The sequence below is a fragment of the Chanodichthys erythropterus genome, chromosome 2 (genome assembly GCF_024489055.1).
Source record: "Chanodichthys erythropterus isolate Z2021 chromosome 2, ASM2448905v1, whole genome shotgun sequence".
NCBI lineage: Eukaryota > Metazoa > Chordata > Actinopteri > Cypriniformes > Xenocyprididae > Chanodichthys > Chanodichthys erythropterus.
In genome coordinates, this window is record NC_090222.1 from 31,275,800 (window position 1) to 31,520,415 (window position 244,616).

At 37.8% G+C, this 244,616-nt stretch overlaps 10 protein-coding genes and 1 pseudogene across 24 annotated transcripts; 8 read left to right on the plus strand and 3 right to left on the minus strand.

The window, feature by feature from the left end:
- Nucleotides 1-644: 644 nt before the first annotated feature.
- Nucleotides 645-10,223, minus strand: flad1 (flavin adenine dinucleotide synthetase 1). 4 transcript variants are annotated; one of them, XM_067409564.1, is made up of 8 exons: nt 9,874-10,223; nt 7,516-7,665; nt 6,551-7,310; nt 6,256-6,403; nt 3,335-3,433; nt 2,630-2,819; nt 1,084-1,157; nt 645-998 (listed from the first exon to the last, which is right to left on the minus strand). In XM_067409564.1, exons 1-8 carry the CDS (start codon nt 10,171-10,173, stop codon nt 863-865), a joined length of 1,857 nt encoding a protein of 618 aa, XP_067265665.1. In that variant the 5' UTR covers nt 10,174-10,223; the 3' UTR covers nt 645-862. The 4 variants fall into 4 exon arrangements, with proteins under 4 accessions (XP_067265665.1, XP_067265686.1, XP_067265695.1 ...); XM_067409585.1 differs by having other exon boundaries at nt 652-998; nt 7,516-7,740; nt 9,874-10,010; XM_067409594.1 differs by lacking the exon at nt 9,874-10,223 and adding an exon at nt 9,039-9,791 and having other exon boundaries at nt 652-998.
- Nucleotides 10,224-14,598: 4,375 nt separating this feature from the next.
- Nucleotides 14,599-53,010, plus strand: shc1 (SHC (Src homology 2 domain containing) transforming protein 1). Of its 5 annotated transcripts, none has more exons than XM_067409628.1 (14): nt 14,643-15,148; nt 25,555-25,596; nt 35,426-35,590; nt 37,091-37,161; nt 39,880-39,943; nt 41,334-41,453; nt 43,533-43,586; nt 44,250-44,301; nt 44,591-44,717; nt 46,651-46,810; nt 47,400-47,457; nt 47,804-47,926; nt 49,794-50,029; nt 50,152-53,008. In XM_067409628.1, the coding sequence occupies exons 2-14, from the start codon at nt 25,585-25,587 to the stop codon at nt 50,278-50,280; spliced, it is 1,371 nt and encodes a 456-aa protein (XP_067265729.1). In that variant the 5' UTR covers nt 14,643-15,148; nt 25,555-25,584; the 3' UTR covers nt 50,281-53,008. The 5 variants fall into 5 exon arrangements, with proteins under 5 accessions (XP_067265707.1, XP_067265729.1, XP_067265718.1 ...); XM_067409617.1 differs by lacking the exon at nt 25,555-25,596 and adding an exon at nt 21,405-21,534 and having other exon boundaries at nt 14,644-15,148; XM_067409638.1 differs by lacking the exon at nt 14,643-15,148 and adding an exon at nt 21,456-21,534.
- Nucleotides 53,011-54,081: 1,071 nt separating this feature from the next.
- lenep (lens epithelial protein) lies at nt 54,082-54,273 on the plus strand. The gene has a single exon (XM_067396056.1). It carries the CDS (start codon nt 54,082-54,084, stop codon nt 54,271-54,273), a length of 192 nt encoding a protein of 63 aa, XP_067252157.1.
- Nucleotides 54,274-59,487: 5,214 nt separating this feature from the next.
- pbxip1b (pre-B-cell leukemia homeobox interacting protein 1b) lies at nt 59,488-73,078 on the plus strand. Of its 4 annotated transcripts, XM_067409658.1 has the most exons (10): nt 59,488-59,586; nt 61,407-61,495; nt 62,889-63,101; nt 63,220-63,523; nt 65,609-65,839; nt 66,459-66,482; nt 68,117-68,160; nt 68,284-68,400; nt 68,688-68,955; nt 69,986-73,078. In XM_067409658.1, exons 2-10 carry the CDS (start codon nt 61,433-61,435, stop codon nt 71,350-71,352), a joined length of 2,631 nt encoding a protein of 876 aa, XP_067265759.1. In that variant the 5' UTR covers nt 59,488-59,586; nt 61,407-61,432; the 3' UTR covers nt 71,353-73,078. The 4 variants fall into 4 exon arrangements, with proteins under 4 accessions (XP_067265759.1, XP_067265768.1, XP_067265777.1 ...); XM_067409667.1 differs by lacking the exon at nt 66,459-66,482; XM_067409676.1 differs by lacking the exon at nt 66,459-66,482 and having other exon boundaries at nt 68,123-68,160.
- Nucleotides 73,079-73,547: 469 nt separating this feature from the next.
- Nucleotides 73,548-78,610, plus strand: LOC137027706 (toll-like receptor 13). Of its 2 annotated transcripts, XM_067396071.1 has the most exons (4): nt 73,548-76,389; nt 76,542-76,750; nt 77,556-77,673; nt 77,798-78,610. In XM_067396071.1, exons 1-4 carry the CDS (start codon nt 73,858-73,860, stop codon nt 77,807-77,809), a joined length of 2,871 nt encoding a protein of 956 aa, XP_067252172.1. In that variant the 5' UTR covers nt 73,548-73,857; the 3' UTR covers nt 77,810-78,610. The 2 variants fall into 2 exon arrangements, with proteins under 2 accessions (XP_067252172.1, XP_067252182.1); XM_067396081.1 differs by lacking the exons at nt 77,556-77,673; nt 77,798-78,610 and having other exon boundaries at nt 76,520-76,724.
- A 2,089-nt stretch (nt 78,611-80,699) lies between these two features.
- On the plus strand, nt 80,700-88,677 carry si:ch211-105c13.3 (uncharacterized protein LOC325758 homolog). The gene is made up of 3 exons (XM_067396108.1): nt 80,700-80,834; nt 86,602-86,729; nt 87,388-88,677. Exons 2-3 carry the CDS (start codon nt 86,610-86,612, stop codon nt 87,553-87,555), a joined length of 288 nt encoding a protein of 95 aa, XP_067252209.1. The 5' UTR covers nt 80,700-80,834; nt 86,602-86,609; the 3' UTR covers nt 87,556-88,677.
- Nucleotides 88,678-90,068: 1,391 nt separating this feature from the next.
- On the plus strand, nt 90,069-91,381 carry s100t (S100 calcium binding protein T). Its single transcript, XM_067396093.1, has 3 exons — nt 90,069-90,100; nt 90,864-91,023; nt 91,107-91,381. The coding sequence occupies exons 2-3, from the start codon at nt 90,865-90,867 to the stop codon at nt 91,281-91,283; spliced, it is 336 nt and encodes a 111-aa protein (XP_067252194.1). The 5' UTR covers nt 90,069-90,100; nt 90,864; the 3' UTR covers nt 91,284-91,381.
- Nucleotides 91,382-95,048: 3,667 nt separating this feature from the next.
- chrnb2 (cholinergic receptor, nicotinic, beta 2) lies at nt 95,049-133,821 on the minus strand. Of its 2 annotated transcripts, none has more exons than XM_067409697.1 (6): nt 133,521-133,821; nt 110,503-110,648; nt 109,219-109,263; nt 106,348-106,457; nt 104,169-105,300; nt 95,049-97,868 (listed from the first exon to the last, which is right to left on the minus strand). In XM_067409697.1, the coding sequence occupies exons 1-6, from the start codon at nt 133,564-133,566 to the stop codon at nt 97,716-97,718; spliced, it is 1,632 nt and encodes a 543-aa protein (XP_067265798.1). In that variant the 5' UTR covers nt 133,567-133,821; the 3' UTR covers nt 95,049-97,715. The 2 variants fall into 2 exon arrangements, with proteins under 2 accessions (XP_067265798.1, XP_067265805.1); XM_067409704.1 differs by lacking the exon at nt 133,521-133,821 and adding an exon at nt 119,653-119,742.
- Nucleotides 133,822-138,776: 4,955 nt separating this feature from the next.
- Nucleotides 138,777-147,866, minus strand: she (Src homology 2 domain containing E). The gene is made up of 6 exons (XM_067396121.1): nt 146,886-147,866; nt 144,161-144,284; nt 141,389-141,607; nt 140,975-141,176; nt 140,188-140,307; nt 138,777-140,079 (listed from the first exon to the last, which is right to left on the minus strand). The coding sequence occupies exons 1-6, from the start codon at nt 147,357-147,359 to the stop codon at nt 139,896-139,898; spliced, it is 1,323 nt and encodes a 440-aa protein (XP_067252222.1). The 5' UTR covers nt 147,360-147,866; the 3' UTR covers nt 138,777-139,895.
- A 2,305-nt stretch (nt 147,867-150,171) lies between these two features.
- Nucleotides 150,172-180,747, plus strand: LOC137027732 (cingulin). Of its 3 annotated transcripts, XR_010896076.1 has the most exons (22): nt 150,172-150,340; nt 162,302-162,568; nt 165,477-166,134; nt 166,499-166,599; nt 166,684-166,753; nt 168,989-169,101; nt 169,236-169,368; nt 169,628-169,840; nt 170,006-170,154; nt 171,627-171,747; nt 171,838-172,050; nt 172,140-172,361; nt 173,068-173,316; nt 173,441-173,611; nt 173,706-173,867; nt 173,964-174,053; nt 174,198-174,281; nt 174,436-174,554; nt 176,042-176,150; nt 176,281-176,444; nt 178,825-179,026; nt 179,938-180,747. XR_010896076.1 is itself a non-coding variant. In XM_067396132.1 (21 exons), exons 2-21 carry the CDS (start codon nt 162,303-162,305, stop codon nt 178,964-178,966), a joined length of 3,549 nt encoding a protein of 1,182 aa, XP_067252233.1. In that variant the 5' UTR covers nt 150,172-150,340; nt 162,302; the 3' UTR covers nt 178,967-180,747. The 3 variants fall into 3 exon arrangements, 2 of the variants coding, with proteins under 2 accessions (XP_067252233.1, XP_067252242.1); XM_067396132.1 differs by having other exon boundaries at nt 178,825-180,747; XM_067396141.1 differs by lacking the exon at nt 150,172-150,340 and adding an exon at nt 150,977-151,101 and having other exon boundaries at nt 178,825-180,747.
- A 39,086-nt stretch (nt 180,748-219,833) lies between these two features.
- LOC137029456 (uncharacterized) lies at nt 219,834-222,958 on the plus strand (annotated as a pseudogene).
- Nucleotides 222,959-244,616: the final 21,658 nt, after the last annotated feature.

Genomic DNA, 244,616 nt, shown 5'->3' on the forward strand with positions numbered 1-244,616 from the left:
TAATCACCATTTTAAATGTACAACGTGACTACATCGCACCCGTGAGGACGGAAACCGCCATTGCATTTCATTAACTGAGGCGCTGAAGATGATCCCTGCTGCTCAAAGACTCGCTCTGGAACAGCGTTTCTCAGTCAGGAGTTCGTGGACGCCTAGTGGTCTTCGACGTAATGCCAGGGGGTCCTTATAAAAATCTGAATATGAATATTTGTATATTTTGACATGTTCCCATAAAAGAAGATGATATATGTATAATATAACTGACCAGATATGACGTAGTACTAAATTATATTTGATTGCATTTGGTCGTCACAAAGACATTGATGATACAAATGAGCCAATATTATTCTGGGCTCCTTGAGGACAGCTGCTCTAGACATCAACAAGTAAAAGTCTAATCGAGTTTTTACATTTGTTTCCATGAACCTAAACACTATATAATTCAAGTCATTTAAAACGATTCGAAATTATTTTAACTAAGTTTGTTTCTAACGTACAAACTCTGAGGAAGTTGCTGCTAGTGATGTGCTAAGCAAATTCACGTGCAGATGGTTACTCAGATTTCTCAAAAGATACAAAACACATTATGGATGATAATACCAGAAATGATTTGGAAAACAAATAAGACACTTTGATACTGTTTTAATATAAATCTTAAATACAGCATAGTGACATATTCTCACTTTCCTACATCTACATAAATGAACAGACAGACACAGTACACAAACTACAGGTTTTTCAAGAGGTCTGTATCTGACAGGATTTCAGATTCTGTTCCTTCTTCAAAATGTTATCAGTTGCACTTCTGTCATCCATTGTGTCTTCTTAAAAAAACAAAGGCGTGTTTGTTTAGAGAAGCCAGTCATGCCCTTGAGTTGCGTTCCTCCTCCTCATTTTCCAGCTTGTAGGCTGGTTTGTAGCGGGTCACACCTCTCTCGTCCACCATTTTAAGAGATGGATTCCTGCATGTGTTATCCATACTGCCTAAAGAAGTGTATCTATGAGGAAGAGAGATAAGGGCATAAGCAAACCAGGAAGATAATCTCATCTGAACAGTGAATATTGTGAATAGAAGCATCTCACCCTTTGTCATACAGAATACAGTAGGGCACATACAGGGTTCTCAGGAACTCCCAGATGTCATGATAAGTCCATTCCTACAGAGAAAGAGAGAAAGATGGTGGATAGGAAGCAAACATCTAAATGTAACATAAGTATCAGGGGTCATTTGTAATTCTAAGAACATGCTGTACTGCCGTGTCTTTTACATAAGCACCACTGATTAGGATGATGGAGTTGCTGCGTAATGATCTTTGAGAGCCTCATTCATCATCATTCACCATCTCTTGGCTGTTTCTGCTGCCAGCTTACATGAGAGTGAGTGGGAGACATGACAGTGATTTACTGACTGTGGAGTCAGTTTAGAGACTACAGGAAAGGTGGGAACATGGTGAAACCTTTCAGTTTTCTTTTCTTTTTTTTGGAGTCAGTATCATATATACACAAATAAATAAATAACTGAACATTAAAATGTTTCAAGATTGACAAAAATAAGACATGTTTTAAGCTCCAAGCAACAATCTTGTCTAACCCCACCCCCGAGCTTTGCAATCACAGGAATAAATTAAATTAAAAAATATATTAAAATAGTTATAATGTAATAAAACTGTTAAATTGTAATATTTATGATTTTTTATATTTTATACATATTTTAAATATGTAATACATTTTTGATCAAATAAATGCAGCCTTGGTGAGCATTCTAAAACATAAAAAAAAAAAAGATTAACTTGTCGACCCCAAACTTTTGAACATTAGTGTATATATTAGGGGTGTAACAATACATCGTTATATTGAGATATTGCAATACAAAAATGTGATATGTATCATTGATGTAAACAATATGATTTGCAATATAGTTAGTTTTATCCAAGACTCATCTTATTGTATTTATAAGGTGTAATTCACCCCCAAAAAAATTTAAATTCAAACAAGATCTGAAGATATTATTAAACCTGAGAGATATCTGTCCCTGTTTAAAGTCTATTCCTGTAACACTTAAAAGATCCAGAAAAAAGTGTGTTCTGTGTATAATAATTATGTATATATATAAATACATACACATACAGGTATAAAGTTTAGAAATATATGCATGTATTATAATTATATATTTTTCTTAAATATATACGTGTGTGTGTATTTATATATACATAATTATTATACACAGAACACACAAATATATATATTACATAAACACAGACTTTTATTTTGCAGCCCTATGAAAGAGCAAACATCAATTAAATCACCATATCACAGTTTTAGTAGTATGACTATTCAAAGCATGTTAGATCGTTTATTCTTATATGTATAGTGCATTAATAGCAGATGAGGCAGGACATAGCGAGCACCGGGAGAGTTCTGTGTGAATCTATATTATTTTAATAATAATAATAAAAACTCACCATTATTTTGGCTTAAAACATTGCAATTGTATTGTATTGAGTTTAAGTATCACGATTTGTATTGAATCATTACATGAGTGTATCGTTATACCCCTAGGGTATATGTATGTATGCATGCATGTATATGTATACATTTTATTTATTTATTTATTTATTTTCCCCCTCACCAGCAGTGGGTTGACCCTCATGTATTCAGGCCAGCCCGGGTCTGTGGGACATAGGGGTGTTAGTGTGTGCGAATAAGGGTCGGTCCGTCTTGTTCCCATAAGGACTGCCCGTAAATCCGGCCTCCTTTCCTGGACCTCATTCAGAGCCTGCCGAATACTACCCTCCACTGAGAACAGCTCCAGATCATACCTACAGAAGAGAGAGGAAGACATGTGCCAAATAATTGCACCTATGGAGCTTTGATGGACACTGATGAATTAATGAGGCTGGATGGGATGGATCCATGGTCAACAGACTGCATCTGGCTTGTCAGTGGCAGTAAAGAGCTGTTACGGTTTGCAGATGGCACTTCTCGAATTAATGTCTGTCTCACAAGTGAGTTGAACTTGAGACATGTGGGTAAACAAGCATTATTGGTGATTCTAACATCAGTAACATATAACATAACTGCTCTAAGCCTGTTTGGAAAACGTCACAATTCAGAAATTTTGTCCGAACAGTTGTCTGAATCAGAAAAGACTAAATCATATGTTTGCATTTGCTGTTTCCTGATGCAGACAAACAGTTCTGGGAGAGATGCCAGAGGCACCAGTCTGTGATTTACCTACTCAGGAGGAAAGAAAACCATTCCAGATTTCTGTTATCCCCTTTAAATCATTGCTGTACCTATTTTATTTATTTTTATTTTAGGCACCTTGTCTTACCTTTTAATTGTATCCTGCAAAAACCTCTCCATTTCTGGAAAAGGAGAGACAACTCGAATGTACAGAGCTTTCAATTTATCTTTACCATCTGGATACCGCCTGAAAAAAAAAGAGGGGAAAAAAAAGAGAAAAAAGAAATAAAGTCATATCTGAATTCTTCAAACTAATTTACTGATAATTCCATGTGATATAGTAAAGCTCATGTAAGCAAGGCATGAGAACAGCCTGCTGAGTCCTAGCGCAAGTCAGGTGAAAGTGCCAATAAACACTGAAATTAGCTCAGCATGAGCTTTGGATATCTGTGAAACTTCAGCAAGCCCATGCTGTTTTTTTTTTGTTTTTTTTAAAAACAAGAAGACATATTTGCTAATTACTTGGACATAAAACCCAACTCACAGCATTTATAAATACATATGGTGCACCAAAATGTATTTGGACCCTTAAGCCACACTGAATTCACTGAATGCATAAATACAAAATATCAAACCACATGCAAACAATTGATGCTAGGCCTTTGGGCATATTTATTTTATTGTTCTAAACCATTTTTATGCATTTTTGTCTTGAGGTGATTATTAGTGGATGAAAGAAGTCAGTTCTCCATTTCACACAGGTGTCTTAACAGAATAACTGCAGGAACAGTTCATCACATTAACTATGGAAACAGCGATAATTGCTAATGCTTTATGTTTAATGTTTGCCACTAGTTCCTTCGAGATTTTCCTATGTGGTTTAATCATGGGGTTTTTCGATTTATGAGTAAAATAAAGCCTGTGGTAGACATAACTTGACGATACTTTGACGTTTTGCCTTATAACGTAAGCTACACACACTAGCTGTTACCATCCAAAGTTGCAAATTTAACTTGTGTGTCAAACTGGAATATTGCATAAAACATTTGCAAAAAAAGCAACGTTTCCATCCAATGAGCCAAAGAGAACAAAATCGTCACTTCCTGATAAACTAAAAATAATACTATATAAGAGAAGTAAAGAGAAGCCACATATACATATATATATATATATGTATATGACCATGGACTTCAGGAGAAACCCCCCCTGCTCTCCCCCCACTCACAATCATGAACAGCACTGTGACTGCAGTGGAGTCATTCAGGTTCCTGGGCACCACCATCTCCCAGGAACTGAAGTGGGACAACCACATGGAGTCCATTGTGAAAAAGGCCCAGCAGAGGTTGTACTTCCTTCGCCAGCTGAGGAAGTTTAACCTACCACAGGAGCTGCTGAAACAGTTCTACTCTGCCATCGTCGAATCCATCCTTTGCACTTCAATTACAGTCTGGTTCAGCTCAGCTACCAAATCTGACCTCAGAAGACTACAGAGGGTAGTCCGGTCTGCTGAGCGAATCATTGGCACAACCCTCCCCACTCTCCAAGAACTGTACTTATCCAGAGTGAGAAAAAGGGCTAAGAAGATCACTCTGGACCCCTCACACCCAGCACACTCCCTCTTTGAACTGTTGCCATCCGGTCGACGCTACAGAGCCCTGAACACCAGAACGACCAGACACAGGAACAGTTTCTTCCCTCAAGCAATCCATCTCATGAACACTTGACAAACACGGAACACACAACACTATTACACATTATTTACTTAAACACTTATCTCAATTTGCACACATAACTACATACAATTGTCTATAATATATATTATCTTTTACTTTTTTTGCACTTTGTCTATCTTGTAAATTTGTATATTATTATTTTATTCTTTTTATTATGTGTCTTGTCGCTGTCACTCTGTTGCGCTGTGGAGCTTCTGTCACTAAAACAAATTCCTAGTATGTGTAAACAACATACCTGGCAATAAAGCTCTTTCTGATTCTGATTCTGAGGCAGATGCCTGCTGTTTAGGAACGCAGTTGCGCAAGACAGTTCTGCAAAGTAATTATACCACTTTGATGACAGACTTTGCTCATGCATTTCAGAACAACCAAAACAGCATGTCAGATGCTGTGCAAAAAGACCAATCCACTGGTTAGTCCACTTATGCCATCCCGTTGTGCAAAGTCATGATTTTTTTATTTTTTTGTTAAATGTGTTTCCATCGTAGTTAATGCGCATGTTTTCTTATCAGATAAAAAAAAAAAAAAGTTTTTTATGCACATTTTTAGAATTTATGCACATTCTGCCATTTCTATCCTACTTTTTCCGTGATATCCCAAAATGCGCATAAAAATAGGTGGATGGAAACATTGCTAATCACACTCCCAAACTAAATTATCTAGTAAAATTAACATAACTGCTCAAAAATTCATGTTTTCAGTATGGGTAATTTACGTTGTAGAACAAAACTTAAAGTATCGTCAAGTTATGTTATAAATTGAAAAACCCTAATAAAAAACCCCATAGGAAAATTTCAAGGGAACCAGAGGCGGGGCTTTGACATCAGACCTGCACCACTCTACACCCGTCTTAATTTCAAACAGCATATTTGGACGTTTTTTGGAAGGTTTGCTTATCTTAAGGAATAGTTCACATCAGAATGAAAATGCATTTACTCAGCCTTATGTCATTCCAGTCATATGAATTTATTTCTTCTGTGAAACACAAAAGCATTTATTTTGAAAAAATGTCAAATTCAAGTCAGTGGGGTCCATTGTTGTTCTGGACCCCTTTGACTTTCAATGTATGGGAAATATATCTTTATTAGATCTTTTGTGTTCAACAGAATAAAGAAATTTGTACAGATTTGTAACAACACAATTATCACTTTAAAACAAATGCCATATAGTTTGATTGATTTAATTATATATTAAAAGGCAGTTAATATACATTTTATTGATTATTAATTCAATTTTAACTTTAACTTAAATATATTTTGTCAACTGTAAATGTATTTTGAAAACTGTAATTTAATTAGGCCCATAAGGTCAACCCCTTGTCTTTTGCCTCTCTTACCGTTTTAGAGCAGCATAATACAAATGCAGAAGAGCTGTGCAGTCCTTGCCACCGTTGAAGCCAACACAGAGCTCATTAACAGAGTATTTATCCAGCGCCATCTCAATGGTCCCCAATGCTGCAGCTACTTTCTTCCCAAGCAGTGTCTCTGTGAGATATTTAATGATTTAAGATTCTCTTACAGCTAATTTCACGCATTTAACAAGGTTATTTTCAATTGATTGTAAACTGGCCAAGATCAAACACACATAACTGACCGGCAACAGTTCATAAATGCGGTTAGAAAGAAGCTTACCACTTTTCGAGAGAGAGTACACCTCTTCAGGTGCGATCGACACTGGATCAGTAATGAGAGGAACCACAGATCCTTCAGGTAGCTCTTCTATCAGTTGAGTTCGTGCCCGATCCACCTCCTCCGCACTGTCTGAGTCCAGAACCAGTCGCACACGATGATAATTACTAAGCCAGTCTGGGTAAGATCCCAGAGAGACACGTTTCCCCCAACCTGCCTGCAGTTTTGTGAGACTCGGGGCGATCTCAGTCTCGTCCGCATCCACAAACACCTCACGGGTGTGAAAGATGGTACCAGAACCTGAAAACAGATGGGTTAGTCCATTGAACGATCGTTCCAGCAGAGAGGGGATGCCGGGAAATATGTATACATTTCGGACACTGACTAGAGGGAAGCGATTTCGCTGGCCTGTCTGAGGGTCTATGCCAAAATTGAGTTTGGCAGAAACGGGGACTGTGGCAAGCTTCATGGGGGCACTGTTAGGAGTGACGGTGCCAAAGAACCCCTCCACTAGCTTTGTCAGTTCAGGGTGGGCATGTAGACCTTCACCAAATGCCATAGCGACACTTTCAAAAGTGACATCGTCATGGGTGGGACCGATGCCGCCGGATGTGATGAGGTGAGTAACGGAGGACGAAAGCTGGGCTACTTCTTTAGCGATAACTTCCTGGACGTCAGGTACCACAGTGATTCGCTCTACCGTGACACCAAGTTTACGAAGTCCACGGCACAGGAAGGCACTGTTAGTGTCGACAGTGTGACCCTGCAATGTAAGCATATAAACCAAAAATTATTAACAGATTGCTTTTTTTAAATAAATCTAAAAGAGTTTCATTTCTGCTCTAAACGTGGAAACCTTCCTGTATCTGTTAATGGTCGGAAAACGGGTAAGCAATATCCATATAGAGCTAATATAAAAGTCATATAAATAACAGTCCATACAAGACAAAGGGTTAATTGTAATTTACCTTGAGGATCTCATCTCCTATGATGAGAATAGCTGCTGTGACAGCACCATCTTTCTGATTGGAGGATGCATTGCAGTTCTGAGCCATTGGGATGATTTGGGCTCCGACTTGCTGAACCCTCTTAACTGCTCTCCTAATCTTAGGCAATGCCTGCAGCATTCAGCCGAAAATGATGACACAGGAGAAAGGCAGAGAAAGGAAAAGGAAGAGACAGATGGAGATGGTCTGTTGGGAACAAGCACAAAAGTCTGAGCAATAAGACTAATCTTCTGACTTGACTTCTGAAGCCTAATTAGTGTTTGATTTCAAGAAAACATGAAATCAAGAAGTACCTTTGATTTGAATAAACAGATTTTCTTCAAACTTATGGCTGCATGATTAATCGAAATAAACCAAAGTCGCAACATGCAAATATTAGATTACAAATCTATGTTTCAGAGTAAAGCACTGCACTGTGTTAATTTACATTCAATCAGCTCATGATCCATCGTTTTCAGCGTCGGAGCAGCTCGAGTCACAGTAATTGACGCTCCACACGATCTCCCGTCTGCAATTACTCTGAGTTTAGTTCGCTTATGCCATAAATTTGGAAACACAATATGCACCAGCAATCTTCAAAAACCTGTTTTCCACCAAAATAAAAGTTTGACTGTAAAAGTTTCAAAAAGTAGAAATTAAGACAGTCATAAATACATGGTACAGTTATCCTATATAAAAATTATAATATTTTCTTAAATACTCAATTTGCCTATTTAGCAGTGAAATATTACAATAGTACTATTATTGTTTTGCTTAATATTTTTATTCCATAATAATAACAACAATAATCATTAATATAATTATTGTTATAATATTGATATATAAATTACACATTTTTTGGCCAAAATGGTGCAGTCTTACAAACATGCACAGGAAACCTGGAGCTTTAAACAACTGCATTTTTATTTGCAAATCGCATTTTTATCAGAAAAAAATATATAAAACGGTACGTCCCAGCACAGATTCTTGTAGCTTTATTATATCCGAGTTACTGAATCAGTGGTAACTGAATTTAAGAGTCATTTTTTTTTATTTAAGAAATTAAGAGTCATAAATACGTTACAGTTATCCTATATGAATTTCTTAAAAACTCAATTTGCCCATTTACAGGTGAAATATTACAATAGTACTATTATTGTTTTGCTAAATATTTATATTCCATAATAATAATAATAATAATAATAATAAATAAACTTTAATAACAATAATCATTAATATAATTATAGTTGTAATATTGATATATAGGCCTAACTTACACAATTTTTGGCCAAAATGGTGCAGCCTTGCAAATCTAAATTTTATCATCAGGAAAATTTATACAATGGTACGTCCCAGCACAGAACATTCTTGTAGCTTTATAATTATATCTGAGTGACTGAATCAGTGGTAACTGGTCTGAGACAGCAGCTGGATGTTTATAGTTATATCAAATGTATCCTAAGCAGAGAAACACATTTGTTGGCAAAATGTTTTGCTTCCCTTACCTGTAATGCATGTAACTGAATTCTGCCGTTAGTCCGGTTGGTGTGGCCACCTAAATTCTATTCAAGGAACCACTTATCTTATTCAAGAATGAGTCAGGCAGATCAATGATTGCATTACAGTTGGTCAAACTCTCCTGTTCTCAAGGTACTGTCACGGTCATGTGAGTAAAACCAAAGTCCCAAGTGCACCGCATGTCCGTGCCATGAAAACTATTAGCAAGTCAGCCGTAAACATTGATACACTAGTTAATACAATGCTCAGATAAAGTGCTGAATCGTAATTCTGTTTTTATAAAGTTGCTTGACTTGTAAATATTACTATCGAACGAGAAAACACACTAACAACGTATGTAACATCAGTACGGAAAACTTGGTTGCACTCCTCCGGTCACGTGACGCTTGTTAGCCAATTAAAACGAGGCGCTGCATTACTTCCTTAACAAACAGACCAATCAGCGCAGTGAGGGCGGGAACTTCCTCGGGTAGTGAAAGCAGACATTATAAAATTTCGTTGTTTCTGTATTTTTTGTACATGCTACATGTAAGTGCTTCTGTGAAAATACAACTTAGTTTTCCTCTGTAGTTAGTCAAAAATGTGACGGTTACATTTGTTTGATTTTCTTTCATTTTAATAGTGCGGTATGTGTAACGTAAACATGTTTATACGGGACGTCTAAAGTGTAAATTCATGATGTAGCACTCATTGCACCACGGTTAAATTTAAAGCTCTATAACTACACTATTTTTAAACAATAACGTAGGTCGACCAGACTTGAGATGCTCCCCATCGTCATGGAAACTCATGATTATGCCAAATCTTTATTTCCACACCCACCTCAGTTTGTTGTCGTGCAAACAGCTTGGGTACAGCTGTTGATTTCAATCGTCTTTTATTTCCTTTGGCCACACTAAAATCGGCTGGTGAAAAATGTTCGCTGCACACCCTCAGTCCACGGATAGACTGAATGGGTGATCTGTCTCGACGAAGAGCGAGCAGCCACCGATTCAGTCGTTTTAGATCATGCAGGGGCAATGTGTGAAAAGTCAAACTTTCCTCTTGCATTGATGCCCACTGACGGAGTCTCAGGGATTTCTCTCGGTTGAAGCATCCAGGATAAGCACACACGCGCACCATTTTGAAAAATCCACCGCCACGCGCAACCAATAAAGTTTGCGTGCACTTTCTTCTCTGTTGTGAAAAGAGCTGCTCAGTTTGTAGTCCTTCTTCTTCTTCTTCGTCTTGGGTTTATTAGGAACCTAATTGTGCATTCCGCCACCAACTGGTATGGAGTGTGGTCCAGAATGTGTAATATGCTGATATATTTAAAAAACAAACAAACAAAAAACTATATCCCTTTACTTAAATTAGTTTCTCTAAGATATTTAAAAAATAGATAATAACACATTTTGACTCTTTTCTCAGAATATCTATTAAATCAAAACGTTTTCATCTCTCCTAATTTCCTAATTAAATGTCTTCTTTCTGTTTCATATTTCTGACAATATATCATAACATTTTCTAACATTTGTCTCTTTCTGACCACAGAAATCACATTTCCCTGTGTTATGTTTACCTATTTGTGTTCCATTTAGTCCAGTGTGTCCAAACCTAAGCCTTGATACTTATCTCTTCCCTCCTATTCCTCACTGTAAACCTAATTTCTTCCACTTTCCTTTGAATCCCATGAAAGCCCTTTTCTTTTTTCTTCCCATTGCCTTTGCCATCTTTCCTTCAATCTCTTTTTAATAACACTCTTGATTTCTGCCCTACTGATACTAACTGTAAAATCAATTTAATTACTTTTAGTAACTTCCTTTGCTATTGTATCTGCCCTTTCATTTTCTTTAATTCCGTTATGTGCTGGTATCCACAAAAATACCACCATAAGCCCCATCATTTTAATTCTGTATAGTGTTTCTCTCGTCTCTATTAAAATATCTGGTCTGTTGTTTGAATGACTGTACTGTAAACTGCTTAACGATGAGCTTGAATCTGAACAAATGATTGCTATTAGTGGCCTTGCACCCTCTATCCACTGTCAGTTTGTAGTCCTCAAACCCGGAAGAGAAAAAGTAGTCAAACCATGGGTTCCCTCTAGTGGTGGGGAGGTTGAATAATCTGTTAGTAAATAGAGATTACTTGTTTTTGTATGCAAAACCCGGAAGCGAGTTAGCATTTTAGGACTTCTGGTTCCATCGCCGTAAAGTCTATGGGTTTTTTGAATGGGTTTTTGCTAAATCGCCTGAAATAAGGTCTGTGATTAACAAAGCCTCTAAATATTTTCATGTTTTGATCTGTGACATAAAACACACCAGTTATAACCCACTTGTGATTTTTTAAACCTTTATTGTGTCTTAAAAACGGCGGTTGCTAACAAGTTGCTAAAAGGGACTACTTCTTTTGGCGGGCAGGACAGCATTTCTCATGAAAAAGTGGATAAGTGTTCATACACAACGCAGATCATAATCAGCAAGCATGTTTTTAAATAAAGTTTGAAGAAGCTTAGTGGTGGTGAAGTTGATCCGCAACCATGGTGTGCCGCCATCTCTGAGGTATTCTATCCACTGTCAGTCTGTAGTCCTCAAACCCGGAAGAGAAAAACTAGAGTCAAACCATGGGTTCCCTCTATAGACTGTAAAAAAAGATGGACGCCGCGACACCACTTCCTTCCATTGTAATGAACTGAACGTAAAACATATGACGATGGGCGTTGACATGTTACGCAAAAAAAAAAAAACGTCAGTTTGGAGCCTGGGCATGCTCAGAAAGAATCGTCAGTGGAGCCCAGAGTCGGTATCAAACTTCCGCCCAGACGACTGCGCAACATACAGCAAACATCTCCTCACTATCCGCTAGCTGAACTATGTGTCCCCTGAACACACTGTAAAAAAAAACGCGGTCTCTGTAGTCGCCACAAGTTCCGAAAACGGCAATGAAAACAAACTGGTGCAGCCTGGACCACGAATCATAATAAACATGCTCCAGCCAATAACTGACAAGAATGATTTTGAATGCGTGTTCATGACTGTTTCAGGAAGCACAGAGGGGAGGGCGAGGAGGAGGAGGAGGGAGGGTCTAGCTACCCTCTGTTTTGTTTGACAACACTTCGAACGTCAACAGGAAGTTACTCCACCCAGGATCGCTTAGAGCACCTTTAAACCGTTACAGGAAATCGATTGCTGTAATTAGATTAGGCTATCATTAGTTTTTTCCTGCTAATTATTATTTTATACCCATACAAATAATTAGTAACTGCCAGATAACAATCACTTGCTCTTCCCCATCATGGCTAACGTTAGGCATGCTATCTTAACTAATAACATTTATTAATTAGCTTATAAAGCCCACATTTACAGTTTACTGCTGAACAACTCATTTTGTAAGTGTGAAAATTAAAAAAAAATAATCGAAAATTAATAGTTAGTTATATATCTTCTATCTCCCCTCGAAGCTCCGACAGTCTTCAGAGAAGCTGTCAATCCAACTGTCAATCATGAGGACACACCCCATTTCTATATAGCATCAAATTGCTAGCTAAAATCAAACTTATCACAAAAACGAACAATTGAATATATATCAGCGTGATAACAAATACCTTGAATGACCAAAACCATATTTCGGAAAATTTTATTTGAAGTATAATTTATTTTTATGTTTTGACTCATTCCCGTTCGTTTGAATGGAGAGGGTGAGGTTTATGACCTGTACTGCATCCAGCCACCAGGGGGCGATCAAAGAGCCCTCAGCTTCACTTTTCAAGATGTATGAGGCACACCCGGTTCCCTCTAGCGGTGGGGATTTTGAATAATCTCAAGCCGAGTTCAGACTGCACGATTTTAGCCCCGATTTTGGCTCGCCGACAGGTTTTGAGAAATAGCCGACAAATGCCCGAAATCATAGGCAAATCGGTGCTCGTTCACGCGAGTGACAATCACGCAGTGTGAATGAGCAACAACGCGATCTGATAGAATCGCCGACGCCGGTGAGATATTTGGCATGCTAAATATCTGGACCTGTCGGCTATTCAAAATCCTGCTGTGTGAAAAGTGGTCTGACTGAAAACTACATCGGCGATGACTGACAGCCAATGAGAGAGCAAGATACAGAGCAGCGGGGAGTTCGGGGAGGAGTTATAGACCACAACATCAGCAAGCATGGCTTCGTTTAACATAAACATTACAATTATATCAAACAGAACCAAAGCACAAACCTTTGCTTGACCATCTGCAACAGCAGCACATTGAAAAATTATGTATTTACCACCAACTCTAGTTGCAGAACACACACCACAGTCTCCCCAACCATTTCCTCCTCCATATTTTTCTTTTCTTTTTCTTATATTCGCTGCAAATCAGCGAACAGGCAACTCATATTGCAAGCTTCTTGCGGGCTACCGTTTTTAATAATAATAATAACTCCGGTCCTGCACGCGTGATATCGCGTTGTTTCCTTGTCACATCTCGCGTGGTTTGGTTGTGAAACGTAGTTTGCGTGCCAGACAGAGTTGTCGGCGATTCTTCCTATGCAGTGTGAAACCTTCTGTCGCCGATCCATCGTGCAGTTTGAACACAGCAGCGACTGAATGCTGGCCAAGATAGTCATGCAATGTGAAAAGAACAATGACCCGACTACTTTGAAAATCGTGCAGTCTGAACTCGGCTTTAGTGATTCGAATTTTTTGAATCGGTTCAACACAAAGATTCATTGAGTGATTTATTCAGTAATTCTTTCTGCATGTTACATCAGTAGGTGGCGACACAAGAGTTTTTGATTGGATGTAATGAGTCTTTGAATCATTCCAACTACTTTAAAAAGTGCTTATTATCATTTGTTAAATTAAGGTGATTCAAATAAGTGCAATTTAAGCATTTCCTAGCAACTAGCAAAAGATTAGATCTAGAATTTTTGTAAATAAATAATAATAAAAAAAAACGTTTCTCCTTTTCTCAAGTAGCCTAAACCTGGCATTGTATATTATGAATATTTTTGGCTCCTTGACTAATTAGCCTACTTTGTTCCTCTCTTGCAAGTCGCTTTGGATAAAAGTGTCTGGAAAATGCATAAATGTTTTTTTTTGTTGTTGTTGTTTTTTGTCAACTGGGCATGCCAACATTGTCCAAATTGATTTAATATTGTTTTTTTATTTATTTATTTTTATTTATTTAATAAACAAGTAAACAAATCAATTCATTCATTCATTCCGTAAAATGAATTTGGGAGAAAACAATGCTGCACCCCCTGTTGAAGACCCCTGACCTAGTTTATTCAGTTTCAGTTCTCAAAAAAAAAAAAAAAAAAAAGTGCTGCTGCAAATATTGTTCACAGTACATGCCCATCCCTTCAGTAGATTAAACCAATGAAATGCCCTCACTCAAATTCTGAGTGCGTATGAGCCCAATGGACCAATTTTATAGCTTTTTTTGTTGTTGTTGTTTACGATGTATCCTTTTTGACGGACTGAATAATGATACAACTTTCATTTTTGCTTAAACAATAGATACTTGAGCTTGCACATTGACATGAGATCTAAGACTATTTTCTTTTCAATAAAACAGAAGGAGAGACATTTAAACTGTTGTTTACACTTGCTTCGTGTTTTGTTAGCAATGAATAAAACAGTAGCCTATTATAGACTGTAAGTTTTTGTTTTAAGTACGTAATTCAATTAGAAGTAGTTTCCTTGTCAGTAAGGACCATAAGCGCCAGGGAAAGTCCATGAATGAGTTCATATCCCTGTTTAAGGAACTTTTGTGTGAATCGCCGTCTCTGAATGTAGAAAACAGGTCAAGGGCGCGCGCTGCGAGAACCAGGTGCGGGCGCGCTCGTGGACGACAAACCACATGATACAGCAGCCATCAGATCGCGGAAGTGCGACTTTTTTTGGACCGTGGAAAAGGGGGGTAGGCTGGGTGAGGAAAGGAAGGCAGAGCCGAAAAGAAAAGTTTCATGACATTATTCGTACTTCGACGTGTGAACGAGCATGGCGACACCAGTTCCTGTCCCGTATCTGGACTGACTTTGTTCCTCAAATGTGATATTTTCAGGAGTTAATCTGAAAAGTGCTTAGGAGAGCAGGACCGGAATCGAGGAGCCGATAGGAAGCGAGCGGGTAAGTTCAGGCAAAAGTTGACCACAGTCGTGACTGTATTTTACTGGACAGGAATCCATACTGCTCCATACGGGAACGTGCTCGAATGCGTGTGTCCGCTGAAATCAAGCAGTTTTAACTTGTTACAGCGTAGGGGTCGACGCTTTACTTTTGTCTTAGCTGCCTTTCTATTTAAAACATCGCCCGTACTATAGTCTGTACTGACATTTTTTGTCATTTTGTACCCAATGTGCTTACTGTAAGACTACATGAGAGCTTTTCAGTAATCGAGATACGTTGTAATTTCTTCCAAGGCAGGCTAAGTTGTATCCTTACTTGAAACAAAATACCTTTAAGTAACGTTACTTAATTTTGCCTTTTATGCGTATTATGTTTTAAAAATCGACCAATATTGTTTTTTTGTGACAGATTACTCTGGTATTCAGTATCCAACAACAACAACAACAATATTAAATATATATATAATATATTTTAAGGTTTTTACGACTTTTGAACTGTCTAATTGTTAAGTAAAATGCTACACATTTCTTTAAAATAATTACAAGTTAAGTAAAGGGTCATTTTACCTAAGAAAAGCGATATATTAACAAGTTTCCTAAGCTAAACAATGTATTGACCAGCAAATGGCATCATTATAAAAAGAAGAAAAGTGAATCTCTAAAATATTGATCAAACCTGTCTACCTCTGTTAGGTTGTATTGTTACAGTGACACAAATATAAATAATCTCTTGTTGTGAAAAGCAGTTGTCCTGCACATTAGGGCCGTTTATCATGGACTGATCTCACCAGCTGCGAATCCTACACCAGCATGAGCTCTTATCTGCAGCATGAGCAGCTGTCGCAGACATTTGGAGCAACTGAATAATGATTCAGTCCAACACAAGGGACGATACTGTGTATTCCTATCAGATTAGTATGTCTGTCTGTGAGTGACATAAGACCGAAAACTGTACATGCGATCTAGATTGTGCAGTAATTTATGAAACAATGGCTGTGATGTCAGTCTCAGGAAACTGAGTCATTAGTTTTGTCACTGATGGAATTGTATTTGAGTCTTGACTGCCTCTATTTCATCTTACATGAGTATAGACAGGCCAGCTGGCCCTATTCCATCATATTTTGCTTCATGTGCATAAGTTAGGAAGAGTTCTTTGAGCCTTTATATTAATTTTTACAGTCTGTTTTGGGCTTCAATGAGAGAAGGTACATTTCTGATCATAGTTATGATACATTTCTTCAAAATCAGAACCAGTTGATTCCCCCCCCCCCCCCCTCTTCTTAGATCATGATATCAGTAGCAGGATGAATGACAGTGGTGTCATGACAGAGCCAGTCAGGATTTATGATGAACTGACAGGCTTGCTTTACAGTAACTCTCTCTTTTTCTCTTTTCTTCCAAGTAGTTATCAGGTTGCCTGCAGATGACGCTAACTGGTGAAGGAAGCACTAGATAGCTCACAATTCCACCTGATTAGAAGCAGGAGGAACAGGCCGACAGTGAATGTTATTACTGCTAAATTGACTCTTGAGACAGCCTGATATCACAGTGACACACACTTGCTCAATCTCAGATAAAAAACTCTCTTCTCAGAAAAGAGCTATTTTTGTTTCTGAGGCGTATCGATCTGTCTCAGAGCCGATCTGTCAAAACAGAGCAGACTTATATATTCTCTTTTGAGGCCTCCCATAAACTTCTTCCTCTTTCTAAATTTGTGAACTTCAGTTTGAAGTCTTCCAAAAGATTGAGCCAAACACATGAGAAATTTGCTTCTGAAATAAATAATTACATATTGAATGATGTTTGCCCGGTGAGAGCAGGCCAGATTAAATGGGACACTTTATGTAAGAATGTATTTATGAACAATTCGTTCTGTTTGTGTTTCATAACTAATCCCCAATGTGTGTTTGGTTTTTGGTGATGTTATTGATGTTTTCCACTGTCTGACTTCCTCTAATTTATATCAGGTTTAGAAATACGCCACTTTGAGCTACTGTCCCAAACTTCCCATCTATTCTCTGAGGAGCACTCGACAGGATATCATTTTCCTGTGCTATCAGAATGTCCCACAGAGTAGTTTATGTTTTCGATGGCCTAGATGACGCATATGTTTGCTAGACAACAGAGAAATATAGTTTGTCTAGTGGTCAAGTTGGCTGCTTAAACTTGTGCCGTCGTTCTAGTCCTTTACCCTGGGCAGGATGTCAAATGGGTTTTTCCATGGGTTTCAGATTCAGCTGTGGCATATCTGAAGGAGTATTCACCACATTCAGTGACTGCTAAAGGCGGTGGCTTTGTCCCAGCCTGCCCTCCGTCTCCTATCATAAGGCTTCTGTGTTGTGATCCTGAAGGTTTCTTTATGAAGATACCTTTGTGCAGATGGTTAGTGAGAACTTTGGCCAGATCTAGAACGTCTATGGCGGCAGTGATGTGTAGGTGGTCAACTCTTGAGTCAACAGGATGTTGGTTTGGTTTGCAACAAAGTGAGTAGTTCAGCTGCGCATAGAGGAACATGGTCAGGTTCTAAAGCCGCATGGATGATAGACCGTGATAATGCTCTATGTTTGGTGTGTAGTTGAAATGTCAAGCAGCGTGCATTGTCTTTTGTTTCTTTCTCTTCCTCTCTTTCACACCACTTGATTGGTTGTAGGGAGGGGGCATTTCCTGTTCAATTCTGACCATGTTTTCTGTCGCCTTCAACACTTCAACACACACACACACACACACACACTGGCTGCTATTTCCATCCAAGTTGTAAACGTAATTTATGCTAAAATTCTGGCCTATAATTATTTTTACATAATGTCTGGTAACCCATAAATGGCAGATATTACAGTGATATACTATTTTGTCTAATTAAATAAAAAATCAAAGACTAAATAAAAAAATAAAATCTAAAACCAGTTGTTTAAAAAAAACACTAAAATTGGGATACAAGTAAATTTAGGCTATAATGTACAATGTGAAAAAATTGATCTTAATCTTGATATCTGCTAAAGATTATATTTACCAGTCTTAATTGATTATTAGTGTCTTTTTAAAGATGAACTTTAAGTGAGCATTAGATGATGGCAAAGATTATCTAAATGTAAAAATGGAAATGAGCATGTACAATTACAATCCGATATTGATATTGGCTGATCTTTAAATTGGTTGTTAAATTAGTCTCATACTTTTCTGATGCACATCTAGGAATTTATTTATTAAATATGCTTTCATTGTAGTTTATGGACAGAATCCACCTCAAGTAAGCAAGTTTTTTTTAATATATATATATATACAATTTAATTTCTTGTTTTCATTCAGCATTTTTGATTCCACATTCTATTTTTTTTTTTTTTATGAAAATATTCAAATATATTGTTTATAACCAAGTTATCTGGCACTTTATGATCCACAAGCAGGTAGTAAAATAGAAAAAAGTTCTTTCCAGTCTGCCTGTCTCTCTTCATGTCTGGCACATTAGTTTGCCTGTCTCTACAGACCACCTCGTCACCTCACATTAACATCCTGTTTCTTATTTGACATGTTTTGTTGTGGCGGTAGTGACAATATTGTCAGGTTTTTGCTAAAATTCACAAACTGTGAAATTTCACTCCAGAAAGTAAAGACCAACTGTATCTCATCTTACATGGTAGGCCTCTAAATTCCTTGTAGGGATGTCAGTTTACATAAATTCTCATAATTGATAATCGATTAATCGAATAATCGATTAATCGCTAACCACCATCTTAAAATCGAAGCGGGGGGGTTATAAGTTACTACTTACTACTAAGTTATCACGCTACTTAACCACTTGCTTAACCTAACACAAAAAATAGGTGTAATTTTAAAGCTTAGAAGCTTGGCTTTACAGTAAATATATTGAGAATATGACCATCACTTTACAAGTGCTTTTAAATTTGCTGACATATTTGAAGTGCTCTGTTTTCATAGCGTGAAATAACTGCTGTACGTGAAAATGTACGTAACAGATACACTTATGTCATATATTGTTGAAAGGTCTCAACTAGCAGAATACAAGCATATTTGTTTCAATTAGAAACCAAAATATACCAAGCATTAGTTTGAAAAAATGCAGCTATACACATTTTGCTCTACGTTTTTGTTTGTAACTTCACAAAACATTGTAAATGATAATAGATTAAATATCTTTATTTAGAGCAGGTGGTCTCGAGTGAGCCCAAACACAACATAAGACAATGCGTAGATCATGGAATGACGTGACATGCTGCTTGGCTAAACCTATAGGACTTCCGGGATCCGATAGCATCACGATCATGACTGTTTATTCCACTGTCATTTAAAAAAAAAAATCAACTAATGGAAACTGGATCTCGGGTATGGTGGGTGGATATAGTGGCGATGTAGGGGCGATGTGTAGAGACCAATCTGACACTGTTTTACAACTGGAGCATGCTTGGATTGGTTTGATTGCTCAGATTGACAGGTTTTGATTTACCTTGTGCCATAGAATAGGAGCGCAAAACAGCACTGGAAGATCACTTATCCACCAGGATCTTATTTCTTGTTGTTTATTCTATGTACTTTTATTGTAGCACTTACTTAAGTTCCTATGTTCAGTGAAATCACTTGTTTGGAGGGTTTTTTGGACCAACGGTTAATTATGTTTCGAAATAAACGGCTTGTCTACCTAATCCATTGCATGGCTTGAAGACATTAGGTGTGTTCGAATTGAAGCTGCTCTGCACAGACTGCATCAAAGTACCGCAAGAAAGATGGCGTAATGTGTAACCGTGGTGCGCTTCCTTCATTTTTCCACGTGTGTCTGCTGCATGTGTTTTGCGCATGAGCTACACTCACCTCAGAACTACACACTGTAATGATGACCTTGCTTAGTCGGCCATCAGTACGTTTTAATTAATCATTAGCATCCCTAAGAATATTTTACCCAATAATTACATATTTTTCATCATTTGTGCACCCCGATGTAATTCCAGCCCTTTATTGTGCATAATTATTCATATAATGCCATATTATAGGTCTTCTGAAGCCCTACAATTTGCTGATGATCATCCCATCTGACACAGCTCTCAAACATTTTATGAAAGAAAGAAAATAATACCAGCTCAGAACGACATGAGGGTGAATAATACGATGATGATTTTTACGTGAACTATCCCTTTAAAATTCACTCTAAAAGTTTGGGTGTGTGAAGAGTGTTTCGTGACCCCTGACCTCTTCCTGTAGTGAAACCCTCTCTAATTTCACACATATCCTGCTCAGTCCTGATGAGCTGTTTGTGGTTTTTTGTAAACTTTTCCCCCCCCAAGGATGCTATGGCCTTTTGTCCAAATGGTCTCACTCTGAGTAAACCCACACGTGGCATACCGACTACGCGAGACACACAAGCTGTTTCTCAAATCCTGCACTTGTGTCCCTGACGCCTAGGCATTTGGAAATGTGAGCTTGCAAATGTTTTCCCTAGTTGAGATTTTGACAGTGATCCAGGGATGATTATGAGTTAAAATGTTGGAGACTTTGACCTACTTTGCAAAATCAGTCAATACATGTATTTTGTTGCTCGTTTTAGCATGTGGTTGGTCTAAGGTCAATCCCACTATTGTAGTGCCACATTTTTTCTGCTTGTAATGCCGCACATTATTAAAACATACTTTGGTGTTTTTATACTTTTAAGCTTTATTAACTGTGTACACAAGTTGTTGTATTGGTCGTTTAGGATTTGCACACATTTTAATGAAAGACGAAGTGTTGCAGAAAGGAAGCCTGAGACTTTTGCACATGCCCAAATCAAAACTTTCATATGTGCATGGAAAAACTACAAATACACCATTATTCAAATGTTTGGGGTCAGTAAGACTTTTTTTTTTTTTTTTTTTTAAAGAAATTAATACTTTTATTCAGCAAAGGACACAAAGTGACATTTATACAGTGTTACAAAAGATTTCTGTTTCAAATAAATGCGGTTCTTTTGAGCTTTCTATTAATCAAAGAATCCTAAAAATATCAGGTTTCCACAAAAAATATTAATCAGCATGACTGTTTTCAACATTAGCTATGTTTCCATCCAAAGTTGCGAATTTAACTTGCCATATCGCATAAAACATTTGCGAATAAAGCACCGTTTCCATCCAATGAGTCAAAGAGAACAAAATCGTCACTTCCTGATAAACTTGTGCTAAGTATCACCAAGAAATCTAGGAGAAGCCATTGTATATAATAATTTTCATATAAAAAATTAACGAAACGCAATAAACGTGTTATCTTGCTTTCAGAGGCAGATGCTGCTGTTTGGGAAGTCATGTAAGACAGTTCTGGGAGGAATTATACCAAACCACATTGACGACAGACTTCTGAATGACCAAAACAGCATTACACATGCTTTGCAACAAGATTTTTCTACTGGTTAGTACAGTTATGCTGTCCCATCGCACAAAGTCACATGACTTTTTTTTTATTTATTTTTTTTATGCGCATCAAGGAATTTATTCAGTAAATGACTTTCCATCATAGTTAATGCGCATGTTTTCTTATCATCTTGGCGTTTCCATTCAGCAGTTTTTGATGAAATACCCCAAAATGCACATAAAAGTAAGTGGATGGAAACATAGCTATTGATAATAATATGAAATATTCATAGAATGATTTCTGAAGGATCATGTGACATTAAAGACTGGAGTAATGATACTGAAAATTAAGCTTTGCCATCACAGGAATAAATTACATTTACAGTTGTTTAAAATTGTAATATTTATTTGACAATATTTACTGTATTTTAATAAATGAGCATAAGAGACTTCTTGCCGACCCAAACTTTTGCACAAGTAGTGTACGTAGTAGAGGTGAACTGATGAATTTAGAGGATAACTAAGGTATGAAAACAGGCTGATAACCAGCAGTTAGTTTTTACAATCAGTAATATGAATGAAAAGTTTGCGTGCTGACATGTTACAGTTTCTGATACATCTAGTTTTGCTGTTTGCATACAAACGTTTCTTGTGGAAGACATGAAATTATCTTTTTTATTTTTTGCAAATGTGACTTACGTGCTCCATATTATATCATGAAACCCTGTTTTGTTTCTTTGTTTGATCACAGCGGTTTCTTTAAGGAAGACTGCAAAGAACAAAAGATGTATTGTGACTTAGCAGTTTATATGTACTCTTTAAGATTGGCTAAATGGAACAGCGAGTTGTTGTTAATTTCTTTAGATTTTGAGATCTATTTTCTGCTGCAAGAGAGAGTGGAAGTTGGTGTTCGAGGAAGCGGCAGCTCTGTGTAGTACTTGGAAAAGGGAGAAGAAGTGAGAGAGACCTAAAATAGATGGCTCACAGTTTTGTAATCTAGAAGCCTGAGTGAATGCTAATCTAACGTCTACTCAGAAAAGCCAATGCAATGACAGATTGATGATAAATATTTATCTTGGTAATCGTGTCAGTGTGTGACAGCGAGAAACAGGGAGCTATTTTGTGTTTTCTGGGACCGCTAATAGTTTTGGTATGCTTTTAGAGTAGTATTTCAGTATTTCACATCACATTGCTGTCTTAGCAGTGCACAGAACATGTGTGTATTTGTGTGTGTGTGTGTATGAAAGATGGGCTTTTCGTATGCATGCCTGAGAGAATCAAAGGTATCATAAGACCAACATGAAACCACATGTAAAAGTTCTCTGGGGCCTTTTATGTTGTTTTCCTGCAGCACTTGAAAACCTGCTGTTTTTTAGTTGTTGTTTTTTTTTCTTTCTGTCATGATTTGCACAAGATTCCCACTCTTCCCATGATCCCGCACAGGTCACACCTTGGTCAGAGGTCTCAGGTTCTGTCGGTATATGTAAACAGCTGTAAGTCAGACAGAAAGTGGCATTACTTGCATCTCCAGGCCTTTACCTAATCTTTTATGACTAAGACATGTGGTTTCAGGGACATGTTTGGGCTGCTAAGACTGAAACATTGCGCTTCAGTGTAGTTCAACTCAGTCCTCTGGTCAACCCTGTTATTATGGACTGAGCAGAAAAAAACTCAGGCTATGTTGAGCCTCTGTCCACTCCCAGAAAGAGAAGTGCAAACACGCACACCTTCTCCTAATATCAACAGTCCACCTCGGGCTCATGCAGAACTGTGTACCACTGGGACTGGGAAGACAAGTTGCTTGTCACTGCAGTGTTATTATAGTTTTAAATTTAGAATTTCTGTTTTACTTTTAGTTTGTCCTTTAGAAATAGCTAAGTTTTGGTTAGGTTTTTTTTGTGTGTTTTTCAGTTTATTTTGATTGATGCAGTTGATGTAGCGTCATTAAATTTCTCAGGGTTATATTGTTATTGCTAGTGTTATCTAGTGTCTTTTTTATGTTTAAAGCTGCAGAATAAATGGGTTTGGCTCACTAGTGATTGAGGCGTTAAAGGGATAGCTCACCCAAGAATTAAGAGTTTGTCATCATTTACTCACCCTCATGTTGTTCCAGACCCGTATGAGTTTCTTCTTCTATCCCTTTATAAGGTTAGTTCACCCAAAAATGAAAATTCTGTCATTAATTACTCACCCTCATGTCATTCTACACCCATAAGACCTTTGGTCATCTTCTGAACACAAATTAAGATATTTTTGATGAAATCCGATGGCTCAGTGAGGCCTCTATTGCCAGCAATGTCACTGAACCTCTCAAGATCCAGAAAGCTACTAAAGATATATTTAAAACAGTTCATGTGACTACAGTGGTTCAACTTTAATGTTATGAAGCGACGAGAATACTTTTTGTGCACCAAAAAACAAACAAAAATAATGACTTTTCAAGAATATCTAGTGATGGGCCATTTCAAAACACTGCTTCGAAGCTTTACGAATCTTTTGTTTCAAATCAGTGTTCGTTTCTACAAGTTTCTTGCGGAGGAACATTGTTTTTGTGATATTTTTGTCTTCTGCACAGATAAATATGATCCTTTGTGGTGTACATGTCAGGACATGATTTTTCAGAGCAAATAAACTCACCCCCTTTCAAAAGAAAAGACAAAACCTACAAAATAATAGACAAATATCTGTAAATAATGTCTTTTGAATCTGTGAAATCTGACCAAACGTCTCAAATTATAAATCACTATTATAAGCTTACTGTTATGAATTACCGTTGTCAGTAATTGACGCTTTAGTTCAATATAAATTTATCCTCTGTGCAGCTTTAATGAAAGCAAGTTATGAAATTTGAAACCTTTACAAATATTTAGCATTTCAAAAAATAAAACTAAAATTAATTTGTGGCTTTTTATTCTACTTAGTCAAGAAAATTTATTTTTGGCTTCAGTTTTTCCATTTCATTTTTGTTTTCAGTTAACTTTGCGTTCACTCAGTTTTTGTTTTCGTTTTGTTTTTGATAATGATAATTGGTTACTGGAAACTTGTCACGTCACACCTGGTTAGGAACAGTGTAAACTTGATCGGACACTTTTCATATTAGTCAGTCTAAGTTGGTGTTTTCTAGAATAAGTAGCAATATGAACCATTAACCAGAAGTCTCTGTGATACTAATCCTGCTGTGATTACGGTAGTGTGCAGAAAATATATATATATAAAAAAAGATGAAGTACCAATTCAATATTTTTTTATATAAATTTTCTGTACACTAATTAAGAACTTTAAATTATTGTGGTCATATGAGTCTGCTGCCTTTCATCCTCTGCCCACATCTTCAGTCTGCTAGAGTGTTAATGTGGGTTCGAAGTGCACCCACAATGCTTTTTGAGATCTTTGCGCTCTGCAGAGCAGTATCATTCATAAGCAAAGAGTGCATTGTTACCAAAGTAACACAAAGTGTTCCAGAAGAGTTGCTATTGGTTACTGAACGCAGGAACAATTCTATTCTGGGTGGCTGCTTTAAGAATGCTACCTGCTCTGACCAACTCCCAGCAGGCTGGAACGTGTGTGTTCTGTCACCGATTCAATCTGTGTATGTTGGAGACACAAGCAAGCTACAGCATACATGCCCATTACCCGTCCTGCTTGGTCATTCCTTTCATTCCATGGTTTGTCTGAGCACGACCGCAGACATTCTTTAATGCGCCTTTCTCTTTTTTTGGGGTGTATTTTAATCTTGAACGCACATGCATGCGTGCACAAACAATATCAGTTACAGCCAGATGTACTTGTGAATTGGCTCAAATGAATTGGGTTTACTGCCATGTGATTGTTTTTCTCCCAGGTGCTACGAAGAAGAGGGACTAATTAAGAATGTCTTTGTCATAATCCTGGGTTGAATCATGCAGAAACGCATACCTTACGCATCTGAATGTTTTTATGCCAATTAAGCCTTCCTTTTGTTCTATTGTATGATTATGGCCCTCAGGCTAATCAAAGGCTTGCTGTGATTGGTGGCTTTGCTGATGTGTCATGTGATTTCGTGTGAACATGCTAATATTCGTTTACATGCACTTTCTAGGAAAAGTGACACACAAAAGAGTGTTTTCCGATGGAGTATGTGGTAAGCGTTTCCAAACACACCTGCATGTAATATCCTGAGGCATGGAGGCTGGTCATACATTACCGAAAGACCTGACACATTTCATCCACTTCTGAGTTCGTGTTGAAGCCAGTAGGTTAACTTATAAACCTTGGCGTATGCTATTACTCAGTCAGAGACCCAACCAACAGGAATTACACCCTTTATAATTGGTATGAGTTTTTTGTCATCAAACATTTAGGTGAAATTACATTTATTAGTTGAGTGTGTATTTTGATTAACTAGTTGTATTACAAGCCTCATGCTGAATAATGCTGCACTTTGCTTTGTATGTAGTCAATTATTGTATTAAGAGTTAAAATAGGCTTTGGTTATTTTAATCTGAGTCTGTTCTTTGCAGTTACATGGCAACAAAAGTTAGTTTTGATAGTTTTAGTACAGTGAGCCGGGTCAGAAGAGAACATCTAGTGCCGTCTATGAATATCTTTTACTGCATTCTGCACATGCACGCGCACTGTGCTTTATACACAACATTATGTTTCTGCAGGGAGTTGAAAATGTAGGTCATTAGATTTACCATAATGCCTGGCTCTGCATTGCTCTATGTTAGCTCACTTCCTGTCCTTCCGTTCTGAGACGTTTGAAAGTGTGTGGGTCTCTAGGAGGTGTAACACCTTCATGTTGTCATTAGTGAGAATCATCAGCCTCTATGCCAAGGGATGCACTCCCAACATGCACCAGGTGATGGGATGGGTGTCTGGATCTTCACTTTCCCACAAGTGTACTCGCCTATTCTTTTCCTACTTATTCTTTCTGAGGTGTGGATTTGCTTTTTCATTTCATCTGAATGTGTTAGAGATCTTGGGTCACGGCACCAGAATTGTAAAGTAAATCAGGAGTTTGTTTGTTCCTCAAGCATGGATTTATTGTATTTCTTATCTGCTGTGGGTTCCTCTTGGGTTCACTTTTGGGAAAAATCTTGATATTGCACATTGTGTTTATTGTGGTTCTTGTTTATCTCTTCAATTTAATATTTGCAGCTCTCACAGGGCTCAAAAATAAGATTTTTTTTGCTGAACCCACTACAAGTTTATTTGTTAAACTCAGTGTCATGAAAAAATATTTGGAAAGAATTTAGAGATTTACTTATTAACTTTTTAATTATTAAATTAATTATTAATTATTTTTAATTATTTTAATTATTAAATTATTAGAAAATTATGTCATGATATAGTGCAAAATGAATTTTCTTTTAATTTTCAACCATTTAACTCATGTTATCACATTTATTGACAAGCTGTATTATCGTGTTATGGTGAATAATTGATAAATGACTGATAATTTGTTGTATTTTGTCTAAATAAACTAAAAATAAAGCACTAAAAACAAATTTTTTTTAATCATGATATATCATTTTAGCATCGAAATCGCAATGTGCAAATCCATGATAGTCACATAGCAGGATGTTTGATGTCAGGGATCGTCAGTCTTTACAGACCAGACACCATAGTTCAAAACGCATGTGATTCTCGGATTAAAGGTGCTAAAGAGGATCATTTTGTCGACTGAGAAACCAAAGACTGTTACTGAGTTTTTAAATTGAGCGCATGCGTAAGAACAACCCCCCCTCCTTTCGAGGGAACGCCTCCCAAAAATCGTGCACGAGTATTGGAACACGAGTGTTTACTCTGTGTCGTGTTAGTGGATTCATTATGTCGGACTCACCGCAGGTAACTCATAATCTGCAGTTTTTATTCCTGTCTCCAGACAAAAACATTGCATGCGGCGCCTGTGGAGTGTGGAAAGTTACTGGAGCGCGCAGCCACGCTCGTCTCTCACAATGAACATCATGGCAGTGATTGACAAGCCAGAGGGCCAATCGTTTACGTGATGATCGCGTAAACGATTGGCTGATGTTTTTAAGGCCCTACCTCGTGCACAGATGATGTATATTAATATTACTCCTTTCAGTGCACCTAATAAATAGTCTTTTATCAGTTAGTAAAGACAGTGTCAAGTAATATTGCAAAAATGTATAAAACAAAACATCCTCTTTAGCACCTTTAAATGCAAAGTTTGACCATCATGCAATGAAAGTTTAGATGATGGCAAAGGTAAACTAAATTACCTTTAAAGTGTTAGTTCACCCAAAACTGAAAATTCTTTCATTAATTACTTACCCTCATGTGGTTCTAAACCCGTAAGACCTTCGTTCATCTTCAGAACAAAATTGAAGATATTTTAAATAAAATCTCAGGGATTTCTGTCCCTCCATAGACAGTCTACGTATCTACCACTTTGACAAGCAGGTTCGGTTGAGCTTCTGTTTATGTTCACTGATCAATATTTATATGTGAATAAAAGCCTAAATTCAACCTGTTCATCATATAAAGCGATCAAGTCTCTTAGAAAATTTGGACTAAATGGCTCTTATTTATATGGATTAGTTTTACGATCTGTTTATAAACGTTTTGAAGCAACAAAGTGGTAGTTGCATGGACTGTCAATGGAGGGACAGAAATCTCTCCATTTGTGCTTTGAAGATAAACGAATATCTTACGGGTTTGGAACGACATGAGAGTGAGTAATTGATGACCATTTTATTTTCTTCATTTTTGGGTGAACTCTTTAAACTACAAAAAAAAAAAAAAAAAAAATCCAATATCAACTGATACCTATAAATAAATAATTTGCAACGTTGGCTAAAAAACTGATATAGTATCGATTATATTGTACATCTCTAAAGGGATAGTTCACCCAAAAATGAGCATTTTTTCATCATTTACTCACCCTCAAGTTCCAAACCTGTATAAATTTCTTTGTTCTTCTGTACACAAAGGAAGACATTTGGAAGAATATTTATAACCAAGCAGATCTCGCCCCCCATTGACTACCATAGTAGGAAAAAAATACTTCAAAATATCTTCCTTTGTGTTCAGCAGAACAAAGACATTTATACAGGTTTGGAACAACTTGAGGGTGAGTAAATGATGACAAAATTTTCACTTTTGGGTGAACTATCCTTTAACTTTCACCAATAATTGTTTAAAATTGTCTAAATTTTATGGGAAAAAAAATCTGTTAGGCATCTAAATAACTTTACCTTGGTGACCTATTTACATCAGCACAAGAACAGTTTCCAAAGCATAAATCATGCACATCACCAATAAACATAAGATGCATTTGGCTTGAGAGGACAAGACAGTTCTGTCAGTTGGCCCATAACACTTTCATCAGCCTTATTATTGAGCCCTGTCATGTTTGTTTGTCTGTTGTCTTGAAATTTAAAAGTATGTAATTGAATCTGTTGTCTTTTTGAAATGATCATGTTGGTTTACCCTGTTGTCTGCATTAATTCATTTCTTGTGATTGTCTAGCTGTGTCTCCTTTCCTATATGTGTGTTTTGCATACTCTCTCGTTCTCTCTCTCCCTCCCCCTCCGCCTGTCTGCTTTGAGTGTGTGTGCTCGTCAGACATGCCCATGCCCTGGAGCCAAGGACCATGATGCAACCGTGTTTAAGCTCGAATATTCCCTCCCTCCAGACGTTTCTGACGGACATATCAGCACAGTGAAGTGACAGGAAAGAAGCAGCAGGAAAAAAATGAATCAATGCACCTTTGCAGCATTCGCAGTCCCCTGTGTCCTTAGAAAGCAAGAAAGCGAACAGAGTGCACTCTGGGATTTGTAGTTCAGCTGACTCTTCCCCATAACCCTGAATTAAGGTCATTCGACTGAACGAATAACAAATCAACACTCTAGTTATTTACACACTTCGATTAGATGCTTATTGCCTGGTTGGTCTGAATGTGTAAAATGCGAATGCTAAGATAACCTTGAGGATGCACCAGATGACCTGCGTTTTGTTTTTGCATTGGTTTATTGATGTGGTTGAAGTTGGCTCACCCAAAAATGGAAATTCTGTCATCATTTTCTCACCCTCATGTCATTCCAAATGAATTTTGGAAAATATATCAGTGTTTTTGTTTTTCACACAATGAAAGTCAAAGAGGACCAATGTTGTTTTGTTTTGGACCTCATTGACTTTCATTGTATGGACAAAAACAAATATATATTTTTTGTGTTCCACAGAAGAAAGATAGTTATACAAGTTTGCAACGACATGAGGGCGAGTATATAATGACAGAAATTTCATTTTGGTGATAAAGTGTCAGCAAGACAGAAAAGAATTGTGTGGAAGATTATGGAATATCATTAAGTACTAGACAGAAATGACTATCCTCCAACTCGCTTGATCTTAAGTTACCATGGGAGGAGCGTTGAGGGCAGACTTCGTTCTCCTCATCTGCTTTTTCCCTTCATCCATGGATGCACTCTCTCTCTCCCTCTCTATCTCTCTCTCTCTCTCTCTCTCTCTCTCTCTCTCTCTCTCAGCCCCCATCATAATTGTGTGCATTAGAGAGAGAGGTGCTCGGCTGCTTGTGCATGCATGCACACTCTCATAAATGCATAAATGACTGATGCTGCAAGGAGAGAGAGTGAGAGAGGAAGGGAGGGAGGGGGCAGGAGTGCAAAGGGAATCAGCGCTAGCATCAGTGAGAGAGAGAGTGAGAGCGATAGACTAGACAGGGAGGAGAGGAGAATAGAGGACAGTCGGCTGCATCGCTCCTCACACACAGACGGAGGTGGAGAGAGGAGAGGATGAGAGACTGTGGGGGAAGGAGAGGACAAAAGAAGACCGCTGTGCCATTCATCACGGCGTTCCACAGAAGTGAGGCTGGACGCGACTCGTGCTGAACGAGGGAACCGGCGTGACTTTGTGATTTTGAAGAGAACCGAAGAAACGGATAAGGGAAAAGAGCGTGTTTTTGTCTTTCAGGGAGGGGACTGAGCCAGAAAGCGAGTGAGGGAGAAAGAGGAGAAGGAGGAGGATTGTCTGGCACTGTTTAAATATTAACGTGATTATGATTTGTACATGAAGGTTGTTCGGTTTTACCTAAAATGTGGCTCTCTCGCTCTCTTTTTTTAATCCAAGGACTTCGGAGATAAATTATTACTTTTTCTTTCTGCAACTACAACTACAGAGTGAGGACAAAAAAAGCTCTTTAAAGCTCCTTAAATTCTTTCACTTTGACTTTTTTGGATGGCAGCCTACAAACTCTTGTATTTCTAATGTACATAGTGCTGTTTGTTATTGAACCAATGTTTTTGGTGTTATTTAAGAGTTATGCAGACAAAAAAATCAGGTTTTTTATGCAAAACATTTAGATGTCTTTATTTGTAGTGTATAAAAAGGTGCTTTTGAATATATAGATAGATATTTCATAGATATCAGGATGACTTTTTAGTGTTTGCTAGTTCTGCTGTCTTTAGCCCGGAAGTGTGCACGCGTCTGTCTTAAGTGTGTGTGTGTGTACTCTTGAGCAATATTTGATTTTCTCATTGGGATGGCGCCACAACTGCGCTGTGTGCATGTTCGGATGTGTGTCTGGTTCATTCTGCTTTCTGGTGTCAAAACCAATCACCGTTAAGGTGTTTGTGGCTGCAGCGGCTGAACTTTCCCACCCTGTGCCAGCGCTCGCTGCAGAACATTGATTCTCGCTGGCTTTGAGCTCTCGTGATTGGACGGCGAGAGAGCCGACAGGTTTTGTGTTGGCGAAACTTGTTGGCTTTTGTTTGGGTTCTGTCATGACTCTGTCTTGCATGGTTTTTCCTCAGTCTGTTACCATGGCAACAGCTTCATTGGCATTTTAAGTTCTCATGCTTTGTCTTTTGTAACTTCAATGCAAGTGTGTTGCAGTGTCCCAAGTTACGCTTTAAACCGGACTTTAAGTTTAATCTCGCCAGTGTTAGGAAAGAGTCGTGCCTTCAAACCTTACGAGGGTTCAAGGTGCTTACTCTGAAACTTTTGTTCATTCAGACGATCTCTAAATCAGAGTTGCCATATCCAACGTTGGCTTTTTTTCACTGACCATCAATGTCATTGAATTATGATGTTTATTGAAGATGGTGTAGTTAAACTCAGGTTTTTCCATCTGTGTTGGAGCTCAACTGCACTAATTCAACGTCCGATTTACCTTTATGATTAATGTGATCCAAAACAGCTAATCTTAATGTCTTAAAGACATGGAAGCTAGTCTGTTAGCTACACCTGTGATTGACAATAGTCTATGTGGCTGGTTTACTTCAGACGAACAGGAACCTCTCAACCTTTAGATACAATTCAGCGACTCGTTCACTCATGTTTACTGGATTCTAAAAAAAAATCGTCATATCAATACAGGGATTTTGCCATATTCCTATAACCGACAGGTGCTACACCCAAGCTAGGTTACCATTGTTTATTAAACTGATACTGATAATATTTTTTTTTTTTATAGTCTGCTTCTTGATTTCTACTTCTCTGTACAGGTTCTCCTAAACACTGTGCTACTTCTGTGCCATGTTGTGTTAACGTCACTAAAGTTCATGACACGATGAGCAACTCTGAAATACAGTCAAGTCTAGGGCACTTCTGTGTAAGTGCACAGTAAAAAAAAAAAGGGCAACGCTGTTTGGATACAATGAACTGTGCAGTGCTAAAGTACTGATTCGGTGCCATGTCGTTGTGATACAGTTTACGAACTTGCAGCGCAGGCCCATATCTTACTGTGCTTTGTCAATCGTGTCCGAGCGGTTCTCTTTTATAGGTGCTCTATGAGAAATTTCACTGCAAGAATGGCACCCAATAGCGCCGCTTACGTGATTCTTTGTAGATGCAGTGCAGTTCAGCGCATATAAATCCTCTGGGTCCTTCTGGTCTTGTGTAACTCCAGCTGAGATAATAGGACCACCTCGTTGTCTTTGACTGCCAGTCACATCTGTTGGAACAACTTGAAATGTTTTGCATTTGTTCACGTACATCTAAGGCAAGACGGTCTCTCCTTTTGCAGCCCAGAGGCTTCTTTGTGGTCACACACTGGTGCTAAAAAGAAGGAAAAAAAACACTCAAAAACACCTGACCGGACAAAGTAAGCCACGACAACAGAAGCCCAAATTGTTTTGTGGTTGCTTATGTAAAATATATGCAGTGAAAACCATTGTAAATAGAACAAGACTGGATTTGGCCCATGTCGGCTACTAACTTGTGTTCATAACAACAGTAGAAACTGTTAATGGTGTATAAATGCTAATCATTTGTGAGGTTTAGAGTTACCCTGGTCTGTTTGCTCAGAACTGTTGGAGGTTACAAGACTGTTGCCTCTCTATCAGAGGTTTTTAAAGTGCTTTACACTGGGGAAGTGCATTGGTGCAGTTAAATTCGGTGTTTGACTTTGCTAAGTGACGTTTAGAGGGTAGGTTTTCACTCAGGAAGCAGATCTATAAAGAGCTGCTCCATCCAAGACTGTTTGCCTGATTTTGAGGTGTCATTTAGGCTAATGAGCGACTGATTGATTTTCCAGTTAGCATCTAATGAGCATATCTCTGGAGGCGGTGCTTCAGATTTGGCCAATCGGGTCTCATTATCATCACCCTGACAGAGCTGGAACGTGCTTGTTTTAGGAACATCGTAGTTCCCTTGCAGCTGGATTGTCACACTTTAACTTCTTCACAGATAACACCAAACAATCAGTGGTTCTCTAAATGGTGCTCAAACCCATGTTGTCTTCTATACAGCCATATTTAACTTTGACTTAAGTGTTTCAGGGTTTTCCGAGTCTAGTTTGTCCTTTTTCTAAATCACATTTCTACAAGCTGTTGTTTATCAGGGTTAATTATCTGTGTATAATATAAAATTTGTTGTAGTTTTTTTTTCTGGGTTTTTCGATTCAGTGAATTATTGTGATTAATTTCAGATTGCAAAGAGGCTCAGGTGTTTTTTTTAAGGAATAAAGGAGTAGCAGGACAGCCTGGAGAACGGGAAAGAAGACGAGGGAGGGGGTGTGGGGGAGAGAGAGATAATCTGGAAGAAGAGAGCGAGTGTGTTGGAGAGGGAGAGAGAGCTGGAGAGGCAGAAGCTGGAGGAGGAAAGGAGGAACGCTGTGGGATACACGGTGTGGAGGCTGAGGGAGGGATTCCAGGAGAGGAAGGATAGAGAGGAGGATAGACGCAAAGAGACGAGCACAGAGGGCGCAAAAGCAGAGCAGCCTGAGGTGATCTGGAAAAAACGAGAGGAAGAGGAGGAGAAAGATAGGGATAGAGCTCGGCTTGGCGACAGATGTCCCAAAATCATCTGGAGGAGGAGGGAAAGGGAGTGACGGGAAAAGATGGGTATGTGTCAGCGCTAAGCGCTCTTAGATGTGTGACAGGAAGTGAGGTGGCAGATTTAGATTTACGGTACAAGTAAGCCTGCATGTACTCAGACTCCATGTAATCTAGGTGCTAGATGGCGCACATCAAACTTTTTAGGCCCTCTTTTACTGTATGAAATTAAGTGCTGAATTTAAACCTGGCCTAAAATAACGTGTATAGTATCATATTAATATATTTATATACTTTATGATTCTTGAAACCCATAAAAATCATTATTAAGGTACAGAGTAAATCAACTTGAATGCTACTTTGTAATTTTACTTAATACATTTTAATGTTGAAAGAAAAATTAAACATTTAACTGCACTTTAGCTTAATATTATATGCATATTTGAATTTTTTCACAAAAATACGATTTTAAATAACGCTGTAATTAGCGGACATCCTAGGGGTCACGGACCCGCTGTTGAAGATCTCTGGTGTACTTTTTTTTTTTTTTTTTTTTTTTTTTAACACCTGGGCTAAATTAAGTCTTTAAACCAAACAAAGGAGATTATGTTGATCGGTGCCGGTCTGAATGAAGCAGTTTGAATCATCATTAAATGATCCACATTCGCTGGATCAGTATTTCAGCATTTTCCATCCATCTCTTCCCGCTCTCTTCCTCTCTCACTCTATTGATCCGTCTGTCTGACGGAAGCCTCCTCTCTCAAAGTCTCAGCTGCAGCTAATAGGCTTTTTATGGGACACTGTGAGACGAGCTTGTAGAGTGGAGCCCGGCACATGCAAAGACAATGAACACACACATAAACACGATTGCGTTCATATAAAACACAACAGTACTCTTTCATACATCTTTCGAGACGGATTGTGTCTAAGGCACTTATAAATATACCAATAACTTCATGACAATCATACTATATTTAGTGATTTATAGTGTCCTAAGAAGCTCTATGCAGACGAGATCTGATGCAAAACCTTAACAGCAGAAAACGTTACTTTTTTGCATCTGTCTTTTGGTCTCTTTTCACATTCTCTTTTTGGTACCTTCCGGACTGAACAGTCAGCACACTGTCATCTATCTGGTGCGATGATGAAGGAATCAGTGGATGCAGGGAAAAAGAGGACTATAAAAGACAAGGGAAGACAAGTTATCGATTGTGATAGAGCAACGTGGAAAGATATTTAAGGACGTTAAGTGGACACTGAGACGGCTGAGACATCATGGAGCTCGTCCCCAAAACCAAATACACACCCTTTAGGAGCGACTCCTTCAGCTCAACAGACGAGACGGCGTCCAATCCTTCCCTCCCTTCTTCTGCTCCTCTCACTCCTCTCACCCCTCCCGGCATCCCTCCTTCTCTCTCCTCATCCTCCCTCACCCCCATCCTCCCTCCTTCGTCTCCACGGCAGGCTGAGAACAGCCCCACCACCCTCTGCTCCTTCTTCCCCAAGATGGGAGCCCTGCGGCTGGGCGTGTCTTCCACTCTGCTCCCAGGCCTGAAGGCCTCCAGCAGGCCGGCGAGCATGCCAGGCGGTCAGGGAGGTTTGGGAGAGTCTCCGGAAGACACTAGGACCTCCGCCGCCAGCACTTCTCTTCCTCCTCCTCTTCCTCTTCTTTCTCTAACAGCCCCATCTCCTCCTCCTCGTCCCCCACAGGATATGAACCGGCTGGGCGGGGCCTCGCGGAGGGCCCGTGTGGAAGGGGGCCAGCTCGGCGGAGATGAGTGGACACGGCATGGCTCCTTCGTCAACAAGCCCACCCGAGGTTGGCTGCACTCGGACAATGTGGTCAGCACCAGTGGGGTCTCTTACACTGTCAGGGTAAGATGCATGTATGGGTCTGTCTGTCCAGTTATCTGTCCTCTTCCAAACCCTGCTTTCTTTTCTGGTTGGGTTTCCCTTTTTTTCCTCTTTCCATTGATTTAATTAGTGGTGCTTTTACTTGAATAGACTCCTAACCTTAAGTATTAAGCTTTGCATAATTCATAACATACTGTCTGTGCTACAGACATAATATTTACCTCAACTTGAGGAGAGGTGTAGTGTCACAAGTGGTTGATAATAAAACGGACAAAGAAATCTCATAGGCGTACACTGAGCAAGAGACCAGAGCCATATCTGGGGTACAGGATATCATAGGCTACATTCACACTGCAAGTCCTTAAATGGTTAGTTCATCCAAAAATGAAAATTACTCCCCCTCATGTCGTTCCACACCCGTAAGACCTTCGTTCATCTTCAGAACACAAATTAAGATTTTTTTGATGAAATCTGAGAGGTATATGACTCGTCCATAGACAGCAATTTAACCACCACTTTCAAGGTCCAGAAAGGTACTAAAGATATCGTTAAAACAGTCGACGTGACTGCAGTGGTTCAACCTTAATTTGTCATTCTCATTTGTTGTTTATGTCCAGCGCTTCCAGGTTCTAAATCAGAATGCCGTTTCAGTATTGGCTGAAGCTGTTCATGTGACCAGCACGATGTATGCGTGTAATGCTGACGCTAGAGCCGGCCAATACTGAGCTGGCGTTCAGACATAGAACCTGGAAGCTCTGGACGTAAACAACATATAAGAATGACACAGAAGAGAAGATATTCTTTGGAAATGTATTATTATTAATAATAATAATAATAATACATTTCCAAAGACTAAGTGCAAAAACTACAATCAAATAAGAAATGCCTATTGTCTTCAAATTAATATTTTGACCAAACTCTTAAGGATTTTCACAGTTCTGTATGATCATTAAAAAACCAAGTTAGGCTTCTTTTCTTTTTTATATAATTTTCTATTAATTGATCAGTCCACTTTACATTCATAGTTGTTTTAATAAATTAATATTATCATTATTATTATTATTTTTTATTATTATTATTTTGCCTTGATGTTTAAACAGCATTGTTTTTTTTATTAACTAATGTAGCCCTAATTCTGACATAAAGGTTGGTAAACAGCTTGGAGTTCTGTTGATATTCAATTCTTTCAGTGAAACAGTCCATTTAATATGCTTAGTGGATAGTGTTTTCTTTAATGTGTGGCATTTTCAGATGAATCCAAATTCTACGGGCTGGAACTACATTGAGAACTGCTTTATTTGATTAGTGCTTCATTATTAGAGCATCAGTTCTCATAAAATGCACACACACACACATGCACACACTTAACCACATGCACTGCAGATGTGTGGCCAACTCAATAATCTTGACACAAGACAATTGTGCAACACTCAACTGCATTCTGTGCTTTGAATTGTGGTTGGAGGTCTCGCACAGGAAGTGCAATAAGTGAAGGTTTTGTCTTCTTTGTCTTTGCTGCAGTATATGGGCTGTGTGGAGGTGCTGCAGTCAATGAGAGCACTGGACTTCAACACGAGAACTCAGGTTACCAGGTAACACACGCACACACATTCACTCTCGCCTTGCACTTCCTCTCACATTCGCTCAAATTTCCAGTGTATGTATATCCACAGCGTCCCACGGGAGTGATTTAGTTGTACATTCTCCTCACATCCTAATGCACATGTGCACGAACATACACTCTCTTGCACTGGTCCAGTTAAAAGCCCCTCCTCTAATGAAAAATTCATGTTCCTCTCTCAAAGAGTGTGTGACAGAAAGAGAACGCAAGCAAGGAATGCTAAATAATGACCATACACAGCCATTTTCTTATTCTCACAACCTTTCGGTTTCTTCCGTTCTTACATATTTTTTGAACAATCTGCATGTATGTATATGGTTACACATATGAAGGGTCATGAAGGTGTTTAATAGTTGTTATCTGTAGAACTATGAGACCGCAGACCATATGTGTATACATACGACATATACTCGACATGTGTGCCGCATTAAACCACATTATTTGCTAGTCCGCTTTGCAACATGCAACACATTTCAACGAATGAAATTTTGTGCTTTTTTATGGGAGTAAGATATCAGGGAAGAAGGGAGGCGTTATAATAGCAGCAGTCCTGCTGTGTAACCACAAAGTCTTTTAATAGAATCCTCTGGAACCCTCATGGTTTCCTCCCTTTTCTCGGTGTTTGCGTGTGCGTTTGCGCTGCTGTTTGTTAATGGATGTTACACACATTTGCTTCTCAATATTGACAGTAGCAGCTGTTCAATAAACTGTTTTCATGCATAATCCTCGATTCTCACAGGTTGGTCAAATGCATTCAAGGAAAAAGCATTAAGTGGATGTCTATGAGTTATTGTTGTTTGGAAAAGTAAAAAAAAAATATTTAGGTTTTTTTTTTTCATATTTTAAATGCAATTTTCACTTGTCATTTTAATTGTAGTTATTATATTTAATTTTTTCAAAAATACACAAAGTTTTTTTTGCTTTTTTACCAATATTACACTTTTGTGTCTGAAAAAATATTTTCATGTTATGGTCGATAACCAAAAAAGAACCAGTTTAATAATTCTATACTAATTTTTCAGTTGTTAATATTAGTTAATGTATTAACTGTTTTAACTAATGCAATACATTTGTTACAGTGTTTATTAATCTTTGTTAATTTTAGTTAATAAAAATCCAGCTGTTCATTGTTTATTCATGTTAGTTCACAGTATAATTGATTTTAATAATATATTAGTAAATTTTGAAATTAGCATTAACTAAGATTAATAAATGCTATAGAAGTATAGCATTCTATACTTCTATACCCCCCAGCCCCCCCCCCCCCCAGCATCCAGCCCCACAGCATAGAGTGGTACAGGGATGACATAAAAACCAAGAAGACCATTTCGCCACTGGTTCCCTTGAGATTCTCCTATGGGGTTATATAATGGGTTTTATAATGGGGTTTTTCAATTTGAGTAAAATAAAGCCTGTGGTAAACATAACTTGTCAATATTTTGATGTTTTGTCCTACAAAGTAAATTACACACCCCCATACCAAACCACGGTAGAATAAAAAAAAAAAAAAAAACATACATTTCTAGTAAGTAACAAGATAAGATAGTTTGGGCTGTGAGACTGTGCAGATTGTTATACAACAAAACATCAAAGTATCATCAAGTTATGTTTATCACAGGCTTTATTTTACTCATAAATTGAAAAACACCATTATAAAACCTCATAGAAAAATCTTGAGGGAACCAGTGGCAAATGCACCACTTTATTATGATGAAAAATTGATATTCATTTTGACATTTATTAATGTTGAGTGTTTTAAAGATGACAGCCTTATGACTTATTTTGCTAATGTCAAGATAAAAAAAAAAAAAAAATACAACCATTCACAGTTTGGTTGTTGCATTTTTTTTTTATGTCAATCAAACTATCACTTCTTTTTTTGGGGGTGGGTTTTTTTTGACAGATGCATTTTTTTTGTAATTTTTTTTTGTTAACAATAATAATTCCAGATGGTAGATGGTATGGGATAAATGCAAAGGAAATAAGTTACACGAAATAAGTCCAAGTATAAGAAGAATTTTTTATTTTTTATTTTTTTACTAATTTAAAATTTCGGTATGATCAAGTTGTTTTTACTAGATGCCGTTTAGGTCATACAAGACTTACACATGATGTTATTTATTAAAAGGTGAAGGACCACCATTGTGCCTTCCATGTCAAACTACAATGACTATTAATCATTTTACTGGACTGCAATGTTTTTGATGTAAATAGACAGTGGTTTTATTCAGAGGTGTTAAACTGATGTATTTTTTTATTTTTTTAATCACCTGAATGTATTTTAGAATATCTATCTTGTATTAACCTGAAATGTCTTATATAGTTTTTTTGTTAATTGTATGAACTGTTATTTTTTTCTGTTTTCACCATGAAAATAGCTGACATAAATTTATTACTGACACAAATAAATTCAACAATAGTGATAAGTAATAAGTAAATATTAATTATAAGTGAACAAGAACCTTGATGTATTTGTTTGCGTGTCTGCCTGCTTGCATGTGTGTGATGTCAGGAAGTGGAATGAGTGGAGCATTTGTCTAATGTAATCATCCCTCAGCCATATGAAATTTAGGAATGCATGAAAAGGAGTGTGATAAACTCTCATCTAACAATCTGATTATGTTCTCCTCACTATATGTAGCCGTCATGTGTGTACTGTATGTTTATAACTGTATGTTTTGTATTTCAGGGAGGCAATATCAGTGGTGTGTGAGGCAGTACCAGGTGCCAAAGGAGCTCAGCGAAGGAGAAAGGTATTCATCACTTTATCTTATCTTACTTTCTCAGACACAGACTTTCAACCTTGCAATATATTCACACTTTTGTTAGTTACAGTTACAGCTCACAAACCTCAGTGTTCTACGGCCTAACCAGTTTCCAGTAAAAAAAGCTACTGTGTTATGTTCAGCAAACATTTCCTCAGACACACACGTTTCTCGTGTCTCGGCTGGTCAGAGCGTGGTGTTTGGTTTACGGCTGGTTTCAGAGGTTGTTGAGTGCAACACCACTTTCAGTTTGCTTCTAGAGTTTGTGTGTGAGTGAGAAGCCCTGAATACGCCTTGGTTATGATCAAGACAGGCCTGTTTCACACAACATGCATAAAGAGTGTGTAAGCGGAGCACTGTTGCACACGGCTTATGTTGAAGCTCTGTACAGACAATAAAATAATTACTGGGTTATCACATTTTTTTTGTCCCTTTTAATAAAAGCTTTTAATTACAAACGGTTATCAGTAGTATGCCACTTGAAGTCTATAACAGACATTGTCATCATTAAATCTAATTTACATGAGGAAAAGGGTCATATTCATATCCAAATGTTAATTAATATACAGAAAATTGAAACTAAATTCCAAAGTGTAGTTGGATCTTCTAGATTCAGGAAGATTTACAGATTAGTAAGTGTTTGTGTTGCTGTTATTGTATGAGGAAGTAGTTCATTCTGATATTTCACATTTCTTCGCTTTGTAAAAGCGTATTACAAATGATTGTTTTTTTCTGCTGAGTTTTTAGTTGCATTTATTTATATAAAGTGTCAGAAATACATTAATATTATTATAATTACAGTAAATATTATTATACTTAAAATATTTTCTATTTTAATATATTTGATTTAAAATGCAATTGCTACATTTTAAAAACTACATTTTCATCAGTCATTACTCCAGTCTTTAGTGTCACATGATCCTTCAGAAATAATTCTAATATGCTAATTTGGGTCTCAAGAAACATTTCTTATTGTTAAAAGCGGTTGTGCTGCTCAATGTTTCTGTGGAAACAATGATAGATTTTGATTATTTTATGAACAGAAAGTTTAAAAGAACAGTATTTATTTGAAATAGAAATCTAAATATCACTACTGATCAATTTGATGGTCCCTTGCTGGATAAAAGGATTTATTTGTTTGCAAATAAATCATACTGAGCCTTAACCTGAGCCCGATGTGTTACTATAGGCACTGAAAAATTCTGCAGCTTATATGTGTGAGTTGAAACAGGCCTCAGACAGACCAAAATATTTAAAATGTTCTCTTTTTCACATTAAAATCTCTTTTCATAAAATATTTAGTTTCCATCATCTTCGTCTTAGCTTTTCTTTTTTTAATCTGGTGTAATTAATGGAGTCTGCTTCTGTCTCTCTCCAGCCCTCCTCTCGTTGTCTCTCCTCCATCTTAGGGAAGAGTAATCTCCAGTTTGCTGGAATGACAATCAGCCTCACCGTGTCGACCAGCAGTCTGAACCTACTGGCAGCTGACTGCAAACAGGTTAGATGTCACACATGCACGCAGACATTATAATACGGTGCCTTCTTTCTTATGAAATTCACTGTTATCCTCATCTAATGATAAAAGCAGCCTGCGTCATGCAGACGCTCTTCACAGCAGGACGGGTTGGATTAAATTATGCTATCCCTTCTGAATAAAATATTTCTCTGTATGGCTTAAAAGGGAAGTTTGAACATTTTTGCAATGTTAAAATACTTTTCTCATATTCTGGTTGTGCCAGTATGTGCAGAGACATCTACAGTATAAGCAAACCATTCAAGTAGATTGATTTCCCTGAAAAGTGTAAACACTAGTTTGGCTCTGATCGCAAATTGTTAGTGCTAAATAAGCTAAGAAAGCAAAAGAACTTCTACTCACTTGTCAATCATACATTGTGCTAAAATACAGGTTTCGAATTGGCTGGTTCTGTGTGAATTGAAAAGAAAAATCCAAAAATGCAGAATTATTATGGACTTTATTATGTACATTTAACTTTTTTGCAATTTATCAGCATGCAGTGACAAGTGGTTGTTGCAAATTTGAGACGTGTTTTTTTTCTCGCCTAGAGCTGCACGATTTTTGTTAAATTGAGAATTTTTATTATTTTTTTTTTTTTTTGCTTAAAATGGGGATCACGATTCTCCCATGGTTCTGAGTACACAACTGACAAATTACTAAATTTGTCTAACATGTAATTTACTAGAGGTTCTGACAAAATGTTAATTGCTGCAGACTATATTAATTTTGGATTATATTTTTTAAAAATTTGAATGATTCAATGATGCACTCATAAAGACTTCACTTGTTTCATTACAAGAAGAATCTGTGTTTTTGAACAAATCTCTTGAAAAATGTATCTTTTTAACAGTCAGTTTTCACCACCTGACGTAACAATTTATTTGATACAATCCTAATTTGAAGCGTCAAATTGCTTTCAGAAGGTGATTAATCTATTTTGATTTCTACTGAAGACATCAGTGTTTATATCAGAACTATAAACTTTTACAGAAATAATTATACTGTGTGGTTGAAAAGACTGTTTGTGAAGCTGTTTCATACCAACTTCAATGACAGCTGCTCTGTGGGACGTCAACGGGGCTGTGACCGCACTTTTCAAAGGTTTAATAGACACAGCCAAGTCAATATCGTTTAGGAATAAGGTCGTGTGGGTGTTTAAATCGAGAGTGCGGTCTTTTACTGATTTATCGTGCAGCTCTAGTCTCGCCTGAGTTATTTTTTGTTAACTAAAACTAAAAGTGTTAACGTTTTTATTGATTGAAAAGAAATAAAATTTAAATATTAGGTGAAACGCGTAGACTAAAAAATGTTGCTTTGGAAACTGACTGAAATAAGTTTAGTTAAAGTACTAAAAAAATTAAAAATAAAACTGGAATAAAAATGAATTAAACCTAGTGAATAGTAATATTTAAAAAAGTGTGTAATATTTAAAAAAGTAATCTCAAAACTACTAAAATTAAAATGAAAAATGAGAAAAATATAAATATCAAATTCAAAATATTTTAATTTTTTTAATTTTTTTTTAATTTTATCTAAATAGTAGAAAAAAGAAGTATTCTGCATTAGGTCTTCCAAGGGGCTAATCTTCAGATATTTGTCGACGTTTATCTAAATAAGTGTGGTACCCAGTCGGCAGGAGCCGATATCCTCTGGCTTGTTTACAGCTGCACCACGGGCCTTTTTTTTCCCCCTCACTAATAATTCTTCAGTTATACGCCAGTGTGTTTCGCATTAGCGCAGTGAAGTTTATCAGCGTTTGGGCTGCTCAGCAGGCAGCTGACTGGAGCCCAGAATAGGGCCTGGAGTAATTGCCCTGCTGATATGTGTTTATCTTAATGAATCTAAACCATGCAGAATTACTGCACACAACTGCTCTGTTCCTCTATGTTCGACCGCAGTCTCACCACATCATTTCTCCCCTTTTCTCCCCCTCTGTCCATCCTTTGCTTTCACTCATCCTCGGTCACTTGCATGTTTGCTCGTTCTTCATGCCATGCCCACTGCACTTTTTTCGTCTTTTTTTGTCACATTGTCCTTTTCTCCATCCCTCTCTCCCTACAGATTATCGCCAACCATCACATGCAGTCCATCTCTTTTGCATCAGGAGGAGATCCAGTGAGTCAACACCCTGTCTCTCGATATATCTTTCTACTTTTCTTTCTGTCTTTACTAGGGTTGTTCATCAGTGGCCGGCGATCATCGTTGTTAATTTCGTTTTTTAAACTTATCAGTTGTTGATTTAATCAACTGCAGCACAAATCTGTTTAGTAATTAGCCAAGCTGATGGCCATGCAAAGCCTTGGATCACTTTTTAAAAATAAAATGGCTTTAAATGAATATTAAATAAAATTAATCCATATTTTATATATTATTATTATTATTATTACTATGATTAGTTTTATTATTATTATTATTTGATAGTTAATTTGAATTAAATACATGTTTAATCATTTAGTCGGTTAACTGATACATCCCTACACACGTTTAATTTCCTCATGAGCTCATCTTGCTCATGGATCTATCAGCTTTAGTCTCATTCTGTCATCCCTCGCTCATTTGTCTTATTCAGCTGTCCTGCTGTCTGTAGTCATCTGTTACTTTTCTCCCACTGTTTCCTCTTCTGCTTCTTGCCCTTTAGTGAATAGGCTGCTGCTTCAACTAAGAGTTACTTTCTTCTGCTTATCCCTTTGTTCTGTGTGTCTATTCTCTAATTTCTCTTACTGTCCTCCTGTTCATTCTTTTCTTCTTCTCCATCCCTTTCTTACCGTTTCTGCCCAGGACACAGCAGAGTATGTCGCCTATGTCGCCAAAGACCCCGTCAATCAAAGAGGTAAAAACACTTTAACATTGAATTCTGTCATATCTGTAAATTAAATGTAAATTACTGCTTTCCAATTTATTTCAATTAATGTTAAATACTGAATAACTTAGTTATGTGGCATTATTTAATATGGTTTTAATTAAAGGAATAGTTTACCCAAAAGATTTGGAATGACTTTATTTGGAATGACATGTTGTTTAATTTTTGGGTGAACTATCCCTTTAAGAAATGTCTACATGATAGTTTGATCTACAATATCTGATATTGTAGAATGATATTTGATGATCCTGCATTGTAGCGTGTCATATCCTGGAATGCACAGAGGGCTTGGCTCAGGAGGTCATCAGCACCATCGGTCAGGCTTTTGAACTGCGCTTTAAACAGTACCTGAAGAATCCCCCCAAACTGGTTACCCCTCATGATCGGTAAGAGTGTGTGTGGGCCTGATCACATAGGAATTACAACGTAAACATGGTTTATGAGGACACTTCATGTGTCCTCTTAAACCAAATGTCTTAAAAAACATACTAAACAGTGTTTTTTTTTTTTTTTTTAATTCAAAAAATGCAGACAGTTTTCTGTGACGGGTAGGTTTAGGGGTAGTGTAGAGGGATAGAATATACAGTTTATACAGTATAAAAACCATTATGTCTATGGAGACTCCCTGTAAACCACATATATAAGTGTTTCCTCTTTTTGTTTCTGTATGTAAACAAGAGTCTTAAATACACTTATGAGCCTGAAAAATATGTTGGTATAGACTTGTTGGATATTTATGCTAAATCACAATGCCATTTTGTCTATTTGCACTGCTTTTACCCACATCATACACTGTAAAACATCCTAACTAATGAGGTTTTTTTTTTTCCTTTTTTTTTTTTTTTTTTTTTTTTTTTTTTGGTCCTATGTCCAGTTAATATTTCTAAAAATCTTCCAGATATACCTAATAGACTTAATATTCAATGTACTATCTATGGAAACAAGTATTAATATCTTATGCAATGTTGCATCTCAAGAACAGTGTTATGAATTGTTAACTATTCATAAGCTAAAATCTTTTCGTTAGTTGAAGTAGATGAAATAAAATAGCCTATAAGCTTTACATGAAAAATTTAAACTTAAATGAAAATGAGAAATGCATTAACAACTAACTGAAATATATACAATTAAACTTAAAGACTAAAACTGAAACAAAATTAAATTAATGTTTAATAGAAATATTAGTAAAATAAAAATGACAAAATGCCACCTTGGAATTAAAAGGTTCTGTCTGCATTCTCACCGGTTTTGAGATCTTGAGCTTCAAAGTTTTTGCATTCCATTCGACTGTGTAGATAAAACATTTTTGTTTTCTAAAAAAAAAGTCCTAAAAAGTGCACAACTTAAAAAAAAAAAAAAAAAAAAAATCACATAATGTAAATAAATTGTCACAGAATAAGAACATGTGAATATCTCAATTTTGACAAAAATGTCAGATTGAACCTTAATAAAATTGAGATGAAAACTAAAAATTTTAAAAATAAAATCTAATTAAAGTCGTCAAGTCAAATTTATTTATATAGCGCTTTTACAATTGGTAATTGTTCAAAGCAGCTTTACATATTAGAAGCACAGAAAAAGGGAAGTGGTTAAAAATAAGCTGTACAACCAAGCGTGGTAATATGTAACATATACAAGATGGTGCTACATTAAGCCAATGTCGGCTGACTCCCAGGGGTGGAAAAAGAACCCCTAGGAGAAAAACCCAGCGTGCTAGCAATGGGAAAAAAGTCCTAGGAGGGAAAAAAACCCTTGGAAGATATATATAATATATGTAAATGGATATGGAGATCAAAATCTGAATCATACATTTTTATTATAGAGATTAAAAATAGATTATATATAAATATATGTAAGCGGATACGGGGATTAAAAATCTGAATTATAGATGCAGCCAGAACTGGGTCTGTAGGCCCATTATCTCCTGGGCTACGTTGTAGTCAGGTCCAGACACAGGTTCTCCATCTGATCTGGATACGGCCTGGATCAATATTAAATTAATAATTAAAATATTAATTATGAATTAATATTAAAATATTAATTAATACTATAAATAATACTAAAATAACACTGCTCAAAAATGGTGTATGTTGTTCTAAGGATTTGTAGAAATTTTGACTATTAAAAAACTTTAATTATAACTTTAATTAAAGTTATTTTTTGGAGTGTTTTTCAATTATTTGTTGTTCCTACTGCTGGTTGTTCACTGTTTCATAACAAAGCAATACATCGTATAACATCACTCAGACAGCTTGCTATTGTAAATATAATAATATAAATTTAAAAACAATAATATAATAATGCTTATCTCTCTCTTAGGATGGCTCCTTTCGATGGCTCAGCCTGGGAGGAAGAGGAAGAGGACCTGGCTCCACCCCCTGACGTTCCGTATTACAATAACTTCCCGGGTAAACAGCCTCCCCCTGGAGGCTTGGTTGACATGAGAACCCGTCCTGGACACAGTACAGGAGCCACGCTGGTGAGACACATTTCTATGAGCATGTGTTAGTCGGTTAGTTTGATTGATCTCAGTGAGTCTTTTGAATCAGTGACCTTTTATGTGTCATGAGTGAATCGAGTCATTGACTTGATTTGTTAAAAAGAACGTTTTTCGAAACAAGTCTAAATTTTGTATCTATAAACCTATGAATTTAAGTATTTAAGCATCATAAGCTTTTTCCTTTCAAATGACAACAAAGCTTTAATTTTCCCCTCATTGTGTGAACTGCTAAGCAGGTTTTGTCAAGGTACAATACAATCATTCCCTCTTGGAATTGCTTATTAATTGTTATTATTTAATTTAAAATACTAATTTAATATAATCAAATGAATGCTATTAGTTCATGCTACAGTAAGTCTTTACAGTCTGTAAAGCCACCAAAGCAGTCACACATTTCAAACTAGAGCTTGTTGAGAGAGAAGAGAAGAGAGAGAATTCAGTGAACAAGCAGTATGATTCAGTATATAAAAGTGATATAGTGTATAAAAGTGATTTTCATTCACTTAAAAGATTCAAAAACACCACTAGTGAATAAATGTCAACACTCTAATGTGATATGTTTCCACAGCCCTATGGACAGCCCAGCCAGAACGATATTCACAAGCAGCCTCTACCTCCTCTACCAGGTCAGGTTTACAAACACACACACACACTTCACACTAATAATCCCTGCCCTGTTCCTTTCATAGTGTCACATAGTATTTGTCATTCTTATATTATCACACTTCCCTACATTTCATTTTCCTCTCAGCTGAGAATGTCACTCTGCAGAGTGAGTCAGCGTTTTTTCTGTCACTGTCCGTTGCTCTCTGTTGGACTCTGCCCAAATCTATTACACAGCTCCTTTGAGAGGTGGCTTCTGGATCGCCGGCCTTGCTGACAATAGGACTCGGAATGGCACCGCTTAAGCGCGCTCATCTGAAGGTTAACTCACTTTAACCTCACTGGCCTCTCTTTCTTTCTCCCTTCCAGTGGGTGTTAAGGAGGGAGGCTTGTTTGATGACCCCTCATACGTCAATGTGGATAAACCCCGCACCCCAGCGGCGGCCGCTGCAGCAGCTAATGGAAATGCTCACAGAGATGCATTTGACATGAGTGAGTAACACTTGCTTGATGATATAGCATGGAAAAAGATGTTTTGATAATATAATATTTTATATTTATGTATTTGCTCTAAAATGGCTTGAAAGCATACATTTTGAAATACATTTTCAAAATGTTCTCCATACTGTTTTTCAGTAAATGAACAAAAGGAAAAATCTTTTTTTTTGTGTGTGTGTGTGTGTGTGCATCACTTAAAGAAATAATATTAAAAAAAAAAATCTAAGCATTTTTCCACAATGTGTTTCATTTAAATGAATTTTTTTTGTTTTTGTGTGTGTGTGAATTAGTCAAAAGAACTGACTTTGGTACCAAGAGGTACACACGTGAGTGTTTGAAAGCAGGTATCTATTAGTGAATCCCTAATATATCCGCTGATAGACGGATCTGCTGATAGACACCTGCTTTCAAATGCTCCCGTGTGTATTTGTGTAAGCGCTTGATGAAGAGCGTCACAGATGACTATTTACATCATGTTTTTGAAGCATTGATCATTGTAGCCAATCACAGACATATCTGATGAGCAAATGAACGCAATGGCCAATCAGAGGTGTTTAAGAGTCCCCTCAACAGTGCTCAAAATGCTATCATCATTCTAAGAACCACTTTTAACCCAGGTACAGGAACTTTTCACACTCGTAAAGTTCCGGAGCAGGGTTAGCACCACTTTTGCGGTGTTAACCCCACATTGCAGTGCCAAATTTGTACAGTGTGAAACCGTTAGCAACAGATAACCAATCTCGTACTCATTTTTGCGTGCTTTGGACAGTCACGGAAACACTGAGCATTGTATATAAACACTAAACACAGTGTTTGAGAGACACTGGCTAGACCCCGGCTAAACGGAATCACTGCTCATAATTTACCCTGGGTTAACAATTAATCCTGGATATTCATAAGCTGACGTTTCACATTATACATTCCTAAACCCTAGATGAAATGGTCTCTTCTTCACTAAAATTGTTGTGGTTTCTGTCAGCATTTGACTTTTTTCCTCTCAAACGCTGAATTTCCTGTTTATATACAGTTTCCGGGACTGTCCAAAGCACTCAAATATGAGTCAAGTCAAGTCACCTTTATTTATATAGTGCTTTTAACAATGCAGATTGTGTCAAAGCAGTTTTACAGTGATAACTGGTATATAATTTTGGCTGCACAGCAGCTCTTAAAGAAAATGGTGTCATTATCCATCTTAAGTAAATTCAGAATTGATTCATTCCGTTGTAAGAATCAAGAATTAGTAATTTAGTTAGTTTATTTATATCAGCACTGGAGTAAACCGTGGTGTCATCATCATCCAGCTCAGTTCAATTCGCATACAATGGTGTCAATGCAGTCAGATCAAAACACTGTTGAATATCAAATGTCAAGTGTCCCCAACTAACCAAGCCAAAGGCGACAGCGACAAGCAACCCAAACTCCAAAAGGTGACATCAGGTGGCAAACAGGTGTTAAAATGGAGTAAAAAACCTTGGGAGAAACCAGGCTCAGTCGGGGGGCCAGATCTTCTCTGGCAGTGATTTATTATTATGATTCAGGCAGCTATCATAAGACCGATGGGATTCATCACGCCGGTATGGGCGGTTTGATGCAGAGCAGGGTTTCATAACCCTGGGTAAAAAGTGGTGCTAACCCCTTTTCTAAATTACAAGTGTAAAACCCTCTTTTACCCGGTGTTCAAAATGACGATAACACAGGGTTAAACCCAGTGTGAAAAGCCCTACAGGATTCCATATGCCCAGGGATTAGAATGACCCAGGGTTAATTATTTCAAGTGTGAAAAGCCTTTTTTTTGTAGCACAGTTATAAGTGCTAGATAGTATAACTAAAAGTAAATTCACCAAAGATCTCTGTCTTTTAGAGCCATTTGATGCTGCTTTAGGTGTGTCGGGAGCAGTGGCGCCCCCTATGGCAGAGCAGCTACAGAACGAGCCCTGGTTCCATGGACCTCTAAGCCGCAGACAGGCCGAAAGACTCCTGACCAAGGATGGAGACTTCCTGGTGCGGGAGTCAGGCACCACACCAGGCCAGTACGTCCTCACTGGACAGCAGGGCGGCCAACCCAAACATCTGCTTCTGGTGGATCCAGAGGGAGTGGTGAGTAAGATGGTGAAAAATACCACATTGTCAATATTTGGTCTTTATTAAAATGTTATATATCTCTATAGCATATTAATATGACTATTTAACTTCTGTATCTTTCCTTTCACAATTTGTAGGTACGCACCAAAGACCACCGTTTCGAGAGTGTCAGTCACTTGATTAGCTATCACATGGACAACCGGCTGCCAATCATCTCGGCAGGAAGCGAGGTGTGTCTGCAGCAGCCAGTTGATCGCCGAGCTTGAGAAAAAAGCCTGATTTTTTTTTTTTTTTTTTTCTCCACCACACTTTTAAGAGAGAAAAAACTCCTCCCTTTCCTACTATTTTTTTTGCCAGACTCCTTTAGAGAAAGACTTTTTTTTTTTTTCAAATAGGAGTGTAAGCTAATCATATCTTCACAGAAACACAGAATTTTGTACCGCATCAACCACCGGCCATGAAATTAAGAAGCGATGCAATCATTCTACTTGAAATAAGCGATTACAAAAACCCAACCGATAAGGCGTCTGAAAGAGAACCTGATGCGTAATTGATATGACATCACTTCCCCAACACAATATCATGTCTTGAATTAAGACTGGGGTGCACCTGTAACCATGGCAACAGGCCCGGGCATTTTTAGAGAGGAGGGTTGATGTGAATGTACTAAAACTGCAAAATCTTTGTAGCACTCTCAAGATTCACATCTGGTGCAGTGGGCGCAATCCAAAGACTCAAGCTTCATATTGGTCGTTCGTTTTCAGAGAGCCATTTTGCTGTGGTCTGTTTGTAAATCCTCACATTGCCGTGGTCTCAAGACTGTTTGATGACTATGCAAAACTTTTAAAAGAGAATACAGTGCTCATTCTCCAATCACAGATGTCACCACCCGCATCAAATGAATCACATCCGTTGTAATTCCTTCCGGAATAATTTCCAGTGTTCCCACCGAGGGATAACACTCAAAATGCATCTTATTCTCACCCCACAAAACCCTTTACAGGATTCTAAACACGATCCTCTTGGAAAATTGGGAATATTGGCCTTTTGGGAACACCCTGAACATATGTGAAAGCTTTAGCAGCATGGAAGCTGTGTGGATTTTTCCCTTATGCAATTAAGCAGACGCTGTGAGGAACTTACGCTGCCCATTATGAGGTATTACGAACTAGTGTGTGGAAAAAGGGAACATTCCCTTTCCACATAGCATATATCATCCTGGGAGAAAAGGGACGAGAGAAAAGAAAATGAAGTGCAATCTGTCAAAATGGGTGTGTAAGCCTGAATAAGACTGAGGGACTGCGGTTTGAAATCAAACAGTTTAAAGCCTACTTATGATGTCATTTTAAACAGGAATTTATATATTTGTTGCAATGATGTCAGCTGGATGGTTCTATTCTGGAAAAAGGAGGTTCTATTTTTCTTTGTCTTTTCCTCGTGGATGTTTCTTCTGTTCGCATTGACTATCAATTTTAACGTTTACCTGCTTCAGAACCTTGACTTACAAGAGAAAGTGTGAGGATATGATGTGTGTCGTGAAATATGCGTCTTTTTTTTTTTTAAAGATTCACTATAATTACTCTGCATTTAAATGATGCATATTGCAAGGGGACACTCCGTCCAGGAAGTGGAAGAGCACTCCAAATGAATTGTGAACGTGTCTTTGCAGCCACAAGTGCAGTTTCTGTTGAAGCCACAGACAGGAAACCACTTTTTTTCATCTTTGTTTGCTCTGATATTGATTGTGCCTTTTTCACCAAACACAGACACACCGATAAAACACAGTCGCCTTTTGTGGCTCTATGGGTATAATCATGACACATTCTTTTCTTAAAAAACGAAACTATAAAAATAATCAACTGCAAAAATGACACAAGTTTAGTGAGGCTTAGTACAGATTTTGGGAAAGCAGTCTTCATTTTCTTCTGCACGTTAATTCTGCTATGCTATTTTTACTGTGCTTAGTTTAGTGCTGATCTGTGGGTTAAATAAAATGTTAGCATCACGTTATGTTGCTTAAACTTGCATTTGTGAATAAACTCCTTAATTCTGTCTCTTATTCGGAGACCAACTTTAGATGCCCTATAAGAGAACATGTAAATAAGCTTTGCCTATGCTAATAGCTGTGTCTAAAACCAGTCATTCACTGTGTGGATCTGTGTCAAATGAATCCCTTGGGATTTTGCAAACTCACAGGATTGTACTGGTTGAAAAAACGAAGGTGGAAGATTTGACAAGCTCTCCTGAAGACAATGCAATCACATTGTGTTCATCACACACGTCTATGTAAATGATGAGGATTTGCTTAGTCAGATGTACAAAGACCCTTATCTGGATGCTTTATGAATCTGAAATGGGCAACTGTTTTATTTTTAGACTTTTCAATGGATGTAAGTTGTGTATTTTGAGTCATCGGTCAACATTCATTCCACATTATAAAATCCAGACGGATTCCAGCTGCAGCTGTATGCGACCAGCCCTCACACTTGTGTGGTTTTAGCCTGTTCTATTTCAAATTGGATGTTTGTTTTTTTAATCATTTGGCGTCACAGCTTTTCTGTGCTGATGGCACCACAGATCTAACTGGTAATGGAGTTCAAACAAAGTGTGTTTATGAGTCTGTGTGCGTGGATGCATACATACGCAGGGCTGGAATGGTCTGGAATAATCTGGCTATTACAACTCTGACTCGCCACTCAACCCTTTGCTCATTTTCATATTTCACAGCGGCCTTTTGTTGCATGGAAACCCTTCCTGTTATTATGGTAATGGTGACTTTTGTGTTGTGGTTGGTTGTTTGCTATTTTCTAAGCCAAAGGCTATTTCTTTCTTGTTTGCCTATATAATTGTTGCTTCTTTTTTAAAAAACAAAAATACATGTTTTTGATTATTTTAATAAGTTGTTTTATGTTGTTGTTCTTTGGGGAAAACATAAATGTTTACACCTGTATCAAACGATAGATTACATATATAAATACATATATATCATTCATCTTTCTTGGTGTGTTTCATTTTACCTAAAGCCTTGTTTAGCACAAAATCCTTTTAAATGATAAAACAGACATTTCTTTGATCTAGGTTAGTTTTATATACCAGCCAGCCTCAATGAATAAGCATAAATCTATTACTCAAGGGGTTCACAGGCCCTAAATATGTCAGATCTCAGATTCTTATTGCTATAATGGCCATGACAGGGTTCTTCTAAGGATTCATTTATTAACATTAGTTAACTATGTGAATTCAGTTAACATGAACTAACAATGAACAATACTTCTACAGCATTTATTAATCAATGGTAACTTTAAGACACTCTTAATAATAAAGGGGTTCCAAAGGAGGTTTTCGCAGTGATGCCATTGAAGATTAATTTTAGTAAATAGTTCTTAAAGAAACCTTTTTTTTTTTTTTTTTTTAAGTATAAAGAGCATTTTAATAATGTGTGATGAAAATATGTTTAAGGTTCTTTGTGGAACCAGTGATGCCAATTAAAGAACCTGTATTTTTAAGAGTGAATACATTTTCAAAATCCAAAGTTGTGTTTGTTAATATTTGTTAATGAACTTTTAACTAACATGAACAAACAATGAACAACTAGATTTTACAGATTAATAAATGCCTTAAAGCATATATTGGTCATTGTTAGTTCATACACTGACCATACTGAATAAATAACATGAGAAAAGACTCTCTGTATTTGTGTGTGCACTGTAGGGGAATATTTTGACCGTCATTCAGGACCTTTCAGTGAACAGTAGAGGAATTAGAGATGGACAATAGGTAGATGAGAGATGTTGTGAGGCCATTGTGCAATAACAGTGAACAGTTAGCTGGCATTTTCCACAGCTGAATAAAACCCATTTTACAGGGGGCACTGGGTCCGTGTTTCCCTGTCAAAGCATAGAGTGGGCACGCAGTTCACTTCAGGGTTTCATCTGAAGAGGTTACGGTTGAAGGAAAAAGTGGAGACCCACAACGCACAGCGGCAAACAAGGACCTGGCCTGCTCTCCAGTTCCTCCCTTCAAGTATCGCTCGCGCTCTCCAGTCGGCCGTGGAGCGTTTGAGAGAGATGCACCCACAGCGCCCGCTGCCCCAGGCCATGCCCTCCTCACTGGGCCAAAACCTGAGAGATGCAGCTATGAGGATGGGCCATAGCAAGGGCATACTGGGAGGAAATGTGGCGTATGGAGTTATCCAGTCTCTTAAAGAGTGCCTCTACTTTCTGCTCTGCTGCTGGTGCATCAAAGAGATCCTGGACTGAGAGGGAGAAAGGTAAAATCTTTGTTTTACAGGTATGTTGGAAGTAACAAGACTGCTTAAAGGGTTAGTTCACCCAAAAATGAAAATTCTGTCATTTATTACTCGCCCTCATGTCGTTCCACACCGTAAGCCCTTCGTTAATCTTCGGAACACAAATTAAGATATTATTCATAAAATCCAATGGCTCAGTGAGGCATGCATCGACAGCAAGATAATTAACACTTTTAATGGCCAGAAAGCTGCTAAAGACGGATTTAAAACAGTTCACTTGACTACAGTGGTTCAACCTTAATGTTATGAAGCGACGAGAATACTTTTTGTGTGCAAAAAAACAAAATAATGACTTTATTCAACAATATCTTGTGATGGGCGAATTCAAAACGCTGCTTCATGAAGCTTTGAAGCTTTACGAATCTTTTGATTCGAATCAGTGGTTCGGAGTGTATATCAAACTGCCAAAGTCACGTGATTTCAGTAAACCAGGCTTCATCATAAAGGTGCGGTCATACTGCACTTTTCGTCCCATTGAATTCCATTCAAACGCATGCGAATGCGTCAGACTGGAAACGCAAGCTCGTGCGAAAAATTTCGCATTTCGCTTCGTTCCAGAGTTCAAGTTTGGTGAACTCTGACTTGCGTATTCGCATCACGTGAAGACCAATAGAAGATCAATTCATCACAGCATGGCCTCTTGGCTGAATTCAAGCAAAGACTATAGAATAACTCAAGACGTGTCACTCGTTTTGAATGGGAGAAAGTGTAACGCGCAATATGGCGGAATAAGTCCCGCCTTCTAAAGCCTAGAGCCAATCGCCGACTGGTAAAGTCATCGCGTCACTTCAGCGGCCGTAGAATCACCGGTTTCTATAGAAACAGTCCGACGCGCGCCTCCGAAGAGACGCGCATTTAGGTCTGCGCATGCGCATTAGCTTGATCCAGAGTTTTTTTGTCATGATTCGAGCGTTTAGAAACTAAATTTATGAGTCGGTTGTTGTTAGATTTCATTGGTGATTTCAAATATGAAATTGAATCGTAAGGTTGACGAACAGTTTTGGAGAATTTGATGTTTTTCCATTCAAAGAGATAGGAGCTGCATGATGCCCAGGATGCCCGAGAGGCGTTTCAAAGATGGCCGCCGAGTGAAATAACTTGTCTTAAAGGGACTTTGATTAAAGAATGATATTTTTGCAGTAAAGTCAAGTAGGTTCTACATTTCTACATTTTTAATTTATTACTATATGTTATATGTTGAATTCATGTTTATAAAAAAGACGCTGTAGACCGTGATGTCATATCACGACCGGTACAGCATCCGAAGAAATGTTCAAAGTCGCACGTTCAAAGTCCAGAGTGACCGCGGCTTAACTGTGCGTTCACATCGCCCTGCCAACAACGCTGTACTGTGCTTTCAAAGCGCCGCTGGCGGGAAGGTCAAAGCTGGAGCTCGCCGCGGGCTCCCATTGAAAATGAATGTCTTCCTGTCACTTTGTCGCTCTCGCCAGCAGCGGTGTGAACGCACGGTTAAGGCCCCGGTATACTTCAAACGAATTCGAAGAACGAACTGATGTGACGTCATTTCGAACAAAATCAGGCTAAAACGAAGTTCGTTTTGTGTTCTTTTTTTGGAAGTTCGAAACGGCTTGCCAAAACGAACTTTCAGGAAAAGGGCGTGACTTTGGCAGTTTGATACACACTCCGAACCAGTGATTCGAAACAAACGATTTGTAAAGCTTCGAAGCTTCATGAAGCAGTTTTGAAATCGCCCATCACTAGATATTGTTGAATAAAGTCGTTATTTATTTATTTTTTATTTTTTTTTGGCGCACAAAAAGTATTCTTGTCGTTTCATAACATTATTGAACCACTGTAGTCACATGAACTGTTTTAAATATGTCTTTAGTAGCTTTCTGGGCACCTGAAAGCGTCTGAAGATTAACGAAGGTCTTACGGGTGTGGAACGACATGAGGGTGAGTAATTAATGATAGAATTTTCATTTTTGGGTGAACTAACCCTTTAAGCTATGAAAAAATGATTATGAGCATGTATACCAATGTAGCATGTACAATCCGTGTTATTTAAGTATATATACTATTATACTATTTATAAATATTTTGAATTGGCTTTCAGTTTTATATTTTCAGTCATTTTTATTTTTTATTTAAGCTTTATTTCAATTACGGAAATGGGTTTTTAATTCTTTTTTACTTTTGTTTTAACAATAGCAATATCAACAGTGTTGACTGATTTTAAAATGTTAAGCTGTATGACTACAAAAAGGAAGTAATTTTAATGTCAGGTTTAAAGGACTATAAGATATTAATGCTAAGCAATTTTTAATGTTCATGTAATGTTCATTTATATATTTATATTCGATGATTCAAACATTTATTGAGGGCTCACAGACGTTTGGCCTTGACCTTGTTTAATTGTGTGCAGTCTGCTGATGCTACCTATAGAGGGCGCCCCAGGCAACTCCCAAAATCTAGTGATTATATTATTCTGTAAATATCATGTTACTAAACCAGTATATTAATTGCCAGATCATATTTAAAGCAGATATACAGTGTTATTTATGATGTCTCCTTTTCTTTTTTCAGAGTTTTTGAGCCAATGGATGATTCGTCACAGTTGTTGTTGCTTTGGCCTGATTTCAGATCTCTTTACACACTCATAAACGCACAAGCATTAGAAGCTGCTGTATTAATGCAGTTTAAAGTAGTATCCAAACATGTTTTAAAAGACACTGTTTGAGAAAACTGTGCAATAAATAAAAATATATAAAACACTGAAGAGGTCCTGATGCTTTTTGAATGTTTAAAATGTAGGGTACAAAGTCAAACCATGACTGTGTAAGGGATTAAAAATAGATATGCAAATGATTAAACAAATACAACATGCCATGAATATGCTCATTATAATACATACTCAACATTTTACACAAATGGTTACAAAAAAGTAGCATATTATATAGGCTCTATCAGAATAAATACTATAAACTGAGGCATTACATTCAAGTTAATGTAAGGGTCACTTGTCTGTAGAACTTCTGAAGAAGATGTAGGTTGGGTTTGCTTGCTAATGCAACACTTATTACCACAAAGCTAGGGTGTTTTTGGGTGGGTGTTATGGCATCGTTTTTGTACAGGTGCTAATGATGTGGTTATATGCAGATGCTAGGGTATTCTGAGTGGTTGCTCGCTAAAGTAAAAAAAGTGATATAAAAGCACATGCACGGTAATATTGGGGTCCCTAAATATGGCTCAGACCTCTTTTAAAAGTCTACAGAATAAAAACTTTGGTCTCTTTATAAAATTATGGTCTCTTTTTGATTTTATTTAAAACATCACAAACATTAAATTCATTTTTCAAGAGACGCCTACATTTTTAATCTGTTTTTATTGTTAGGAAAATATTATATTCATTAAGAGCAAGTGAATTAAAACAATATTTTGCTTCAAACAGTCCTTGAAATTGCTTTTGAAACTATAAAAATATTACAATTAATGAAAACAAAATTAAAGGCCTAATTAAAGGTGCAATATGTAGAATTTTCTGTCCGCTAGAGGTCGCTAGAGGCGACCTCTTATTATGCCACAGTCGCCGGTAGGGATGGGCATGATTTATCGATGATCAATAATTTATTAATGTTTTTAAATCTAATGCAGGTTGTGTTGCGTAATGTGAGTCTTGAAGCAATTAAATTAATTTCACTGTGTGGCAGCAATTAAACATTTTACCACAAGGGTGCAATATTTGACACCATGCTCGGTTATCTGTGATCTTCCATTTTAATTCTGAGGGAGACTGCCCCACCCCTGAATTGCACACCTACAGACTGGTGGAAAGTGAATGGAATAAGGTTTCCCGGGCTGGCCAAGTTAGCGCGGAGGTACCTGTGCATCCCAGCGACGACAGGCCCCATCAGAGCAGGTGTTTTCGTCGGCTGGACTGAGGTTGCGGTCACGTCTGACCCCAGATCATGTCAACATGCTTATATTTCTCAACAAAAATCAGTAGATTGGTGCAGAAGTTGTATGCGAGTTACTGAAGTTAGTTATTTTTCACGAGGCTTTAAGTAGCCTAATTTGTTAAGTTAGCGTAATTGTTAGGAAGGCATCTGGCCCTTTCTTCTGGCTTGGATAGTTTTGAGTTACATTTTGACAAAACCTGTCAGATCTAAGTATTATTATGTTTTTTGTTTAAGTTATTGTTTAACATGATTCTTTTTTATTATTATTATTTTGGAACAAATAAGGTCTCTGTTTAAGAACGCCGGCTAGCAGCTGCAGGTTCCGCTGCTTTAGAGTACCGCATATACACACGCGTATATGTTCGGTTTGCCTAACTGAACGTATTTTAACTGTTTGCCACAAGTTGATCATCAAGGAAAAACACGCTGTATTTTTGTATTCATTGCATTTTTGAATTATAAAAGTTTAACAATTAAATTTATTATACAAATATTAATGATTAATCAATAGTCGATCGTTAATTCTCCCGACGATCGACTAAGAAAATTTAATCGAATGCCCACCCCTAGTCGCCGCCGCTGCTTCAGCTTTTCCAGTCATGAGTATGAGGTAACACAGCTCTGTTTATCATATTAGATACATTTGAGTGTGTTGAAAATATTATAACGTTACTCTGTGCCTTCACTCAGTGGCTGCGAGACACTTGCACGCTACAGTAAACTAGATCGATTTTAGAATATCATATTAAAAGCTGGATGACTTGTGTTGATAAATGGCATGCAGTTAATTTTGAAACGTATTGTATGATGGAGAAAATGCTGTATTACTGTTACAAAAAATAAAGATCTGATTATGCTATGTTAGCTACTTCACAAAATAGTGTTTTTCTCTGAGGCATAGTAAGCATGGTACTCGCAAAAATCAAAACAATTAGACTAAACGTGTTGAGCTTTATAACAATAATTAGTTATCTGTCTATAAATATATCAAAACAGTTGTTCCCTTGTCTATAAAAAAAAGTAAATATTAGAGCATCTTTGGTATTATATATAGATCCTTTTCCCATTTGTTTGAGCATATGTTCCTCATTTTCATGTCACCTGTGTTTGTCAGTCACAAAATAAGTGTGCTTTGAAGCACGGAGGATAAAGTATGCTGTCATTGGTGGAGAAGGCAGCATTTGGGCGGGACATAGCTGAACGGCAAGCGCTGATTGGTGGAAAACTTTACAGACAGAAGGCGTGTCGGAGACAAAACTGCACACTGGAGTTTGCAACTTTGCACAAGACACGAGAAAGTAGTGGAAATAAAACCTGTATTAAAGGTGCTTCAGAGTTACCAGGTATGCTTCTGTTTGATACTTTTTGATATTTTTCATATTTAACCAAACTCACATAACGTTAACCCATTTGTGAGACCTGTCAGCTTGTTTTTTCTGTATTTCCGGCATGTGCATGTATGTAAACTGCGTCTAGGACATTTGCTCGTGGGGTTTATACTGAACACTCCCATTTTGACAGCTTCCTCGACTTAAAATGTACACACACGTCCAACATCCGTGTAACATACATACACACAGAGAACATGCGATGGCGTGCAGTATTGTATTCATGACGCATGAAAGTAATAGTTGCGCTGATGTCCTCATGACGTGAAGTTTTTTCCTTGTATGGGCATTTTATTTCAGATGAGGTGATGAGAGAGAAAAGACTAATACAGACGAACTAATGTAGCTTTTGCTTTTAAATCTGGGCTAAACTGTGGGATAATCTAACCGTTTAATCATATGGGAAATCTAAACATTTAACGTTACCATGGTAATCATAGTTTTCCTCAAAATGCCATAGTATTGTTGCTTCTGTAAATTGATAATCAGTAATTGTTATTATTCATAATTATTGCTTTGTAATTGTGTTACATTAATAGTAAAAGTAACCCCTTCCAACTTTATTTAAGCTTTCAAAAATAATAACAATCCCGTTTTTGCTTTGTGAGAAACTAGTAGTAACTGTTAGCAAGGAGTGCTGCAGTATTGTCAATATTTTAAGCTAAGTTCTTGTCTGTGAACTTCAAATGTGACATAATTTACAAAAATATATATAAAAAATATTTAATTCTTTGTTTATATAAATATGAAATTCCAAATTTTGTAACAGAATTCTCTGGGATAATACCAGTTCAGTTAGGTGCACTTTGTGCTTCTTTCTGTGTTATTTTTAGCTGTTATCTATTTCAGACATTCTTCTAGATCCTCAACAACTCTCATGGCTCATGGCTACATTGAAAAAAAACTCTCATGGGAGTCACATTATTAGCAGACCCAAATTACTGCGAAAGGAAGAAGATCCTTATTAAAGAGTGAAGTGTGTCACAAAGTGGTGCGTCTGTGATTAGGCCTCTTTCATTTTTGAAATTTTGGCTTAACTGACTCCCATTGTTTGTCAGATCTACTTAATATCCAGATCTACTGAATATTCATAAGATTTAGCACAAATGGAAGAATGTTTGAATAAGTTGCTGTAAATCATTGAAATGATTGTAAGACTTTGGCCCACTTGGAAAAGTAGCCCACATCAGTCTCGCTTTTCTCACTGGTATTCTGGTAGTGAGCAGTAGGTCCATTGCTTTGTTTTGTCAGCGCTGTCGGCAGGAGTATAACTCTACCATTCTCTACTTGCATTAATGCCTTTAGTGCTGCTTCTATTGACATCCTTAGTTACACAGTTCTTTGCCAAGATATTTACCAGCCAGGGAACCGGTGGTGCAACCAATGGGAAAACACAAGAATAATACTAATGAAGTGAAATCTCTTTCACAGCACCTCCAGCTTTTCACTCTCTCCTTCACTCCTGTGCTTTTTTCACTAACAGAGGCCTGTAGTGAAGTTACTGTCCTCATTGAATTCACTCGCCACCATCTCTGTTAAATAAACATAATTCATTTTAATTCTGATATGTCTAATGACAGCATATGTGATGTATGCAAAACAGTAGTATTATACATGTTCAAAGTTCTTTTACATGTCCTTTACGTAATGTAATGGACTCGTGCAATGAAACTCAACCCGCAATACAGTTTACCCTTAAATTTTTATTATATTGTCTGTCACTGAAATAAAGCTGATGACTTTCTGAAGTGCTCAAGAACCTGTGTGTTTTGCAGTTGCTGGACGGAGCCGCTAGGGGGCAATGTCTGAAAACAGCAACAGTGCCAATGGCAACAGCTGGACTGTTCTTACCCCAGTGGTAAAGGTGCGTTTCAATGTCAGACGCAGGGGTGGATGTCTCTGAGGTTTGAAAATGTTCATGTTGATACATTCATGTCTTGATTCAAGGGTCAGTGACATTACGTTGAATCTATCAATTTATTTAAAAATAAAATGCAAATCATACATGCAGTGACTTAAATACATGCCTTCTATGAGGATTATGTTTTTCATTTCTAATAGGTGGGTCAATTACATGACGTGCATATTTTTGTGTCCGAGTGCATTATTTCCTTTTAAAATAATTTGATAAATTTTACATATATCACTTTATTCTATAAAACCTATTTAGTCTGACTTCATTTTAAGTACATTTAAATAATACATATTATTTTATGTTTTGTTATCTTACATCCCCAAAATGTCAGGCGGTTCAACTGTCCGAACAAATGAACAGACTAAGAAAACTATTTAAAATGGTGTCTTAATAAAAAATTAAAAACTAAATACTATGGCGTCATTTTAGGTTTGAAACCTTTCATATATACACATTTTATAAATATCGGTAGTTTTAAAGCTGTTGAGATCATTGAAAAAAAAAAAGTCCAGCAATTTGAATGTCAGGGTGGTACAACTGCAAATATGGTTATTTTATTATGAATTGACAATGTAATAATGTGATAATAATGCATTAACCAGAAGGCCCCAACTGATCCTTTTTGCAGAGTGAAAATGTTTATAGTTTTCTCTCAAATGCTGGTAAAAAACTGCTAATTTCAAGTATGGGTAAGTACACTTTCCATGTCAGGTGGTACAACAGGAGTATACTGTATTCATACAACTATTTGGTTGTATCGCCTAACATAAAGTCCAAAAAAAAAAAAAAAAAACTTTGTTATTTAACAACTGAAACTTGTTTAAACACATTGTTAATGACTCAAAAATATGCATTACATCAGTTATGAAAAGATTTTTAAAAAACACTTTGTGTTGTGTGCCTCTCCAAAAATTACTATTAAATTAAATAATTAAATACTTAAATAATAACAGTTACTATTTTTATTATACATTAACATTGAAAAATAGATGTAAAAAACATTTTGAAAATGATTCAGAGGTACATATCCTATTTTTAAATTACTGTATGCTATAATTACTTGGTCACACCACATAACATTTTTTGAATAATTAAATTTAATTCTTTCTTGAAAATGGTATGAAAGTTTTTTTTTTTTTTTTATCATATGAATCCAACATGAAAAAAATTTTTTTCCAGAACTTTTAAACTAGATTTCTCCTTCATCATCACAGACACTCTTAAATGTCATTGACCCACAATTAAACAAGCTGTTACTCACTTTGTAGGATATTGTGTCAAGACACTGCTAAAATTATAGAGGAGATTAGATTTGTTTGACAGAGACACTTTTCATGTCTAGGAGTCTGGAGTTGAGAATGTGGGTCCAGTAGCTGAAGGTCTTAAGGTCGAGGGGCAGCTCTCAAAAGCACCTGAGCCTCCATCGGAGGCCAATAGTGACCTGAAGAAGCACTCCTCTGAAGCATCTGCTCACCAGCCAGAGACAGAGACATCATCACAGTTGCTGTCTGACCCAGCGCTCACCCATGGGTCAGAACAAGCACAGGAAACTCAGGTGACCTTCCTTGAATAAATGCTTCAGTTGATCTCAAATCCTGATGGCCATAACAAATTTTACTATATGACATTTATTTCATATAGTAAATTCTGTTGATCTACCAAATGTTTGCCAGGTAACGTCTCCAGAGAATGAGGGTCGGGCCCAGCTGAATTCAGCACATGTCAATGAAGACCCCAGCTCTGTCAGTGCCACTGTTGAGGACGTCAGCTCCTGGACCCCTGACCAAGAGGAGCGAGAAGCCCTTACAGGTCACTCAGAGAACCCAGTTTCTCCTGGCACTGATGTTGATTCATTCTCTGACTCATACACCCACATAAGTCCTACCTCTGGATCAAGTCCACTTCCTGCTTCAGTTTGTCAGGAAAGAGACTGGTTTAAATCAGATGAGGAGTCTCTGAGGCAAACCATAACTGAAGGTGAGTTATATACAACATAAATGGTAGTGTCACATACTTTTTCCTCAATGTATTTATAATCTCTTTTGTGTTCATTTGATTTTAAAGGCATTTGTTTTTAATACTTGTTGTCTATTTCTATGTTTTGTGTATGTGTACATTTTAAAGTGTTGTTGGTGGTCCAACCGGAGCTTAACTGCAGTTGGCAGGTCTGATATGAAATGATGATGGACTTGCATGATGACTGCTGGCAGCTTGACAGCTTGATTTCTGCCTAATGTTGTTCTTTATTTATATATACAGCGTGTCAACTCTGATTACATTTTGGATGCATCATTCTCTATGCTTTTCCCCCTCTTGTTCAAGTGAACATTTGCTTGTACCTGCATCATGAGCACACTACAGACTTCATTTTGTATTTATTTCCCAAATCTTTTTAAATGGTCTAAGATGGTAAATCAGTGTTTGTCTTTAGTTTATTACATTTATATGTTATTTGAATGAAGGTGTGAGGCTACAGCAAAATCATTGTAGGACTTTGGCTGTGGTGCTTTAAACAGCTTGTGTAACAACATACACTACCGTTCAAAGGTTTGTTTAATTCAAAGTTTCTTTATACTCCGCAAGGCTGCATTTATTTGTTTAAAAATACAGTAAAAATTATAATATTGTGAAATATTATTACAATTTAAAATGACCATTTTCTATTTTAATATATCGTAAAATGTAATTTATTCCTGTGATGTTAAAGCAAATTTTTCAGAAATCATTACTCCGCTCATGATCCTTCAGAAATCATTCTAATATGCTGATTTGCTGCTCAAGAAATTTATTTTTGTGGAAATAATGATGATACATTTTTTTCAGGAATCTTTAATGAAAAGAAAGTTCTAAAGAACAGCATTTATTTGAAACACAAATCTTTTGAAATATTATAAATGTCTTTACTGTCGCTTTTGATAGATTTAAAAAAAAAAAATCCTGAAAATTTACTCGCCCCCATGTCATCCAAGATGTCCATGTCCTTCTTTCTTCAGTCGAAAAGAAATTAAGGTTTTTGATGAAAACATTCCAGGATTATTCTCCTTATAGTTGTAGTTATAGTTTCAATGGCCTCCAAACAGTTGAAGGTCAAAATTACAGTTTCAGTGCAGCTTCAAAGGGCTTTAAACGATACCAGACGAGGAATAAGTGTCTTATCTAGCATTTAAAAAAAAAAAAAAAAAAAAATGTATATGCTTTATAAACACAAATGATCGCCTCACAAGTGCTTCCGCCTTCCGTATTCTCCAAAAAGCTTACGCTGTATATCCTACACCTTCCCTATTCGACTTACGGAAAAAACGGAACTGGCGCAGCGTTCGTTCCATAAGTTGAATAGGTACGTCATTTTGACCTTCAACCATTTGGGGTCAATTGAAGTCCACTATAAGGAGAATAATCCTGGAATGTTTTCATCAAAAACCTTCATTTCTTTTCGACTGAAGAAAGAAAGACATGAACATCTTGGATGACATGGGGGTGAGTAAATTATCAGGAAAATTTTATTTGAAAGTGGACTAATCCTTTAATGCATCCATGCTGAATAAAAGTATTAATTTCTTTCCAAAAAATCTTACTGTCAACAAACTTTTAAACGGTATTGTGAATGTATGATAATCTTGTTTGAAAATGCTTCAGTATGGCGTGTTTTAGTCATCTTGCTAATGTGCAGTGAGAGAGTTTAATGCTAGTTCACTGAAGCAGCAGACCAGACTGATGAAGTGACTGTGGGGAGTTCCAGAAATAGAGCCTTAGTCTTAGTACACGAGTGAAGCCTCACCAGACAACCCTAACCCTACAATCAGAGGACACTAGTGAATGGTTAATCATATGTTCCGGGGCCAAAAAAGGATGTTCATGTCCTAGTTGCACAAATAATGTTAGCTATTATACACACAAGCATTCATAAAGTCCCTCCTAAACTATTTAAAAAAAACAGCGACATGGCTGCTGTACTAACCAGCTGTAAAAAGGTTGCTTATTTATATTGTGTATCTGTGTAAAAACATGCTTTTAATATATACCGAATACCTCCTAACAATCATATGCCCTGTTTTTGTGTAGAGTCTAAAGAAGTGTTAGAAACAAACAGGAAGGAGTGGGATGGTTTACGAAAGAGAAAAATCTCCCACCTGAGCTCTTTGGACAAGACTGAGGCAGATGATGATGATGATGAAGAGGGAGAGGAGGAAGACTTTCAGCCCCCTCAAAGAGAAGAGGAAACAGTCTTTTCTTTGAACAAATGCATCCTTGCAGCTGTCATTCTTCTAGGACTAGGAACCATTTTTTTCTCGGGTGAGCATGAGGCTGCTGTTTTCACACTCTTTTTCATTTGAGGCTTTTGGTCTAAAGATCACTGTATTTTCTAGATTCATTAGAAATACAGTACCTAGCATGTTCAGATAACCAAATGGTAATAAATGTATAATTTTAATAATATTTATTAGATACTTATTTAATTACCATATTCAGCACTAAAGAGTGGGGCTTTAGGTTAGTGATCATTAAAAAAAGCTTTATTTTTGCATTATTCTTATTTAAAATAAAATGTCAATCATTACAAATGATATATTATCAGTATAACAATTTGAGTGACTATATATGTGAGGTTTAAATTTGAATGTGAATTCCATTTTTTCAGTTTGATGCCTGGTAAAGACAATGCTCTTATAGGCTGCCGTTATTAGGTTGTCAGTCACTAGAGACGTATAAATGAACTACATACTAAGAAATGTGTTTTGTTTGAGATAATGATGGTTATCAATTTCTGTAAAGACTCCTGGACAAACTGATATTGAATATGGTTTGTCATAAAAGGGATCATGTGACCAAAATTTACCTATACAGTGGCCCAAATCAGATAGTGAATTTAAATATGTTCCTGTGTCTGAGACTGAGGTGTGTTGTTCCACAGGTATTCTCATGGACCTGGATGGTGGTAGGAGGAGAGAGAGAGATAGAGAGAGAGTGTGCGTGTATGTGCGTGTGTGTGTGTATGTGTGTGTGCATGTACCTATTTAACTATATTTTGGGGACAAATTTGTACCCAGAAGTGACCTCCCTTTAGGGACATCCTCATTTGTAAAACTGGTATGAAAATAAAGTAATTAAAGGCTTTTTTTAAAAAATGTAGGGGTAGGGTTAGTGTAAGGGGATAGGATATACAGTTTGTACAGTATAAAAACCATTATGTCTATGGAATGTCCCCATTTAGATAGCTAAGTAAACATGGACCTGGATGGTGGTAGGAGGAGAGTGTGTGTGTGTGTGTGTGTGTGTGTGTGTGTGTGTGTGTGTGTGTGTGTGTGTGTGTGTGTGTGTGTGTGTGTGTGTGCGTGTGTGCGTGTGTGTGCGTGTGTGCGTGTGTGCGTGTGTGCGCGTGTGTGCGTGTGTGCGTGCGTACGTGCGTGTGTGCATGCGTGTTTCAATGAAGCTGTAAGATAATTAGCTCAAAATAATTTGCTGGTGTATGGTTGCTATAGTTGAAAACATGCATGTGCTAGATATAAACCACTGGTTCTCAACCTAGAAATCACATTTTTAAACTTAGGCTGCCTCATACTGTATATCCAGGTTTTCCATGTATGCAACAGCAAAAAAAAGATGGTTTGAGATGGTTAGTATTTACTCTTATTATTTTTTTTTGTTTTAGCTTATTTTATGTCTTATTTTTCATAATTTTAATATATCTTGAGGCACCCTAGTGTGCTCCCTGGTTGAGAACCACTGATACAAGCTCATCTCTCACTGTATGTGACTCAAAATATTTTATAGCCTGAAATATTTTCAGTACCCCACAAAATATTTTAATAACTAACTGTATATTGATATTTTATTATATAAAACATTTTAATGTTTCATTACCATTTAATAATAAGTGTATTTTTTATTGTAATTGTATTATTTAACTTAAAATACAAATTATTTTTGTATTTTTTTGTGTACTTAATATCCTTATTTTGAAGAGTACTTAATGGACTGGTTTCACAGACAGGGCTTTAGACTAAGCCAGGATTAGGCTTTAGTTCAATCAGGGCATTTAAGTAGCTTTTATAAATGTGCCTTAGAAAAAAAAAACATTACTGGTGTGCATCTTGAGACAAAATAGTGACACTGACATATTTTAAGATGTCTGTGGCAAGTTTCTTTCAGTTAAAAAAGCTCAAACAGACATTTAAGTCTCGGACTAGGCTTAAGCCTTCTCTGTGAAACTGGGTGAATATGTTAAATTGAGAGTTGTTTTCTGGGCACTGAAATTGTTTATGCAGCATGGTTAATTTTCTGCGATGCCAAGTGGATGCACAACAACTCTGAAAGATTGAAAGACCATATCAGAGTAGTGAAATGAATGATGCATACATTTACAAAACGAATCAAACACATTTTACATTATAGATTAAATTCTGAACATTGCATGCAGTGCTGCAACCGCATGCTTTCTGTGTGATCCTTCCATCCCTATTATTGATGTTAATTTCCCCAGCTTCTTTACATTGGTCTGTTGCTTTTTTCATGATAATATATGATCAAGTATTCTTTTGTCATGTTATTTTACTTGCATTTTCTTCTCAGAAGCAGACATGGATGTTAAAGAGCTGAAGGATCCAACAAATCAGGTCAAATCATTTGCTCTTCTGTTTTATGTGTGATTTATTTATTTTTTTTCTTCAGACATACACTTTATATTTTAGTCAGTATTATTTAGCCTTATGAATTGTAGATGTATTTGTGTGTGATAGGAGTGGCTCAACCCTGAAGTCTCCAGAGACACGCCTGTTGGTCTTCAGCCTCCAGATATTTTAAACAAACAGGCAAAGGAAGATCAGCAAATATTGGTACTACAGGCACAACTTCAGGTACAGACATGTGCAGATCCATGCTAAATGGACCAACAACATGTCTTGCATGTGTTTTTTTTAAAACATATACAGTATAAATGATCTCTTATTCTGTTCCTCAAGGCCTTCAAACATTGATGTAATTTACTTTTGCTTGACTGTTACATGCAATAAGACTATTTCTGTATTACATCATTCTCTTTTATATTTCAAAGGAGCAGGGAAACTTTTGATTTCCAGTGTATGACCCCTTTAAAGTGTTTCAGTTGTTCACTGTTCATTATTTGCCCTGTTTGCAAACTTAGCAACATCAAGGTGAACTGAAAGCAGCGCAGCTTCTGGCAGAGGTGGGAGAGAAAGAGCGTGTGAGGAGAGAAGAGTTGGAGAAGGAGTACCAGAGGATAAAAGGAGAATTAGACAGAGTGCCTGCTCTTCAGAAGGAGCTGGAGCAAGAGAACGAGAGAATGAAAGAAGAAAATGTGAGAGCAAAGAAAGAGCTGGAGGCCCTGCCATCACTGCAGAGAGAACTGGAGCACCTGAGAGCCAAAGTTTCACAGCTCACACAGAGCACAGGTGCGGTAAACACAGATGCGCACACACTGACAGCAATGATCCATCACTGAAACACGTGTATTCTATGAGCGTGTATATATATGTAAGATGCTACATTTATTTGTGTTGTGGGTCAAAGAAAAAGTTATTGTTGATTTTAAAATAATGAAAATGAAAAGGTAAAAACATTTTTGCTGATTTTTAAATACATTCTATTTTGGTTTTCTGTGTATTGAAAATATATGTATTTTAACCCTTAAATGCATACCTCGGGTCTTTAGTGACCCGGGACGTCATTCACTACCCTCCTCCTCGTTCATTTTTTAAAGTTAGACATCAACCTTCTTGGTATTCCTCAATCAATTCATTATAAATAATATAGCAAGAAAAAAATCATAAAATTATAAAAGAATCCCTATTTTTGTAATTTTTGTAAAAATTGAGGTGTGTATGAGTGTACATGTATTTTTTTCTGCACAACATGGCAATATCTGATACACAATGCTGAAGTGACGACTCATTCAGACAGAAAACTAAATAATAAGAAAAACATGAAATGGCTCAGCAATTTACTGCAGAACAAGTACTTAACACAATCAAATATGACTGTAACTCTTACTGGATGAATCTGATGAAACTGTTAGCGATCGAAATGTTGATTTTGAAGATGTTGAAAATTATATAGTTTTGAGAATACGTTTGAGATCGCGAATGGGCTCATATTCGTGACCTCAAATATAAAACTAGCCCATTATTTGCTGAATTTACTGGCAAATGAGCTCTGATGAGGACAGTGATGATGGCATAAAACATCTGCTCAAACAGAGCCCTTTCAAGCTCCAAAAGGTAACAAAATATGCTTTATATTATTCTTCTGTAATTGTTACTCTAATATCAGAGGAGTTTTATATTATTGCGACAGGTAGAGATCCTTCCGTGTTAGATATAGATCCGGGTCAATAAAGGCCCGAATATGTAATAATGATTGGTGAAACAGTCATGCATTTAAGAGTTAAAAATGAAATAAAACTCCATCTTAATTCTCTTCCAGAAAGTGCAGAACCTGTGCATCCCGTTGCAGCCTCTCAGATTCCCCCTGCTGGAGACAAACGAGATGTACCGCCCATAGAAAGACAAGACATGAAGCACAGAAAGACTTGGGACAAAAAGAGTGAGGAGAAGGAACAAAGCAAAGGAGACAAAGAAAGGAAAAAGAAGAAAAGTGGAAAAAAGGAAGATGACAAAGAAATGAGCAAGAGAGGAACTGAGGGAGAACGTACTAAAGAACAGAAGGACTGGAGAAAAGATAAAAGCCACCAAGAAGAAGGTAAAGCAGGGAAGAGAAAAGAGGGGATAAAGGACAAAAAACGAGATGATGGTAAAATGAGGAAAGAAAGTGAAGACAAGAAAGATTTCAAAGACTGGCAAGAGAAAAAAGAATGGAAGGAAGATAAAAAGGGGAAGAAAGACAAACATGTAGGACAGGATGAGAGGAGGGGAGACAGAAAGGACTGGAAGGATACTGGGAAAAAGAAAGGGAAAGAGGAAAAGGAATGGAAACTGAGCGGGGAGAGGAAAGAGGACAAAGACTGGAAAAGCGATAAACAGAGTGGTGGGAATGACCATAAAGAATGGAAAGAGAAAAAGACAGATGAATGGAAAGGTGAAAAGGAGTGGAGAAAGAGTGAGGGAAAACACAATGATAAAACAGAGAAGAAATGGAAAGGAGACAGAGAGTTTGGTGGAAAAGAAATGAAGGAAAAGCATTGGAGAGAGAAAGAAAGAGAGTCAAAAGATGAAGAGTGGAAAAGAGAGGGAATAAAGGAGGAGAAAAAAAACAAGGCATTCTACCAAAAAAACGAGGGGAAAAGGAGTCCTAATGAAAAGGAGAAACAGCAGAAGGAGAGACATGGGCATGGAGCACCGGAGACAACCTCCCATCACCATTCCGACCATGAGAACTATTGGAGCAAACAGAGAGAGCGGATACAGCACTATAACGGGAGGCGGGAGACGTGCAGCGGTGTGGCAGACTGCGCTCGAGTCGAGGGGCTCTCTCCGGTCGGCCTGCGGGACTTCGAAACACTTCTCCAATCCTACCTGAACAAGCTCCCGGATCCCGAGGACCAGACCTCCAGGGAAGAAGAGCTCCATAAGCTGGTGAAGGAGTTCTTCATGGATGGAGTGTTCGCTCATGATCAGATGCCGTTCAGTGAGTTTGTGGAAGATGTGGGGGACATTCTGGAGGACATGGCTGAAGGTGAAGACAGCGAGGAAGAGGAGAGTGATGACGATGATGACGATGAGATGGAGGAATTTGAAAGAGAGGCAATGGAGAAATTTGCACTTCCAAAAGAAGTGAGGAAGGTTGAGCGGAAGGGAGAGCAGAAGAAAGAGAGCGGAAGAGTGAAAGGTTGAAGGACCCTCAAGGTGAAATCAGCATCTGGAAACTATCAAGCCTGATTTCCTGCTTAATAATGTGGAGTGTCATTTCTAAAGAGCATATTCATTTTGATCATTAAGGCTTTGCTTTTTCTTTTCATAGATAAAGCACTACTGTAAGGCCTTCAAACACTGTTTCTGCTCACTTGTCATTTTTACCTTTAGTTGAACATGTTACACAATATGCCCAAAATATGAGTCGCCTGCTCTGTCATCTAAAGATCTGGGGCTGGATTCAAGAAACTTTCTTAAGAATAAAACTTTATTTTCTTTTTATTTTCTGTTTTAAGAAATGTTAAGATTATTGTGACTTACCAACAAGAATTTTTAAGAATCTTTTGTTTTTCTTAAGATGGTTCTTTTAAAATAAACCTACAGAGAATTCAAATTTTGGAAAATGTTAAAAATCATTGTAAATGTCATATTCAAATTAGGATATAGACTGCGAGGATGTTTAAAAAAATATATGGGACCATTGAAATATTTTAACATTATATTACCAGATACATAATACATATTACTTATACCATATATTTTACTTTAATAATCTAGCGTACTTGTAAGCTTGTTGGATGTTTGTTTTAGATTAAAGTTAGTTATCAGCCGAGAACGAGACAGAAAACCCTTTTAGAGAAAAAAAAAATAAAATTAATATATGAATACATTTTATCTGTAAGATTTGTAGTATTATGTTTGTTGTAATATAAGATAAATTTAACCTCATTTGAAGGTTAGTATACAATCAGACAAAGTCAAATCATTTTATCATTAAAATGATTGATCATTTTTTCAAGATATTCCTGAATCCAGCTCCAGGAAAACGTGCTGACAGAGGGAGTTTTCTTGGGACTGATCTACTGTTATGGGTTATGGCACATCAGGTGTATATTTAAGACCTGGCACATCTCGCACAAATATAATATTTGTCTGGGAATATTCATCAGAAGAATGTAGTTCAGTGTTGAGTGTGAGAGTTACAGTCAAAGCTTATTTGTGATAATGTTCTTATTTTGATCTTATAGTCACGTAACTATCCATGTGCATTTTAGGATCTTACTTGGTGTGTACAGATATTGAATAGAATTGTTCTGATAGACTATGTTAGAGTTTTATTAATGTTCATAATTTTTATTATTTTTTAAATTCATTAAATTATTCTGTTTGCCATTAGAGTTAGGACTTAACCCTTTTTTTTTATTTGTTTGAGAGTTTCACCATTATTTATTCATTTTAATGGAGGAGAACTTTAGTAAATAACATGCCTGTATTGTCTGGCCCTTTTGTAATTGTTAAAAAGTGTTGCTATAGCCAACAAAAATTTAAGCAAATCCTTAAAGAAAAGTGCCAGCCATCTTAGTTTTATGGTCAGTGAAGGTTTGTCATTTTAAGGTGTGTAATATGTGTTTTTCATCTGAATCCTATTGGACTTGTGTCGAGCTACTGTATATACACTGTCAGGCAAAACTGCTTGCACATTTTCACAGAACCTGTGCTTTGTTGAACTATCTAATGCAAAATCTCTTTAACTACTTAAAGGCAGCATGTAGAAGTTTGTCACAGACTACTAAATAGTAACAAAAAGTGCAACACAGATAAATGTAAGTTTAATTGCTTAAGTTCAGATGGTTATATTGGTAGTGGGAAATGTTTTTGCTGTAAAACTTTTTACAGAATAAAGAGGTGCATACAGTTATGCATGATGTGAAAGTTACTTGCTGTACGATTTGTACATTTTTAGGAAAACTTCAAAATGAGGCCTGCGTCAGTGTCTGGAATGCAGTTCACAGCTGGTAAAACTACCTTATCTCTTCATCACAACATCACTTAGTAGTTCCTGAAAAGAAAGAAACACCGCGAAATAGAATTTCTCAGTTCCTCCTGTGCTGCACCATATTTTAACATACAGAGTCTGAATTTCTGCATGAACGTCAATGAACTGTGAAGTTTGTGTGTGTGTGTTTGTGATATATGAGGACACAAATTTGTATAATGACATAGGTATTACACTGGAATTACGATGTAAACATGAAATATGAGTACATATCATGAGTCCTAAACAATGTTTTATTAAAAATGTAAAAATGCCGAATGTTTTCAGGTAGGGGTAGTGTAGGGGGATACAATGTACAGTATAAAAACCATTACGCCTATGCCCTCACTAAGATGGCAAAACAAACCTGTGTGTGTGTGTGTGTTATCATAATTCAGAAGAAAATCCGATAATATATATAGAGTGATATTTTTCATCTGTACTTATTTTCTCAAGTCAGCTTGATGGAACAGTTTAAAAAAATGTCCGATTTAAGTATAATTAAGACAAAGAGGCAGGGCTTGAAATAAGTGTTGTTTTGTTTGTTTCAATGAAAGAGGAAGTGAGGGAAATAATAGTTCACGCAGGGTCTGAACAAGTGCAGTGTGAGGCTAAAGGCGAATGAAAACCCTCTGCAGAGTCAAGGCATAGGAACAGATTTTTCCTTTAAAATGGGTGTGACTGACTCAAATTGCTTGAGCTTCTGGTGGAGATTTGCACTGGGTTTAAGTATCTGCAATGTTGTTTTTACTCATATAAATAAGCGCTGCATAACCATCGAGGAGCATCTCATCAGAGACATGCCCAAGACTCCATTCTGCAACCATCATCCAGGAAGTGGTCCATACACAGAATGCAATATTATAGACCTGCGCACCGATCTGTCAGAGGTAGGTCTTGAGGTTAGATCCCTTTGCATCACCAGCGATATAGCAAGCATTCCTGCCAATGCCTTCTCACACTTGCCTTCTTTGGAAGTCCTTCAAATCGATGGTAAAAGCCTTGAGAGTGTTCAATCTGGTGCATTTTCAGGACTCCCCAATCTGAAGCATCTCTGGCTGCATTTCAGTGATTACATTTGCAGGTCCGTTGCCATTGAAAGTCTTGCATTTGCTGGTTTGACTAATCTGGAGAAGTTGACACTGATAGGTCTGAAGTTATCCAATGTATCCAGCAGTATATTTGATCCGTTGGTTAGTGTAATCACACTAGACATTACCAGAACTTGTGCAATGAACCTTAGTGATATTTTCTGTTATCTTCCGGATGGAATGTCCCATCTGAAGGACCTGCATGTGATAGACAGTGGGATTTCAACGATTGAGACCAAAGAATGTCCAGGGGGATCAAAGACCTGGCCTGTGACTGTTCTTTCTGGGATTCAAAACCTTTATCTAGAAGGGAACTGTATCGAAATTATCCAAGCAAACTCATTAGTTGTGTTCCAGAACCTCTCCAGCCTTTTCCTGGGTTTCAAAGGCAAGACTCTGGACAGTATTTGGGAGTCTGGGATTGGAAAAATTGGTGAGTTGAGATTGTCAGGGACTGCAGTAGAGAAATACTCAATAAACTTCAAAGATTTGTGTCATCTCGCCTCCAAACTTCATCTTCAATCCCTCAGCCTCACTTATACATTAACAGACAGATTGTCTACAGAGGACTTAAAGGATTGTGGGACAACATTGACAAAGTTATTCATCGGCAGTTCGGAAGTAGACCACCTGGACTTTAGTTTCTGGACAGGAAATGCAGGTATACAAACACTGGGAATGCCCTATATGAAGTTGAAAGAAGCACCGTTCTGTTTTGGTGTGAATGGGACTGTGTGGTCCTTAACATCACTAGACCTCACCGGAAACTCAATTAAAGATATTGACGGAGACCAGTTTGCTTGTATGCCTCTTCTCGAGCAGCTCTTTCTCAGTAAAAATACCATAAAAACCCTACAGCTGAATGCATTTCGTGGTTTGCATCACCTTAAAATTCTCAAGCTTGACTCAAACAAAATTTCACAGCTTACTGCAAAGGATTTCAGATCCTTTCAGGCTTTGGAAATCCTGAATATCGATGATAACATCATTGAGACTATTGAGGACGGAACATTTCGGGACCAGCGGGAGCTTCGTGAACTGTCATTTGGTAGATTGGAGTATGTTTATACGTTGCATCTAAATAGGATTTTTCATGGGTTTCCACCGAAAATACAACGACTAAGTATCGATGCACATTATGGAACAACTTTTTACATGGGAAGTACACCACAGCCCAAGGGAAAATTTCTTCTGGAGCTTAATGGTGACAGGCTGGATTTTGCAGACTGTAATTCTACTGTTTTCCAGGCAGTTCGAGAACTGAAAGTGAATTGCACCTTTTTCATATGCAAGAACGCTTTCATGGCACCTTATTTCCCAAATCTGGAATCTTTTGAGATCTTAGGAAAAGCTGAAGGACCACATCTCAGTTACACTAAAATCAATACACTGCACCGTCTCAAGCATCTCAAGCTCATCAACCTGAACTTTTTCAATTTTACAGAAGCTGGAAGTGTCTTCAGGAACTTAACACAACTCCAAAGCCTAGTGCTGGTAAACTGCCATATCAGCTTCCTGACCGAGAGTATGGTTAAAGATCTGACGTCTCTGCAGCTGTTGCGTCTCTACAGCGACCATCCTCTGGTCTTGATTGACGGTGTGTTTGAAGTTTTGCCAGCACTAAGAGCATTTGTTCTTGACCGAGTGGATTTCCAGTGCAGTTGTGTAAGTGGCTGGATCCTTGATTGGGCAGAGAGCACGGAAAAAGTCCAGGTTATCTACTTGCAGAAGCAGAAGTGTGTCTGGCACTATAAGAAACTCAATTTCTTGGCGACCATGGAGAAGCTGTGTCAGACTGACGCACAGTACATTTGTTATGTGGCCACAGCTGGCAGCATTTGTCTTCTGCTGTCGGCAGCCGTTGGATATCGTTTTGCTCGCTGGCCTTGCGTAGTCCTCTTCTTCCGCCTGAGAGGATGGGTGGAGAGGAGGTTTGGCAGGCAGTGGTATAAGAGGAGGAGAAGACTCCAGGAGATCGAGGAGATACAGTATGATGCCTTTGTGTCTTTCTGTAGCCGAGACGAAGCCTGGGTTCTGGGGGAGATGGCTCCTCGGCTGGAGGAACAAGGGAACCCGAGATTGAGGCTCTGTTTGCACAACAGAGACTTTGAGGTGAGGTGTATAAAAATGAAATGATGTTCAATTTGATCCTCTGAACTTAAATACATAAAAAAAAAAACTGAAGTAGTTGAGGTACCTGCTTTTTATAAGCATTATCAATTTATACATTTCCAAAATGTAGTCTCGTTGTGAACATCTTGTAGGTGGGAAAAGATATCATGGACAACATCAGTGAGAGTATCTGCAGCAGTCAGTGCACGGTGTGTTTGATCAGCCGCCGATATCTGCGTAGTGACTGGTGCAGTCTGGAGATGCGAGTGGCCACACACCGGCAGCTGGAGGAGCAGAAACACAGACTCATCCTCATCTTCCTCGAACACATCTCTCCTTTTGAGCTCTCTGCTTTTCATCGGTAATTATGGGCAGTGTTGGGGGTAATGCATTACAAGTAACATGAGTTTTGTAATCAGATTACTTTTTACTTTTTAAATGTACAATAAAATATCTAAGTAAATATACAAGTTACTTTTTCAAATACGTAACACACATTGTGTGCGAACATGATGGTTGTTGTAGTTCTAGGCCAAATACAGTATGAGCAGGCATTTACTCATCTCGCTTGCACAAAAACAGATTCACTATTCCTCAAAATTAATAAAAACTCAGAATTTTATGCAAACCTGTAATAATGAAATATATTAAATTAAAATTATAAATATACTTTATGTATTTAATCTCACTTTATTAACCAATGTCTTGATAGTGTATTATTACTAAACTGTCACATGCATTTTTTTGCATTACATAAGCTAATCATTTAATAGGATTTTAACTAATTTATTTATTTGGAAAAAAAAAATTGTAATAATGTACTAAATCATATTTGTAAACTTGCATTTTGACAATTTAGTTGTCAAATCTAAACAAATCACAACAAATCTCCCATTAACAAATGTACATAAAATAAATTCACATATCACTATTATCCAATGACAAAAAAACTTAGTTCAGTTAACTTAAAACTGTTCAGATGAAAATGATGTTGATATTTAGATGAAAAGTTTAATTATAGCAGCATAACTCAATAAATGGTTTGCGATGAGTTTTAGTGATACGGTCAAGAGGAAGATGGGGAGGACATCTTACACCATCGTACACTGTTGTTTCGGATTTCATGGATTCATTTTCTCATTTTATATATTTTATATATTCAATAGTTTAGCCAGAATGGTGAGATCCCGTACATATCTGGACTGGCCAGAGGATGAAGCTGAGAGAGTGCACTTCTGGGATCGTTTAAGGAGGAACATTGCAGAAGACATGAATGACACTGAGGTTGAAAAGATACTACATTTATAGTATGACTATAATAAGACAAATATCTAAACTGAAGCTTCAAAAAAGAATCATGTTACAGGTGTCAAACTATATTTGAAATAATATCTTAATTGTTTTACAGGAAGCTTCTTGAAACTACACCGTTAAACATCTGGTGCGTTCCACAAGGGCTGTGGTCAAGGAGCAGTGATACACTGTAAAACAAATCGTATTAGTTCATTCCATTTTTAAAAATGCCTGTTACGCTTATCAGTGTAAATTAATGAGTAGATGAAGCAACTTGTTGATTCATGCTTTTTTTCACAATATGTTAATCCTAACTTAATTATTAATTTGATAAAATGAATAAATTGCTCTTATCACAGTCTTTTTCATCAATGTATGCAGAGTGCAGCTTTCACAAATTACAACAGAAGAGATACTCTAGCCATTGTCACTTAAAGATTAACTAGAAGCTGATTTCCTCATCTGTAACTATCTTACTATTATAAATATGTAGGCGAAAGACAGAGAGGAAAAACATGTCTGAGTTCATAAAAACTCGAGTGTAAAACCACATCGCCTACCATTGTTGCTAAAAGTCATCTCAGAATAGAAAACATGTTTTCAGTTCCCATTATGAATGTTCGTTTATATGTTCTATTTTTACACCAGTCAAAAAATGTTGAAATACTTAGTTTTGTAGACAAATATAAACTGTACCTGTGATTGAATTTCTTTACAGAACTTAAATGTTTCCATGGTGCACAAAAGATGTGCTTCATTTGCTGCAATACCTCAGCAAAAACATCTTTTCTCAATATTGATATCATGTATTTTGGTTTTGAATGTAAATCTAGCAATACCTTCTTTCAAACACTATATGGCGCTGTTAAACAGAGTTTCTCTCTCTTTCTCTCTCTCTCTCTCTTTCTCTCACACACACACACACACACACACACACACACACACACACACACAAAACAAACACACACACACGGTTTAAATAAACTATAATCTGATTAAGCACAAAGAACTGGCATGTTAACATAGGTCAGTTTATATTTTAATTCTTTACCCCAGTGATATTTTAGATGAAATTCACAAAACCACATGTGATTGAAACAACATCAACAGCTGTCTTTGTTTAATTGGCACTTAACTGATCATTCTGAGCTCTTTGCAGCAGATAACACAAACATAACAATTTCAAGCTGTTCAGAGCCCTTAAAAAATGTATCACTGGCTCAAAAACACTACTATAATTAAATGAATGTTTGTGGTATATCTTGCTTGTAAAAATGTAGGCCTATTGTAATGTAATGAATGCCTGCAAGGCCTATTGTAATGTAGGAATGCCTGCAATCAGGCATACGTTTTTTCGTGCCCAGATAGCTGTTGTTTTGTGCAGACAGTCACCATTGACTGAAACTGATCTGCAAACCTGTTCTGAAACCATCAATCTCATGCTTTTCACATCTGAGCTTGCGCAATACAATTGCTGCCATGCGAACGTCATTTCTGAAGTTACACCTATGAAATTGAGCAACCTTCTTTACAATCTTGACAACTGGGAGAAAATATTAACTAAACAATTGTCTAATAAAAGATAAAAAATAATAAAAGATTGCCTTCAAAATATATTTACAGTTTATATTAGCCTTTTATTACTTTTATTTAATTTTTGCAATTCCAATGCGATACAGCTCAAATAGAGGTAGGATTAAAATTTAGGCGTTTCCTGCTTCTCAACATGTGCTACTTGTGGTTTCTGTCTGATACAATGTGATAGATTTTACATTCAGATAAATATTTATATAGCATATTTAAATATATGCCTTTCAAGGCTTATCTTGGTCCCAAAATACAAGCCATGGTGCTATCCGTGATTTTAAAATGGTTAGTTAGCCGTACATCCAGATATGTGTTTTCTAACTGTAAGAAGTGCTACCCATGTTATTTTAAAGATCTTATACTGAAAAAAGTAGATAGTAGGTCAGATTTTCACAGGCATTATATTCAGTCAATAGAGGGCTTCAACTAAATATATATATATATATATATATATATATATATATATATATATATATATATATATATATATATATATATATATATATATATATATATATATATATATATATATATATATATATCAATATATATCAATATATATATATATATATATATATATATATATATATATATATATATATATATATATATATATATATATATATATATATATATATATATATATATATATATATATATATGATACTGTTGACTTTTGCAGTGTGATTAAAGTTAATGACACTCACATCAAGAAATTGTAGTACCATAACGGCCAACAATACTACTCAAAGGCAAACAAAACCTACATTAATGTTGCATAGTACCAACCAAACACAGAGACTGTTGGCTTAGAGAACAGGGTGGAGGAAAATCACTGGACTGTGAGGGTTTTTGTCTTGGTAATTGGAAAGCACATGTTCCTGATAATTGTGTTCTGGTATGCTGTGCTTTCTCTCTCGCATAGCTGCATTCTTTCTCTCCCCCTCCCTCACAAACATATCTTCATACCGCAGAAAGAAAGTTACACTATAAAGAAGACTTCTTAAATGTATATTTCGATGAATTTGGCAAAGTATGTTGGCTGAAAACTTGGAAAAAGCTCTCTGACTAAACTCTCAAGGTGTGGCTATGATGATCTCACTATGCTGTCTCACTAAGCCTTTGTGCAACAACCAAATACATGCTCCTACTTGTGATAGGCACACTCTCTCACACAGGTCATTTAGACATGGGCAATACAGTTGGAACAGAACACAAAATAATAACCCAAAAAGCAGAAAATGTGGTAGATATTAAAAGAAAAAGAAAAAAATGATTGAATTTGTATTATTCACTTCCTAAAAAAACTTCTCACCTCTTTTTCCAGCTTGGTTATGACAGTAGACTATGCTTTAAGGGTAGTTATGTCCGCACAACACCTCTCTTGAGTAATATATCCTGTTTTCCCCACCCATAAAGTTCTGGGTATACGCCCAGTGATTTGATGGGAAAAAAAGCAACTTGGGAAGATTGGAATTCACAGAAGAGGCATTTTATAGGCATTGTACTGGCTTAACAAAGAAGAGGCAAGAATCAGCAGAAGAAAAGTTTTGTTGCAAAACTAGGTAAGCATTCCTATTTGATCTTAAGAGGTTAGCAGGCAAACTCTATTGTGTTATTTGATAATATTTAGTCGGTTTAGAGTAAAATGGGATGGCTTTGTGGCTAGTATAACACATGTTTCTGTGTTTAGAATATTCATTATTTATTTAACTTGCTTTGTCTCGATATCCTTGCTAAAAATAGCCTAAAGGTTTTGTAGTCTTTCAGCTAGTCTTTTCAGGGAAGTTTTCTAGTCTTTTCAGGGAAGTTTGGGGCACTTTTCAGCTGGTAAAACTGGTCTGTTAGCTGGTTGGAATGCCAGCTTAAATCCGCTTGAACACAAAACTTTGGCATCAAGTCAACAGGGTTCCATAAATAAGGTTTCGTGCCCAGTTCAAATGTGTCACTTTCCGTTTAATCTTCCTACTCTACCTAAATATTTCAGTCCTTACGCGCGAGCGTAGGCTCACTTGTCCGGTGACTACAAGTAGCCGATCCAATTCCCTATAGATGTAACGCAAGCCCTTCTCTTTTTACACCAAAGAAGAAATCAGAAACCTGCCTTTTATTAATTCAGATCGTTTTCTCAGAGCGCACGCGCGCGGCATCTAACGCAAATCCTCCACGTGAGTTGAATACATTCTTTATTATGCGTAGTTTGCTGTGATAAGCACTGCAGTCGACCTTACGAGCGTTTGGGGGAAATGCACTCGATCCTCAACCGGACGAAGCACGACCTCAATGTGTCAGCGGCGACACGGCCACCAGAACGGCGTTAATAATGAATACAGAGATAAGACAGCAATGGTGGGAGCTGTCCGATAACCCAGAGCTCGAGACAACTTGCCCAACCTTGCCTTCAAGTTCTGACAGCCTGGTACACGCTGAGGAAATGATTCACACCTCACGGATAGAGCTTCAACATTTAGGCTAAGTTACATAAACTGGAAAAAAACTATGTCATAACAAAAATATCGAAAACTATCCTTATTTTTCACAGTCCACACCCAAACTTACATCGTTCCAAATCATTCACTTCATTGTAGGCATATAGAAAAATATATAGGCCTAATTAATATTAGTAGCCAATTAATATTTCAAAATATACATTCTCGAACACAATAGTAATGATGTACAGTTACCCAAGTACTTTACATCCATGCATAGCCTATATTCCTTTAAAAAAAGGAAGAAAAATTAGAAAAGATATTATAGGCCTACGTATGACGTGTCCTGTATCCGCTCAGTTATTTTAGGAATGAGATCATTCCAGTCATGTTAGGGCAATGAGTTAAGTGTGATAGCTATAACTAATGTATGTCCTTGCAGGAACAAGAATATCTTGAAGAAGTAAGAGCCAGGAACCACCTGCCTGCACAAACTAAAAAAAAAAAAAAGTTTATCTGTTTGCGAGCTGAAGATGAATCTTATTCATTCACTCAGTTTCTTATCCTCATTCTTTACATTTTCAACTAGTGATGCAAGTTTGACATTTTGTAGTTGTCATCAGGAAACAAGGGTAAACCACAAGTAGCCTGGAGGGACATCTAGAGGATCAGCAATGGAATGCAGTTCAATAAAGATAACTGAGGAAAGCATACTGAGGCTTCATTTAATACCACTATTGCATTTTTTTATATTTGCCCCGTGAGCAAAAAATCTTCCCATTGATCTTATTTAGGGTAGACGCTGTATTTATTCATTTGAAAAATGAAAACAAAGCAAGGTTGTAACAAGGTTGTAATGTTGTGTAACCTGGTATCTGGTACATATGCACAAAATGAAATACGTATTGTGATACTGACTAAAGACTGTTGCTATTCACAGTGTCACCATTTTGAAAGTCTAGTTTGCCAAGCTACAAACTTAAAGGTGATAAAGAGGATCTTTTCGTCGACTGAGAAACCAAAGACTGTTACTGAGTTTCAAAATTTGAAATGAGTGCATGTGTAAGAACAACCCCCCCTCCTTTCGAGGGAACGCCTCCCAAAACTCGTGCCACGAGTATTGGAACACGAGTGTTTACCACCGGCATTCGCTGTGTCGTGTTAGTGGATTCATTATGTCGGACTCACCGCAGGTAACTCATAATCTGCAGTTGTTACTCCTGTCTCCGGACAAAAACATTGCATGCGGCGCCTGTGGAGTGTGGAAAGTTACTGGAGCGCGCAGCCATGCACGTCTCTCACAAGGAACGTCATGGCAGTGATTGACAAGCCAGAGGCCAATCGTTTACGCGATAATCGCGTAAAGGATTGGCTGATGTTTTTAAGGCCCTACCTCGTGCACAGATGATGTATATTAATATTATTACTTTCAGTGCACCTAATAAATAGTCTTTTATCAGTTAGTAAAGACAGTTTCAAGTAATACTGCAAAAATGTATAAACAAAACATCCTCTTTAGCACCTTTAAAGGGTTAGTTCACCCCAAAATGAAATTTATTAAGTACTCACCCTCATGTCGCTCTACACCCGCAAGACCTTCATTCATTTTCGGAACACAAATTAAGGTATTGTTGATAAAATCTGATGACCGAACCTCTCAAGATCCAGAAAGCCACTAAAAACATATTTAAAACAGTTCATGTGATAACAGTGATTCAACCTTGAGAATACTTTTTGTGCACCAAAAAAAACAAAATAACGGCTTTTCAACAATATCTAGTGATGGCCGATTTCAAAACACTGCTTCTGAGCTTTACGAATCTTTTGTTTCGAATCAGTGATTCGGATCTCCTATCAAACAACTAAACTGCTGAAATCACTTGACTTTGGTGCTCCAAACAACTGATTCGATTCGTAAAGCTCTGAAGCAGTGTTTTGAAATCAGCCATCACTAGATATGGTTGAAAAGTCATTATTTTTTTTAATTTTTTTTTTGGCCACAAAAAAAAGCCACAAGTATTCTCGTCACTTTATAATATTAAACATAATGTGTGATTTTAATGAATTTTATTAATGAATTAACACTCAATTACAATTAACAGTATTAAACTTGAACAGGTAAATTTAGAAATAGAAGAAAAACACCCTAATTTACATAAGTGAGTCAAACTATGCATAACATTTTTTGTAAATCTGTTCATTTACATGAAACAAAATGATTCACTATAATAAATCAGACTCTGCATTCATCAGAATCGGACTACAATCCAAAGCTACATATTTGATGGTTTGTTGATTCCTTCAGCTCAGCGTTTAGTCACGCTACTCATTACTGGAAAAGCTACACAAGGCCTTTAAAATGTTTTAAATAAAAAATTAGTTACTCCCCAACACTGGAGTTATTGTGTTGAGAATTTTGTAGCACTAACTGAAGTCTGAACAAGTCTGTCGCAATGCTTTCCGGCGTGCTTTTAGTGCTTGTTTCCATTTGGCAGCTGGGCTGTATTGCAAGAGTTAATGGGTTTTGTTGACTTCTGAATTTCACAGCATCTCATTACATGACAGTTTGTTTGGGTTCTTTGAGACTAATCACTAGGAGCACCTATCAATCATCCTGCTTGATGCTTCTGCCTTTGTCTGTCCTAGTCTGAGCTTGTGTATCACTCCTAATGAAGTGCATCCCATTTAGAACCATGGGAACATTTTTAAAGACAAAGACACTTCTCTCTGCAGCAAACACCAGCTTCTCGCAGCCACACCCATGACCTTATTCATACAAAGACTGTGTCTTTCCACATCTGCAACTATGTTAATGCAACGCCACGTTGGTTGCTCAGAAGAGAGAGAGGAATAATAATCATTATGATCAGTATATTCCACCAGGTCTTCCTTCAGTATTTTCACCTAAGCCCTGCTCAGGCTTCTCTCTCTCTAATTAGGTTAATAGAGGTCCTTCAGTAATTGGGAAGACTGCAGGGCAGTGGTGTAATGTACTAATGTTAGTGGTGTAGTGTAAGTATTCAGGTGTGACGTCTGTCAGATGGAAGATTTACTTGAAAAGGGTGGCCTATAGAATTACCAATACGTCACACCCACATTAAAATCACATTAATTTTGTGTGTGCATGTGAGCGATGTAGCTTGTCTCAAAGGAAAATGCAGGTCTTGTTTAGTGCAGCAAAAATGTTATTCTCCCCCCCCCCCTTCCCGTTTAGTGTTTAAGTAGTCTGTACAGAAAAAAAAAAGGAATGCATGATATACTGTACAAACATTTTTTAAATTTTTGATTTAGATGTAATTTGCTGTCATACTATCAAAGCTAGTCTTTAAAAACACTAATAATTTAATAACATTATTAAATGTAATCTTTAGCATTTTTTCATACTGTACATTATAATGTTGTGATGTGTAAACTTGTATTTAAAATGATTCATTTTTAGGCTTTTATTTTCATTAGACAAACTAGTACAGAATTTCAGCACCACTTATTGACAGGTTATCGTCCATAATATATAAAAGTTAGCTTTTTTTGTATTTGGTATTTTGGTGTTTTTTGTGGAATTGTGGCCTTCATTGGTGTTTTACTGTACCTCGTGTCTGCTATAGATTAGCCTGCTAAATGTCACTGGAAGGAAACCCAAATTAGATCATTAATTATTTGTTAGTGTCAAATATGCGATGGGATCTACAGTACAATAATATGAAATGCAGTAGGTTACACTTTATTGCTTCACTTTGTTTGTTGGTAGGGAAGGTTTAAAGGGGTATTCATGCAAGAGGAAAGACCTGTGAGAGTGGGCATCCTTCAAAGAGTGTGTATGGGCTTTTGTGTATTTTTGTTGTCAGACGAGAGAGAGAGAGAGTGTAACAGACATGTAGCAGGCAACCCCAACGGTAATGTGAGCCTGTGGATTGAATATCCGTTAAAGATCACAGGTTCCATTGTCTTGGTATATACTCTACAGCTCTACACACTCCTCCTCTGCTCCTTTCTCCCGCCTCCCTTCTTCATGCTCCTTAATTATTCTAGCATCATCCCTCTCCTCAGGTCACTCATTTTCCAGTGCCTGCCCTTCCTTTTGGTTATCCCAGCTGCTAAAACGTCACTTGCAAACATTATGACTCCGTCCTTACAATACTTATTGTAGTGTTTCCCAAACTTTTTTATTTTTAATCTTAGGTACCACCATAACAGTCAGTTGCAGTACTGAGAGCTGTTGAGGAGGATGTAATTGCAGCAGTAATGTTTATTAACAATACAAACAAAATAACAGACACACAGGAGCACAAAAGAAACTCAGGAGTAAAGCAACCCACTTAACATAAAGGAGAACGGAGAAACGACTGAAAATGATGGCTCATTACACACAGACTCGGGGACTGTTTACACAACATTGTTTTCAACTAAAATAGGAAAACTTTTTATGCATTTTGGGCCTGAAAATGCAAACTTAAAAAAAAAAAAGTGTTTCAAAGTGCATGTTTTTGAAAACAATATCGTTATTGTCTCGATGTAAACTACAAAAAAACGTGAATTTGTGGAAACGGTAACATCATGCACATTCATATTACACGTTCAGTCTATAGTAGTTTCTTTACAAAGTGACATCGCCAACTACTGGCCTGGCATGCACAATACAGAGTTTTTAGTCATTTTCGCTCATCTGTGTGAACAAGGATCATTTTAAAAATGTTGTTGTCTGTACACAAAAAACTTTATTATATATTATATTATTTACATATTGTATTATTTATAAATATAAGTCTGTTTAATAGGCTAACAAAGCTAGATCAAAATATTTCCAAGTATCCAATGAGTTACACTTATTGTTAGAGGATGAAAAGTGAATCAGTTTGTGTTCTATATATGATGTTTTATGTATGTTGTCCTATCCTTTGTACAGTTACAGATATGGAGGGTGCCATTAAAACCGTTGTTATGCAGTACCTGTCTTCAGCACGTGGAAAAGAGAGCCTGGGTGGGAAAAACTTCCAGAAGTTAGTCCAGGGTCAGCTGGGCAACATCCTGAGTGTAAGGAGCTCACTTCTTACATTTGACCAGATGTTTTTAACAAATCTCCCATTTTTTTGGTCCATCTAGTTGACACATAACATGTCCATCTTAAAAATGTTTTGTTAAAAATGTTATTATTTAAAAATTGTTTAATCATCTTTTTGCCTACAAATGTTTCATAATCTAAAGTGCTGCATACATGTATAAAAACAATCAGAAAAATAAATTTTAGTTTAAATAATAGTTTTAGATGGAGTATAGCATGTCACACTACAGAGAATGTCAAATAATGAGTAAATGTCAAGACTATGTCCAGCAGCAGACTAAACCAATAAGCGAGGTAATCGCCCACTTAGGCCCTAGGGAATCAGGGGGCCCCATCTGATATTGGCGAAACATACAGTATTTGGTAAACGCTCCATTGCTCTGGAGAGTGTCAAAGGTTTCTATCCACAATGTGTTTTGCAGTGTTGAGCAATGTAGCTGTATCTGTTTATTTCATGAATGCAATGGCCAATCAGAGGTGTTTTAGTTAGAATCCACTCACCGCTCAAAACAAAAGTTTTAATTATAAATAACAAAATTATTATAAATAGCAAAATGATTAAATGTATAGTTTTAAATGGTCTAATTTGTTGTAAATTCAATAATTTTAAATATTAACACTCTCTCTCAGGACACTGACAGTGCTTCAGCAGTGAAGGATATGATGAAAGGACTGGATGACAACCAGGATGGGAAAGTCAGTTTCCAGGAGTACCTGACGCTGGTGGGCTACCTGGCGAACTCACTGAGTGAGCAGAAAACCACAGCCAGTGGACATGAAGAAGCCCCAAAGCACTGATGACAGTTGATTACACTGACACTAATTTGTATTGCTGAAGTATTACACCAGTAATCATGGTAAATAAGGGAGAATGGGGCTGGTTGTCATACTTTTTACTTAAAAAGTGTAAATGTCTGTATTTGCACACCAACAAAATGTTTGGCCAACAGACATTGTATTAATAAATTGTGTGAAATTACAATATATGAAATACATAACAAATGTTTAACTGTACTTTTGACTCAGAACAGCCCTTAGCCCTTGTGACAACTAGCCCCGGACTCTCCTTAATGCAATATAAAATCTGCAATTAAACTAAAATGATATGAAACACTTTTATATTTTTAAAATATTACATTCAAATTCTGTTTACATGTATTCACATTTTATGAAATTATGACCTGTGGCCAAGTACAAGTGTTAAATTTCCAAAAATTTTCCAACAAAACACATTTGTCATTTGTTAAAATGCGTTTGTCCGAATTCCATTTTTTATTTCAAGACTCATGTGGTTTCCTAAAGGATTTAAAGGTAGGGTAGGTACTGTGCTATATCTTCTGTGGAAGTTTCAGGACCAAAAAAAAAATTAATTCGTCCAGTCATTGCATTTGGTCCAATTGATCAGTTCAAGTCCTTGAATTCCGAATTATGCCTTTCTATGGCAACACTATCAACGCTGAAATGAATCTGCAGCAGTCAGGTGTTACAAGTCAGAGCTCTTTAAGTTGTTTACGTTCATTATTATTATAATGTTACAGTGTGTGCTTTGAGACATGAGGTAATTTAACCCTTCGCAGACTCTGCTCTGGCTGTGTGCGTTTATGTGTTTTGGAGGAAGGGTGGCTTTGGAGAGCGCTCTGAAGAGAGGGTGGGATCTTATGCTTTCAAAGCTAGCTTGCTATTGCAAGATTCTCAGAAATTGCCTACCCTACCTTTAATTGTTTTTACGCAATGAAATAAGTGCTTTTTATGCTTGATTAGTGCTTGCTTACATAATAAACAAAGCAAGGCATAAAAATGTAAGCCATACTACAAATGCATTTATAGATTTACTCTTCAGATTTGTCCATTTGAGGTCAAATAAAACATGTTACACTACTGGAGAACTTTTTGTATAACTTTCAATAAAAATATGGAAATAATGACAAAATCATTATGTTTGTGTGTGTTCTTATATGGTTTAAGAGGACACAAATCTGTATAATGACATGGGTATTACAATATAAACTCAGTTTGCACTTCTTGTGTCCTTGTGAACCAAATGCATTTAAAAATATACTAAATAGTGTTTTTTTTTTTTTCAAAAACTTCAAAACATTCCAAATGTTTTCTGTGATGGGTAGGTTCAGTGTAAGGGGATAGAATAAACACAGTATACAGTTTGTACAGTATAAAAACCATTACGCAAATGGAAGGTCCTCGTAAACCACATATAAAAATGTGTGTGTGTGTGTGTTTTTTCAGTCCCAAACCTTGGCTGGCATATGTGTATGGACACCGTTTGTTTAATGATGAATTAACACCTGTGCAGCAGTATCAGGTGTGACAGGACCACATGTAGTCAGATGCTCACTCAACACACACACACACCTGAGAGAAAATCTGCACCTCTAAAGACCCTTGGGCTGTTAGTAACCACATTTGTGCCATGTAACCTTGGTTGGCCTGTAACATAATCAGTCCTCAGGCACCTGACCCCATTTCATCTTATGGTATATGCCATTATGTTAATCATTTTAGGGAAAAAAATCATCAATAAATGTACTTCTACATATTATATAATTGCTTTTATATTAATTCTAATTATATAGACTCACATATACATATAAGTGATACATGTGTATTTTATTTATTGACTATATATATATATATATATATATATATGTTTGTGTGTGTATGTATGTAATATATGTATGTATAAACCATATGTTACAGCATAATTGCTAATATTGTGGTATTTCTAGAGCTGTCGGATGTTTGGTACAGTGATGTTTGTGTCTAAGTCATCAATTACAGGAGATAAATGATTTAGTTTGGGGTGCTGAACTATCACGTCTCTAAAAGTTTAATGTGACAAGCACCAGTACATATAACTAACCTTTAGGATCAAACATATCTATTTACCCAAAAGCTCTTCTTTCAGTAAAGTCCAGGTCTTTAGAGCATGTTTATATACATGAGTTTCATGTTGTATCATTAGATAAATACGAATATCGATCAATAAAACAAAACAGTATGTGGCTTGTTTTCAATTGCTCAAATTACCGTCTTAGGCAGAAAACTTTCGCTCTTTCAGTTACATCAATGAGTATCAACATCACATTTACTCTTTTATGCAACACTGTTTTTGTATGTTTTTGTGAATGTGTAAACAGAGAGGACAAAAGGTGGGAAATATGTAGGCAGTGATAAATGAAGGATGGATAGAGGGAGGGAGGGAGGAGTGCAAGGTATAATGGGAGGAGAACCAAGTAGGTATATAAATGCTGCTCATCGCCTCCTGTCTTCACCAGCATTCGTCTCTCCTCAAGGAACAGAAGAGCAGCAACCATCTAACAGCAAGGTAAGGGAAAGCAAAGGATGGATGGAAGAACAGATTGTAATTGTGAATTATTGCTATATTCTAGATGGATTTTGTGCTGCCTGATGCTTCTTTTAAGTTTTTGGACCAGACTACTAAATGAAGACCTGGGCATTTTGTGCACAAGAGAATCGTGATTCTCTAAATTAAAGTTTGATTTAACAAGCATATTTTAACATGGCTTTTCTGAGGCTCCCCACCTCAAGATTTGTATGGCTTGTGTGTACAAGTATCTGAGGAGAGTTTCCTTCTCCTCCTAAATTATTTTTGCCAACCCAACCCAATATATTTATCGGTTCATCCATCAAGGTAAAGCACAGCTCAAACCCAAGGCAGTGTTTGTTTAAATATATGTGTATGTGTAGCGAGTTGTGGGCACTGAGATTGGCTCAGATTACACTTGGCCAAGTAACTTCCTCCCCAGGTTCGGAGTGTTTTCTCCAGTTTAGGATTTCACCCTTATCAGGCGAGTCACATTTCCCTTCTGTAGTTAAGTTAAGCCCCTCGTAGGATGATCTGGAAGGGGAAGGTGGGGGCCACTGTGTGTTATGCTGAGAATATATTACTGCTTCTTTTGCAATGTTTTTACTGTTGCGGTCTGAAGATAAATAAGCCTGCCTCATGCTTTTAAATTTTTAACATGAGCCAGAAATACTGCCCCTAAAGAAAACCTTTTGTGCATCCTTGAGTGCATTTATAAGTCTAAATTCAGTGACCAATAAATGTTGTTTTATTTTTCCCCCAGAATGTCTTTTAACTCAGAGAATGCCTCCACTCTGGAGAACGCCATGCAGCTGATGATTCAGACGTTCCACAAGTACTCTGGGAATGAGGGCGACAAATATACCCTCAGTAGGCAGGAACTCAAAGAGATGCTAACGCAGGAGCTGGGCAACTACCTTGGGGTGAGGAGAAAACAGAGTTTTGTTTTCTTTGCGAAAGTCAAACGTTTCTGATCAACTTTGTCTGCATCTCTCTTGCTCCACAGAATGCACAGGATAAGGATGCGGTAGATAAAGTTATGGGAGACCTGGATTCAAACAACGACGGTGAGGTGGACTTCACAGAGTTCATCATCCTTGTGGGCGCCCTCACCGTCGCCTGCAACGACTTCTTCCTCGAGTATCACGAAAAGGAAGGAAAGAAGCCTGACACGAAAGAGTAGAGCTGAATTTCTCTGAACAAAAGCCAACACATGACCAGTGAGGGAGGGAAATAGGGGGAGAAGGGGAATATTAGTGTGTATGAATCTTGCTTACTGATACCGAAAAAGTTTCACCTCTTCATCCACGTTCAGTGCAATCCTGGGTACACAAAATGCTCCATGAGGTGCAACATGTTTCCAACCACTGAAACAACCTATTAGAAATGAAAGCATGAGGAATGGGATGGTCTTTGTTGAATATGTGAATATGTGCTTCTTCCTTTATTTTGTTTTTTAACAACTGGAGTTGTTCATTTTAAAATAATCTCTCCATATTACAATAAACTGCAGATTTAAAATAAATAAATGAGGTTGGTGTGCTTTTTCATTGTGAATGTAGCAGTAATGCTACACCACTGTATTGGAAATGTTACTGTTATTGGACATCTTAAAATCTATAAAGAACGATTATTTAAAATATATAGTCAGTAACAAGGGATCGGCCATATACACAACATAACATAGGCTAATATTAAAAGTTTTAACTAAACTGGCTTTTTCAGTGACAACACACTAATATAGGTCTAAAACAAGCATAAATTAATAACTTTAGAGCAGTAGTCTCAAACTCAACTCCTGGATGGCCACAGCTCTGCACAGTTTAGCTCCAACCAGCTCCAACTCAGAGAAAGTTTCTAGTAATCCTGAAGACCTTGATTAGCTGGATCAGGTGTTTTTGAATAGGGTTGGAGCAAAATTGTGCAGAACTGTGGCCCTCCAGGAATTGAGTTTGAGACCACTGCTTTAGAGGTTCTTAAATCTGGAGAAGGAAACTGAGTCCTCAGACCTTGTACACTTTCAAATATATACTGTACTGCATTGACACTAAACGAGATGTGAGGTAGAGTTGTGTGGAGTTTCTTCTTCCGCGTACATTATGGCACTGATGACTGACTGTCCTACGCCAGTGGTTCCCAACTCTAGTCCTGAAGTACCCCCATCACTGCACAATTTTGATATCTCTCTTATCTGACGAATAGGGGTGTCTAATCCTGCTCCTACAGGGCCACTGTACTGCAGAGTTAAAAATGCTGCCTTCCGGGGTATGTGTTCCAAGGTAGGAAGGCATCAAGGCACATCCGAATCCAATATTAGCTTCATTTCCTGTCTCCTGAGATACCTTCATTTGATCGATTTTTGAAGGCAGCATAGATGCAGAGATGGTCTTATTATTGGGAGATATGAGGGTCTGTGGCTCTACTATCCCACATAGAAGGCGACATTCTCAGGACCTTGCGCAATGTTCCCTAAAAGTTCTCTAAAGGTGAGGAAATTCAGAACATTTACAGAACATTTGGGACGTTCCTAAAACAACGGTAAAGTGCTGCAGTTCAAGGTTCCTTATATGACTTTAGGAGGATGTTCCATTTTGGTTATTTTATTGTCAAAAAAATAATGTTACAAAGAGGATATTTGGGACATTAACAGAATGTTCCCACACGGTCCTCCGTTGGTCATTTAATAATGTTCCCGAAATGAGTTTAGGGGGCGTTCTATTTTGGTTATTTTATGGTCGTGCAAGAACGTTACAAAGAGGACATTTGGGAAGTTATCAGAACATCCTACAGTAATAGTCCCCTAAACATTCCCAGAACGTCCTGAATGTTCCCTGAAGGTCCACCAAATAACGTTCCCCAAATCTTAAAAGAACTCCATATTGTGACCGTCTCTGAACGTTCTGGGAACGTTGCATGTGCTGTTGTTTTTTTGTGTTTTGTAAGACATTTAAGAAAAATTAGTTTTTGTTTGAAAGGTCACTTTTATTAGTCAATTTAGCTCTAATTTTCAATTCAATTTTTTGACAAGGGCAGCAGGAACGTTCTGAGAACATTTCCAAATAAAATATGGTTCCCTAAACGTTTAGAGAACGTCCTGAATGATCTGTGAAGATCAGCCAAATAATGTCCCCCAAACCTTAAAAGAACTCCACATCGTGACCGTGTGTGAACATACTGGGAACATTACTCAACACTAGTGGGGATGATCAGTGAATCAGGACACTCCATGATGATTGAACCACCAGCACTAAACAACCAACTTCATCTCATCAGAATTTCTCTTGCATTTTTTGCTATATCAAACATGTTTTCCCTTAAAAGAACTCCACATCGTGACCGTCTCTGAACGTTCTGGGAACATTACTAGACAACGTCCTTAACACCAGTGGACGTTCTGAGAATGTTCTGGGAACGTAAAATTTGTAGTGGGGTAACCTGTCACGAAACGTTCCCAGAACGTTCAGAGACGGTCACGATGTGGAGTTCTTTTAAGATTTGGGGAACGTTATTTGGTGGACCTTCAGGGAACATTCAGGAAGTTCTGGGAATGTTTAGGGGACTATTACTATAGGACGTTCTGTTAACTTCCCAAATGTCCTCTTTGTAACGTTCTTGCACGGCCATAAAATAACCAAAATAGAACGTCCCCCTTATCTCATATCGGGAACGTTATTAAATGACCAATGGAGGACCATGTGGGAACGTTCTGTTAATGTCCCAAATGTCCTCTTTGTAACATTCTTTGTTTGACCATAAAAAACCCCAAAAAAACCCAAAATGGAACCAAAAATAGGACGCTTTAGGAATGTCCCGAATGTTCTGTAAAGGATCTGAATTTTCGTCACCTTTAGAGAACTTTTAAGGAACGTTGTGCAAGGTCCTGAGAACGTCGCCTTCTACATTAGTGAATTAATGGCTTTTTTATTTTATTTTTTTTTTATACATGAACCGATTATTATTAAATCAGAAAACTTGGAACGCACACTAATCAAATGGACTATTTTTGTGTAATTAGACTACTTGGCGTTACAATCACCAACAGTTTGGAGAGAATTGGGGGTGAGTATAAGATGTATTATGGGCCATCTGTTCCTTTTATATCGTCCTTACAAAGAATATTATTTATTTATTTGTTGTAAATATTGTATTTGTATTCAGTATTTTTTCCCCAAGACACAAATTATGAAGAACATTAATTACGAGGAGATAAATTTGACTAAAATTAACGAATATTTAAGGATAATTTCGTTAAAAGACAAAAATGACAAACAAAATACTGCGAAAGAATGAATGAAGACCATGATGAAGACTGATAGTGAGTTGATTCTTGACCATTAGAGGGCAGTATTGAACCAAAGCTGAGCAAAAGGTCTCAGGCTTTTGTCCAGAAGGCCAATTCGATTCTTCGTGTTTGCAGACAGCAGCTTACTCTTTTAAAGAAAGACTGCACGATAATGCCCATTTCTTATTCAATATAATTATATCTTCTTTGCATTCTACATGAAGCATTCACTATTTTTGTCACCAGGGATGTAGGAACATACAAAAGCAAGGTCCTGTTTTATGTATATAAACTGAAGGTCACATTAATATAATATGTGGACGTGCATTTCCTTTCTCTAAGCTGCTCTCATGAAAAGTTGGCTTGAAGAGCTTTCATAAAGGAGGATGCGCAGCCAACTTGAAATAAGACATGAATTTATTATGTTGTCAGGAGGTGCAATGCCAACGGATGTGAGTTTAGAGACTAGTAAAAAGTCCTTGGGCAGCAGAATAACACAAATTAAAAAGTACTCTAGACCATCTTGTTTGAGTATTTAACAGAACTGATAAAGACATTGCATTCAGTGCAAAACATTACGTTTAACTTTCCCAATGAGAGAAACACAATTGTTATTTGTGCAAATAGGCCAAGAATTGTCAAACACAAAGAGCTGATGAATTTCTAATCTTTATTTGACAGGTTAAATGCCATCGGTCAGCCAAGGTAGGGAGGTGACAGGTGAGGATAGAAGGCGGGCATTTAAGTGCCAGTGTGAATAAGAAGGTGCACTCTGATTGGCCAACACACCGATGTTTTGACACAGGAATCATTGTGACGTCACAGTTCTGTATTATTGCAGTATTGAATAGGCTGACTTGATCATAACGTATAGGGAGATGCACTCCTCCCTTTGTCTCTTCCCTTCATTCCATTTGTCCTCTGATGAATTAAAGACACTTAAGCACTTATGGTTATGGACAGTATACTTTAATGAATAGAGACATGACTCTGTGAGGTGAATACTGACTTATGTCCTGTCGCTGATGTCACACAGTGAACGCACATGGTGACTTACTGGAAACCTCCTGCCATTTGGAGCACAAACAAAGACAAAAGTAATGCATTTATAGCCTGACTTTCATCCTTTTTTTAAGGATATGCTAATGTAATAGAGCAGCTGTACTATGCAGCTTTGTGGTTTGTAATAGGGCTTTTTTTGCAGAGCAGTGCTGGTGAGAGAAATATGAGAGGAGGAATGAGAAGACTAAAGAAGCATAGTATGAGTGAGGTCATTTGAAGCACTCAGGAAATATAGTAATGTAATCCATGGGTGAACATTTTTGCATAATCTGCTTTCTGAAAGATGAGTTTTGGAGATTCCCTGCTTAATGAACTGTATGGATGAAACTGATAGAGAGATCCACACTTAAAGTCTTAACTGTCAGCTAGTGGACCTTGAATTCATTGGGGTCAAGATATGATGTGCAAATAGGAAGAATGATACTGAGGCTCAATTAGCAGAGGAAATAGCTAGCAATGCTGGCATATTGCTTCACTATGTTTTCATGAGCTCTAGGCTTAATCTATTGTATAATATACACTACTATTTAAATGTTTGAGGTCAGTACATTTTTTTTTTTTAAATAATACTTTTATTCAGCTAGAATGCATTAAATTATTTAAAAGAGACAGTAAAGACTTTTACATTGCTACAAAACATTTTTTTATATAGATGAACTTTCTATTCATCAAAGAATCTCAACTGTTCTTCACATGTTTCTTGAGCACCAAATTAGTATATTAGAATGATTTTTGAAGGATCATGCGACACTGAAAATTCAGCTTTGCCATCAGGAATAAATGACATTTTCAAATATATTACATCAGAGGCAGTTATTTTAAATTGTAATAATGTTTAACAATATTATTTTACTGTTTTGGATCAAATACATAAATGCAGCATTGGTGACAATAATAGACTTCTAAAATCTTACAGACCCCAAACTCTGAATGGTAGTGTGTATATATAATCTGATATTTAAGCACAATCAAATTAGCCAAAATACTTAACAAACAAACAAAAAGCATAGAATTTGTGAATGACAAGCATTGAAATTATGCTGAAATCTGCTAAAAACCAAGGAATATCCACTTACCCAGTGTGTTTTTGAATATGGGAATGGTCATAATCAATGGCTTTATATTTTCATGAGAAGCTATTATGTATTTCTAAGGTGCAAGTAATGTGGCGTGAGAGGACTGATAAGAACGGGATAGATAAAAGAGCAGGATAGGAGAAAGAGAGAAAGGGAGTGAAATGAAGATACAGGATGCCATTACTAATGCAATACTGCTCAGGATTTCTTTTCATGTCATTTTGATCTTTCAGTGTCTCAATTTTGAACATTCTTTAAGACTAGTCTGTCTATGTATTAGCCATTCTGTCTGACCACGGCAGACCTCAGTTAAGTATTTAGGGGCTAAAGGGACTCACTGAGCTCATCGCTCATCTGTTCAGTGTTCTACTGAAAATTCACAAGGCTTGGGACAACATTGTATAAGTGGGAATCCTCTCCCACACCACAGAGACCCTTGGTGGGGCCCTTTTTTTGGCAAATTTAACTGTTTTCATAGTACCACCAATCCTTTATACACAGTCATTGTCTATTAACAATCTCACTCTGATCTCATCAGGCATCCTCCCTCTTTATGTTGTGTGTTGTAGCAATACAATTCACACAGTAATTATATAAATAATATTACAATACTGCATCAAAGCCCATTTTTTCAAGGACTAGACGTTTGATTTTGCACAGAAATGAGAATGGTGTTGTATTTGCAATACATGGATCATGACAGGCTTCTAGACCATAAGAAATAAATAAGACAGATTTGATTATGAAAATAGATAGAAATGATGTTAGAACAGGCATTTAAGTTCATCCCTGTCTGGCTAGATCGCATTTACAAGTAACAAACGGAAGTCATGTGACTCTTGAGGAAGCAGACTGCTCGTTTCAGAGCTTGTGGACGGTGGATGGCTTTCTATTTGCGGAAAAGAGTGCTGATTGGCTGCTGAGCAAAGTAAACAGGTGTCTCCTTTCTCTCCGATTGGCTTGTGTGGTTTTTCACCTAAAAGGAGGGGAAGGTGGACTGGACGAGAGGGCTGAACGAGAATCCTGGACAAAATCCCCACTCTGTGTGATATTCCAAAAACAGGTTCATGTAAACCTAACGTTAGTCCAGAGTGACATTTGCCCTCCCCTTCGGCTGACCCCCCCTCCTCCCTTCGCCCTCCTGTCCAACTGATGGTGGGTAGCGTCCATTGGTGTGGCGGGGGCTGGTGGTTAGTCAGCCAGGTGTGTGGGTGATAACTTTGGCTGTGTAGTTTTGGAACAGAGGTTGAAGGAACATTCCGATTGTGCCAAAGACACACACAAACACAAAGATCCAGAGGAATAGACGATCGATCACCATGGCCACGTACTTCCAGTCCTCACTCACCTGTAAGATAAAAAGAACAGCAGATGAAAAAGAATGGAATGATGGATGGATTGAGGGGGCAGTGTTTTTTTATATTAATCAAAATAATGTTGAAATAAAATATAAATATTAGTTGAAAAACTTAACTTTAGAAATGTTGCCTTGGCAACTAACTGAAATAAATTTGAAATGGAGTACTAAAATTATTACACTAACATTGAAATAAAAATAAATTAAAGCTTAAAATACAAAACTAAATTAAAGTTAATTGAAAATATTAATAAATACAATAATATAATATCAAATGAACACTTATGTATTGTGGTATTGTTTATAGGGTTACATGTGTTGAAGTAAAACTGAGGGTGAAATAATTCCCCCCAAAATTGACTGCATACTGTAATTTTTTTATCTGTCATAATTCTAAACCTGTATACTGTTATTTTTTTCCATGCTCACATTTTCTTTGTTTTCTAAAACGGACAAAAAATGCACCACAAAAGCCATTTTTTGTTCACATAACTCAAATTAAGCAAGCATTTACAATTAAATTCATTAATTTATACTGAAGTAGCAAACAGGAAGTAGAATTTCAATGTATAAATGTATTGCAATGGAAAACCAATGCTTTAACCTAAATAGTGATTTTTAACACACTCTTAGCCCAGATTTTAGATTTACTTAAAAATATAATTACAATATACTTAAAATATTTAAGTTTGGTTGCATAACTTATAAAATATAAGTATATTCTACTAATTTGTGGGTGCATTTGAATGTGTTAATAAATGTAAGTTAAATGCACTTAAATTACAAAGTTTTTCTCCAGACCACGCCTCCTACACGCTGGACTGCGGCAGGTAATGACGCCATTTTGTTGTGGTGTGTGTGGATTCAAGGAGCTGTTGATGAGCAGTTGGAACAGTTTTGACTGTTCTACAGACATTTTTTTCCAAACATTTACCTTTTTATAGTTTTTCACCAAAGGAGAAAATCACAATCACAGCTCTTGACCCTTGACTTTTTAATATTAGATTTAGTTTGGGCAGTTTTAACTGCATTAAAAAAAAACAGACAAGCAAAGATAAAAGATGATCAGGTGTTGTTAATTATGTTTTCACATAATCATTATTTGATCTGAATCACTGAATCTCGATCACTTTTTTTTTTTTAAAGTTGTCATAAAAAATATATATATATATATATATTTTAGGCACACACAGACATCAAGAATCAGCGTATGAATCATAAAAACGGTGACAAGCAACATGTTCTGATAAACTGATCAACTCTGAACATTAGAAAACAAGCTACTAAAAAGTCACAGAAAAACAGTAAAATTTAAATAGTGAGAATAAAGAAAATTACTAAGACAATTCAGCTCATAATTTATTCATGCAGCAATGCATGATGGGAGGCATGGATGAATTTTGATTGGTGGCAAGTTAACTTGCTTAGTACATTGAACTTAAATATACTATGTGTAATAACTACAAAGTAATGAATATTACAAAACATTTTAAGTTAAATGAACTCAAATTATTAAGTTCACATTACTTAATCATTACTTAACTTTTTTTAGGGCAACCAGTTTCCTAAAATTTTTTAAGTAAATTCAACTTATTAAATTGCATACTTCCCTGTTATATAGTAGAAAAACAGTATGTGACAAAAGAAGCCTGTCCGAATTCACAGTACTCATAAAAGAGTAGGCAAAAAGTACACGGATACGATGGACACTACTATCCCATGAGGCCTCCGGAGAGGATTTGTGAATGGCAGTGAAGCGACCCAACTGACGCAGGTACAGGTCACATGATAATGACAGCATGGTGAATGTAGTACGTCTGGATTACATTCATACTACACACACTCATACCATATAGAACATCCTTTTTTTTTAAGCTGCCTTGAAGCAAGTACTTATTTAAAATAAGTACCTAAGAGATTATGCAATATCGGACGCAGCCTATGACCATACGTCATGGTGTTAAACATGCGCCATAGGTGCCATATTTGATTTGAGAGCTGCAGTAGAGAAGAATGAATAACAACGAATGAATCAGCGAAGACAAGTGTTCTTTTTTGGAGCTTTGAACTCATTACATTGCAAGCAGCTGGATGACTCTTCAAAATTCCCCTTGTGAGTTCCATGGAAGAGATAGCAGCAAATGGAATTAGGAAGACAGGACAGTGAGTGAATAATGACAGAATTGTAATTCTTAGGTGAACTATCCCTTTAAGAAGGCGAAATGTCAAAAAGCTTGATAGATGTCAGATGTAAAAGGGAGACAGGACATAGATGAGTCAGATCTAAAATGTGGGGGTGGCGTAAAAAAGAGGTAAACATAAGATGGGAAATTGGATGCGAATGTGTGGGAGTGAATGAGAAACGGAGAGAGAAGGGGAGAGAGAAGAGGGTGAAGGAAAAGGTTAATGTGAACAGAGACTTCATTCCGCCACACTGCTCTGATGAGGTGAGACACAGGGGACTTGAACCGTAACAACGGCAAAGGCTGCAAGGGAGTTGGCATGGAGACGCCTTGTTACCATGGGAATGAAGCTGTGTTCAGGTCGAGATGATTGACGGAATTACAGAGTGCTGTTAATTTTACCTCATGTTGACTGTATTCCTGCTCTTAAAGAGAAACCAACTGCTCAAGCCCACTTAAAAATATTGCTGATTTATAAAAATATGTTGCTGACTGTTCTAACTAAACAATATCATCAAAATAATGCAAAAAGATAAAAATAACTCACTAGCCATAAATCTGTGATATATCCACTTATTCAGCAGTTTTCATACTATGAAAGTGGCCCATTTAAAAGATCAAATAATACTATAAATATGTATTGTATGAACCATAAAATAGAATGTAGTTGTAATTTTAAATTATAATAATTAATAAATTACCCAAATAAAACAATTAAGAATTGTTAATTTAAGTTATTTATAATTAATTAATTAATTAATTAATTAATACACAATTTTAATATTATCTTTAAATTTGTAATTCAGTCTTCATTTATATATATATATATATATATATATATATATATATATATATATATATATATATATATATATATATATATATATATATATATATATATATATATATATATATATATACACACACACACACACACACACACACACACTACATTATATCTCATACATTACAGATGAAACATTTTAATATATCTCTCCTGCATGAGTATCTGATCACCTAGACTTTCTACAAATAGATCAGTTGGCTTCTATGACTTGGCTTCTAAAATCTTTAGCAAAAAAAAAAAAAAAATCACATCTAGTATCATCCAGCACAACTGCCACTCTCATACGTGAGTAATGCTGAGACTCAGACGGTGTTTGACAGAATGGGACTGTAAGCCATTTAAATGCCAACAGTGAGTGTAGTGGTGATGTGTAGCTGTGCTTTGGCTAAAGACCACATCTCTTTTTTAATGCTTTAGGACTTGCCTGTCAAAGCCTCCACATCAGAGATTATTAAACCACAAGTGTGGAGCTGCATATTGATTTGAGTGTGTCTGTGGGAACGTGTGTAAGCTTTCACTGAGCTCATAATGAATGTCAAGTTTTTGAGTCAGTGCTGCATAATTACTGCTCACTCTTAACAGGTTTTTGTGTAATTTCCAACTTTATTTTAGTTGTAATTGCAGCCAAATAATTTCTACACTGACATCGAAATTACTGCAAAGTGATACAGGACCAATTGTTGAGTAAGCTCAAAAGAAATGGGATCAAACACTGTTGTTACAGATACAGTATATGCCCAATTCAAAAAGGTTGTAGGTAATGTTGTCTGCATGACTCTGACAAATAGGCCTGGTTTCACAGACAGTGCTTAGATTAAAATTAGGCCTTAGTTTAATTAGGACATTTAAGTAGCATTAATAAAAGTGCCTTTTATTTAATGTGCATCTTAAAGGGTTAGTTCACCCAAAAATGAAAATTCTGTCATTAATTACTCACCCTCGTTCTACACCCCTAAGACCTTCATTCATCTTCGGAACACAAATTAAGATATTTTTGATTAAACCCGAAGGCTTAGTGAGGCCTCTATTGAGAGGAAAGCCACTGAACCTCTCAAGATCCATGAAGGTACTAAAAACTTATTTAAAACAGTTCATGTGAGTATGGTGGTTCTACCTTAATATTATAAAGCATCAAGAATTCTTTTTGTGCATCAAAAAAACAAAATAATGACTTTTCAACAATATCTAGTGATGGCCGATTTCAAAACACTGCTTCAAAGCTTTACGAATCAGTGAATCGGAGCGCCAAAGTCACGTGATTTCAGTAGTTTAGTCGTTTGATAGGAGATCCGAATCACTAATTCGAAACAAAAGATTCGTAAAGCTCAGAAGCAGTGTTTTGAAAACGGCCATCACAAGATATTGTCGAAAAGTCGTTATTTAGTTTTTTTTGGTGCACAAAAAGTATTCTTGTTGCTTTATAATATTAAATTAGAACCACTGAATTCACATGAACTGTTTTAAATATGTCTTTAGTAGCTTTATGGATCTTGAGAAGTCCGGTGGCTTTGCTCTCAATAGTTGCCTCATTGAGCCATCGGATTTCATCAAAAGTATCTTTATTTGTGTTCCAAAGATGAACGAAGGTCTTACGGGTGTAGAACGACATGAGGATGAGCAATTAATGACATTATTTTCATTTTGGTTGAAATGAAAGATCTAGCATAAGTTCTGCCAGGAAGACTCAATGTTACGTCACCAATTAGTTTAGAGCTAACCAATCATTATCTTGCATATATATAAGATAGTATAGTATATAAGATATAAGAGTATATAAGACTGCTGACACATGTTTGAGTCCGCAGATGCTGACTCAAACCTTCACCTCCATCCTCCCCACCTCCACCAGGATGGTCCCTGTCCATACCTCCCAGGGGGGTCGGCTATGCCCCTGCCTTCATCTTCAGGCAGGAAATGCAGAGTCCGCAACCCTTTAGGATCTAAGCTACGGACGGGACCTACACCAAAGAACTTTTTTACAACATTTTGCTTGCTGATTGTTAATAAATATGGTTGTCACGTTATCTTACCTCCCCGAGTCTTTCTGGTAGAACTAACCCTTTAAGACAAAACAATGGACTGACATATTTTAAGATATGTCAGTAAGTTGCTTTCAGTTAAAACAGCTCAATCATGCATTTTAGTCGGGGACTAGGCTTATCTCTGAAACATTTATAAGAACTGACCAAGCCTTCGGAAACTATACGATTGATTGATTTAATTTAAGCTTTTATTCACACATGAACTTTGATCAACTTACATACACTGAGCACAAATATGGTCAACGGAAGCTCAGGTGCACTTGCTTGACATGTGAGAACAAACCTCACTATTCAGGGTTTTGGTTGCGTGGACTTTCTATGTGTAACTCCTCCTGTTCAAACCACCCACTCTAAGTGGGACTCGAACCTGGGTCCGGCGCTCTAACAAGGAGTCTAAAGAATGCAGTCTCTAGCGTCAGTCGCTAGAGTGCCTCTTGAGATTAGGGGAGTGGGGTTTACATGCACAGCTCTTACTGGCCTACATCTGTAACATATGGAGAGACAGAAACCTCTCAGGTTTCATTAAATATACCTTCATTTGTAATATAAGATATTCAAAGATAAAGATGAATGATAGTCTTATGGGTTTGAAATTACGTTGGTTAGTAATTGATGACAGAATGTACAATATGCCATTAAATGTAATTTTTACGGTTATCACAGCAGCCATGATTGTACAATTATTTATTCAATACATTGTGCAGGGCTGATTTATTTTAGCTTCTAAGCAACAAAGTTATTTGGTTTGAACAAGAGGAAATGTAAATCTCATATTTCTAGTCTCAGTCAGCATATTTCTGTTAATGCGACTACTATCATTTCACAAGTTCACACTTACAAATAATCAGATAGAGAAAAAGAAGTATGCACATTTGGTGTGCTGTTCGAGGAGAGGGCTCTGAGCTCTGTATTTTGGCCAGAACCCAGAGTACTCTCCCCATATCCCTGGCTGTGATGGGAACCTGCCAAGAGTGAGCGGTCGGTTGGTGGAGGGATGCTGAAAACTGTTGAGGAACAGTTGAGTCAGCTATGTACATATAGGCCTGATTGGATAGATCATCTGAACATGTTCCTCTTGAACTTTAATTAAACATAATTTAAGGTACAACAATGAATGGCACGCATTATTTAAACCATGACTACTATGAATGATAGCATGCTAATGTGAACACACTCATCCGTACATTCAGATATGTGATTATGAAAGAGAATGACTCACACTACGGTCGTCGTCCTCACTCTTCATGTGGTTTGCAATGAAGCGGACTCCATCTACAGCCTCATCAAACCCTGGGCAGGTCTGGGCCAGCAGAGCCTGTGTGAGGACTGTAGGGGGCTGCTGCTTCCCCCGAGGTAGACCAGAGCTCTGCACCGTATTTGAACCTCCTTCCCTGGCCTCTCTTCCCCCTTCCCTTATCCCGTTTAGTCCATCTGTCGATCCTCCTGCGCCACCCCCTCCACCCAACTCTGCCCCAAACTGTTTCACTGAGGCTCGGTTCACATAGCATGTGCATGCCTCATTGTTCTCATTGTTCCCTGATGAAGAGCCGCTCAGGCCCAGCCCCGCCATAAGCCCGGCAGCCAGACCCCCTCGCCCACCTTCCTGCTGTTCATTGGCACGACGACGTTGGCGCAGGCGCTGTCGCTCACTGCTGTTGCGCGGCTGCTGCATGAAGAGCAGGGTGGGCAACTTGTTGAGGAACACCAACTTTACCCATGGAGGCATGGTGTGTGTGGTGGGTGACCGGTGATGCACGTTCAGGACGCACACACTCGTAACAATAGAGAACGTGACCAGCACCATGGTGAACATCAGATACTTCCCAACCAGAGGGACATCGAGAGACGTGGGTGGCACGATTTTGGAGATCAGCAGCAGGAACACAGTGAGGGCCAGTAGCACTGAGATACAGAGCGTCATCTTCTCCCCGCAGTCTGATGGCAGGTAGAACACTAAGATGGCCAGCGAGGTGATGAGGACGCAAGGAATTATGAGGTTGATGGTGTAGAAGAGAGGTTTGCGGCGGATGATGAAGTCATAGGTGATGTCTACGTAAGTTGGGTCCAAGGGGTTCTCGTTTCGGCGGCCGGGCAGTGCGATGATGTCCCACTCGCCGCTGGGTGTGAAGTCGTCCATGCTGGCCACATCTGCGCGCAGAACAAGGTCTACTTCTGTGCGGTCATAGGTCCACGACCGGAAGCTCAGAGTGCAATTCTGCTGGTCGAATGGGAAATGCTTCACCTCAATTTTACAGGCACTCTTATAGATCGCTGGTGGCAACCAGAAGACACTTCCATCATAGGAGACGACGGCATTGGAGTAGAAAGACACCTCATACATGCCATCAGCACTGATGAGGAAGGAGACAGAGGTTTATGAGGTGGTTTATGCTTTAAAGGAAGCTCTATGAACAGCATATGTGGCATGATGTTGATCATGTAATATAAAATAGCCTTGTCACTTTTTTAAAAGGATTACTGGATCATTGGACTGAAAACAAAGAGGCCTTGGAGAAGCAAAATCGGCTTATTAAAGGGTTAGAATAAAAACTTTCTCATATATATATATATATCACTTAAAAGGGTTTTATACAGCTTTAAAGTTCTCTAAATTGTCCTTTTCAGGTGGGAGTATTTTTCTAGGTGTTTACATTTTAGGTTATGCATTACTGATGTAATTTGTATATAGAGATTGCTTCATGTAAACAGTGCATTACAGTTTTTTTAATTTAACTTTGCACATATTGTGTAAATGTTTTCACGTTTTCGTGAAACATGCAGATTTTGCAGATGGCACATAGTATTCAAGGGACACACTTTATTGGCTTGTGCATTCGCTATGAATTGTACCCATGACCTTGAAAGTTTGGATATTTTAACTTTTAATCAACTTTACCATGACTAGGTGATTATTTTAGCTAATAAGTCACATGACAATTCATTGTGCATCTCTATGTATGATTAAGTCTTGTGGCTTTTAATGTAGTGTATTTTCATATTTACTGCCAAATTTTAAAGTTTTTGAGTCTGCCAAGAATGTTTTTTAAACCTTAGTGTTTGGGCCCTGCTTGTGGGGGTGTCTCTGTACAAGGTTTATCAATGATACATCCAGATAAACATAGGAGGGATGCTAGTGTTAATTAGGTTGAATTTAAAACATCTTCCACTGCGTGACATGACAGTGAGAGAAGAGGAACATGCTTTATTTACAGTGAGGTCACGTAACGTGACACGGGATCACTGCTAATGAGACGAAGACTGATAAGCAGGGATGTTATCGGCCCTCCACTGACAGAGGAAAACAATGGGTGTTGAAAAGAAAGAATAAGATAAAGTGATAATCTGACTAAGTAAGTAAATGCACAAGAGCCAAAAATGTGTCAATCTTTGAGACTTACTTGTTGTAAAGAACAACATCAGGTAACCAAATATGTTTGGAAGGAAGACGGACTTTCTTCATGCCGTCAAACTCATCTGGGTTCCATGTTAGCCGGTAGTCCTGCCACTCCTGAGGACAGAGTGAAAATAAATAACCATGACAGACTCAAGGAGGTCTTTGATATCTGGAAAAAGGCAATCTATTAGCATTACCATTAATTTCAATGGCAGAATAAACAGCTACTTTTAAATGGCTTTCAACGGAGAGCGGTGTTTTGCAGCCAGATAATGTAGTAACAACACCTACTAGCTTGTTAACGGCAAAACCTTGATCCCTTGGATACAAGTGAAATATACTATAAATCTATAGCCTTCTTCCACACATATTTCTCATGTCATGCAAACGTCACGTGAACAGGCAGTGTAACCAACCCTCACACGCTGTTAAGATCATGTTCATCTGTCACACACACCACAGCTCTCAGTCAATTAGCAGTATATTTTGCGTATGTATTAATGATCTGTCACATTTCATTACTAATAGAAATGTCTTAATAAACTAGATTAGAAAATTAGAAATGATTACTTGAGGCCATAAATGCTGACAGATAAAATAGACTGCAAATGAGATCTGTCAAAAGCCAAACTAATGATAGTAATCTCAATACACACAAAAAGAGTGATACATGTCTAATGATGGTAATTTAACACACTTCGTATTGGGTTTTCACCAGACAGTGACCACTAATGTAATTTTATTACATTCTTTATTCTGACACACCAATCGCATACACACACTCTGACTAGAAAAGACACACACATTTGCAAAGTTTTATGGGTAACCTGTACTGACAGCGGCAATAACTCCTGCCAACTGACATCTATGGTCATAGTGACCATGAGCAGATGATTCAGAGAGGGAGTGACAGAAAGATGGAGAACAAAATAGAAACAAGAGAGATACTTGTAAGAGAGTACTGTATCTGTACAAACCGATTTTGATGAGTAGTTCTGTATGACAAAAATGCTAGTAAATTTCACAAATAATTACAAAGAAATGACAAAGAAATGCAAGCAACATATTGAATTAAATATTAAAATAAAAGGTACATTTCTTGTAAAATGTACTCCAATAATCTTTGTGTCACGTTGTGTATTGTACAATCCAAAACGCTTGACACAGGTTCTATAATACAGTGTAAAGTCTGTAATCCACACAGAGAATCACATAGGAGAAAACCAGGAGAAGTAGCAGCATAATCCACACACTTACAATAAAGTCTTTAGTAAGAAGCCCAAGGCAGAGATGGTGGCTAGTGGAACTGAGGTGGAGACAGGGGCCTGGCAGAATGGGGCAATGCCAAAAGGAGTGAGGACCAAGGTGGAGCCGAAGGGACGGAGGAGTCCGGTAAAGCTGAAGGGGTAGAGGGTTGTGGCACATCCAGATGCCCAGAAGTCTACTGCTAAATCAAGATGATGAGAGCCCAAGGTGGAGCCTGAGGGACAAGGGAGCCCAGTGGAGCCAGAGTGATGGAGGACTATGGCAGAGCTGAGGAAGCGCAGAGCCAAGAAGACGAAGGGTTGACGGTCCGAGGTGGAGACATGGGTCTGGTGGCCAGAGGAGCAGCCAGAGAGTCCGGAGCCGGAGAGCTGGAGGGAGTCAGTGAATTGGAAGGAGCTGAGGGTCTGTGAGGCACCAATGGAGCAAGCGAGTCCAGATGGATGAACGGAACCAGTGGAGAGGACGGGAACAAAGGGATGGGGAGATCACAGGGAGGAACCAGGTCATCAACAAAGTTATCAGGAGCAGACTGAGGAATATCGAGTTCAGGGGTGGGAGCTGCCTCTGTCTCAGAGTCAATAAGCCAGTGCTCCTCCACTGGCTCAGGGGTGGATTGTACTAACACCTCTGACTCTGGAATGGACCTGATGGTGGACTCTGGCTTTAGGACAGATATGGCATCCGGCTCGGGTTTTTTGCTGGGTCCTTGCCAGAAGATTTTTCTTTAGCTCCGTGACTCTCCAGATAAGGCAGGGAGATGGCTGCTGGCGATGATATGGGCTCTGGGCTCTCCCAAAGTGAAGGAGGATCCGCACACCCACAGGACAGCCAAGTCAATGAAAGGAACAAGTAGCATCTGGACAAAGACATACTTGAGAGCCTCATCATCCAAGCACGTCTCTATGATCTACTCAGCATACTCCAAAGTATGGCCATTCTGCGAAGGGCAATCCGTAGTATTCTTCATCGTTGAGGGTCGGTTATGCTGTCACGGTGTGTATGGTCCAATCCAAAACGCTTTACGCATGTACTATAATATTAAGTCTTTAATCCACACAGAGAATAACATAGGAGAAGACCAAGAGAAGTAGCAGCACAATCCACACACTTACTAAAGACAATAACCAACAAAACACAGGGCTATATATATACAGGGGACAAACAAAGAGAAACTAGACAAGTGAAATTCATTAGTAACTAAGACAACTAACAAGGGAATTAACAAGACTAAACTGAAAGGAAACACAAGAAACACAGGAACATGAATGAAAACACAGGAACATAACCCTGACACTTTGTTTTATTTACAACTTTAAAAAATATTTTTTTACAGTGTGGTAGAACCACTGATGATGTAAATTGACATACAGAGCAAATTTACATATTAACACACATGTCTGTTTAAATATAGTGGGGAATTTTTAATTATTAGTACCTGTTATTAGAAATTTAATTGTGAATGCTCACTTAATATTAATCTTTTAAAGATTAATAATTTAATAAGTTATTAAATGTAATCTACATCATGACAGAAAAACAAATGTCTGTGCGTAAAAACACTTTACATCTGGAAAATAAAATAGAATGTAAATAATGTAAGTAGACTGACCTGTGTAAGCCAGACATTGGTGGTCATGATCTGTTCTCTTTCATGCTGTGTAGAAAACAAAAAAAGACAGAGGAAGGTATAAATTTACACAAATTGCATAATATAAACAATTTAAATTATATAAATAAAGTGGTCTTTTAAACACATTTAAAGTGTCCCATTATGCTTTTTCAGATATTACCTTGTAGTGTAGTGTTGTAATATAACTGTTTGTAAATGTAAAAGATCAGCAAAGTTTTAAAGATCAAAGTGCATGATTAATAAACGTTAGAGTTACTGACTGCCACAAGAAAGAACCGATTCTGAACTTTCTGAAATGAGTCATCAGTAATTGCAGCCTTCCTTCCAACACAAACCTAGGTAGATTGTTAGCAAATTTGCATAATGTCATCCTATGGTTTTCACTGGCTGTCCACGAACAATGTCTATTTTGAACTGCCCTCAAACACTGTAGTTGTAGCAGCATAAAAGGGGCACTTTAAATAAATGTTTTGTTCCTGAATTCATTAAAATGTATTAAATATAATATATTAAATTATATAATATAATACCAAGTACAAAAAGAAACAAAGTATTCATCATGGATCATGTTTGATGGTTTGAAATCTGTTTGTATTGATCAAAGGCTACATTCTTGAGCATAATGGCTCTTTTATGGATCAAGGACATTAAGAAGCCCTTGTCGGCCCCTCCAGAGATGAATTACACAGGAATGACACTGCTTTCCTCCAGCTTTCAGCCCAGGTAAGTGAGCTGTTGATTTACAGTGCATTACAAGCATGAAGGAAGCATGTAATTGGCTGACAGCTGAGCGGTTAGCATAGAATGATGAGTGGTCAGTAAGCATGGGTAATTTGCGCACCTGTGGGAACAGAGATGGCTATTTCCTGTTGTCCATACTCGCTTCCTACAGCATACTGACAGCATTTTACTCCCCAAACCCAAAAAAAAAAAAAAAAAAAAAACATGCTAATACTGAGGCCTCAGAGCCTAACTGCATTATGTCACCACTCCATTTTAGGCCTAAGTGGGCTTACTGAACTAAGAGGCATAATGCAACATTGAAAACTGACCAAATCTGAAAATAGAAGTGATGTTAAATTGACAAGAGGCTTTTGTTTTATTGCTCCAGCTCACTGCTCAAAACTATATATATTTAACCCTATAAAACAAAAGAGGCACAATTTTCATACAAAGCTGGAATCAAAACAGTTTAGTGAAACCTATATTAATATGCATACTGTATTTAAATATAAGAGAACAAAAGTGGACATCTCCACTGACCACACTGATGAGCTGGGCCAGCGAGACCATGAGCTGCACGGTCACCAGTTCTGAACCATTAGTCGCTGGTCGGATCAGTTTGTTGTAGTGGGCTGGATTAAGAAGATGCTCCACCAGTCTCTCTTCTGTATCTGCTCCATCACTGCCTGTAATAGATACACAGTAGATCAATACACATCCCACATTTCAAAAAGGTTCCCATTTTTGGATGTGACATCTGTTGTGTAGTTTTGTTTAAACCTGAGGCACAGCTGCAAAACACAGAAAACCTCTCCGGAGAACAGCTTGGATTTTATGAAACAGAAATCTGTTATAACAAAATTTGTGTGACTTTGCGTGGAAACCACAGTATAAATGATGTAAAGCATGGTCAATTTCATGTTTCATAAATGAAGTGTATTATTTATTGAAAAATTGTTGATATTTTGATCATGAAAATTATTTAAATATATATATATATATATATATATATATATATATATATGAAGAGTTTATTTGCAAAAACAGATAACTCCATTTTTATGAATTCTCACAAATCATGTTTTTTTTATTGTGCATTCCAATTAATAACAATCAAACTGCAGGTGGGCTGTTTTGATTAAGTAATGATAACTCTAAAAAATATAGGTAAATTAAAAAATTAAAATTCATTGAAAGTATGTTATATATATATATTAAAAGTTTGTTTTTTAGCAAAAGCAGATAACTCCAACAGTCGTTTTTTGGCAAAAGCAGATAACTCCACATTTCATGTTTCATAGTTAAACAAAACCCAAGTAATTGCATTTAAAACACTCTCAAACACACATGTGCACACAAACGCACGCACACACACACACACACACACACACACAAACAGATCGGCACACACACACACACACACACACACACACACACACACACACACACACACAAACAGATCGACACACACACACACACAAACAGATCGACACACACACACACAAACAGATCGACACACACACACAAACAGATCGACACACACACACAAACAGATCGACACACACAAACAGATCGACACACACACACAAACAGATCGACCCACACACACACACACACACACACACACACACAAACAGATCGACACACACACACACACACACACACACACAAACAGATCGACACACACACACACACACAAACAGATCGACACACACACACACACACACACAAACAGATCGACACACACACACACACACACACAAGCAAAAGGACAACCAATTTTTCAGCATGTAAGTCGTGTATGGTGTACAAGGACTTACAGGATTAGAAATCATAAATCCTCGATCACTTTTAGTGAGCTTTGATAAAACTTCCCTCAGCTAGCGCGTCTTTTTGAAGTGACTAGAAGCCTTGTCACCTGACCTGAATACTGCGCGCTGATTCGCTAAAACGGATTATTGGTTTCTGTCTGTACACAAACAAGGGCGCTTGTCGGCTTCTGCTGTAAAACGTGAACTTGCGATGCCTGAAAGTGGGCAAAACCGGCTCTTCTGACAAAATGGATTTAGGGTACAGAACGTGCTATATATGGAGAATAATGCACAGCACTTAGTTCATTTTTTTTAAAAATGGCGTTTATCGGTTTTTGCAAATGAACTCTTCATATATATATATATATATATATATATATATATATATATATATATATATATATATATATATTGTCACGATCACCTGTGAGAGTGCCTTCAGCCTCTAGAGGGCACTCCTTCCCGGACTCATTGTTTCACTCATTTCATGAACTACATTTCCCATATACACTCCCTGGACTAATTACCATTCATCATTGCACCCAGCTGTTTTGTGTTTGTTAATTAGTGTTTGTCTATTTAATCTCAGTTGTGTCTGTCCCTGGTTGTGGTTCGTTGTTTTTTTGTTACGTGCTCTTTGTTTCTCTGGCTTTTTGTTTTATGGACTGGGATTCTGGATTTTGACCCCTTGCCTGGCTTTGGATATATGTTTCTGGATTCCCCAATAAACAACCGCTGCAATTGGATCCTATCTTCTTGTTTTTTTATGTGCACCGTGACAGAACGAACCACCATTATAAGGATCCAGCAGCATGAGGACTATTCCGTCAGCCACTTGCAGGGAGCGTGTGGCACTGCTTGGGGCAGTGATGGCTCTACGCCAGGAGGGAGAAGAGGTAGGATGCTTCGCCAAGGTCTTTTGGACGATGGCGGTGGGGCTGAGATACAACGACGTGGCGCTGAAGGATACTTTTAATTGCTGTCTCGACGATCCTCTGCCTCAATGTGAGATGGAGGGGCTACGGAGTTTAGATTTCTGGAGGTTCGCCACATATCTTCGCCGTCGGAGGGAATGGACCTCACTGAGTCAGCCAGGCAGTTTGCATGCTCCAGCCCATGATTCCGTTTCAGAAGGCATTGAGGTGGGCACTGAGCCTCAGCTTCACCCCGGTAAAGGGAGGAGGAGGAGGAGAAGGAAGAAGTCTCCAGCTAGTGAACCCGTTCCAGTCAGTGAGTCCACTTCAGAGCCCGCTTCAGCCAGTGAGTCCACTCCAGAGCCCGCTTCAGCCAGTGAGTCCACTCCAGAGCCCGCTCCAGCCAGTGAGTCCACTCCAGAGCCCGCTCCAGCCAGTGAGTCCACTCCAGAGCCCGCTCCAGCCAGTGAGTCCACTCCAGAGCCCGCTCCAGCCAGTGAGTCCACTCCAGAGCCCGCTCCAGCCAGTGAGTCCAGTCCAGAGCCCGCTCCAGTCAGTGAGTCCACTCCAGAGCCCGTTCCAGTCAGTGAGTCCACTTCAGAGCCCGTTCCAGTCAGTGAGTCCACTTCAGAGCCTGTTCCAGTTAGTGAGTCCACTTCAGAGCCCGCTCCAGTTAGTGAGTCCACGTCAGAGCCCGTTCCAGTCAGTGAGTCCACTTCAGAGCCCGTTCCAGTCAGTGAGTCTACTTCAGAGCCCGCTCCAGTCAGTGAGTCCTCTCCAGTCAGTGAGTCCACTCCAGAGCCCGCTCCAGTCAGTGAGTCCACTCCAGAGCCCGCTCCAGTCAGTGAGTCCACTCCAGAGCCCGTTCCAGTCAGTGAGTCCACTCCAGAGCCCGTTCCAGTTAGTGAGTCCACTTCAGAGCCCGCTCCAGTTAGTGAGTCCACGTCAGAGCCCGTTCCAGTCAGTGAGTCCACTTCAGAGCCCGTTCCAGTCAGTGAGTCCTCTCCAGTCAGTGAGTCCACTCCAGAGTCCGTTCCAGTCAGTGAGTCTACTTCAGAGCCCGTTCCAATCAGTGAGTCCACTTCAGAGCCTGTTCCAGTTAGTGAGTCCACTTCAGAGCCCGCTCCAGTTAGTGAGTCCACGTCAGAGCCCGTTCCAGTCAGTGAGTCCACTTCAGAGCCCGTTCCAGTCAGTGAGTCCACTTCAGAGCCCGTTCCAGTCAGTGAGTCCACTTCAGAGCCCGTTCCAGTCAGTGAGTCCACTTCAGAGCCCGTTCCAGTCAGTGAGTCCACTTCAGAGCCCGTTCCAGTCAGTGAGTCCACTTCAGAGCCCGTTCCAGTCAGTGAGTCTACTTCAGAGCCCGCTCCAGTCAGTGAGTCCGCTCCAGTTAGTGAGTCCACTTCAGAGCCCGTTCCAGTGAGTGAGTCATCTTCAGAGCCCGCTCCAGTCAGTGAGTCCACTTCAGAGCCCGCTCCAGTCAGTGAGTCTACTTCAGAGCCCGCTCCAGTCGGTGAGTCCACTTTAGAGCCCGCTCCAGTCAGTGAGTCCACTCCAGAACCCGTTCCAGTCAGTGAGTCCACTTCAGAGCCCGTTCCAGTCAGTAAGTCCGTTCCAGCTCGTGAGTCCGTTCTTGAGATCACTGAGGAGGTGGGCGCTGAATCTTCGCTTCCCACACGGAAGAGAAGGAAACGGAGGAGGAAGGCTCCAGCCAGTGAGTCGGCTCCAGCCAGTGAGTCGGCTCCAGCCAGTGAGTCGGCTCCAGCCAGTGAGTCGGCTCCAGCCAGTGAGTCGGCTCCAGCCAGTGAGTCGGCTCCAGCCAGTGAGTCGGCTCCAGCCAGTGAGTCGGCTCCAGCCAGTGAGTCGGCTCCAGCCAGTGAGTCGGCTCCAGCCAGTGAGTCGGCTCCAGCCAGTGAGTCGGCTCCAGCCAGTGAGTCGGCTCCAGCCAGTGAGTCGGCTCCAGCCAGTGAGTCGGCTCCAGCCAGTGAGTCGGCTCCAGCCAGTGAGTCGGCTCCAGCCAGTGAGTCGGCTCCAGCCAGTGAGTCGGCTCCAGCCAGTGAGTCGGCTCCAGCCAGTGAGTCGGCTCCAGCCAGTGAGTCGGCTCCAGCCAGTGAGTCGGCTCCAGCCAGTGAGTCTACTACAGAGGCCGCTCCAGCTAGTGAGTTCATTTTGGGTGTGCCACCGCCTCACCCTCATAAGCAGAGGAGGAGGAGAAGGGCTTCCTCCATCCTACAAGGCCTGGAGGCCACTCTAGAGGTTGTTCTTTGTTTCTCCAAGCGCCTTGCCCTGCCGGCGCCACCGAAGCGCCTTGCCCTGCCGGCGCCGCAGCCCCAGTCTGAGCACGCTGCCGTCCCAGAGCAGCCCCAGTCTGAGCACGCTGCCGTCCCAGAGCAGCCCCAGTCTGAGCACGCTGCCGTCCCAGAGCAGCCCCAGTCTGAGCACGCTGCCGTCCCAGAGCAGCCCCAGTCTGAGCACGCTGCCGTCCCAGAGCAGCCCCAGTCTGAGCACGCTGCCGTCCCAGAGCAGCCCCAGTCTGAGCACGCTGCCGTCCCAGAGCAGCCCCAGTCTGAGCACGCTGCCGTCCCAGAGCAGCCCCAGTCTGAGCACGCTGCCGTCCCAGAGCAGCCCCAGTCTGAGCACGCTGCCGTCCCAGAGCAGCCCCAGTCTGAGCACGCTGCCGTCCCAGAGCAGCTCCAGTCTGAGCACGCTGCCGTCCCAGAGCAGCTCCAGTCTGAGCACGTTACCGTCCCTGAGCAGCTCCAGTCTGAACCCGCTGCCGTCCCTGAGTACTCCGCTCTCCCTGATACGGCCACGAAGCACCCTTGGCCAGCCCTGTCGCCATCGTCCAAGCCTTCTGCCCTGCTGCCGCCGTCCAAGCCTTCTGCCCTGCCGCCGCCGCCCAGATCTTCTGTCCTGCCGCCATCATCCAAGCCTTCTGCCCTATCGCCGCCGCCCAGGCTTTCTGCCCTGCCGCCACTGCCCAGGCCGTCTGAACCGTTGGAACCAGCCTGGTCAGTTCCTCCGCCACCACCCTGGCAATCAGCCAGGATTTCAGAACCGTTGGAACCAGCCTGGTCAGTTCCTCCGCCACCACCCTGGCAATCAGCCAGGACTCCAGAACCACTGGAACCAGCCTGGTTAGTTCCTCCAGCACCACCCTGGCTATCAGTTGGGCACCCTGGATCTGGCCCACCATCCCTCCCCCTGATCCTCCTCCTGTCCACCTCCCTCCTGAGTTTTTTTTGTGTTTTTGTTTTTTGTCTGGTGGAGCGTCTGGTAGCCGCTCCTTTGAGGGGGGGTAATGTCACGATCACCTGTGAGAGTGCCTTCAGCCTCTAGAGGGCACTCCTTCCCGGACTCATTGTTTCACTCATTTCATGAACTACATTTCCCATATACACTCCCTGGACTAATTACCATTCATCATTGCACCCAGCTGTTTTGTGTTTGTTAATTAGTGTTTGTCTATTTAATCTCAGTTGTGTCTGTCCCTGGTTGTGGTTCGTTGTTTTTTTGTTACGTGCTCTTTGTTTCTCTGGCTTTTTGTTTTATGGACTGGGATTCTGGATTTTGACCCCTTGCCTGGCTTTGGATATATGTTTCTGGATTCCCCAATAAACAACCGCTGCAATTGGATCCTATCTTCTTGTTTTTTTATGTGCACCGTGACATATATATATATAAATAATTTTCATGATCAAAATATCAACAATTTTTCAATAAATAATACACTTCATTTATGAAATATATATATATATATATATATATATATATATATATATCATTAAAAACTGATTACAAAAAATTAAATATTTTAATATACTGCAGTTTTCATCTGGTCTAAATAACAAAAAACACAAACTGTTTACACTTTTTTTGTTGTTAAAGTGTTAGTTCACCCAAAATTGAAAATTCTGTCATTTATTACCCGTAAGACCTTCATTAATCTTCGGAACACAAATTAAGATATTTTAGTTCAAATCCGATGTCTCCGTGAGGCCTTCATAGGGAGTAATGTCACTTCCTCTGTCAAGATCCATAAAGGTACTAAAAACACATCTAAATCAGTTCATGTGAGTACAGTTGTTCAATATTAATATTATAAACCGACGAGAATATTTTTGGTGCGGCAAAAAACAAAATAACGACTTATTTAGTGATGACCGATTTCAATACGCTGCTTCAGGAAGCATCGGAGCATTATGAATCAGTGTATCGAATCATGAATCGGATCGCGGTTCAAACATGCCAAACGGCTGAAATCACGTGACTTTGGCGCTCCGAACTGCAGATTCGATACACAGATTCACTGTGCTCCGATGCTTCCTGAAGCATTGTTTTGAAATCGGCCATCACTAAATAAGTCGTTATTTTATTTTTTATTTTTTTTTGGCGCACCAAAAATATTCTCGTCGCTTTATAATATTAATATTAAACCACTGTGCGCACATGAACTGATTTAGAAGTGTTTTTAGTACCTTTATGGATCTTGACAGAGGAAGTGACATTACTCCCTATGAAGGCCTCACGGAGCCATCGGATTTGAACTAAAATATCTTAATTTGTGTTCCGAAGATTAATGAAGGTCTTACGGATGTGGAACGGCATGAGGGTGAGTAATAAATTACAGAATTTTCATTTTTGGGTGAACTAACCCTTTAATAATGTATATATTCTTTCAAATTATTTAAAATGTTGTGGCTTTACAATCCAATTTGTGGTTTTACAAAATAGAAAGTGTAGCTACAAATAATCAGAAAGAATGACTTAGAACATTTGATGGGAGCCTTGAAAGCATAATTGGCCTGATAATTCTCACTAACTCTCACTCTTTTGTCAAATCTTGTCAGTTATTTGTAAACTGTTACATTTAGGGTAGCCTATCTGTGCTGTTCCTCATATTTAACACATGTGTCTGCTTATTGCTTTAGTGAGACATATAGCTAGCATTTATTTTATTTATTATGAATTTATTTTAAAAGGATCACATGAGTGAAGGTGGTGCAGTTTAGTAAAGAGAACAGCAGCTTTCAGCGTTTGGCAGGTCAACAGAAAAGCACCAACTCAAATCACCTTTATTTTTGAGAGTGACAGACAAACACCCATCACCACATGCTTTTAAAACCCTTGTCGCATACTCGCTGCAATTGACTAATAGCACCTACACATCAATCCAGTGTGATTGCTTTATTCATCAAATCAAGTAAAAGCTGTTTTCCCTACTTCAGTCTATTAGTTAGCCTACACAGGGCCCATATCTTTGTATGCTAATCTTCACTACCTAATGTGAATCAACACAGAATGTGACATATTTGTAATCTTTACTAGATAGCACAGTATAAAGTGACTGTATACTTCTCTAGTTCTTATAACAAGCAAGTCAAATAATCTCTTTCATATTCCCCTTTGCTATTCTGTCTTCTGAAAGGATGTAGCATAGTGGTCTTCACTTCTCCTATCTTGTTGTTTTCTCCTTTCTCAGGGTCAGCATAATAAATTTCCTCTGTCTGTCTATCTCCCTAACTACTCATCCATCCCGTTCTCTCTGTCTCTGTCTCTTATTGGCTTGTTCTTGCTGCTCTTGTTGTGTTCAGTGGACAGGAATGATGTTTATACGGCACAGATCAATGAAGACTCTAATCACACACCATAAACTCTCTCTTTCTCCTCTGCTCTCCTATGTGCATATGTCCACCTACACATGCAGCCCTCTAAATCTCTCGGTCTCTATCTAAATGCTGCATCTCTTTTCTGCTCAGTTTTCCTTCTTTTATTGCTCCTGTCTGTAAAAACGACTATGAGAGACAGATACATGATTTGGTGAGTTGTGTGCTTGTTAGTCTTTATTTATATCAATGAATATGGTAAGTGTTACATAACATTTTATATATTTGTCATACAGCCTGAAATGAGAACCAAATAAGAAAGAAAGAAAAAGGCAACAGTTTGGGGGAAAAAAAACTGAAAAACTAGAATAACAGGGCTAATCAGTGCCCTGATTTAATACTTAGTAGAGCCAACGTTTGCTTTAATTACAGCCATTAATCTTTTTGGATACGTCTGTACTTGCTTTGCACACCTAGATTGGGGAATATTTGCCCATTCTTCCTTGTAGAATTGCTCAAGTTCAGTCAAATTCCTGCTCTCTTCCACAGATCGGATTTAAGTCAGTGCTCTGACTTGGCCACTTGGACATTCAACTTCCTATCTTTAAGCCATCGCATTGTTCTTTTGGTGGCATGTTTAGGATAATTGTTGTGTTGGAAGGTGAACGACCTGCCCATCTTCAGCTATCTAGCAGAGGGACGCAGGTGATCCTAAAGAATTTGGATGTAATTGGCAGCATCCATTTTCTCTTCAATCCTGACCAATCGCCCAGTCCCCGCTGAATAGAAACACCTCCACAACATAATGTGGCCACCACCAGGCTTCACAGTAGGTATGGTGTGTTTTGGGTGGTGTGCTATTTGCTTTTTTCCAAACATAGTGCTGAAAGAAAGAAGCCTTTCCTGAAAAAGTGCCACACTTGTCTTGTTTGCGCTATGCAGAAACACACCTGGCAAAAGGTTCTATGGTCTGATGAGACCAAATTTGACCTTTTGGACTGGCAAAATGTGTAAATAAAGCTGGAAAAGGTATTTTGTTTTGTTTGTTTTTTGGAATGGGTTTTGATTTCAGGTTGTATGGCAAATAAAAGTAACTATTTCAAAGGGGTATGATGATTTTAAAAAAGCTGCATAATTTGCATATTTTAAAAGGGTAAAAACGGTCATTTATGCTCAAGAAGGCAACACTCAATAGTAATCAAGGATAGGTACCCTATTCATGTAAAGTGGGACACTTTTTTGTTAAATGTGTAATTTAGATACACAGAGGGTTGTTTTTCTTTCCTTTATTATTTTGTTAACTTTAAGGTCCAGCTATAATTCTGTTTATATACTATGTTATTTGCAGGGTACACTATATACCAATAATCGCTTTGAGATCATGCACCCCAGACAAATGTCTTTACAGGAAAATGGGCCATCCATAATGTATCAAAAATGATCCTGTACCTTAATTAGGAATGATAAAAACACATGGTTTACTAACACATATGTGACCCTGGACCACAAAACCAGTCATAAATAGCACAGGTATATTTGTAGCAATAGCTAACAATACATTGTATTGGTCAAAATGATTGAATTTAGTTTTATGCCAGAAATCATTAGGATATTAAGTAAAGATCATGTTCCATGAAGATATTTTGTAAATTTCCTACCGTAAACATATAAAAAATAAATATATTTTTGTGAGTGGATGTGCATTGCTAAGAATTTCATTTGGACAACTTTAAAGGCGATTTTTTGCACCCTCGGATTCCAGATTTTCAAATAGTTGTATCACGGCGAAATATTGTCCTATCCTAACAAACCATCAATGGAAAGCTTATTTATTCAGCTTTCAGATGATAAAGAAATTTTAAAAACTGGTTTTGTGGTCCAGTGTCACAAATTATCAAACAAACATATTCAACAGCATATTTAACAATTCCAAAAACATATGGTTATGAGTAAAATTCATAAGTTCACTCAATTCAAGTGCAAAATTAAAAATTAATCTAGTAGCCTATATTACAAACTCAAAATCTGAATATTGATGAAAATGAACTCTACAATATTAAAAATGATGATAAAATGACAATAACACATGCAAGAACAAATTGACATGTAACCATATTGTTTTAACACTTTAAATGAACTTTAATTGTGACCAAAAGCCTCTACATTATACTCTCCTTTCTTCACTCAACAGATTCATTTTCTTTCTTGCATCTCTGACATGAACTTTCTGACAGTCATTTCTGTTTTCTAATAAAGTAAATTACATGTCGACAATAAAATAACCAGTGCATGTCAGTTTATTTAATGAATTTTAGTATAATTACTGAAGGTTAAAGGTGGCCCACATTTTATTCCTTGATTTTTATTCTGTTAACTGTAGTGACAAACAAAACAAGAACTGTCACAATAATATTTGTTTACATTTAGTGAGCAACCTTAAAAGTTAGAAATGAAAAACTTATGTCAAAGGGCTTACTACCTTTTACCTTGAGGGAGTCCTCCTTTGCAGGAGCAGTCCTCTGGTGGCCACATCCACCAGTGTTGTATGCTGTGTTCACGCTATGTCGCAATTACCGTAATTAAGAGATGACAACGTGTGACATTCATAGCTGTTCACATCCTCAGTCTCTGAAAAATGTGTTCCTATGCAACACTATCAATGCTAAAATGAATCTGCAGTGGTCAGGTTATATAGCAGTCAGATGGTACAAGTTGGAGCTCTCTAAAAATTTTGAGCACACTACAATCATGTTTATGTGGCCCATTTTACCTTTTTGAACAGGATAATTTGTGCAAATTAATTTATAATTTTATGTTATGGAGTATATGCATATACCTACTGTAAAATCAAGGGCAGAACTAAATAAATAAAATAAAGAATTTAAAATATAGCAAATTTAGCTTCATATTATTTAAAAAAAACAACAACTGCAAAGCAAAGGTATGTAAACAGCACAACAATATATTTATTTTATGAATACATCAAATAAATGTTTATCAAAGAATCCCGAATAATATTTATTGCGGTTTCCACAAAAATATTAATTCATATTTAATTCAATCTATTTTCAACATTAATAACAAATGTTTTTTTGAAGACTAATTGAGTATTAATGCTGAAAATTTAGCTTTGTCATATTACTTTTTAAAATATATTAATATAGAAAACAGATATTTTAAATTGTAATATTTCACAATAATACTGTTTTTACTGTATTTGTGATGAAATTAATGCCTTGGTGAGCATGAGACTTCAAAACATTAAAAAAAAAAAAAAAATCAAAAACATCTTACTGACCCCAAACTTTTGAAAAGTAGTGTAAATAGTGAAAGATGACCTCTCAGAGTCAAGTTTTACACAAATTGCCAAAAATATGTGGACACCCTCTTTCTATATAATCTGATTTGGCTATTTCAGCTCCTTGGGATGAATTAAGATGTGAATGAGACCTCACCACACAACTGCATCTGAATAAGAGCAAATCGCAAATCCCTGCATGCATGTTCCATCATTAAGTTTAAAGGCTTCCCAGAAAATTGAAGCTATTATAACAGCAAACAAATGATCCACTCTGGTTTTGAATGATTGTAAATGTTCAGCAAATGCCACAATGACTATCCTCCTTTCCATTCCTCACCATTCTCCATTCTTTTCTCTCTCAGTCCATCCATCCTTTCCCCTCTCTCCTTTTTAAGATAATGTTGTGCAGGGTTGTGTTGAGGCAGAAGGTATTTTAATAAATCAGCATGTTTTCTCTTCCTCTTTGATCCTGTCTTTTAGACTCTCTGCGTGTTTGCTGTGCTATATAAAGCCAAGCAGTGGGAAGCTGTCTTCTCCAGCTCTCTGTAAGTGCTTATAATGTTTCCTTGTGCTTTCGCTTGTGTGTGGATCTACTCTCATTAAAATATTGTAGGGGAGACCAGGGGCAGTTGTGATATTTTTTTGTATTTTCTCTCTTTTACATATTTCTTGGTATAAAAATGCTATAAACGTGTGCCCATATAGTGTCTGTACCATTAATGAGAATTTGATCTGCCATAAATAATGTTTTATAATGTTTAAACAGTGAAATACATTTTAGATGGACTTTTTTTGGATTATATTCATTTTGAATGATAACTACCAACTACATTGTCATTCATCAATGCACTTATGGTCTGTCAATCATGTTAACATTAACCAATAATGTAATACTTAAAGAATTTTGACACTTTTGTTAGAAATTCCTAACAAAATGAAATGATCACAATTTTTCTACATTCTTTCTCACCTAAACATTAGTGGATCAATATTCAATAATTCATTAAAGAGATAGTCCACCTAAAATCACCCTCATGTCATTCCAAACCTGTTCTGCAGAACACAAAATATATTTTGAAGAATGTAATCAAACAGTTTCGGTTCCCATTGACTTCCATTATATGGACAAAAAATACAAGGGGAACGAAACTTTTTGGTTACCAGCATTCTTCAAAATATTTTCTTTTGTGTTCCACAAAAAAAAGAAAATCATACAGGTTTGGAACAACATGGTGGTGAGTAAATGATGACAGAATTTTTTGGTTTTAGGTGGACTATCCCTTTAATGGCAGACTTATCAAACCACTAACATTTATGTTAGTTCACATACACATGTACATTCACACTGAACAAAATTATAAACGCAACACTTTTGTTTTTGCCCCCATTTTTCATGAGCTGAACTCAAAGATCTAAGACTTTTTCTATGTACACAAAAGACCTATTTCTCTCAAACATTGTTCACAAATCTGTCTAAATCTGTGTTGGTAAGCACTTTTCCTTTGCCGAATCCATCCACCTCACAGGTGTGGGATATCAAGATGCTGATTAGACAGCATGATTATTGCACAGGTGTGCCTTAGGCTGGCCACAATAAAAGGCCACTCTAAAATGTGCAGTTTTACTGTATTGGGGGGTCCGAAAACCAGTCAGTATCTAGTGTGACCACCACTTGCCTCATGCAGTGCAACACATCTCCTTCGCATAGAGTTGATCAGGTTGTTGATTGTGGCCTGTGGAATGTTGGTCCATTCCTCTTCATCCCAAACATGCTCAATGGGTGACATGTCCGGTGAGTATGCTGGCCATGCAAGAACTGGGATGTTTTCAGCTTCCAGGAATTGTGTACAGATCCTTGCAACACGGGGCCGTGCATTATCATGCTGCAACATGAGGTGATGGTCGTGGTTGAATGGCACAACAATGGGCCTCAGGATCTGTATCTCTGTGCATTCATGTTCGTTGTCCATAACATACGCATGCCCATACCATAACCCCACCGCCACCATGGGCCACTTGATCCACAACGTTGACCTCAGCAAACCGCTCACCCACACAACGCCATACACGCTGTCTGCCATCTGCCCTGTACAGTGAAAACCGGGATTCATCCGTGAAGAGAATACCTCTCCAAAGTGCCAGACGCCATCGAATGTGAGCATTTGCCACTCAAGTTGGTTACGATGATGAACTGCAGTCAGGTCGAGACTCCGATGAGGACGACGAGCATGCAGATGAGCTTCCCTAAGACGGTTTGTGCAGAAATGTTTTGGTTATGCAAACCGATTGTTGCAGCAGCTGTCCGGGTGGCTGGTCTTAGACGATCTTCGAGGTGAAGATGCTGGATGTGGAGGTCCTGGGCTAGTGTGGTTACACGTGGTCTGCGGTTGTGAGGCCGGTTGGATGTACTACTAAATTCTCTGAAACGTCTTTGGAGACGGCATATGGTAGAGAAATGAACGTTCAATTCACGGGCAACAGCTCTGGTGGACATTCCTGCAGTCAGCATGCCCATTGCACGCTCCCTCAAAACTTGCGACATCTGTGGCATTGTGCTGTGAGATAAAACTGCACATTTTAGAGTGGCCTTTTATTGTGGCCAGCCTAAGGCACATCTGTGCAATAATCATGCTGTCTAATCAGCATCTTGATATGCCACACCTGTGAGGTGGATCATCTCAGCAAAGGAGAAGTGCTCACTAACACAGATTTAGACAGATTTGTGAACATTATTTGAGAGAAATAGGTCTTTTGTGTACATAGAAAAAGTCTTAGATCTTTGAGCTCAGCTCATGAAAAATGGGGGCAAAAACAAAAATGTTGCATTTATAATTTTGTTCAGTGTACATATGTTAATGAATGAATTACATTAAATCGACGTATATTACTAATATCTGAAGATATCATTTACCATCTGACATCTACCATTAGATGTCAGAGAGTATATTCCAATGCCAACATACAAAAAGCTCATATGCATGAGGTATGCATACTGTACATTCAGCTGTGAATAGCTGATAATTTAGGGTAAATATCCACTACACAAAATAAGGGTGCACTGCACTCCATTCAGGGTATTACATATATATTTTTGCTATAATATTTATTCACAGCATTTCTGCAGGACATGCCTTTGGAGAGAAGAAAGAGAGAAGTCAATTCAGGAGGAATAGGATGATGTGTTTTAGATGGATGCCTAGAGCTGATGGTATTGATTTGAGCATCTAAAGTACACTCATAACGGTGAAAGCGTCCAAAGACAGGCTAAACAAATTGCTGGCCATAGAAAGCTATTGTGTTACCGCACATCACATTGCATCACACATACCGCATCCATTCCACAAGGACACAAGGGGAGTCGGCTTCATAAGCTTATTTGGCTGACATTGTCTTCTTTACAGGATAATCCTGCCTGACAATATGTCCCCTAATTCTACCTCTCAGAATATGGTGTTGGTGTCATTTTTTCTTTTAGCAGCAGAATTAGTAATTGCTCCTTAAAGACAGAATGGTATTTCAGAATGTCATTTTATATCATATAATGTCATAAAAATCACTACATCTGTAGACTGTTCTTTCATTCTGTGCAATAAACCTGCATTACAGTAGCGCTGCTGAATGATGCATGAAACGCTGATTTCTTTAATGATGTAATCATAGCATTTGTGCATAAAAATTTGATCACATACAGTATATTACAAAGGCTGAAAAGACTTGGAGCACAAGATCAGCCTTTAAGCAGCTCGACAACACTCTTTTTCTTCTTTGAACGTATACAGTGCCCTCTTTAAATAGGCTGTGAAAAGGGATCGATAGCACTCTGAACCTGTTTTATTGTTATGCTTCCCTTCATACATTGTCTGCTTCTTCAGGGTCTGTCTTCCTTCTGCCATCACAAAATGAGTTCCATAGACATAAACTGGTTCTGAAAATTGAGTGTTTACAATTAGTCCAGCTTGTGTTGGCAGGTTTATATCTGGCTGATTTGAAATGGCTTGTCCGAGCTTGTTTGTGCTCATCGAAAAGGAACATTGTCTTGGCAACACATGGGCACATCTGGATTAAAAAACGGCAGCTCATCAGAAATTAATACACCTGACCATCCATGCCCTGTAGTCATGGTGTTTTGTAAAAAAATTTAATTTAATGAAATGTAGTTATTTTTTATAAAGTGTTGTTAATCACAAAATAATGCTTTATTTTATAAATGTAAAATGTTAGTATTTATTTATTTATATATGAGAGACTTCGCTTTAAAAATGCTGCCATGTATCTGTAAGTTTTATTTATCTTTATATTTTTTTTGCATGTAAATGTATTAGATTTCAATGTATAAAATGTATTTCTCAAATCATAATTTTACTTTTATTACACTGAACAGTGAATTTATTTCAGATTTGCAGTATATAAGATCTCATAATTGATCTATAACTCTGTTGTCTAAGTTGTTCCTCATAAAATACACTATAAAGCTCTATTGTCACATGATCCAACAAAGCTACAAAAAAATTAAAAATGCTCTATTTTTCTCTCTCCACATTTCTTACTTTCTTTCTCTCTTTGTCCTCCAGATTCAATCTCAGATTCAAGAACATTATATTCCAGCTTTCTCTGCAAATAATCTCAGCATGTGTTTTGCCTGATGACAAAATATAAGGACAAAAAGGTCAACACGGAATAAATAAGGTAATGTTATGAATATTCATAAGGTCTTTGCTAAGTCATGCTTTTTACCTCTCTTAGCACATCTGGCAATTAATATTTACTTTCTAAATCATGAAAATAAAAAAAATAAAACGTGTAAAACAAAAACTCAGTATTAGATTAACATTGACCAAAGCTAAAGTAAAAAAGCTAAAGTTAAGCTAAATGTAATGCACAATTACAGAACTGTATGATGCTAAAGCCCTGGGTATACTTCATTTACACTAGTGTACGCGCACCTTCGAACGCACAGCCTAGCACAGTATACTTCATTTGATTCGTATGCATACACAGGCATTTGACGCATGCACAGCAATCTCTCTCCGTGAGTTACAACCTATGTAAACATCTTTGTATTCTTTCATTGTACAAATGAGGGTACTTTCTAACCTTTTCGCACAACCTCTCATCTGTGTAGGCCTCCATCATCAATGTAGCTTGCATGCGTTCTGCTCTGTTCTGTTTATGCAATTTTTCTTTGACTATCTTGTGAATCGACGGCCCCAGGGTATGGTTGCCACATTGTGGATAAACTAAATGCTACAAAAATCCGGTGGTGCACATACAGTATACCGCGTACTCTTCTGATGACAAAATTTACATCACGCACACTGTACGCTGACCCTCGCGTATGCATAAAAAGTGAAGTATACTTTTATTTTAAAGGCTTTGCAATGTAAGCATCATAACAAAGTATGTAAATACATTTATATGGTGCCATATGCATAGTTATCATGAGCCAGTTTTAAAATGCAACTCCTTCACTCTCTCTGTCTATGGGGTAGTTCATAAGCTCTTATGATAGATATTCCAAACTGCTGCAGAAAATTAGCATGCCAGACATACTCGTTGGATATCTATGTGAAATTGGAAAACCTAAGTATCATTTGTTGGCTGCTGAAACGGTCAGTGGATCAGAGATATGAGAGCAGACCAGAGTGCCAGATTACTGCCTTATCTAGATGTGCTGAAGTGTTGAGCCAGCAAGACTGACATACAGATCAGATGACAAGAGCACAACGCAAGCATGTTATATGCACATATAAGCCACAATCTACACGAAACTGCAAAATGAAGAGAAAAAAAGAGGGAAAAAATGAGAAAGAGAATGCAAGAGAAACAAGGTGTGTGTGGGCTTGTGTTGAATACAAACTACCGTTTAAAAGTTTGAGGTCTGTAAGGTTTTTAATGTTTTTGAAAGAAGTCTCTTATGCGTACGAAGGCTGCATTTATTTGATAAAAAAAATACAGTAAGTACAGTTCTGTCATGACAACTCTCGGGAGATTGGTATGGTAACAGAGGTTGTCATGGTAGTGGATATGGCAATGTTAATGTACAGTATTTGGTCTTGGCGGAATAGATCTGCTACACTGCTGCTGCAGAGCAAGTACAGAGACTTGCAACTGCCAATACATTCAGAGACATTGCTCTGAGTATGTAAGACGAGGACCAACTTCAGCCGACGGTATGGAACACACTGAGAAAACTTAGTCGGCCGATGAACAAAAACTGCCTTAAGAGAGAAAGTCATACAGGTTGAGAACGACATGAAGGGGGAGTAAATGATTATGGAATTTTCATTTTTTAGCTAGATGGAGAAAATTTAACGGCATAAACACTCTCAGAGGCATGGTGGAGTTTGCGATCAGTATATGTGTACTAAAAGAAGAAGCTAGAATGTCCTTGAAAGTCCTTTGAGAGTCAGTGTGTTTAACCAAAAGTAAGGACTCTGTGAGGAGGAGTGTGTGTGTACTGAGGTGTGAATAATAAATGCTAAAAATAGACCTGGAGGTGAACCTCCCATCCTCACCTACACTCAGTGCTCTTTATTGACCCCTCAAAATATGCATATCTTTATGCGTGTCTGCAAATGGGAAAGACAGTAATACACGCATGGGCAAGTTTGCGTACATTTAATTTGATTAGTATGCAAGCCTGCAGGTTTGCGATCTGTCTCGTTCTTGAAGCACCACATCAAACGGTGTTTACCGATTCTTGCCCGACTATTCAATGTCAAAGTCTGCCTCCTGTTCCACCATCCGCTTCCAGCATCACCGTCTCTTCAATTATCTCTTCTCTCAACAAGTCAGTGTGCCATCCATCCATCCATCCATCCATTCAAACACATCTTTGGCTTATGTAGTGGTTTAAAAGTCTGATTCCTGGGTGTTAGTTTGTAGCAGAGCTATAATGCAGGAGGTGGAGAGGGCTTGACCCTCTGTGTCTCCACCATTGATCAGCTGGTAGATAAAGGTGGGCCATAAGTCACTCCACAACAGGCTTTGTCTGTTTTTACAGCTCCCTCAAGGCTGAGGCTGTATTTAGTCCAAATCACTGCCAAATCTGCTCCTCCTTGATAAAGAGAGGCCGAACAGCAGGACGTTCAGCAAAGCAGAGCCAGGACAGAGTTGCTGACATTAATTACAGTTAATGCGTGGGGAGAATGTATGAGGTGAGAGGAAATGAATATTGATTCACCATATATTTTGGCTGGGTGGGTGTCTATGAATATTGTGCCTTCCTGTGCCTGTAAAGCACTTCTTGCTGTAAAAAAAAAGAAAGAAAAGAATAATTTTTGCCATATGATAAAAATATGCTTCATATGCTACATTTTTGTTTATATTTATCTAGATATTTATATAATTCCTATTTTTGAATATAATCAATTTATTTTATTTTATTATATAACACACACACACACACATGTATGTCAGGATTATGTTCATTTTTCATTTCTAAGTTGACCCAGTTTCCCAGTGTGTGTCAATTTGTTCCTTTGATTGATGTATTCCATTTACCTGTTGTCTAATTAATTAACTCATTAGTTCCTGTGTATTTATACTTCCTGTTTGGTTCAGTTCCTTGTGCCTTGTCCAAATACCCACACTTGCGGTCTTGGCCACTTGAGAGCTTGTGCACGCAACAGGAAATAAGTGTGCAAGACTTTCCCATGTCTTAAAAATGCCCAGGTGCAGTACCCTTAATGCACACTAAACCCACACTACCTTGAATACCGCTTCGGAGAGGAAGTGTATCGAATCATGCATTATGTTCGGGAACTCGCATGCCCCGAAATCGCGAGATGTCAAGGAAAACATATGACTGTAAGTTAAATTAATTATATAATACATATAATTTGGTAGTAAAATATGAAATGTTGCACATTTTATTGATACAAAGATGAGTGGGCTATCTGTATTTTGTACAACATTTGCAACTGTATTTATCACTCAAAGAAGCACCACAATTTTAATATTGTGTCTTCTGTTAGTTACATGGCGACCACTGAACATACATTTAGAAGTGTATTTTAAAATGCAGAGTACTGATAATAATAATTTTTTAAAAAGAAGCTGTAAACACTTGCATTTTTTGCAAGACTATAAGTGTGTCCCATCGGGCAATCAAAAGTTCTACACACACTTGCGGTCTTCATGCCCACTTGAACACTTGGGCCAAATACAGGACATACAGTACGTCATGTAAGTAGACAAGTGGTCAAGTGCAAAGACCGCAAGTGTGGGTATTTGGACAAGGCTTTGGTCTGGTGTTGTCTATGTTATGTGGATGTGTTTGCCTCTATGGATTTACACTATATTGCCAAAAGTATTGGGCCACCCCACCCCAAAATCATTGAATTCAGGTGTTTCAATCGCTTCCATGGCCACAGGTGTAAAAAATCAAGCACCTAGGCATGCAGACTGCTTCTACAAACATTTGTGAAAGAATGGGTCGCTCTCAGGAGCTCAGTGAATTCAAGCATGGTACCGTTATAGGTTGCCACCTGTGCAATAAGTCCATTTGTGAAATTTCCTCACTACTAAATATTCCACGGTCCACTGTTGGTATCATAGCAAAGTGGAAGCAATTGGGAACAACAGCAGCTCAGCCACGAAGTGGTAGGCCACGTAAAATCACAGATTGGAATCAACGCAAGCTAAGGCGCACAGTGCACAGAAGTTGCCAACTTTCTGTAGAGTCAATAGCTACAGACCTCCAAACTTCGTGTGGCCTTCAGATCAGCTCAAGAATTGTGTAGAGAGCTTCATGGAATGGGTTTCCATGGCCGAGCAGCTGCATCCAAGCCTTACGTCACCAAGTGCAATGCAAAGCATTGGATGCAGTGGTGTAAAGCACGCTGGCACTGGACTCTAGAGCAGTGGAGACGTGTTCTCTGGAGTGACGAATCACGCTTCTTTTGTCTGGCAATCTGATGGACGAGTCTGGGTTTGGCGGTTGCCAGGAGAACAGTACTTGCCTGACTGCATTGTGAAAAGTGTAATGATTGGAGGAGGGGGATTATGGTGTGGGGTTGTTTTTCAGGGGTTGGGCTTGGCCCCTTAGTTCCAGTGAAAGGAACTCTTAATGCTTCAGCATACCAAGACATTTTGGACAATTTCAACAACATTGTGGAAACAGTTTGGGGATGGCCCCTTCCTGTTCCAACATGACACGCACCAGTGCACAAAGCAAGTTCCACAAAGACATGGATGAGCGAGTTTGGTGAGGAGGAACTTGACTGGCTGCACAGAGTCCTGATCTCAACCCGATAGAACACCTTTGTGATGAATTAGAGCACAGACTGCGAGCCAGGTCTTCTCACCAACATCACTGCCTGACCTCACAAATGCGCTTCTAGAAGAATGGTATATTAATGAATATGAATATTCATTAAACCCTATATATATATATATATATATATATATATATATATATATATATATATATATATATATATATATATATATATATATATATATAAATATTAAACCCTACAGATTAAGAATGGGATGTCATTAAAGTTCATGGCATCCCAAAACTTTTGGCAATATAGTGTATTAAAGACTGTTATTCCTAAATTCTCCTTTTTCATGAGCTCTTTATAGCAGCCACCCGTGACAGAACATCTTTTTTTCATATGTAAATGAACTATGATTACTCATTCTCTGTTACCTGGACCTAGAAATTTAAGTTTTTGTCAGCAAAAAGACTTTTGTGAAAACTACAGATTGTACTTCCGCATTTTTGTATCCCCACCCACGGGATATCTAAAAATGGTAATGATGGTGGCTTTTACCCGTATCATTTCTTGCCACTAATATGCTATTAGAGATTATTTCCCAAATGATTATGTCAGAAGTATAGAGTGTTGCATTTTAGCTGAACAAAAGCTCAACATTAAATACAGGTCAGCGCATTGACTTAATACCACTTAATGAGAGAAAAGGCCACAGACCACAGCTATAGTCCTTATGTGTGTATTACATAACCCTAATCATTCACACATGTCTGTTCATCACCATAACAACCTTTTCATTCCTTTTCCATTAATGATTATCTAATACGACTGGGTGGGTAACTGCATTGAATGCCTAGTGAGTCCAATACACGTAGTACTTTATCTATCCTTGTATTGCTGTGTAAGAGAATATTAACATGCTTATACCATGGGCTCAGACATGCAGGAAAAGTGGGCTATTGATGAATGTAGGATGGTGGAGCAAGGACCCTCCCTCTTTCTGACCCTAGCAAACCCTTTCACCACACATCTGACGGTCACTCGTTCTTTTACTCATTTGCTTGTAGTCAGAGTTAATTAAATGAATTAGCCTTCTGGGGTCTGACACTTAGAAAGAAGGACCTAAGCCAATTTTCACTAGCCCACAATGTGTGTGTGCGTACATATTTATTTATTTTTTTCATACCAAGCTTGTTCAATTAAAATTCATGTTCAATATGTTTCTATCAGGAGAACTGCAACAATTGCATCATAAATTGACAGGTAACCTGAAATGTAGCAACATCTAAATTATCTAGTTTCAAATCAAAGATATTATTTAAAAGGACTAACTCAAACAGACTACATTAGACAAACAAAAGATGGTTAAAGATCATCAGGTGACTTTTAAAGTAGATATTTGACTTAATAGAGTGAATCAATTTGGGAGATAATTGTTACTCTTTTTTTCTTTTCTTTTTTTTACCCTAAACCAGTTAAAAAAGTCATTTTTAACCATTCAGAGTTACTTCACCATTAACTTTAATCATTTTTTAAAAATTTGACTGTCCTGTTCATAATTGTGTATTTATTATGACACATAAAACCAACATGGCTGTAAAAGCACCAAATATCTCTAAAACCTTTTCTGTTTCCAGGAGATCCAGGTAAAAAAAAAAAAAAAAAAAAAAAAAGAATAGAATGGGATCTTCTTTTCTTCAGACATTATTTGTAACGTCTTCTATTTGTTTTAGTTCACTTCCAACAATGGAAAATACATCGGTCATTGAGCATTTCAATTGGAATTTCCTTACAGGAGATTATTATAAAATAATGATGTCATATTTTTCATTATGCAAAAATAGAGCAACAACACTACAGATCTATATTAAAGACACACAAGATATGTGTGAAAGATTATGTTACTCATATATGCATATTTTTTGTTTACCAACAAATTGCCATTTGCTTAAATTACTTTACAATACAACCCTAAATCCATGATGACAGATGTGTAATATCTGGTTGGGAATCATTATATTCTTCTTCTTAAGTAAAATTAAACTTCTGTAGTGATTTAATAATGCATGCATCAGGAGGTTAAAGACCCATGCCTTATGTTTCTCCATGCACACTTCAAGCCATTTCTGCAACCTTGCTACACGATATCAATTTAACAGCTTTGCAACTATCCAATCCTGCGAGCCATTGCTGAGTGATAAACACAAATTAAATATTACTTTCGTCAAGAGGCGACCCCAGAGAGACTCTAAAAATCACATTTCAGCAGTTGTGGCGGTTGCGGCTCATTGCAATAATGATGTGTATTATCATTCAGGCTTACAGTGTCATAACCGCTGCTCAGCACTTCTGCGCACAATGAGAAACAGCCCAACATGCCGCCGCCGTGATTCTATATTAATGCGCTACAGCACGCGCTGTGTGCAACTCACAGGACGACCAGAAAATATGGACAAAATATAACCTTAAAAATTCAGGTCACAAATGAAATATTACAACACTGTTTGTATAGATTCATAGTCCATCGCGCAGCATCTCTCCATCTCCAAAAGAGCTGCGCTTCTCTTCCATACATCCCTTCTTCTATGGCAATATCATATAGCCTACATGAATGTGCTCGCGCAGCAAACCTACATTATGTACGGCTAGTTTCTCGAATAAAAGCCTTAGAGAAGCGCTTCCTTAGCTTTGACCACATAACTTACTTTTCACAATGGCGAGGATGCAGAAGAGCGTCCACAGAGCCATCATCTCAGCGAGGACTGGGAAGCATCTGCCGCGCGTGAACTGCTCTCTCCCGTGGGCGCGTTTGGTCGTGCGTATCGGAGCGTGACTTTGTCGAGGTGAACGCGCGCAATGGTAAAATTATATTTTCTTTCTTCTCGACGTTATTCGGTACCCGGCATCGTTACGTTAGCGGTTCTGGGTTACTGAACGCGTAGTTCCCCCCGCGAGCGTGAGGGAATGGTTTTATGAGCAGCCAGGTAGATGAAGGACTAGTCGCGGTGCGCGAGAGAAGATGCGACGAGATGACAGAAACGGCGAAAGGGAGGGGCGGGGGAGGCGAGCATACCTCAAATTCCCCTTCACTACATCCGGTTTCATAGAATGTGTTTTTTTTTTTTTTTTTCACAGGATACTTTCCATTTCCTTTACAAGGTCATTTGGCTCACCTGAAGACTCGAAGTGCATTTCGGAGGGGGCTTCACTTTTCAGTGACAGCACATTCAGTGAAAATATTCGAAACATTTTTGTCTGTCTAGGAAATATGACTTTAAAAATAATCAAAAATATTTGAGATAACAATTATAATTTCCACAGTTTGTGAAAAGTGTTGATTACATCATTCCTTTTAGGTCTACTTCTATCAAAGTGTTCATAATGAAGTGGTTGAGAATTGCAAGCACTCCCAGACATTTCTGTTGTGCAAATGAATGCATTGGTGAGTCTATTGTGAGAGAGCCGTAAATTAATGTATAGGTAAATCTTAAGCATTTTTGTGTGTGATAGAATACCAAAAGCATGCATTATTCTTAACTTTAACAGATATGGAACCTATTTTCTTCTTCTGTGTTTGAGCCTACACTCTCAAAAATGAAGGTTATTTATTGGCAACATTTCACACTTGATTTATTTATGGTATTGGATATGTAGCCTATGAAGTAATTGAAATTAATAACTGTGACTAATAATCATCAATTATGATTGTGCAGCACTACTATTTACCTTCAAATACACACATTTTACTCCCAACAACTGCTGCAAGGCAGCTTCACCCTATACTCAACAGCAGGAAGTAAAGCTCTTTCTGTATGTAGACTTATGCTTCATTTGTTTTGCCCCAGGGGAGCGGGTGGCTGGGTGTGAGGTTGTCAAGGAGATGGGTATCGTCTCTCCACCAGTCAGCATCTGTAACATCACCGTATGACTGAGTACTGTCCCCACATCACAACTGCTCTTGTCTGCTTGTCAGTCACTTCTGGCCTTTCAACCAGTGGTTCTGCAGTTGCTGCGTGTCAAAACTCAATGCTCAGCGTTCCAGAAATAACCGTCGCTTCCGGGGAGATGATGGGGTCTCCCAAGCTCTCCCTGTCTCCTAGTTCACTCTCTCCATGTCTCATGCACTCACACTGTTTATGGCTCTCTCTGTCTTCCATTACACATACGCTTATGCCCTTTAGACAAAATGTCTATTTCTGCATATTCTCTGGGGGGATCCCTATAGATGACCTTGGCTTACATCCCTAAAGATACTAGTGGGAGAAGAAGGGAAGGAAGGATGTGGAAACATTAGAAGAAAGGGGATGAGAACGGAAAATGGATTAATAGAGAGAAAGAGAAGAAAGAGAGAGCAGGGAGGTGGAATTAATGTGCAGGAAAGCAAAAGCTTGGTCACTGGTGACTCACTGGTTGACTGTTACGTAGGTATTCATGTCCTATTCACACCATAGTGTGCAGCTATGCTCTTTATGAGCAGTGAGTCACACAGAGCTGAGGGTAAGCTTCCTGGCATATAATATATATATATATATATATATAAATGTATATAAAACTATTATTGTTAATAATGTGTGTGTGTATATATATATATATAATATATATATATATATATATATATATATATATATATATATATACACACACACACACACATTATTAACAATAATAGTTTTATATACATTTATTTATATATATTTATATATATATATATATATATATATATATATATATATATATATATATATATATATATATATATATATATATATATATATATATACACACACACATACACACACACATTTATACTGTATATATACTGTGTATATATACTGTGTATAATATATACACACATATATAATCACCATAACCATATTATATATATATATATATATATATATATATATATATATATATATATATATATATATATATATATATATATAATATATTTGAATCATCACCAACACAAACTACAATCTTTCCTGCTGTTATTTTTGCTCTTCTCTTAAACTTCCGCCACTCCTTCATGTCTTTCTCTATGGTTTCCCTCACAGCCTTCCACTCCTTCCCTCTGTTGTTCTCTGTCTTTCCTTCTGATGTCATATTCTGTGTGCACCTTTGCTCTCTCTCTCTCTCTCTCTCTCTTATTTTCGTATGCTTTCCAAATCCCTCTCTATCTCTGCAGAGCTGAGCTGACAGGGAAACTTCAGTGCTGCAAGTGCTCGGAGTCTCTTCTTGAATTATTTACATACTGGGACCCCCCCGAGTGCTTATCTTACCCCTCCCTCCCCTTACCCCGCCCTCTCTCCTTCCCTCTCTGTCTCCTGCCATTTGCTGCTGGCATGCTTTCTCTAACTTGCGTGATTTTGACACACTGACTGACTTCAGCTGTTGTGAAGAATGCTATTTTGACGACTAGGTTTTCCGACCAAATGCAATGAGAATAACTAGAGGGAATTCCATGGTCTCATTCAGCTATTAGGGGAAAGAAAAAAAATAGACATTTTCTTTGGGAAAAGAGGTGGGCGAGAATTAAATTTATGCACACAATCAATAAATATGGAGCTTGAAATAACAAGAAAACGAGGTTGAAAGAAATTAAAGCATGATGGGTAGCTTTCAGAGAAGATGAGTGTCTACGTTTACAATTATTCATTTGATAGATGGTTTCCTCAAAACTGAATTAATGTACATACAATGCATTCAAGGTTTATATTTTAGTTATGATTCCTGGGAAATTGTGTTGCTAGCACTGCTCTGGCAGCAATGAAAAAAAAAATCCAATTTCTTATTAGCTTATTCATTACTCTTATTATTTAATTTATTATTATTATTTTAAAATATTATTATTTACCATTTATGTGGGTTTTCCCTTGAATTTTAAGAGTAAGAGAGTAAACTCTTGATGATTCTTAGTGTTTGATTGTCCCGATGATGTACACTACCAGTCAAAATTTTGGGGTCAGTAAGATTTTTTAAAAATGTTCTTGAAGGTCTCATACATTCAACCAGGCTGCATTTAAGTGAATTTATGCACTTTGTCATTTATCATTAAATATGCAGTAAAAATAGTAATATTGTGGAATATTATTACATTTAAAATAACTGTTTTATATTGTAACATATTTAAAATGTAATCTATTCCTGTGAAGGCCTGTAATGAATTTTCAGCATCATTACTCCAGTCTTCAGTGTCACATGATCCTTCAGAAATCATTCTAATATGCTGCTCAAGAAAGCACCTGATTTCTGATTATTATCAGTAGATAAAGGTGCGTTCACGGCACGCGGCCTCGTATTTCCTGTAGTTACGAGATTCTAGCTTGTAAAAAGCATTCACGTCCTCATAGAGCTCGTAATTACAGCTTGTAAGCTGGGAGTTTTCTGAAAGCTCCTAGATGTACCATGTGGCAGCTGTACCACCTGACCACTGTAGATTAATTTAGGCGTTGATAGTGGTTCCATGGAAACGCATAATTCCCAGTCTGAGGACCAAAAGGACATGAACAGCTCTGAATATAACGTCACGTGTTGTCATTTCAAGATTCCTGGAAATATGAGGTGGCGTGAACGCAGCATAATAGTTGTGCTACTTAAAGGGTAGATAGCACTTAAGAGTTTCGGCCAATCTCATGGTAAACTTGAGTAACTATAGAGTAGTATAGCATCCTTCATATTGCCGAAGAGTCTTTAGTTTTATCACATTTATAAAAGACAGATACATTGTACTGAGTCTTTCCGAAAACAGCCGAGCTCCTGGAGGCGTGCCGTGGACAAAGCGAGATATTCTCCATTAATTTTAACCAATAAAAATGTAATTGCAACTTTCAGACACAACTTTATCCTTATTTTGATTTAAGGTGGTTTCTATGGTTATTTTAATGACAAATGTCGAGAGCCCATTAATGTAACATGTGAGCACAAATCTCTCAGCTCCACATAATGCTGGGTTCTTTGGGAAGCAAGGTTATCTTTCCCTCACAACCAAAAACACACTTCTTTGGTAACATTGTTGATTTCGTGGTCTAAAAACAAAGTGATAAATCTTTCTTGAGCAAGTCCTGTGCAGCGCTGCCAACTACATCCGTAACACGAACGAAGCACGTTGATGGCCGTGCTCTTGCTCTCGCTCTGGTTGATGTGTGCGCACGTGACGCGCTCTTCCGGGAGTGCCCATACAAGGAATTCTGCCCTTTATTATGTAATACAGGGCCATACTTGAAAAAAACTTGTACGAACTCTGAAGGAGTGTATTTGGCACAGAAGAGAAAAGAGAATCCAAGTCAGAATACATGAAATAGCATTATTTTTGTGGAGACTGTGAGGCCAAATTTTTTTTAAAGGATTCTTTGATTTATAGAAAATAAAAAAAAAAACAGCATTTATTTGAAGTAGAATTTTTAATAATATAACATTCTTTACTGTCAATTTTGACCAATTTTATGTGTCTTTGCTAAATAAAAGTATTAAAGGGTTAGTTCACCCAAAAATAAAAATTATGTAATTTATTACTCGCCCTCATGTCGCTCTACACCCGTAAACACATCTTCGGAACATGATATTTTTGATGAAATCCGATGGCTCAGTGAGGCCAGCAAGTTAATTTACACTTTCAGTGCCTAGAAAGCTACTAAAAACATATTTTAAACAGTTCATGTGAGTATAGTGATTCTACCTTAAAATTATAAAGTGACAAGAATACTTTTTGTGCGGCAAAAAAATAAAAATAACGACAATTTTTCAACAATATCTAGTGATGGGCAATTTCAAAGCACTGTTTCGAATCTTTTGTTCGAACGAAATGAGGGTGAGTAATAAATAACATTATTTTCATTTTTAGGTGAACTAACCCTTTTAATTTCTTTTTTAAAAAGGCTAAAAATTATGGCTTTAGCACATTTTATCTGTTGCGGTTCTGATATGTTGCATTTTTGCAGGGACTTTTATGTGTGTGAATGTGAAAAAGACAGATTTCAAATTCAGCATTATCTGCTTTATTTCAGGCTTTGCACAGTCTTACATTGTACAAAGGCAAAATCTTCAGAGAATGTGTTTTTTCCCTCTCATTTCTCTCATCTAGATTAAAACAATAATTACTTCAAAATCAAATTTAGCATCCTTAAAGACTAAACTGGAACCTGTTACCTTTAAACAAATAGACATACATTTAAACGTAACTTCCCATCACCAAGAGAGTGATATCACATTCGGTACGCCATGAATCCAAGCATGACTGCGCGGTCAGTAAATCCGTTCAACATCCCACTATTCCCAAACTCAAACCAATCAATAGTAAGTTTTATCACTGACAGACAAGAACATTAGCCAATCAACGGCAATGACTCATTTATCTGATGAACGAGCCAGCTTCAATTTGCTGTATTGATCCGAGCTAACGATCTAACCTCAGCTATCCAGGAACTGCCAATGTGAGGTGAAATGTTTTTCCTTAGAGGATACAATAATATAAGAATCCAACTATTAATTCTAAACTAAATCTATACTACGGATCTTAAAAATATCAACTGTGCCAATTCTGGCCTCTTAAATGCACAGTTGTTGTTGCAGGGAGTAAAATTTGTGTCTCACCAGGGAAAGTAACAAAATTGGCATCGGTTGCAAGAGTGATATTGTTGCAGTTTGGCACTGCTGACAGCAGGGGGAGTTTCGGAGCACGTTACCCCTTCGGACACATAATTAGATCAGTAGCATGATTGGAAGTGAACTTATGAAACTGCAATCCCAGTGTACTCAAACAAGGGATGAGGAAATAACAAAACAAAAGTCAACAGATACACATTACTCTGGTGTTTAAACCACAGCTTTTGTGAAACATATTTCCTCCCTTGGTCGTTCTGGAGTCATATTTAAGTGGTTTCAAAGAGGGTGAAAACTCAAATATGGAAAGTCCAACTTCAATAATTCATTTCCATGCGCACATACACATACATACAGTAAGACAAAGAGTTTTAAGCTGTGCTTTGCTGGCATGTGATTGGTAGGCACCATGGTATTGTACATTCATGTCTTTGCACCAGAGATCGCTGTGTATTTGTATACATTTAGCATGTGTGTGTTCAGTGTGTGCGTGGTACGGGGTGCTGTAGGGTCATGTGTTCTGCCCCGGTGAAAGGTAGGCGCTGGGTACAGTAGTGGTGCACCACTTCTGGGATGCTTGGGAACACACAGCTGCTCTTTTCCAGTGTGTAACCGCATTCTTTAGTCTGCGCTACGATGATGTGCACACACCCTTGACTCGTCCTTTAGAGAGAGGGAAATAAGGATCTTATATCATCTATGTCAGCTTTTCAGGACTGCTAACTCATTTTTTATTCTCTTGATATCAAGCATACACAAGCACACACTTACTTGAGGGCGATGGAGTATTTGCTGGTAGCCGATTCGCTGTCTCGCACCAGGAAGCTTGCCTCCCTACAGTGCTGTAGCTGAGCCTCCGCCTCCTGACGACTCACACTACCATGATACCAGCTGGAGAGACAGAGAGAGAGAGAAGAAAATGGGAGGAGATTCTTATTTCTACATCGTATGATTATGTAATATGAACAGTACTTTAAAACAGATTATATTTAGTACAGAATATATAAGAAGACAATTAGGAGGGATGGAGAAAGATGGACAGACAACTGTACAAATGGATAGATGTGGTAAATATTTTTAGTCAGTGGGGTCCAATGTTGTTGTGGGCACAAATTTTTATTACAACATAAATATTAAAATGTATAAAAAATATGAAAAAATATACTCCTATACGAAAAAAATTAAGGGTAAAAATTTGTGCAAATTCCCAAAGTTAGTTCAATTCAATTCAATTCAATTCAGAGTTTATTCACAAATACCACTAGCAACACAATCTGTAATACAGCAAGGGTACAAAAATACAACATTGGTACAGTGAAATGGATCCCCCAAAGAAGCAAAAAAGAAAGCTTATAGGTGGGGGTCCATTAACTGGGGATCCAGTTATACTCCCTGACATGCAAACTAATATTAATTTGGCCTCTATTACAGTAACTAGCACATGTATTCCCATCACTATTTTAATCTCACCACTTCATCCAGGTTATCTGCATAAATGAACCACATTCACACATTGCCAGTAGTGTCTAAAACACGTTTTTAAGACACAAACTCACACCTCTGTTTCTCCAAGGGTAGGGTGGGATCAACTATTGGTGTCTCGCTGTCTGGGGTGGTGCTGGGAGATGATGGGGAAGTCGGGGAGGGGGGATTCGGGCGAAGAGATTTGGGGGTCCAGCTCTTATGTCTCAGGGTCTGCTGTTTTACAGTGGGAGAACCTGATTCTTCCTTCGACATGCGCTCCACTCCATCAAACTGAGCTGTACACAGAATGTAACATATAATTTTATGATGGCATCTGGCAATAATGGCCTCCCCTGTAATCCCAAATGTTTGGAACAACTGCTGCATCATAATCACCCTAATAACATGTCATTAAATCTAAATGACTTTTAAATCGCTTTTACTGTGTTTATGTAATGGCAATGCTAAATAAAGAAGATGCTACTAATATGAATGTGAGGGATGTTACCTGACAGTGCTCTAACAATCTGCTCCTTCTTCCACTCCCAGGGCAGCTCATACTCTGCCGGTGGTCTGGGGTCGGACTCTGGTCGGGTCAAGGGAATTCCCTCCAGAACCTCTTCATATGGGACATCATAGATCTGAGGGGGTCCAGATCCTTCACTTTCACCTCCATTCAACACTACGCACACTTTCAGCAGGTCCTTCGAGCCTCGTCGGCGAATCTCTGTGCAAGGGCACAAATTTATATTTCAGAGTTGTTTCCAAAGAAGAATTTATGGGATAAGAACAGTGTTTAGAATGTTATTTGTAGTTTGTTTTTAGGCCATAATTATGGTACAGTCATATTAAAGGATTAGTTCACTTTCAAATAAAATTTTCCTGATAATTCACTCACCCCCATGTCATCCAAGATGTTCATGTCTTTCTTTCGTCAGTCAAAAAGAAATTAAGGTTTTTGATGAAAACATTCCAGGATTATTCTCCTTATAATGGACTTCAATGGTATCCAAACGGTTGAAGGTCATTAAAATTACAGTTTCTGTGCAGCTTCAAAGGGCTTTAAATGATACCAGATAAGGAATAAGGGTCTTATCTAGCGAAACGATCGGTCATTTTCAAAAAAAAATTTAAATGTATATGCTTTATATAAACAAATGATCGCCTTCCAAGTGCTTCTGCCAAAACTGCATTTTCGTATTCTTCAAAAAGCTTACGCTGTATGTCCTACGCCTTCCCTATTCGACTTACGGAAAAAATGGAACTGGCGTTGCGTTTGTTTGGACTTGTAAGCACTTGGAAGGCAATCATTTGTTTATATAAAGCATATACTTTAAAAAAAAAATTCAAAAATGACAGCTTGTTTCACTAGATAAGACCCTTTTTCCTCATCTGGTATCATTTAAAGCCCTTTGAAGCTGCACTGAAACTGTAATTTTGACCTTCAACAGTTTGGTGCCCATTGAAGTCCATTTTAAGGAGAATAATCCTGGAATGTTTTCATCAAAAACCTTAATTTCTTTTCGACTGAAGAAATAAAGACATGAACATCTAGGATGACATGGGGGTGAGTAAATTATCAGGAAAATTTTATTTGAAAGTGAACTAATCCTTTAATGCTTCCATTTTCTATTATCAATAGCGTAGCGATGTATGAAGCACAGCTTACACAGAAGTCACTTTCAAACCAAGCAGCTTCCTGTTGGTCAACACAGTGAATTTGTGAATCTTGTGTGGGCAAATTGCATGGATTCTTAACGAAATGACTCAATTTTAGCCACAAACATGTGATGGCCCCTTCAGTCTCATATTTATAAAGCTTCCACATATTCTTATATTTTCAAACTGTTGAAATTAATATAGCACATTCTGTTATGGAATTTGCATGTAAAACACTGTGAGCAGCTGACAAAATTTTACAAATGTATTATTAAGAAAGACTGAATTAATCACACTTAGTTTCACTGAAAATGGAAAAGGACGGCCTTATTTGTCACTATCTAATGTGCATATCCAGATGCTTCATGTACAAATATATAGTCTGTGTGGTAAAGATGCAGAACAAGCTAATAACTGTGAGTGAAACCACAGGAAATTATGAACAAGTAAAAGTTGAACCTGTACCAACAAATACCACATAAGTGTGCGCTTCTCTCTGCAGCAAACTAAATGATACATAAACAGGTTCGCTTATTTAAAAGGTTATACTTTATGGGAGCAACAGGCAGCAGAACTAAAAACAGTGTTCAGTACTTGAAAAATAATTATGATGATGCACAATGGAAATGAATGCGGCCGATACAAAAGCAGAAATGTGCAGCTAAGCATTTTATGAAAGAACTTACATTATATTTTTCTGCTAAAGCTGTAAAGTTTTTCTTTATACACAGTCTGCTTTACCGCTCATGAGATTTTGTAACCATTTGCCTTTGTGTATTAGCTAACTATTTGGTTCTAAGTTTAGATTTTACATTTAGACTGAATATTAAAATATGTTTTTAACTTTTGAATAATTCAGATACACATACAACAGGAAATCTTACACATATAATAGGAAAATGAAAAAAAAAAACCTTATTACACAACACAAAACATGTGATAAAATATAGAAACCCATATCATATAAGCCTTTTTAAACTGTGATGAAAATAAAAAACGCTGATAAAATATGGCATTTTTCTCATATATCTGTATCATACTGCATTTTCAGTCACTCTAAATTATTTTTTCTAAATTTGTCTACTTATGCACCAATTAATTCCTGAACGTTTAAAGTTCAACATCAACAAAACTATGCCTGGAGCTCCATCGTTCTTCCCTCTCTCTGTGTTTCTTTGCTGTCACTTTGTGTCTGGCCTATTGTGTGAGAAAACAATGGTCATACCAGGGGAAAGTCAGACAGAGTCTATGATTGGCTGGCTTAGCAAGCCACTTCCTGAGTTCTGGGAAGTGATTGGGGGGAGTGGGGAGTGTTGGGGGGTCTTTCTCACATAGCCAGGCATACTAGGGGGACGGCAGGGGTCAACTTCCTGTCCATAGAATGGGGCAAAGGAAACACAGACAGGAAACAGGAAGCAGAAAGAGGAAACTGCACCCATTGTCCCAGCACAACACTGTCACCGTGGAAACCACCAACAAGGGGAGAGAGGGAGCTGTGATTTTTCATACTCTTAAAATCCCTGAAAATCTGCTTATTACACTGACAAAACATTCAAGATGAATAAATGATTAAAAGAAAGAGATATAAAGGAGAGAAGAGGAAAATAAATGAGTGCTGTACCTGTAATAATAAGCTGGGCATCATAAGGTTCCATGTAGCCATCATTCTCTCCTTCTCTTTCAGCTTCTCTCTGTTCCCTTGTTTTCTCTGCATCAAATGGGTCAGCATAATCCTCCAGGATGATCTATTAAGCATGAGAAGAAAGGAAGTAAGAGATTTCAATGATTTGTGTTAAGGCCTATAATAGAATCCAGCCAACAGGGAAAGTTCTCAGAACTCTGGCTAACGTTCTGGCAAGGTTCTTTCAATGTTCCAGGATGTTCTTCCAGGAATGTTCATTAAAAGATTTCTGGTCTTTAATTATGTTCTCAAAAACACAATATATTGTTCATGGAACATTGTTTTTTTCTTGTGAAATGTTTTAGTTGTACGTCATCTAACATTTTGTTAAATGTTACTTATTCTTTCAGAATGTTTAGAGAACATTAAAAAGTAATGTTACCATATTTTTTTAAAGAATGATACAAAAAGGTTTTTGAGGTGTTAAGTTGTTTTCTTAATTTTTTATGATAATTTTAGTGTTTAGGTGTTACATTGACATGGTAATGAACTTGTAAACAGAAAAGGTTAGTAAGTAATTTTTTCACACTAAAATGAAGTTAACATGCTTATTGTTTACATCATGAGAATATACTATTGAAATGAATGTTTTAACATTTACTGACCCCATTCCCTTTCATTTTAATTAATTAATGTATTTATTTAATTATTTTAAGAAAAGGAGGAGGTTCAACATCATGCCACAGATGCTATCGATTGGGCTTAAAGGGATAGTTCACCCAAAAATGAAAATTCTGTAATTACTCAGCCTCATGTCTTTCCAAACCCATGAGACTTAAGCTCATCTTCGGAACACAAATGAAGATCTTTTTGATGAAATCTGAGAGCCATCTGTCCTTCCATAGACAGCTACGCAACTGACAATTTGACGCATCATGAAGTTCAAGACATCGTAAAACTAATCCATATGAGTTGAGTGGTTTAGTCCAAATTTTCTGAAGAGAAACAATCACTTTATATGATGAACAGATTGAATTTAGGCTTTTATTCACATATAAACATGAATCAACTCACACATTAGTTGTTGTAAATGGAAGCTCAAGCATTTTTGCTTGATGTGCAAGAACCAACAAGGTTCATTTTCGTGTTTTACGCAGCACAAGAGCTTTGTTGTTGCGGGTAAAGCAGGTTCGGTTGAGCGTTTATGTTCGCTGATCAATGTTTATATGTGAATAAAAGCCTAAATTAAATCTGTTCATCATATAAAGCAATCGAGTCTCTTCAGGAAATTTGGACTAAACCACTCAATTCATATGGATTAGTTTTAAGATCTCATTATGAACTTTTTGAAGTGTGAAAGTGCCAAGCTGTCTATAGAGGGACAGAAGGCTCTCAGATTTCATCAAAAAGATCTTCATTTGTGTTCAGAAGATGGACAAAAGACTTACGGGTTTGGAATGACATGAGGGTAAATAATTAATGGCAGAATTTTCATTTTTGGGTGAACTAACCCTTTAACTTGTACTGAACCTGGAACAGTCCTTTAATAATATGATGCCATTATATTCACTAGAGGAGCTTGTGCAATGATCTACTTCAGAAGTAGTGCAAACCCAGCTAAAAAGGGCATTTAGCCAAAACCTGGAGTTAAATTACATCTTATATGGCTGGAATTCTTTGTTTCGTCTTGTAGTTGAATAATCAGTATTTCTGAAGAGCTTAAGCTTATTCTCTGGCCCATCTTTCCCCTTTCTTTCTCTTATTCTCCCTCTGGACGTTTTGTGTGTGTGTGTGTGACCTCATGAGATTCTGATTTCTGTGCTATTATGTTCAAAGTGTAGCTAGAGGGGATGTCCGTAAATGGGAGAGGATACAGCCTATGTATCAGGTGACATAATTCTTCAAACACTGCCTTCACCAGGGACTGGAAGAATGGGATAGAGCCATTGTGTTATGTATGCATTGTATTCTTTGCGTATTTGTGAGCAAGGGTGTATGTGTGTGTGTGTGTATGCGAGCACAAAAGTGTGTTTCCCACAATGACAGAGTGAAGAGAGTGTGCATGACTAGGAAAAGAGACAGGAAGAGAGGCAAGGAAAGGCTCTCATTGTGTTTGTTGCTTTTTAGCTCAGCTGTGTCTGCTTATAATACAGCAATTCAATGAAAAGAGAATATAGGAAGAATAAGAGAGATGTGGGGAGGGAGGAAAGAAAGATACGAAAGAGAGAAGAGGGGGCTGAGGGAGGGGAGAAGAAGATATTGCTTAAACAAAGAGCTGGAAGAGAGATATTGATCGCAATTTTCAAAACAAAGACATTTGTTTGGTTCTCACAGTCAACAGGGGGACTGGGAAAATTGGAGTATGTCATGTGTTAAAAGGAACTCCAGAAAAAAACATTGGTCAATGAGGACTGCTTTATCACTCAGATCAGGGCTATTCTTCCTTTATCCCTACTGAAAAACCCACCCTAAACCAGCATAAGATGCTGGTCTCAGTTGGTTTGAGCTGGTCTGAAGTTATTTCAGCTATCCAACAAGTAGACCAGCAAAAGAGTTCCCACTAAAACCACCTAAATCCAGCAAATGGTGTTTTTTTTCCAAAGATGAATTCACTGAATTTTCAGAAAACAGTTGTTACCTATACTTTAAATCTGTCTATAAAAAATACATGATAGAATAATAATAATAATTAGTCTATATTGTGGTGCCTCATTCTCAAACTTACCGTTTCTGTTCTGATTGGTGACTTGGCCCTCTCGCTGTCTGGGGATGATCCTCCTGCACTGGATTTTGGATCATTAACCTTGATCATTCTGCTCATGTACGCGTCAGCAAGACTGGTGGTCCGCAGGGTCCGATGGTCTTCAAAACCCTCCATTTTGGTGTTTTTCTTACTTTTCCCAGGGATCAGAATTTCCCATATCTTCCCGTCTTTCATCGAACCGGTGCTGGAGTGGTTCCGTCCCAGCTCGATGGCCGAATTTTTACGATTTCTCCCGTGGAGTAAGGAACCCACACCACCACCACCACCACTGCCACCGTTTTCCGCTCCAGAATTTTTACGCAGACTCCCCTTGGAACCAGTACCGACGGTCAGAACCGGTTTGGGACGGGACTGAGTCCCCGATTCCGAAGCAGAACGGATCCGGTCGGATCCAGTCTTCAAACTAGTTGGGAAATCTTTAAACCACTTCGCCATGACGAATACGCACAGGTGTCTGCGCCACTCTCCATACACACGCGCAACTCCTTTAGAAAACCAATCAGCGTCTAAAATATCACTCAATATGGCCCCTATAATTGATTTTTGATTTATTAACAACACTTTAACGTGCAGTTCAAATGACACAAGGTTGTTGTTGTTATTTTAAACAAGAACTCTTTTTAATTTATTTAATTTAAAAAAATCTGTCAAATTGATTTAGGGAAAGGTTCCGAATAGTAAAATCCCTTTTATATAATCTTGATCACAGAATTTATCCCATTCGTATTTCTTTTCAGGAAACTTCTTACACTCTCAACTATACTACGATTCTTCACATTAGAGAATAATGTCTTATTTTTGCTTGCTCCCAATTATTCCCGCAAGATAAAGAGGAGTCTCTGAAGGGCATAAACGCGGAAAAATTGAAAGTTTTTCTTAGCTCTCGCTGAAGATCCCATTCCCGGTATATCCACTCCAAGCGACAGTCTAAATGAAGTGAAGGGGATGTGCATGTACGTGTGCGTTTGTTCTGCAGCTGTGGGTGGGGGTGGTTGCAGTTGCAGCTACTGTTCCCCTAAATGGGAACTTTTCATTTGCTGGGCGCAACCTACCTGTGGATGCACCTCACTTAAAGGATTAGTCCACTTTCACATAAAATTTTCCTGAAAATTAACTCACCTTCTAAAATATCACTCAATATGGCCCCTATAATTGATTTTTGATTTATTAACAACACTCACTTAAAGGATTAATGAGCCGTTTGGAGACCTTCAATGGTCTCCAAACGGCTGAAGGTCAAAATTACAGTTTCAGTGCAGCTTCAAAGGGCTTTAAACGATACCAGACGAGGAATAAGGGTCTTATCTAGCGAAACGATCAGTCATTTTTGAAAAAAATACAACTGTATATGATTTATATAAACAGATGATCGCCTTCCACATGCTTCCGCTTTCTGTATTCTTCAAAAAGCGTACCCTGTATGTCCTAGGCCTTCCCTATTCTACTTACGGAAAAAAATTAAACTGGCACTGCGTTCGTTCCATAAGTAAAATATAGAAGGTGTAGGACAGCCCTTTGAAGCTGCACTGAAACTGTAATTTGGTCTTCAACCGTTTGGATACCATTGAAGTCCAGTATAAGGAGAATAATCCTGAAATGTTTTCATCAAAAACCTTCATTTCTTTTCAACTGAAGAAAGAAAGACATGAACATCTTGGATGACATGGGGGTGAGTAAATTATCAGGAAAATTTTATTTGAAAGTAGACTAATCCTTTAATATTCTGGTGCACAGCAAATAGCCTAGATTTACAATAGTTGTCTAGTTGTCACACTCTTTACTTCAGTGAATATTTCTCAGAGTATTTTTTGAACTGAGAAAAAAAAAAAAAGTAAACTATTTAACATTTGCCACCACTACATACACATCGGTGAGCACGTTGCGCTAATAGTGAGGCATGTTGTCACATATAAGGTAATCATCACAATGTGGACTATCTGACCTTATTACAATTTTTTTTTTTTTTTGCTTAATTTAAACAGTAGCCTAAAGCAAATTATGACTGGAAAAAAAAAACACGTATGCTAACATAGCCTACAAACACAAATATGTTTATCTATACTAACCAGGCAAGCTCTAACATCTAAATGATGAACATTTATTGTGCAGACACTACCACAGAGGGGCAGCAGTTCACACTGGGTAACTGGCCCAGAGCAGACACATGGGCAATTTAAAGTCATTTATACTGCCTCCATCTAGTGACTAATTTATAGACATAAAAATGAATTAAAGGCCTACATCAGTTTAATTATTTAGACCTGATAAACGTGTCTGTTTGAAAACTATTTCTGAAATTCCATAATGTTATGGTTTTTACTGGCACCGAGTTTCATGCTTGCCTACTTGCCTGCTTATATATACAATTTTTCTTCTGAAAGTATTTAAATAGTGGAAGTTGAGCTATGAACACATAATCTGTCTCTGCCCACACACATGACTACTGCGGTTAGCCTACTATAGTGAAGAGTGACATCATCATTATCAGTGTGTTTATCAACACTGTCAGTCAGCCCAGCTCATCGAGGAATGTCTTGCAGAATTTATTGAGAAGCACATGGACCTGTTTTTCCAGTTATTGAAAACGACAGAAAAAAACAATAAGGGAAAATGAAATCCAGATGCTACTAAACAAATTCTAAAAGACAGTACACACGGGACATTTACTTTCATCGGTGGAACAGCATAACCAAATGTAGCTACTCATATTCTGCACTATTTTGATTGTTCAGCATGATATTGCACTAGGCCTGTAGTCAGAGTTTGATTGTAGGCCTGCTACTAAATTTCCGATCAGGGATCAAATCCTGATTTCATATAGGCCTATTTTATTTACAAAAACATACTTTTTTATTATACATAGAAACAGTTTTGCACCTCATTTTTTCACTGTTGATTATTATTTTTAAGAATTTATTTAAAGCCTACGAGATCTCAGCTATTTACATACATAACGAATTGCAAAACAGGGAGTTATATGAACTCTAAGTGTGCCGTAGAAGTTTAGCCTATTGAGCCAATTTTGTGACAAAACTAAACTTTCATAGTGTCTCCAAATCTTAACACTGAATTTATTTTTCACGGCTCCACAGACAAACGCATTCCAGACTTTATTGTGATTGACATACAACCTAACCAATAATCGAAGCAGAAATGGTTTCGAGCGTTCCACCCACGACGCCACTATCAGCCAATAAAATTATTCCTCGCGCGCAAAGTGGGCGGGGCAAGTGGTATCGGTCTGAAAGGTAACAGGTTGTCTTTAGCAAATGTTTCCCTGGGGATTATTAGTTAGACCTGTCACATTTAAAGAAACGTCCTTTACTTTTACACTATTAGTTCTCATGAAGGAGAGCAGCAGGAAGTAACAGAGGAACATTCAGCAGAGTGAAATATAAACTTTGCCGTCATATCAGGTAGGTTAAATGTTATTTTTGTTCGCTATCATCGCTAAACCTGTTAGCCTGTGACTAGAAATTGATGCTAAGTTGTTTGTCGCGCGGCAGATGCTCAAATGCATTATCGAGCTGAACTTTCTTCCTTTGGGAATGATACACTTGTTTCGCTCGCATACTGTTAAGATTAGTTGTTTTGTGTTCTTCTTAAGTGAACTTCTCTGAAGATGGATTAATGTCTGTCCAAAGGATTATTGTCGAGCCCACGTATTTTACAGTGTTTTCCAGTGGTTTACGCTAAAAATGAGCGCTTTTCCTCGAGAGACTTTATAAGCCATTGCGTTTCGCACGAAGCGCAGGTGCATCGCCAGGTGAACACCTGCGCTTCTCGCTTTGGGAGCAAATCATGAGAGCAAGTATTGACGTGGCAAACAGTCCTGTTTTAACAGTGTTGTGATTGTTTACCTCACCACAGCCTTAAGAAAGTCCGCTAAACACTCAAAGCTTTGTGTTTGAATAGACCAGTTTTCAGTCAAATGAATAACGAGTCAGTGTCAAACTCGCCGTGAGCGATCAGGTTACTGTGTCAGGTTGGCTGTCAAACGTATGCTGTTTAAAAAGACTTAAAGGGACAACCAACTTTTTAGTTTAGTAGTTAAAGCATTGATCTCGTTTATATTTGGTTTATAGCTCTTTTGGTAGTTTCGAGATGTTATCCAAACGCCAGGACCTTTCTAGACCTGAAACCAGTGACTCAGTGTAGAAGAATTTTACAGGCCCAGGTGAGCAGTGGCACACAAACTCTGTACATACATACTATTTTTTTTTTTTTAATCATTAGGCTTAATTATTAGTCTGCTACATTTTATATAATACATGTCATTTAACTTCAGCATTAATATTATTAAAGGGATAGTTCACCCAAAAATGAAAATTCTGTCATTTATTACTCACCCTCATGCCGTTTCACACCCGTAAGACCTTCGTTCATCTTCAAATTATGATATTTTTCTTGAAATCCGATGGCCCTGTGAGGCCTGAATGGCATTTCCTCTCTCAACATCCATAAAGGTACTGAAAACATATTTAAATCAGTTAATGTGAGCAGGGGCGTAGCACCTGGGCCCTGGGTACAAACCATCTTGCTGGGCCCCTGTACCAAATACCATAGTGATACCAATGGGTGGGGTATTGCATTTTTATCATAAAAACACTTAAAATGTAAACAAAATAAGCCACACTATGATTAATATATTTTTGTTTTATTGTCAAAAGTACTACTAATTTGCTAAAATATCCTTTATTGTCACAATACCTTTTTAAAGTACAAGTTAATTGCTGATTATTTGTCTGTTTAAAATAAATGCAGACTATAGAATCACAGGGTACACTAACCGCCAAACGACATTCAGTCTTTGAATTACGTTTTAAAATAGGTAATTTTCAATCATTAAGATGTGCATTAAACTGAGAACAATCCTGTACTTGATGTAAGAGCGTGTGCGAGCTAATTTGCATAACAATGCGGTAAAATAGGCGCTAACAATCTGTGTTTTCGCGGGTGTTAGATTTTGATAATGGAGGGAAATATACAGTGTTTTCATGTAAACTTCTGACTCTGGGAAGAACGGGAGAACTGCAGCAGAAGAGGAGACAAGCTGCGCAGGCTCCGCCTCCGTCTGCTTCTCACTCCCTGTTATTTACCCAGAAATATTGTTTGCTCGCTATGTAGGGTGTGATACTATAAAGTATTGGTATGTTATTCAAATAGAGTACGAACATAAATGTATGCTATTCTACCTGGAGTAGATATTTATGTTAAAACAATGTCGATGCTCGATGATGCATTTGGAGCTCACCTTTCTTTTCAAAAACCTGAGTGAGCAACTGCTTGCCCTCATTTGCCTTTCTCTCTTTGATCTTCTTTTCTTTTCGTTTTTTAAGCCCCTGATTTTCCTTTAGGAAGACAGAGGAAGAGTCAAGTCTTTCCTTGTTCATATCACGGCTAACTCCAGCTCCTGCCTCATTAACTGATTCACGAATCACCGCAGGTCTGCAGCAGAAGCACCTAACCTGCGGGTCGTACCATTTACATTGATTCGAGAGGGGTGGTGGGGCCCTGCACAGCATGAAAATGACTTTTTTTTTTATATACCAAACCAGTGCCTGACTACAAGTTTACTTTTGCACAGTAACTTTTTTTATTTGTACATAAATTCTATACAAATTTTAGTGCATGTATATGTATGTATAGAAAAACTGACTTCTAAGGGCAACCCCCCCCCCCCCCCCCCCACCCCCGGCCTCGGGCCCTGGGTACTTGGTACCTTTTACCCCCCAGTCCGACGCCCCTGAATGTGAGTACAGTGGTTCAATATTAATATTATAAAGCAACAAGAATATTTTTGGTGCGGCAAAAAAAATAAATAAAAAATAACAACTTCTATAGTGATGGCCGATTTCAAAACACTGCTTCAGAAAGCTTCAGAGCGTTATGAATCAGCACATCATTGGTTCGGAGCGCCAAAGTCACGTGATTTCAGCAGTTTGACGGTTTGACATGCGATCCGAATTATGATTCGACACAGAAGAATCATAACGCTCCGAAGCTTCCTGAAGCAGTGTTTTGAAATCGGCCATCACTAAATAAGTAGTTACATTAATGGATCTTGAGAGAGGAAATGTCATTGCTGGCTATGGAGGCCTCACTGAGCCATCGGATTTCAACAAAAATATCTTAACCCTTAAATGCATGACTGTTTCGCAAATCATTCTTACATATTCAGGTCTTTATCGACACAGATCTATATCTAACACGGAAGGATCTCTACCTGTCGCGATACTATAAAACTCTTCTGTAGGGCTGGGCGATGATTTCATCAGTAAAGCCGGTTCCCTGATTGCCGCTAAATCGCCATCACCTGCTTTCAAATGCAGCGGCATTTAATAGACAGAGCCGTAGTTCACTGATAAGCCACGCAATATCGCGTTTAATATCGATATGAATCGCCATCGATATTGAACGCGATACTGCGTGGCTTATCAGTGAACTACGGCTCTGTCTATTAAATGCCGCTGCATTTGAAAGCAGGTGATGGCGATTTAGCGGCAATCAGGGAACCGGCTTTACTGACGAAATGCGCATGACAAAAGCATTCGATATATCGCCCAGCCCTACTCTTCTGATATTAGAGTAACAATTACAGAAGAGTAAAATAAAGCATATTTTGTTACTTTTTGGAGCTTGAAAGGGCTCCGTTTGACTAGATGTTTTATGCCATCATGACTTTCCTCGTCAGAGCTCATTTCCCAGTAAATTCAGCAAATAATGGCCTAGTTTTATATTTGAGGTCACGAATATGAGCCCATTCGCGATCTCAAACGTATTCTCAAAACTATATAATTTTCAACATCTTCAAAATCAATATTTCGATCGCTAACAGCTTCACCAGATCCATCCAGTAACAGTTACAGTCATATTTGATTGCGTTCAGTACTTGCTCTGCAGTAAATCGCTGAGCAATTTCATGTTTTTCTTATTTCGTTTTCTGCCTGAATGAGTCGTCACTTCAGCATTGTGTTTCAGACATTGCCTACTTGTGGAATAAAGGTGAATTGCACTTATTCCGTCATCTAAGATTCAATTATTGTTGTGCAGAAAAAATATACGTGCACTCATACACACCTCGGGTCGTTAGCGACCCTATACAATTTTTACAAAAAATGAATACAAAAATAGGCATTCTTTTATAATTTTATGTCTAAGTTTAAAAAATGAATGAGGAGGAGGGTAGTGAATGACATCTCGGGTCACTAAAGACCCGAGGTATGCATTTAAGGGTTAATCTGCATTCCGAAGGTTAACAAAGGACTTAGGGGTGTAGAAAGGCATGAGGGTGAGTAATAAATGACATTATTTTCATTTTTGGGTGAACTAACCATTTAAAGTGGCTGTTATTAAAATGATTCAATTTTAAAGTTGACACAAAATAAAATTTCATGTGAAAAATCAAATAAGTCCATTTTCCAAATGGATGTTATTGATTTTAATGTGAATTCATATGTGTTTGTTTTTTTGATGTCATAATTAAAATTTTAAGCTCACATTCAGCCGATCTCCATATACATCCAATCAACAACCCTCATCTAGTACATTTTGTATCTTTTTAAAAAATTAAACGCATACAATATATCACAATATGGAAGAAAAGATCTGTTGCTATTTTCGTCATGTTTCATCGTGACTTTAAATGAAAAACATTCAGTTCCGTGGGTGAAAATCAAACTCCTCAAGTAGCTTCCCCCTAATAAGACACATGAGCTTTTGATTTTCAAAAGTTTTCTGGCTGCAATTATGGAGTCATTTCCTCAAGAAAGACATAACGGCACATTTTATTAATATGAAATCCAATTAATTAGTAATTTGTTTTATAGGTTTAACAAAGCTTAATCTTTCCAAGCACCCCCTTGAGCCTGCTAAACCACACTCAGCAGTGCATGTTAAATTAAAAGCTTGCTTTTCATTTGAATGATTCTTTGCACATTTTTAGACCATAAAACCAAAACGTATTGTTCTTGCATCCCCCATGTTACACTGGCATCTTGGTTATTAACCTGTGACTACATTGTGCTGAGCCATGGACAAACATAACACTATCTCTATCGCTAACATGAGACGTCAATCCTCTAGTGTGATTCACAGCTGAGAAACATGCTTTAATTTTTCCAAGCTGATATTAGATAAGATTTCATTTTATATTGTGTGAGTTTCTGGCCGGATGATTTGTGTTTGGCAACACTGGAGTCAGTCATGCTGGTGAGATCCAATAGACGGACAGAAGAAGAAATTCTTGTTTGTCTGTCTTTGAAGAGCGATTGAAGTTTAGGAATGGTTAAAGGAAAAGAGAGATTTAGAGGGAGTTTGGCAGGAGACAAAGAATGCAAAGGGGAGTCAAGCACTAATGGAGGGATACCAGACTCTTTAAAATGAGATGAAAGCTTACGATAGGCTACACTTTCTCAGATGCATTCTCAGAGCAACACGAGAACTTTAATATAGACTAATCTAGATGAGCTCTATATCTCACCTTTGTCAGGTAAATCACTCCAAAGTGAATATCACTGATTGGTTTATCCTTTCTATGTAAATGAGTAGAAACTAGATCAGAGATTCAGCCTTTAGGTTGTGTTTGTCTTTAGTCAGATTGGTTGTCATTCTTTTAATATATGCCACCTCAAAAGTGTTGCTGTCTGAAGTATGCTGAGAGGTTGGTGTTGAAAACCTAAAGGACTCTGGGAATGCTATGCATGCTTGTTCTTTCTATTGTACCTCCCACGTTAAATGAGGTCTGACCTGACAAAATGTGACTGAATTCACATTTCATATTGATATGAAGATTCATTAAACATGTGACTCAGATGCACTGGTTGTAGATGCATTGACTTTGGTTTACATTGATTTGTGATAGTCAACAGAGATAATACAAACCATACTGACTGTGCAGATGTCTCCTGAGTCCTACTGCTTCAGTTCCCTCTTAATTCTATTAGTCGTTCCACATCTGAGAGTCTCGATTCAATTTAAGATCAGAGAATTCAATTTAATGGGAGATCAAGAGGTCGCAGACTCAGAGCTGTGGACAGATGCCCGTGGAGGGTCTGTGCGAGGGTATTTTTTTAAAAGTGGTTCATTAAGACTTTTAAATTGCAATGTTTGTTGTTGCTTTATCTCCCAGAGCATGTGGAATGAGATGTGAAAGGTAGAATACAGAATGTTCCTGTTCTAATGTGTAAGTATAATCAGTATAATAATCAGTTATTTTGACACATTATTTTTTGTTTGTTTGAATCAGCTAAATCTTAATCTATGTTGACAGAAGTTTGTGTACAAGCATTTGAATTCAGTCTGCAGTGATTTCTGTGGAATTCTGCTGACACAGATTCTGTGGTCATCATGTTTAAAGGTGATGAATCAAGTGAGTATGACACTGACTGAAGTGAGATGCATATCAGCCTATGAACGGATGGAGGAAATTAAAGGGTTAGTTCACCCAAAATGAAAATAATGTTATTTATTACTCACCCTCATGCCGTTCCACACCTGTAAGACCTTCGTTAATCTACGGAACGCAAATTAAGATATTTTTGTTGAAAACCGATGGCTCAGTGAGGCCTGCATAGCCAGAAATGACATTTCCTCTCTCAAGATCCATTAATGTACTAAAAACATATTTAAATCAGTTCATGTGAGTACAGTGGTTCAATATTAATATTATAAAGCAACGAGAATATTTTTGTTGTACCAAAAAACACTAAATAACGACTTCTAGTGATGGCCGATTTCAAAACACTGCTTCAGGAAGCATCGGAGCATAATGAATCAGCGGGTCGAATCGGCAGTTCGGAGCACCAAAGTCACGTGATTTCAGCAGTTTGGCGGTTTGACACGCGATCTGAATCATGATTCTCGTTGCTTTATAATATTAATATTGAACCACTGTACTCACATGAACTGATTTAAATATGTTTTTAGTACATTAATGGATCTTGAGAGAGGAAATGTCATTGCTGGCTATGCAGGCCTCACTGAGCCATCGGGTTTCAACAAAAATATCTTAATTTGTGTTCCAAAGATTAACGAAGGTCTTGCGGGTGTGGAACGACATTAGTGTGAGTAATAAATTACATTATTTTCATTTTTGGGTGAACTAACCCTTTAAGGATGTGGGGGGCAGATTAGGTGCTGTTTCTTTTTTTTAACCCTGGGTTAATGTAATCTTAGATCATCTTGTTCCATGTTTCATGTGGTTCAAATTTTATCCTGGGTTAGTATTTAATCCTAGACAGTTAAAGGGTTAGTTCACCCAAAAATGTCGTTCCAAACCAGCAAGACCTTCGTTCATATTCAGAATACAAATTAAGATAGGTTTTTTTATCTCCCATAGAAAGTAACAAAATTACCACATTCAAGGTCCAGAGAAGTAGTAAAGACATTGTTAAAATCGTCAACGTGACTACATTGGTTCAACCTTAATGTTATCTATATTGTGAGTTTGCATCCGAACGCTGACTCATTATTGGCTGACGCTGTCCATGTGAGCGCCACGATGCATGCGCATGATGCTGACGCAGTAGCCGGCCAACACATAGGCAGTGACGTAGAACATTTGCATTTAGGCTTCAAAATTCATAAAAGTTGTTCATCTGTGAAAATTAAGTATCATAAACTTTTGTTGATCACAGAGCTTGTTTCTTGCAATAATCCAAAAGCCTATGGAAAATCCTATTGGGTTTTTGTCGAAGGAACCAGTGTGATAACTGCCGATTGGCCTACAAAGTGACGTCATACCTGCACCACTATATTTGTAGAAATAAAATAGAAGTGATACTGTCTTTTCATCTCTCTAGTTTCCCTAATGTGTGGAAGCTAAACGTGGCTTGTGAAAGTTTTTGCGACTGTACACTGTCTATGAATATTTTACGAGGCAAGCATTGTTTAGGCCTAGTTTATGATTGGTTGTCGGTTGCTAAACAACTTGCTGTGGCCATCTAGCACACTATTGCTTCACATTGTACCTTTCTCACTGCATTTCAGAAGTTTTCAAAACTTTAGAATTTCATTAAGAGGAGTGTTAACCTCCTTTCAGATTTACTAGGATGGGACAGGAGAGAATGAGATGGGAGATAGAATAAGATGGGGTAAGTGCAGAGAGTACTCTATTAATCTGGGGGAAATTGAGACATTGCACCAGACATAAATCTTGGTGACAAAAAAAATAAATAAATACAATGCGAGAAAGAAAATTTAAAACATTGCTTAATTCAAGTTTAAAAGTACCATAAGTCAAGGTTTAAAATCTAGCATTAAAAACATTTGAGCTAGGCAGAAGTCATCGTAAATTCATTGTTAAAAGAAATGGATAGAGCGGATAGGCCTATAATTAACAGCACTTTATTATGAAGAGAGAAAAAGCAGTGGGTCGATCTGCATTGTTTTGCCCTTAATGCACAGATACTTGCTCCTAGACTGGTTAAATGAAGTGTGTTTGTTCTGCATGTAAGTAAACGTCTGCATACCGTAGGCTATTGCCTATGAACGGAATAGTGACATCTCTGATTTGGATCAGTGTATGAGAGCAGAAGAGCGTGAGTGTGATAGAGAAGCCAGTGTTCTCAGCATAGCTGCCCTTGTTTTCTGCCCCACTTCACTGTAATAATGGGAAGAGGGTCCTCATACTCCCCCTCTGTCCCACTCACAGGCTCCCTCCATTCACCCTATCAGATAATGCAGTGCTGAGAGGCTAAATGGTGCCTCTGTCTGCCTGGCCACTGACACACTGACACAGAGGAAATGGATCGTTTTAGACCGTGACAACATTTTGGCTGTATGTTTGACCAATGACCAGATCACTGTCATAACTCATAACAGAATAAATAATCTGTCCGTCATCATGTAGATATTCAAATGTGATTGAGCAGAGTTAAATCAGTGTTGTTGTTCTTAATTAAATCGATTTAAAATAGTTTGTGTTAATTGGAACGAAGCTGAAATAAAACAAAAAATGAATAGATGACAAACATTAACTGAAAAATAGAAATGCTGCAAGGGCAACGAACTGAAATTAATTAAGTTTAAAGTGTTAGTTCACCCAAAAATGAAAATAATGTAATTAATTTCTCACCCTCATGCCGTTGCACACCCGTAAGACTTCGGAACAAAAATTAAGATATTTTTGTTGAAATCCGATGTCTCAGTGAGTCATCCATAGCCAGCAATGACATTTCCTCTCTCAAGATCCATAAAAAAACATATTTAAATCAGTTCATGTGAGTACAGTGGTTCAATATTAATATTATAAAGCGACAAGAATATTTTTGGTGTGCCAAAAAAAACAAAATTACGACTTATTTAGTGATGGCCGATTTCAAAACACTGCTTCAGGAAGCATCGGAGCATTATGAATCAGTGTATCAAATCATGATTCGGATCACTTGTCAAACTGCCAAACTGCTGAAATCACGTGACTTTGGCGCTCCGAACAAATGATTCAACACGCTGATTCATTATGTTCCGAAGCTTCCTGAAGCAGTGTTTTGAAATCGGCCATCACTATATAAGTCGTTATTTTGGGTTTTTTTTGGCACACCAAAAATATTCTCGTCGCTTTATAATATTAATATTGAACCACTGTACTCACATGAACCGATTTAAATGTTTTTAGTACATTAATGGATCTTGAGAGAGGAAATGTCATTGCTGGCTATGCAGGCCTCACTGAGCCATCGGTTTTCAACAAAAATATCTTAATTTGCGTTCCGAAGATTAACGAAGGTCTTACAGGTGTGGAACGGCATGAGGGTGAGTAATAAATGACAGAATTTTCATTTTTGGGTGAACTAACCCTTTAAGTTCACATACTAAAATTATTAAAACTGAAATAAAAATGAAAGCCAAATATAAATATTAATAAAATATAATAGTAATAATAAAAACAACACTGAATTAAATCTCCCAAACTAACTAACAAGTTGGATGAAAATGACAGATTATGGCATAATCGCTGTGCTTATGAGAATATATCTCCAATTAAAGGCCTTTACTGTAGTTCAGGGGCCACTGTCATGGATGCGGTTGATGTCACATGCTGTTTACATAGAAAATAATGTAATATATTTCATGAATAGCGCATTGGTGAAGTACTGGATTTTTTTTCGAGCTCTCATTGAATAAAAGTAGACTAGTTGCTTACCTTAAAGGCACTTTAATAAAAGTGCCAGCATTCCTGTTTGGCTCAAAACACAATATCTTTATAATATTGTGAAAAATGAAAGATTTATTGCCATATTACATTTGGCTTCCACACAAATTTTTGCAGCATTTGTGTGGGCCCTCAGGATACATTTTCATCATATTCAACATAACTGTGTCCCCCCTGCTATCTCTAAAGAAGCCTTTCCTTCTTTATAGTTCTTTTATGGTGTTCAAAGTCTGTTGTCTGATATTGAAACTCCACCTGTAAGTGGGCTGGAATTTAAAAGTACATAAATCCTTCCGCAACTACAATAAACAAAGTTGATGAATGAGTCTGTAGAGTGAAAAATGATCAGTGAAGTGCTGCTGCCACTTTCTCACTACACCTGTATAACCTTCCGCCTGTATATCTGTCAGCACAGGAGCCTCCCGTATGTGAGCTTGGCTCTCTTCAGTCTGCTTTCAGTCATTGACATGGACACGTCAGCTATCTTAAACGTTTTCTGATGACACAACACATAATGAGCCCATTCATTGTATTCACTGTAGTCGTGACTCGTGAAGGCTCCTTTATGTCACACAGTAAATTTCTTAACACTCTCTTACTCATCTTAGGATGACTGTTAGTTTATTTTAACTGAACATTTGGTCATTTAATTAAAGGAAAATCATAGGGTTTTTTTTTTTTTATTTGCTCAGTAGTGCTGTTTCCATGATTCAGTCATAGGAGTGGACATCCCTGATTCTTTTATATATGTATAAGAGAGAGAGAGAGAACTTGAATGGGATTTTTTTTTTTTTTTTACTACCAGAGCCCTACTGTTGTGCTCTATTTAGATACAGACAGACACAGACATGCAGACAGACTATATATATATATTGTCACTCTGTCTCTCACTCTCAAAAGACAAAGAGAATCGGTAAAGATGTACCATTGTCTGGGAATGCACTTTGTTCCCCGTCACACCCTTCATGCTATAATGTTCCTTACTGAGATATTTTCATTCCATCACACCAGCCACACCTTCAGTTTTCTCCTCCATTACATCATGAGTAATGCTGAAGCTTTCCTGAGTTTTGATGAGAAGTAGTAACATGCTAGGTGTAAATAAAAATCTAAAAAAGGTGTGTGGTTTAGGATAGAAAGTCAATTGTACGTCTACACCATGAAAAACAAACGTTTGTGCTCAGGTTAATGAATAATGAAGGCCATTGGGTCTTCTGTGCCAGGAATCGGAGGTAACGGGCAGCATTAAGTAGTGTGTAATTCAATCCTACCTCATTGGACTGTCTGCATGTCTGTGTCTGTCTGTATCTCAATAGAGCACAACAGTAGGGCTCTGGTAGTAAAAAATCCCATTCAAATTCTCCTTTAGAGAGTAACATAGGCTAGAAACATTTCAAGACAGACCATCATTATCTACAAGGGCAATTTGAAAATGACCCCACTTACTTATTATTAATGCATATTCCTGGTCTTATTGTGATTCATAAGTGCAAAGAATGTTTGTCTTCATAATCCTTTATCAATATGTAACTTGCACCGCCTCTGAAATAGCTGTTCCTGTTCAGCCTTTCACCTCCAACCACATGGCTTCATTCTGGAGTGTAACGCCCACTTTTCACAATCCAATCAAGTCTAAATAAAACACAAATCTTTCAGATTATGACATATTATATTAAATTCTTGATAATGTTTATATATATTTTTTTAGTTTAGTATATAAACAGATTATTTCTAGCATTTAGGCCTGAGTTTTAAGATCACATATAATTTAATGAGTAAAGTAGGACACTGCCCCCAATCCTGAACCAAGTTCCACAAAGGGAATTCACCATGGTATCCTTGTTGAAGTGAAGTGCTTTTTTAAGAATGAGGAGGAGTGCCTGTAGAGGGGAAAGTGGCTTCACATCAGGTTGTGCAGTGGAGTATAATCTGAGGGACATCTTATTGCTTCTGTCAGGGGCTGTATGAGAGAAAGAACATGCAGGGTTGTGATGGAAAATAAATACTTTTTTTATTTTGTTGTACTGTTGTGATTCAGAGCTGGTTGGTTTGGCTCAAGGGTTAGGAATTTTTTTTTTATGTCTTTGCAGAAAATGAGGGGAAAAATAGTTCTTGAACCCAAGAGTTCTTGATTTTTGAGGTCACTGGAAAAACACACTTTGACACTGTGCATTGTGCAATATACTTTGACATTTTCTTCATGTTCTTTTCATCTCACCTCTAGGATGTCTGCTCCTGTCTCAGGTAGGAAGACCCCCGTGGACTATGGAGTACAGATTCGTTTTATAAATGACCTGCAAGACACCGGAGGGGGGGTGAGTGGGCAGCCTCGGAAAGAGGGGCCCAAAAAACCACAGTCTCGCTATGGAGTGGCAGTGAGGGTGCAGGGCATCGGTGGGCAGCCCTACGTTGTACTAAAAGAGGGAGAGAAAGGAGATTCATATGGAGTACAGCTGAGAACCCAACCACCTGCCTACAGCAGCCTGCCTAGGTATGCTCCAAGTCAAATTATTATTTTATTAAATACAACATATTTATTGATTTTTTTTTTTTTTTTTTTTTTTTTTAAATATCTTTCATTTTTCATTATCTTTAAACCCCTCTGATCTAAATAACTGTATGTAAAATAAAAATATTTGTTACCTATGTATAAGTATCTTTACTGAATTAAAATGTTTTTGAAATCATTTTCTTGATAAAATTAATTTAATCATGAAGATAATATATTATAAACATTAATATCATACATTATACAGTAGTTGCATTTAGAGGATTAAAGCTGGCTGATAATATAGTTAACGTTTTGCGACGATACAAGCATTCAAGCATGAACAAATCCGATGAACAGTTGTTTTTTTTATGCGAGAAAACTATGTATGTGGATTAAGTTGGACATGCTTATATATCCAACTTTATACAAAGAGTTAGGAGAATAATTGTAAATAAAAATAAATAAATAATCAGGCAGTTTTGCTATATAGATTTGTTGCTTTACATGAGTGTGCTGTATGTATGCAAATAAAGTTGGATATAATATACAATATATACAACTTTTTATATATACTGTAGAGCTGTGCGATAATACAGTTTACATTTTGAAGTCGATATAAAGAATCATGAAGCCGAGATTTGCTATATACTGTAGTATATACTGCTTTACATGATTTTACTGTATGCATGCAGGTAAAGTAGGATGTGCTATATATCCAAATTTTAATATATTGCTGAGCAATAATATAGTTTACGTTTTTTTTTGATGATATAACAATCAAGCAGTTGAGATTTGCTACACTGTAGTACATACTTGAGTTGTCACGATATTTGAATTTCTAACTTTGATACGATACCTTGAAAAATATCGATATCCGATACCATTTTTGATACCACGGGGAAAACTGCCATATAGATATTTTATTATTATTTATTTTTGATAATTTGGGTAATTTTGTTTGCTTTATTTGAAACTCTGAACTAAATTTACACCAAAAAAAAGACAAGTAAACAGTCAGTAATAAAAAAATAAGAACAAATAAACAAATTGGAAATGATAGCACAAATAAATACAATAGAATAAAGAGAAAATTAAAAAGAAAAAAAAACACTGCTTTAAGTTTTTCAGGTGAGCCTAACAGTAGTATTTGGGTAAGAAATACTACAGAAATTAAAGTAATCAAATGTGAAATAAAACTGGATAGTCTTCATTGTAAAAATAATTGCTTACAATTAAAGTTACAAAAGTCAAAAAGTGACTTTAATCAGAGAACAAAAGAAAGATAAAGGAATAGTTGATTAGTTCACCCACAAAATGAAAATTATCCTATAATTTACTCACCCTTAAGCCATCCTAGGTGTATTTGACTTTCTTCTTTCAGCCAAACACAATCTGATTTTTTTAAATAATATTCTTGCTCTTCCCAGCTTTGTAATGGCATTGAATATTGTCTTTGAATAGTTTTTGAAGCCCAAAACGGGTCATACAACTAATCCATACAAATTCAGAGGGTTAATAAATGCCTTCTGAAGTGAAGCGATGGGTTTTTGTAAGAAAAATATCTATATATTTAAATATATTTAAAACTTTATAAAATATAATCACTGACTTCCGGCAACAGCCATACACACGCTCACGAGAGAGTAGCTCTTCTGTCTGGTGATATTAGGCTAAGAATTATGACACCTGTGAGGTTTTTGACGTTTAGTGACATGGTTAAGTGATGCATATAAATGACAGGGTTATTAAATTGATAATATAATATAATAACATTTATTGAAAATAGTCATGGCATAATAAAAATGCATAACACATTGTATACATGTGTTATGTATAGTTGATAATATCTTTCAGGACTCCAGACTAACTTTTGAGACCTGTGCCACTGGTGCCACCAAGCTTTACAGATTGTGGCAACAGCACCTGATTTGGATGGCACCAGGTCTGGAATATTAATAATTACATGTTTTCTCACTTGGAAATGTGCATTGTGCATTGTGCAGATGTAAATTTATTTCCATTAACAAAAACTGTTACGTCTATAAAAAATATCATGAGTTTATTTAAAAAAATGCTGACTGAGTTAGGACTCTTTTTTTTTAAAACTAACCATAGGTCTTTCCTAGTAGCCTATCATTGTAGATAATAACCACAAGTAAAACCATAGTACCTTGCCTCAAAAACGGATATGGATTCTTTGGTATTTGTTTTTGTTATATATATATATATATATATATATATATATATATATATATATATATATATATATATATATATATATATATATATATATATATATATATATATATATATATATATATATATATATATATATATATATATATATATATATATATATAAAAACAGTAGCCTAAACATTAAGTTTAAGTATAAATACAAATGCACAAAAACTGCTATAGCTTAAAAAATACTGTAATAATATTCCATTACTCATTTAATTCATGTCTACATTAATAAAATAATACAATTTGATATGTAAATTTCACATTTCTGCAACAATACCATGGTTACAGTTAGTGTTACTACAGTAAATCCATGGTAAATTTTGGCTATTTGTGGGTTGAAAAGCTGTTTCTCCTGTTTTCCGCATCAGTGTTATTGAGAATGTCAGCGCTTTTTCATCTGGCTTTAAACTAGTTTAAATCACTGAGACGTTTGTGGTTTGTTTAGTAATCGAAACCGGTCAGCGAGTAAATGCACTTTCTTGCTGTCTCTTTGGACCGAGCTGATAAATGTCTATGTGGCGCCTTTCAAACGAGATGGCTAATGTTTCTCATACACAACAAAAATGGCAGTGATTATCAGGCTGTGCTTCTGCTTTCTTTTTTTAAACAAATTTTAAATATGTATCTTTGTATTTTGCTGATTGTGTTTGTTTGTGTGTTAGGAGGAGAGAGGATGGGGTAATCCAGGGGCCGTATTTCTCATCTGGAGGGAACACCCCCCTGCGCCGTGCTCAGTCTCACGGCTCCCTGTTGGAGAGAGAAAACAGCAGTGAAGACTTTACAGATGAACTCCGACGGCCACTTGGTGATGGACGCTCTGGTAGCTATGCCAACCTGGATGGAGGTGTTGGTATGGGATCGGAGAGGGAGCGGCCCAGAGAAAGGATGGAGAGAAATCAGTGGGGTGGCTCCTACCAGACCGGGCTGAATGGCACTTTGGGAAGAGGGAGAGGTGGAGGCAGTCATTACACCTCATCCGAATCAATCGAAGTATCTCCACACAACCAGCACACTCACAGCCAGCCAGCTCAAAGCTCCATCCGTCAGTCTCCTGTCCACAGACTCGTCGACAGGTTCGACGGGGGCTCTGTTGCACAGCCGGGTAACACTGGGACCACCACCAGGGGGCAATATCCCATCCTAAATGCAGACGACAGACCTGCCTCAACCTCACCATTACCTGCTCCATCTCTCGTTCCAAACACATACTCTTCACCACTGTCTTCCTCACCTGCTTCTGCCTACAGCAGCCTGGGACGTGGCTCAGGTTCTGTCGCCAAGGTCATGGCCGTCTCTTCATCTGCTCCAGTTGATGCACCTGTGAGTGATGGATGAAATATATTGAGGCTTATTAAAAGTATGCTCTTTTTGATTTAACATTTTTTTTTTATCTAGACATCGGAACAGAATTTGCATTTGGAAGTGTACCTCTGATGCCTTAAAATGCTGTCAGTGTTTTGGAACGGTGTAATCTGAATAGCTTACAGTAAAGCAATTCATCAACCTGATACTCTGTTCTCTCTGGCATTGAATGTCATTTAGCTTGGTGTAGCTTGTTGGCATCAACAGACAAAGTGTTACTACTCAGATGTATCAATTGTAACATACTCCTTAGTCTAAGAAATGTTACTTAGTTGTTTTGTGGGTTGTGTTTGATGTTTCATAGACTATTGTCTCCATTTAGGTAACCCCTGACCTGTTGATGGACCAGGGGCAAAGTTCAGGGTCAGAGTTCTCAACCGAAGATCAGATACAGCAAATAATCTATGATGTTCTACGTCAGGGGTAAACCATTGTTCTGATGTGTAAGCAAAATATATATATAGACTGAATGTCATTAGTAACATTTTGTTTCTTCTAATTCCTCAGGAGTACAGAGGGAGATGCTTCCATTAAGCGCAGAGTTCGTGTCATCTGTAATAAGATTCAAGGCTTGAAGGTACAGTGCATCTTAGTTAATCACATTTTTAAACATTGCTTTTTGTTCACTCTGAGTTTTGAACATAAAACATGTCAACACCTGATCACGAAACAAACCCTACATTTAAAACTAATGAATGACTTTTGTTTAGGGCACTTCCACCAGCAGTATGACACAACTAGCTCAGCTTGAAGCTGAACCTCTGCTCCCAAAACTATTTCAGGTGAAATAAAGTACAAACTGTGACAAAACATACAAAAAAGACACAATTTTCTGTACAGGATTCGATAGTATTCGATGACATGTATCATGAAAGGCAGTTCAACCAGAGACTGTTTTTGTGTAATTTCTGCAAAAGTCTTGCCTTTCAGTTAAAAGAGCCAGTTGGCTTTTTTAATCAAGATATTGCTTGTTTGTTTACTGTAAAATGCACACTTTTAGTGCAATTTGAGCTGTTATTGAGACATAATCTTGACTGACAGTTTTGGATATTGCTACCATTCCCCATTTAAGTACATAAAAGATATACTTGTATTATCTACTTAGAAAATAGCTGCCCAGGGTGTAACCAAGATAACCACAGAGTCAACTGACTTTGATTAAACCCAGCTGCAAATAAATCTGCCATTTTTAAAAAGCTATCATAAACAAGTGTCAGCAGTGAGAGGTGATTTACTCTAGTGATAAAAACACCCAGTCTGGCTGTGGAGGTAGGCTCAGTTGGCACTGTATTCTGTACTCAGACAGGCATTGCTAAAATGGGCATTACATTTGATGGCTTTTTAGGTGTTGGCATATTTTGCTAAGCTGTAATGAATTGGCAGCGGATCCCACCTCACTTACAACAGCTGAGCCCATTTTAGAGCGAGAGGAGGAAGCAATGTTTTCCTCCACCATCAGCTACACACACTAACACAATTTACTAATAGACACAAACGTCTGCCAGTCTAATCTAATATAAATGTATAAATCCCAATATATCATCAGAAATGATAAATAAGCACTTAAAAAGAATGCAAGACAGTATCCCTGTCAATCTTATATTTGAACATTTCATTAAACCCTTTGAAATGGAAGGCACAGTTATGCTCTGAGGCAAACAGTGGATCATTTAGCCTCAGTATAATTACCTGACATAGAGAGAGGATCAAGACGCCTGATGGATGTGTCTGGGTTTTGCTTCCAGGAACAAGTTAACATCATTGATAAGTTTCTGAGCTCAAGATAATTATGAGAATTTTAAAACTGGCACAGCAAATCGAAAAAGAACTCAAAGTTATTCTGTTAAATTACTTTTAAGTTTAAAAAAAAACTTACACAACTTATAAAACTGCACACTGTGTTGAATGTTGATGAAGTTATTTCTTATTTTATGTTGAACAAAATATTAATTCAGTGTAATAATGGTCTAATAGCCTGTAATTCATGTATGATAAAACATCATATGTATGTATAATATTATTCATTATATCTTGAATGCTGAGCTTTTGGGAACTTTTTATAATGTAAAAATCTCATAAAAATCTCATAAACACTTCATTTGTGATGATTTCTTAAAGGCAAAAGACTTTTTTTTTTTTTTTTAGTGAGCAATTACTTGGAATAGTGAACTTTACACAGCATTAAGCCTATTATGTCTCAACAGGGGTAGCAAACCACTAATGACTACTCTGTCGTCTAGATAATATCATAGAGGTGCACTTGGATTATAGTGTCTTGGGCTAATTGGAGCGTAATCTGGTAATGCCTTGTTTACATGAAAAACTGTTTGACGCACATGAGCGTCCTGGTTAGTCCTGCCACTGACAGACTATGCATGGAGCGGGCAAAACAATGGAAACACTTGATGTCAGTTTACAGTTATCATGCACTGTTGGGGAATTATCCTGTCGTGTCAGAGATCTTAGTAGATATAGACAGTCTAGATATCTTTGTATGCAGATCTGTTCATAAATTTACATTCCCCTGCAAGATGTTAATCTTAGTTTATATAGTGTGTTTGGTTTTTTTTTCTTTTTTTTTTTTTTTTTAAAGGAATAATAAAAGTTATTATTTTTTAATTTTACATTCTGAATGATTTTACTTTACGTTCCATTATGTTACAGGTCCTGCAAGCTTTGCAAATTTGAATTTGAATAATTATGATCTCTGTTTATTTTTTAAATATCTTAAACACCTTTGAAAAGGGGGACGTAAACATGAATATGTAAACTTATGAGCATAACCATAGAACCACTGTCCCTTGAATTTCAGGTGAGCAGTTCTGATGACTTGAAGGAGGAGCTTGAGAAATGTCTGGATGAAAACGTACAGCTGCAGGAACAGCTGGGAAGGAAGAACACAGAGCTGCACCAATCACATTCAGAGTAAGACAAACACAACTAGATTTGTCACTATTGTGTATTTACCAACATTCAACACATCTGCAGTTTATGTGCAGTGCAACATAAGGTATAGTTGCTAAGTTGTATTTGTGTACTTATCTCTCTCTCTCTCTCAGGCTAACTCAGTTGCGAATGGACAGAGAGAATGCAGAGTCTCATGTTAGAGAGCTGGAGGATCAGCTGGCAGGACTACAGGAGGAGCTGAGGAGAGAGACCGACAACAAGGCTCAAGCTGACACTATGCATATGGTGATCACAAATGCACAAATACACATAAGCCCCAGACTAAGGCTAAAATGGTCTGTGACTTCAAATCAAAATCTGTTTAGTGTTGGTGACAAGTGAAATGGGTTTATATTTTGAAACCTGTGAAAATTCTTACAAATGTTTCATTCACACATAATATACTCATTTGGCTGCTGACAAAAATTACAAAGTATTGGTAGTAAAATTATGTCATTATGTTGGTATTGAGATTATTAAAAAAAGTTATGATTTGTGTGTACAGGAGTTGATGGCAGTGAGAGCTGATTTGGCTGAAGCTGCAGTGCTGCGTCAGAAGCAGGATGACATTCTGAGGCAGAGAGAAAGGGAGCTGACTGCTCTAAAGGGGGCACTGAAAGATGAGGTCTCCACACATGACAAGGAGATAGAAGCTCTCAGAGAGCAGTACAGCCAAGATATGGAGCGACTACGAGCGAGCATGGAGCAGGTTTCACAGGTACGCATCCAAGGGTCTGCAAAATGTACAGGAAATTAGAGGCACTCAAGACAGAACCCTGGTGAACACCTATAATAAAAAAGTACAAGGAGCATTGTTAAAATTTGAAGCAGTTTGTGTAGGAATCATGGCGCACATATGTACAACAATATCTCTTTGCCTTAGTCTCAGGCAACTATTGAAGCTGAGCGTCACCGTGTGAACTCTACGGTAAGGTCTCTTCAGCAGCAATTGGAGGAGAGCAGAGATGAGGGAAACCACTGGAGAGAGCAGTTCCAGTCCAGCAGAGAAGAGCTCCGTAACACCAAACAAGAGTGAGTCACACTTACACTGGTTAGTTTATTGCTATAGTTTAATTAGTTTTGAATGACTCACTTTTTTTTTTTAAATATGTTTGTCTCTCCTTTTTCATTGAACGCATTTTGTCGGTGCAGTGGACAACGGGTTCAGCCTAAAGCAGAGTGAGATACACTCTCAGAGTAGATGAGACAAATTGTAGATTTGTAGAGATGTGATTGCAACTATTAGTATTTGTAAGTGTGATTTGTAGAGTCTTATACGGAAGAGGATTAGGGCCAAGCAATAATAAAAAAATAAAACCATCTCAAGATTAAAGTTGTTAAATTTCGAGAATAAACTCGTTAAATTACGAGAAAAAACTCTCGTAAAAATTTCTCGTAATTTAATGACTTTATTCGCAACATTTTCTCGACTTTTTTCTTGAAATTTAACGAGTTTTTTCTCGTAATTTAATGAGTTTATTCTCAACATTTTATCTCAACTTTTTTCTCGAAATTTAACGACTTTATTCTCAACATTTTATCTCGCTTTATTTCTCGAAATTTAACGATTTTTTTCTTGTAATTTAATGAGTTTATTCTCAACATTTTATCTCGACTTTTTTCTCGAAATTTAACAACTTTAATCTCAAGATGGGTTTTATTTTTGTTTTATTGCTCGGCCCTAATCCTCTTCCGTAGTCTTAAGATCCCGCAACCGTAATTTTAAAGAAATTATTTAATAATAAATTTAATAAATGTTTTTGTGTGATTTATTTTTAAGTGTACCAAATCACAAATCTAAAACATTAAATCCTTAATAAATTCAGAGGAACAAGCTGCTATACAATTTCATTCTGATTAACCTGTTTTATTAGATCAGGGGTGTCCAATCCTGCTCCTGGAGGGCCACTGTCCTGCAGAGTTTAGCTCCAACCCTAATTAAACACACCTGAACCAGCTATCATGGTCCTACTGTAGGCCAGAAACTTCTAGGAAGGTGTGTCAAGGCAAGTTGGAGCTAAACTCTGCAGGACAGTGGCCCTCCAGGACCGAGTTTGGACACCCCTGCATTAGATTATCACTAGTTCATCATTGCAAATAGTGAATAATTTGGAATCCTTCTGCTTATTTATTTATTTATTTATTTTCAGAAATACACTGCTAATCTACTAATTTAAACACACCAGCTAATTTCTCCATCTCTAAATGTTTTGCCTGTATCAGCAAGATGGCACCATTATTTGAGACAGAGTCTGATAAAATGTTCACATAGGGAACATTGCTTTTATCATTTTTAATCACATTATGGTGGATCTTGACACTAAATCAATAGTTTGTCCACCCAATATAACTCTATTAGCTCTATCAAATTTATAAGAAGTCCTCATGGATGTTTTAATAGCTGCTATACACAGCAGAATATGTACATATTTTATATTAATCACTAACATTTCATCAGTGTTTTGTATATTATGTTTATACTATGTGTATATACGGTATGCTAGGTTACTCCAGTCTCGTCTTGAGAAAGAGGAGTTTGAGGAGGAGCTGAAAGATCTGCAGGAGAAAATGACCACATTGAAACAGCAGATACCAGATCCCAAACAGACTCAGTCAGTCAGCCAGGTACATACAGTACACTCTAATCTGCTAGTGAATGTTAAATGAATAAATGTTCTCACATTAAGAATTAAAGTACTCATTGTATTTTCATAGGAACTTGAGCGTTGTCGTGCTGACCTGCAGAAGGCCCAAGCAGATTTGGATAAATTAAAAACAGATCTTGACAAGAAGACAATGGAAATAGTGTTATTAAAGAAGAGCAAACAGGAGCTTGAAGCAGAGCAGAAATATGAAATTGACAGGCTGACGGACCAGTCACGCAGAGATAAGGAAGAGCTCACAAAAGCTCACAAGAGGGCCAAACAGGTACAGTATGACTAAAATTACTATGACATAAAAACAGTTGACCTCCCTTTGTGTTATACATACTTATGATTTTTATAAACCTCCGACAGCTAGCTGAACCCTCATTGGTGGAGGACTTGCGCAGGGAGTTGAGTGACATGCGAGAGGAGGTGGGCCGACTGCGCAGTCAGCTGCTCTCAGCTGAAGAAGAGCTGCAGGCAGAGAGAGACAAACTCAGCTCTGCTCAAGCCCAAGCAAACAATCTTACACATGAGCACAAGGAACTCGAGGAAACCAATACGCGTATGAAGGAGAGGCTCACACGCCTCGAGGTTAGGACACGCATTAACATAAGCTACCTCTAAACTAACCTGGATACATTTGAAAACACTTTTTTTTTTTTTTTTTTTTGGCCTTCCATCCATGCTGAAACTATTTTTGTCTTGTGAAAATGTAGCTTTTTGAAGACATTCTCCTAAGTGTATAAATTTAAAAATGCTGTTGTAGAGTGGACTATTTGAACACAATGACATGTTTAGTCATGTGACACGTTGTACCGATGTTGCTAAAGATAAATTTTACTTTCCACTATCTTTATATTGCATTCCTGCAAAGATGAAAGAACATTTACTCTCTATTGCTATCCTTTGGCAAAAAAATATGTGTGTTTTACACACATGCAGTAAAAATTATGATGATTTTATGTTTTCCAATGTTTTTTTGCATTTTTCAACTTTTCATTATGCAGGAGAAACTTGAGGAAACGCTGAGAGCGTTTTGAAATAAAAAGACGTTTTCAAATGTATCTGCATTTTATGTAGACTTAGCCATAGTTATGTAATTGTACATCCTATTTTCCCTCTCACTCAGACTGCAACAATCTGTTTTCATCAGTTAATGGTTGAAAACTCGCACAATTATTGTGTTTTTATGATCCTATCCATCACTTTTGAAATCCCTAGTTGATATTATGCATTCAAACACACATTACTCATCTGTTCACTCTTTTCTCTGTTGTTTAACTGTCTGTCTCTGTAGTCTCAGCTGCAGGAGCGCATGTCTCAGAGTATTGAGGCTGAGCAGGAGCAACAGGAAGAGACCAGGAGACTGAGGCAGCAGCTGGAGGAGTCCAGACGTGAGAACTCCAGACTGGGCCTGGAGAGGGACGAGCTGGCTCGTAATCTGGAAGAGAAGGAGAAAGACAGAGAAGCAGTCCGCAAGGAGAACACGCAGCTCGATGACCAGAGGAGGCAGCAGGAGAGAGCGCTAGACAAACTCAATAAAGAAGTATGTGCTCATCAACACAAGTTTGTCGTTTTTCATTGTTATTAGTCGGTCTTTTACTTTCTTTCTCTTCTAATCTCCTTCTTTTGTTTCCTCCTGCCCCTTTCCCTCACTTTTTCTTTGTCAGATGGAACGCCTGTCTGCAGCATCCCGTGAGGAGGTGCGGCTCCTGCAGGCTCAGCTGGATGAGCAAAGAGAGAAGTGGAGGAAAGAGCAGCAGGACTTGAATAAAAACACCAAAGAGAAGCTCAGTGAGCTGGAGAGAGCTCAGAGCACCATTCTTTCCCTACAGGAGGAGGTGCCACAGTCATACAAATATTCTTACTTTTGAATTTGTCCAAGCAAATTAATCAGTCAACAATTTGTGCTCATTCAATTTTGTTTGTTTTTAGTTGGCCCGTCAAAAGAAGGAGCTGTTCTCAAGTTATGAGGATCGAGACAATGCTTTATTAGATAAAGAGCTGCTCACCAACCGCCTCAAACATCTGGAGAGTGAGATAGAGACTCAGCGTACCACACAAAACGACCGTTCACGAGAGATCCGCAGTTTGGAGGTGTGTGTATCACTTTCACATTTCCACATCTGGTATTTAAAGAGTCTGGTGTCTAATGTTGTTGGTACTGTATGTTATGTTTGTCTCCACCTGCAGGACAAAATCAAACATTTGGAGCTTGAGTTGGATGAGGAGAAGAACAGTGCAGAGATGCTGACAGAAAGAATCACCAGGAGCCGAGATCAGGTATATATAAATGGTTATCATCAGTGGACATTGCGGACTTAGCCCATAATGCCATATTATAAAACAGAACTACTGTACCAGAGTAAATAATTATTAAGAAAAAGGAAAATAAATGCTTTAATATAAATGTGGTGCTGCGTGTAGATTGAACAGCTGCGTGCAGAGCTCATGCAAGAACGATCCTCCAAACAAGACCTGGAGCTGGACAAAAATGCTCTGGAGAGACAGGTATGCCTCATGACCATCCAACAGAATGGTAGATTTATCTGTCATAGTGTATGTTGCATTATCTTAGACTGAGTTTCTGTAGTAATAAGTGTGATATGATTGTGCATTGATTCAGATTGGCCACAGGATTTCATCTAATCTGCATCTCTTTCAGATAAAGGAGTATAAGTCTCGTGTAGCGGAGATGGAGGGCCAGTCACGTTCCTCTAATGGCATGTCTCAGCTGGAGAGCAAAATCCAGGAACTCGAGGAACGACTGCGCACAGAGGAGAGGTAAACAAAGGACCTAATGAACTAAAGTTATAAAACCACTACTATGAAGTGGCAGAAACAATTACATTACCCACAAAGCACTACAGAATGCTTGAGAAAAGCACTCCTTTTAATCACTCTATGCTGCTAGAAAATACACAGACTGCAGTTAGTAGAGCAGTTCCCGAAAACCTCTAGTTAAGTTAATGAACTTAAATAATTTAACTACATTTTATTAAATTATTTTAAATTACATTTGGGAAATGGCCAGGAGGTTTATTTGCTACTTGAACAGATTTTAATTTGCCCTGCCAATATTTTCACTGGCCTCACTACAAAAAAAGTTTACTTTTTTTTTTTTTTTTTTTTTTTTAATTACATTTTTAAAAAAGTTGTTTTAAAGGTGCCCTCGAATGAAAAATTGAATTTATCTTGGCATAGTCAAACAACAAGAGTTCAGTACATGGAAATGACATACAGTGAGTCTCAAACTCCATTGTTTCCTCCTCCTTATATAAATCTCATTTGTTTAAAAGATCTCAGAAGAACAGGTGAATCTCAACATAACACAGACTGTTACGTAACAGTCGGGGTGTACGCCCCCAATATTTGCATATGCCAGCCCATGTTCCCAACATTATGAAAGGCATTAGACAAGGGCAGCCAGTATTAACGTCTGGATCTGTGCACAGCTGAATCATCAGACTAGGTAAGCAAGCAAGAACAATAGCGAAAAATAGCAGATGGAGCAATAATAACTGACATGATCCATGATAACATGATATTTTTAGTGATATTTGTAAATTGTCTTTCTAAATGTTTAGTTAGCATGTTGCTAATGTACCGTTAAATGTGGTGAAAGTTACCATCGTTTTTTATTGTATTCATGGAGACAAGAGAGCCGTCGCTATTTTCATTTTTAAACACTTGCAGTCTGTATAATGCATAAACACAACTTCATTCTTTATAATTCTCTCCAACAGTGTAGCATTAGCCGTTAGCCACGGAGCACAGCCTCAGACTCATTCAGAATCAAATGTAAACAATATAACAGTATATAATACTCACATAATCCGACGCATGCATGCCGCATGCATGACAAGCACTTTGTAAAGATCCATTTGAGGGTTATATTTGCTGTGTAAACTTTGTTTATGCACTGTTCAAGGCAAGCGCGAGCTCCGTGGGTGTGGAGCATGAGAATTAAAGGGCCAGTAGCCCTGAATCGGCTCATTTATAATGATGCCCCAAAATAAGCAGTTAAAAAAATTAATAAAAAAAAAATCTATGGGGTATTTTGAGCTGAAACTTCACAGACACATTCAGGGGACACCTTAGACTTATATTACATCTTTTTAAAAAAAGTTCTAGGGCACCTTTAATGTTTTATTTACATAAAATAACAATATTAAAACAGCACCTGAAGAATCTTAAGTGCAAGAAAACTCTCAATACACTACAAATTCAGAACATCCTGAGGTACAAGCACATAGTTGTGTTTTTTTCAGAGAGAAGACCTCTGTACTGTCCTCTCAGCGACGGTTGGAGAGGAAACTAAAGGAGCTGAACATCACCTTAGATGAGGAGAGACAGCAGCACACGGAGCAGAGAGACCAGGTGAATCAAACACACCTTACATGTACACATATGAGCAATGTGTCTTCTTCTACAACATGTGATGATCCGTGTATGTGGTTGAGAGTCCTGTGGAGTGATTCTGTGTTTAATGCATGTTGTGGTCCTGCAGCTGACTCTGCGTGTGAAGGCTCTGAAGCGGCAGGTGGATGAGGGAGAGGCTGAGGCAGAGCGGCTGGAGGGATTGAGGAGGAAGGCCATCAGAGACATGGAGGAGCAGCAGGAACAGAAGGAGGCGCTGCAGTCCAGGGTCACAGCGCTAGAGAATGAACTCAAGTAAGTGTGTGTGACTGAGTGTATGAAGTCTTTTATTTTTTCTTCATATAAATCAGAGTTCATGTTTGGAATACTGAATTATTTTTTAATTAAAGAGCAATTATGGATGTGCTGAATGTGTTTGTTGCAGTGTTCAGAATAAGACCTACAGTATATTACTTTATACATCTATCAGTATCACATACAAGCCGCTTCTCAGTCTCAACTCTCGGGGCTCTATGATTTCCTCTATGATTTCCACGGAATCCAGTCATAAAAGCAGAATTTACTGTATAATGCGGAATGTCACGCAATTTGTCAAATTTTGGATGAATAAATCAAAAGTAGGACAGTACACTTAAATCACTTCGCAATATGGACTAGTGTCTGTGAATATTAAACTGCAAGAAAACTATTTAAATATGAATCCTACATGTTCTGCGTGTCTCTGTGAATGAATGGCGCAGACACGTGAATACTGTACATGTATTACACACATTGAAACACACGTGATGCTTGCGGTGTTACTATATGACGACACGAACACATGAATCTCCAGAGCTGCTCTGAGACATTTCATGTTTCATTTGAGAAAAACTTGTCATTTCATATACACACAGAAACTTTAATATCTTCACGCCAAACCATCAAAATAAAAATTCAGTATAACACGTGACAGAAATATTTTAGGATATTGTATGTACTATTGTACAGTATAATGTATGTCTTAATGTAATGGTGCTTCTACTACTGATAATAACAACAATATAATAATTATTAAAACTTTTTTTTTTTAAAGGAATAATAAAAAATTTTCTTCCATGTTTAAATTTTAACAGTAAACCTCTGTTGTGCAGCACCCTGTTTGCCAAAAAAATGAAATTGTTTATTTAAATTGAATTTGATTAAAATGAATTACATTTTTATGGTTTCATTTGATTGCCAGAAAGAGTAAAATACATAACACAGAATTTCTGAAAAAAAAAAATTATATGGCATTATTATTGTATACAAATTAATAAATTAAGTTTTTTTTTTATTATTATTATTATTATTATTATTAATTCAATTACTTGGACAAAATTAAAACTGAATATGAGGAAAAAAAATATTCTATTGCATTTATTTGTACTGTTTTTTGAAGAAAAATAATTCTTATATTATTACAGTCTTTTTACTTGTTTTTTATGAAAATAACATTTTGCATTACAGAAAGGTCATTTTTTGTTTGTATATGCTGTCAATTAGAAAATTGGTAATTGGCCAGCTCAAACAGACTCAAAACACATCTTTTTACCTATGCATTTGCTGATTGAGCACTGTGCTATGTCCGTACTGTTTGCGTTTTATTTACAAACACATTTTTTTTTTTATTCTTTTAATTCCTTTTCCTGTTTTTATTTCATTTTTTAATGTATTTTATATCTTTTATGTATCATCTTGTTATTTCTGACTTTTAATGCATTTTAAATATTGCTGTCTGGTTGAAAGAGCTGGGAGAATTATGAAGAAAGCATTTGTGATTAGGTTAAAATTTGGTAAATTTGGATAAGGGGACAAACCATGGGGAAATTTGAGCTGTGGTGCATGGTTAAGATATCTCTGGATTACAGTCAGGATACTTTCCAAAGGGGGAAATTTCCAAAGGGGAAATTTGAACTGTGTTTCATAGATAAAATATCTCCGGAAGGGGGATTAGGGCTGTGTGGTGCAGTTTGAGGTGTCTTGGCAAAAGGGAAGATTAAAACTTTGTTTATCAGTTTGAAGTGCCTTAACAGGTAGCAGTCCTGTCGTGTGAGGAAGATCCATTTAGATCTGCTCTGATGGATAGATCCGTTTAGATCCACTCTGACGGACGACAACAACAACAACAACAAAAAAACTCTCTAAGACTTCCTAGCTCATCCATCCAGATAGCAAAATTCTCTGTTTTTACTGTTATTTCTATTCCTTATGTTCTATTTTTAATATTCCTGTTTATTTAAAGCACTTTGAATTACCATTGTGTATGAAATGTGCTATACATATAAAATTGCCTTGCCTTGCCTTGTCTTTTGGCATTAAAAAAAAACTACTGTCAGGATTTACTAAAGACACGCAGTGAAAATTTGCGCTGAAAAGCCATGGACACATATTGTTGTGTCTGACCTTATTACATATGCATTTTTAGGAGTTTCCCTCTCAAACACAAAATTTATGGGAGGATTTAAATGAATTATGCAAGGTGATTTACTAAGGTTTGTGCTAGTCAATTTACTGGTATTTGCGCCATTATTTGCCGCCCAAAAAAGGATGTCTTAAACCAGCTGCTCTTGGTAGATTGTGTTGTTCATTATGGAAATGATGCAGCTGCGTCTGTTTTTTAATTTGCCTTTAATAAATTGCCTTATTTCATCATCAGGAGGAAGATCCAGCAGGCCAGACAGTCAGTTCTGGAGTCTTCAGTGCTCAGCTCTGAGGATGATGATGATGATGGATTGTATGACCATTCCAGCATAACCTCCATCCTCACCGAGAGCAATTTACAGACCAGTTCCTGCTAAAGTCGAGAGAGGAATCTTATCTGTGGAATGGGGTGTGAATGAGAGCTGCCCGTTGAAACGGTACATAAAAGGAAAAGGATTGATTCTTCATTCGTGGACACAGAGTAACTTCAGTCCTGCGCTAAAATAAATAATAGATACTGAATCTCGAGTCTTCTGGTTTTCACCCCTGAGCTTTAACTGCTGTAACACATCAACCCCAATTATTGTGCAATCTGGGGTTAAACTTTTTTCTGTCCATAAACCTGGACAACATCTTTTCATATACTAAAGACAATTGACATTTTATCTGTCAATGAGTCTAATGGATTTCAGGCATTATTCATCTAGACCTCAGGTCCACCTTAGAGACCCTTTTGAAAGAAAAGCCTTAATGATCCCTTTAGGTCAGCGTATAGTGTAAAAAAAAGTAATTTTAGAGGAGATCAGTTCAGAGTTTAAGCCATTTAGAAACTGAACTGAGAATATAAGACAATTTGAGTCATTATGGTTTATTACTTGAAGTAATTAGGGATAAATAGAAGAAACAAGAAGCTTACTTTTGTATAAAGTGAATGAATGAAAGGAATCATGATTGAATTTTGTTTTAAGGGCCCAGAGACCAATCATGAGCACTGATTTCATTTGGTATATGTTAAAAGAGACTGATAGGAGATGAAGGATATCAGGGTATTAGTAGAAGGGAAAGGAACACATCAATGAAATATTTTCCAAAAATGCCAGTTAACACAGAGTAGTCATGTGAATGGAAGAAATATGTATAAAAAGTAAATGTTTGTCATTATAGTGTAGTATAGCAAAAGCAACACAAATAACAATGCAGTTAATAGTCCAAAACATGCATCTAAAAATTGTGAACCTGTTTTACATTTCTTACAGGTGAGAAATAGTAAATCTGTTTAGTAACAAAAAAGCTGTAATATGTCATTAGCCTCCAGCTCTTCATAATATACTTATTTTTTTGTTTACAGAGTGAAAAGGCATATCTATAGGTACGAGTGAATCAGTACTACACAGATGCATCACGGTTTATAACAATATAATCACAATAAAGATATTTACATTTCAGTTCCTTTATTTACCAACATTTCTATATAAAACAATGAACTTAAAGAATGAGCAAGTTCAATACTGACTTAACCGTAGCAAATGTCATTTAGCGTTATAAAATAGCTGATTTTTTTTTTTTTTTTTTTTTAAATCAATTGTACTGTGAAATTGTCTTTTCTTATGCAACTACTAAAGCACAACCAGTTTTTCCATTTCCACCAAAACTGTTATTTGTTAACTGGCAGGCGAAAAAAACAAACAAAAAAAACAAGATCAGTGTTTATGTTCTATCATGCCTAATGGAAAAACAATGACTAATTAATTTAGTTTGTTTACAGCACATGATATACTGTTGTGAACTTCAATGTATAATATTGAAGCAGATTTATATAAAGTAACAGCACAACTGATATTTCCTACCGTTCATACAGTAGTTGTCCTATAATCCTGTAGTGGAAAAATTTGGCGTTTCTTGATACCAAGCTGCCTTTTCTCGTCTATATCTACAGTACTTTATCTATGCACTCCTCATCTGATTCACATGAATGGAAAACCACTACAACGCCTTGTATATCTAATAATTATTTTTTTGCAATTGTTCTTGTTCCAAAGTATATGAGAATGATTTGTGTACTTGTATTTTGTATATATTTGTAATAGAATTTGCATCACGCACTGATCAAATCAAAGGTTTGTATTTTTCTGGAAGTAAAACCTTTTCTATCAAAAATAAATTCAGTACTTTAATAGATCCTCTCTATTGTCTTTTTTTATGGTGTGCCTATTAATTGCAGTTATACTTGTATTTTGTACATACTGTAGCTGATGTGTATCATAGATACACACCGATCAGGCATAACATGACCATAACATAACATTTTATTCACAGGTGAAGTGAATAACACTGATTATCTCTTCATCGCAGCACCTGTTAGTGGGTGGCATATATTAGGCAGCAAGTGAACATTTTATCCACAAAGTTGATGTATTAGAAGCAGGAAAAATGGGCAAAGGTCCAAATTGTGATGGCTAGATGACTCGGTCAGAGCATCTCCAATACTGCAGCTTTTGTGGGGTTTTCCTGGTCGGCATTGGTCAGTATCTATCAAAAGTGGTCCAAGGAAGGAACAGTGGTGAACCGGCGACAGGGTCTTGGGTGGCCGTGGCTCGATGCATGTAGAGAGCAAAGGCTGGCCTGTGTGATCCGATCCAAAAGATGAGCAAATGTATCTCAAATTGCTCAAGAAGTTAAAGGTGCCCTAGAATGTTTTTTCACAAGATGTAATATAAGTCTAAGGTTTCCCCTAAATGTGTCTGTGAAGTTTTGGCTCAAAATACCCCATAGATTTTTTTTAAATAAATTTTTTTAACTGCCTATTTTGGGGCATCATTAAATATGCACCGATTCAGGCTGCGGCCCATTTAAATCCTCACGATCCCTGCCCCCAAGCTCTCGACTATAAAACAGTGCATAAACAAATTTCACACAGCTAATATAACCCTCAAATGGATCTTTACAAAATGTTCGTCATGCATGCTGCATGCATGCTTCGGATAATGTAAGTATAGTATTTATTTGGATGTTTACATTTGATTCTGAATGAGTCTGAATGATAGTATGCTCTGTGGCTAAAGCTAACATTATACACTGTTGGAGAGATTTATAAAGAATGAAGTTGTGTTTGAATTATACAGACTGCAAGTGTTTAATAATGAAAATAGCGACGGCTCTTGTCTCCATGAATACAGTAAGAAACGATGGTAACTTTAACCACATTTAACAGTACATTAGCAACATGCTAACGAAACATTTAGAAAGACAATTTACAAATATCACTACAAATATAATGTTATCATGGATCATGTCAGTTATTATTGCTCCATCTGCCATTTTTCATTATTGTCCTTGCTTGCTTACCTAGTCTGATGATTCAGCTGTGCACATCCAGATGTCCTGCCCTTGTCTAATGCCTTGAACATGGGCTGGCATATGCAAATATTGGGGCGTACATATTAATGATCCCGACTGTTATGTAACAGTCGGTGTTATGTTGAGATTCGCCTGTTCTTCGGAGGTCTTTTAAACAAATGAGATTTATATAAGAAGGAGGAAACAATGATGTTTGAGACTCACTGTATGTCATTTCCATGTACTGAACTCTTGTTATTCAACTTTGCCAAGGTCAATTCAATTTTAAATTCTATGGCACCTTTAATGCTGGTTCTGATAGAAAGGTGTCAGAATACACAGTGCACCACAGTTTGTTGTGTATGGGGCTGCACAGCCGCAGACCAGTCAGGGTGCCCATGCTGACCCTTGTCCACCGCTACAGTTGGGCATTTGAGCATCAGAACAATTGAAGAAGGAGGCCTGGTCTGATGAATCACGTTTTCTTTTACATCATGTGGATGGCCGGGTGCGTGTGTGTCACTTACCTGGGGAACACATGGCACCAGGATGCACTATGGGAAGAAGGCAAGCTGGCAGAGGCAGTGTGATGCTTGGGGCAATGTTCTGCTGGGAAACCTTGGGTTCTGCCATCCAAGTGGATGTTACATTGACATGTACCACCTACCTAATGGTTCAGGAATGGTTTGACAAGAACATCAATGAGTTTGAGGTGTTGTCTTGGCCTCCAAATTCCCCAGATCTCAATCCATTCGAGCATCTGTAGGATGTGCTGAACAAACAAATCTGATCCATGGAGGCTCCACCTCACAACATACAGGACTTAAAGGATCTGCTGCTAACATCTTTGAGCAAGATACCACAGCACACCTTCAGGGGTCTAGTGGAGTCCATGCCTTGATGTGTCAGGGCTGTTTTGGCAGCAAAACAGGACCAACACAATATTAGGAAGTTGGTCATAATGTTATGCCTGATCGGTGTATGGTACAATTAAGCATTGTACACTGGATCTTCAAAATGTCCTTATCCACCTTATTTTTAATGCAAGAGAGTGCAGGGCCATTTGCAAATTGAATATGTCTGGCTCCCGGTATCATACACTTCAGGGCAAGGCAAGAGAGAAATATGTTTCCTCTATATCTGCTAAACATTTCTCCTTCAACCCTCAAGGACTCCAAGAGAGGGATACAGTATATCTCCTGAAAGCTGTTGACTGAGACCCCGGCTCTGTAACTTCTCTACAACTGCCTCACCAGCAGACCGAAAAAGCCAGAGTGTGAGATCAGAGCATTAAGGAGAGAGATTTTACACAGATGTCTCTCCATGGCGACTATAGCAACCATTGAACGGCGGATGCACTGGCTGTGTGCTTTGCAGTACGAATGGCTTTTTTTTTTTTTTTTTTTTGGAGTGCCTCAGGAGATAAATATGTGGGTTTCGAATCCCTGCATCACCTGTGTCTCAACACCTTCCTCAGAGGGAGGCGGGGACCCCACCCTCTTGGCAGCACTGCTGAGAGGAGATTGGGCGGATTTCAGGGTGTGCAGGGCCCAACAGGCCTGTCTCGCCTCCTCATATGCCTTGCGATAAGCCGTAAGGTGGTAAGAAAGCAGAATTATTTGATAACATCTGCCTCTACTCTGCTCACCTGCAACCCCACAATCGAAGCTGCCACACTGTTTCATCAGACACGTGATGTGCAACACTTGACACCTGAGAGGGGAGCTCCCCAACCGCGACTCATCACAGTGAGCACATTCAGTTCCCTCAAGAAACAGATATGCTCGCTCTTCTCCCAATGGCAATGCGGAAGCCTTCATAGAGGATGCAGCACTAATGGGAGAGTGCAATCACGCTGTGCAAACTCGTGATTCTCGTTGCTCAAGAATCAAGCAATAACAGAGCTTCCTACTGCGAAAGCATCGCTATGAGTGCCTCTAAACCCCTCGAGAGCTGACGCGCTCTGTGCCAACACTAGATTCTTATACCTTGAGAGAGAATCAAGCAAGACCAGAGCTCCTTAACACGAATGCTTCGCAAGGGATGCATCCAGCTCCCTCGAGAGTCAAATGCGCTTCATCAGATTCTTATCTTACACGTGCATACAAACAAGCGGCACCTGAAGACAAAAAAACTAATCCAGTGCAACTCAGGAGCCCTTTTATACTCACGGGTGCTCCTGGATTCCTGGGGCCGTATTCACAAAACATTTTATCTTGCTACTAAGAGTTCTCCTAAATAACAGTAAAAGTTGTTTGCTATGTGTTTTCTCTTAAAACCTATTCACAAAGCTGCTGAGACAAACCTTTAATAGAGAATAGAGAGAAGTGTTTAGCTAAAAGAAAGGGCGGGGCGGACCTCGTTGCTATGGATGATGTTAACAAGCTTACTCACTATTCCCACAGTGATTGGCTGATGGTTGAGGAGTCTTTGCCAGTGATTTATTCAAAGATTAATTGTAGAATGAGGTCTCATGTTGCCATATTTAAAGAAAGATTTTAAAATAAAAATATTGCCATATTCAAATAAAGATTTTAAAATATAGGCTAAGTGTCACTAATCAAACTAGTGTATGTTCAGCTAATTGTCAGCCTCTTACATGTTCGTGTCGCAAGAGAATGCAGAATTCAAGTGACAAATTATGTTTTATAAACAAAGTTTGGGAGGAGCATGTTCAAATGTTCTATTTAATCAGCTCGAGGCATATGCACAGCTGACTCACCTCGACAGTTTTCTACATCCCTCCACCACCCTGACTCCTCACCTTCGGCTGGTGCCTCTTCCCAGGATACCGGTGAGTACTCTGGGTTTGACCTAAATTTGACCTAAAGTCATACATGAAAATCCCTCACCTTGCGATTCGGAGAACAGGTGCGTGTGCCAGAAGGGAGCGCGAGATTCAGTGAACTGCGAACTGCGTTCAGTGAATTGCGAACAGGTGCGCGTGCCAGAAGGGAGCACGAGTGCGTGGAAATATTAATGCGAAGGGCCTTGCATCACCAGTGCAGACCACCATCAGAAGCTGAAAGCCCGCCTGGCCTCTGCAATTTACCTGACTGAATTTGGTGAGTGATGGTTTCAATAATTTTAATATTTTCTAGTATATCTAAGTTAAGTTACCCAGGAGCTCTGTTGAAACAGACTTAGATAACGTTAGCTTGATGAATTGAGTCACTGAACACAGCAGGAGAGAACGCAACATTAGCCAGCTAGCTAAAGCTCCGGTGAAAAATTATGAGCTAACGCTACCGTTTTTGAGGAGGTAGATTTTGAGGTGAGGGGACTGACAAGGCAGAAGGTAAAGTGGTCCACCGTTCTATCAATAAGCAGACCTGCCAACCTGGATACGCGGATACGCATTTTGACTTCAAAGTACGCTTTGTCACTCTAAACTATGCAAAAACCTGGTGACGCCTCTGTGCATGTGCAGTCCTCAAATCAAGCAACAGCAAAAGAAGAAGAGTTCGACCAATCATAGTGCTAGGTTCTTCCCCCAAATAGCATGTGGGGATGATTGACAGATGCGTAAAGCCTATCATTAAAAAGAGACTGAAAATCGACACCAATAAAGATTCCCGCTCGATCCCCCTTCATAATACTTAGTAAGGAGGCCATAATAATTTTTGACTCATGGCTGAAGTTAAGTTTCTCCAGCTCTCCCCAGGTTGGCAAAAAAAGCATCTCAAAATGCATCAGATTGATGCTTTAAAATATGGAATATTTAAATGTTTCTTACAGGGAAGCATGCTCCCGGACCCCCCTAGAGGGGTAATATCCTTCTCACCTTTTTCACCCCTGACCTGTTTTCATGCCTGTAAAGTACTCTGGGTTTGACCTAAATTTGACCTAAAGCCTCCCCTCGGACAGCATGGGAGCAGAAAAGGTCTACAAGCTGGAATTCGAACTTGGGTCACGCGAGCTGCCCACAAGGCTATCGGTGGCAATGATAGGATATTATTTTCAACTTGACCGCAATGTTTTATTCTCCATCATTCAATACATTTTGTCTGTACATAAATTAACCTTTATGTTATGGCATCGCAGATTAAAATCAATGAATCAAAATATTTATTGCATTTATAAAGAAAAGGCTCTATCGCCAATTGCTTTAATAGTATGCAGTGTCTTTGGGCGGATTGCTGTGGTGGATTGCCAGCCATTTTAGGATTGTTTGTGATTTGGTCTTAGTGACTTAGGAGTCCTTTTGACTACTACTAAAATTTCACAGATTTAGGAGTTAATTTTAGCACTAAAATGATTTGTGAAATACTCTCAGAGCAAAAATGTACAATGACACACCCATTATTTTTAAGAGTTTCTCCTAAATCAGCAAGTTAGGAGCTACTTTTAGCCTTAAGATGACGGCCCCTGGTGTGTCATGGATGCCTGAGACACTGGTCACACTGATGGTCTAGTGTTCCCCATAACATCAGCACCAAGAAGCAGCTCTGAAGTTCTACTTTGAAAGGGAACTCATCACATGCAGAATCTCACAGAAGGAATTAGATCTTGTTTCTTACTTCCGCATTCGATTTAGAGTACTGAAGACAACTCCTTTGCTCATGTAGAGTTCAGCTGTCCTGCAGTGAGCATCTGTATATGATGGGGAGTTTTCAGCCTTCAAATTTACAACTTCTATATCTTCTAATAGCAGCTTTATTAGAATGCAAAGGTAAGTGTCACTATGAAATAAAATTCATTTAACCAAAATAAGAGATATGCATGATATCAATATATTTTTGGTGTGTAAACGTGGCATGGGTGTGACCGTGCATAAGATCAGTATCAAGTCAAGTGTGTTTTCTAACACTTTTCACAGTGGACATTGTTTCAAAGCTACTTTATAGAAAAATGCTCTAGTATTTTTTTGGAAATTGCTGTTAACCTATTTTTATTTGTATAAAAATATGTAACTGTTTCCTTTTTTTTTAAAGCAAGAAAGTGTTACTGAGTCCATCATGATGGACAGTTTTAATGTTCAAAGATTAAACTGCATTACCAGTTCATTATCACAAAGCAACATCACTAGTTGCTTTGGTTCAGAGGGAATCCAGAAAATATACAGTAGTAACCAAAAGTGATGTCTGGCCTAGGAAATTTGACGACATCACCCTTTATTCAAATATTATTAAAAATGTGTTAAAAGATTTTGTAAAGCATACTGTGTAGTTGTGCTTGGAGTCAATTGCTTTATTTGTGATAAAGCAATGAAACAGGCCAAATTGTGCAGGCGTAATTTTATATATTAATATTTATTAGTATTTTAATATTAATAAGTGATTATGTTGTAGTCAATGTATTATTTTTCCTGTGAGCTTTTTGTGTTTGCTTTTTGGATTTTTTTCCCCAAAGAAAAATAAAACCTGTAGCTGTAGTTTACATTTTGCCAAATAATTTTGTCATATAAATACCTTAACCAAACAGTGTTTTGTTCTTCCCTTATATTTAAAATTATTTTCTCATTTTGGTTTCATTGAACTTTTGGCCACTAATATATATATATATATGTATATATATATATATATATATATATATATATATATATATATATATATATATATGCATATACACTGACATTCAAAAGGATTATTTTCTTCAATTTTGACAGTTCACTGAGTTGTGAATTTATTTCTCAATTCATAAAATGTAATACATTTAGAAGTAGAACTACTTGGTAAACAGTATATGCTGTTTATTTCTGTAAGCGCTGTGGTTTTCATGTCTCGGCTCTCTCAGTATGTCTGAATGCTCTCAGTATGTCTCGTTTTGCTCTTTATTTCCTTTTAGTGGCGACACAGAGACCCTGCAAGCAGGTTCATCAGTTGAACATAAATTATGTTCAGGGCGACAATATGTCTATTTCTTGCCTAACCACAACCCACCCGCTGGAGTCTCTGACAGTGAAACTACGCAGGATCAACCCAGATAAAGACATTCTAATGTATTCAGACACCTCTCCAGCATCAGAGCATCAGAGATGGTCTGTGAGAAATGATGCTGGAAATGTTACCCTTGATCTGAAGAACATCAGTTTTTCCGATAAAGGCCATTATGAATGTCAAGTCTACAAAAATCGGGACTGCCTTAATGCAACTCTTTTTAACCTGAAGGTCAGAGGTGAGTATGCCAATTTTGAAACAAGCAAATAATCCCCATTAAAACTATTGTAATGTAAAAATGTTTCTCTGGTTTCAGAGTGTAAAACTTTGGATACTGTTCATGCAACTCCTGGCTCTTTAGTATTGCTGCCATGCTCTGAACATCCTCTACAGCACAATGCTGGACAAGTGACTTGGAAAATCATTATTGGTCACAAACCAACAAATATAGATGAATACCGCCCTCCAAACAATCCCTCAAACAGCACAGAGAGAGACACGAGGCCTCTGTATGAGAGAGTGAAAATAATAAGGAATGGATCTCTGCTTATAAGGGATGCAGTAAACACTGATGGATCATGGTATCAGTGCAGAGTGAGTGAAAAAACCTGCTATGAGGTGAAGCTGGTGATGAAAGGTGTGTTTTCAGTCCAGTATTTCTAACTCTCTGACAGACATTGATTACATTTAAAATATTTAAGTTATGCTAATAAATGTGATCTGGAGGATTTTGGTACTAAATAAGATGGTAAAATATATAAAATATCCTTAGGTCAAGGTTTAAATTGAAATTAAGTCATGTTGTGGTGATAATTCAGTCAAGGTTCTGTCACCTCTGGTTTTTTTCCTGAAACACCCGTCTGTCTTGTTTCATGTGTCTGTGACCTCATGGCACTTTGTTTGGTTCTGTGTGTCATTTGCTCTTCTATCTTATTACCTGTTGTTCATCTCCCTCATTACCTTTCATTCTCTCTGTGTTCTCTGTTTCTTTTCCTCTATGAAGTGGTATTTGTTCCTCTCTGTGTGTTTGAGTGTGTTTAAGTGACCTCAAACAAAGCATTTGAGTCCTTACCGTCTCTCTGCACCTGCACCTAAAAAGATTATATCCTGTGGTCAGAGTGTGTATTTGGTAATATACTGTAATATATGTTAATGTGTGCAAGTTTAAACAAGCTTGTACAAAGTTAATGTGTTTATACTAGCTGGAAAATGTGGGTTAACATTTGTATTATTGTCTAAATAAGTTCTGAAATTTTATACTTTTCATACTGTAGAAATAATGTTTGTAATTTGATTATAGATGAAGAAAACTTTTATTCAACTACAATATTGGAAACATTTTCCACAACATTGTTAGCCACAGGTAAGACCATAGACCTGCCTATAGGTGTCTGATAACCTAAAAATAACCTCATCAAATTGATTTAAGTTTATAATTTCTTTAGTGATCACAGATGCTCCAACCTCAGCTGACATTCCTGTTGTTCAGACTGAAGGCAACATTGACTCGAGTGCAGCAGTGACAACTGATCTGACAGCAGTAGTGATGATCACAATAGTGTCTCTGAGTGTCTTCATATCACTGATCATCTGTATGAGTCTTTATTTCAAAAAAAGAACGGGCAAAATCAGCAACCAAAGTAAGTCCTCAACTGAGGTTCTGAAAAGTTTAACACTGTTGAATTGTTCTTTAACAGCATGTTAAGTCATAATAGCTTATCCGAAAGAAGATTGCCTAAACATTGTCTAGTTATCCAAACAGAAACCTGGATCTGTTACAACTTATTTGTTTATTTTGCAATTGTTTTCTTTCAAATTAGTTAATTTAACTGATGTTCTTATTGCAATTGTAAGATTAATGTGTCAGAAAGGGAAAGCAACCACAGTAAATGTGTTTTACTGTGGATTTTAATGTTCTTCTGAGTGTGTTGAAATGAGATGGGAAATACAATCCATATCATGCCATCATGGTGATGAGAGTCCTGATGTTGAAAAGAAAGATTTATTGTAACTTTTCTCCCATATCCTGATAGTAGAAGTTTGATCAGATTGTAAAGTACTTACTTTTGTATCTTGAAATCTAGTTGAATTGAACTGCTGGTCTTCTGTATATTATTGTGAAATTTCAGGAGGTAAGTGATATTCATTATAAGTCCTTATAAAATATATACAACAAATGTACTCAATCACGTGTTTTTAATTAAATTTTCTTGCAGGGTTTGATGCCCCGTTCAATTCTTTAGTTGAACAGAACATGTATCATGACCTCTTGTAAGTTACTGCAACATATGATGACTGGTGTAATTTTGTAAACCACATCAAAAGATATGCTACAGATATGTAGCTTGCATTGCCAAGTTATTTGTAAACTTTTATTAACTCACTTCATAACATGGCCACATATATGCAGAATGCACACATTTGCAAATATTAACATAATTCAAAGAATACATTTACCTTTTTTTGACCAAATGAATTTTTTTTCTTTATCTTTCAACAGTTGATGTGAACAAACAGAAGCTTCTGAATGAAAACCAGATGAGATGTATGATGATTTAAATGAATTACTGTGTTTTTAATGTTATTTTTTAAATAAGAAAGTCCTAATTTAGTCATTTAGCCATCTGTCACAAATTATATCAAAGGGGGAAAACTCTGAAAAGCCTGCATTGAACAGTGTCTTGGTTAAAAATGAATGTGCAGTAAAGTTAAGTGAACAAACAAACAGTGTCTGGAACTTAGTTTAAAAAAAAGCTCATCCACGCATTCTTAAGATCACAATGCAATGCAAAGACAGTTTTTCCATAACTTGGCACTGCAAAACATTTGAATCTCAGAGGCATCTCTAAGAAGTAGGCATTTATCTTCTGCCGAGGCGGTCTTTCGTCGCACTATGATGTCATACTGAGACAAAATCTGAAATGAGTAGTTTAGCAACTTGGTTTTAATGAAAAAACTTTTAGTGTACAATGACCTCTTTGTGTTTTAAAAAGAGCAGTTAAAATCCACCAGAGACAGACACACAGCTATAATACCACTGGTCAATCCCATATTTGTGTTCTTGCTTAATATTGACTGTCACACTGCTGTGATTTATACAAAACTATTTGTATGTATTTTATCTCTATTTTCATGAATGGTTTATTACTTTCAAAATGATTTTTCTATGTATCGTTTTAACAAATAAAACTATTTAAATATAACTTAAATTGTCAGTGAATTTTATGACATCATATAGACTGCTAAAAGAACTTGTTGCATTTACACCCAATTTTGAGACTTAAAGGGATAGCTTACCAAAAAATAAAAATGATCCCATAATTTACTCATTGGAGTTATAATTTTTATTTTTATTTTTTTTTTTAATATTCTGGCACTTCCAAGCTTTATAATAGGAGTGAATGGTGCCATTTTTTTGTTTTTTTAAATAAAACACACAGACAAAGATAAAAGTGACTGATGAAAACAAACTAAAAGTCCATGAAAGTGAAACTAAAGATGAATAGTCGGCATCGGCTAAAATCCTGAATGGAGCATCACTACTAAAAGCCTCACACATTCAAGGGAAAAATGGCCGTGTCCAATCTTATGTTAAAAATAAGGTGGATAAAAACACTTTTCCTGGATAAACAATAGCATACAATGCAAAACATTACTGATTTGTTTATAACTTCTAACTCATTGTAACCAATTGATGCTTTCAGTCAATTTTGTAAATTTTGTGCCTTTAATATTAACAAGTTTGCAATGCATAAAAACACATCAATAAGATTCACAAATGTAAGAGGGAGTGAAGTACTGTAGCACTGACCCTGAGTGTTTGTGTGTTTGTGGTTCTTAAAGTGTGGGGTGCAGGAGATCAGCAAAAAGGTAAACAGTTGTGGCATACAGCATAAAAAAAAAAAAAAAAAGTAATTGTCCAGCTCAGTTGAGTTCTCATACAACAGCGTCAGTATAGTCTGATCAATAAGTGAGATCAGTACCCCCAGGGGTTTGCATACCCCAGTTTGAGAACCACTGCTCTATAATGATATCTAGGTGAAAAACTCTCTATGTGACTTCTGTGATGTGAGGCAGCTAGCAGATGGTCAGTTTAGCCAGTCTGTCTGCTTCCTGACCTGGGCCCCAGTTAGTCAAGTTTCAACTATGTGCCATATTACTAGAGAGAAGAGCAGCACCGGCCTAGGAGGGATGAAGACCATCTTTTTTCAACAAGTCAGGTCTGCCACAAAATTTTTTCCAATTGTCTATGAATTGTCTATATTATTCTGTGGACACCACTTAGACAGCCAGACATTGAGTGACAACAGTCTGCTACCTCTGCTGTGAATTCAGACATTACAGTGCCGATGTGAATAACATTAGAATATTTTCAATTAGCATCAGCTAGCACTTTTAACGGTATCTCAGAGGGTGTGTCACTGAGTGGGGAGAACCCGTTTGATGTTTTAATCAGAATGGAATAGCCATGTTTTGTCCCGCGACTATGCCGACTCACAGTCACCCAGTTGCCCTGCTGCAGGGACCCTGCAACCGGAACTGAACAATGTACGGTCACAAAGTCATGGAACAATGTCGCATCCAAAGCAGTATCTATGGCCCTTGCATTCTTACTATCCTCGATTAATATTTGGATGCTTGTGATTCTGAAACTTCTCTTTCAGCCTCACAAGCTGCTATTGTACATCTTCTCACTGTGTTCCAGTTTTAAAGGTTTAAATGATGGTGTTAATGCATATGTGGTCCTGCAGATGATTTTTGCGTATGAAGGCTGTGATAAGGCAGCAAGCCAGTGTTTCTGTGTTTAATGCATGTGTGATCTGCTGAAGTGACAGGATGAAGGAGAGGCCGAGGCGGAGCGGCTGGAGGGATTGAGGAGGAAGGCCGTCAGAGACATGGAGGAGCAGCAGGAACAGAAGGAGGCGCTGCAGTCCAGAGTCACAGCACTAGAGAATAAACTCAGGTGCATGTGACTGAGAGACAATTTCCATAAAGAGATCATGCTTGAAATGCAATTACATATATATATATATATATATATATATATATATATATATATATATATATATATATATATATATAGATATATATATATATATGGAGAGCAATTATGGCTGGTTTCCTGTGTGCTTCTTGTGCTTAACAGAATTGTACAGAATGTGTGTATAGAGTTTTTTACTCACTGAGGCCTGCAGAGGGCAGTGTGTGTCTCTTAAAATACTGGCTTGTCCAGATCTCTTAAAGGTTTATTTTTCTAAACCTCACTCACATGTGATCTTTTCTCAGATCAGCCAGCACATACTTTTCATCTCTGCTATATAGTGAAAAATCACTGTCACACCCTGTTTTTCATATCATACACACATCCTGGAAATCACAGAATATTTACAAGGAAACTGTATGTTCTTCAATAAAGAAATTCAGTTCACAATATGACTGCTTGTTTTTGTTAGCATTTTTAATGAGTTAGATAGTTGTAATATATTAATAATTTATACTATTATTTCATTTTTTTATTATTATATAAATGATAATATATTAATTAAAAGTCATCCTGTGGAACTTTGCTGAGGCCCCTAAGTTGGCCCCAGAGCCTGGTATGAGAACCTCTGTTCTAAATTTTAGTTTAAAAATATATAAAAATATTAAAATAATATATATATAATTATGTAAATGCAGTAATTTATATCTTTAATTATGTGGAATTAATTATTTGCACTATTATATTGTTTTTATCATAACAAGATTTTGTAGCAAGTTGATTGTGATTTGAAATGAGTGCAAAATTGCACGTCTGACATTTTGCATAATCACATTTCCTATTTTGGCACCTTGAAAACGAGTGTGAATGTAAAAGGTCTTGTGGCTTGTGCTCATATTCATTCTGCAGTGAGCTGCTTTAAACTCAATGCGATGGAATATTTACAGTCTTCGTGTTTCCAACTTCTATGTCTTCTAATAGCAGCTTTATGTCTAATAGCAGCTTTCTAGCTGCAAATATTTAAAAGTTGCACATATAATGGCTGAAAACTCCCCATCACAGAATCTCTCTGAAGGCCTCTGAATTAGATATTATTTACTTCCGCATTACATTTAGAGTAGCTGAAACAGCTCTGCTAGAGTGAAGTGATGTGGCCTTTTCTCATATAGAGTTCAGCTGTCCTGCAGTGAGCATCTGTATATGATGGGGAGTTTTCAGCCTTCATATTTACAACTTCTATTTGTTTTTATAGCAGCTTTAGATTGCAATGGTAAGTATCATTATATGAAATCCACAATACTTTAACCAACAAACAAGAAATATGCATAATATCTGTTTACTTTGTGTGTGTAAACATGGCATTGGTGTGACATGTATTTGATCAATATCAATTCAAGTGCATTGTATTTAAATAGCTTTTTTTACAGTGGACATTTTTTCAAAGCAGCTTTGTAGAAAACTATTTCTGTAATAATGACTTACATGTCACTCATGGTTTACATAGTTTATGTATAATTTGGAAATTGCTGTTAACCATTTTTTTTGTATAAAACTATGTAGCCATTTCCTTTTTTAAAGCAAGAAAATGTGTAACTGAATCCATCATGATGGACAGTTTTAATAAACGTTGGTGTGAAAAGGTTCAACTGCATTACTCCAAACAATACATTTGTAGAAAATATACACAGTTGCATGAAAAACCATGGGAACCACTTGCAGAATCTGTGAAAATGTGAATAATGTGGTAACACTTTAGAATAACTGCACGCTATGAAGCATTAGTTAAGCATTAGTAAATAGTTAATTCATCCTTTATAAAGCATTAGACATTAGTAAGCAGTTTATAAATACACCTGTAAATGCTTTGTTCTTGATTTATAAGCATATCTATAATGTGTTTAATAATTGTATTTTCATACTTTATTAATGATCAATTTATCATTTCTAAATTATGTATTGCATGATTTACAAACCAGTTATTTAGGAGTTGTCAGTGGTTCATAATATCAAATGTAAGTAAATGATTATTAAACTATTTAAACATACATTTATACATATTATTTAGACATGCAGTAATAAATACTCAGTGTGTTAATAAATGCTTTATTAACACATATTCTCACTGTAATTCATGATTCATTCAGGTAGTTATAAAACATTTAGTAGTTGTCAGTCAACTTTTTTTTGTGAGCTCATCTAAAGTGAGGACTATTTATGTCCCGTAAAGCTTTACAAAGGAGATTTAAAGGTTCAGTAATCTTCTGCACTGCTGTTCTCTAAGGTTGTAAAGTTAGTACTGAGGTAGTTTTGACACTGTGAAATATTTTATTACATTATTATTGTTTTATAAAAACATTATTTGTTGTATTTTGGCACTCCTGTAATCCAGTGTTGGCACTAGTAAATCTTTATTCAGCAATGTTTACACTTCACAGAAAGTTATTTTTAATATCAGATTGCATAGGCTTGGTTTCATTGTCCTGCACAGTTATGCTTTCTGGAGGTGTACAGGGATTTTTATTTTCTGTGAAATTGCAGAGGTTTACATTTCATTTTATATTAAGTTACCCGTCTCATTTTTTTTTCCTTGAAATAAATATTTCTGTGCTCTGTATCCTTTAAATCTCCATTGTAAAGCTTTGCAGGGCATAAATAGTCCTCACTTTAGATGAGCTCACAAAAATAGTTGACTGACAACTACTAAATGATTTATAACTACCTGAATTTATCATGAATTACAGTTAGAAAATATGAAAACTGCACTGAGTAACTATTACTATACTATACAGTATGTCTAAATAATAAGATGCATAAATGTACATTTAAATTGTTTAATAATCATTAATAATCAGAGGTTCAAACACTCACTGATGCTCCAAAAGGAAACACGATGCATTAAGAGCAGTTTGGGAACCACTTGCAGAATCTGTGAAAATGTGAATAATTTTTAACAAAATAAGAGAGATCATACAAAATGCATGATATTTGTAAAGATGTCTACATATTGTCCACAAGACAAAACAATAGCTGTATTTATTAAAATAACCCCATTCATAAGTATGTGAACCATTGATTCTCAATACTGTGTGTGGTTACCTGATGATCCACAACTGTTTTTTTGTTTTGTGATGGTTGTTCATGAGTCTCTTGTTTGTTCTGAGCAGTTAAACTGAGCTCTGTTCTTCAGAAAAATCCTCCAGCTCCTGCAGATTCTTCAGTTTTCAAGATTTTTATTTTATTTATTTATTTATTTATTTATTGCGTATTTGAACCCTTTCCAGCAGTGACTGTATGAGTTTGAGATCCGTCTTTTCACAGCTACTAAAAAATTACTAAAACATTCACTGATGCTCCAGAAGGAAACACGATGCATTAAGAGTTGAAAACCTTTTGAATTTGAAGATCAAGGTAAATTGTTAATTTTTCTTCCAGGAGACATGCAAGTATCTTCTGTTGCTTCCGAAAGGCAGTACTAAATGAAAAAAAAAAGGAAGATATTTCAACAAAATAAGAAAAATTTGGACATCTTCATCCTGTTCAAAAGTTTTCACCCCCCGGCTCTTAATGCATCGTGTTTCCTTCTGGAGCATCAGTGAATGTTTGAACCTTTTTTAATAGTTGAGTTTGAGTCCCTCAATTGTCCTCAGTGGGAAAAGACGGATCTCAAAATCATACAGTCACTGCTGGATTCAAATAGGGTTCAAATATGCAAAAAAAAATGTTTCTGAAGAACAGAGCTGTTTAACTGCTCAGAACAAACAAGGGACTCATGAACAACCATCATAAAAAAAATAAATAAATAAATAAATAAATAAATAAACAGTCGTGGATCATCCAGGTAACCACACACAGTATTAAGAACCAGTGGTTTTAATAAATTCAATTTATGTATTTTTTTTCTTGTGGACTGTATGTAAACATCTTTTATGTAAAATATTTGGGACAGTACTTAATAAAAAATAGCATGTATTTTGTATGATCTCTCTTATTTTGTTAAAATTATTCACATTTTCACAACATTAATTTACTACATCATTTTATTTAATTAGTTAATTTTAGTTCATTATTCAACATTTACTAACACATTCTTAAGTTAAGTTGTACTGAATCTTTTAATATAATTTATTGGACCTGAGCTGACATGAACTATAAATAGTTGTATTTTTATTAACTAATGTTGATAAAGTTGAATAAATACTGTAACAAATGTATTGTTCATTGTTAGTTGATGTAAGTTAATGGATTAACAAACATTAACAAATGTTAAATTATTTTAAAGTTTTTCCAAAGTCAATTTAAGGATTTTATATTTTTGTACTCTGACTTTCAAAATGATCATTTCATAAAATGCTGACAGCAGTTCATCAGCTTGTGATTTTTTTGGTTCTCATTTCATACAATCTATTAATACATTTAGAGGTAGAACCAGTTGGTAAACAGTATATGCTGTTTATTACTGTAAGCGCTGTGGTTTTTATGTCTCGGCTCTTTCAGTATGTCTCGTTTTGCTCTTTATTTCCTTTTAGTGGCGACACAGAGACCATGCAAGCAGGTCCATCGGTTGAACATGAACTATGTTCAGGGCGACAATATGTCTATTTCTTGCCTAACCACAACCCACCCGCTGGAGTCTCTGACAGTGAAAATACGCAGAACTGACCCGATTAAAGACATCCTAATGTATTCAGACACCTCTCCAGCATCAGAGCATCAGAGATGGTCTGTGAGAAATGATTCTGGTAGTGTTACACTTTACCTGAAAGACATCAGTTTATCTGATCAAGGCCGTTATGAATGTGACGTCTACAAAGATTTGGACTGCCTTAATACAACTCTTATTAACCTGAGAGTCAGAGGTGAGAATGCCAATTTCTGAAATGAGCAAATAATCCTCATGAAAACTATTGTAATAAAAATGTTTCTCTGGTTTCAGAGTGTAAAACTTTGGACTCTGTCCATGCGACTCCAGACTCTTCAGTGTTGCTGCCATGCTCTGAACATCCTCTACAAAACACAACTGAGCAAGTGACTTGGAAAATCTTTCATGGTCACCAATCAACAGAAATAGCCCAATACCGCCCTCCAAACAAGCCCTCAAACAGCACAGAGAGAGACACGAGGCCTCTGTATGAGAGAGCCAGAATACTAGGGAATGGATCTCTTCTTATAAGGGATGCAGTAAACACTGATGGATCATGGTATCAGTGCAGAGTGAGTGAAAAAACCTGCTATGAGGTGAAGCTGGTGATGAAAGGTGTGTTTTCAATGCAGTATTTCTAACTCTTTCTGTCTCAATGCAGACTCTCTGACGGACATAGATTTTTAGCTAAACTATGCTATTAATATGTGGAAACCTTGTTTCTCCATTTACTCTCATTACTATTGTTCTCTAGTGATCACAGATGCTCCAACCCCAGCTGACAGTCCTGCAGCAGTAACAGTTAATCTGATAGCAGTAGTGATGATCACATTAGTGTCTCTGAGTGTCTTCATAACACTTATCGTCGCTGCGACTCTTTATTTCAACAAAGGAAGGATCAAAATCAACAACCAAAGTAAGCCCACGACTGAGGTTCTGAAAAGTTTAACACTGTTGAATTGTTCTTTAACAGCATGTGTTAAATCATATAATGGCTTATTGGAAAGAAGAGAACCCGAACATACCTTATTTTATGTGTATATTGTAATATCTGTCATACTCTGCTGACCAGTTATCCGAACAGAAACCTGAATCTGAATCTTCTGAGTGTGTAAATACAAATATAGAAGTTGATCAGTACTTATATTTGTGTCTTGTAGTAGAACTGGACTGCTGGTCTTCTGTATCTTATGCTGAAATTTCAGGAGGTAAGTAATATTCATTGTAAGTTCTTACAAACAATACTTGTATGAAGTGTATTAATAAAAGACGTTCTCTTGCAGTGTTTGATGTCCCGTTCAATTCTTTAGTTCTTTAAAACAACACATGAATCATGACCTCCTGTAAGTTACTGCAACACATGGTGTAATTTTGTAAACCATATCAGAAGATTCACTCCGTGACATGGCTGCACGTATAAATGGAGTATGCACACATCTGCAAATGTGCACACAATTCAAAGAATACAACTGTCCTTTTATTTGACCAAATGAATTTTTGAACTTCCAACAGTTGGTGTGAACAAACGGAAGCTTCTGTATGTATGATGATTTAAATGAATCTTATTTATCTGCTTAAAACATAAAAAAAAAAAATAAAAATAAAAAATCTTTGAGAAAGTTTAGTAATTTAGCCATCTGTCACAAATCATATTAAAGGTGAAAATCAGTTACATAAAAAAATTTGGGTTCTACTCAGTGTAATGTTTTTTTATTATGATTTAATATATGAATGTAAAGATTTTTAATCATACTTTATCAATATTTTTTCTTTTCTTTTTTTTATCATACAAAACAGACTGTGACTGAAATGTGTTTTGTGAGAGACAGTCATAGCATGACAGATTACTGAGATCTGATACAAGGGCTACAAGAATTAGAAATTTGAAGACATTATTAGGCATTATAGATTTTGCTCTCATCCTTATAGCAGCAGCTTTATTCTCATTCTTTTTCTTCAGAAGTTGAACATTATCATCATATTCAAGTGAACCCAAAGGCACTCTTTAAAGGCTGAACCTTTTCGTGTTTTATAAAGAGTCAAAATACATGCACAGTGTATAGTATCATTGATTAATCCCAATCTGTGGAAATTATCACTTAATATCAATGTTGTAATACTGCTCCTGTATTAACACATAGCTGAAAATATTTTTGTATGTATTTTATCTGTTTTCATGAATGGTTTGGCATTACTATGAAAATGCTTTTTCTATGCATTTTAAAAAATAAAACAATTTGAATACAACTTTAACTGTCAGTGAATTTTATAGCCATGGACAGCTAAAATAACTTGCTGCAATTTTGACACAATTTTGTCTTCTATAAACAGATTAAGTGTCTTTGTCTGTTACTGCTACATGTATATATTACTGTGAGAGTCTTTAGGGACAACACCAGTGTTTTCCCAGACATAATTATGCTTTAAGATATGTATCAGAGTTGACAGTTTTTTACAGTTCAGTTTGACAATTCTTTTGCTCCAGGTTGTAAAACTACAAGCTGTTTATTTAATGATATTTTTATAATACCATTTTTTATTAGTTTCATGTTAACACTTTAGAATACTGTTCCGTCAATAATGGATAACTATGCAGAAACAAATGAGTTACACATTCTAGTAACTACTATTACCTAGCAAGAAACTCAGATTAACAAATTAGTAAGTATAATAGTGCTGAGTTCAATGTGGTAGTTCACTATTAGCGAATAAATGACTACCATTTTTTTTCATGCTTCCTGGGGAACTACTAAGAACTACTGCAGTGACATGAAAAAGTATGTGAACCCCTTGCAGAATCTGTGAAAATGAGAATTATTTTAATAAAATAAGAGGGATAATAAAAAATGCATGTTATTTTTTGTTTAGTACTGTCCTGAGTAAGATATTTTACATGAAAGATGTTTGCATTTAGTTCACAAGACAAAACAATAGTTGAATTTATTAAAATAACCCCATTCATAAGTATGTGAACCATTGATTCTCAATACTGTGTGTGGTTACCTGATGATACGACTGTTTGTTTGTTTTGTGATGGTTGTTCATGAGTCTCTTGTTTGTCCTGAGCAGTTAAACTGAGCTCTGTTCTTCAGAAAAATCCTCCAGCTCCTGCAGATTCTTCAGTTTTCAAGCATTTTTGCATATTTGAACCCTTTCCAGCAGTGGCTGTATGATTATGAGATTCATCTTTTCACACTGAGGACAACTGAGGGACTCAAACACAACTATTAAAAAATGTTCAAACATTCACTGATGCTCCAGAAGGAAACACGATGCATTAAGAGTCAGGGTGTGAAAACTTTTGAATTCAAATATCAAGGTAAATTGTACTTAATTTTTCTGCCGGAAAACATGCAAGTATCTTCTGTTGGTTCTGAAGGGCAGTACTAAATGAAAAACAATGATATTTAAACAAAATAAGAAAAATTGTGACATCTTCATCCAGTTCAAAAGTTTTCACACCCCGACTCTTAATGCATCGTGTTTCCTTCTGGAGCATCAGTGAATGTTTTAACCTTTTTTAATAGTTTGTTTGAGTCCTTCAGTGTGAAAAGACGGATCTCAAAATCATACAGTCACTGCTGGAAAGGGTTCAAATATGCAAAAAAGCTTGAAAATTGATGAATCTGCAGGACCTGGAGGAATTTTCTGAAGAACAGACCTCAGTTTAACTGCTCAGGACAAACAAGAAACTCATGAACAACCATCACAAAACAAAAAAACAGTCGTATCATCAGGTAACCACACACAGTATTGAGAATCAATGGTTCACATATGAATGGGGCCATTTTAATAAATTCAGCTATTGTTTTGTCTCGTGAACTAAATGCAAACATTTAACCAACTCAGGACAGTACGAAACAAAAAATAACATGCATTTTTTATTATCCCTCTTATTTTATTAAAATAATTATCATTTTCACAGATTCTGCAAGGGGTTCACATACTTTTTCATGCCTCTGTACATGTTCATAATTAATGTGAATAATGCATAATGTATAATTAATTCTAAACGTAAGATCATGGTTACTAGTAATTACTCAAGTATTACCAAATACTTCAGAAGGAATTACTAACTACTTGGATCAGTATTCTAAAGTGAGAAGCATGATATCTCCTCAAAAGTGCTCTAAGTGATCCTGAGTGGAGTAACTTCCTGTTGACGTTCGAAGTGTTGTCAAACAAAACAGAGGCTAGCTAGACCCTCCCTCCACCTCCTCCTTCCCCTCCCCTCCGTGCTCCCTAAAACAGTCATGAACGTGCATTTAAAATCATTCTTGTTTATGATTGGCTGGAGCATGTTTATTATGTTTCGTGGTCCAGGCTGCACCAGTTTGTTTTTGTTGCCGTTTTCGGAGCTTGTGGTGACTGCAGAGACCGCATTTTTTTACAGTGTGTTCAGGGGACAGGCAGCTAGCGGATAGTGAGGAGATGTTTGCTGTATGTGACAAAAAATGTTTTGGCCTAAAAACGTGTGACATCACTTAGAGCCACTGTTCCCATAAGCTGCGCGCGTGAAAACAGACATGAAAATAATTGTAGTATTTTAAATGAGAAATAAATGTAGTACTGTGGAAAACCGCTATAGAGTTATTGTCGCTATAGAGTTCGAACCGGTGAATGCGTTTTACAGGTTTCATAGAAAGAGAACGATTGAGCGCGTGTGAGCTGGCTGGCCCTGAGGCAAATCAGTCGCGGTAAGAATACTGTCATGTTTGCGGACTAAATACATCAATACGAGAGGCAACGCGAAAGGAAAAGAAATGTGAAATAAAACGTCATGTTTTAATGAAAAGTGGCGGAAATAACGGATGATGGGCACATAATGACATTTACAGTTACACACCCACAACAGGTGTTGCGTGCAAACTCAAAATAGTCTACATAAGTGATATACCTCAGTTTAAATAGATTTTTGTGTGTGGGTTTCAGGGATGTTTAGATAACTATAAAAGAGTTAACATTCACTTTTCTTAAAAATATTTAGCTATCAGATACTGTTTAAATGCTTCAGCTTGTTTTCATTATATAATATATTAAAACAAACGGAAGCATTTAAACAACTGATATAATACTGTAAACCAATTTATATACATAAATATTATATTTTATTATATTATAATGTAAGCCTAATAAAAAAATGATCTCACAAGGGGATTGTTTAGGGCTCCTTGCCACGAAAATTCTTAACCTCCTGGTATATAAAATCTGGGAAATTCATAAGCAATAAACATGTAATTTTGATGGTTTAACACTGTTTGTTGCTAATAATTTACGGTACAAAAACACATTATGATTGTTCCAAACCATCATTGTAACTGCTCCTATTATATTATTATAAAGAATTGAACTGTCCTGCAGGAGGACAGAAATAATTTTTTAATAGGCCTATAATTTCTTGGTAAAGACTGGTACAGTTAATACAGCAATGTGAAAAATCTCAAGTAACCTAAAATGTGCTTAATTTAGTGACTGAACTGCTTGTTTCTCAAACATATTTAATAAATCACTAAGTTACATCAAGGGTCAAATAAAATAGAAACGGCACATTAAAGTTAAATGTTACAGTTGCATGATAAAACCTTTTTTTGTGTGTGTGTTTACGTTCCTTGTACAGGTCTGATATAAAGTATGTTTTTGCTCAGGTGGCCAAAATGTGAGCTCAACAGAGAAAAGTTTTGCTCAGCGAGAAAAAAAATTAGAGGGAACATTGCTTAGAGCACCTTTAATATTGAGAATCAGATGTTGATCCCCAGGTGGACTGTGCAGTTGCAGTGCTTGCCTGCTAAGTGCTGCCACCTGGTGGTATCATCCGCAACTCCTGCCCAGCACCTTTAAGTTAACAGCAGCTCCAGCTGCTATGGCTTATAGTGCTGCTGGACAGGCCGCCTCTGCCCTGCATTCGATGGCCACCTGCAAGTCTACCAGGCCAAAGCACTCATGATCCACGAGGGTAGTTCTGAGCCAAGGTTGATGCAGGAACTATGCACAATGTCTGACTGTGATGAAAGTCACAGTGCAGACCCTTGGCCAGACGATGTCCGCCTTGGTGGTCCAGAAGCGCCCCTGGCTAAACCTTGCAGAGGTGTGAGATGTCGTCAAACTGCACTTTCTCGATGATCTCACAACGTGGCCTTTTCGGCGATGCTGTCAAGAACTGTGCCCAGTGGTTTTCTGCAATCCAGAAGCAGGCTGGGGCTGTTAAGAGCGTGCCCCCTGACGTGCCACCAGACTGTCACGGGCTGCCCCTCAGTCTGCTCATCATCAAGGGTGTCCGTCCCCTGCGGCAAAAAAAACAAAACAAAACTCAACTGCACGCCGAGCACCCCCCAGCCACCACCCCCCGCCCGCAGGACATTGACGCCACCTGTCTCAGCAGTTGATAAAACGTCACCCCTGAGATGAGCGACCCGGAGATGGAAGGACCTGCTCTTCCCCCGAAGGAGGGCCGGGTGGATAATCTTTGTTCTGCCATCGGCTTTACAGCTAGTGCAGTTAGAAGCTGTTTGCTCTATCTCTTGATCCCAAGAGGGCTGGAGCTCTGCCTTTTGGGTTGGGTCTCTGTGCTCCACCTCAGTGGCCCACTGCAGGTACATCTGTGGTTCCTCTGTTCCCACTTCTTAGTAACCAAAAATGGCAGTGGGTTACGACTAATCTTGGACCTGTGTGCCTTGAACCGGGGCCTTCACAAGCTCCCGTTCAAGATGTTAACACAGACATGCATTTTTGAACGTATTCGTCCTCGTGGTTTGTTAGCAGAGATCAACCTAAAGGATGCATACTTTCATTTCTGGATTCTCCTCAGACACAGGCTGTTTCTACGCTTTGTGTTCGAGGGTCGAGCATATCAGTACAGAGTCCTCCCCTTCAGCCTTCCCTCTTACCTCATGTCTTCATGAAAGTTGTGGAGGCGGCCCTTGTTTCTACGAAAGACCATGGTGTTCGCATTCATACTGAGAGTCGCAAGCTCAGTTGTGCAAACACAGAGACCTGGTGCTTTAGCACCTCAGCCATCTGGGGCTTCTGTGCAGAGGATCTGATTTCTCTGTATGTTAGATTCGGTCAACAAGACCGCACATCTCTCAGTCGAGCATGCCCAGTCGATGCTGAATTGTCTGAATTCATTCAAGGGCAAGAATGCGGTTCCACTGAAACTGTTTCAGAGGCACCTTGGGGAATATGGTATCCGCAAGCGCCATGACTGCGAATGGATTGCTTCATATGAGACCACTTCAGCATTGGCTTCACGACCAATTTCGAGATGGGCATAGCAACACAGTATGCACCGGGTTACAACCACTCTGTTCTGCCACCAGAGGCCAATCATGAGCACTGATGATTTCATTAGGTGTATGTTAAAGGAACACTCCCTTTTTTGAAAATAGGCTCAGTTTCCAACTCTCCTAGAGTTAAACAGTTGAGTTTTACCGTTTTCGAATCCATTCAGCCGATCTCCGGTTCTGGAGTACCACTTTTAGCATAGCTTAGCATAGTTCATTGAATCTGATGAGACCAATAGCATCTTGCTCAAAAAATTAACAAAGAGTTTCAATATTTTTCCTATTTAAAGCATGACTCTTCTGTAGTTACATCATGTACTAAGACCAATGGAAAATGAAAAGTTGCGATTTTCAAGGCCGATATGGCTAGGAACTATACACTCATTCCGGCGTAATAATCAAGGAACTTTGCTGCCGTACCATGGGTGCAGTAATGATATTACGCACTGTCTCTCACAACTGTCTCCATGGTTGCAAGGCACACTCCCTGTGCAAGCAGGGGGTAACAGGCACTGCGTAATATCACTGCGCCTGCTGCACCCATGGTACGGCAGCAAAGTTCCTTGATTATTATGCCGGAATGAGAGTATAGTTCCTATAGCCATATCGGCGTAGAAAATCGTTTTCATTTTCGGTCAGTCTTAGTACGTGATGTAACTACAGAAGAGTTGAGTATTAAATAGGAAAAATATTGAAACTCTTTGGTCTTTTTTGAGCGAAATGCTAACGGTCTAATCAGATTCAATGAACTATGCTAAGCTATGCTAAAACTGGTACCGGCAGACCCGGAGATCGGCTGAATGGATTCGAAAACGGTAAAACTCAACTCTAGGGGAGTTGGAAAATGAGCCTATTTTCAAAAAAAGTGAAGTGTTCCTTTAAGAGAGAGTGATGGGAGATTAAAGATATCAGGTATTAGTAGAAGGGAAAGGAACACATCAGTGAATAGTAGTCATGTAAATGAAAAATATGCATAGAAATATAAATTTGTCAATACAGTGTAGTATTGCAATAGCAACACAAAGAGAAATGTAATTAATAATCCAAAACATGCATTTATCCTAAATGTGTTCCTGTTTTACAGTTCTTAGAGGTGAGAATGAGAGAAATAAAGGCTAAGTATCAAGAAAGGTTATATATATACAAACAAGTGGACCGAGAACGCTGAAAAGATGGGTCTCGGTCCGCTTCCAAACGAACTCTGGTGCGGTTTGAATGATATATGAACGCAACACGGACCAAAGACATGTAAACGAACCAAAAACAGGAAGACGAGACCCTAAAAAGAACAGAATCCTCACGCATGTCGGTTTTTCTCGTCATAGTCGCGAGTTTGCCCATCACAGGCATCAGACACGCGTCTCCATGCAGCAGATCATTTGTGTGTGTGACGGATGGATTCCTGCCGGTGTTTTGACTACTTAACACATTTTATAAGCTCTTCACGAGTTCCCAACTGGCCAAAATACCATCACATGCAGGCTACGCACCGCTACACACACACAACGAGCGCATTTACCTCAGCAAACTGCACTGTTTTGGATGTTCGGTAAATTCCGTCTCAAAATAGGCAATACGTCATAAAATCCGACCTATCACGTTGTGAATGTATCCCTATGCCATAAGGTTCGGTATCTTTTGGTTCGGTGATAAAATCGCCAATGTGAACGCTAACCGGACCAGGACTAAATGTTTTTTTTTCTTCTTTGGTCCGGACCAAATGAACCAAACGAACCGAACTACAAGTGTGAACGCACCCTTATTTTCTGCTTAGACTCCAGCTCTTTGTAATAAACTTATTATTTTTCTTAGGTTTACATTGCAGAAAAAGGCAAATAAGTTCCAGGTACAGACAAGTGAATCAGCACTACACAAATGCATCAATGATGCTAAAATACAATGTATAACAACAACATAATCAAAACAAAGACATTTACAGTTCAGCTCCTTCATTTACCAACATTTCTATACAAACAATGAACAATACATTAATGAACACTGAAGAATAAGCTTCAAGTTCAATGCCGACTTACCTGTAGCAAATGTCATTTAACATAATAAAATAGCAGAGATTTTCTAAATCAGCTAAACTGAAATTCTGTCTTTTCTGTTTTGTTTTTTTGTTTTGTTTTTTTTGTGCAACAGCTGTATATTTTTCAGATGAAACCAGTTTTTGTGTTTCCACCAAAAGCTAACTGGTAATTGTTGATTGCGAGGCTAAAAGACAGATCACTGACACTTCTTAATACCAAGCTGCCTCTTGGAGAGGAAGTACTTTAGTAGTTCCTCTCCATTGTTTTTTGTTTGTTTGTTTTGTTTTATTTTATATTTTGTATGGTGTGCTAAATATTTACAGTCGTACTTGCATTTTGTACATACCATAGCTGATGCATGTTATAGACAAACAGACAAATGGTACAATTAAGCGCCGAAAACTAGATCAAATGTTTTTGTCCTAAACAGGTGGTACTGCTACTGGACTGAACACATGGCTGAACCTTACAGCAACAGTAAACACCTCATAAACATTTTTAATATTCTCTGCCCTATGTTGAATTAATTATTTGCACTATTATATTGTTTTTATAATAACAAAATCATGTAGAAAACTGATTCAGTGATTTAAAATGCAAAATTGCACGTCATTGATATTTTGCATAGATCACATTTCCTACTTTGAAAGTCTGAAATGAATTGTTTGAATGTAAAAGCTCTTGTGGCTTGTGCTCTTATTCAGTCATTCTGCAGTGAACTGCTTTAAACTGTTAATGCATTGGGGTTTTTGTTTTCAGTCTTCAAATTACTGGCTTCTAAATCTTCTAATAGCAGCTTTCTAAAACAGCTGCTTTTAGAAAATTTAAAGTTTGGAAATATGACAGCTAAAAACTCCCCATCGCAGACAGAATCTCACTGAAGGCCTCTAAATGAGCACGATTAGATCTTATTTACTTCCGCGATAGATTTAGAGTAACTGAAAAAACAACTCTGCTAGAGTGAAGTGATGTGTCCTTTGCTCATATAGAGTTCAGCTGTCCTGCAGAGAGCATCTGTATATGATGGGGAGTTTTCAGCCTTCAAATTTACAACTTCTATATCTCCTAATAGCAGCTTTATTAGATTACAACGGTAAGTGCCATTAAATGAAATCAAAATCCTTTAACCAACATATGAATGAGATAAACGCATAATAACAGTGTATTTTGGGCATGTAAATGTGGCATGGGTATGACATGCATATGATCAGTATCAAGTCAGGTGTGTTTTATTTATATAGCACTTTTCACAGTTGATATTGTTTCAAAGCATCTCAATAGAAAAATATTGCTGTAATAACTTTTTTGTATAAAAATATGTAACAATTTCCTTTTTTCTTTTTTTTTAAATAAAGAAAATATGCAACTAAGCACACAATAAATGTTGGTGTGTTAAGGTTAAACTGCATTACTCAACCAATTCTGATTACATTGGCAACATCACTAGTTGATTTAGTTCAAAAGGATTCCAGACATTACATTTGTAGAAAATGTATATAAAAGTAACACTTTACAATGAGGTTCTATTTGTTAACATTAGTTTACTACATGAATTAATATGAACTAACAATGAACAATACTTATGAAGCATTTATTTATCATAGTTAACTTTAATGTCAAAATTTACTAACAGGTTCTTAAAATCAGGAGTTGTATTTTTTAACTAACATTAACATTAAATAAATACTGTAACAAATGTATTGCTCATTGTAAGATGATGTACATTAATGCATTAACTAACATTAACAAATGCAAGATATTTTGTAAAGTTCTTCCAAAGTCTATTTATGAATTTTATATTTTTATACACTGACTTTCAAAAGTATCTTTTCAGGAAATACTGACAGTAGTTCATCGGGTTGTGAATTTGTTTTCTTCTTCTTTTTTTTTCATTACGTAAAATCTATTAATACATTTAGAGGTAGAACCAGTTGGTAAACAGTATATGCTGTTTATTACTGTAAGCGCTGTGGTTTTCATGTCTCGGCTCTTTCAGTATGTCTCGTTTTGCTCTTTTTTTCCTTTTAGTGGCGACACAGAGACCCTGCAAGCAGGTCCATCGGTTGAACATGAACTATGTTCAGGGCGACAATATGTCTATTTCTTGCCTAACCACAACCCACCCGCTGGAGTCTCTGACAGTGAAACTACGCAGGATCAACCCAGATAAAGACATTCTAATGTATTCAGACACCTCTCCAGCATCAGAGCATCAGAGATGGTCTGTGAGAAATGATGCTGGAAATGTTACCCTTGATCTGAAGAACATCAGTTTTCCTGATAATGGTCATTATGAATGTCAAGTCTACAAAGATTTGGACTGCCTTAATGCAACTGTTCTTAACCTGAAGGTCAGAGGTGAGTATGCCAATTCCTGAAATGAGCAAATATAGTCTAATCCCCAAATCTATTGTAATAAATATGTTTCTCTGGTTTCAGAGTGTAAAACATTGGATTCTGTTCATGCGACTCCCGGCTCTTTAGTATTGCTCCCATGCTCTGAATATCCTCTACAACACAATGCTGGACAAGTCACTTGGAAAATCATTATTGGTCACAAACCAACAAAAATAGATGAATACCGCCCTCCAAACAATCCCTCAAACAGCACAGAGAGAGACATGAGGCCTCTGTATGAGAGAGCGAGAACACTAGGGAATGGATCTCTGCTTATAAGGGATGCAGTAAACACTGATGGATCATGGTATCAGTGCAGAGTGAGTGAAAAAACCTGCTATGAGGTGAAGCTGGTGATGAAAGGTGAGTTTTCAATGTAATATTTCTAACCCTAAAGTCTCAATGCAGAATCTCTGAAAGACATTCACATTCACAAGCTATGCTATTAAAATGTGAGATGTGGTAATGGATTAATCAAAACCATTTTTGGATTAAGATCATAAATATAGTGAAATATGCTTGGGTTAAGGTTTACATTAAAATTAAGTCATGTTGTGTTGATTATATCCTGTGGTTCTGTTTTGCCAACTTGGAATTATAAGGTTCTTTTAGACAGAGCATTTTTGTTTTCTAAAAAAAAAAAAAAAAGTCCTAAAATGTACACAGCTTAAAATAAATCACAATGTAAATATGTTGTCATAGAATAAGAATGTGTGAATAACTCAATTCTGACAAAAGTGTCAGAACCTTGTAATTCCAAGGTGATGGTAAAACAGTATGTGAATGTTTAAACTGTAACGAAGCGGGACTCAAGGTAAGATCCAAATGCAGCTTTATTAAAAGGTGAGCATGGTCGTACAGGCAGGGGTCAGATAACAGCAAACAGGTACAGCAAGGAACAGGCAGAATCGTAGTCAGGAACAAGCAGAGGGTCAGGGCTGGCAGATGTCAATCACAGGTCAGTATACAAAGCAAAGGTCAGGACAGGACAGGCGGCACAGGATCGTAGACGGGAAACAGACAGGCAGACAAGATATAAACACTTGGAAATGTATCACAGGGAAAACAAGACCTTGCGGTGAGGTGGTGTGTGTATGAGTCCTTTATAGCAGTGGTTCCCAACCACATTCCTGGAGTACCCCCAACACTGCACATTTTCCATGTCTCCTTTGTCTGACACACCCATTTCTGGTCTTGGAGTCTCTGCTAATGAATTGATGACTTGATTCAGGTGTGCTTGATCAAGGAGACATGCAAAATGTGCAGTGTTGTGGGTACTCCAGGAATGTGGTTGGGAACCACTGCTTTATTATCCAGGTAATGAGCTGCAGCTGGGTGTAGTGATTAGTGTGGAGTGATTGTGGAGTGAGTGCAGGTGATAAGCAAGGGAGGATTATGGGAAATGGAGTCCGGAGTGAACAGGAACGTGACAGGAACAGACGGTGATCGTAACAGAAACAAATTTGTAGAAGGTTAATGTTAAACCAGCTTGAATATGTGGGTTAACATTTTTAGTGTCTAAATATATTATGAAATGTTAGATACATTTCGTACAGTAAAAATTGCATTCAGACCTTTTCAAAAAAAATTTTGTTTGTTGTGTTTAAATTCTTTCACTTATTCATTCACTCAAAATTCTTCACTCCATACCCCATAATGTCAAAGCAAAATACAGATTTGACTAACACTTTACTTTGTAGGTCCCCTTTAGTCATTCTGTTGACTATAAGTAACATTGAACCTTCATGTCAACTAGCTCTCATTAGAGTATTAGTATTGGTAGACTGTCTGCTTAATATCTGATAAGACTTTAGAGTGGTTCCCCAACAGACATACTGACTAAAAGTAACTTTGCAAATACATACCAACTACTAACCCTACTCCTACCCTAAAAGTCTACTAATACTCAGGTAATACTCTAATGTTGACAAACATTATTTATAGTCAACAGAATGTCTTAAAGTGTAACCAATATATGATATAACTTTGCAAATTTATTAAAAAGGAATAAACTGAAATATCACACTGACATAACTATTTAGACCCTTTTCTATGATGACATTTGAAATATAGCTTAGGTGCAACCCATTTCTCTGTATCATCTTTGAGATATTTCTACACATTGATTGGAGTAAATCTGATCAAATTCAATTGATTGGACACGTTTTTTTTTTTTTTTTTTTTTTTTTTTTTGTGAATGCTCTTTTACCACCTGACATGGAATCTCTTGTTTCTTTTCCCAAGTCTTCTCTCAGGTCTCACCCATTTTTGCAAAGGATTGTAAACGTTTCTTCCTTTGATTCACTTTTAATTATATTCACATACTTTACTCTCTTAAAGTATAAAAACGCTGTAGGACAGATACCTATTTGCTTGCATGCCAAATTCTATTTAACACACTTTGTTCTTGTTACTAGACTTGGTATGGAGTGTCAAGTTTATTTGTATAACGCATTTCACACACAGTGATTTTAGTTTAGCTTTTTCTGGCAGCGCAAAATCAAACATAGCCTAAAAGTCTTGCCCCTGCAGAAAATAAAATCCCCTTTTAGACCTTTTACAACAAGTATCAGTTGCTTTGAAAATCAGGAGAAAACATGAAGATATTTCCTGCTTGTGTCCCAGATCTCTCTCAAACCTGTGATATTTCAGTTTTATTATTTTTAATAATTTTACATAGATATCACAAAACATCATTATGGGGTATGGGGTATATTGATGTGAAAAAAGAGAGAAACATTTAGCATAAGGCAACAAAATGTGGAGAAAAAAATGAAAAAACTTGAAATTGACAACACTTTCCAAAATATCATTACTACAGGTAAGACAAGTGGCTAGACTGAATAGTGATTTTTTTAAAAAAAATAACCTAATAAAACTGAAACATATGATGTTAATTTAAGTTTATCTTTTTTTTCTAGATGCTTCAACCTCAGCTAACATTCCTGTTGTTCAGACTGAAGGCAACACTGCAGCAGTGACGACTGATCTGACAGCAGTAGTGATGGTCACAATAGTGTCTCTGTGTGTCCTCGTATCACTGATCATCTGTGGGATTCTTTATTTCAGAAAACGAAAGAAGAATATCAACAGCCAAAGTAAGTCCTCAACTGAGGTGCTGAAAAGTTTAACACTGTTGAATTACTAAACTTCATGCCATTGTGATGAGAGTTGGAAAGATGTTGGAAAGAAAGACACTTTACATTACTGTAAGCTTTTTATGCTATATTATGGTAAAGTTGATCAGATGGTAAAAAACTTATTTTTGTATCTTGTAGCTGAATTGAACTGCAGGCATTCCACATATTATTCTGAAATTCCAGGAGGTAAGTGACATCCAAGTTAAGTCCTCACAAAATATGTACAATAAGTGTTTTTGTTTGAGTGTTTTTAATAAAAGTCTTTCTGTTGCAGGACTGGATGTCCCGCTGTATTCTGTAGTTCAACGTACATGAATCATGACCTCTTGTAGGTTACTACAACACAATAATCTTTAAACTGTAATTATATAATAAATAGAATAATCATGAAGTTAAATAATTCATTTCTGTCCTGAACTACACAAAACATGTTGATAATTAAGTTGGAATAAATCACATCAAATTGGTTTGAACTAATTTATGTGAAATATGCCAAATTTTAGGTGAAATATGCCCAATGTAATACTGGACTGCTTGTCCTCTTCAGTCTGAATTTAATGACTAGCATAATTTTGAAAAACACATCACAAGATATGTTATAGCTTGCACTGTCATTTTTGCATTGTTGAGTTTCACAGAATTTATCTCACTTCATAACATGGCCAAAAATATTGTATTTTGTTTATATAAAGGATTTTTTCATTGCATTGTAAAATATCCCAAAATATAACAGAAATTGTATTGCTGTTTATGAATGTACATACATTAAGCACATCAAGTATGGTAAAAGATGCTGGGGAATGGTCTTTCTGAAAAACATTTATAGATTTATACAATGGTTCATTGCTGTTAAAAAAGAATCTTGATAAAAAGGCTGTGAAACATTTTTATACACACATTCATATGAGAGGCACAAATGAAAACTGTTTTGTAGAATGACCATTATTCTTGATTAATATTTTTTTTGTAATAACAGATTTAAACTTAGGGGTCGTTTATATGACATTGTTTTCACCTATGCACTATGCACCTATAGGCCTACACTGAACAAGTAATACGCATGTGCGTAACATAATCGTTTTTACATATTTGAGTTTTTGTAGTTTATACAGAGACAATAATGGTATCGTTTTCAAAAACTTGCACTTTGAAATCCAGTTTTTCAGTCCCCCAAAACGCCATTGTCATGTAAATGAATGGCCACAGACAATGGCGTTTTGGGGACTGAAAAACTTTTGAAAACGGTAATGCTCACTGAGGCCTACAGAGGGCAGTGTGTGACTCTTAAAATACTGGCTTGTCCAGACTGCTCACAAATAACCTCACTCACAAATGATATTTTCTCAAATCAGCTTGCAGATACTGCTCATCCCTGCTATAGGGTGAAAAATCAATGTCACACCCTGTTTATTGCTTCATATGCACATACTACAAATCACAGAAACTCTTAAGCAAACTTTTATGTCTTTTTTTAATGTTAAAATATAAAGGAGAATATTTATTTAAATGTGATATAACCAGCAATTGTAAGATAAAACCACTTCTGTAATGAAAAATGGCAAGCATTTCGGTCACTTTGTGACATTTTCCTAAATGTATTCTCAGTGCCGCAACCTTTTTTTCTCCGATTGGAGTTTTGGTCTACGCACCTTATTTGGATGATTTTTTTGAGGTGGGGTGAGTTGTTTTTCTGTTGTTCCTCAATAAAAACAATATTTATTGAGTTTAGATAGTTTTAACCATAATATTATTATTAATTAAAGAGGAATCTGTGGCGACCAGGGCGGGCGAGAGCCGTGAGGGAACGGCGCGAGGCCGGTGACGCAAGTGATAACAAGCATCACCAGGGAGGCGCACCGGCCTTGAGTCTCTCACGGAGGAGCTCCGGGAGCATAAAAGGAGGAGCGACGACCGTGGAGGACGAGAGAGGACCAGGCCTAGACTTTATTTTATGTTTTATTATGTTTGTGTGGCCGGCAGACGTCCGCGAGGACTTTCGTTTTGTTCTTTGTTTATTTTATATTAAAGTTTGTTTGAGCGTTCGCCGGTTCCCGCCTCCTTCTTCCCATATCTACTAACCTCGTTACAGAATCTTATTTGTGGAACGGGGTGTGAATGAGAGCTGCCTGTTGATTAAGTGAATACTACAAGGTAAGGGACCAATGCTTAATTTGTGGACACAGAGTAACTTCAGTCGTATTTTAAAATAAATAATAGACACTGAAACTCCAGTCTTCTAGTTTCCACCCCTGAGCTTTAACTGCTTCACCACATCAACCCCAATTAGTCTGGGGTTAAACTCTTTTCTGTCAATAAAATGTGGCAACAGCTTGTCACTTTGTTTTGGCTTTGTAATTCAAATTATTTGCACGATTAGATAATATATTCATTGTACCAAACTCATGTAACTGATTTATTTAGTCATTGCAAATTCTTGAAAAATTGTTTCATTTCCTATTTCCTCAGACTTTGAAAACAAATGTGAGAAGGTAAATCTCACACCAGGTTGCAAATAAAGGAGATGAATCGGTGGATATGCAGCAGTTTAAGTTTATTAACAAAAGAACTCAGAAACTAGAAACACAAACAGAACAACCATGTAAAATGTGACAAGAACTGACCAAAAAGAAAGAAACACCGGGATTAAATAGACCATACAAACCAATCAACCACAGGTGTTTGACATAATGAATCAAAGAAAAACCAAGGAAACTTTGGTTAAAAAAGATTTCGTTCAGACTGTCAGTCCAAATCCGATTTTCGTGCACATCGGATTGAAATCCAAACAGAATTAGCAAGTGTGAATGGAAAAAATCATGCGAAATGCAAGTTTTACAAAAACATTTTGAGCTACATTCATATTTGAAATCAAATCGCATTTCTGAAAATTCCTTCAGTTTGACCGATCTGATCGGATTTATGTTTTCATGTGACTTTCGCAAGCCACATAAACTGTAAACGTCAGACCCTGTTATAGGAAACATACTAAAAGTCGATGCAGAAACGAGGTTGTGTTGTGCCAGATGAGCAGAAAATGACAATATAACGGAGATATGTTTTGAAACCGACGAAGACAACAGCACTGAATAAAGCCACGCATGCAAACTCCTACATTTCTGCTGCTGCCTCAGAAGATGCAGTCCAGTGCAGCAGCTACACATTATCATGTTGTAAATAAGACAACATCTGTATTGCAAACCCCTCCATGTTGTGCTTGTTGTTGTTTTTGGCTTATACCAACTCAACGCCATTGCCATAGAAGCCAATGCAGATATTCTGGAAAACTAAAGAGTGGCATGGCACATAAATTGGATCTGAACGGTTCCGATACACAATGTGGACAGCCAATTATTTTTAGATCAGATTCCAATCAGATGCACAAATAATCAGATTTGGACTGACAGTGTGAAATAGGCTAACTGAAACACAGGAAACTGAACATGTCAAAACACCCACCCAATCAGACATAAAAACACAGATCACACATAACATCTTCAGAGGAGGGAGGGAGGGGGCTTTGGTGGGGGACATAGGGCCAGCAAAGGGATGAGTATATAGAACTTCCCCACTAGAAATTTTACATTCCCAGAACATTCTCAGAACGTCCCCAATGGTGTTAAGGACGTTGCCTAGTACACATTCCCAGTACGTTCAGAAGTGGTCACGATGTGGAGTTCTTTTAAGGTTTGGGGGATGTTATTTGGCTGACCTTCACAGAACATTCAGGACATTACCTGAACGTTTAGGGAACCATACTTTATTTGGAAATGTTCTCAGAACCTGCTGCCCTTGTCAAATTTTTTTTATTGAAAATTAGAGCTAAATGGACTAACAAAAATGGCTGTTTAAACAAAAACTATTTTTTCTTTTTAAAAAAAAAAAAAAAAAAAAAAACTCTTTACAGATATTTCCTGGATAAATATTATGAAACCTTTTCTTTAATATGCAATTCTCTTGCAGTAAGTCATTAACTGACAACAACACATGCATGAGCTAATGTAACTGCTGTATCACTGCATCAGCAACTACAGTTACTGTCTTTAAATAAAGCAACATGCAGAACATCAGTGTTCTTCACGAGTTCCCAACTGGCCAAAATACCATCACATGCAGGCTACGCACCGCTACGCACACACAACGAGCGCATTTACCTCAGCAAACAGCACTGTTTTGGATGTTCGGTAAGTTCCGTCTCAAAATAGGCAATACATCATAAAATCCGACCAATCACATTGTGAATGTATCCCTATGCCTTAAGGTTCGGTATCTTTTGGTTCGGTGATAAAATTGCCAATGTGAACGCTAACCAGACCAGGACTAAATGTTTTTTTTTTCTTCTTTGGTCCGGACCAAATTAACCAAACTACAAGTGTGAACGCACCCTAAAAGACACTGCTCAAAACTCTGTCTGTATAAAACACTAATTAAAGCCAAACTAACAGTTAACACACTCAGAGTTTAGTCCCTGTAGAGAATTCATCTGATCAGCTGTTTTCTTGCAATTTTTGCTGTAACAAGTGTGGCTTAAATTAAAACACAGTTAAAGCAGCCAGAGAAAATCTAACGTTAAATTATCAAGAATCAAAAATCTATCTAAAGCAAATGCTCACTTCCATAACTGTGACTTCAAACTTTATTATTTTCAATAAAAAACCCACGATGTGAAGGCGATGTTCTCAGGAACTTGTGCAACGTTGCCTAAAAGTTCTCTAAAGGTCACAGAAATTCTGAACCTTTACAAAACATAAGGGACATTCCTAAAACGTCCGCTTTTGGTAGTGAAAGTGCTGTAGTTTAAGGTTCCCTTTCGAAAGGGAACTCACTCTGCATTTGAAACACTATTGGGAAAAACCCTCTAGCCGTTAAGATTTGTGTCTAATCCCAGACAGATGGGAGGAGGAAAAAGCGAGAGTGAGATGGGCGATCGATTGTAAACACCGTTGTGTTTGTAATCGATCCCCCAGCTACAGGGGTTGTCCCAAACATCTTCCATTTAAGGATTATGGAGGCCACTGTGCTCTTAGGAACCTTAAGTGCAGCAGAAATTTTTTTGTAACCTTGGCCAGATCTGTGCCTTGCCACAATTCTGTCTCTGAGCTCTTCATGCAGTTCCTTTGACCTCATGATTCTCATTTGCTCTGACATGCACTGTGAGCTGTAAGGTCATATATAGACAGGTGTGTGGCTTTCCTAATCAGGTCCAATCAGTATAATCAAACACAGCTGGACTCAAATGAAGGTGTAGAACCATCTCAAGGATGATCAGAAGAAAAGGACAGCACCTGAGTTAAATATATGAGTGTCACAGCAACGGGTCTGAATACTTAGGACCATGTGATATTTTAGTTTTTCTTCTTTAATAAATGTGCAAAAATGTCAACAATTCTGTGTTTTTCTGTCAATATGGGGTGCTGTGTGTACATTAATGAGAAAAAAAATGAACTTAAATGATTTTAGCAAATGCCTGCAATATAACAAAGAGTGAAAAATTTAAGGGGGTCTGAATACTTTCCGTACCCACTGTATATATATATATATATATATATATATATATATATATATATATATATATATATATAGTTTAAGGTTCCCTTTCAAAAGGGAACTCACGCTGCATTTGAAACACTATGGGGAAAGACTATGTCTGAAAGCCAACTATCCAACAACTCCAATCCCTATTGGCCGGCAACAGTATACCAGAAGTATAAAGGAGCGCCTGGAGAAACAGTCAGTATCTTTTCATCTTTCGGGTCTGTTCTGTCTGATCGCGACTATGTCGACTCCAGTAAGGGATTCTATATATGCCTTACAAACGTTCAAGAGAGTGTGTTCATCCGTGTCCCAAGTTTTGACACTTGATATACACATTTCTGGGCGTTTTCTCTCTGGAGAGGAGCATGCATAGACAGTGCTTGAGGGCGCTGTCTGTGTGTGTGTCTGTTATTTACTGTGAGCGTCTCCCTGTTGGGATGCTCTGTTCTACTCTACTCTCTCCTCTTCTTCTTTCACCTCCTCTATATATATGTGTGTTTGTGTGTGTATATATATATATATATATATATATATATATATATATTATATGTATATATATATATATATATATATATATATATATATATATATATATATATATATATATATATATATATTTTGTGAAGTTTTTTGGGGGCAAACTGCAGTTGGCTAGAATGATCTATTGTGCAGGCCACAAAATGGCCGGCCCTAAGCCACCTGTTGTTTAGAGCAGCTTCTCATCTGCTGTTCTTTTTCTAACTTCGCTCGGTGTTTCACACTATGGGAATCGCTTTGGGCGTGACCAACTACGGAAGCTCCAATGACACCACGTCTGTCAATGACAGACAGGTCGATCTGAGATCAGGCTCCGCCCCACCTATATTACTCAGGTCGACCCCTATCGAGATCATTCGCGCTTTCTTCCCGTGAGGGACTACAAGCTCTCTCAGCACATCCGACGACGTTGCTGATTTCGCTAAACTGTTCATCAGGCGGACCGTCATTGGATTACGCCACCAAACGCGACATCAGTGGATTGGATTGTGTTGAGTGACATCGTAAATTCTGAATAGTGTCCGCGTCAAGGCGAGCTATTCTTTTCAGACTACATCATATTAAGTTACGGTCGTCAGTGGCGTCAGGCCGACTTCAGGTTTACGCGTTAAGGCGAGCCGTTGGAAGGGATAACTACCCGATTACCTTTTTCAATCTTCAGCCACAATGTCGACGATCATTACCCCCGCCAAAGGGAATGAGTCGAAAAGCAGGGAGGCTGCATCCCGCCCGTGTCCATCATCATGTGGAGCAACCATCTCGGGCAGGGACCCTCATCCAATGTGCATCGTGTGTATGGGCCCAAAACACGCTCAAACGTCGCTTGCGGACCCACAACCATGTGTTCACTGTGCGTCAATGCCGATGAAAATCTTAGAGAGAAGGCTGAGAGTAGCGGTTGCTAACCAACAAGACCCATGTCTGTCCGGAGCTGCCGCAAAATCTACGGCTACTGAACATCATACGTGAGCTACCACGAGCTGGGCGGACATGATGGAAGCCGAATCCCCGGATATGCCTCCTCTGTTCGAGGGCCTTCTCGTGCAGGAGGAGGAAGAACCGGTTGACGAGGAAGCAGAGGGCGATGCTAACTCTGACCTCCTCGACTTGGACATGGATGATGAGGAAGAGGAAGATAATTCTCCATTCCCTATCCCACAGTCTAGACCTCCCAGCACGACTGACTCAGCCTCACAGGCAGACAGTAACCTGCACGAGGTGTGCAAACAGGCCGCGGCTAAACTGGGCCTAGCTTGGCCCGCGGCGCAAGATGCGGAAGAAGCAGAGAGAGACCTTTACGACGGGAAAAGACTGCCGCCTGCTCAACCCGCATCTAGTCCTGCCCGCTGTGCCTGCTTGCATGAAGGAAATGTCTCGCCATTGGTGCAGCCCCTTTAAGATCAAGCTCCCGGCCAAAGGATGAAATATGTGTGGTGAATGATTTAATTCTCCGCTCTTCACATGGAGCGGTTCAGGGCTGTGGCCGCGTGATGGGTCTGGCCGTGTCAGGTGAGAGAGCGTTATGGCTAAACCTGTCAGGATTGGGCGACGCTCAGAAAGCGGAGGTGATGGACGCAGCGTATGTTCCAACTAAAGGTCTGTTCGTTCCAGCTCTCGAGAAAATGAGAGAAACAAGCACTCTCAGGAAACAAGAGGATGAAGCGTTTAACCTCTGTTTACCACGCAAACAAACACCGCGTCCACCCTCTCAGCCAGCGCGACAGGGCTTTGCAGCAGCCGCTGCAGCGAGAGGGAGGCAAACGGGGGCCAGGAACATGAGACCTGCTCTCAGCGGGCAGCATACTGGCCAACGTCAGAGGTCGGATGGCTCTGGTCCATGGGGGAAGCATTCTTTTGCGGCCGCGGCGGCTAGGAACCGCCCGCCCCACCCCGAGGAACGGAAGAAGAAGCGTGCGACCTGACACGAAAACGTTCCCCTTCACTTCTCTCTCCGCCTGCAAAGAGAAGGAAGGTTTCCAGCCCTGCGGTTCTAAGTTCGGTAAGGGCTGTTTCTGTATGTTCTCCTCATGTTCAGAGAATAGAGGAAGATGTTCATCAGTGTCACTAAGCACTCACACGGTGTGTTCAAACACCCACTGCTTCAGGGGTACACATAGTAAAGAATGCACTATCACAGCCAAGCCACGAGCTAAGGGCGATATGCTCCCCAAACATAAAACACACAATAAATGGTTCACTATCGCAGCCAGGCAGACTGCCGAGGGCGATAAGTTGCAAAAATCCAGAATAAAATGCTCCGCCCTAGTTTCACCACAGGAGGGAGCGCCCGCTTCTCCGTTGGGGGCCTGCGCGGAGACTGTTATGACGTCATCAGCACGCGCCCACGAGGGAGAAGTATACAGGTGGACTCTCTCGGCCCGCATACTCAATTGGCGCGCATGCGCAGCTAACCCGTGGGTTTTAAACACAATTCTACGGGGATACAGACTTCAATTTGCCATGAAACCACTCAAATTCAATGGTATAATAGCCTCAATGGCCGAGGGAGAGTCGGCCCGCATCCTGATGGCCAAGATCGACACTCTTTTAAACAAACAAGCGATCAAAGTGGTGCCAAAGGAGGTAAGCTGTCAAGGCTTTTATTCCCGTTACTTTGTGATTCCAAAGAAAGGGAGCATGTCTCTGCGTCCAATATTAGACCTCCGTGTGTTAAACAAGCACCTACGAAAGTACTCATTCAAAATGTTGACACACAAAACGCTTTGTCGGTCCATCCGCCAGGGCGATTGGTTTGTGACGATCGATCTGTCAGACGCATATTTTCACATAGACATTTACCCGTCTCACAGGAAATATCTCAGGTTTGCATACCGAGTCACTGCTTACGAGTTTCAGACGATGCCGTTCGGTTTATCTTTAGCGCCAAGAACTTTTACCAAATGTGTGGAAGCAGCACTTTTTCCGTTGAGGAAACTTTTTCCGTTGAGGAACTATGTCTTACATAGACGATTATCTGATATGCTCCTCGTCAAAGGAGCAGGCGGTCAGAGACGCAGACAGGGTGTTAATGCACCTCAGCAGCTTGGGATTCAGAATAAACATGAAAAAGAGCCGCTTAGAGCCCGCGCAATGCACAGAATATCTGGGGCTCAGAATAAACTCTCTCTCTTATCGAGTCAATCTGACAGAGGGCAGAATCAAGTCGTTCACTCAGTGTCTCTCCTGTTTTCAGACGGGGAAAGTTGTCCCGTTCAGGCTGTGCTTACAGATGCTGGGCTTAATGGCTTCGGTGATTTCGGTAGTACATTTGGGACTTCTCATGATGAGAGACTTTCAGCGCTGGGTCGCGCATCTACGTCTGTGTTCCCGGCGACATCTCAGTCGACCGGTGAGAATAACTCATACGTGTGTCAAAGCGCTCAGACATTGGAAAAGCCCCGCGACTCTCAGAACGGGGATTCCCTTGGGGGCGGTGTCGTCGAGAGTTACTATGACGACGGACGCGTCATTAAAGGGCTGGGGAGCAACTCTGATGGGCAGAGCGGTGAACGGTGTGTGGTCTCCACAGCTCATTCACAAGCATATAAAATACCTGGAGTTGCTAGCAGTGTTTCTAGCGCTGAAACATTTTCTGAGCTTCATCAGGGGCCAACATGTTTTAGTGAAAACAGACAATTCTACAGTGGTTGCGTATAGTAATAAATGGCGAGTCTTTGAAGAATGGTGTGGGCGGAGTTATATTGTCCATTTTTAGTGCTCAGTGAGGGACATATTATGTTTTCTTCAGGATCTGCTAGATAAAGGGAAGGCTTTTTCTACCCTGAAGGTATATTTAGCAGCTATTTCTGCTTGTCATGTTGGTTTTGGTGACAAAACAGCGGGTCAGCACCCCTTAATAAGTCGTTTTATGAAAGGGGCACGCCGAAAGAGGCCAGTGGCCAGACATATGGTCCCTTTGTGGGATTTGTCATTGGTTTTAGAGGCCCTTTCTCAACACCCTTTTGAACCGTTAGAGGGCATTGGGTTGAAGTTTCTCTCTCTTAAGACAGCACTGCTTGTAGCACTGGTGACTGCTAAGCGTGTGAGTGACTTACAGGCCCTGTCTATCAGCCCGTCTTGTTTACAGTTTTCTCCAGGGTTTACAAAGGTTTCTTTTCGACCTAACCCTGCTTTTGTACCCAAAGTAGTGGACTTTGCTTATAGATGTCCAACTACAGAACTTACAGCTTTTCATCCTCCTCCCTTCTCTTTTCCAGAGGAGGAGAGATTGAATGCATTATGTCCAGTACGGGCGCTTCGTGTGTACGTGGAGAGAACAGCAGGTTTCAGAAGGAATGACCAGCTGTTTGTGTCTTGGGCTACTCCTCATAAAGGGAAACCTTTGTCGCGTCAGCGGCTGTCCCATTGGATTGTAGATGCTATATCTCTAGCATATAAATGCAGAGGGTCTCAACCTCCTGAAGGCTTAAGGGCCCACTCCACTAGGGGCATGGCCACATCATGGGCCTTACTTAGTGGAGTTTCGGTTCAGGATATCTGTGCGGCGGCAAGTTGGGCTACACCTCACACTTTTGTGCGGTTCTATAGACTAAATGTGTCAGAGCCACCTGTAACACATGCAGTGCTAGGAGCCAGCGGGTTGGGACCCACTTAATCGTTAGTATAGCATATGTTGTGCAATCCGGGAGTGGTCTATATCTCCCATAGTGTGAAACACCGAGCGAAGTTAGAAAAAGAACGATGGGTTACTTAACGTAATCCCGGGTTCTTTGATAACAGAGTGAGGTGTTTCACCAACACTTCCTTCCTTGCACAGGAACGGGAAGAAATCTCTCTATAATGATCTCGATAGGGGTCGACCTGAGTAATATAGGTGGGGCGGAGCCTGATCTCAGATCGACCTGTCTGTCATTGACAGACGTGGTGTCATTGGAGCTTCCGTAGTTGGTCACGCCCAAAGCGATTCCCATAGTGTGAAACACCTCACTCGGTTATCAAAGAACCCGGGATTACGTTAAGTAACCCATCATTTCCAGAGTAGCTTGAGTTAGCACTCGCCACTTCAGTTAATATGTATATTTAGGTCGGCCTTAATCGGCCACCTGACATTGTTTGCTTGTGAGCTTTGCTTTCTTTCTCTTTTCCATGAGATTTGGAGGTGAAGCCCAGGTTTCAATAGGCTTGTTGTTACATAGGCTACGGTGACCATACGTCCTTTTTTCCCAGGACATGTCCTGTTGTCACGTCCTGTCCTGGCCATCCTGGTTGTTTTTTATAAAGTGATGAAAATGTCCTGGTTTTCATTGTTTTTCATTGGGCCATTAAATTGTTACGTGTTACGAAATTTTCGGTTTCTGAGATTTTCAGTTTCCGAAGGTGGAACATTAATATAAATGAGTTTCGCAGACATGCACGATTGCACGTGCAACTGAGAATATTAGTTCACGTTGCATATCAAGACATTAGTGGATTATTCCATAAATCATTAGTATGCACGATTTGTGCAGTCGTCTGTAACTGAATAAAAGATACTTTGTGTAACAACAGAACAACCTTCAGCTATCGTCTACAGTGAGTTCTGCTCGTTGTGCTCTTCCTTTGTACCTTGCGATGTAACAGCTAATAGGCCTATATAAATTTCTTTATAACTTTCATGCTTGTTTGTTAAGCAACAAAAAACTGCTGGGAAAGATCAGCTCTACAGCAAAATATAGATGGGCAAACAAGGAGGATGAGGAAGAAAAACAGGATGAAGAGGACAACCGAGGATGAAGAAGAAAACTAAAAATATAGATATTTTTTGTTAGTTAGTTTTTGTAAGTTTGTGAGAGCTATTTTTGTTAAATTTGGATTGCTAATATAGCAGAGGTATTTTTTAGTTATTTATTATTTATTTATTTTTCTAATACAGAAGAGACATTATTTCTATCATTATTCGTCGTTATTTTTGAAACTTGTCATAATAAAACATGTTCAGTAACCTCTGAGAAGCCTATCTGAATTTGTGTCTTTGGTTATAGATAGTATTTTGTAACAATATATTTTTAACAATTTTATAACAATTTTCTATTCATGCAGAGGAGGCATACTTTAAACGTGTTGAAATTATAAGGCATCTTTGAGTAAACTTCGAGTATCATTTGAGTATCTCATTGCCGTGCCGAGTGTCCTGATTTTCGGTAATCAAAATATGGTCACCCTATAGGCTGCATCCGAAAACTGGAAAATGCTGCCTTCTGTGGACACAGTTCGAGGAAGGAAGGCATCAAGGCATGTCCGAATCCAATTTTAGCTTCACTTCCTGTTTCCTGAGATACCTTCATCTGATCGATAGCATAGATGTATCCTTAGCTGCCTTTGATATCCCACAATCTTACGCTGCCTCAGAAGTCTGTCCGAAATCAATTTCGTGAGGTGCCTTCATGCATAAACGCTGCCGTACAAGTCATTCTCTTATAAGACAGCGAGGCAGCAAAACAACTACCTAGGTTTTCGGATGCAGCCAGGGTGTCCTGTTGTACTGCTTAGGCAGCAGCTCCACCTTGTGGGGAAATTGGGTATTGGTCACATGTAACAGGAAGTCAGCAGTGTTGTTCTACTGTGTGCATGTCAGTTCTGAAACAGAGCAATACACGGATCTTCATACACAGTTTGTGTAGCATCCTTATTTACCAACATACAACATGGCGTCAGATAGGCTAGAACCCAAAAGTGAGCTTATGTAGCCAGTCGCTGACGCGATGCGTTTGGTTTATTTACTGGAAAGATAAGTTGAATTTACATCCGTTCACGGCAAACCAGCTAACACTGCGACTGGAAGATGGCATCGTCCATTCCACCACCTGAGCCGATGAAGATGTCCGGTGACTTGAGCAGCAATTGGACAAGTTTTCGAGCAGAGTTTGATGATTACTTGCTGGCGACTGGACTATGTGAGAAAGATGCGGACGTGCAAGCGGCAAGACTAAGAAGGCTAATGGGCAGTGAGTGCCAACACATATACAAGCACAACCTGGGTCTCACACAAGACCAGCAGAAAGACGTAAAAGCCATACTGGAAGCACTTGAAGCCTACTTCACACCCACAAAAAATGTCATCTTTGAGAGGTACGTTTTTGGAAATCTTAGACAAGAGGAAGGTGAGACTATTGATGCGTTTGTTACAAGACTGAGAGAAAAAGCTGCAACATGTGAATATGGAACCCTAAGAGACCAGCTCATAAGAGACAGGCTTGTTCTTGGAATAACTGATGAGAGCACGAGACGCCGTCTGCTTAGAGAAAAAGACCTCACAATGGCAATGGCAGTTGATATTTGCCACGCTGCAGAGATTATGGACAATTAGTTGAAAACTATGGCAGTGGACCACTCTAGGCCTGGGGAAAGCCTTAATGTGGCAGAGGGACAGCGACGGCAGCCTACCAGTAGGCCATTTGAGCCATTCGCCAAACCTGCACAGAGCATGAGAGGGACAGGCGAGTGCAGGTACTGTGGCACTCAACACAGACATGGGCGGGACCAGTGCCCCGCATTTCAGAAAGCATGCCGCTCATGCAGCACCCCCAATCACTTCGCTAAAGTGTGCATGAAAAGATGCCAAAACACATGCCAGTTGCACACTATGGACGCCCCCGCTGAAGAGGACCAAGATGATGATGATGGTGGCAATCTGGGCCCAGATATACATGGCAATGAGCATAGGAGCAGTGAACACACAGGGGAAGAAGTGGTTTTTCAACCTCCCACTGCAGAACGGGACCCAGAGATGCCAGCTCGACTCTGGAGCAAGGTGGATAAAATAGACTATCACCTAGGATGCCTCTTCAGCCTAGTCTCACCAGATTGAAACTTTACAACAGTGCTTGGATGAACTCAATGGGCCTGTTCCGCACAAACTTGACTTTGAAATTGTGAAATCCTACATTTCCCATAGATCCACATACCTGGGAATGATCCCGCCTGCACCTGTCGCAAATCACTTCATTACCACACACTACTTAACATGCACTCTCACTACAGTTCTTTGCAAAGTCTTGATCAGCCAGCTCATTTCTTAGCATTTGTTACTGATTGTCTGCCTGTTACCGATTGGATTGTTATTCTGGACTGTGATTCTTGCTGCCTGCCTATTGACTTGCCTGTTATCGTTTATCCCTGTCTGTCGCCTGCCTCAAACCTCTGCCTGTCCCTGTTTACCCTGTCTGCCACCTGCCACGACCCATTGCCTGTATTCTGGTTTATGATTCCTGTATTGCCCTTGTTGTTGAATAAACTGCAAATGGATCATCACCCGTCTGAGTCGTTACAGAGAGCTTGACTCTACCTGGTGACCTACACTTTGAGCTGGACAGCACTGTGGCCGCTGTGCAGTGCACTCCCAGAAACGTACCAGTGGCCCTCAAGGCAGCCGTTAAAGCGCAGTTGGATCAGTATGAAAGGGATGGACACTTAGTCACAGTCACACAAGCCACTGACTGGATAAGTAACCTGGTCATAGTAAAGAAGCCAGAGAAACTTAGGCTCTGTATTGACCCCAGACCCCTGAACCGAGCTCTAAAGTGGTCCCATTACCTTATGCCCACCTTAGATGATGTGCTGTACAAACTGCCAAAAGCACGTATCTTCATGCAGGTGGACGCACGGGACGCATTTCTACAGTGCCGCCTGGATGAGGAGAGCAGCTTGATGACTACATTTTGGACGCTGTGGGGCAGAAAACGCTGGTTGAAACTCCCTTTCGGCGTGTCGGTAGCACCACAGCTGTATCAGAGGAAGCAGCACAAGCTTCTGGTGGGCTTGAAAGGAATTGAGCCTATAGCTGATGACATCCTAATAGTGGGTTGTGGCGACACTGAGGAGGAAGCCATCGGAGACCATGAAGCTAACCTCACCGCCACCAAAGCGCCTCCAGAGCATGCTCCTTACGCTCCAGAACTACTGCCTCAATGTGGTGTACAAGCCAGGCCCGGAAATGTATATCAGTGACACACTCAGCAGAGCTGCTACCCCACCACAGAGCACAGACACACAGTACAGGTGGGAAATGGTCTGCAGCCTGCAGCAGGAACAGTATGACACCACAGCAATACAGCAGACAGACTATCTGAATGTCACCAGCCAACGTCTCTCACAAATCCGACAACACACAGAGAAGGATGAGTGCCTTTAGATGCTCAAGACTGTCATGCTTGAAGGATGGCCAGACTGCAGGGAGGAGACGCCCATAGTGATTAGAGGGTACTGGGCCATCAGAGATGAAATTAGTGTGCAAGACGGCATACTCTTCAGAAGCCAGCTTGTTATCATTCCTAAAACGTTGCGACCGGAAATGCTGAGACGGATTCACTACAGCCACATAGGGGGAGAAGCTTGCTACAGGCAAGCCTGTGACACCCTATTCTGGCCCAACATGCAGGGGGAAATCAAAGACTTTGTGCATCAATGCTCTGTGTGCAATGAGTACGCACATGAACAACAAAAGGAGACCATGATGTCACACCCACTACCCACACGTCCCTGGCAGATAGTGAGCATGGACTTGTTCAACCATGTTGGAAAGGATTTCCTGCTCGTGGTGGACCACTACTCTGACTTCTAGGAGGTCGATCTGCTTCCTGACCTCTCAGCTGAAACTACGGTCCTGAGCTGCAAGGCTCAGTTTGCACGTCATGGCATACCAGACTGGGTAATTTCTGACTGCGGATGTAAGTTTGCATGTGGAGCTTTCAGGGCATTTGCAAAAGAATGGTGCTTTGAGCACATTACCTCATCACCAAGACTCCCGAAAGCCAATGGCAAAGCAGAGTCGGCAGTGAAGATTGTAAAAAGCCTGTGCAAAAGAGCCGCATTTGCTGGAGAGGACCCATGGAAAGCTATTTTCTCCTTTGGAGAAACAAGCCCACGGAAGGACCGAGGGAGTTGTTAGGCCGTATGCCCATTGAGGTTAACAGCTAGGTTGTAGATTGTTTTTTAGACTCCCTGATGCTGTTTTTCTCAGGTGATAGGCCCTTATCTTTGCCTAGATAAGTTATGCAGGAAGTGTATGCTAGGCCCCACTTTCTAGAACTTTTCATGCTTTAGGAAATTATTTTCCTCTGAGCCACTTGATGTCTGTATTTATCAAGTTTGAGTTGACGATGCTAGTTTTTTAGCTTTCATCCTCTAGGGCTTAGAACAGATTTGAGAATCTGTATGGAGAAAGTTTTTTCCTTTTTAAACAGCATGTATGTCAAAGCTTTGTGTTGCTTTGAGTTCTAGACTTTTGCCCTACATTCGTATGTGAGCTTACTTATGCTGCCACAGGTTAGCACCTGTTCTTATAAATAGTAGGCCCTTTTTCTGTAAAGTGGCCTCTGTTTGAGAGGATGGTGACTATATATTCCCCAGTTAAGGTTTATTGGTGTCACTGAGTGCATCACCTGTTGGATTGCATACTCAGGGTAGTATAGTACCACTTTCTGAGGAAAGCTGGTGTCTATTTAGCTCCCTTTTTGGTGATCTTGTTAGCAGCTATATTGCATATAACTTGAATTGTAGGCTTTATTATTATTATTAGCCTCCTTCTAGTTAGCAATTGTTTTCTACAATGCTGTTTAACAGATCAAAGTTTGCTCACATATTTACACTGCCACAGGCCTTGCCACGTGTCTGTTTGAGTGGTAGGCCTTATAGCCTCCCTTAGACCATGTTGGCTTTGTTGGTCACATATTTAGGGTACATTGCCTGTTGGAATGAGTAGCCTAGTGCAGGTCGCAGTTAGCTTCCCATAATTATGTTGGGTTAGAGCTGGTTCCCTGTAGCTTGGCCCCCTTTTAAATTCACGAGCTGAAGCCAAGTCATTGAATCGGCAGGCCCCAGAAAATAGTGTACTCCACTCGCTGAGAGAGTTATAAGCATTTTACTGAGTACATTTCTGTTTGGCCAGGGCCCCAGGTGATAATTGAACCTCCTTATGGTTCTGTTATTTGTCCTTCCTGGTGCTTGAAACACTGCCACAAGCTGACGCCGTCAGGTCAGATTACATCAGAGTTTGTTGCCGTTTGTTGGAAAACTGTTCACACTGCGCAGACATTCCACGACCCGACAAACGCAGATTAAACACGTTAAGTCGGTTGAAAACCGACTCCGACCAATGCCAACAAACACCAACAGACGCCAACAGGGTTATCACACCGATCCAACAAACTCCAACAGATGAGTTTGTTGGCGTTTGTTGGCTGTTGTCGGGGCGGTGTGAATTGGCCTTTACACAAAACAGTTTTGAATTATGTGCTGGTAATGTAAATACTCCAATTTCATTCACGCCATGTATATAGCCTACTGTAAAAGTATACATTCAAGTTCACACTACATGGTCCGTGTAGGTTTTGATAGTTTGTTTTCCAATTTGAAATGAAATACGCAGAAACGAAAATACGGTCGTACATTTTAAAAACACAATGACAGCTTAAAAATAGACTTAATTAAATTTACTGTAGGTTTTTTAAACTTTTTTTTTTTTCTGTGCAAACATATTTCTGTGAAATACGCATTAGGTTGCACAGAAGAAAGCCGATTTATGACATCTACTGATATAGCGGCAGAGTACTGTTATTTTGTTGAACGAACTGAAGATGACGTCACTGGCTCAGATTTGATAGACCAATCGGTTGAAAGGGGCGTGTAATGACCGCCCATATGTGGAAAACGAGTTTTGAAGTCGTGTTTCCCTTTTTCTATCCATGACCTGAAAAAATGAAAATCTTGTTTTTCCGGGGGGTTTTTTAACAAACGAAAAAACGGGAAACGACTGTTTTCTCGTTTCTGCGTATTTCATTTCAAATTGGAAAACAAACTATCAAAAAGTACACGGACCCTACATAATCATGGCGTCATATACGTCCTCACACTATCAGTGAATGGGCATGGAATAAACTCATAACACAGAATTAATAAAGGATATTATTAATTAATTAAAGGATAACATTACATTAAACACATACAGTAACACTACTATGTTCGGCTGCCAGTGGGAGACATGATCACGGATCCGTCAGAGATGCAGCTCGATGAACACGTGAATTGTGCACTGTAAGTCTTTTTTTATTATTATTATTTTTTTATTATTTCATTTGCTAACCACCAAATCAGTCGTGATGAGAAACCGCTATATCACGTAACGTTAGTGTGGACGGATATTAAGGGAGTTTATTAGATTCTGTTATTAGTAATCAATAACGTTACTCCTAGATCACCAATAGCTTTGCCTGATTCATGATAATAATCTGTACAATATTGTGATCTGAGCACATATCGTTAGCTAAGCTAACATCGGTCGCTGCCCTGTTTTCCACTGATTCTCTCACCACAGCTCAATTTGTCTCTTTTGACCATTGTTCTGTCTAATTCTGGCCTGTCCCTGCTCTCTTGACCACAAAGCAAGCTAATTGTATGGCTGTGGTTAGTTATACGAGTATGAATAAACATTTACAATTTCCTCAGTGTCCGAACTGTCATTGCGATCCATTGTTTTCCTATTGTTTATATTGCTCGCACTCCCTTGAGTTACGTCACTTCCGATTTGGCATTTTTCAGATGCGGAAGTAAAATTTTCTCACAAAAAACGACTCCAGAAGACCATGTAGTGCATTTATACGTGTTTTTTTCAAGAAAATCTATTTCATACATTATTTTTCTATACATTGAATCACTGAAGCTCTAACCTGCAATATGCCCTTTAAAATCACATTTGCTACTTTGGCATTTCGAAATTAATTGTTTGAATGTAAAAGCTCTTGTGGCTTGTGCTCTTATTCAGTCATTCTGTAATGAACTGCTTTAAACTGTCGATGCGATGGGTTTTTATTTTCAGTCGTCATATTTCCAACTTTTAAATCTTTTAACAGCACCTTTCTAATACAGCTGCTTTTAGACAATTTAAAGTTTGGAAATAAGCTAAAAACTCCCCATTCACAGACAGAATCTTACTGAAGAACTCCTCTGTATGAGCACATTATTCAATCTTATTTACTTCCGCAATGTAGAGCAACTGAAAACAACTTTGCAAAAGTGCAAAACTAAAGTGATGTGGTCTTTGCTCATATTGAGTTCAGCTGTCCTACAGTGAGCATATGTATATGATGGGGAGTTTTCAGCCTTCATATTTCCAGATCCTATATATATTAATACCAGCTTTATTAGATTGCGAAATGTTCTCGGTTCCGGCCGACCTAATTATTGCAGCGTAACAATCCTTTAACGGATTTGAAAAATGTTAATGTATTGATAATGTGTTATGTGTATGCAAGAGCAAAGAGATGTGTTTTTAGTCTAGATTTAAACTGACAGAGTGTGTCTGCTTCCCGAACAATGCTAGGAAGATTGTTCCAGAGTTTAGGTGCTAAATAGGAAAAGGATCTGCCGCCTTCAGTTGATTTTGATATTCTGGGTATTATCAACTGGCCTAAATTCTGAGATCGCAATAAACGTGAAGGACTATAATGCATTAAGAGCTCACTTAGGTACTGGGGAGCTAAACCATTTAGAGCTTTATAAGTAAGTAGCAAGATTTTAAAATCTATACGATGTTTAATAGGGAGCCAATGTAATGTTGACAGAACTGGGCTAATATGGTCATACTTTCTGGTTCTAGTAAGAACTCTAGCTGCCGCATTTTGAACCAACTGTAGTTTGTTTAAAAGCCGAGCAGAACAACCACCCAGTAGAGCGTTACAATAATCTAGTCTTGAGGTCATGAATGCATGAACCAACTGTTCCGCATTTGTCATTGAGAGCATATGTCGTAATTTAGATATATTTTTTAGATGGAAGGCGGCGGTTTTACAGATACTAGAAACATGACTTTCAAATGAAAGATTGGTACCAAAGAGCACACCCAGGTTCCTAACTGAGGACGAAGGTTTAATGGAGCACCCGTCAAGTGTTAGAGAGTATTCAAGGTTTTTTCGTGAGGAAGTTTTTGGTCCAAAGATTAGGAAATCAGTTTTTTCTGAATTTAATAATAAGAAATTTCTTGTCATCCAGTTTTTAATGTCAGCTATGCATTCTGTTAGTTTTGTGAATTTGTAGGTTTCGTCAGGGCGCGAGGAAATATAGAGCTGAGTATCGTCAGCGTAGCAGTGAAAACTAACACCATGCTTCCTAATTATCTCTCCTAAGGGCAGCATGTACAGAGTGAAAAGCAACGGTCCTAATACTGAGCCTTGTGGTACCCCATATTTAACCTGTGATCGATACGACATCTCTTCATTAACTACCACAGACTGATAACGGTCAGATAAGTATGATTTGAACCATGCCAAAGCAATTCCACTAATGCCAATATAGTTTTCAAGTCTTTTTAAAAGAATGTTATGATCGATGGTGTCAAAAGCAGCACTGAGATCTAATAACACTAATAGAGAAATACAGCCACGATCGGATGATAGGAGTAGATCGTTTGTAACTCTAACGAGAGCAGTCTCAGTACTATGGTATGGTCTAAATCCTGACTGGAAATCCTCACAGATTCCATTTCTTTCTAAAAAGGAACACAGTTGTGTTGAAACTGCCTTTTCTAGTATCTTTGACAGAAAAGGTAGATTCGAGATTGGCCTGTAATTTACTAAATCTCTCGGATCTAGTTGAGGTTTTTTAATAAGAGGTTTGATAATAGCCTGCTTAAAGGTTTTTGGCACGTGTCCTAGTGTTAATGATGAATTAATTATATCAAGAAGTGGACCTACGACCTCTGGAAGCATTTCTTTCAGTAGTTTAGTCGGCATTGGGTCTAACATACATGTCGTTGATTTTGATGATTTGATAAGTTTAGATAATTCTTCCTCTCCTATAGCGGCGAATGATTCTAGTTTTACCTCAGGGACACTACAGTGCACTGTCTGAAGAGAAACTGTAGACGGTTGCATGTTTATAATTTTCTCTCTAATATTATCAATCTTGCAAGTAAAGAAGTTCATAAAGTCATTACTGCTGTGCTCTTTGGAAACGTCAGCAGTTGAATCTCTGTTTCTAGTTAATTTAGCCACTGTGTCAAATAAATACCTAGGATTATGTTTGTTTTCTATTAAGAGATTTGAAAAATAAGTAGATCTAGCATTTCTTATGGCTGTTCTGTACTCAATCATTTTTTCTTTCCACGAAAGGCGAAAAACTTCTAGTTTTGTTTTCTTCCAACTACGTTCAGCTTTTCTAACAGCTCGTTTTAGAGCCCGAGTGTGCTCATCATACCACGGCGTTGGATTAGTTTCCTTAATCTTCTTTAGACGTAAAGGAGCGACCGCATCTAATGTGCTGGAAAAGAGAGAGCCAATAGTTTCTGTTGCAGCATCGAGTTCTTCTAAGTTGTCAGGTATACTAAGGCGATGAAACTGCTCGGGGAGATTATTTATAAAGCAATCTTTAGTGGCAGACGTGATTGTTCTACAATATTTATGGCTGGGTGGTGGTTTTGTAGCCTTGGCTAATTGTATTATACACGAGACTAAATAATGATCTGATATATCATCAGATAAAGTGTACTCCACTCGCTGAGAGAGTTATCATATTGCTCATATTGAGTTCAGCTGTCCTACTGTGAGCATCTGTATATGATGGGGAGTTTTCAGACTTCATATTTCCAGATTCTATATATATTAATACCAGCTTTATTAGATTGCGAAGGTAAGTTTCATTATATGAAGTCAAATTCTTTTAACTAACATAGAAAGAAGGTATTGAAAGTACATTTGATACACGTAATATAATTGTGCTTTGGGTCTGTAAAGGCAGCATGGCTGTAACGAGCATATGATCAGTGTCATTTATATAAAGGTTACTTATTTGGAAACTTTTGCTGACCTCAATTCTTGTTTGTTGTGCTAACAAACAGCTTCTGTATAGCTAAAATTGTAAAGTAAGAAAGTGTTTTACTGAGGACAGTCTTGTTTTAATAAACATTGTTTGGTGTGCAAAGACTTACTCTAACAATACATTTATATAAAATTGATATGAAACTCAATGGTAACACTTTACAATAAGGCTCCATAAGTTAACATTAGTTAATGCATTATAACATTAACAATGTTTGCTTTACATTTGTTACAGTATTTATTGATCTTTGTTAACGAGTTGATAAAAAATACATCTGTTAACTGTAAGCATATGTCCTTTAAGAAATATTAACAGATACAACTTTTGGTTTTAATAATGTATTAGTAATTGTTTAAATGATCATTTAGTAATATTAATAAATGCTTATAAAAGGATTTTTCATTCTTGGTTCATGTTAACTAACAGAGTTAACTAATATTAACAAATGGATCAGTATTGTAAAGTGATACTAATTTGATTAATGAATTTTTATATAGTGGCAATCAAAAAATCATTTCAGAAAATTATTATTTTTTTACTATTAACCCTGTGGTTTCCTGTTTTTCCATGTATCAGTTCTTTCAGGATCTCTCGTTTCTCTTTTTAATTTCCCTATAGCTCAGACAGACAGACCCTGCAAGCAGGTTTATCAGTTGGACATAAATTATGTTCAGGGTGACATTATGTCTATTTCTTGTTTAACCACAACTCACGCACTGGAGTCTCTAACAGTGAAATTACGCAGAACTGATCCAACTAAAGACATCCTAATGTCTTCAGACACTCCAGCATCAGAGCATCAGAGATGGTCTGTGAGAAATGATGCTGGAAATGTTACACTTTACCTGAAAGACATCAGTTTATCTGATGATGGCCTTTATGACTGTCAGGTCTACAATGGTTTGGACTGCCTTAATGCTACTCGATTTAACCTGAATGTCAAAAGTAAGAATTAAACATTTTCAATTAAGCGTATAATCCTCATTGGAGATCCATACATATACAATGAATATGTTTCTCTGCTTTCAGAGTGTAAAATTTTGAACCCTGTTCATGCAACGGCATATACTTCAGTGTTGCTGCCATGCTCTGAAAATTTACTGCAAAACAGACCTGATCGCGTTACTTGGAAAATCATTACTGGTCAACAATCAACAGAAATAACTCAATATCGCCCTCCACACAAGCCCTCAAACAGCACAGAAAGAGACACGAGGCCTCTGTATGAGAGAGCGAGAACACTAAGGAATGGATCTCTGCTTATAAGGGATGCAGTAAACACTGATGGATCATGGTATCAGTGCAGAGTGAGTGAAAAAACCTGCTATGAGTTGAAGCTGGTGATGAAAGGTGTGTTTTTAATCCAATATTTTATAATTTACTTTAATTAATCAATATCACATGGACAAGAGTGCTGTGGCTCTGAATATTACAGTCACACTAATGTATACAAATGGCATGACTGTGATATTGCTAGTTCATTTTGATTTTACTAACTTAAATTGTAACCACAAAATGGCCAGGTGGTATTATTGTGCTTCACCAATGAAAATAGTTACCAGTAAGTTCAAAGCAGAAGGAACTTTAGCATTTCTAAGCAACACAACAGTGACGTTTGGTTCCAGAATGAATCATAGTTTAACCTGTTAGTGTTCCACTGTACTGCCTACAGAGTACACATTCCTTTCAAAAAACAAAACAAAACAAAACCATGCATATACTCCAAATGGTTCAAGAACAGCATGCAATTAATTTTGGTATGCACTTTTTAGGTGTTTTAGGAAGATTTTACAAGAATGTTAAGGGGTTCAACAAATTGATTTGGTAAATAATTCAAATAATCACTTGTCGCCACCTACTGTACAGTCACTGAAAAATACCCACCACTAATCACAGACTGACACAATTTGTACACTGTAAAAAAAATGGTATGAGCTTTTTATTTAAAAAAAAATATGGTGACAATATTACACATGATATTTTGAGTAGCCTAGTTTTTAAAGTTTAATTCTTTAATAGAATCTACCTGAATAAATGTAAAATCTCTTAAATTATTTAGGCTAATGACCCAATTAAAGGGTTAGTTCACCCCGAAATGAAAATAATGTAATTTATTACTCACCTTCATGCCGTTCCACACCCGTAAGATCTTAAATTAAATCTCAAATTAAGAGTTTTTTTTTTTTTTTTAAATCTGATGGTTCAGTGAGGCCTGCATAGCCAATGCAATGTCCTCAAGATCCACAAATGTACTAAAACATATTTAAATTAGTTTATGTGAGTACAGTGGTTCAAAAATAATAATATAAAGCGACAAGAATATTTTTGTGAAAAAAAAATGACTATAGTGGTGGCCGATTTCAAAACACTGCTTTAGGAAGCTTCGGAACTTTATAAATCTTTTGAGTCGAATCAGCGGTTCGAAGCACCAAAGTCACGTGATTTCAGCAGTTTGGCGGTTTGATACACGATCCGAATCATGATTCGACACAAAAGATTCATAACACTCGGAAGCTTACTGAAGCAATGTTTTGAAATCGGCCATCACTATATAAGTCGTAATTTAGTTTTTTGGCCCACCAAATATATCCTTGTCGCTTTACAATATTAATATTGAAGCACTGTACTCACTGGAACTTATTTAAATATGCTTTTAGAACTACATTCATGGATCTTGAGAGAGGAAACGTCTGCTGGCGATGCAGCCTCACTGAGCCATCGGATTTCAACAAAAATAGGCTATCTTAATTTGTGTTCGGAAGATGAACAAAGGTCTTACGGGTGGGGAACCTCATAAGGGTGAGCAATTAATGAACCCTTTAACATATTTAGTAAAATGTGCTTTTTTTATTTTAAGTTGAATCTTAAAAGTGTGTGATTTAAAGTAAATATAGAAATTACTTATTTTTATTTGACTTTGAATTATATCATACATCTAAAAGAATGTATTCTGTTAACACAACACAAAAAAGAACACACTTGTTATTGCACTAGCAATAGCAAAGTTATTGCTCACTGAACACAGCAACATGCTTCAACTTATCATTACATTCAGTTATCCACTACCTAACCATGAGCTCTACTTTTCTGCACAATGGTAACAATTGTAAAACTTAATAAAAACGTAATAAACTAAATAAAACCACATAATTGAGCAACAGGCTGCACCTATTATGTGCAGCCTGTATGTTGTCTGCATGTTGGAAAGAAACACGGTTACACTTTATTTCGATTGTCCACTTTAGACACTACTAACTAACTAACTAACTTTGCAACTATATGTCAACTAACTCTCATTAGTGTAGTAGACTATAGTATAGTAGAGTGTTAGGTTAGGGTTAGGTGTTAGAGTTTGGGTTAGTAGAATAAGTTGACATGTAGTTGCAAAATCAGTAGAATATCTGTTGGGGGGGCAACAAAATTAAGTCTTGGCCTGGTTTCACAGAGAGGGCTTAGATTAAGCCAGGATTAGACCTTAGTTCAATTAGGACATAAGTAACTTTAAAAATAAAAAAAATGTCTTAGGAAAAAAAAGCATCGTCAGACAAAACAATGGCACTGACTATTTTAAGATATGTCAGTGCAAGTTTCTTTCAGGTAAAACATTTATTTTGGTTCTCATTTCATGCAGTCTATTAACACATTAGGTTCCTGTTTCACAGACCAGGCCTACCACAGGATTAGGCCTTAGTTCAAGTAAGGTATTTAATACGTTTTATAAACTTTCACTAGAAAAAAATCATTACGGGTGTGCATCTTGAGACAATGCAATGGTGCTGGAATATTTTAAGATATGTCAATACAAGTTGCTTTCAGTTAAAACAGTTCAAACATACATTTTAGTCTAGGACTAGCTTAAGCCTTGTCTGTGAAACCTAGGGTTAGAGGTAGAACCAGTTGGTAAAAAGTGCTGTTTATTACTGTAAATGCTGTGGTTTCCATGTCTCAGCTCGGTATCTCAACTCTGTCTCGTTTTGCTCTTTATTTCCTTTTAGTGGCGACACAGAGACCATGCAAGCAGGTCCATCAGTTGAACATAAATTATGTTCAGGGCGACAATATGTCTATTTCTTACCTAACCACAACCCACCCGCTGGAGTCTCTGACAGTGAAAATACGCAGAACTGACCTGGTTCAACACATCCTAATGTATTCAGACACCTCTCCAGCATCAGAGCATCAGAGATGGTCTGTGAGAAATGATTCTGGTAGTGTTACACTTTACCTGAAAGACATCAGTTTATCTGATCAAGGCCGTTATGAATGTGACGTCTACAAAGATTTGGACTGCCTTAATACAACTCTTATTAACCTGAGAGTCAGAGGTGAGAATGCCAATTTCTGAAATGAGCAAATAATCCTCATGAAAACTATTGTAATAAAAATGTTTCTCCGGTTTCAGAGTGTAAAATTTTGGACTCTGTCCATGCGACTCCAGACTCTTCAGTGTTGCTGCCATGCTCTGAACATCCTCTACAAAACAGAACTGAGCAAGTGACTTGGAAACTCTTTCATGGTCACCAATCAACAGAAATAGCCCAATACCGCCCTCCAAACAATCCCTCAAACAGCACAGAGAGAGACATGAGGCCTCTGTATGAGAGAGCGAGAACACTAAGGAATGGATCTCTGCTTATAAGGGATGCAGCAAACACTGATGGATCATGGTATCAGTGCAGAGTGAGTGAAAAAACCTGCTATGAGGTGAAGCTGGTGATGAAAGGTGTGTTTTCAATGCAGTATTTCTAACTCTTTCTGTCTCAATGCAGACTCTTTGACAGACATTCACATTTATGGATTTTTAGTAAAACTATCCCCGCTAGAACTTTTACATTCAGAACATTCTCAGAATGTTCCCAATGGTGTTAAGGACGTTGTCTAGTAATGTTCCCAGTACGTTCAGAGATGGTCATGATGTAAAGTTCTTTTAAGGTTTGTGTGACGTTATTTGGCGGACATTCACAGAACATTCAGGACGTTCACTGAATGTTTAGGGAACCATATTTTATTTGGAAATGTTCTCAGAACATCCCTGCTGGCCTTGCCAAAAAATTGAATTGAAAATTAGAGCTAAATTGACTAATAAAATTGACTGTTCAAACAAAAACTATTTTTTCTTAAATGTTTTCCAGAAAAAAAAAAGCTCTTTACAGGTATTACCTGGATTATTATTATAAAACCTTTTCTTTAAAATGCTAAACTCTTGCAGTAAATCATTAACTGACAACAGCACATGCATGAGCTAATGTAACTGCTGTATCACTGCATCAGCAACAACAGTTACTGTCTTTAAATAAAGCAACATGCAGAACATCAGTGTTTCTGGATAATCACTAACTGAAGCACAGGCGCTACTCTCCAGCACAATGGTAACCTCACAAAACTCACATAACAGAAACAGAACATTAAACACTAACAGATCTCTCTAGATCTCAGCATCTTCACTTATTACAACTGACTTTGTTTCTTTCAAATCTTCTTAATGAGATGTTGATGTTAGATGACCTTGAACTGCAGCACTTTCATTACCAAAAGAGGACATTTTACATCCCGAATGTTCTGTAAAGGTTCGGAATTTTCATCACCATTAAAGAACTTTTAGGAAACGGTGTGCAAGGTCCTTAGAGTGTTGCCTCCTACATGGGATCCTATTAATATATATAGGTGAAAACCTTGTATCTCCATTTTAAAACATTACTGTTGTTCTCTAGTGATCACAGATGCTCCAACCCCAGCTGACAGTCCTGCAGCAGTAACAGTTAATCTGATAGCAGTAGTGATGATCACAATAGTGTCTCTGAGTGTCTTCATAACACTTATCGTCGGTGCGACTCTTTATTTCAACAAAGGAAGGAGCAAAATCAACAATCAAAGTAAGCCCACGACTGAGGTTCTGAAAAGTTTAACACTGTTGAATTGTTCTTTAACAGCATGTGTTAAATCATATAATGGCTTAATGGAAAGAAGAGAACCCGAACATACCTTATTTTATGTGTATATTGTAATATCTGTCATACTCTGCTGACCAGTTATCCAAACAGAAACCTGAATCTGAATCTTCTGAGTGTGTAAATACAAATATAGAAGTTGATCAGTACTTATATTTGTGTCTTGTAGTAGAATTGGACTGCTGGTCATCTGTATCTTATTCTGGAGTTTCTAGAGGTAAGTAATATTCATTGAAAGTCCTTACAAAATATGTAATAAGTGTAGTTGTATGAAGTGTATTTCATAAAAGTCTTTCTCTTGCAGGGTTTGATGTCCCGTTCAATTCTTTAGTTCTTTAAAACAACACATGAATCATGACCTCCTGTAAGTTACTGCAACACATGATGAATGGTGTAATTTTGTAAACCACATCACAAGATTCACTTTGTAACATGGCCGCACGTATAAATGAAGTATGCACACATCTGCAAATGTGCACACGATTCAAATACATTTACTGTCCTTTTATTTGAACTTCCAACAGTTGGTGTAAACAAATGGAAGCGTCTGCATGCAAACCAGATGAAATGTATGATGGTTTAAATTAATCACAGTTTTTTTTTTTTATCTGCTTAAAACTTAAAAAATAAATATTTGAGAAAGTCTTAATTTATTAATTTATTCATCTGACACAAATTATATCAAAGGTGTCATCAAAATGAGGGTTCTACTCAGTGTAATGTTTTACTTATTTATTTATTTATTTATTATGATTTCATATATGAACTTAAAGGATTAGTCCACTTTCAAATTTTCCTGATAATTTACTCACCCCCATGTCATCCAAGATGTCAATGTCCTTCTTTCTTTCTTCAGTCGAAAAGAAATTTGGAAAACATTCCAGGATTATACTCCTTATATTGGACTTCAATGGACTCCAAACGGTTAAAGGTCAAAATTACAGTTTCAGTGCAGCTTCAAAGGGCTTTAAACGATACGAGACTAGGAATAAGGGTCTTATCTAGTGAAACGATTGGTCATTTTCAAAAAAAAAATGTAAATGTATATGCTTTATATAAACAAATGATCACTTTCCAAGTGCTTCCGCCAAAACCGCATTTTCGTATTCTTCAAAAAGCTTATGTCCTACACCTTCCCTATTCTACTTAAGGAAAAAATGGAACTGGTGCTGCATTCATTATTCATAAATTTGGATGAACTATTCCCTTTAAGTTGTTTATATGGCAATCTCATACCACATTTTGTATATCTTAAAGTGAAATACTGTATTTTGATATATAGCTGATTATTATTTTCTGATTTGCAATACAAAAAACAGAGGTAAGAGGAGTTTATACAGAACAAAATATGGTTAACATGATGAATTTGTATAAGTCTCTGTCTTACCCCTTGCAGAAGCACAGCAATGTGTTCTGTCCTGTTTTCAGGTGAGTGATCAGTCCTCAAAAACCATCTCCTCCTTTTTGACATTTAGCTCATCTTGACTGATCATCATATCAACACTTGCAAATCCTCCTCAAAGTTCTGCAGGGAGCTTTGCTTTTCAGTAGATCTACGTCAGGAGTGGAAATGCTCTGTAAACAGATTCCAGTGCAGTTCTTTAGGCATAAGTTTCCCTCCAGGAACTTTTGTTTGACTTTTGTTGTAAAAACATTCCCCAAATATTCTGGTAATGCTGTTTGTGTAATGTTTGTGCATTCTCTTTAGCAATGAGGACAGGCATATGCATGCTGAATAATAAGAGACATAGACCCCTGTTTTACAGACAAGGCTTAGTCTAAGCCAGGATTAGGCCTTAGTTCAGTTAGGACATTTAAGTAACTTTTATAAACATTCACTTGAAAAAAATTACTTCTGTGCATCTTGAGGCAAAACAATGGCACTGACATATTTTAAGATATGTCAGCACAAGTTCAGTTAAAACAGCTCAAACATGTATTTTAATCTAGGACTAGCTTAAGCCTTGACTGTGAAAGGGGATAGTGTCCGAGGAGATTCCTAGATATCATAGACATGTTCCTCCGCGTTGGGCCACGGGGCAGAGAAAAGCATCCTGTGGAGCAAATGGTATTAATAAAGATGTCTACTAAACTAGACATTGTACAAATGCAAAACATGCACTGAAAAATGGCCAAATTTGGACAGTAACAAACCATTTTCCATTAAAACAGTAATATACTGTAGAAAACACTGCATTCTGGGTAATATTTGTCATCTTCAGGAAAATAGCCTACAGGAATATACTGTGAGTTAACATCGCTCAAAGTCGACACTCAAAGGCTGTGTTCTAAATCACACCCTATACCCTCATTCACTATTCCCTACATTAGTTCACTAATATAGTGCACCTGACAGAATGAATGAAAAGAAGTGAGTGAATTCAGACGCTGATGAACACCTGATTAGAAGAATCACCGAAGGACATGAGAAACAAGACCAGAAAAAAAGAGAAGAGATGAGCAGAAACACAAGAACTACAACTGACTTTAGCCACACTGAGTGTGAAACCAGTTCACTAACCAGTTTGACATTATTTCTTTCATACATGTACAGAAGTTCTTGTTGAGAATGAACAGATATGGATGTTGATGTTTTATTGAAAATAACAATTTATTGAAGTTTGCAGTCACCATCGTGGTGACCAGTGTCTGCTTTAGTTGGGCTCTTGACTCTTTTACATTAGTTTTCTTTGGCTGCTGTAACTGAATGTTTATAAAACACATTTTTTATGGCAGGCCAAAGCCAACATGAAGTTGAAGTTGATCAGGGTTTTTGGCTGTTGTGATGATTCTATAATCATCTTGGACTTTTCCAATTCACTGATCTCTTTCTGTGTCTAGTCTTTGATTTAATGGGTATTTTATCTTTATTGATTATATTTGTGATTCAACAGTTTAAGAACCAGCAACATTTCAGTAATTTAGGAGAATATATAAGTCTTATAATGCATAAAATATTTTGAGCTGCATAACTTGCACAGCAGAGACATCAACAATCAGAATATGAATCTCAACAATGGTGACATCCAAAAGTTTAATATTGCAATGCATGCCGGATGCCAGCATAGTACAAAACTCCCAGCATGCACTGCAGAATGAATAAATTAAGCAGCTTTATTGCCACCATTGTTGAGATTGACGTGCTGATTTTTGATATCTGTGTGTTTTTTTTTTTTTTGTGCATGGTGTTTAAAAATAAACTCTTTATTGCTGGTTGTTGTTGGAACTTGCTGTAGTTTCACAGTGGCAGTAATGAAAAATATTAGCCTATTTAAAATGTAACAATGGAAAAAACACAATATAAAGTAAGTGAGTTAAAAGACTATGTGAAGGTTATGTTTTCATCAACACATTACTATCAGCGTTTTTTTTTCTCCTCCACATTTGTTTATGCCATAATAAATGTGACTTGCAAAAACAGTTTAAGCAACCAGAGAAAAAAATAAATGATGTCAAGAGCTCAACTAAAGCAAACACAATTCTCCTCAATGGTGGCATCAAACGTTTTCACCAAAATAAACTTCTGTTAATTCTCAATAAGATCTCTTTTGTAGAAATAAAGTTAATCTGGTCAGTCATAAGTCTAATAATGTGTAATGGCTTGAAGACAGTTGTAGTTCTGCTCGTAGTTGCAGTTTCTGCTCATATTTATTCCTTTCTTGTTCCTCTTTTCAGTGGTTCTGCTTGTTAACAGCAAGTGTTCATCATTAATGCTCAATCATCACTTAAATATTAACTTAATTATCTCACGGCAACACAGCATCAATGTTACTTTCACTCTGTAGTGTGGACACTAGAGAATGTTCCTGTGGGGTTGAAAGACACACCCACAAAATGTATTTTAACAGTTACAAACTGTAAGTTATTAAAAACCATTATGTACTGTCAACACTATTTCCAGTTTTATACTGGCAACACTGTTGCCAGTAGTTTACTGTAAAATTGTTTTGCGGATCACCATTGTGCTGAAGAGTAGCGCCTGTGCTTAGTTTCAGTAGAAGATCAAGAGAATGAAGAGTGATATGCTGCATGTTGTTTTATTTAACAGATTCTGACTGTGTAGTTGCTGGTGCAGTGAAAATTTTTTTTTTTTTTTTTTTAAATGTTTTATTGAACTCTAAAGAAATAAGTTCATAGTAATAATATGCTCATATTATTAGCATATAATACAAATTTGTTTGTAAATTTAAATGGCACTCAATTTGAGGCAGTTGGTTTATGCTAATAAAATGAGATAAGAGTTTTAATTTAGTGCATGGTATCATTACAGTAACATACTGTAGACTAAATCAATAGTAAATTACTGGCAACAGTTTTGCCAGTATTTTACTGTAAATAAGCCCGGCAAGGTCTAACTGTGTGTGCCTGCATGTCCTTAGTTAAAATAATAGCTGCAGGTACAAAGAATGATCTTGTGAGCTTTGAACTCTTTGCCATGGACTTTGGTGATGACGTCTGTGAGTTCGCCCTGTTAAAGAACATCATGAAACACTTTAAAAGCTGAGGCAATTAACTTGT

Excerpts from the sequence above, each read along its gene's own strand:
- flad1 (XM_067409564.1), bottom strand. The coding sequence starts at position 10,173 with ATGGTGCGCGTGTGTGCTTATCCTGGATGCTTCAACCGAGAGAAATCC. Across the intron at positions 7,666-9,873 it reads TTGCACGACAACAAACTGAG|GCATTGCCTAAGATTAGGAG; the intron begins GTGGGTGTGGAA and ends TGAATGCTGCAG. Across the intron at positions 3,434-6,255 it reads TATTATGCTGCTCTAAAACG|GCGGTATCCAGATGGTAAAG; the intron begins GTAAGAGAGGCA and ends TTTTTTTTTCAG.
- shc1 (XM_067409606.1), top strand. The coding sequence starts at position 34,991 with ATGGAGCTCGTCCCCAAAACCAAATACACACCCTTTAGGAGCGACTCC. Across the intron at positions 35,591-37,090 it reads GGGTCTCTTACACTGTCAGG|TATATGGGCTGTGTGGAGGT; the intron begins GTAAGATGCATG and ends TCTTTGCTGCAG. Across the intron at positions 50,030-50,151 it reads TGGTGGATCCAGAGGGAGTG|GTACGCACCAAAGACCACCG; the intron begins GTGAGTAAGATG and ends CACAATTTGTAG.
- lenep (XM_067396056.1), top strand. The coding sequence starts at position 54,082 with ATGCACCCACAGCGCCCGCTGCCCCAGGCCATGCCCTCCTCACTGGGC.
- pbxip1b (XM_067409658.1), top strand. The coding sequence starts at position 61,433 with ATGTCTGAAAACAGCAACAGTGCCAATGGCAACAGCTGGACTGTTCTT. Across the intron at positions 63,102-63,219 it reads AACAAGCACAGGAAACTCAG|GTAACGTCTCCAGAGAATGA; the intron begins GTGACCTTCCTT and ends AATGTTTGCCAG. Across the intron at positions 68,161-68,283 it reads TGAAGGATCCAACAAATCAG|GAGTGGCTCAACCCTGAAGT; the intron begins GTCAAATCATTT and ends TGTGTGTGATAG.
- LOC137027706 (XM_067396071.1), top strand. The coding sequence starts at position 73,858 with ATGGGTGTGACTGACTCAAATTGCTTGAGCTTCTGGTGGAGATTTGCA. Across the intron at positions 76,390-76,541 it reads TGCACAACAGAGACTTTGAG|GTGGGAAAAGATATCATGGA; the intron begins GTGAGGTGTATA and ends AACATCTTGTAG. Across the intron at positions 76,751-77,555 it reads GAGCTCTCTGCTTTTCATCG|TTTAGCCAGAATGGTGAGAT; the intron begins GTAATTATGGGC and ends TATATTCAATAG.
- si:ch211-105c13.3 (XM_067396108.1), top strand. The coding sequence starts at position 86,610 with ATGGAGGGTGCCATTAAAACCGTTGTTATGCAGTACCTGTCTTCAGCA. Across the intron at positions 86,730-87,387 it reads AGCTGGGCAACATCCTGAGT|GACACTGACAGTGCTTCAGC; the intron begins GTAAGGAGCTCA and ends ACTCTCTCTCAG.
- s100t (XM_067396093.1), top strand. The coding sequence starts at position 90,865 with ATGTCTTTTAACTCAGAGAATGCCTCCACTCTGGAGAACGCCATGCAG. Across the intron at positions 91,024-91,106 it reads AGCTGGGCAACTACCTTGGG|AATGCACAGGATAAGGATGC; the intron begins GTGAGGAGAAAA and ends CTTGCTCCACAG.
- chrnb2 (XM_067409697.1), bottom strand. The coding sequence starts at position 133,566 with ATGATGGCTCTGTGGACGCTCTTCTGCATCCTCGCCATTGTGAAAA. Across the intron at positions 106,458-109,218 it reads CCAATGTCTGGCTTACACAG|GAGTGGCAGGACTACCGGCT; the intron begins GTCAGTCTACTT and ends CTCTGTCCTCAG. Across the intron at positions 97,869-104,168 it reads GTGAGGACGACGACCGTAGT|GTGAGTGAGGACTGGAAGTA; the intron begins GTGAGTCATTCT and ends TTTATCTTACAG.
- she (XM_067396121.1), bottom strand. The coding sequence starts at position 147,359 with ATGGCGAAGTGGTTTAAAGATTTCCCAACTAGTTTGAAGACTGGATCC. Across the intron at positions 141,608-144,160 it reads TGCCCAGCTTATTATTACAG|AGATTCGCCGACGAGGCTCG; the intron begins GTACAGCACTCA and ends GCCCTTGCACAG. Across the intron at positions 140,308-140,974 it reads CTACCCTTGGAGAAACAGAG|CTGGTATCATGGTAGTGTGA; the intron begins GTGTGAGTTTGT and ends CTGTCTCTCCAG.
- LOC137027732 (XM_067396132.1), top strand. The coding sequence starts at position 162,303 with ATGTCTGCTCCTGTCTCAGGTAGGAAGACCCCCGTGGACTATGGAGTA. Across the intron at positions 166,754-168,988 it reads ATAAGATTCAAGGCTTGAAG|GTGAGCAGTTCTGATGACTT; the intron begins GTACAGTGCATC and ends CTTGAATTTCAG. Across the intron at positions 169,841-170,005 it reads GCATGGAGCAGGTTTCACAG|TCTCAGGCAACTATTGAAGC; the intron begins GTACGCATCCAA and ends TCTTTGCCTTAG.